Source organism: Bombyx mori, chromosome 15 (assembly GCF_030269925.1).
Source record: "Bombyx mori chromosome 15, ASM3026992v2".
Taxonomy (NCBI): Eukaryota; Metazoa; Arthropoda; class Insecta; order Lepidoptera; family Bombycidae; genus Bombyx; species Bombyx mori.
Genome location: NC_085121.1, coordinates 6308423 through 6537747, shown reverse-complemented (window position 1 = coordinate 6537747; position 229325 = coordinate 6308423). Strand labels below are relative to the sequence as shown.

The window sequence follows — 229325 nt, the reverse complement described above, 5'->3', positions numbered from 1 at the left end:
AGGATAAGTAAATAGTGTTAAATAAGAGGTTGTGTATGTTGTTGTATATATCATATCTTTAAACAAAGATATTATCTTTAAAGATATATACACAACCTCTTAACTATCTAATAAATTTAAAAGTTTATGTTTATATAATATTTTAAATTTATTTGATCATAGTAGTGAAATGGCCTGGCAACAGATTAAGCCATAAAAAAAGTATTTATTTTTAAATTACTTGATGCACTGAGATCTTTAAACTAAAAAAGTCGCTGAGATTTTCAGATCTATTTGAAAATTAAAGAAAATGTTGCTCTTGAATTTTAAATATGTATCTTTTAGTCTGGATACATACTGGAGAATGTGATCCACATAAAAGTCATTAAGTTTTACATTTTTACCGTCGTACATTTTCTTTCAACTTTGTAACATAGCCGGATTTGAACTCGGAAATACGTGTTTACAAATTTGCTTAGTCATGTGTAAAAGTGCACAGTTAAACTTGAGTGAAAGTGTTGATAAATTTACTCTCTAGAATATTCTATTGAAATAATACAAGATCCTAGAATTTCGTATAACTTACGTAACGCTTAAACTTGAAACTCATGTTCTAAATTTTTTGAAATTTTCCAGATCAGAGCTCGTCCAGTTTGTATTTAAAACTTTTGAGACCCTCAGACATCCCTTAAAACATAAAACAAAGTTCTCTCGGTAAGTCTGAACGAAACTAATATTCGGCTCCTTTCATTTCGTGGAATTTAATGTTATCAATTTATTTTCAAATATTTTCGTGAATATTTCGTTAGTTGAAAATTGTTTTCTCACAAAAGCGTGATACATTTCAGAAAAATGTAGATATTTTTATAGGTGATCTTAATTAAAAATAAAGTCGTTTCTAACCGTGTCCTATTTATTGTCATCACGATTGTAATTTTATTCCGTCACTTAGCTTAATAATAATTAAGTTATTAATTCCACAAGGTTGCCTTAGTTGACTTTTAGAAAGGAACATCAGAAATTCTTGTAAATGTAATGCAATTCAATGCAAGCATGCTACTGTCGAAGGGTATTTTTACGCTTGATCTAAAAATGCTTACTTTGGACAAGCATAAAGCGTACCTACTGTTCAAGCGGTTTTCCGGCTCACTACCTGTGTATCTCAGTAGCTAAAATAGGCAGATCCAATCTAATAGTTATTATCTACATATTTCGTTTATATCTAGATTATTTACATTTGTTTTTTGGAATGAATTCTTCAAAGCCTGCGTTGCCCAGATTAGCTGATAAAAACGTCACGTAACGAAAAACCGTTAAAAACCGTCAAAAACCGTCTATGCAAATTTCTCACTTACTTTCTCTCTTTTATTTATTTTTAGAGTCCATTACGTATGAGTGTATATGTGTGTACATACGACTATGAAGATTCGATCAGTGAACAAAGATAATGGATTTTTTCTAGAAAGAATTTTGTTCTTGATGTGGTTCTCGAAACGCACAATTTTTTATTTACCATGAGACATGGAATTAAAGTCTCGATTCTATTGATGAGCAACTGTAACATCCTACGAACCGGAATGCACAACTGATTTACAGTAGAAACAAGCTGAGTGCTAGTTTCCATACAAAAAACATTTGTCTTGAAGTACCTATGACAGTTTCAGGGCCCTGGGGAGTGCTACAAGGAATTGTATGAGATGATTTCGTCAATCTCGTTTTTACAAGCGGACTAGCAAATTCTGTTCATATTTATATACTGGGGACAGTGAAACATATTAGCTATTATAGTAAATACGTTTTCTGTTCATATTTTTAATAGTTTATCGCCGTTTTGTAAGTTCATTATAATACCTACTATCAAAGTATCGATATAGTAATCACAATAAAAACTCTTAGACAATGTTTTTGGTACGGGCACGTTCCAAAGCTCCGAAAACTCATTATATATAAAAAACAGTTAATGCAACTTGTCTTTTTATTTGGTCAGTTCAAATACATAAAAAACGATTTTTTTATTACCTTTTAACGCCCAGCGACGCGGATAAATCTACGCGACGGATTTCCCTTCTGTAGCTTTAAAAATAAAAATCGAAATGTCTTCTTACAGTTTTATTTTATAGAAAAATTATACACGTTCATTCATCCTTCCCCACTTATAAATACATTAACTATACGTTCCTCGCATACAGCATATATTCAGAAAATAGCATTAGCTAATTGCGACATTTAGCTAGCGTTAACAACTAGAATCGTAAATTTAGTAATAACATAAGCATTATACAATTATTTTATGTGACATCGGATATTACAATACTCATTTTCAAGTCAGTTTATGAAGTCCTATAGTTTCACATAAACAACATTAGTTTAAATATTTTACATTTCACATTTGAGTTCATTTCATACTATTTTTGCTATAATTTCATAGGATGAATCACATAAAAAAAAAAACAAACAAACAAAAATAACTATTCGTAAGTACAAAAGATTACCTTAACATGTAAAAAGGGCTGGCACAATGAAAATCTAGACGAGAGTTACACATTACAATTAACATTACCCTAATACGGTATATATATCATACATGAAAAATATGTATGTAATATAACCAACAATATACACAATAAATAGATCATGGAATGTTATTATGATTTTAGTCCATTCACGTCCTTATTCGGCGCCGTTACATATTGGAATACAAAGGGCACGATAAAAAAATAATGCTAACATTTTCATTACGATAAATTATAGCAAAAATATGTGTTATTATATTATAGGCCACGAGAACGTTATAATTAGAGAAGGCTTTTTGCTCTCCCGGCGCGGTGAAGTGTCCAGGGCGGCGTGACGTCATCTGACTCGGGCGCGCTGCTGTCCCTGGAAACATCATAACACATCATACTAACGGATTACTAGAGCATACAGTGTGCTTAGTGCGAGTTTTCTAACGTTCTCAATAGCGTAAAAGTTAGTATGTAGTTATGTTAAATATACACGGTAAATACACCAAACATTTTTTACAATTTTTATCTGTCTGTCTGTTTGTTCCGGCTAATCTCTAGAACGGGTGGACCGATTTTGATGACACTTTCACTAATAGGTAGCTGATGATATAAGAAGTAACTTAGGCTACTTTTTTTAGACTAGCTTCACCCCGCGGCGTCACCCGCAGTTATTGTCGTACCGCGTGCAACATGGCGGGCTTCGCCTATCAATACTAAAATTTAATGTTCCCGAAGCGAAGCGAGGGCGGGTCGCTAGTGTTTTTAATAAAATCCACCAGAGCGAGTTAGTGGTTTTTTAGTGGAATGGATTGTACGTCTTAGTGGGAGAGAATTCAGAATGCTGGCAACACTGATAACAAAAATGTAAGTAGAGTGTATGTAACTGACCGGCTAGTGTTGCGCGTCGGAGTAGAGCGTGGTCGCGATGTACGTTGTGGGCACGAACCCCTCCTCGCGGGTGCGGTTGCGGCGCACGCGCGTCCAGCCGTCCCCCGCGTCCGTCTCCAGCACCAGCAGCTGCTCGCCGCACTCCATCCGCATCGTGGACCCGCTGCCGATACCTGCACAACCGAAACTGGCGTGAGCGCCGCTATGTTTGCTTATAGAACAGTGTTGGTATGGTGGGGACTTTATGGCGGAACGTGAGGAGTGAAGTTGTGTGATCTGTTTTATTACACGCTTTATGTTAGCTTCACTTGTATGTATCTTTGTGTTTGTAACTGACTTCTTTATACGCGATTTTGACCCACTTTAAACGGCCAGACTTCATTCAGACTTTGTAGATTTATCGAGGACCAATGACAATTCAATATTTAAAAAAATCTTAAAAAATATATTATTAATAATTTTTTTTCAATTATATACATTTTTTAAATTGAAAAAAAAATGAAAAATTGATATTCAACTAAAAAATGTTTTTTTATTTTACAATAAAAAAATTTTTTACACTATTTTCAATTTAAATTTATTATCTATTTTTAGTTGAATTTTATATAAAGCGTGTTTTTTAGTTTTATTAAACTATTATTTATTTTTCATTTTTTAGTTGAATTTAAATTTCTTTAATTTTTTGTTTCAATTTTTTATTTTTTTTTGTCTATTTAGTGTTCCTTCAGTTTAAATGCGTAATAACGGTGGTTTATTAACAGTTTTGGTATCTGTGAAAGCGCACAAACGTGGCAATTCTCGGAATCCTCAAAAAAAATCCACTAGAAAATTCTCAATAAATGACCACCATTTTACTGAGATTATATTTCATACCATATCATCTCATCTCATTTCATTTCATGCCATGTTTCATATTAATCAACTTCATTTCATTACACTTCATATCATCATTTTCAGGATTAAAATAAAGACTTGACCTAAAGGTCTTAGTTACCGGGGCATAAAATCTCTTAATAAAAAATATAAATTGGTATGTACGGCAACGCTCACCTTCGAAGGCATAAAGCGCCTTGCAGTAGCCGACGGGTTGCAGGTCGGGCTCGCAGTAGTAGTAGTCGAGGTCGGACTCGCGGTCGTCCTGGTCGTGCTCGCCGTTGGCGTGGTCTGTGTGTGCGGCGGCGAGCTCCCCGCCCAGGCCGGACTCGGGCGAGCCTCCCGCCGCGCGCACCCCCGCCCCTCCGCCCGTGCCCGTGCCCGTACTCACAGACGACTCCGACGCCGAGCGGGACAGGGACTCGCTGTTCGAACCGATACTGGAACAAACGATAGTCCAAATATTATTATTATTTTTTCTCTACCTAAGCTAATAGCCTGGAGAGGCTATTTCAGCGTAACTAGTAGGTGAGCTCACGGGGCTCAAACCGGAGTGATGCTAACACTGACCTTAGCAAGAGCAGTGCTTCGCAGAACCTACCAACGGATCGGAAACGCGACCCACTGAGAAGATCCGGCGAGAAACTCAGTGGGCTGTGTCTATGGGGTCCAATTATGGCAACTCGACTTTGCTACACATTATATTTTTAGAGTAAAAACTGCAATTTTCTAACGATGACATACATTATTATGCTATTTCATGCTCAACTTTGTTTGACTTTACAGGTTACGTTTTATCTTTAAAATCTTATGTATTAAAATATCTGTTCTCGTGATATTACTGCCTATCGTGACAAGATGTAATGTGTGCATACAGTACGCATGGAATGTGCGAATCCAATGGGCTCTAGAAATAAAGTCGGTAAATGCGTCGAGTGTGTGTTGTCCAAATAAAAATGACGTCTCACAAAACGTCACTTTTTATTTTTTCCATTAGGTAATGCAAACAAATTATTATGCTTATTCGATTGAAACAAATTCAAATCTATTATCATTAAATTTAATGTTAAAATTAAAGGTTTTCATCAGGTACTTTTTTTCAAGAATCCTTTAGCAATTTCTGCAAAGTGAAACTCTCAGCTCAGCACTCAAATGGTTGATAATAAATTATGATTATATTTTATTTATTTCGGGCTTTAGAATAGGCTACCCCTCCACGGTGTTTCCCGAGCGCTATGACATGTCCTTCTGCAAACGAGGTGTTAACGACTCAACGTCGCGTCATACATTGATAGCTGTGATTGGGCAACGATGACGTCATATCGCACGAACCAATAACAAATTAGGAAACGCCATAGTGGCACCAATTGTCAAAATTTTAAAAATTATACACGAAGAAAAAAGATGCACGCGCATGTCAATTCTATTTACGTAAACTAATTAAAACCAATATAATTAGTAGTTAAATAAGTAAACGCATTTATTAATTTTCCTGGCCACCTCAAGATACCTATCAGAAATGAGACGCAACACGAGGCTTGTGGAGTGTACTTAACGGTAGGCAGCGGTTTAGCTCTGCCCTGGCACTGCTGACGTCTATGGGCGACGGTAACTACTCACCATAAGGGGTAGGCCGTATGCTAGTATGCCTTCAACGAAAAAAAAAATCGGTTGTCTGTAAAGTCGTGACAACGTCATAAGAAAATACTGATGGAATGGTTTCACAATTATCGTTGCTATAAACAATTGACACCACATTCACTTTTCATTGAACTTTATACTTGACGAAAACATGTAAATGTATTATTGTATAGCAGCTGTCCACGCGGATGCATCGCTCACTCAAGTAGGAGAGAGACAGACGTCGAACGCTGCCGAACGCGGAGGTGTGTTGCGCGCTCTCGCTTGCACTTCAAGCCTTAAATGGAACGCCTCATGAGTCATGTTTTTTCGTGCGTGCAGCCGGCTCCATCGAATTATAAGACATTGTCATGTCAAAAAAAAAAAGAAAAAACTGGCGTCCGTATCGTTTACCTTGTAGCCTGCGTGGGCGGCGCGCCATTAGTCTTGGCGACGGGGTGTAACGAGTTAGCCGCGTTCACTTGACTGTTCGCTTCGGCTAAGAGCTCCTCGAACTTGTTCAGTTGCGAGCGAAGTTTCTTCAATTTATCGCAGCATTCGTTAAGTTGACCTAAAAATTGTGATCTCATGAGCGACATTATCCAGTGAGGCGGCAGGCAGCGACTTGGCTATGCCGTTGGCATTGCTGGTGTTCATTAAACACCATCAGTAACCACTCACCATCAAATGGGCTCTAGACTTGTTTGCCTACATGGGCACAATAATGATAAAATAAAATGTTATATCAAAACAACGGGTCATCATGTAAATTATTTGTTTAATTTCTTGCGATTGTAATTTAATTGTATTGCATATTTACGCAAAAAACGGGAACATATTTATTTATGAGTTTAATACATGTTATAGTAACTCCTACATATTTTCATGACAAAACTAGCAAAGCAGTAAATTAAATAGTTTGTGATTATTTCTTACTTAGTCATAATCTATTGAAATATGTCGCGGATGGAATTTCATTAGATCAACTTTAGTATATTACCTTCTACAGTCATTGGATCACCCAACGCGGGGCTCATTTCGTACACTCCTTTCATTTTCATAAGACCTTCCATTGCGGCTTGTTCTTGCGCAACCTAAATTTTATTTTCACTAATTAATACTTTTGTTGTTCACAAAACTATGACGTCACTATGCAAAAACTTTCGAAACGATTCGAGAATATTATTCGTCATATTAAATACATCTTAAAGGGCAGAGAGGAAGGAATTAGTAATATTCAATTTAATAAGCCAAAAGATAGGGGCAGTTCACAAAATTAGATTCCTTGTACATACTATTTTCCTTTCCTTCTTACTTTATTTCGTTAGTATAGAATATTCATTGAGAATATCAAAGTGGGTGGCCCTATTAACATTTCGTGTACCTGTTTACTGAGTTCTTGTACTTTAGCTTGAAGTTTCTTTTTCTTTTGATTCGGTGGCAAATCTGAATAGTCCTCCTTTCCATCCGTAGACATGTTGTTCTGAAATATACAAAATGAAAAAATAATAATATTAGTGCAAGTGTTCAAACAGAACCAATGAAACGTGCACAGTGCAACCTCACACCAACGCTAATCTAAAAAAAAAAGGAACAACACACATGTAGCTCATACGCGCTTTTACAAAATGAGAGTAGATTAGCGCTCTTGTAGTAATTTTTTGTATATATCAACACGCCTTAGGTGATATCAATTAAGAGAATGTACATTTCTTTATACGACTCCTGAAATTATTAATACGTTAACACAAACATATCTTAGTATAACCCCGCGAAGTATAAACTAAAACTAAACTAAAGTAAGGCCAACCAGACGAGATAAAAAATGTAAACAAAGTTTCAGGAGTAAAAAACATTTTAATTTCAATAAATTATTACAAAGTTCGAATTTTAATCGCTGTCATCTGTACTAGACAAAGATGATTCGTCGGAAGAGTCCGAGTCAGCTGTGTTTATGATAAAACTATCTATTGTATTATCAATCATGTTGTCAATATTGCTATAAAAATTGTCCAATGCAATCCAAACAGGAATGAATGAACTTGTTCACAAAATGGCGGACCAAATGTTGACAACTGCGGTACTCAGTGCTTTCCTGTACCACGAAACACACAACGACAGCTGTTGTCGACCAACTGACGCCATAACTGCGCGTATGAGTGATAAGGACAGAGATAATAATCCCTCGCTATCGCAATGTAACTCAGTAACGGTCCGCTTGTTTACGTTTATTATCTCGTCTGGTTGGCCTAAGTTTAGGCATCGTACCAAAGGTTTTAACGTCGCTCACTTAAACTATAGACGTTTTCTTATTTATTTTATCGTCATTTTGTTCACGTCGAAGCACACAATATAGCACGTTTATTTTTGTTGCATTATATAATATTATATACAGTATATAATATAGACGGGTAAACAATTTAGTTAGGTAGTAATTACAATTAAAAAGACCAAAAAAAATACGTATACGAACATCAATATTCTGTAGTGCGCTATAATAATCAAAGCCGTGGCAGCCCTGCGGTAAAACCAAGCAACACAAAGCAACTATGGAGTATAGAGGTAAGGAGGACCGTCTGTATGTAAAAAAGTGTCCGTTAAAATCTGCTAAATAAGGGTGGCGCTACAGTCGCAACCGGGTAAATTTAAAAAAAGACGCTGAAAGTTATTAGAATAAGATAGAGAAATAAAAAAGAACGAAAGAACTGTAAGCACTACAAAATCACAAAAAGTATTTAATATTTAAAGCTAATAAGAAAATGCAATCGATGTCTCCACGTTTTACCACAACAATAATTTTAGGTTATATTGACGAAAATAGTTTGGACTATGTAAACATGTGAGGTCTTTTATATTATATTGTCACTAACTACTCTAGTCATTAAATATATTAAATTTCCTAACTCAGCATACTTTGATCAGTTAACAACTGCTTAATTCATATCATACCCTGTGCCTATGCTAGCGCCATTCTGGAAGATTTTTGAACTGTTATTTAGTGCTGAAAGTGGGACACTTTTTCAAGCTCCTCCCATATGAGACGGTTCTCCTTACCTCTGCCCTCCATAAAAGCAACAAACAGTCGTGTCATTCTTTATTCGTTTCCGATTAACGTTAATTTAATTATCGATATTAATTTTAAAGAGACGATCAAAATTACGATTATACGATCAGATTAAACTCACCTAAACATTTCATTTGAGACCAGAATGTTTTGGTTTCTTGTCAATACAAAATACAATCAGAAACACAAGAGATCAACACGCCAACGAAGACTGACCTTTATAGAGTTGCACGCCTCGACAATCTTCTACGGTAGATCGTTAGGACGGCGGAGCGAGGCGCAGGAGAGGCAAACAAAAAATATTAGGCTTAGGCAAAATGAGAGGATACGAGTATACGTACAGTGAATACCCGATGTCGGAAATATAAAACGATTTTAAAAAAAGCAAACTTTAAATAATAAAATTCGTTTTCAATAAAAATAATATACTCTCAACTCATACGTAATAAAATTGCATTGAATTTTTTTTATTAAAAGCTTTTAGTTAAATTATAACATTAAAAAAATACATTTTCCGATTTCCGACATCGTTTCAAGCTGTACTTAGAATATTATGATCACAGTCGAAACGAAGTATTAAATTGAAATGATAGAGCAACACCAAGGCGATATTCATTAAAGCGATACTAACAATAGATACTATGCACACAGCGAGATAAAATTAAATAAACAAAGGCATAAAATACAATACTTATATTCAGAATATATATTATATTAATTGCAAAAAAAAAAACAAAAAAAGGAAAAAAAAAACTATAGTTATTAATTAGTAGAGGAAAACCCCTTATTGTTGTTGATATAAAATTCTGCAGTAGGTATTTTTGAATCTTTTTTTTTTAATTTGCAGACTTTATTCCAGTATTTCTATTCGTTTAGGACTACGTAAAATTTGGACCTATATACGTATTATATTTATATCGTACGTTTAGACCAGCTATTCTCAAAGTCATCTAATATTTCAAACTCAAAACGAAGAAGTTTTAAGTAGGTATATAGTTATAATTACTTTACAAGGAAAAAAATGTGTTAAGAATGTGGTTGTTACAGTAAGACTTTGGGAGCCTGTGATTTACAACTTTACTATTTATTAGATTATTGATTTACTTTATTGAGACTAAAACTTCTCAGCTAGGGTTTGTCTAGGTTACGTAGTATTTACAGTAAAACAAAAACAAAACGTGTTTGCAAAGTTAACAAGGATAATGAAACACCAATGTATGATTTATATAACAAGGATGTTCAGTTGTACGTAATTAATCTTATTGTGAGTTTGTGAGTCATCATGCTCGTGCTATTCAATCGACGGAGACGACTTACGTTTTCCATTAGATCAGTAACGTAGCCGCCCGCAGCGCGTCATACCGATACGTCGTAACGTGTGTTGTACCCGTGTTAGAGGTAGGAATTGTACGGGGATTGAAATAAAGAAAAAAAAAAACATAATTAGTACCCCCACGTAAAACCCGTACGTTGTATTAATAAATTAAAATTCCATGTAATAATAATAGCAGCTGGAAACTAATCACGCACGGTCATCCGGTCCCAGAGATTACATATATACATATATAGATAATTAGCACCTAAAGAAAGAGCAAACAAACCTATACATCAAACAATGTTTACCAGATGTGGGAATCGAACCCAGTCGGTCAAATGTAAGCAAACCGATGTACAATAATAATTTATATAAGTAATGTATTAAATAAAAAACAAAAGTTGTTGTTCGATTGTAAAAAATTTTTTTGAGATTGTTGAGGTTTCGTGTTCCAAGTTAGATGTAAAACTGAGACTGGTAACAAAAATAAATTTCATACGATTTATTTATACAGACCAATAACATTGATTAGCGTCCACAGCTGAGTGCTGAGATTGTACTTTACTGTAATCTGTTAAGATTTACTTTACTTTACTATAGCTGGACTTTTTGGCGGTAACGCGAGGAGTAAAGTTGTGTGATTGGTTTTATTTTGTATATTTAGTGTTTCTTCACGTTTAAATTTGTAATAACGGTGGTTTATTAACTGTTAATATATGTGAAAGTGCACAAATGTGTGAAAATGAAACTAAGCCGCTGGACGTAACTTCCCGGAATCCTCCAAAAAGTCCACTGAAAAAATCTCAGTAAATGACCACCATTTTACTGAGATCATATTACATTTCATCCCATATTATCTCATCTCATTTCATTTTATTTCATCCCATTTGATTAATGTCTCAAATTAATCATTTTCATTTCTCTTCACTCCATTATATCATTTTTCATAAAAATAAGAATATAAATTAAAATAAGACATGACCTAAAGGTCTTAGTTACCAGGTCACAAAATTCCTTAAAAAAATGTACTATAAATATACTATTATATATTATACGTATACGTGCATACCCAAATGAATATAATAGATAATAACATGACGAAGCTCTAAAAGCATAAACCATCAAGCAACCTTTATAATGAAATAAAGAAAAAATCTCTAACTTAATTACGATCGGTTAGTATCTCAAACAGAAAATTCTTAAGAGGCGTATAATTATTTGACGATAACAATTTTACTATCGAAATTCTTAAGCAGTAGTTTTTTTTTTCTATTTTATACTAGGAGTGCGAAATAGTTTCATCCGCATATAATTTGTACTTCGAAACTAATGTACCAACGTTGTTTCTTGAAAGAGGGTCAAACCACAAAAACACTTTTGCACTTATAATTACTATGGCTACAATTACCTAAGTACTAGTCGGCACAAAAGTATTCATTACTTTATTATTTTAACAGAATAATCCATATTTTGATAGGTATTCTATTTAGTTTGGTATTTTATACTAGTTTGAAAACTATCCAAATTGGCGATTTTATACTGAACCAATGACTTCGAACTCACAAATCAAGGTCGGTGACGGCACTGCCAACTGTTTATACAGGGTGTGCAGAAATGTTTTTCCAAGGCGAAACGAGAACGAACTACTAACTAACGAATAAAAAATTCTTTGATCGGAATAAAAATTAAAAATGCATGCAAAGACGATTCCGCATTAGTCCTTCCCATTAACCCATAGACACACACAGCCCACTGAGTTTCTCGCCGGATCTTCTCAGTGGGTCGCGTTTCCGATCCGGTGGTAGATTCTGCGAAGCACGGCTCTTGCTAGGGTCAATGTTAGCAACACTCCCGGTTTGAGCCCCGTGAGCTCACCTACACGTCAAGGTGAAGCTGAAATAGCCTCTCAAGGCTATCAGCATAGGTAGTGAGTTTGTTAGTATCAAACATATATATTTTAACTTTTTTATACATGTATTCAGCTAAGTAACGTTTGAGCAACAGGTATCATGAAGAAAACGACTTTCAATTATTTTGGAACACTAATTGTAATAATTGTGCAATAAAAATACAATATTTGCTTAAAAAGAAAAGAAAAGAAGACACCATAGTTTTCGTCGTCGGTCCAGCCCTACTGCGGTTTTTTTTTTGGAACTGAACAATGGTAGATATTATTAATATGTCATTCATCAATAAGCAATCCGAATCAGGAAAGCGGTAGGCAGCAGCTTGGCTCTGCCCCTGAGATTGTTGACGTCCATGAGTGGTAACCACTTACCATCAGGTGTGCATATGCTCGTCTGCCTGCTCGGGCAATAACATGAAAACAAAAACCGAGTTGTAGATTGTTATTTTGAATTTAGTACTATTTAAATCCACGGTACGAAAGTCGCAATTCCGCGTTTCATAACTTTTTTTCGCGTTAACTATCCACTGTTCTATATCTACAGCTATGTAACTAGTCAGGTCATAAGTATTGTCACACAGTAAAAACTTTTCTTTTAGAATGCTGGCCACAAAAAAGTTTATTGAATTCGAATTTCAAATTGTTCATGAAAATAAAAATGTATACTTTTAGAATTTTACTCATTTTTAAATCTGGAGTGGACGCTTAAAGAAGACCGTGTTGCAGTTATTGCGTTGCATCGTTGCGGTTACGCGCCAATTCAAATTTTTAACATACTGAAAAACTTGAATATAACCAAAAGATTCGTTTATCGTATCATCAAACGATACAATGAAGACTCTAGTGTAGATGACAGGTCAAGAAGTGGTCGCCCTCGGTCTGTTAGGACTCCAGCAGTGATAAAAGCTGTGAAGGCGCGAATTCAAAGAAATCCCAAACGTAAGCGGAAACTGTTGGCCCTTCAGATGGGGTTAAGCAGAACCACGGTGAAAAGGGTGTTAAATGAAGATTTAGGGCTTCGGGCATATCGAAGAAAAACAGAACATCGTTTGAATGCTCGTCTAATGGACCTGAGACATAAGAGATGCCGCGCTTTGTTGAAGCGGTACGCGGGAAAAAAATATCGGGAAATTCATTTTTCGGATGAAAAAATTTTTACCGTAGAAGAGAGCTACAACAAACAAAATGATAAGGTGTACGCACAAAGTAGTGAAGAAGCGAGCAACCGTATTCCGCGTGTCCAACGAGGTCATTTTCCATCCTCGCTTATGGTATGGTTGGGAGTTTCTTATTGGGGCTTAACAGAGGTACATTTTTGTGAGAAAGGTGTAAAAACGAATGCAGTTGTGTATCAAAATACAGTCCTGACGAACCTTGTGGAACCTGTTTCTCATACCATGTTCAATAACAGGCACTGGGTATTCCAACAAGATTCGGCGCCAGCTCATAGAGCGAAGAGCACACAAGACTGGCTGGCGGCGCGTGAAATCGACTTCATCCGGTACGAAGACTGGCCCTCCTCCAGTCCAGATTTGAATCCGTTAGATTACAAGATATGGCAACACTTAGAGGAAAAGGCGTGCTCAAAGCCTCATCCCAATTTGGAGTCACTCAAGATATCCTTGATTAAGGCAGCCGCCGATATTGACATGGACCTCGTTCGTGCTGCGATAGACGACTGGCCGCGCAGATTGAAGGCCCGTATTCAAAATCACGGAGGTCATTTTGAATAAACTTTAGTGTCATAAGAATCTATGTTTTGTTAAGTTCATTTTGGTATATGAATGGTTACATAATTAATAAACTTGTTTCAATTATTTTACATTAAACATGTGACAGAATTTATGACCTGACTAGGTATAAACCATAATTCAGGGAATGGTTGCATTAATACCGAAATTAAATCATCTGAAAACAATGTCGATTATTTTAATTCAATGCTGTTATTATATTTTCGGCTCGTTCCAAGCCATTTTTTTTTATTGCTTACATGGGTGGACGAGCTCACAGCCCACCTGGTATTAAGTGGTTAATGGAGCCCATAGACATCTACGACGTAAATGTGCCACCCAAAGTATTCCGGGACCATGCACGCTCCAATAAATAATCTTCCACTCCACTCTATAGCCTCACCTTATTCGAACTGAATATGGAGAGTAGACCGCCGCGTTTCTTTAGCTTGTTCCCGGAGACGGTCCCCCGGGACGCCGTCAGGTGGTTGTGCGGCTGGTGATGGGTCGACGCCGAGTCTGTTGTGTCTGCCCCGGAAGCCAACTCGAACTGGAAATCTTCGGGCGGAACGAAACCAGACTTGTACCTGTCTATAACTAATTTTGTGTCCTGGAAACGAAGAGAGTAACTTTAACCGTTAAACCTATTTTTCTTTTTTTTATTGCTTAGATGGGTGCACGAGCTCACCGCCTACCTTGTGTTAAGTGGTCACTGGAGCCCATAGACAACTACAACGTAAATGCGCCACCCACCTTGAGATATAAGTTCTAAGGCCTCAAGTATAGTTACAACGGCTGCCCCACCCTTCAAACCGAAACGCATTACTGCTTCACGGCAGAAATAGGCGGGGTGGTGATACCTACCCGCGCGGACTGACAAGAGGTCCTACAACCATCACTATAACTATCTGTTTATATATATATATGTAAATGAATTTCTGTTCGTTAGTCTCGCTAAAATTTGAGAACGGCTGGACCAATTTGGCTAATTTGGGTCTCAAATTATTTGTGAAAGTCCAGAGAAGGTTTAAAAGGTAGATAAATATGAAAATGCTCGGAATTAAATAAAAATAACAATTTTGTTTTCCCTTTGATGTGTCCCCCGTCGGACGGATTCCTTTTATTTGTTTTAAGTTTATTTTATGCAAAAGTTTAGGTCTTTTATTCATCGATTGAGGCACTACGAAGTCTGCCGGGTCAGCTAGTTTATTATAATTATTATTTTTCCCTACCTAAGCTAGTGCTAGCCTTGAAAGGCTATGCCAGCGTAACCTAACAAGTTAATTAATGACACACTTGCTGAGGCTATAATATAAAAATAATTTTAAAAAACGAGTCGTACGCCATCTATTGGACGTTAATGGAACTAAGCCTTTTTTCATACCTATTCTAGTAACCTCGAGGGGTTATACTAGATTCACCGAACTTGTAGGTGAGCTCACAAGCTCTAACCTGACGAATTTGCCAACACGAGCCCTAGCAAGAGCAGTGCTTCACAGAATCTACCGCTGGATCGTAAACGCGACCCCCTGAGAAGATCCGGCGGGAAACTCAGTGGGCTTTGGCAAAGAGTTAATTTCGTCGTATTCGACGAAGGATTTGGCGAGAACGGTAACCGGTGCTTGGTGTACCTAAAAGCACTGATAGTGGATCGAGAGGATCCGGAATTACGTGTGTTAGGCGACGGCGACTGTTAACCTTTTGGTTCGCAGGAGCGGGTGTAGCGGCTAAGCCCTAAAGTGGTGATAACTGTACCAAAAGTTGTGCCACAACCAAATCAGTAGTACAGATGCATTGTTAATATTTATATTTTAATTATAAAGCATTTACCGTGTTGCAACCAACGGCATGAATCTTCCTGATCATATCACCGCAAGTGTGATATCAACAGGAAAATTCAAAACTCAAAACTCGTTATTGTTGTAAATACGGATTGTTATTTTATTACAAATATTATACAATATATTTAACATAAAAATATTTTTAGATTGTAAAAAAAAAAGATATTTAAGAAACAAATCGCTTAGTAACCCACCACGTCCGGTTTGAAGAATGCGAAAAGTGAATGGCTTTGAATAAAATATGTTAATAAAATTCACAGTACATAAATATATATAATTTCACTAAAACTAGTTTAAAACTTTTCATAAGAGTTGTGTTATTATAATTTAATATATATTTTTTTTAAATTACCTCTTTTTCATTAATACTATTTGCGGCCAGTTCCATCCCGTCAAAGCACTGAATGATGATCGGAAAAACTTTCCTTTCGACATCCACTGAACTTAACATAAAGTTCTTAATATTCTTTATTCGTTTCTCGTCCAAGTCCTGTTGCGAAGGAAATGAATATAGAATAAACAACAACAAAAAAACAAATTCTACCTACGACGAAAAAATAAATTTATTGGGCAACTTCCATAAATTCGGGCGTTGTAAAACACATCAATGTTTTTTTTTTCATTTTTATTTTTTAAATTTGTTGAATTTCGACATTTCCGAAAGCAGGTTACGTCACATATCACAATTATAGGCATTTTAAAATCGTATCTGTCTACCCGACCTAGTTGGCGTTCGGCCAGAGTGCACACTAAATAACGATGCATTCTGGAGAATGTAAGCGTAGCCACCGTCGATTATTTACATAAAATAACCGAATTTGGCTAGGATTTCATTCAATAATGTAATTTATCAATAATGTAAAAATTTATTGTATCCCAATTTCAAACAGTTCGTAAATGTAACAAAATGTATGTAGTTGTCTGTGAACCGGAGATACACAGGTTTAATTTCGTCAGATAGGACACGAAGCGATAGCTCATAATATTTATACACATTAAAGTATTTATGTTCTCTCTAAAAAAAATTCTCGCGACACGTTAAAAAGTTGTGTGAACTAGTGCAAAAACATCATCATCTGAATTTCTGAGATATCATTTCACCTTATGCATATTAATGTCGAAGAGACTGATGCGCGACATTGATACTATAATGTTATTTATGCTCACGTGCAAACGAAACTTCGTGAACAATTTTTTCAAATGTTTTTTTCATATGGACTTAAATAATTTAAGGCGGAAACTTTATGTTAGCATAATGAACTTTGAAATGGTCACGGATCTTCAATAAAATAACGATCAAATTAAATAGGCACATAAGAATATTTTAACATATTCAAATGTAATATAAATCGCATATATAATGTAAAATAAAGCACTCTCGGTTCATCTGCTCTGACTGAAGGCATCGCGACATGTTTTCTCATAAAGATACGGAAAAGTATTTAAGCTTTTAAATGTATATATATAACATGAGAGCCCGTTAATAGCAATTTAATACAAAAAAGAAGAAAATCGGATGACAAACGGAAGGGAAAAACGTAATAAAACGTTGTATCTTCGCCTATATACATAAAAATTAATGCACAAAATGAAGGCTTGCATTACACGTACTTGCAACTGTTTGAACACGTGCGGTAATCTCTGCTCGTAGTGTTGCCTCTGGGCTTCGTTCGTTTTGCGAAGCTGTTCTAGGTACTCCTGTTTCGCATCTTCGCACGCCTGACTCCTGAGTTTCATGTTCGCTTTTTGCTTCTCCAACTCTGCCCGACTGGAAACAAGTTTATTGATCCTGTCAAATCGCTAGTCGTAGGACGTGTTCTGCCGTGAAGCACTAATAAATGCGTTTCAGTTTCAAGATTGGGGCAGTCGTTGTACTATTATTAAATTGTGACTTCGAAGTCGTTGTTAACATCTAATGGCTACATTAACCACTTAACACCAGGGGGATATGAGGTCGTTCAGTAATAAAAAAAATGCGGAATATGCATTTGTAAAGAGCATCAAATTGCAGAATCCACGTCCAATCTATCCAGAATCAAAGTTACTACAACGGCTGCTTCCTCAAATGGGAACGAGTGATTGTGTCGGATTAAAAAAACAAAACGTTTTGCAACATACACTCAAGATGGGTGTCAGGGAGTTATTAAGAAAATAAGTGAACTACATACTCGTATTACGGACGGACGAAAGGAAAGTGGTAGAAGCAATGCGTGACCAGAGACCTTAACTTGTTTGATATCCAGATAGACTGGTTGACATATTATGAAACATATTTTTATTCAGATTTGCTATTTGAATGATTACTAATGGTCCCCCAGTAGTCGAAATTCGACTATAATTAATTGAAATTATAAGTTTGAACATTATTATGATTCTATTGTCAAAGACCATTTATACTTCTATAATCATAGATTTTGCCAAGAGAAATAATATTAATCTGTTCTCAATTTGCCCACAGACTTTAACAATAAATAAAAGAGTCTATATGCGTGTGAGTGTCAAACACATTTTAGTGTGTGTAATGTTTCTTTTATTGAATTAATTGTTTTTTTATGCGTACTTTTAAAAGGGTATTAGCATTCTGCACTCCTCTATATTCTCTATAAGTGTGGGAAGTTTCATATTCCTACGTCCGCGCAATTTTCGTAAAAAGGAGTACAAAGTTTTTGCTTCACGTATTAATATATAGATTTAGTAATTTCCAATGACAGACGAGCGAGCTTTGCAAACGCAACCAATAAAACACCTTTATTAGACTTTCAAGTTGTAAGGACTCCCGAATACACTTCGTTATGCAGCAGATTGGATTCGTTCCCGGTTTATTACCAATGGAAATCGACAATGTTGGTCTAACAAACGGGTAGCCCATATACCTGGCTACTTTCGTTGGAATTAAAAGCACACTCGTATATGTGACCAGCAAATATAATAGAGTTAGGTAAGTTTAAAAAAAAAAGCGCTTTAAAACTCTAAGGAAAAATAATTTTATTTTGTAATGATATTTTTATTCACATAAGGAAAAGACCAATGTTTTAATGTTCGCAGTTAATTTTCTAGCACATTCCCGTAAAGTCGTAATAAAAAATCACGAGTTCGTGAATCATTTCATCTAAGAATGTGCATACTCATTAGTAAGACTGCGGAATTTGAACATGGACAGTCGCATCACTCGATACGAAGCCCGCGTCTTATCCTTTAAGCCACAACGACTTCTTACTAATTAGAAGTACCAATTCTTGTAATGAATCACATAGTTAATACGTGTTCACGAATGGCTGCCACGATGAAGGAATAACAATGTAATGAAAATGAAACTATATGCGCAATTACTAAATTGATGAAATTGAAGTCGAGACATTGAGTGTATCGGTAGCCATCATAGTACACAAGATATTTGACAGATACCTGAATCTCGCTTACAACATTTTTAAGATAAGCTTTTATATATACAAGTTACGAACAACAACATTCGGATCGTCGGTCTACCCAACAATTTCAACCAGGTCGGTAGAAGATTTTCACTTTGTCATTAAACCTCCCAAACTGGTGACACCGACATGATTTTGAACGCGCAAATAGAGCTAGTCTCAAGTTGGACGGTATTGACGTTGTGATCTGTATTAACCACTTAACACCAGGTGGAATACCGTAACTTATTCACGCGTCTAGGCGTTATAAAAAAAATCAGAATATCGAGTATAGAACACGATTCATTAGATCTATAGTAAGGTACAAGTTATACCATAGGGACTTCCCTTAGAATACGGGTATAAATAATTCACATCACAATAAAACATAGTCACGAATATTTTGTTTTTCTTTTTTTAATTTATATATATGTATTTTGTTATATATATTATATTTTGTAGATGTCTATGGGCTCCAGTAATCACTTAACACCAGGTGGGCTGTGAGCTCGTCCACCCATCTAAGCAATAAAAAAAAAATATTTAAGGGAGTTCCACATACAATGATATCCATTTACTTTGATTTTAGTTTTTCAACCAGGCAACCCTGACCTAAATGTCTGGAAATACCAGATAATTGGATTGGGATATCGATATAACCACTATACTTTTTAAATCACATGGTATAAACAGATGACCTCACCGCCCACCTGGCAATAAGTTGCCACTGGATCCATGGACATCGCAACGAATAAGGGGGGAAAAAAAGGGTTACCCATATCTTTTTATCATTAGCTAGACAGACTATTCCTTATAATGTGAAATTGAAATAAATTTGCCTTTTAACATTGGCATACGTTATAACGTTGATAAGGTTCATTATGCATTAAATCCATATCGTCATGTTCAAGACAAAGGCACTGTCAGTCGTGATGTATTGTAGACGCACGACGCCTGTTAAGTAGACAGTTCACGTGCAGACGCCAACACTAAATGTACCCAAGTATGTATAATGTTACTCAACTATAAAGTTAACGCGATCAGGAATCCCAGCTAAATCAAATCGTAAACTGTATTAATTTTAAGTAGACATCGGCTTGTTCGTCCTTCAGTGACGATGACCACTACAGTAATTAAGTAGTAAGCTTTTAAAGATTTTCAAAGCCTTTATAATAAAGTATAAAAATATACGTATAGCATCTCTCATGTGTGCCATTTGGATTGTATAACGTATTTTTTTTTATTGCTTAGGTGGATGGACGAGCTCACAGCCCACCTGGTGTCGAGTGGTTACAGAAGCCCATAGACATCTACAACGTAAATGCGCCACCCACCTCGAGATATAAGTTCTAAGATGTCAGTATAGTTACGTTTGCTTCAAATATACCATTTACTGCAAATGTTCACGTTAAATTTTATTTATGTTCTGGAATTAACATTGAAAATTTTCGTGTTTTCACAAATAAAAATATAGAATTTATTATAGATAAGAATTTATTTTTAAGTACAATAATAAATTTAATTTGTGCTACATAAAATTTGATCAATTCAACACGTTATCCTGTTCAAATGTTGTAGAAATCACTTGGGACGACCTCTATTTATCAAATATTCAAATGGCAAAAACAGCGTATCTTGATTATTATTAACTACAACTTTAAAAGAGCTGTACAACTAATAAATAACATAAAACGTTCAAGATGTTTAAAATGTCGAGAGAAATATTGGGAGAGCCAATATTATTAGATAATCACCTTAGATTGAGGTCAGCGTCTGCCTTTTGGAAGGTCTCGAGTGCTCTTTCCGACTCCCTCGCCGCACGTTCGTACGCTCGCCTGGCTCGTTCCAGTGAACCTATCGAAGTGTTCAGAACTCCCATTTGTTTTGCTCCTTCGTTTAAATGTTGCTGGAAAAAACGAAACTTATTTTATTATTTAAAAAATATTTAATAACAGATTTCTTTAGATTTTCATGAATTTACTAGCTGTACCCGTCCGCTTCGCTGAGCATTTAAAATTAACATGATTATTTCTCTCCCCCACAAAGATTCTCATCATTAACGCCCCCGCATCTGGTGTAGGGAATCCAACACTCATATAAATATTAGCCTATCCATTACGTACATGTATTTTCTACATGGATACCGAGTTTCAAGTCAATTGGATGCATGGTTCAGTAGTTATAACGGAACATCCGTAAAAACCACTGTAGATTTTTTATATGTTAGTATGAATTAAAATGAGTTTAAATATTTTTCTTTAATTTGAAATTTATGTCATGTTTATCTATTGAAGAATTTCACCAATTAAAAAAATAAATGAAAATAAGTAATTCAATATATTTATCATTCAGTTAACATGATATTGGTGTCGATTTTTGAAAGTAATCAATTTTACCTTCCGTGACCCCGAAAGCTGTAAGTATTCGAAATGTCCAACTAAAAAATGAAACAAGATAAGCACGACATCAACCGTAAATCTGACATTTATTATTCACCCAGACATCTTATTAGACCTGTGACCGAAGAATTATAGCTGTTCATATTTTGGCAATACTTTCTTTTTTTAATCAATTTCTTTTACTGACATTGATTGGCTTCACATCTTATCATCATCATCATCATCATCATCAGCCTTTATCTGCCCACTGCTGGACATAGGCCTTCCCCAATGCCTTCCACATAATGCGGTCCTCCGCCTTCCGCATCCAACGACTTCCCGCCGTGCGCACTAAGTCGTCAGTCCACCTGGTTGGAGGACGCCCCACGCTCCTTATACCCATCCGTGGCCTCCATTCGAGGACTTTCCTCCCCCACCTGGCGTCGCTGGCTCGACAGATGTGACCGGCCCATTGCCACTTCAGCCTGCTAACTTTGAGAGCTATGTCGTCGACTTTGGTTCTCCGTCGAATTTCTTCGTTCCGGATTTTGTCCCTTAGAGAAATACCTAGCATAGCTCTCTCCATCGCCCGCTGTGCGACTCTTAACTTATGGGCCAGCCCTGCCGTCAGTGTCCAGGTTTCCGCGCCGTAGGTCATAGCGGGGAGAATGCACTGGTTAAAGACTTTTGTCTTCAGGCATTGAGGAATTTGCGAGGTGAGTATTGCACGGAATTTCCCAAATGCCGACCAACCCAGTCGTATGCGTCTTATAACCTTATCATCATATCACATCTTATAACCTCACAATATTTTTTTGTTCAGCGACGCATTACCATACTTTACCATTATACATTACCATACCATACCAATTTTTCTAATGAAATACGTACTCAACAAATGTTCACGATTGACTTCCGCGGTGAAGGAATAACATCGTGTAATAAAAATGAAACCCGCAAAATTATAATTTGCGTAATTACTGGTGGTAGGACCTCTTGTGAGTCCGAACGGGTAGGTACCACCGCCCCGCCTATTTCTGCCGTGAAGCAGTAATGCGTTTCGGTTTGAAGGGTGGGGCAGCCGTTGTGACTATACTGAGACCTTAGAACTATATCTCAAGGTGTGTGGCGCATTTACGTTGTAGATGTCTATGGGCTCCAGTAACCACTTAACATCAGGTGGGCTGTGAGCTCGTCCACACAGCTAAGCAAAAAAAAAAAAAAAACCCTTACATACAAGAAATGCGAATTCGGTGGTGTCACTTTAGATAAAAATATCGTATTTGTTAATCTCGTGATATCCTTGATAGGGGTTTGCAACACACCAATGTGTCGCGGTGGTTGAAAGACCCTCGTATAGCCTACTTATGTTAACGCGAGGAGCACAGCCAAACTGCTTGCCAGATAATTAACAAAACAGTTTTGATGATACATTATATAATCGAGCAATAAAAAGGAATACACAGAAGAAATTCTCGAACGCGGTGCAAATAACGGCATATCTTAAGAAACTTGTTTGCATTCCGTTTACAAGATTTATAGATTTAAAAATAAATGTATGTGGGTCTCATAATGAAATGTGACGCTGATAGACATTTCTTTGATTATTCGGAGCGAGGAAATAATAAATCAAAATTAGTAATTATAATTCGAAACGCAAAATATTTTAGTTTTAGCTTAGTGCAATTGTGTAGTTTATCTGAAATTACAATGTAGTTGGGTTCAAGCATGACACGTACGGAATAGGCGAGTTCATGTCTACTCTTGACTGTTTACAGAGAAACATCATAACGTTTTGTATTAATCTATATTTCCAAGAAACTATCGCACCGACCACAAAGCAATGTGAGTTCAATGAATCGTGGTCGTATTTTATTAACCAACTTACTGTCGTTTACAATGTTCAACTTATGTGTTTATTTTAAATTTGCTAGTTAGAGTAATGGTTGCGGACAAAAATCATTCAATATTTTCACTGTCTCGTGTATATAATTAGAAAATCGTAAAGTTTATTCGCTAATATTGAAGGTTTGTTTGTTTCTATTAAACTACTAGCTGTACCCGTCCGCTTCGCTTGGCATTTAAAATTGACATTATGATTTGTCACCCCTACAAAGATTCTCATCATTAACACCCCCGCAACTGGTGTAGGGAGTCCAACACTCATATAAATATTAGCCTATCCATTAAGTACATGTATTTTCTACATGGATACCAAGTTTCAAGTCAATCGGATGCATGGTTCGGTAGTTATAACGGAACATCCGTAAAAACCACTGTAGATTTATATTTTAGTATAGATAGATATAGAAGTATAGATATAGATCATACAGCACTGAAACTATACTAAGCATAACGGAGTGCAATCAATTGCTTCTAAACGTTAAACATGTTTAAAACTAGTGAATGAAAATTATAAACAAACCTTTCTTTCCTCTCGCAATTCTTTGGCGAGCAGGTGCAACTCTCGGACTACATTTGATTGAAGATTTTCCGCGACAACTTCCCGTTGTCCTGCGAAATCGCCTAACTCTTGCAGTAACTGTTTAAATGCTTTACATGCTGTATACCTAAAAACGTAACACGAATAAAAGCTTTTGATTTTATTACTCGAATACATTTCCGTTTCTCAGGACGTAAACATATTATTTGTTCATCAGCAGAATTCTTTTCTAATCAAATTTATTAAAATGCGAATTACCCATTTTAACAAAAAATGAGTTAAGTCTGCAGCAACTGAAAGTTTTTTGGTTATTTTTATACATCTTGTTAACCATGGCAAACGTCAGATGTAAAAATCCAGATGAAAAGAATGAAATGTATTCCTATTAGTCATATTCTAAACGAAGATCGTGGGCGCTTCGTGATCGGGATATTTCTGCTACTTCCTATCATCCGGTTCTGGCAGCAATCTTTCTAATCTTAGAAAGGAAAGTTTTTTACCTATTCTTCTTCTCTTTATACGGTACGTACGGTAACATCATTACTACCGTGAAGCAGTGGTGTGTTTCACAACCATTGTATCAATTCGATTGAGATTTTAACTAATCACTCAAAGTAGGCAGAAGCATATACATACATTGGGGAGTCTTTGGGATGTCGCCGCTTAACAGCTAGGCGATACAGTTAATAGAAAAACCGTCCTAAGCTGATGGTCTAGAGAGAGACCATATCAGCGTCACCGGGCTAGTAGGTGAGCTCACAGGACTTAAACCTGATGATGTTGCTAGCACGAACCCTAGCAAGAGCCGTGCTTCGCAGAATCTACCACCGGATCGAAAACGCGACCCACTAAGAAGATCCGACGTGAAACTCAGTGGGCTGTGTCTGTGGGTTAATTTACTCGCCGAACCCTTCGTCGCAAGCGACGGGTTCGACGAGAACGGTGATCGGGGCATGAAGACAACGGCATCAGCTACATTAATTAGATACTAGAATCACTTTTTTTTAAGCTTCTAACACATAATCCCAATAATCACATTATTTTATTCTTTAAACGGTTACTCACTGGTATTCATCTTCTTCTTTCCTTTTTGGTTGATAATTTTTGACAAGCCTCCTGCAATGTCAAAATCAATTATAATAGATAGTACATGCAATCATTTAATCGAAAACTAACTTGTATATGTATATTATTTGCATAGTAAAAGTGACAGTTTTTTTTTTGTTCTTATAATCAAACTGGAGCAACCAGTTCTTTGCTCCTTGTTAAACTTTCTCGTGACTCCATTATCGTTTTAAGTTTATATAACATGCATTACTTAACATATTATTATTATTAGAAGGATAACATAACGTGATGAATATTTATACTGACCTGAGTTTTCCTGCATATTCTAGTTCTATAGCGCACCTCTCCTTGACAAAGTTTCCATATTTATCTAAAAACTCGATTCCTTTGTGCGTATGGGCGGCTAAGTTATCATATTGATCCTGAAAAAGAAAATACAGTTTTATTATACTATCTTAAATTATAATTCACTATTGTAAGATGATAATTCTCTTATGTTTATAATCTATATATATAAAAATGAATTGCTGTTCGTTAGTCTCGCTAAAACTCGAGAACGGCTGGATCGATTTGGTTAATTTTAGTCTTAAATTATTTGTGGAAGCCCAGAGAAGGTTTGAAAGGTATATAAATATGAAAATGATCAGAAATAAATAAATTTAACAATTTTGTTTTTTCTTTGTTATGTCCCCCGTCGGACGGATTCCTTTGGTTTGATTTAAGTTTATTTTATACAAAAGTTTAGGTTGTTTATTTATCGATTGAGGCACTACGAAGTCTGCCGGGTCAGCTAGTATAATAATATATCTGTTCTTCTCTGTGCATTCGCGCTTGAGTTAAAATTTAAAAGCATTCTGACCTAGTAGCAACGACGTCCGATAGATAGGTGGCGAGAGAGATAGAGCCATTTCAACAAGTGGGTTATGTCTGACATTAAATGATGGTCACAGCGTATAGTATGTGGGATGCCCTAGTAATAAGCCTGTTTGTACTGACCACTGAATTTAAATTCGTTAATTTGATTGTTTCTATCCGTTTCGTATACTCTACATTATAGCTTTATAAAATGTTTTTAGAATTTTAAGTATACTCAGTGAGATACATAAAGATAATGGGAAATTGTAATAAAATGTACATGAATTTCGTGCTGGCCAAAATGATACCTCAAAACAAAAAAAAACCCTTTCCGTACTTAGAACCTGGCAATTTGATAGAATAGAACAGTTTAATCATTATGAGAGCAAGAGGAAATGGTTAGCGATATGAGGTCATCTCAGCGGAAAACTGACTGGTTCGATAAATATACCATCGCATATACGAAGTATATAAACACTTTAACAGAGCTCATTTGAATGCATCTAGTATATTTTAGATATGCTGCTTAAATTTACTTGTTTATCATCACGTAATATATCACCTTTACGTACTAAAAAGTAAGTACATTGCTGGTAATTACGACGCGACTACATTAACCTTCATTCATTAAGATCAACTTATAAAATCGTTAACAAACACATATTTTAATTGTTTGGCAAATTAGGACATTTTCCCATTTAACGCGATGCGAGGAGATTTTATTTAACACGTAGATTTTTTAACATTCCCATCGAGTTAATGGACGTTACATTTACGTCTACATCATGAGAGGTAGCGAAAAAACCTTTCGTTCCCACAGTCATACGATGAAATAGTCGGTAGCTGTGATTGCATGCTTGATGCGCACGCAATTCCGCCGTCATCCGCCCTTGAATTTTCAACGAGTGGCTGGCAGGGCAACGACTTTACAATGCCTTTACACGCATATTCCTAGGCAAAGGTATTTTAACATCGCTAGCGGTTATGTAAAAATATTCATAAAATAAAAATCACTAAACACCAATTCTCCAAAAAACGTAAAGTAATCAAGTCTATTTAAATTTAGTTCACTTTTAATTCAAACTTTTTAAAATCATTACTTTAATGAAAATATTTATTTAACAGAAGCCTTTGTTCTATTTTATCTATCCTTGTTTTGCTAGTCACAATTAGTCACAAAAAAATTCTGGCCACGAACGGATGCGATAATAATAATTAATTTTGCCATTAACAACAACGTATTTGTCTCGATTATGTTGAACATTGGATGTCGTCGAAAAATATCGATACAATGTTATTCGAAATATTATGTTTGTCGTGTGCAATATGCCAAAAAAAGAACTAATTGTGAGAGAATTCAAATTAATTGTATTACGGTCACGTTAATTTTTTGAATTGTACAAATGGACAACAACCCGTTTGAATGAATGTTGATGAATGAATAAAAGCAAAATGGGACAATAAAGAAGATGGTCAATGTACTGTAGTAGTGTGTGTTACTTTGAACGCACGGCGTGGGTTCATGGACAAAATTATATCATTATTTAGATAAGAGATAGAGTTTATTTTACAGATTAAATTTAGTAGTACGATTTCAAATAATATCTATTTTTTTACTTTATTCTATTAAATGCAGTTCCGTCCCAAACAAAATGTATCCTTACTGTTTGGCGACCGGCAAGGTCGGGCTGACGTCACTCCTTAGAAATGTTAGGAATTAGATTGGGAAATCGGCATAAGGACTTTTGAAGTGGATACTACTATTAGGAACGAATGAAGTAGTGAGATTTATAGGTAGCTAAATTTTAAATTTTACCATACGATATTTTGCAAATTTATCGTGCTATATAACGGGATTATTAATTTACAAAACCGAGATGTATGTGTTGAATAGAGATAGATATTATTTCTTAACGATGTGTGGACTCGGTAATATACCGTTGTCGCTGGAAGCATGTCATTGAAGTTTCGCTATTACATCTCACGTCAACAATGAATGGCTCAACGTTCGTAAAAGAATTTGATTACAAAAAAGCTTTTTGTCAATCACTGTACGACGAGTGCGGTGGAAATGTCTTGAGCTTAGTAAGATGCAATGTTCTTTTAATAACAATTGCTATTCACACTGTACTATACATTAAAAATTACGAAGCAAGATTAAAAGAGAGAGATAGATATAAATTAACAAGTGTTCGGATGAGGTGGTAGTGTCATGGCCTGGTTCGATAACCCGTCTGGTGTGGCGAGGTAGCGTGTTGGCAATGTGAGAGCGACTCGACGTTCGACTCCGACTGGACGTGGGAGAACTGGAAACGGGACGACTTAGCTCATTTACAAAGCGGTTAAGGAACGGCAGACTTGACTCGCGAGTTGCAATTATTCAGCGAAATATTAAACCTGACGCGCTATTCTCGGAGTCATTAACTTATCCTGTTAGACAAGTCAACGAATGGGGAGCTTGTGCAGAAAAGTGCATGAATAGGACCATTTTAAACACTGTGTGATCGTCATGGGTTCACAATAAAATTATTTTTACTGGTGGTAGGACCTCTTGTGAGTCCGCGCCGGTAGGTACCACCACCTCGCCTATTTCTGCCGTGAAGCAGTAATGCGTTTCGGTTTGAAGGGTGGGGCAGCCGTTGTAACTATACTTGAGACCTTAGAACTTATATCTAAAGGTGGGTGGCGCATTTACGTCGTAGATGCCTATGGGCTCCAATAACCACTTAACACCATGTGGGCTGTGAGCTCGTTCACCCATCTAAGCAATAAAAAATAATAATTTAATACTTGATTATACAAATTTTAATAAAAGGTGTTGGTGTTAATAAATAATTACAATTAATCATTATTAGAACATCCATTTATTATGGTCGAAAACGTGTGCGCTATGGGAGGCGCCAATGCTGAGGAATGCGTACACATTGCGTTCAGTGCATCATCAGTATGCAGATCACGGATAGCTCGGTTACCGACACGTGTACGGGTCCCTGTTGCCTTGGCTAATTATTGGAATCCAGATGCATGTTATTATAATCGATACGTGACTATTCGAAAAAAGTATCGCGACATATCGATTTGGTAAAACAACTCGATTGTATTCTTGTGTACGTTTCATAAGACAACTTCACATGAATAACCAACAACATACTTTAAAAAGAACATTTTTTTCGATTTGAAGAACGTCAAATAAAGTGGAACTAAACTTGTAATGTCTAATTGTAATAAATAAATGATTAATGTAATAAGATTATTGGATATACTTTAATTTTTGGGAACTAAACAATAAGCATTAACTCAACCTGCCTCAACAATAAAAGAAAAAGCCTTGAGAGGTGTTTTCAAATTTATTTACCTATCTTGTTTGTATTTATGTGTTTAAGTGTGTCGTGAATCATGACCGCATTTATTTGGCACCCGATGTGTGTCACTGAACCTGTGAAGGTGCGAGCCACGGTATTCGCATGCCAAAGCTATAGTCAACAATCAGTAACTGTCGCGTATCCATGTGATAATCAAATATTCCGCACAATGAGAACACACCGTCTAGCGGATCGAGGATGATTATTATTGACATAGAAGTAAAAAGGTAAATACGATCTTCTTGAGAAATCGTCGTAATGAAAAATTTTCTGTGTATGTACCACACACCGATTTATGGAACGGATATACACAATAAAATGAGAACTTAAAATGTTTACATCGAAATGTGGTGTCAAAATTAAATTGAAAAATTACAGTTACAATTTGAGTGGTAGAATGAAAACAGATTGCATAGCGTCCATCATCAGTACGTACATATGCACATATAATACATGCGACACCGATTATTGTTTCCTTAACGAAGTTATCACTTTGGCGGTGACACACCATTATTATTTATTAATATATATTTTCCAACAGTCAAAAATAAATGTACTATATTATATTATACATATTTCATGATTAGTTGTAAGCGTGACCTATGTATGGATCTTACCACTGATCAGTACTGTTGTCTACTACTAGATGATATGAAATTCTTTTATTATAACGTGAACACCGGTACCCAATTCGAAATTGACGTTTCAATTCTAAGAATTGTATTGTTTAATAATTGCGGATTTAATTTTCTTTGCACGAGGTTCCTGCGTGACGTATTTAACATATTTACTTATTTATTTATTTTAGTTTTTTTGCGGCAATTTGATTTTCGTCGAGTAAATCGGGCGTCTTATCCTTTCGCAATAATGACTTTAAGAGACTATGAGAGTATTTTTTTATTATTTACTGGCTAGAACTGTGTGTTTTGATTAATAATTCGTACTTCTTGCCGGACAACCTCAGGGTTTATACTTTATATTAGTTACACGATGCGAGAAACCGCTAATTTGACCAAACTAAGCAGTTTTACAATTCTCTTCCTATAACTCAGACTATACCTCATAATTGTGATGCAAACAGGTATAGAAAATGACCTTGCATTCTAGCTATCTTAGCGTCTCACTTGAATGCCAATGTCACAAACAACAGGTTTAACTGACAATAAACGAAGTAAGTTTTTTTTTCTTCAGAACACGCCTAAAAGCGGCTTATAAGATTTAAAGATTAGATTTGAAGATTATAAATGCAAATTTCTACTCAAATTGTGATAATTTTTCATGTTTAAGCTCAGCGAATCAAAACTTTAAATGTTCACGGATTCCGTGCGAACATAGCAAATATACCTTATTTAATCCCCACCTGGCTGAGCCTTTGCTCGCCCACCTGTCCTGGTGAAACTGGAAAGGTCTCCGGGCCACTAGTAATCTTTCAATAATAAAAAAAAAAACTTATTTAAATTTGTTTAGAACGTAATATTGACGTTAAATTTTAACTTCCGCTATGCAATTTTGAAATCATATTGGCACAAATGCACCGTGTTCAGTCATACCGGAACAGCGTCTCATTCGTCGAAAGCGATTTGTTTGATCGAATGTCCGTTTGTTCTGAGTCACGACGGAGGAACGCCCGTCCTTTGCTGATTAACACTTGTTAGTCATCATTAACTAATGAGACAATAGCTTCAACGTTTCCATAAGATAAGATAATATATTTCACATATCGCTTCGAAACAAAATCGCGACATCTATATATTAATAGGTGAAGCAAAAACTTTGTATCCCTTTTTACGAAAATTGCGCGGATGGAGGACTATGAAATTTTCCACACTTATAGAGAATATAGAGAAGAAGTGCACAATGCTAATATTTTTTTTAAATAATGCATAAAAGATACATTAAGTCAATAAAGAAAACAATACACACACTACATACCATGTATTTGACACACACACGCATGCATACTATTTAATATTTATTGTCAAACTTTTGTTCTTGACGTCTGTGTTCAAATTGAGAATAGATTAAATATTGTTTGTCATTATTAATATTTTTTCATAGAGTAGCCTTGGCGAAATTTTTAATTATAGAAGTATAAAATACAATCATAATAATGTACAAACTTACAATTCCAATAAGTCGAAATTCGACTACTGCGGGACCACTAGTATAATTTAAAACGTAAAACTATTCCTAAATACGAGTACAAGTCGCGTTTCTCTTTATTATACTACGTTAGGTACCTAAACTGTAATATTTATATCGCATCCATTCCATAGTAAAACCAACTAGGTCAATCTAGCGGTTAGAGCCGACACTTTAAATGAGAGACATCTCAGATAATGTCATTCGACAAACTAGTCGGACCCCCGCCCAAAAAGGGAAATTAGCCATGTGACAAAGAAGAGTATACGATAGATTTAAGAGAGAGCTAGTGGTTCTACTTTTATTGAATAACAACTACTTTTAATGGTATGAGAAATATGAATGACATTCGTGTATTGCCTTACATTTTTCAGAAACACGTTATGACAGACTATGAACTAATTTACGAACGTATTAGTAAATGAGTTTTAACTATCTGTGTCACATTAAGGCCCCGATAGACGAGGCTAATGTTTTCACGGTATTTAGTATTGCGTGTCTGCGGTTGGTTTGGTCACCTTCTAACGTCATCGTGGAAAGACAGTTTCGTTGACACAATACATGTTTCGATCACAGAATAGACAAACGCTATTGTTGTGAGAAAATACGGTTTACATCTGAGCCTTGGATTCTCTTTAAAGTTATAGATTTTATAGTAATATATCAGTTTTTTCCATACCTATTCTCTGGTAGCCGTAGTTCCTATTAGTGATTGTCTTGAATGAGGTTTTTATAGTAATACTAGCTGACCCGGCAGGCTTCGTAGTGCCTCAATCGATAAATAAAATACCTAAACTTTTGTATAAAATTAACTTAAAAAAAAACAAAAGGAATCCGTTCGACGGGGGACACATCAAAGGAAAAACAAAATTGTTATTTTTATTTAATTCCGAGCATTTTCATATTTATTTAAACCTTCTCTGGACTTCCACAAATCATTCAAGACCAAAATTAGCCAAATCGGTCCAGCCGTTCTTGAGTTTTAGCGAGACTAAGGAACAGCAATTCATTTTTATATATTTATATAGATAGTAATAGCTTTTATAAATATATCAATTAAGTTCATTACAGTATATTTGAATGAGGTAATAAGCACAATAACTCGAATTAAACTCGGATCGAATACAATAACTTATTGACATACATTACACATCTATTTCTATTTATAAAAGTTTAAATATATTTTACATTTAAAAATAAAAGTAAATCAAGGAGATTCCAGTGACGACAAGGCACAATTATGTTCTGAGGTATATGCTTATAAATAATGATTTACGGTAGCCTCTGATACCGGTATGAGAACTTAGAAGCGCAATACGAGCAATTCTAACAAATGCGTAAAACTTACCCGTTGTTTTTCTTAGATTTAAAGCTTAAGTTAAAACCCTAAAAAAATCGTATATTCCATGAATTTAATTCCCACTGAGAACCCTTTCATTATGTCGCTCAGTTAAGTAAAATTACTGACATATACGAATCATGAAACAGACTAATACTGTCTCTAATAAGACACCCGAGTAACACGCTTTAATGGAGCTATCCAATTTCAATGAGGATGTAGATAGATACTCTGAGTGTGAACATTACTTTTTACGCAACATCTTATACCTTTTTCAGAAAAAAGTATTAAAATTAGTTGTAAAATGACGCAGTGGATCGAAGATTTAATGGCGGTGACATCATGAATCAAAATAAGTGCATCCTTCGCTTCACCGGCGTAATTACCAAATTAGGAGACAATAATACGATTTTCGGGAAGAAGTCCTTTTATTCACGGACCTTCTTCTTTGTCGGTATTGACAGAGTGATCGTGGTCATCATTTCAGAAGTTGGTGGTAAGCTTCACAACTTGCCAATACTCTGACGGTCGCCCTCCTTGTGCATTCGTGTAGTGATGATGAGTCATTTACCACCGCTTTTTTTCTGATTAGTCCACATCATATGCGATCTTCCTCGAGACCTGGTACCCTTAACCTCTACCTGGACCACAAGTGGCCCAATAGCCATTTAACGGATAGGTACCATCATCCAGGTACCGATATCAGCCGTCAACTAATAATACGTTCTGAATTGATAGAATAATTGATGTATAAAGGTGTCTTCAATCTTCTCTCAAGGTAGACAGTTGCAATCAGCTGGGTCGTGAGCTCAGTAAACGTGTATCATAAAATTATAGACAAGAACAGTATATTTTTTAGCGTACGTAATTTACGATTTTATTAAATATGTAGTTATATTACAACACAAACGCACGTGAAAGGTCAATAGACACTTAAATAATGTAATATTCGCCCTTTAAATAGTGGCACACGAGTACTCATGGAACGTTTCGAATTCTTGTACGGCTTAATTCTAAACAACTGCATTCCAATTCAGATTGTGAACTTAATAACAACCGAATCTTGTTGAATGTTCAGAGACTTCAAATAGAACACAAAAAATAGTTCAGTATCTTATTGTATTGTGATTGAATTATTTTTATTTTAATATATTATTTATCGTATTAAAGCACTTTGGGGATATATTATATTAAATTTGTATTTTTAATTTTTTTTATACATGAGACGTGCCTATCTAACAACTTGGAACATCGCATAGTGAAGTTGAAACCCAAAATCAAATCAAACTGCATTACTGATCTCAACATACTGATATCGATCGATATGCAAAGAAACGTGTAATTGTTATTTCATTTTTTTTAATACATGAGCAGAGTACTCAAACATCATCTAAAGTTTTTATGATCTCAAGGATTAACTCGTATCAAACGATGCGAATGTGCCGGTAACCAAATCCCACAGGCAGGTGCCATTTTTCTGAGGAAACACTAAGCAGGTGTTCGTGATCAACCTTCGCGATGAAGGAATAACATCGTGTAATAAAAATCAGACACACAAGTTTAATAAAATTGCCATATTACTGGCAGTAAGTAGGTCGTACTATAAAGCCGCTCTATACCACCATCATGGCTATTTCTGTTCCAAGGTTTCATGGCAATTTTTTGTGGCGGCTATGGATTCCGGTAATCACTTAACACCAGATTACTTACAAAAACTGTGGAGTATTCTTAAAGTAGGAAACGCGGAAAGCAATAACGTGAAGACATATATCAATTTTGTCCACAACTCGAAAAAATCTAAGAAAATAAAATGACATTCTCATATGTACTATCTGATGTTAAAGACAGTGTCTAAATAGCCTTAATACCTGTCGAATGTTTCGCAAGTTTTTCGAGTTTCGTTCCGATAAGGGATTCTTTTTGTCCGAATTCGATATCGCATAGTAATGAGTCACCATTCGCAGTGACGTTACGTGCCGTCGGGGTGTGCACCCCTGCCGGCGTCACCCTGTGACTCAGCACGCGGTCCGCCCGCCTCCGGTGAGACGGCCGCCCAGACACAAATAAATATCATTTTGATTCTAAAATAGGTTTCAGTCGTTCACCTATTGGATGACAAAGTGCGTTGTAATGAACTTGAAAGTCATCCGTTGAAAATGGATTAGACGATAAGTTATTTCAAGTCTTCTTCTAAATATTGTTTATTGCGAATGTTTAGGCGAGAATAAAAGACTAGAGATTAAAAGATTAGTGTCAGAATCGAACACTACTTATCAGTACCAATTACTGTACAATTACAGTACCAATTTACTGGTGGTAGGACCTCTTGTGAGACCGCACGGGTGGGTAGGTACCACCACCCTGCCTATTTCTACCGTGAAGCGGTAATGTGTTTCGGTTTGAAGGGTGGGGCAGCCGTTGTAACTATACTGAGATCTTAGAACTTATATCTCAAGGTGGGTGGCGCATTTACGTTGTGAATGTCTATGGGCTCCAGTAACCACTTAACACCAGGTGGGCTGTAAGGCTCGTCCACCCATCTAATAAAAAATAAAAAAAAATATGAGCGTATATTTTTCAAAAGTTTCAATAATACGACATACATATATCGAAAATGTCCACAAACTACTTTCATTCGGATGAACGCTTTCAAATTTCTTAGCAATTCGATGCAAGGCACGTCATACGATACGAACATACTCGCACATACGTAACAATATAACTTTCATCTTCACTCACAAAATATAAATTAAATGTTTTGTCATGCAATGCAAACAACTATTTTTACTTGTAGTACGTGTCGTGACGCGGTATATATTTAATTTGTTCATTAAAAAAAACTGAATTAATGCATGAATATGTGTGTGTGTGTGTGTGTGTATTTAATGAATTTATATTACTAGCAACTTACTTTTATTGAAGCAGATTGTCGTAGGTCGTAACTTAACGTGAATATTAAGCACTGGATAAACAGTATTTTTATTGCTCTTAATGGTAATTAAATGAAAACTAGTATTCTTGGGATCAAATTTGTTTGAGCGGGGTATTTCAAAATAAGTATAGGTCATGATGAGATAAAATCTTGAAACTTAAGTTGTCTAGATTCAACGACCTAAACTGGGCCGTGTTATGGTTGTGGAAATAATACAAGAAGAAGAAATGAGGCCTATAAAATCAAAGGCTTAGCTAAACGCCTTAATGTCGTAAAATGGATTAACAATGGCACTATCTTGTTTAGTTAGTTGAACACGCTTTCGTGTTTTCATGTTATAACAAATGCAGCTAAATCTCTAACAAATTCAGTTCAAAACTTTTATTTTTACTCTGTACTAAGTACTAAAAAACGAAGTTTTATCATTTAAAATTCTGATTATTAGTAATATTCTCAATCTTTATAAATCTGCTTTAAAATAAAGAATATCGTAGCTATTCGAACAAAGTTATTTCAGCTTCTCAAACCGGGAGTGTTGCTAACACTGGCCCTAGCAAGAGCAGTACTTCGAGGGATCGTGAGGATCCGTAATGATGTGCTTGGGGCCGATTTTTGTAGTTTACCTAAGTATTTGACAGACTTAGATTTAGCTGCCTTTGATTTTATAGGCCTCAAATGTATTCGAATGCGTAATAAAAAAAAAAACTAAAATCACCGAACGAACGGATATCGCTTCGAGTATATTGTTTCCCTACTAGATATTAAACCTTACGTATAACGAACTTGTAATTAAATCAAATACTGCTGTTTAGTTAACAATCAATTTCACGGTTCGCATTATGAAATCTAAAATCAGCTAGGCGAAACGTGTCAGTTCGGCCTTCTCGAGACGGTCTGTCTCAAACCTTCGTAAAACTATTAAAGCACGTACGATATATTTTTTTACCGCCATTACTTCGAATACTTTCTCCGTGTGTCTTGGTGTTTATTTTGTTCACGTTTATGCAAAGAAGTATAATGTAATTTTTATGGTATCGATGTTCTGGACGGGCACACGTTACTTAACCGCGCAATTATGCAATAACGTATAATTAAACGGTACACGAGAAGTATCCAGTGTGCAACTTGTTCCAAGCATTTCGCAAGCATATATGTAAAGAATCGTATCGGTAATAAATTCTGATTTATCTATTTCAAATATTTCAAAGAACACGAATTCACAGAGCAATTAAAATATGTAATAGGTGAAGATTAAATCATTTGTAGTTGAACATTCTTAGTTTGATAGAAAGTATCAGGACGGTTTATTATTTTAGCTGTGATACAGTAAATGATTGAGATACCGAAATATATAATAATAATAAGGGCCTAATACAGAAAGCAGTTATGTTCGATACTGCACGCATTGTGAGGAGGTTTCTCACTCTGGAGTCCTAGCCACTGGTGGCTTGTGTCGTAGACACCGCCATCAGCGGCAATCTATTTTTATATAGCGTTCTTTAAAAATTGTATTTTTAATATATTTTTAAAAAAATATTGTGCAATTAATAAGATTTTAAATAAATATAAATAAATAATAATAATAATAAACATTTACTCCAAACATAAATTTACAAAAAATGAAACAAAAATTTAAAGAAAAATAACGAGGCTTGGAAACGGTTACCGGCTCAGCAATGCCTAACAGTACCGAGACAATCGGTAGGTACTGCGGCGCCGATCTTATAGCAAGTAATATTATTTCTGCGCCTTGTTTACCCGTAAAACGCATTGATTCGAATATGGGAAACAATAATATTAATGTTTATTATCATATCGTGCACACAACTAGACAAGGCCTTTCAATATCAAAGTGGTTGGAGTTGTGAAAGTCGCACACGATAGCAACGGACCGCAGCACCTTGGGTTGAAACTGTACCAGAGCGAATTTGTTACATAAGAAACTACGAGTACATTCTGTCAGTCAATTAATATTAGAGATGATTTAACTCAAAACGTCTGAATGAAAATCAAACTAAAATTGATGGTCAACAAATATAGTTTTTGTTTGTGAAAACTTTTAATTATCTATATATTAATACGTGAAGCAAAAACATTGTATGCCTTTTCACAAAAATTGCGCGGACGGAGGAATATGAAATTTCTCACAGTTATAGAGAATATAGATTTTTAAAATTATACATAAAAAAAATCATTAAAACAATAAAAAAAACATCACACACACTACCATATATTTAACACACACGCACGTGCATACATACTCTTAGTTTATATTCAAAGTTTTGTTATTGCTTAAAGTCTGTGGTCAAATTGAAAATAGATTAATATTGTTTGTCTTCAATATTATTTATCTATGCGTGTAGTTTTGGCGAAATCTGTGATTATAGAAATGTGATAATAGAACTATAATAATGTTCAAACTTATCATTTCAATTAATTATAGTCGAATTTCGACTACTGCGAGACCACTAGTATAATTTATTAAGTAATACTTAATATTATATTACAAATGACGTAAATATTCAGAGGACGGACGCAGGCGGCCGCGGGCGCATTGTGCCAGGCCTGGATAAACTTTTTTGTCATTCTATTGCTCATTGTTAAAACACAAAAGGGCTTCTTTCCTGCTATTAAGATCGTACAACTCATATTACAACAATGCAAGGTGTATTATGTTAATTTTAACAATATTTTTTAAGCAGACGAAACCGAACAATTAATGATTTTTTACGAAGAAACTTGAAAAAATATCGGATTTAAGAAAACGTTACACAGACCACCAGAATGCAAGGACGCCACTAAAACTCTATGATTGGATTACGTAACCCCAAGAAGGTGAGACCCCCTTCGTATAGGACTTTAGGGTGTGTAGGTAAATGGTACGATTGAATCGGGCACTTCGAATTCTTCAAACGTTTTATTCGAACACTGGTCGGAACGCAGCCCGACTCTCGACATTTACAACGCATAAGACGCTATTGTTTATTGTTCTATCACTGATTGAATATTTGAGTTCTAAATTACGTCACCCTCATCCGAATACCTCACTAGATATATCGTATGGTTTGTTTTAAATACACAACGGCAATAAACATGTTCTCGTCTCGTTGGCTGACGACCGTATACGGTATGTTGATAGTTTAAGTTTACGTTTCTATGGTTCTAGAATAATATACAAACCGAGTGCAGAATGTGGCTCAGCACGAGCGGCGAACAATTGTTCAGACACGCGTGTTTCCGCTTTCTCGTGGAAAAATGTAAGCCGCATTGTTGGGGAGCAAACGTTCGGTTTATGCGCGAAGTTTCGAGAAAACAAATATAAACCGTTTACTTGGAATCGATATAATAGTTCAAGAGCCTCACTTTGTGCATAAACCAACGGATTTTTAGAGCTCATGTTTCTGTTCAAAAATGAAATTCGAATATCATGCAATTTTTTTTTATTGGTGGACTAGCTCACAGCCCACCTGGTGTTAAGTGGTTACTGTAGCCCATAGACATCTACAACGTAAATGCGCCATCCAGCTGAGATATAAGTTCTAAGCTCTCAGTATAGTTACAACGGCTGCCCCGCCCTTCAAACCGAAACGCATTAATGCTTCACGGCACAAATAGGCAGGGTGGTGGTACAAGAGGTCCTACCACCAGTAATAAATAAATAAATAAATATTTATTTTCAAGTCTCGCTATTATTAGTGATGTGCGCTTAATAATTCAATACGCCTCACTTCAAAGTTAGTCCATGATCGTACAACATATACGCAAGGTTACGTCAAAGTGGCGCCGGGCGTTCCATCATTCAAAAGGATCCACTGTTCTTGGCTCTTGAATGTGACCGAGGCAATTACAACGCATTTATCCATACGAAATAATCAATCGACAAACAATATTTATAAACACAATAATAACATTACATATGTTATGGTAATTAAATTAAAACTGTTTCTGAAAACAAATCTGGATTTGTTGTTTTACTCAAAAATATTGTTGTACTCAAAAGAACTCATGTCTCAAAGTGAATGATATTATCATTTAAATTGCAGTGTAGGTACCGTATTTGTTTCAATTGCTTTTTTTTTCAATTAGAATTCTACAATTAATATTTGTTTTGTTAATTATTGTTAATAATCATTTGGATACCTTTGATATTTAAATAATTTAATCTTATCTTTATCACATTTTTTTGTTTAGTTAGGCGGACAAGCCCACGGCCCACCTGGTATTAAGTGTTTACCGGAGCACATAGACTTCTACAACGTAAATGCCGCCACCCAGACATGAGTTCTAAGGTCTCCGTTCAGTATAACAGCTGCCTCACCCTTCAAACCGAAACGCATTACTGCTTCACGGCATAAATAGGCAGTGTCGTGGTGCCTACCCGTGCGGATTCACAAGACGTCCTACCACCAGTAATACATATGTAATAATTCTAAACCGGTGCAAATCTCCGGAAATGACGCGCAAATTTTCATAGCGTGCATACTAACAACAGACTTTTGTTATAATTACTAATTCTATTTAAACGTGCGTTTTCTTTCAGGTTTTAAGCAGTAGAAGAAAATAATTGAATTTGAATTACTAAGTGCCGAATGAACATACTTTTGTGGATATTCCATGAGTTACAAAAAAAAAAAGCCGTAGACAGCAGATGTGCATAATTTCACAGTGGAGTGAACACGGGACCGGTCAGGGAAGCCGGGACATCGCTGCAGGTGTAATGGCAGCGGTCACGAGGGTCGATGTATACACTGGTGCACGCTATCCGCTTTTTACAACTTGTTTATTTTCTATAAATTTATAGCGATTAAGCGTGTGTATGGATGTATACAGTATACGTTCATAGATTCTGTGTTACATTGTCCAAATGGCCCACTCTCTGACGTTAGTGTTTGCCGAAAACTCGTTCGAGCGGCTATTTTTGGGTTTCAGCGGCGCCCATATTACGTATGATGACTGATCAACCAAAAACGTTTGGTATTTCAAGTGGTCAGAATAAAACAACTGGAGAGCAGCTAAAATTATATATACTATACATACCACCAAACTTTATTTACCTCTGAGTATCTACTTCTAAGTCAAGCTCATGAAGAACAAGAACATTTACAATATTACTTACTAAAAAAATAATTATTATCCATCAAGAAAATTACAAAATTTCGGCCCCTTTTTCGTAATTTATAGTATATCACAGGACATTTTGGCGGGAACGCGAGGAGTGAAGTTGTGTAATTTGTTTTATTTTGTCTATTTAGTGTTTCTTCCGGTTTAAATGTGTAATAACGGTGGTTTATTAACTGTTTAATATCTGTGAAAGTGCACAAATGTGGGAAAATGAAACAAAGTCACTGGACGTAGCTTCTCAGGATCCTCCAAGAAGTCCACTGAAAAAATCTCAGTAAATGACCACCATTTTACTAAGATTATATTTCATCTCGTCCCATATCACATCATCTCATCTCGTTTCATTTAATTTCATCCCAGTTGATTAATGTCTTAAATTAATCATCTTCATTTAGTATCATTTCATTCCATATTTTCATTTTTCATAAAAATAAGAATATAAATTAAAATAAGACATGGCTTAAAGGTTTTCGTTACCAGGTCATAAAATCCCTTAAAAAAATTGCATATCACAAGTAACACGACTACAATGTTACTTTAAATCAATATAAATATCGTACGAATTTAGGATCCAAAATATTATCCACGAGTGATAATAATAACAACATGTTCATTCGCAAGGCTATATCTTCAAATCAATCACTCTCCATGTGACCGCCAGTAAAACACAATTAAATAATCAACCGTGTTCTCATACAAAGTGGAAATAAATAATCGGGTAGAATCAGATATAATACAACAGATCGGCTAAAGAGTACGTTAACCCACACGATTAACGTTTCACGCGATATATCCGTACATTGTATACTACTACAGTTCAGCGGTGCGTTGTAAAAATAAACACAACAAAACATCGGCACAGCTTTATACGAGAATTAAAACCGTTTCAGTTTATAAAACCTTCATCGGTTCATATTACGCCGATGCAAGAGCCAAGGTACGTGATTAGTAATCGGCATGAATCATTCCTCTAAATCAAGTTCGACTTCCTTCCAGTTTCACCCCAGAAATATGAGCAGCACTAAATAAACTCGGCTTAAATTAAGGGCCACTGTACGCAGTGAATGTTCGTTATGAGCACGCGACGCGTTCATTGCCGTCAACGACATATTATGTATTATTTAGATTTAATTCTTTCTTTTGCGGTCAACACTGTGTTCGTTATCGGAGACCGTAGAAATCACAACGTAAATTCTAGCTTCCATCTTTGGACATGGGGTCAAAGTCTCAGGTGTATATCATTCTGGATGTACCGCTCTACAAATCGGAACTTGTGACTACTTCGAAATATCGAGTATTTTAGACTTGAATTAATTTCATAGTATTTACGACAAATACGCCGTGAAGCAGTAATGCGTTTCGGTTTGAAGGGTGGGGAAGCCGCTGTTACATTGGCGCATTTAAGTTGTAGATGTCTATGGGCTCCAGAAACCACTTAACACCAGGTGGGCTGTGAGCTCGTCCATCTGAGAAATAAAAAAATATGTAAAAACAAAACTAGCGTTTTCCTTTCACAATTAAACCTTGAGATACTGCTCGCTCTGAAACAGTTGTGCGAATGGACGTACAACATACATATAATTGAAGCGGTAACATCGCTCGGCGGCAAATTCTCACGCGGAATGTGCGCGATCACACCGACTACCGAGCACCATGATTAATTCTCATAAGTACTTGTTACTGTACATGTGGCGATTGTTTATCACACTCAAACTACCAATAACGGACTTGACAGATTAACATATGTACCTCATGCTCGTCTAAGCTTTAAATAGACACACTTAACAAATCCCATATAAAAAAAAATGCCATATTGCCAAAAGTTACATATGAATACAATGTACAGTTGTCACCACAATCAAGTGGCGTGAGCAACTAATAAATAAATTGTGAACGGACGGAAAACGTCATGATGTTTGATTGATTTTATTATCATGTTTTACTGTCTTCCGAGCAGAGTGCAGCTGTGAACGAAACCTTTCACTAAGACTCACTCGTACATACCTCACATACTTAACTCGCATTAAACATTAAAGAAGTGGGCATGTTAAAACGTTGGTTTCTTGTTTAGTGGGTGGACTTATATGGGTGGACGAGCTCACAGCCCACCTGGTGTTAAGTGGTTACTGGAGCCCATAGACATCTACGTCGTAAATGCGCCATCCACCTTGAGATATAAGTTCTAAGATCTCAAGTATAGTTACAACGGCTGTCCCACCCTTCAAACCGAAATACATTACTTTTTTTTTTAAATGAAAGATTACTGGTGGCCCGAAGGCCTTTCCCGTTTCACCAGGACAGGTGGGCGAGCAAAGGCTCAGCCAGGAGGGGTGGGATTTACTAACAGCTGCCCGAGCGCCTCCGAAGGAGACCTAACAACTCAAGAGCAATTGCTTCGCGAATGAATCTACTACCGGATCGGAATCGCACGAATTACTGCTTCATGGCACAAATAGGCAGGGTGGTGGTACCTACCCGCGCGGACTCACAAGAGGTCCTACCACCAGTAATTACGCAAACTAAATTTTGCAAGTTTGATTTTTACTACACGTCGTTATTCCTTCACCGTGAAAGTCAATCGTGAACATTTGTCGAGTACGTATTTCATCAGAAAAATTGGCGCCCGCCTGGGATTCGAACACCGGTGCATCGCTCAACACGAATGCACCAGACGTCCTTATCCTTTAGGCCACGACGACTTTTTAGTTACAGCCTAATCCGCCAAACGTAACTGTAAATAATACAATTACTTTATAAGAAAGCGTTACGATGTACAAAAGTAAAGTGTAGAGATGTGGAACGCACCGCATCACCTACTTGCTCGCAAGTGAGGCCCGAGGGACAGCTCGAATGTCTTTACCTCATTCGACACTTTCGCCGACAGGTGAACAAGCAACGACCACTCTCACGATATCTATTAATTCAACAATTATGCATTTATCAAAAGGAATAAATTAAAATTAATTAAATTCAATTTTCTTATTAGAGACACGTTTTTAAATCTTTGTCGGCGATTGACTTTTTTTAGAGAGTTGTAGTAGGCCTAAAATTCTAATGACCTTGATTCAATACGAGTCTCGAACAAGTTCAACACATTTTATTAAATTTATGCGGTATAAAACATGTTGAGGCGTTGTTGGTTAATTAAATTTCACGCAAAAAGATTCTTTTCACATATTATAGTTGATTCTAGAGGAACTTCCATGAGTATATTTTAATCTATAGTCAATTTTTATCTACTAGTCAAGTTTGTTTCACTAAACATACTAGATATATTATTAGAACCACAAAATGCTTGTACAAGGCATGACGCTTCAAACTTTAAAGGCTTCTGTTATTTCTTCATTTTTGTTGATAGTATCTTTATGGTCGTCGCTGTTGCAAATACAAGGAATACGAATGAAGCGTCATAACTCGTTTGAAGTAATCAGTACGTGCTGTGAGTGTACAGTATTGGTTTGTCCTTGGTTTTATGGAATATACCGACCATCTGACAAAACATTTTACACTCACACATTTTATAATTACAACTAACAAATCGTTGCGTTTTTTTTGCTACTGATTTAAATAAAATAATTGATAATGAGCAAAAATTGCTGAGATTATACGTAGGTTTCCATAATTTTATTAAAGACTAGCGGCCCGCTCCGGCTTCGCTCGGGTCTTTAACAACAATTTCAAAATAAAAAATGATAATACACACACATTAACCCTTATATTTGCGTCAGGTTTCTAAAAATAGAAAATTATAAAGGTAGGTAGTTTGATTAATTATTATAATTTTAATAAACTTTTATTTTCATTTAAATAATATTTGTTTTTATCTATATTTTATTATTTTTATATTATTATTTTTCTAATTTTCGTAACATTATTGGAGTTTTAGTAAGGATCCCTAATTTAAAAAAAAAAAGAATAATGCCTATGTCACTCGGGGATAGTGTAGCTTCTAAACAGTGAAAGAATTTTTCAAATCGGTTCAGTAGTTTCGGAGCCTATTCAATACAAACAAACAAACAAATCTTTCCTCTTTATAATATTAGTATAGATTAGTATAGACAACAAATAACACGTTCACATTCTATACGTATTATTATTTCAAATGTGACTTAAAATTGCAACTACATATAACCTAAATATTATATCCATTTATACCAAATAAATTCAGAGGAGTACGTAACTATTATATCGGATTAGCATTTAAACTTTTTCTAAATTAATTTACCAGTATTTTACAGTTGTTTTGCAAATTTTCAAATTTCAAAACAGCACTACATAGGACTGGAACAGGAAATCGATCCAACAGTGCAGAGGCTAATGGCTGGGTAAACATGAATAACGAGTATGGGGTCGACCCTCAGCATCGGTTTGATTGACGTTAGATAAGATAAATTTTAGACTTTTCGATAACGTACAAAAGTATTGTGATTTAGGATAAATCGATAAGCCAAATATCGTATGAATGTTTTTAGACCAGAGGATCTAAAATAATGAACTATTTATTAGATCACAGAATAGTTATTCCCTGACACTTCCAACCTAATATCTCAAGAGTGACGGCTTTCACGCTGATGTGTCTATTGTCTATAAACATTTACATCATCAGATAGGCCATAAGCTCCTCTAGCATTTAAGCTACTTCATGTACATTATTCATCCTTACTACAAAACAATGGATGTATTTTGGAAGTGAGAAAATCAAAACATTGATTACATGGCCTTTTCATTGACATTTGCTAACAATGATCATGTGCACATTACGTAAGTGATGATGATAAACTGATCGTTACCTGATGCAGAGCACATGCGATGAATTGCGTAACAGATGTACCTACTCACCTGAAACAACAGCAACAAAAAATTAGTTAGCATATTTATTGCATTTTTTTTTATTGGCAACGCGGAATCGAGGTAGCCGAAACGAAGTGATAATAACAATACACTAACTACTATGATAAACTATATTACTCATTGGGGTGAGGCATACTTTTATTTTCAGTTCGTTAAGACGTAAATTACGTTACACAATCTGAGTCGAGTGAATGACCTCGAACTTGAACAGTGAAGCAGTTACCGTATGTAAACAGAACTGAGTTCTGGCAAATGAAATTTCCTATTGATGAGAGGCACGCTTCCGTGTATGCGGCGGGCAACACGTGCCGGCCGGAGAAATCCAGCACACTAGTACACGCTCACTTGTATCTCCCCACACGAACATGTTACACACCCGATAACCACATTTTATATCCACTTTTCCAACGGCTCTGCCATTTCTGTTTATCGTTATGACCGTAACGTAAACTAGCTCAAGAGTTTTTTTAATATAGTCACGATATAAACTATTTTATTGCCCGTTGAATATTATAGTAATCTCGTGTGGTTTAGCTGTAACTATATTCTAGTAGCTCTGTTAACCGCAAACAGCCATGCGATGCATCAAGAAATTGGATCTGTGATCATTCGAAAACAAGTAAAAAACTCTTGAATATAAAATAATCCTCTGTTTCCTTTATAATGTGTTTAGATTTAATAATGTATTTAAATAAATTCCAAGCCTATTATCTCAATACAAGAGTTATATCGAATGAAAGTGAAATTGTTTAGATAAATAAAACTATATAAAGTTATCCGTTTATATTTTTACATAATTTGGATCTAAAAATAATTAATAAATAATAAACAGACAAATTAGATACAATCAGGTGGCCTCAAGTTAGCATTCCCTGTACGTTTGAAACCAGTGACTGAAATACATACTTTTATACTTTTAAATACGTTTATTTTTCAACATAGTTTTAAAAATCCAGGTAGAGAGCAAACAAATGTTTGTCCGATATGGGAGCCGAACCCACGACTCTCGACTCATTGGTCAGGGGCGTTAACCACTGCACCTACTACTAATTCAGTCGGAATATAAAACGCTAATAAACTAAATTGAAAAACTTTCACGCGACAAACCAAAAAGTCTCATTCTATATAAGAGCTCAAATCCGGTATGACGTAATTTTATTTTCGAAAGATTCATACTGGTTATTTCTATATGAAGTTGAAATATAATAACTAAATAATAAAAAAAATGATACAGGGAAAATTCATACGCGTATATTTTTCTTTTTTATAAATCTGATTTAATAAATCTCTAAATCTTAGAGCTCTTTGTATGATATTTGTGCATGGAAGTTATGTGAATGAACCAGTACGTACGTACGGGTTTTGTGTAATTGCACCACAGGTAATTGCTCAAAGCATTTCATCAGAACTCGTGCGGTGCTTGTGTTATTTTTTTCAAAGCTCCACACTCACGAGGCAGTTTATATTCATGCCTAATTGTTTGTCGTGTGAGAACGTTATGAGGCTGTACCATTAACAGATTAATTAATTACGTCGTAGACTTGACGATCTGGCTTGCGACCGAAAAGTTGCTGTGTTGTTTAGTCTGGTATTTGGCGAAGTGTAATATTTATTTAGTTTCTAAAGAGGAAATTGAATAGGTACAGATTGTTTTAATTCCTACGTCGCCGCTACACTTTCGTTCTATCTTAATACGTAGACAAGCGATATCGACAAACATCTCGTTAAATTTGCATTTTACTCTCACTTATTTCGTAATAAGCATGCTTTGTTTCACCAAAAATAAAGATTGTGCAAAACTTCTTTATCAATACTATAGAATCGACCAATATTTATAAAACAAAGCGTTTTTCAGTTTAATCATTAAATCGTCGCTTCGTCGCATATATTTTAACATTTTTTTTTATTGCTTTAATGGGTGGAAGAGCTCACAGCCCACCTGTTGTTAAGTGGTTACTGGAGCCCATAGACATCCACAACGTAAATGCGCCACCCACCTTGAGATATAAGTTCTAAGGTCTCAAGTATAGTTACAACGACTGCCCCAGCCTTCAAACCGAAACGCATTACTGTTTCACGGCCGAAATAGGCAGGGTGGTGGTACCCACCCGCGCGGACTCACAAGAGGTCCTACCACCAGTAATTACGCAAATTATAATTTTGCGGGTTTCATTTTTATTACACGATGTTATTTCTTTAATACTGTTATCCACTTTTCATTTCGAACGTTTCATACAAATATAAGAAGAGTAGCTACCGAATTAATTTGCGTAACAAATCCAAAAACCCCGATGCTACAACGACCACTACTGATACGGTAGAGCGTTCAGTGAATTCAAAAATAACACAACTCCAAAGACTTGATTTTAAAACAGCTCCGTAAAGCTGGTGATTCATTCGTTAATTTAAATTAAATCTTATTGATAACATTTTAAAATTGTATTTTGCCTGCTTCATTCTCAGAATGTTTACCATTATTTGGCGCGGTCCTGCGATCTGGTCGAACCGGTTCTACGTTTCATACCAACAACTGGACCTGCCACCAGTCGCTAAATATGCTCGGCGCGCCTACATCTCAAAAAAACGTTGTAATGAAATACCTACACGCAAATACCTAAACGGTTTTACGAACACCAATCACAAAAACAACCCTATGAATATTAGTGATACCAATACAAGAACCTTGAACAACAATGTAATTTAGAAACAAAGCTCAGAGGTGCGGTAGATATTGATGGAAAAACCGATAGGTCACACCTCAAGGTGATTCAAACTAAGCTTCCAATTACGTAATTAAGCATAGTGCAAAATGGGCTCGCCCCTGATATCCGAATTGAGTTTTATGTCAACTAATTACTGTGATTTAATACACCATTACTTTCCACTTGTTCATAATATTTTGGGTGCCCATATTTGTATATGCATTCCAATGTATTTTGCATTGTTATGCATTGCAAAGTTATGCATTGGAATGGAATTGGCAAATTGCAAATTGAATTCTCTTGAGAATAAAGAATATCTTTAACCCGAAACTACCAGGATGATACTGAAAGTTTATAATAAAAATAATAAAAAGCAGCAACTATCTATTCATTTATTGTTTTTCGAAATAATTTCATTTGTAATAGTTGCATACGATCAAGCCAATAAGTATGAAGGAGCCCACTCTTCTTTAGCTTTTCCAAGTTTTTCTTTTATTTTCGGATAAATTTCGAAAATAAAAATCGCGTGGCGAGGTTTGACCTATCTAGCGGATAACAGAATAATTTATCTCTAGAAGATTTATAGAAATCGGTAGTTCATCTGACTCAGTGCGTCAACGCCTAGTTGTGATGCAAGGGGACCTTACTGCGAGGAAGCAGCTTTTGAACTTTTTTCAAAGCTTGATGCTTTGAAAAAAGTAAACAAATACCACACTAAAGTGATCGTTTTCTTATTTTCCAGCACAATCATGTCAAATTGGCCCGTTCGTCCGAATAAAATGAGGCCATCATGTTCATCCCCACACTCCGTCCTCTTTACGCTTTTGTTGATAATTCTCTAGAAGGAAAAGCCCACTGAGACTTAAATAAATCCAGGTAGCATCATCCATTTTATTATTATTTTATTTTTTATTGCTTAGATGGCTGGACGAGCTCACAACCCACTTGGTGTTAAGTGGCTTCCGGAGCCCATAGACATCTACAACGTAAATGCCGCCACCTACCCTGAGATATGTGTTCTAAGGTGTCAATTTTGATAGCACAACGGCTACTCCACCCTTCGTCTTCGATATTCGCAAATGCAAGGTGGCTCTCATTCCCATCACCAGTGAGACTGATGCGACCATGCTTCAATGTGTTAAACCAGTTATATGCAGTTGCACGAGACGGAGCCTCATCTTGATACCCCGAACGAAGTCGATTGGAATACTGGTTGCGGACTAAGGCCACAGCGATAAAAAATCATGCAGTGAAAAAATTCACGTGTTCAATTCATGATTTTTTTAATTGGCCGAATGAAATTTGTTAGAACAGACGACAAGTAGACTCATTATAAATCTTTGAACTATAAAAGAATTCTATTTTCAAATGCAGCACTACTAGTTCTTTCCGCATTGGTAATAAGCTGGCTAGTTCTAAGAATTTTCGTGTTAATGTATAAACAAAGATCAATTATGAATGAAACTAATTCACCTATCAGTATTTATTGTGTTGTTATATTTAATAGTGTTTAGGTACGACCGTCTTGTTTATTTGTACCGCCAAGAAGGCCTACAATCTGATTTCGAAGGTGGGACACCGTTCTCCAATTCAATTGGGAGGTCGACTTCATGTCTCAAGGTGGGTGGTAACATTCACGTTCTGATATCTATGGGCTCCACATAACACCCCCCTCGACCGGGAATCTGTAAACGGATTGCTCAGGGCTAAAAAAAGTGGGCCGTAAGCTCGTTCATTCATTAAAGCTCTTAAATACGTGATTTCTTTCCTAGTCAGAATAGATTTATTTAGTTTTAGATTATTCAATATTGTAGTGCTTTAGCGTTGTCTTTATCGATAAATAAATTGTATCAATATTGATGATGGTAAGTGGTTCTTTTTCTATAGAAAAAAGTGAATTTATTACATCTATCTATATATAAAAAATACTACCTTCTTTCTCTGGAAATGATTCAGGACATATCACAGATATAACACGGCAATTATATGATAAAGCTTCATCAAAAAGTATACATCGCGGCAATCTTAAGGACAAACAAACGAGATAAGAATTAAAAGAGTACATTTCGCAAATGTTCTAGACGCTTTCAGATTATGCTCCAGTAACGTTGTGTACCAATAGAATCCATTCAAGCGTAAAGCCAACTGAGGACATGATGACATACAACTATTACATCATTTGATTTGAATTTGGATATTTTCTTTAGCTTTGTCGCGATCACAAATGCATTTAAATTATAGGTAAAATTCGGCAATTCTGGCCAGCGGACCTGTGATGCGATGAACCTGCGATAATTAACGATTCGGTCTTCGAACAGAATATGAACTTCCAACAGAACTGGTACAAAATAAGACCTGCTCGAGAGAGTACTAGTTCTTTGGTTTTTTTACCAAGCATCCGTTATGGAAAACATCCTCGCTTTATTTTCTTACTTAAGTCTTGAGAACTGATGTTAGTGCGTGTTGAGACCTCGCATCGGCGGCGGAGTAATAACGCATTCCAACTATGCACACCCGTTATTCTCGAATGCAATCGACAGGTATCGAAATAAAAATCAAATTGCTCTTTTATTCAAGTAGACCTTCACAAGTGGTTCTAATTCGAACTTTACCATCAATACAGAATGCAGTTTCACTACTGAGAAGAAACGCAGCGCTTGCTATTTCCAAATATATGTGTACCCACAAAATTAACGAAATATTATTAAATCAGTACATTTATAAAAATGAATTAAACTAAAAGAAACAGGTCTGCACTGAGCACTGGCTTCTTGATGCACTTTTTTTTTATTTCCAATATTGATTTGTAACGCTATTAAATACTTTTTCATTCCACACATTATTAGTATACCTCATATTTATTAACCGTTCGTGTTTATTTTTATTGAACGCGTTAAATTGTAGTGAGTACTTTTTAAATCAGATATTATGTTTAACCATTGTGACCGCTATTTAAGCTGTATTGCTAAACGATTCGATCTAGTTCAGGGCTAGCACTGTGATCGAGTTGTGTAACACCTGCTCTTCTAATTATGAACTATTTATTGTATTTATGAGTATACTATTATAAAAACGTAACAGTGTATTTTTACATTGAAAACATTTAATACAAGATTATTATACCTACGTGGGGAAAATAATTTTGTTTTTCTTTATTTTTCAGTTTGCTGCGTTTAGTTTCACTGATTTTTAGTGATACTACATATATGCTTACTAGAGTGTGTGTGGCCTATTAGAGTAAACCAGGGTAAGACGATTAGAAATACTTGTTGGGTTTGCGGTGGCGACTTATAATTCCAGGCTTGTTTTATTATAATTGCCTTCCTCTCATTACAAACTTGGTATTATCCGATGACATTTCTTATTCCAAGCGAATGGAATTGTGGGGCACGCCACGTATTTCGGAATCATAAAATCTGTTCATATTTTTTCCTTATCTGTTGGATTATTATAAAAAAAAACACTGCAATAATTATTATTTTTATTTCATTTGTGCGACAGGTCAATGTACTTTGATATAACGACAATTACAGAAATCACAAAATGAGATAAAACAGACGTATAATATATGTACACAAGTAATGACGGCGTGTGCTACTAACTAAAAAGAGAAATTGTTTCTACGAAATTTCTCTTACAAACACATTATCCGCAATGTGCTTGCTGGGCGTGGAAATCGTGACCTTGTCAATGTATATTTTAAAAAGAACATTTTTAATAGACACTAAAGAATTTTATGTGTTTGACCTACCAATAAACATATTCATTCTAATCTACATAATCACATAGGTATTCGGTGAAATGCGGGAAAACCGTGCAAGTAAGATCGAACTAAGAAAATCTCTTTCTAGAAGACAGTTTCTTCTAGAGATTTTGTTTAGCAAGGTTGTGTATGCATTAAGTGGATTTTGAATGTACGAAAATTAATAACAACGTTGCAAGCGGTCACCACGCGGCTGTGAGTACGAAGAAGTCTAACAAGAACTGGATTTTAACATCCATCTTTCAGATATCATTCACTAATATCATCGGACAATAATAAAAGTATGCAATTTTAAAGTCATTTCTGCCTTCACATAGTAGGTCAAAAGGTAGTGATTGAACTGATGTTCTGGCCTATAGACCGTAGACTGACGCCAGAATAATAAGTCCTAAGCCCATTGTGAACCCATGAAACAATTGAGAGCACTACTGAGACTCATAAAAACATCTTATTTATTGGACTCAACTAATAGATTGCCGACAAACGAGTGCGGTCCTAGCGGAAATAAAACCAGAGTTAGCCGGTGAGATATCTCGTCTTATTCGACGACAACTGAGAATCAGTTGCTGCAATCATTGGCAAACAATAATTATCTATTCAGATTGGGTGTATTTCTGACTGTCCTCTGTTCGGAGCTGGCATAAAAGCAAACGAGTGCTACACATGCTACTCGACAGCACAGGCGAGACCATCTACTGGGTTCCACATCTCAGGCTACGAAAGTCGCTTCGTAGACTAGAAGCTGGTATGGCGTTTTTTTCCCCCTACCTATTCTATTAACCTCGAGGGGTTATTCTAAATTCGTCGAGCTAGTAAGTGTGACGACGTTGCTAACACGAACCCTAGCAACAACCGTGCTTCGCAGAATCTACCACCGGATCGGAAACGCGACCCACTGTGAAGATCCGGCGAGAAACTCAGTGGGTTGTGTCTGTGGGTTAATTTACTAGTTGAGCCCTTCGTCGCAAGCGACGGGTTCGACGAGAACGATGACCAGTGCTTCAGGTACCTAAAAGCACAGTTAGTGAATCGGCAGGATCCGAAATGACGTGATATGGCGCATCTGGGATCTTCCACTAACACTCAAATTAGCGCTGCTTGGGCCCGACGATTTAGAAAGAGTGTATTATATGTATTGTACATCACCTCAAATACAGAATCTAATTCCTTAACAATAACCACTATAAATATTTCCTCACAAATAGAATAATGTGAGAGTGGAGTGGGGCTATCTGAAATAATGTCCCAACAAGTATTATTATGATTTCATAAATATATCAGTTGTTAGAACTACCAAATCATAATTAATAATATTTGATATTAATAAATAATACGTTCATATACTTACTTATTAGAAACATTATAAATTTTAAAGTGGACATAATAGCAAAAAAGTGCAATTTATAAATGTTATCATCAACCAATTCATTAAAATATCTGTCTATTATTAACAAAACATACTTATGAATACATTTAATTAAAACAGGGTGTATGGTTTACTCTCCTGTTTGTTATTTTTATATTATTATCTCCAATGTTTGTAATCCTTTGCAGTTTTTGTAGTTATGAAAGACTAAGGTGTTATTCATCAATATATTTTACTATGCATTTTACTTCCTATAATATTTATTCTATTTAACATCTTTAGTAGCAAAAATGACACTGTAAGATGTACATACATAAAATGTAAATGTTTTTGTTTAAAGCTGAAAAATATTTTCATGGTGCCTAAACAATTAACTACAATTGAAACATTATTGGGCATGAGATAATTATTATGTCTTTATTGTTCTACATTCAGTTTGAATTGAAGCATTTTTCTATTTTAGTGGAGACTTTTCTATCACTTGTAACTAAAATAATCAATGTTCTGATATTACTGAGCAACAAATTACATAGTAATTTCAAATATCATCTAATTTTTATACTACTTATCAAACCAGCATTCTTATCAGTCTTGTTGAATAGGCTTGAATGAAAAAAGCTATTGCTTGGTGAATTCCTTTATAACTGGATTTTATGAATAGTACTTGTTAAAATCTGGTAAACGTAAACTAAATGACTTTGCTTGAAGGTATGCTTACTATTATCATTGATATTACTATTGAGTTGGTCTTCTTACTAGTACACCCTGTATACAAAAATATCCAATTAAAAAATGTAAATTTTATTGAATGTTAATTTTATTGAATGTTTCCTTTACATCGGTACATACATTTATTCAATAGATACATCAAAGTAGTATAACAGCATGAAATGTGAGTATTTAGTATTTTTATGAATTTATTATCTTTTAATTTCAGTTGTCAGTTATTCAGATAATTTACAAGTTAGATAAATTTGTATTAACACTCCCAATATGGTCTATCATTTTTGTAGAAAATAACAATACCAGGTCTCTGAAATTTGACCCTTTGGTTTTAAGATTGTACTAATGTCATTCAAGATTGACCATCCCAATGTTGTACATTAAGTGTTTGGTCCTGATAAAATCAATGTTCTATCCTCAATTCTAAACAATATTTTATTTTATACCAAAGTTAATAAAGTATAATACTACTTATATAATTTAATCACGTATAATATTAGCTAATACAAAGCTAGTAAAGCATAATAACTTGAGGATGAAGCCTAAAACTGATTAATCTTTTAATTAAATCTAATTGCAATATAAATTATAGAGGATTTGTTATATTGAATGTACCTAGATAGAAAAATAGTAAATAATGAGTCATACCGTAAGTATTTATACACAGTAATGCAACTTATCAACAGATAATATGTAACTCAGCTGATAACTAGTTTCATGTTAAATGAATACTATAATCATCACATATAAAGTCAAGATAAGAAATGAAAACATTGTTTTGCTTATTTAATTTTGAACTTAATTTTTTTTTGTATCTAAGATACCTTATGTACAGATTTAGGATATTCTAATTCAAGTTTATATTTATTGCCCAGCATGTTAACTTAGTCGTGATGTTTTCTATACCAGTTTTGTATTTTGTTTTATTAGGTTTACAAATTAAATAGGTTTTTTTTCCTAGTATGCGGTTTGATTTGTCACTTGTGGTATTTAAGAGCGATGGCCCTAATTCCACTTTAAAAAGTTTTACAATATTGCAAATCGGGTTTAACTAGTGTTTGAAATTAGAAATATTTCGGTGATTTTCTTTGGTCAATTTAATTAATTTTCTATAATTTAAACGTTCAGATATTTTATGTGTTTCTAAAAACTAACATTATTTTAATTGACATGAAACTTTGTTCGCAACTTACCCAAAGCTCAACACCCCAACTCATCTTAGTGGCAGCAAAATTACTTCACATACACCAAAAAACACATTGAAGCTTCACTGACACACAATAGTGGTAAACACAAAAAATTACAGAACAAATTCCACAAATAATATTTTTTTAATCACTACCACCATTTCGAAACACATTCCACAAGAATAAACATGGCTGACTGACGTGACATTTCATTCGTTCGAAAGACTGGCAGTTTGGAGGACTTACACCATAAGCACTAAAGTTGACAGCAAGACTAGAACGGAGGCGAAAAGATTGAATCAATTTATTGTCATGCCATGACTTGAGTTGGGACGGATCTATAAATTATAGAGGGCAGCACTAAAACCAATAGTAGTGACGCACTGCGACACAATGGCGAACCTAAAGTAGTAGTCCGCATCTGTTTTATAAACTTTATATCAATATAATCGTAAACTTAGCTAGTATTTAGCGTATTTCCTATGATCGTAAACTAATTTTCAGTTCACGGTTTGGTCAATAAAAGATGAAAATTTACTAACCTAATTTTATATTTTCATAAACATAAATCATTACCTTTTTGTACAAGTACTTTCCCCCTACGTATTCGCTGGTACCCTAAGGGGCTATTCCAGCTTCTCGTGGATAGGTAGGTGAGCTCACGGGCTCAACCTGAGAAAATTTGCTAACACCAGCCCTAGCAAGTGGAGTGCCTCCCAGAACCTATCACCAGATCGAAATCGCGACCCACTGGGAAGATCCGACGAGAAACTCAGTGGGCTGTCTGTGGGTTAGTTCACTTGTCAAACTCTTCTCTCTCTCTTGAGTTCGACGTTACCTGTGTGCTTAGTGCGAGTTTTTTAAAAATCTCCATAGCGTAAAAGCTAATTTAAATTTGCATGCAGTTGGACCAACGAACGTAGGCAAACGTTCCACCTCCATTTAATATGAGTTAACTTTTACGCTATTAATAACGTTAAAAAACTCACACCAAATAAACTGATCGCCTGGATCTGTTTTGAATGAACACATAAAGCCTTTTTTGGTTTTGTTAAAGGATTTAAGCTATTTATTGCAATGCAAATATGTAATACAAATAGACTTTTATTTGGAACACAATAACTAATGAATAGTCTTTCCCTACAATGTAATATAGGATATTTTGGTGAAAATTTCTATTTAAGCTTATTTAATTCATATGTTGAACTTATATTCTAAAAATGAATTTTAATAATGTAACATATAATTTAAGTTATTGAAAGCAACAATTAAATATCCTGTTTAAAAATGGCAGACACTACTTTATGTTGTTTTGTTAATTGCACAACAATAAAAAGTTAACAATAAAAAGTTCGTTGATATGACAGCAGGTTTGATTTCATCAATAAATGACGATAACGATCATTTTAACCAATCTATAATTGTTTTCAAATTTGAAGTAAAATAGGAATACAGGAAACATAATAATCTAGGGTATATAGCCAATTTATAGATTCCGTTACATGTCATACCGGGTGATAATTTCCTGTAATGAAAATTGACTCGGTAGACTTCTATACAGTTTTAAGACACAAAAATCTTGATATGTCTTTCGTTATCCTCGTTACTACGTGGCTGTAATAAAGATCCATCAGACCCACGTCGAATTAAAGCAGTACGTCGCACTTCCTGAAATATTACCAATATCCAATATACCCATTTAAAATTTTACACAGAACTATATAAAAACATGATTTGATTTATTATTGAGAGCCTTCTGCCTTTAAATAGTTTGTAATCGTCGTGGCCTAAAGGATAAGATGTCCAGTGCATTCATATTGAGCGATGCATCGGTATTCGAATCTCAGGCGGGTACCAATTTTTCTAATGAAATATGTACTCAAGAAATGTTCACGATTGACTTCCATGGTGAAGGAATAGCATCGTGTAATAAAAATCAAAACCGGAAAATTATAATTTGCCTAATTGCTGGTGATAGGACCTGTTGTGAGTCCGTGCGGGCAGGTACCAACCCCCTGCCTTTTACTGCCGTAAGGCGGTAGTTTCAGTTTGAAGAGAGGGGCAGCAGTTTTTCTGTAAAAACTGAGACCTGAGAACATATATCTCAAGATGGGTAGCGGCATTTATGTTGTAGATGTCTATGGACTCCGGCAGTTGCTATTTGGCATCACAACACCAGGCAGGCCGTGAATCCTCCACCTATCTAAGCAATAAATAAAAAAATGTTGATGTTAGTTAAAAGGAGACCGTACAGTCTTTGTATGATTATCTTAATGAACTTCGATCATTAAATTGTTCATTAATTTATTAAATTACCTTCACTGGTTCTAAAATAATATGATGACTTGAACGTCGTGATGTTGGTGGCCCTGTTATGGACGAAGCACGAGAAGATGGCAACGGACTCTGAAAGTAAAGATGTGGAAACCTTATATGCCATTTAAATTTAATGTTAAAAATAACAAGCTAAGAAAATTAACGACTTGAAATTACCTTGAACGCAGGAACAAAGCCAAAGTCTGTAGGCAAGGGCTGTGTTTGAATATTGTAAACTCCTTCTTCTGAAGCTACTGATACTATAGAAGGTCGAGCTGATAATTGTTGAGCTAGCAAAATGGGATCCGCATCTGTAAAAATTTAATTGACATAGCTAACCATACATTTATCTAGTATGTTTAACTGGTCAGACTTTAGTCCTCACCAATATTCATTCCTTTTGCAACTCTCCGAGCTTGTAAGACCCTGCCAGCACTTCTTCTGAATTTTATACCCTTTTCGGCCTCTTTTCGTAGTCTCTGAGCTGCTGCTGCTGATTCAGCTATAGCCATTGATAGAGGTACCATACCCGATCTTTTTAAATTAACGTCCGTAATATAACTTAGACAAATAGCGTTCGAGAGAGTGTTATCACTCGGCTGTAAAAGAGATAAAACACAAATAGTAAAGGTGATTGTATACAATTCAGGAAAACGAATTAATATATTATGTCAAAATTTATAGCACTGTCTAATTTTCATGCTATATTTTCCGATTATGATTTTAATGATTTTGTTTCAAGGTTGGATTTCAGTGGACAATAGTTTTCTGGCAGTATAAAAAACTGAAGAGGTTTTAAAAAAAATGTTATATATTTACCGTCCCAATATTGTTCACGCTAATATCCAAAGACCTTAAAGGCGTTTTTACCAAACCTATTGCTCGGGCCAGTAAGTCTCCGCATGTTGGTGGATTTTCTGCACTTGTTGCAGACCAAACTCCAATTGGTGCCTTCTTTAAAGGCCCAGGCTTGATGCCACAACCAGATATATTCAATCTAAAATATTAAGAATGTTTTTAAAAACACAGAATATTTTGATAAAAATTACTTTAAAAAAATTATGAGAATAATTGTGAAATAATACTCCGTTAGACTGCATCCTCTCGCTATCGACACAGCGATATGTGCTATCCCTTCAGATCCTAAATTAGTGTTTAAGCTTAGATCTAAGCTTCGAATTCCGCAACCAGAATTATTGAGTGCATGGGCTATACTTTCAGCACCAAATGGACCTTAAAGAAGACGTAAATAGATTATAACAACAACGTTAATTTTATCTTTAATTTTTAAGTTAGATTTACAGAAACCGATACAAATATTACCAAATATGTTATCAGCTATCTTCAAATTTCTGAGATTGTCACTTCTTGTAATGAATTTTGCGATTGAAGCTGCACCATCGTCGCCAATTTTACAGTGACTAAAATCTAATGTTTCCAAATGTTCTTTTTCGGAGAGACCTCGCAAGATATATTTGACTTTTTGACAATTCATATCAGTCCTTGTAATTCTAGAAAATAAAATGTTAGACTTTGTTTATTTTCCCAAAAAAAGTTTGTTCTTTAAATGGGAAAATGGCTTCAATGTATCATTTCAACCATTTAAAGTAATTGTTGGTAACTTGTTTGTACACGAAAAATGCACCTGGAAGTCTTTATACGGCTTAGTTAAAGTTTTTGGCCGTTCGAGCTCGACGATTTTATCATAGTAGGTACCATCAACACGCATGGAAATAATTGAATGAAAATAATGCTAAATAAGCTATGGAATAAGTATTTTCATTACTTTAGAGAAAACAGCGTTATGCCTTCATTTTTTTTTTTTTTTTTTTTTTTTATGATTGAAAGATTACTGGTGGCCCGGAGGCCTTTCCAGCTTCACCAGGACAGGTGGGCGAGCAAAGGCTCAGCCAGGAGGGGTGGGATTTGCTAACAACTGCCCGAGCGCCTCCGAAGGAGACCTAACAACTCAAGAGCAATTGTTTCGCGAATGAATCTACTACCGGATCGGAATCGCGACCCACTGAGAAGATCCGGCGAGAAACTCAGCGGGCTGATGCATGGGTTAGGTTGCACGGCGAACTCTTTGTCGAGTTCGACGAGCACGGTTACCGGGGTCCCCAAGCCCGCTCCCAGTGTTAGAGCTGAAGGCGTCTAATGCAAAGGTTATTGGATCTGATGGATCCGTAAGGACGTGTCTAGGGCGTCGACGGTGACTGACTCCTGCATGATCAGGATTCGGGGAGTAGTCAGCGGCGGCTACGATAAGGCGATTATCATGACGCATAGCCTTATCGAAGTAACGTTCCGACACTGACTTCATGTGTTTGCGGATCGATTCGAGGCCCAGGTCGTCGTGTAGGTCGACGTTCCTCACGAACCACGGAGCCCCGACGGCTAACCTGCAAAAGCGGGATTGTAGGGATTGGAGGGTGTCTATGTGTGTGCGGGCCGCGTGAGCGAACACCACACTCGCGTAAGTCATGACGGGCCTTATGCAAGTTTTGTAAAGTGTCACCTTGTTCCGAAGGGACATTTTACTCCGCTTACAGATCATGGGATAGAGTCTACCGAGAATAAATGCGGCACGGTCACGGACTGTTTTTATATGCGGGCGGAATGTCATGGATGCATCTAGGGTGACTCCCAGGTACTTGACCTTCCTGGTCCAGGGTATAGGTTGGCCGAAGAGGGTGATCGGGGGTGTGATATTTCTCCTCCTAATGCGGGAGGAAATAAGCGGAGAGTTTCCCCTTTGAAATAACACTGCTGTGCTTTTCGCTGGGTTGATGTCTATGCGCCATTTTCGGAACCACTGTCCGAGGGTTAACGCTGCACTCTGGAGCTTACTCGCGATTAGGGACTTGTTTCTACTTGAGTAGTAAACGGTTGTGTCGTCAGCGAATAAGGCTAGCTGGGTCGGCGGCGACCGGGGAATATCATTGACAAATAAACTAAATAGGAGCGGAGAAAGAACGGAGCCTTGCGGGACTCCAGCCGTGAGTGGTCGCGGGGAGGAGCGGGTTCCCTCTACTCGATATCGAAAGGAGCGGTTAGACAAGAAGTCCCGTATGATGAGCACGAGACTGTCCGGTACGCCCATGTTGAAAAGTTTGAAAATCAAACCGTTGTGCCAGACTTTGTCGAACGCTTTTGCGACGTCGAAGAAGAGGGCTCCCGTGTATAACGGTTTTGGTCGGTTAAGTCCCACGAGAATGTGCTCCGTGAGGCGGTGCACCTGTTGTACGCATGAGTGATTTGCACGGAATCCGAATTGTTCATCGATGAGAATGCCCTTTGATGAGACGAAGTCTCTGAGGCGTTTGTAGAGCAGACGCTCATACAGTTTGCCCAGAGACATGAGGAGGCTAATCGGGCGGTAACTCGTCGGATTATTTTTTGGTTTACCGGGTTTGTGTATGCCGATAACGTCCGCTTCTTTCCACACCGCGGGAAAGATACAGTTAGCCATAGCGGCATTGAAGATAGATGCCAACATCACGATGAGTTGGATGGGTAGAAGTTTAATAACGCGGTTAGATATACCGTCGGAACCGGGAGCTTTGCGAGGACGTAGGTCTTTGATCAAGTCTTTAACTTCCATCGGGGTGACGGGTGGTAACGCATCCGAGGGTGGCAAGGAGGCTCTGCGTTCTACCTCACTGTCTACTAATTCTACATGAACAGGGTCCACGGATTGAGTGCTGGGCGTGCACTGGGTTTGCAATGTATCGGCCAGCAGCTCTGCTTTTTCGTCATCATCGAACGCCGCGAGTCGGCCTGAGGGGCCTACGAGGGGGGGCATAGCTACTACCGTATCCGATTTGAGAGTACGAGCTAAGCGGTAGTAAGACCTTTGAGAGGGCGCGAGTCCTTCTAAGAAATCAGACCATCTGGCATCTCGGACTTCGGCGATGCGAGACTTTACGTCGCGTTGTAGGGCACGCATTCGAGTACGATTTTCCACTGTAGGATACCTATCGTAGGCGCGGATCGAGGCGTTCTTAGCTCTGAGGAGTTCCCTAATATCGTCGGGCAATTTGAAGCGGTGAAGGAAGTCTTCCGCCACAACTTGCTTCGATGACCTATCTAATGTCGAGGTGATGTGTGACGTTACGATGTCTATGGCTTCAGCGGTATCCTGAGGAGACGGGGTAGAGTCCGGGCTAAACGGGAGCGATGGTGGATCAGATTCAGCCAGGCTAATGCCCAGCGTGTGCCAATCCACCACAGTCCTCGTGACGGGAACGGAATCGGGAGCGCGACCGAGCTTCATTATGACGGGACGGTGGTCTGAATCTAACTCTGAAACTACTTCGATCGAGTGTAAGCGCAGAGTTACGTTTTTTAATAACGCTATGTCGAGTATATCCGGGCGATGCGCGATATTTAGCGGGTAGTGAGTCGGGGTTAGCGGAGCGATGATATCGAAGGCGAGATCATCGACTAACGCGTCGAGCCGCCTGCCATTAGGGGTTGTGGTGTGTGAGTTCCACCTGATGTGTTTACAATTTAGGTCGCCCGCCAGAATGACAGAGCTTCCCATGCCGAGTAGCGCCTCGATATCACTGCTTAGAACGATCTTATCCGGAGGAAGATAAACGGACGCGATAACGATCGGCGCGTGACCCGTCAGTGAGATTCGGCACACTGATGCTTCGATGTTAGCGAGCGCGGGAGGATCGAGCGGGACGCAATGCAGGGCTCTTCTATAGTAAATGACGGTACCACCACCACGAGCAGTGAGCCTGTCGTTCCTAACCATGTTATAGTTCGCGATTTTAGGGTCGCGACGCGCGGGCTTAAGTAGGGTCTCCTGCACTAAAAATATATCAATTTGATGGTCACACAAAAAATCACAAACCTGATCACGTTGATTTGCGAGACCGTAAGCGTTAAAAAATCCTATCGTTACGGATAAGGGCTTTGTTCTACTTATGTACGCCATTGATTACCGGCGGAGTGAGGGGAGGACGTACGTATTTAACGACGCGTATACGTCAGCGTATTCCTGCACAACGGCGATGAAGTGTTGTGCAGTGGAGGCGGCGCGAATGGCGTCACCCAAGGCGTTAACACGCTCAAAGTTGATCGACTGAAAAAAGTCGATCGCTAGAGCGAGATTATCGGACGCGGTCGGAGTGCTGGTCGCGGGGGAGGAATGAATCGCGGGGGAGGGACGTATCGCGGGGGCGGGACGAATCGCGGAGGGAGGAGCTGCAGCCGTGTTCGTGTACGGCAACGGTTTAGCCCAGGCCGAGCCGCTGGGCACCGGCGCCGGCACGAAGGCAGGCTTAGCCTTTGGCACAGAGGGTTCTGAGGCTTTGATGTCTAGGCGGGAAGCTCGGAGGCGGTTTTGGCGGGCGACGCGGCGATTTATTTTTGGAGCTCGGGGGCATCCACGGTAGTTCGCGGGGTGACCCTGTGTTCGACACAGGACGCAGCTAGGCGGTTCCGTCGCGGTTTTTTGGTCGCGAGCGCAGAGGGCCGTGGCGTGATCGCCCAAACACTTAACACATCGGGGGCGCGCGTGACAGTTACGGGAAGAGTGCCCGTACAGTTGGCAGTTATGGCACTGACTAGGAGTGCCTTTTTTATGGGGGACTTCGACGGCGATACCGGAGAGCTTACAGACGGTCCGTATGTTAAAAATGTGCTTACCCTCGGGGGTAGGCTGGAGGGCGATTAGAACCATATTGTATGGCTCCCTACCGCGGCCGGTGTGCATGCGGTGCACGGAATTTACTGGTAGGCCTTGTTCTATCAGATCAGCCTTGACGAGATCGGCATCTAGCTCCTTTGGGATTCCACGTATGACAACGCGGAGTTCGCGCTCCTCCTGGAGCGTATAAGTGTGGAAACTTATACGCTCCTTTCGGAGGTAGCTTGAGAGGGCCCTATGGTCGTCGGGTGTCGTTACTTTTATTTGAATCCCGTTGGCGAGATTACGGGCGCTGACAAAATTAATATTTTTGGCCTTAAGGGCCAGGGAAACTCGGTCCCAAGCTGCCTTCTCTTGAAGGATTACCGGGGGAGGGGTCTGAGTTTTAGATTGTGCCACTGGACGCGGCGACGGTGTTGCACGGACAGCGGGAGCGACGGGGGTTGGAGGGCGGGGACGCGACGCGTTCGCGGCTTTGCTTACTTTAGCGGCCGCGGGAGCTCGGGCCTCCGCAGCGCGCTTTTTACCTTTTTGGACTACTGTGAATCCATCGGTCGTGGCGGCGGGGGAAAGGTCGACCTCCATGTCCGACTCTGAATCGGATGAGGAGGGCGCGGGCGACCTGCGGGTGGGTGTTTTAGCGGGCTCAGTAGACGACGCAGGCACGACGGAGGCCGTGGACGAACGCACGGAAGCAACGTAGGTCGCCGACGAACGCACGGTTGGGGCGGAAGCTGCAACGGTCGACGCAGAAGTTTTGGGCGCGAGTATCGGGGACACAGGATCGGCGGGCGTGACGGAGGCCGCGATGGACGACGCAGGAGCGACGGGAGCGACGGAGACCGCCGGCGAGTTCGCTGCGTGATGGGTCTTGAATTCTAAAAATTCTGCCGATAGCGTTGGGTACCTAAGGCGAAGAAATTCTGCAAAGAGATCGACCATGGACTCCATTATAATAGACGAGTGCCCAGGGGGGGCTGCCCCGGGACTTTAAAAACACACTCGCCTTACGGCGAGGCCCCAAAAATTTTAATAATCGCAATTAATTACGGCACACAGCCGTCCGCTTGCAAACAGGCCACTAAGTTACCGAACGAATTCCTGGAATTTAGGGGTCCGCCCGCTCACAGATGGCGATGCGACGCAATTAGCACAGGTAGTCACTTCCGAGAAAAACACTTGGACGCCAGATGTGCCCGAACCGAGGTCGGGCAATCGAACGGTCGATGAGCACGTCAGCACGCGACGGGTGCCTGAATCGGAATGAGTTATGCCTTCATTAGTGGTTTATGATATATATAAATAACTTCATACAGATATAGGTAAATACTTAAGCTAAACAAAATTACCTGAGAATTCTCAACAGTGCACATTTTTCCAAACCACGAGAAAGATTCTTTGCATCATTATTAGTAAATTGAAATTGATCACATCGATAATCAGTTCCAGTTGCCTTTAATTGATATGTAATATGCAATTCTACTAAATTTATCAAACTTCCTAAAGCTGCGTGTAATGAAATATGATCTGTGAATGAAAATCAAAGTCTTGGTTTAAGCAGACAGGCGAGCGGAGTAGAGTGGAGTGGTAGCACACCTCACGATCAATAAAATTTATTGGCGTTAAAATTATTCAAAATTATACAAATATACCTCTACAGATTTTATTTTTTTGTAGAACTTTAGTCTCAGTTTTTCTTTGACTTGTAACTAAATCTGCCATCTCCGGTGACGTGATTCTTTGAATTGGAATATCTGAAGGAATTAGACTTCTAATAGAAAGTGTTTGTATATAAGGCCCACAAAGTTTCACTAGTGTAGTTACCTGCAAATTTATTTATTATATTTCATTATATTTAATTTAAATATTTCATAAAATTCGGTCTGTAATCGGCCGGCTTGGTTCCGACCCAGTGGGATACCCCGAGGCACCAGTGGCATCTCCTGGGTGATCTTTTTCTACTTTTTCAAGAAGAAGAAGAACAAAACAAAAGAAAATATTTAAAAAAGTTTTCAAAAACAGTTAACCTTTTCTGGATCATAATGACGAGGATTCAAATTTTCTAATATATCCGAATAATATTTTTCCATGAATATATTTATCCATTTCTTATCTTTGGATACGAGGGGCGCCTCAATCCATTTGGAATAATAACATTTTCTCCAAAACATATTGCTTTTTATATTATCAGCTAAAATTTGCAGCGGTACATTGGTATCTAAAACCTGTAAAAACAATTCTCGGTCTTTCGCTATGAGCTCCTCAAGTTTCGGATAGCCTGTGAAAAATAAATATAACAATATATAACATATTGAAGGTGCTCGGTTTTTTTCGAATTTTCAAAAATCATAAATCTCATTTTGCTTATTGTTATACTCACCAATCCAACTCTCTGCTAACTTAGTAATGCAAATAGAAACTAAGGATTTTGGATGTTGAGCATCCCAATCAAAATTTTCTGATTTTAATTTTCTTGCTGGCTCTAAATTTTCACTTTGCATATAAGTAAAATAGGTGCTTCTACTGATACTTTCTGGTAAATTCAACATTGTATTGCAATTTTTTAATTTTTTTAGTGGAGCTCCGAGGCAACCATTTGTTTCTCAGAATGTTAAATCAATTCTCACATTACCAACATAACATACTGATCTGTATATTGATTTTAGTGTTTATTAACTGTTATTAAAATTAAATTGAGTAAATAAATAAATAAAATAGCTTTTAGTTACTTAGTAACGGAAATAGTAATATATTTTGTTGGAATATCACTCAGTTTTAGTTTATAATCCGGTCCAACACCTTGGATCCTAGGTTACCTTGAATATTAGACAGGCTATCAAAACGAGTAGTGGCAGAGGACTTCCTGTACCTCTTCAAACAGCCTGATGACATTAGGAAATTAATAAAACACTTTGTTTTTGCACAACTTTGTTTAGGCTTACGATTCGCACTCCACCGAAACCTACTTAGTCTGCGATCAGACTTTCTTTCGTCCATGGCAGTATTTGCCCTATGTGAATGTGGTTCGTTCATGCGGCCCTTACTCACATAGACGCTCTCAAAGCTCTACAGTACCGCTCCTGTAGGTAATTCATTGAAATATCCTGGTATGTGAAATATATTTACGACACTTTAGGCCTCGACCATAACTGTAAGTTAATGTGGCCGCTGCTAACTAAGCTGCTATGTCAGCGTGACCGGGGGATTAGGTGAGATCACTGGGCTCCAACCTGAGGATGTTGCTAACACTAGCCCTAGCAAGAGCAGAGCTTCGTAGCATCTATTTTTAACACTATCTGTTTCCTGCCGCCAAAAAACAGATCAGTGAACTTGTTGAACTCATCGAAGGATTCTACGGGGTACTTACTACTTAACCCATAGCATCATCCCACTGAGTTTCTCACCAAATTTTCTCCGCGAGTCATTGCTCCGATTCGGCAGTTAAGATAATCGGAAGCAATTTAACTTGTGCTGGTATATTTTTTTCGTAGGCTCTTAGGCAAATAGCAAACCCTACGCTTTCTGGCGTGCCCTTGTTCGCTCATCCAAACTGGCGAGGCTGGAAAGATTTCCGAGTCATCAACAATAAATTCATCCCAAGAAAAACAACTTCAGCTTTGCTTGTTTGCAGATGCTTGAGGCTTCGGACTTGCGTGTAAATCCGGCATTAAATGCTAAAGATTGAAATAATGACAGGAGGAACTGGAACGCGTTAAAAAAATGAAGTTCGCTGAATAGGGAATTGAATGTTTGGACATATTTTAAACTTTATTTTGTCAAAATTCTTCTCTTTAAATTGGTACTAGACAATAAAATATATTGTTATTCAATAATGGATAAACATAACAGTTCAGAACTATTAAGTTCCGACTTTTCGCTATCCAAGAATGCAAGTTCTGATTCATTGGATTCTGATTCTAAATCAAGTTCTTTGAATTCTAAACACGGACAGGACTCCGTAAGTTTCCTAAAACGATTAATTTATTCTTATTGAATTTTATTGCAGGCCGTTATTTCCTGCAGTTTTAACTCAGTTTTAGTTTAGGTTCACCTTCTGACGATAATTGTTTGTAATCTCAGAATGGCTACTCAAAGAGACTGTCGTACCGCTTTCAGTAAATCTAGAGCTATACATGTCTGCTTGTTTGTTAATCAAATTCATAGTCAAAAGTTTCATTCTGAGCTCTTTAAGGCTAGTATTAAAAAAATTAGAAAAGAAAGAAATATCTAATAAACCTAATTGAAAATAAAATATTTAATTTTCTTTCTAGCCCCATGTCCTCGGAGATATACAGCTGTTGGATGGTGAAAAGGTTACAAGTGTAGCTCGTGATGTAACTTATTTGTGCCCATACAGTGGACCAACGAGGGGAGTCCTGAAAGTGACAAACTATCAACTTCACTTTAGACCAACTGATCCTAGTGCTACTCTAGGTACATTGAGTGTGCCACTGGGGGTTGTGAGTATTATTTTATATTTATATTTTATATTTTTTACAAAAGTAATCTGTTACAGCCTAGCTTGTTTAAATGAGAAATAGTTCTATAAGAAATGGAGGCAATGGAACTGGTCTGCAAAGATTCTGTTATAAAAGCATTAGAACTATAATTATTCATACCCTTTATATCCTAAATCAACATTTTATTAATCAACACAGATTATAAATAACTAAGGATGGCCTTATAAAAATGAATGGTGCAATTAACTTATCCTCATTTGTTTTAATTAAAGGACCTCTTGGTATGCTATAATAAAATTGTACACACTGGTAACAGGCTATTTAATGATGCAGATGTCTCTCCAGTGTTAATGGTGAGGAATGTGAGACAACTATTCATAAGCTATTTTGGTGTCTTGTACACCTGCTTTTTGGTGAAATTGATATGGTACCTACACAATCCTGGTTGAGAAAACTATCCATAAGCTATTTTGGTGTACAAGGCTTTTTGGTGAAATTGATATGATACCTACACAATCCTGATACCTACACAGTCCAAATACAAATCAAAATGAAGTCATTAATTTGCAAAAAATGGCTTCTTTAGTGTGTGTGCTGCTTAGATATTTATAGCAGGCTAGTATGACCCTGTTGAGGAACTAACTGTATGATAGAGTAAAATTTCTGATCCAAATAATAAATTTGTCAAAACTGAACAAAAAAAACCTGAATTATGAGAATTTATCCAAAAGCTGATACAGACTCAGGAACAACAATGAAGGAACAAAATTAAAAATATCATGATCTAAACATTATATTTGATCAAAATCAAACAAAAATATATTGCTTGTTATAGGTTTCTCGAATTGAAAAAGTTGGTGGTGCTTCTTCCAAAGGTGAAAACTCATATGGAATAGAAATTTTTTGTAAGGTAACTGTAACTTGATTTAAATTAAAGTAAAAAGTATGTTTTATCTCATAACCAAGAACAAGTTATATCAAGGGGTGAAAGGCTGGTAGGCTTAAGTGCCATTTTTGCAACATTACAGGAGAGCCATTTAGTTTATCATTTGGGAAAACTATTTTAATAAAATAACTACTTCAGCTATTAGGATGGGGTAAACTTAATTGAAGTTCAATTAAAAACATCGAATTGTTGATGCTAATACCGAATATAATGGACCTTTATTTACAAAAATGTCGAAATGTCACTTATTAAGCGAAATGTTACTTAAACCAAATAGCCGTTCACCCCTCTATATTTTTTCACGATAGTAAAACTGATATTGGGATTCAGTTTATCAAATTTGGAACCAAAACCAGAAATTTATATATAAATAGAGCAAATATTAATTTATATAATTAAATAGTATAAATAAACATCATTAAAATCATGAAAAAAGACATTATTTTAATATTAATTTTATAGGATATGAGGAACTTAAGATTTGCACACAGACAAGAGAATCATTCACGTCGTGGTATATTTGAAAAACTGCAGCAGCTAGCTTTTCCTCTGTCACACCGACTTCCGATGTTTGCATTCAGTTATTCTGAAAGTTTCCCTGAAGATGGTTGGCATGTGTATGAACCCATTGCTGAGCTGAGACGAATGGTATGATATTTAAAGTTAAATAATATGTTTTTTTGTAAACTGAAGGATAACTGGTAGGTCTTTCTATCTTCACCAAGACAAGTTGGTAAACTCAAGAGTTCAGTCAAGAGGGTAAAATAATATAGAATTACACAGAAACAAAAAAATAATGGACTGACTCATCTGATTCATCTGACTGGATCATACATAAGAAATCATAGTGGAATAGGATATCATGAAGAATAGAAATCTTGAAGTATCTAGTAAAAGGAAGTAAATGAAAATCTTCATCAATCAGCTCATATAGCTGACAGTCCTGAGGAATGTACAGTTAAATAATTTGTGGAGCCAAAAAGCATGCTGTACAGGCAGTTCAGAAAGGCTCATGCTTAAACTAATATTTTTTTATTGGCAGATTTAAGCTGATTTTAGGATATATTGGCACATAGTTGACGTTTTCATATTCCTTGTAATCACCAAATGTGGTGGGCCGTAGAGAATATCAGAGAGACAATCCCTACAAACCAATTAATATGCTGAGCACATTAAATATACATCTATATATTTCAGGGTGTAAGCAATGACATGTGGCGCATAACACGAATAAACGATAAGTATGAAGTGTGTGATAGCTATCCGTCTATATGGGCAGTCCCTTCTGCAGCTGATGATGATTTACTACGATCAGTGGCAACATTTAGATCACGTGGCCGCATTCCTGTACTATCCTGGATTCATCCTAACTCCCAAGCTACAATAACCAGGTGCAGTCAACCGTTAGTTGGGGTAAGTTAACTAAATTTATAAAATCACTTATGGCGAATCTTAGGTAAGGCCATTGCCTTGCTGTGATAGTCTGTGGGCTTTTGATGATGATGATGACGTCACTTATCTAAAAATAAATGCAGTATAACTTGGTTTTTATTTAAAAATCTTTGCTTATGACTATATAAGCTCAAATAATCAGGAAGTACAAAAATAAGTGTCACAAAATGCAAACTAGTAAACGGGTATTTTAAAAATATCAGATTTGGTAAAATGAGGATATGTTGTACAGTGACACTGTTCTTCCATATTTGCAGTATGTTCTATCAAAGTAATGACTCAGATTAGAATGTGCCAATGCGTACTGGCGTCGGCGTTTATCAGCTCATTCAATGCTACTTTCTAAGCTGTTTGAAATCCATAATGGCTATTTTGATTTATGTAACGTGTGAAGCTTCATATCGCACCTTTAGAATTGAAATGGCTTAACTAAAACTTTTAAGAAAGTAGTTTCGTACTTTGAACTACTTATAAACATGTAATTTTCTTGATTATAAAACTAAATTTGTTAAATTAAAAATTAAATTTATGTTTTAGTCTAGAAAATGACAAAATACAGTTTTCGTCGCTTTTAAATCAATGCTTACAAGGCTTAAAGTAATAAAATCGAAACTGAAGAATTACAATTCTTCAATTAAATTTTTGTTGTTTACCAAAAAATAAAGAGCTTTTGGATTAAGCCACTTCAATTCTAAATGTGCAATATATTGATACCAAATATTATATAAAAACATGGATCAGACAATACCCTGTATAATTTTAAACTTTTGCCGGGGTCTCTATGTTGACTACTGATACATTTTTAGGTAAGCGGCAAGCGAAGTCGTGAAGATGAAAGGTACATTCAACTAATTATGGATGCAAATGCCCAGGCTCATAAACTTTTCATCATGGATGCTCGTCCCACTGCTAATGCTGTCGCCAATAAAGCCAAAGGAGGAGGGTTCGTACTTAGTATTTCCCGTAGGCAAACTATATACTCGATACTATTGTACTATATACTATTAGAATTATTTTTTTTATTCTTATCGTTTACGAGGTAAAATATATATTAATTTTTTTGCTGTTAAATCTAATGTTTATTATTTACGACATTTTGGTGTTTCAATTTTATCTATTCATTTCGAAAATAATACTGCGCGATGTCGTACAAACATTAGTTTGTCGATCCTGAAAGTACTAAAATTTATACCAAAGGCTACCTGCAGATAGTGCTCCAGTAATAGAACATATTGAGAAAACCTGCTAACAATATTAAATGATAACGAGTAAGGGAAAACTTCAATTGTCAGAATAATTATAACAAAAATAACTGATGCGCTTCATTGCCCGTCAGAAGTGGTGACAACTCATCGAGAAAGTTTTATTTTGGTTCATCAGAGTGGTCGGAATCGAGCGAATATTGATTGCCAAGTTGCTACTTATTGATAACTTGATTAGCACACGAGCAGCGTATTAAAGAAATATAAAAGAACCTTGAATTCGATAGCTTTGTCCTTTTTATGCATTGGTATAAGTTTAAAGTAAAATTTGTTTACAGTTACGAGTCTGAAGACGCGTATCAGAATGCGGATCTGGTGTTCTTGGACATTCATAACATTCACGTCATGAGAGAAAGCTTACGGAAACTAAAGGAATTATGCTTTCCACAGATTGATCAATCCAAGTAATTATTTTTACTTAAAATCAGTTTTAGAATTCAACCTGCTTACATTTTGTGATAAAATATCGTCTCTGAAGTCGTCGTGGCTTAAAGGATAAGACGTCCGGGCATTAGTATCTAGCCATGCACCGGTGCTCGAATCCCGCAGGCGGGTACCAATTTTTCTAACGAAATACGTACTAAACAAATGTTCACGATTGACTTCCACAGCGAAGGAATAACATCGTATAATAAAAATCAAACCTGTAAAATTATAAATTGCGTAATTACTGGTGGTAGGACCTCTTGTGAGTCCGCGCGGGTAGGTACCACTAAGCGTGCGCACTCACAAGCCATCTAATCAAAAAAAAAAAAAATATGTGCTTCTATCCACGGTGTTTCATGAGATTTGATGTGTCCTCAGCGATAGCAGTGCTAGCTTAGACACACGCTTGGGATTGCTGATGTTCATGAACGATCTTAACCATTCAACCCCAAATACTTACCAGTCTCCTAGGGCTTAAACTATATGTAATTTCATCCAGCTCAAGTTTGAAATCGTAAAATATTAAGAGTGCGCTATCTATCTTACGAGAACAGTTAAAGTTCTGTACAAGATGAAATCATAAGTAAAACTGTACCATGGCTGCAATATCTTTAAATATCAGAGGTATTAGTTTGTAGTGCTATTGATCCTAATCACGAAAGTGGCATACCAGTATCTTTTAAGATAGGTGTATGCCACTTTTCCACTTGATTCCTATCATCTATTTGCATTACGTCACTCAATTCCAAGTCATCTATTTGCATTAACAATATTTTCATTCACTTGCGCCAGGAAGTACCATCTTGCCCCTTTCTGCTACAGAACGAAACAGTCGACGCTGATACTGTACAATATAAATTATTTCTAGTTTATACTACACCCTTTTTCATCATGTAACTGTAAACCAATTCAGATGTATCGATTATTTTATTTTTTTGATACATTACAGATGGTTCAGCGGAATAGAAGCCAGCTGTTGGCTGAAGCACATCAAATGTATTCTGGCTGGTGCTGTCCGTATTGTTGATAAGGTAAATGATTCAACATAAAATATATTATTTTTTGTTGTTAATATTTGCTTATTTAATGTCATAAAAAATGGTACACAAATCGTTTGCTATAGGTTGAGAATCATAAGACGTCGGTGCTCGTGCATTGTTCGGATGGCTGGGACCGCACGGCTCAACTGACGGCGCTGTCGATGTTAATGCTCGACCCTTACTACAGAACACTTCGAGGATTCCAAGTTCTAATAGAAAAGGAGTGGTTATCTTTTGGACATAAATTTCAATTGGTAAGCTTGTTTTGCTAACACGATTATTGTACGAACATACTCATACTAACTTAGATGGGGCAATCATCCGATCTCAAGTCACTAGACCATTACAGCTCATAGAATGTGAATGAAAAAAATTTTAGTTTTTTTTTTTACAAATTTGTTTTTTTTAGTTTTAGAATTGTAAAAACATTGACAATATTATAGTTAGACAAAACCAAAGTAGGCACCACATATGTAACGCGTTATATGGAGTCACACAAAAGCGTTATGCAAGAAAAATACTCCTTACACGCGTTTCCTATAATGAACCAATCTACCGTGTTATAGGCGGAATTATTGTATATAATTCGGTGGTAAAAGTACGAGCTCACAATACGCCGTTTTAGAGATTGAGCTATGAACTAGGGGGAGGAGTTCAGTGAGAGGGGCGTACTACGGAAGCATGACTGTGAAGCAGTAATCAATAGGTGCAAGCGACCGAAGCCGTAAGGTCATAAATAACTATCTAATAGCCGATACAGTTTTTTTATTGCTTACATGGGTGGACGAGCTCACAGCCCACCTGGTTTTAAGTGGTTACTGGAGCCCATAGACATCTACAATGTAAATGCGCCACCTCTTATGAGTCCGCACGGGTAGGTACCACCGCCCCCTATTTCTGCCGTGAAGCAGTAATGCGTTTCGGTTTGAAGGGTGGGGCAGCCGTTGTGACTATACTGAGACCTTAGAACTATATCTCAAGGTGTGTGGCGCATTTACGTTGTAGATGTCTATGGGCTCCAGTAACCACTTAACATCAGGTGGGCTGTGAGCTCGTCCACACATCTAAGCAATAAAAAAAATAAAAAAAACCACCTTGAGATATAAGTTCTAAGGTCTCAAGTATAGTTACAACGGCTGCCCCACCCTTCAAACTGAAACTCATTACTGCTTCACGGCAGAAATAGGCAGGGTGGTGGTGGTACCTACCCGCGCGGACTCACAAGAGGTCCTACCACCAGTAACGTTGAGTTGACCAATCAGTTGAGTAACCAGTTGTAACGTTTGTCTACGTTTGCCGTTAGAGGCGCTGTTTCAACTGCATATAAATTTGATTTGATAGCGCATCGGGCACGGCGACGAGCGACACTCGGACGCGGACCGCTCGCCCGTGTTCGTGCAGTGGGTGGACTGCGTGTGGCAGCTGCAGCAGCAGTTCCCGACGGCGTTCGAATTCACAGAACGACTCCTAATAACTATAGTCGATCACCTATATTCGTGTCGCTTCGGAACCTTCCTGTTCAATACTGAACGGGAAAGGGTAAAGGAAGGTACTAATTTTTTTTTTTTTTTATATAGAATATGTAGGTACTTACCAAGTAATTTAAAAAAATAAATAATAGTTTAAAAAAACTAAAAAAAAATACGCTTTTATTGAGGAAAAATTATTTTACTGTAAAAAAAGCGTGAGGTGCATTGTATCAGTAGTTACAAATATTTTATGAACAGATATGAGTAGAAGGGTTATTTTGATAATATACTGAAAAGCACCCCACACTTTTTTACAATAAAATCATTTTTTCTTACACTATTCTTAAATCAAATTTATTAAAATTTATTTTCTATTTTTTAGTTGGATTTTCTATAAAAGCGTATTTTTGTAGTTTTTTTAAACTATTATAGTTAAATTTCGATTTTTTTAAATTTTTGTTTTTAAATATTGAATTGTCATCGGTCCTTAATAAGTATGCCAAATTTCGAGTTAATCCGACGTTTTGAAGGGGTCAAAATCATGTTCAAAGATTCCGTTTCATACTAACATACATACGTCTAAAGCTAATAAAAGCATATTAAAAAATAGAAATAAATATTTAAGTTTTAAAATGTACATCGTGATTGGTCTACTATGCTAATCCTAGGAAAAAAAATTGCAGTTCACATGCGGTAAAAGTTTTGTATCTCATTGTTTTGCCGACCTATATACCCTATAGTTATACATACATATTAGTTCTACTATCGCTTTCCAGCGTCATTTCTTTTTATCGAGCTTTGTACCACAACTTTGTCAAAGAAGCTTTAATAATTTTTTTTTGTGAAGAATGAATGAACCGTTGATTTCGAATTCTCATGTAAGCACATTTGGTCACCATTACAATTGTGTATTTTAATCTCCATTAGAGGATATTTATCAAACTACTAGCTGACCCGGCAGACTTCGTAGTGCCTCAATCGATAAATAAAAGACCTATACTTTTGTATAAAATAAACTTAAAACAAAAAAAAGAATCCGTCCGACGGAGGACACATCAAAGTAAAAATAAAAATGTAATTTTTATTTCATTCCAAGCACTTTCATATTTATATACCTTTTAAACCTTCTCTGGACTTCCACAAATAATTTAATACCAAAATAAGCCAAATCGGTCCAGCCGCTCTCGAGTTTTAGCGAGACTAACGAACAGCAATTCATTTTTATCTATATAGATAGATAGATATAGCCATTTTTTTACTTATAAACATTGCCCCTTATTATTTTTGTGTATATATACATATTATATACTAGTAAACATATTATATACTAGTAATGTTCGGAAATCTTTTTATTTTTATAACCTAGTAACGATACCTTTAAGTCAATTGAACACTAATCGTTTGTTCTCGTATTAACGTAGTGGTTGTCATTAAAATATGTCAATTTTGCTTTTCAGAAGTGAAGACTAAGACCGTATCTCTATGGTCTTATATAAATAGTCGTCAAGATTTGTATTTGAATGCGCTTTACTGGGGCTCGTCGTCCGGCGCCACGTCGCCCTCCTCGCCGTACTCGAGGCCTCCCGTCGTGCTAGTTCCTGTCGCTTCATTAAGGGTCATCAAACTGTGGAAAGCGCTGTACTGCAGATGGAACCCAATAATGAGGCAGCAGGTAAATATAATATCTTCACCGTGGAAGTCAATCGTGAACATTTGTTGAGTACGTATTTCATTAGAAAAATTGGTACCCGCCTGCGGGATTCGAAACCTTATCCTTTAGGCCACGACGACTTCGTAGATTATAATGGTTTAATACAACATATCGACAGTAAAGTTTGTGATTACTATTGGTTTAAAGTTTAAAATATAGTTTATTTAGTAACTAGACGAGGTTCGCGGTTTTATCTGTATTGAATTGAATTATTCAGAGAGAATAGAACATGGTGCTATCTCTGGATAAAGAATTACGTGTGTCACAAAACAGTCTAAAAATTATCTAAGTTCAAAATTAAGTTCCACTACAAATAAAATTTTGTATTTTGTGTTTATCACAATACCCCCTACACAATTAAAACCCCAACTACCCTTTTAGATATCATTATTATTGGTATCTATTGTTTTTGAACAAAACTTAGTTTTTGTTTGGTAATCGGATAACATCATGACATATGGAGAAATATGTTTGGGCCTTTTGATGTGCGTGTTTTTTTTTTATTGCCCTAGTAGACAGACGAGCATAGCATTATGGTTAACGACGCCCATGGACTTCAGCAATGCCAGGGGCCAAGCCGCTGTGTGTGTGTGTGTTTTTTTTTTGTTGCTTAGGTGGGTGGACTAGCTCACAGCCCACCTGGTGTTAAGTGGTTACTAGAGCCCATAGACATCTACAACGTAAATGCGCTACCCACCTTGAAATATAAGTTCTAAGGTCTCAGTACAGTTACAACGGCTGCCCAACCTTCAAACCGAAGCGCATTACTGCTTCACGGCATGGCACGGTTAAATGATACGCCATGTATTATGTATCAACAGGATCCGATATACCAAAGATCACGTGAGCTGGTGGCTCTCCGCGCGCAGCTGGAGGCGGCGGTGGCGGCGGCCGCCGGGGACCACGCCGCCAAGCAACACCGCCGCGGCCTCACGCCGCCCAGGGTCGCCAGCCCGCACCATGTCTGAACACCACAGGAACCCCACCGGACCCCGCGCACATCTTAAGATATTCTAGAAAAATCCTAACGTCCAGAAGGTAACCTGCGGATGAAATTTCTTAAACACCTCTAGATTACGAAAGAATGCCAGGATACTTCTATTAAAATTTATACAAATATCCTTGCCACATAGTTTTGTAAAAGCATATTTTACATTTTTAACCTCCTCAGGGACATTGGCACATAATATGTGTCTATTAATTTTATTTTAAATTATCTATGTTTCATTCTATGCTAAATAGCCACTTATGTGGGTATTTTATTTTAATGAATAATCACTATATTTGTTTTTTAGTAACTTTTTTTTTACTTGTTGAATTGTTTTCAAAATAAAATGACCAAATCGTAATAAATAATAAATTAAATTCTTGTTTTTTGTACTTTATTTTTTTTCCCCTGAAGAGGTTAAACAGTAAAGAGTCAAGACGAAAAATGGACAGCTATTATAGGTAGTTTTCCAATTACAGCACAAGAGCGCATTATGCGGCATAATGCTCAACGTTGAATGTTCCAACTACAGCAACGCTTCGCACAATCGAGCACTCTCAAAAGTACTGCTCTCGCGTGATACTCGCAATCGATACCGACTCAGTGACAGAAAATTGATAAGTGTTTTTTCTTTAAGTTTTAAGGCATTGATCGAAATTTTGTTTATATTATCGTTAGTAATATTATTTAATGTTGAAAAAAATTGTAAGGCTTTCGTTTCGTCGTAGTTTCTTAGAAATAATCAATGTTAATTAAAACTGTGCTAACTTAGCGCACTCTGCTGATGCATTTGAAAACTAATTCACGTTCCAATTAAGCTTCAGCATAATTCGGCATTGTGCGTCACTGAGTCGCGTTATGCTCTGTAATTGGAAAACTATCCAAATCACGCAAGCATTTCAATTGTTTTTATATTCCGTTTATAATATTGTCAGGGATAAGTACTAAGGAGCTGAATATGTTTGTTATGTGATTACTATTGTACACAGCTGTCATGTCCCCCCTCCCGCACCCCTCTCCACCTCCCGAACTCCCGTCCCGTCTTAACGATAAGTCTTTTAATCTATGTGGTATTGTTCAAACGATGTCAACACCAATGTCTAAAAAACATATTGAAGCGTAAAAGTTAAAATATATAATTTTAAATATGAAATATTTATTTAATAATTTTTTTGTGTATTTTTGTAATAAATTATAGTGTTGCCTTTAAATAGAAATAACGAGTTATGCATTTATTTTAGTTAAGTAATTTAAACACTACAATAATTTAATACACTGTTAAATAAAGAAAATAAAAATCAATATTATATTTAAGTTGTAATGTGTAAAAAAGAATATTTTTATGTGACGTTCGCTTATATTGGAACTTCGCGATATTGCATCGCCAACAAAGAGCTAACAACGATCTTTAATGATTACTAATGATTTCTATAAAAACGAAATTCAAACACTTCAAGCTGTCAACGAATATTTTGCTATGCGATTTTCAACCTTAAGAATATATTCTTAAGCCGGTAGCATTAAAGTCTTAAACGTAATTAATAAAAATAGCAGTAGTTTATTGTGTCACAACCCAAATACGTTTAGGATGGATAAATGAATTGAAAAAAAGCGAGATTTTGATATTAAAATGTGTACGTAGTTATTGATCATTACATTTACGGATTAATTTCGGATGGAACATAAAGACAAGAATAAATTCTAAATTTGCTGTTAATCATATTACTATGTACTTGTGAGAATTGAAAATATCTTTCTTGGTCATTGAAGTTTTTTATTGTATAGATTAGTGAAGGTGTTTACGCCCCACCTTGTTTTTTTTATGAAGAAAGGACTTTTGTTGGCCCGGAGGCCTTTCCAGTTTGACCAAGATAGGTGGGCGAGCACGGGCTTAGCCAGGAGAGGCTCCACCTAGTGTGAGACGGTTAACGGAAGCCATAGCTAATACAATGTGATTCCAGCCTCTTTTCCTGAGATATTAGGTCTCACTTGTACAGTATATCAGAGTATAGCAGCTGCTCCCAACCCTTGAAGCCTCAATGCAGGACTGCTTTGTGGCAGAAATAAGATGATGGTACGGACTTATAGTACACTGCACCAGTAATTAATTATTTCACTGTAGTAAGTGGCTCCCTCCTTTAGCAGCCTACGTAATTTGTACGTCCGATACTCTAGGTACGTTTCGAAATATCCATAATAAGAAATGTATACATTATTTTAAAGATATTTATTATTAAACTAAAGTATTTTTGTTAGTAGAAACCCTTAAGTTTTTAACACATTTTTATTTAAGTCATTTTCTGGTATTTCATATCGAAAAATTTAAATGCTTTTAATATTTACTCTAGAAAAATTAAAAGTGCATTGAAAACGTCTTATAATACGTATTATTCAAAATATGTGACAAACGTGTAAATTAGTTATTAAGTTTATAGTTGTGTAAATATGAAAAATATAAAAATGTTATTATATGCCTTGATTTAATTGTGTGTGTGTTTTATTTAGTTTGTAGAAATAAATTTTTGAAAATTTGTTGAATACTTTTCACTATTTGACTATATTTACAGGATTAATATATTACATAATCTAATCAAAACTTAATAATTACGTCAAACGCTTTTTTATAAACAATTGGCCACCACTTATCACCGGTTCAATCTTGAACCGAAAACATAGAGGGGCGATAAATAAATTACATCGATTTGAACTTTGACTTGCGAGGCATGAGATAGCGCAGATGACACCGCCATCAGTCTCTCGTTGTGCCCTCGGGGAATACATCACAAAACATTCTTCAATCAATCGCGCCGGGAGTGACCGCGTATTCGATTTAGTGTTCCGAAAAAAATGTTCAAAGTCATACGAGACGGCAGCGTTAGGGTAAGAGCAAGTAATTTCCTAAAACGATCCAATACGATACGATTTTCGAGTGGCGCCGGTTCCAAAGATGAGGTCGTGTCGTCGGCCGATGTTGTTATTATCGGTGAGTGTAATTAGTTTTTTTTTGTGACATCAACTTAAGTGTTAAATTAATATTCACACGAATATATTGTAATGTGAAATCATTAATACTCAACCAAATTGTAACTGGGAGTCGAAAGATAATTTATAATGAAAAAAAAAATACAAATACTTAAACTACTATTGCGCGATTTTGATGCTCAGACAATATAATGTGTACAAGTGATCTATCCAAATTGGACGATAAATATGTCAACTGCCGGTCAGATAGTGTACGAAGTTCAATTTTGTTTCTCAAGAGGTTGCGATAAATGACAGGAAGATAAGGCGATTTCAAAAACCTTTGAATCTACAATAATGACGTCATAATATTCCAGGGGGAGGCATAGCGGGCTGTAACACGCTCTACCAGCTATCGAAGCGAGGCGTGAATGCGGTTTTATTAGAAAGAGCTAAATTAACAAGCGGAACGACATGGCACACCGCCGGTGCGTATTCGTAAATTACTATTATTGGTATAACAATACGATTGATAGAAGGACGTATAAATTAGGACAATGATTTAATTCAAATCAATATTTTTTTATTGGCTTTAGTGGTTTAGATAATGTTGCCGTGTGTAGCGACAGTTTGTGTAATGTTTTAATGTTTATTGTAACAAAACGACGATTTAGCTACAACTAATTTAATTAAAACTTTTAATAATCTCGCGTTTTTATTTTCATTTGATTATTCATTTAATATTCATGACTGATTGGTTGGTCCAGTAGTTCGCGTCCCTGACTGGTGCGCCGAGGGTCGTGGGTTCGATTCCCACATCGGGCATATATTGCGTGATGAACAGGTTTTGTTGCTCTTTGTCAATGTGAAACGTTCCTTTGTTTTTTTATTAGGTATTTCTTGTTCAATAATAAATAAATTGACAATCATAATTGATATTATGATGTGATATGTAGATTTTAATTCTCTATAATTAATTAAACATGTCTGTGATTCACGTAAAATTCCCAAGTTAACATTTAGAAACATTCTATTTCATTCTCACACAGCTTAAATCCTATAGATTTAAATGTTTCTTTTTAATTAAGGATATATTTAATTGAGGAATACTTTAGGATTTTGCATTTATTAAACGCAATTGCTTAGAGACAAATGTAAAAAATGACGTTTTACAAAACAGCTATTTATATTAAACCGCACTGCTTAGATACCATTTTTGATAGAACCTATATTAGTAAAAGATTACTAGGAATTACGTATTATATATAGGGTTTGTATAGGAATGGTATGGTCCCTTCGACCGTGCGATTTGGAAGTAAAATTGCTTCGAGATTCGAGAACTGTATACAGCGCGCTCGCGAAAGAAGTAGACGATTACGCCGGATGGATAAACAATGGAGGCATGTTCATATCAAGAAGCACGGTTAGTTAAAATTTAACTAGGTAATAATGCATTATGATGGCTTAAGATGGGTCCGGAGACCCAATTTACCTTTATTACCAGAGGATCCAGTACCTTTGTTACCTAAATACTTTTGAAATTATTTCTCTTTTATTTTTTCTCTGCCACTGACTAAATAATAAATACTGTATGTAGGTTCGTACACAAGAGTATTTACGTCTTCATACTTTGGGTAAAGCAATGGGAATCCCCAGTGAAGTGTTGGACCCTCATGAAGCGCAGAAAATCTTTCCACTGTTGGACCCATCAGCGTTCAAAATGGCTCTTTACGCAACGGAAGACGGTACTATCGATCCGGCGATGGCTTGCAGTGCGCTTGTCAAGGTTGCTAAGAAGAACGGTGCAAAGGTAGGTATTTATCTTTTGGAATACCGTATTAGTAGGTACATTGTGCACCAAGGGAGAAAAGTAGGACATTTCCTCCCGCAACCCTCAAACACAATATTGCAAATTACCCGAGCACAACAATGGCGGAGAATTTTAGGTGCGTGAGAGCAGACGTAGGTAGGAGAAAAAACTATATTTCGGCATAGGTAGGAGAAGTATATAGTTTTTTCTCCTACCTACGCCGAAAGTTCGGTTTTCGTCCCGCTGTACAGGGAAGAAAGTCTTAACTTTTCCTCCCTAGTCAGCAATGCCTACCGTTAAGTACTCTCTACAAGCCTCGTTTGAAGAGTGACAGGTCCATTACATGTGTTAATATTATTTTACGAGAAATGTGTCCTGCCCACTGCCACTTCAACCTCGCAATCCTTGGGTCTATATAAGTAATAATGTTTTTCCAACCCCGAGCATTGTCCTTTCCATTACTGTTTGAGTGATTTTGAGCCTTGTGACGAGGCCCGCTGTTAGCGACCACGCCCCACTGCCATATGTCACGAGATGAACTTAAAATAAATTAATATTGTAATTATGTTTTAGGTTTACGAAGACTGTCCGGTTGTTGACGTTCATTATTCGCACAACCTGCTCGGAAATAAGGAAGTAACCGGGGTACACACGGACCGAGGTTTCATTAAGACCAAATGCGTGGTGAACTGTGGAGGTCAGTGTGTAGAGATATTGATTTTTGAGTTAAGTTACATTCTTTTTAGTTTTTTATTTTTTCTTATAACTTAGATGTGTGGACGAGCTCACAGCCCACCTGGTGTTAAGTGGTTACTGGAGCCCATACACATCCACAATGTAAATGCGCCACCCACCTTGAGATATAAGTTTTAAGGTCTCAGTATAGTTACAACGGCTGCCCCACCCTTCAAACCGAAACGCATTACTGCTTCACGGCAGAAATAGGCAGGGCGGTGGTACCCACCCGCGCGAACTCACAAGAGGTCCTACCACCAGTAAAATTCCATTCAACTGATACTTACTTGGAAACAACCAATATTATTATTATTAATATTATTTAATCCGTATGTAGTTTAGTCCAACTTGCGAGATAGGATAGTTTATCTCAATTTATAATTACCATTTTTATTTATTGTAAATATTTGTTTCAAATATGATAAAGAATTGTTATTACCCGTGAACTCTAAGGTTTCTAACAGATGACGGTGTTAGTTAGCTTATCGGCATAATAATTTTATATCAGAGTTATATCATGTTTAGCGCTCTAGCGAAGGTTTCTGTCACAGTAGCATTAGTTTAAAATAGTTGACACGTGAATAGGTTCAGTAAATCGATATTTTCATACAATACCATAGTCATAGCGAAAATACGATGGTAGAACCTCGTGTGAGTCCGCATGGGTAGGTACCACCACCCGGCCTATTTCTGCCGTGAAGCAATAATGCGTTGCGGTGGGGCAGCCGTTGTAACCATACAGAGACCTTAGAACTATATCTCAAGGCAGGTGGCGCATTTACGTTGTAGATGTCTACGGGCTTCTAGTAACCACTTAACTCCAGGTGGGCTGTGAGTTCGTCCACCAACCTAAGCAATAAAAAAAAAGTAAACGTACTTAATTAAGTATGTTTCCGTTTAATATATTAACTGATACTAATTTTTTTTATGCGACAGAGCTGCTACTATTTGGTTTTTTCTATACTATGTCCTCTGGGCTTGTGCATATCAAAATAGTACATTGTGCACCAAGGGAGAAAAGTTGGACATTTCCTCCCGCGTGTAAAATTGCCACCCGAGCCTGTATATTATAAAAACAATTTTTTTTTTCATCAGGTGCTTGGGGTGCAAGAGTAGCCAGGTTTGCGGGAGTACCTTCATTGCCACTGATACCTTTCAAACACGCGTATATAGTGTGCGAAGCTATCCCTGAAATAAGAGGTGGACCCAACATCAGGGATCATGACACGAGCTTATATATAAAGGTGCAAGGGGAAACCTGCAGCATTGGAGGTTACGAGGGAAACCCACATATGTTAGATCAGGTAATAGAAGAGCTGTAGCTTACAATAAAATTTTGAATTAAAATTGGAATAGAATTAGATTCTGCAGTCATTTAAGCATGTACATAGATTAAAAAAAGATATATTTAAATAACAAACCGAAATAACAATTTATTTTCTTTAAATTTTTACGATAAAATTTTGAATTAAAATTGGAATAGAATTAGATTCTGCAGTCATTTAAGCATGTACATAGATTAAAAAAAGATATATTTAAATAACAAACCGATATAACAATTTATTTTCTTTAAATTTTTACGATAAAATTTTGAATTAAAATTGGAATAGAATTAGCTTCTGCAGTCATATGTAGTTCTAACATTTTTTTTTATTTTGTTCATACTGGTCAGGAAATTAGAGCATAGTTATAAAATTCTTGCATTGTATTCGGTCCTTAAATAAAATATTGACCTATAAATAATTGTATGTTAAATGAAGGTTTTAAAAGAAAAAGTAATTAATATAACTTTACCATTAGTTACAAAATAGGTTATTAACAAACAAAATACATTAAATATTTATTGAATATATTATTTCTTAATTAAGCACGAGTTATACGTTTCCGTTTTATATATTAACTGATACTATTTTTTTTTATGCGACAGAGTTGTTACTATTTAGTTGTTTCTATACTATGTCCACTGGGCTTAGCTATCTCAAAAAATATTTTAATTTAGCTTCACATAATAACTCATGCCCAACCTCGCAAGTTCATGTTCATTTGTTATCCAGTTGACAACGCTGGGAATCAATGGGAAACTTTTTTTAAAATAATTTCAATCTAGTGTGGCTTAAGGTTTTACGTTACAGATTTGTCTCTATGGTCATACGAAAAATAAAAAAGTATATCTATCGCACCTTTAGAATTGAAACGTCTTAAGCTAAATATTTTAAGAAAATTACTTTTGTACTTTGGACGACTTATAAACATGTTTTCTATCGGATTATAAAAGTAAGTTTTTAATTTGAAAAAGGACAAAGCACACTTTCCGTCTCTTTTAAACCAAGCGCATACTTTAAACTTTAAGGTATGGGCTTTAAGGCTTAAAGTATTAAAATCGAAACTGACAGACTACAATAGTACAATTACATTTTTGGCGTTTACCAAATAAACAAGAATTTTGGATTAAGCCTTACCGGTGGTAGGACCTCTTGTGAGTCCGCACGGGTAGGTACCACCACCCTGCCTATTTCTGCCGTGAAGCAGTAATGCGTTTCGGTTTGAAGGGCGGGGCAGCTGTTTTAACTATACTGAGACCTTAGAACTCATATCTCAAGGTGGGTGGTGGCATTTACGTTATAGATGTCTATGGGCTCCAATAACCACTTAACACCAGGTGGGCTGTGAGCTCGGCCCTCAATTTAAGCAATAAAAAAATATCAATTTATTTTACAGGTACCAGACAATCTGCAGTTCCACTTGTACGAACTGGACTGGGATGTGTTCGGTGTTCATATGCAAAGCGCCACGTCTCTGTGTCCCAAGCTCGGGACGACGGGGATCAAGAGTACGATATGCGGTCCAGAGTCGTTCACGCCTGACCACAAACCTTTGTTGGGAGAAGATACCAACGTCTTTGGTAAGAGATTATCATTAGCGATGGTTTTCCAAAGTATTTTCATTAATTCGTTGGCAGAATCGTTGTAAAAAAGAAGACGTGAGTGTTTGCAATTTAGTTGAGTTTGACGAGCGCACGAGCTGACGGATCGTCTGGCGTTAAGTGGTTACTAGAGTGGTCAAAGTGCTTCAAATCGGTAGAATGGCGGTAGTTACCCCCACGGACCCACATCTATAAACTAACAGTATGGTATTCTTCAAATCGAAACTTATGACTGTACTTACTTCTTAGGAAGCGGTCTGATTGGTCAATCTCAGGCCTCAAACTTTAGTCTCAACCGCTTTGTAATTTATGTCTGCGTATAACCGCTTAGAATTAGGGGGCATTTGGGTGATATTCCCTTTAGTCAAGGGTTTACTTGTGTCAGCTTACTAGGCTGGTGGAACGTCACGTAAAACAGTGCTTCGTGTTAATAAACATGCAGGTTTATACCACAACTGCGGATATAACTCGGCCGGCATGATGTTTTCCGCTGGTTGCGCCATACAAATGGCGGAATGGATCACCAAAGGCAGGTGGGTACCCAGAACATTTCATAGCATATGATAGTTTTTTTCACAGTAAAAGATTTCCAAAAAAAACAACAGCGATAAAGCGTATTGTTAGCTCGCACTTATTTCTTTTTGCGTTAATTTCACGTTGTTGTTGTCTATGGGCTCCGGTGATCACTTAACACCGGGAGGACTACGAACTCGTCCACCCATCTAATAAAATAAAATAAAACATCTAAAATGATAAACAATTATTACACAATATACAGAATAAACCAATGTTTATTCTGAATATTTTCACATTTTGTTTGTTTTTAAAACGATAACCTTTAGTGTCGTATTATTTTTGATTCTATTGTTTCATTAATTACATCGTGACGGCATATTATGTTTTGATAAAATGCAGCAAAACAGAACAAAAATAAAATATGTAATCTATAAACTAAAAAAAATATATAGGCTTAATGAATAAAGTTAAATAACAATTAATTTTACACTTTATACACACTTACAACAATGAATACACGAATGATACAACAAAGAAGTCAATTATAATTATAAAAATAATTTATAAAATATTTAATAATTGAATTAATAATTATAAAATTATAAAGTAATTATAATAAAAAAATCAATGAAACACATTCGGTTTCAAATAAAAAAAACCATAATCGTTTCACTTAGAGCAGTGGTGGGCAAACATTTTTAATGGCCGGCCACAAAGTTTAATAAATTCTAGAGGGCCAGAATTATAGAAAAAATGCATTTTGTATTAAAACTTTTTAATAAACAAAATACCTTTTACTTTTACGCCTTTTAGGCGTGTGAGACGTGAGGCGTGTGATAGAGGTGAAAAGAATGTTTTTTTCCAATAAATAAACTAATTAACGGTAGGCAGCGGCTTGGCTTTGCCCCTGGCATTGCTGAAGTCCATGCTGTCCATGGGCGACGGTAACCACTCACCATCAGGTGGGCCGTATGCTCGTCTGCCTACAAGGGCAATAAAATAATAATAATAATAATACCTGTGACAGACTGCCAAGATAATTATAATAATGGCAAGTTAATTATGAGATAATGAAAGCTCAAAACACCCCTGACGAATTGGAGCTTTCATTAAAAATTCGAAGATTTTCAATTAAAAACGTCAGTTTTTATTTTAGGCGCCAAAATGCTGACTAGAATATTTAGGATGGATGGACTCTCGGCGGGCCGAATTAAATACTTCCGCAGGCCAGAGTTGGCCCGCGGGCCCTACTTTGCCCATCACTGACTTAGAGGATAGGTTCACGGTAACACACATACAAGAACAGTCAAATCGAGAACGGCCTACTTTTTTGAAGTCGGTTAAATATCTTGGGCGCCTTTCATTTTTATGTTAAACCATCAGGCCGCACTACAACATGTTCTCGTTTGACATACGTCGCTTCACGCCCGCGCAAATGTCGAGAGCGCACTGGATGCGCGAGAGCAGCCACGAGTCGTACGTCCGGAACTACAACATCGTGTTCCCGAACGACGAGAAGCTGGCGGGCAGGGACGCCAGCCACGACGCGCTGCACCAGGAGCTGGTCGACGACGGAGCCGTCATGCAGGCCAGGGCCGGCTGGGAGAGACCCGCCTTCTATATACCCGGGGAAAAGGTTAGATTCAGTAATCATCATCATCATCATCATCATTAATAATAATAATAATAATATTTTATTCAAGCCTCTTAAAAACAAACACGTACAAGAATTCTTAACACTAGTATAATAATATACATGGCTTTTTTATGAGGTATACAATAACAATATTCCCTGACTTTTATGCTAGGAAAACCTGTGTTACAAAAGTCAGTGTATGTATGTGTTGTGTATGTGTTTGTGTGTGTGTGTGTTATACAATAAAGTGTGTCCGCACGGGTAGTTACCACCACCCCGCCTATTTCCGCCGTGAAGGAGTAATGCGTTTCGGTTCGAAGGGTGGGGTAGCCGTTGTAACTATACTGAGACTGTCTATGGGCGCCAGTAACCACTTAACACCAGGTGGGCTGTGGGCTCGTCCATCCATCTAAGCAAAAAAAAACATATAACACGCAACAACAAAATCACTAATGTGTCAAAGCGGTTTACCATATATCCGAGCTCTGGTAATAGTGGTTTTCAGTGTGTTAGATCATTTATTACTGCCGTCATTTATTGACCGAGATCTTAATTGCGCACCCAATATGTTTTTACAAATCTGCCGTTTACATCAACGTATTCTGTTACTCTCTTCTACTTATTATTATTATGAATTAGACCCAAATATTAAAACATCAGTGTACTACAAACATTTGTACAATAAGTGATTCGAAATCGAGCTTGACCAGGATTTATTATAGATATCTATGTGAGAATTGTTCGGAAAGGATTTATTTAAAAAATGACTGAAACCCATAAATTGAAAGATCTGTTTTAGTTTTAAAGTACATACAGTATACATAAAGGTATATTTATTAGGATTTATGATTTCGGCGCCTTGAAGTAAGAAACATAGCAAGGGAAACGACGGCTAGACTTATTATTTATAGGCTTCTGCAATAGAAAGGAGAGGCATAGATAATATTCATAAACTAGTTATAGATAAGCAACTCAAGCACTCAACAAAATTGTTTACGGGCGTCGACCACTAGATGGCCTCGTTTCCATTAGTTTCTCATTGCTCATGTAGATGGCAGTAACATGTTACCTATTCTATATTTTATTTATAATTAAGGAATTTGTTAATTTTCAGAAATTACAAATAGATAAAATTTAATCAATTTGTCCATAGCAAATAAAGACTTGTAAGATTTTTTATTTTCTGTGTTTAGTTGTACAGTAGTTAAATACCTTAACTTTAACAACATATAAGTTTATGGGCATCCGCTACAAGATGTCGTTAGTTTCCATAACAAAAAAGTCTTAAAGAATCGCAGTTTCAGAGCCTTGAAGAGAGGAACCAAAAAGAACACACACACGCACGCACGCGCGCACACACACACACACACACACACACACACACACACACACACACACACACACACACACACACACACTCACAGCAACTAATTTATGTCTATTACCTACGCACACAGTCACAGAATTTTTGAACGCTTTCAGATAAGAGTTCAGCAGTATGACTGGGGCGGTACCAACGATTATCCGAGGAACATCGACCAACGCTACGAAGACATCTTGAAGGGAGAATACACTTTCGGTTTCTCGAAGCATCACGATTTGGTAAGCTTAGGTTTTTTGTTTGTTTTATAACTCGATTAATTGACTCAGGGGTGCAGTAATTAGCGCCGGGGGTCTGTTTGCTTTTGTCTTGGTGTTTATTGCCTATATAATAATATGTGTATATTTAAACAATATAATACAAGTAATGTGCGCTCCTCGATTGAAATTCGACCGTAATCATTGAAACCACAAAATTTAGATTCATTTTAAACTTTACATAAGTTATATTTCCTTTTTTGCTTCGTTATTGGCGTTTTGATGAAAACAACTACATACATTTTATTTGATCAAATTAAATCTCGTCAGTGGATACGAATCAAATATAAAAAGGTAATAAGTCGGAGCACACGAGAAGATAGCTCTTAACTGTGTTTTGTATTAATGCATTCATATAGAGTTGTTGATATTGTAGATTGTACGTATTATATAGAGATGTTGATATTGTAGATTGTACGTAGGTACTTATATAGAGATGTTGATATTGTAGATCGTACGTATTTATATAGAGATGATGATAATACTGTAGATCGGCAAAGAGGCGCTCGCCTGCCGGAACGGGGCCGCGTTGTTCAACATGTCTTATTACGGGAAGTTCTACCTGACAGGACCCGACGCTCAGCGCACCGCCGACCTGGCCTTCACGGCTGACTTAACTAAACGAGACGAAAGGTACTCTATGATAAGTAAACCCACTTTGACAGTTATCATCATCATCAGCCTAAAGCAGTCCACTGCTGGACATAGGTCTCTCCGATAGCACGCCACTGAGCACTATTAACCATTTGACTACCATATAGACCACGCGTGCCCTACGTGGCGCACTGTACTTATGTTGACTTCTGTTGCTAAGGCGACGGAATTTCTAGTACCACAAGCACCGGTCACCGTCCTCGTCGAACCCGTCGCTTGAGAGGAAGGGCTCGATGAGCGAATTAACCCATAGACACAGCCCACTGAATTTCTCGCCGGATCTTCTCAGTGGATCGCGTTTCCGATCCGGTGGTAGATTCTGCGAAGCACTGCTATTGCTAGGGTCAGTGTTAGCAACACACCGGTTTGAGCCTCGTGAGCTCACCTACACACGTTAGGGCGAAGCTGAAATAGCCTCTCAAACTCTCAAGGCTATCAGCATAGGTAGGAAAAAAATCAGGCTTAACTCTAAAATAACAGTGGTTCATTAACTTTTTAGCATCTGTTAAAGCACACAAATGTGGGTAAATGAAAACAAAGCCACTGGACGACGTGGCTTCTCGGGGTCTTCCAAAAAGCTGAAATGAAAAATGTTTCAGTAAATAACCACAATTTTAGTGAGACTATTTCATCCCATATCATCTCGTTTTATTTAATTTCAACACAAATTAAACTCTTGATGTATTCATCAGAATAAACCATTATTATTGTAAGATTATCTGACCTCATCTAGGTTTGATGTTTCAGGGTGATGTATTCTCTACTTCTAAATGACAAAGGCGGTGTCGAAGCCGATGTTACTGTCAGCATTATGGACGGTGGCAGTGGACAACTGCACGAACCTATATTCAAAGTACGTACAGACATGCATCCTCCTCCTGGTTATATGTTGACGGAAAAAAGTGGAAATGTCGTAACTTGCATTTTGGGCTAAATCGCTCTTTACCATACTATTCTTTTACCTGCCCTTCTCCCAGTCACCTGGGGTCGGGGCAACATGTTTTCTCTTTCCATACTCCTCTATCATATACAATTTCTTCGCTCACTCCCTTCTTACATATATCGTCTTTCATGCCATCCATCGGCCGTCTGGTGTAGTGGTAAGTGACATGGTCACTACACAAGGGGTCGCGGGTTCGAATCCCGCCAAGGGAAGATATTTGTATGATAAATATAAAATGTCTTTTCCAGGGTTATGGATGTATATTGAATAGATGTATGTTTATTAATAAAAATCTTACATTTATATCCGTTATCTGGTACCTGTAACACGAGTTCTTTACGAACTTAGCACGGGACCAATTAACGTGGCGTGATTGTTAGTAAATATTTATTTATTTATTTAAATCCATCCATTTTTTCTTAGTTCCACCTCTTCCTCCATCGACTTTTTACCATACTACATATATTATATATATATAAAAATATGGCTCTGAAGTAAAGTTGGGTTTTTCAAGTTACGACAATTCCGCTTTCTTCCATGGATATTACCAATTACTTGACGAAAGTCGCCCAATAAATAATGTTCAAAGTTCAAAAATAAATTTTATTTTCTCTGTCCGTTGTAGGGTCGAGGGTACTACGTGGTGACGAGCGGTTTCAGTGCGAACCACACGTTGGCACATTTGAGGCGGATCGTGCAAACCCACAAACTCAGGGCCACCATCACTGATGTGTCGAAACAACTTTGTATCCTCAGTATACAAGGACCTAACAGGTAGGTTCTTTGAGTCTATTCGAATCCGTAATACTCCCCGTCTCACAAGAAAAACATTAAATTTAATCCTAAAATTTTAATTAACACGTTTTATTTCTTTTCTATCATCCAGATGTTGATTTTCTAATACTTATAAAAATTACCCATGAAACTTTAATCAATCAAAACTACACTCGCGAGCAAAAGTTTGGAATCACTTACTTGAAATTTGTTCCGCGCGATCTTGTGTACTAAATATTTTTTTGATAATCATAAAAATGAGATCATTTTAAAGGTTGAACTGTTAACTTTAAATTGATACCAAATTCATTAAAATCAAGCCAGTATTTAAGAAGTTATCTTGGATTAACTGAAGCAATAACGAAAAAGACGTGTTTCAATTGTTTGATACGTCGCGAGTTGCGGCCTATTGACCCCTATAAAAGCACCTGTTATCGGATTTTCTTTACCAGTCGACTTCCACACGTTGACCGGTACATATCTCCGCTACTTTTGACCCTTTACCTTGTACGACAATTGAGACAACACCTAGAGAAGTAGCACAAATCGTAGCCCTATTGCAAGAAGAGCTCAGCCAGCGGGTTGTCGCTCGTCGGCTCCAAATAAGACAAGTCCTGTGTTTCAAAAGTTTGTAAGCGCTTTCAGGAGACTGCTAGCATTATCCCGAGACCAAGATCTGGACGGCGCCGGTGCACATCGGAGAGGAATGACCGTTTTATCGTGTCAACCTCTCTCCGAAATCGGCATAACCTGGTGTCGACGTCCAACAGGAGTTCCGAGATGTTCGTAGGGTGGCAGCCAGCAAGTGGACAGTTCGTCGACGACTCAATCAAGCGAATCTGACTCCAAAAAGGCCTGTCACAGGCCCGAAACTCACGGTAGCTCACCGACAAGCACGCCTTCAATTTGCTCGTACCCATCATAATTGAGAGGTTGAGCAATGGAGGCAAATCCTGTTCTCCGACGAGAGCAGGATGTGTTTACACGGTAGCGACCGAAGAGGTTGGGTCTACAGGCGGTTTGGGGAGCAATTTGCTCAGTGTTGTTTCGCTGGAACAGTGACTTATGGGGGCTTTTGTATGATGTGGGCCGACATTTCCTTCAACGGTAAAACCGAGCTTGTTTTCGTGCCTGGCGGGGGACGAGGAGGCGGTCTAACTTCGGACCGGTACATTTCCAATATTCTGCTGGAACGTCGTCCCCTATGCGGGATATACCGGTGATGACTTCCTCCTTATGCACGATAACGCTCGTTGTCACACTGCCCGTGTAACAACTGAATACCTCGAAGAAGTCGATATCGCCACATTGGACTGGCCTGCGCTCAACCCTGACTTGAATCCTATTGAGCACGTGTGGGATGAACTGAAGAGAAGGGTTCGTTCTAGAACTTCGGCTCCTTCATGCCTGAATGAGCTGAAATCAGCGTTGATTGAGAAGTGGGAAGGTATCTCACAAGAATCAATTCAAAAGCTGATCAGGTCTATAAAGAATCGTCTTCGAGGAGTTAAAAGGGCAAAGGAAGGGAACACAAAGTACTGACATTTAATTTTAAGGCTAAATAAATTTTTTATTTATTAATTTTTGTTGTTTTATTCATTCATTATTTTTCCATATTTCCTTGTTTTCCTACCTCCTTCACTTAATCCGGAATAACTCCTTAACTACTGGCTCGATTTGAATGAATTTGGTATCAGTTTAAAGTTGACAGTTGAACCTTTAAAGTTATGCGATTTTTATAATAATTAAAAATTTATACAGTAAGCAAGATCGCGCGGAACCAATTTCAAGTAAGTGATTCCAAACTTTTGCTCGCGTGTATAGATACAATTAAAGATTATAAATATTATACTTTCATTAAACTTTACTTTAATAAAAAAATATTATATTCTTGTTTACTAAGCTCATATCTTCTCGTCCGTGGGTAGTTCGAGAAGACAGCTAATAAAACACGCCCTAAACACGTATTTTCGGATCTTCCCGATCAACTAACGGTGGTTTTAGTTACTCCAAGCACCGGTCATCGTTCTCGTCGAACCCGTCGCTTGCGACGAAGGCCTCGACGAGTAAATCCACCCACAGACACAGCCCACTGAGTTTCTCGCTGGATCATTTTTTTTTTATTGCCTTTGTAGGCTGACGAGCATATGGCCCACTTAATGGTGAGTGGTTACCGTCGCCCATGGACTTCAGCAATGCCAGGGGCAGAGCCATGCCGCTGCCTACTGCTCTTCTCAGTGGGTCGCGTTTCCGATCCTGTGGTAGATTCTGCGAAGCACGGCTCTTGCTAGGGGTCGTGTTAGCAACATCCTCAGGTTGCTAACACGACCCCTGAGTCCGTGAGCTCACCTACCCACTCGGAGAATCTAGTATAACCCCTCGAGGTTACTAGAATAGGTCGGGAAAATAAATAAAAAACCAGAATAAAGGTAATATTTTAATTTTAGCCAAAGAATCCTCCAGCGCTACACAGACGCAGGGCTATCGAACGACGCATTCCCTCTTAACACGCACCGGAGTATCCACGTATCGAAAGCTCCTTATTCCCCCGAGAATAAGACCTACACTTGCCGAGCACTGCGCGTGGCCTGGGCCGGCGAGCTGGGCTGGGAGCTGCACATCCCCTCCGCGAACGCTGTGCAAGTGTACCAGGCTCTGAGGAAAGCGAAAGGCCTGACTAATGCAGGATGGAGGGCTCTGACCTCTCTCAGTGCTGAAAAAGGTGAGTGAATTTAAGTGGTTACTTAAATCAGCGGTCGGGGAATTTTTTTAATTATTACCCCAAAATATTTGATATTACCCCATGGCGAAGAACAAAAAAAACGAAATCGCTTCTTTTTAGTATTTTTCATATTATAGCCCCCATGATAATTTTGAAAAGAAAACAATAACTAAAAATTTAACGATTGTAAAGAAGTTTCACTTCAATATATACTTTTTACCCACAAAATTCATTTTTACCCCCCAAAATTTCATTTTACCCCATTTGGGGTAATTTACCCCGGTTCCCCGACCGCTGACTTCAATGCAATCAATTTATTTTAAGTCCTGCTGACCAACGGACTGCTATCGATTGCGGTGTGGCCTTTGTTTTCTTAATATAAAATGAGAATGGAGAACGTAGTTGTACGAGGAAAGCGACATGAAAAAAAAGCTTCTAATCTAAACATATAAATAAAATTGGAGTGCTTGTTTGTAATATTGAAATAACCGCTTTTTACTACATGCATATGAATATATATACGGTACATACACCAAAATAACATTTTTTACAATTTTTGTCTGTGAGTCTGTCTGTTTGTTCCGGCTAATCTCTGGAACCGGTTTTGACGAGACTTTCACTGATAGGTCGCTGAGGATATAAGGAGTAACTTAGGCTACTTTTTTAGACGACTAGCTTGGCCCCGCTGCGTTACCAGCGGTACGACAATAACCGCGGCTAACATCGCTGGACTCAGCTATCTTAATAATAAAATTTAATGTTTCCGAAGTGAAGGGAGGGCGGGTCGTTAGTTAAGAATAATTTAAAGCATCTGTAGTTAAATAAAAAATAATAGTCTATTAACTGATCAAATTTAATGTCCCACAGAAACCCACTTTGTAATATACAGAAAGTACACTTGTGTTGAAAAGTGTCGTCAATATTTACATTTACCAAAATAATATACTTTTCCTAGGTTATCATCTATGGAACGCTGATTTAAGACCGGACGACAACCCCATCGAGGCGAACCTTGGTTTCACTTGCAGGAAAGGTGGCGAGTATATCGGGAACGAGTACGTAACGAAGGCCCTCGCTAATGGCGTAACTAAGAAATATGGCTACTTCACACTTGACGACAAAGTAAGTATAGTTATACAATACCTAATTTATTTATTTAAACGAAACAACCGACATTTAAATTACATAATATATTTTTTTAAGGGATTTTATGACCTGGTAACTAAGACCTTTAAGTCATGACTTATTTTAATTTATATTCATATTTTTATGAAAAATGTTATTATGGAGTGAAATGAAATGAAGACAAATTAATCAATTTGAGACATTAATCAACTTGGATGAAATTAAATGAAATGAGATGAGATGATATGGGATGAAATATAATCTCAGTAAAATGGTGGTCATTTACTAAGATTTTTTCAGTGGACTTTTTGGAGGATTCCGAGAAGTTATGTCCAACGGCTTTGATTCATTTTCCCACATTTGTACACTTTCACAGATATTAAACAGTTAATAAACCACCATTATTACACATTTAAACCTGAAGAAACACTAAATAGACAAAATAAAACAAATCACACAACTTCACTCCTCGCGTTCCCGCCAAAAAGTCCTACATAATATATCAGTGATATAAACAAAAAGAAGTTGAAATTGCATTTAATGATGTCTACGTGAACTTGCAGGTCAACGACATTTTTATGTATTAGTCGATTAACGAACCATCCTTCTTTCGTTAACTGAATAAAGCATGCTATGTCATATCTATCGAATTATTATTAAAAAAAAATATTGCTTAGATGGGTGGACGAGCTCATAGCCCATCTGGTGTCAAGTGGTTACTGGAGCCCATAGAAATCTACAATGTAAATGCGCCACTCACCTTGAAACATAGTTCTAAGGTCTCAGTATAGTTACAACGGCAGCCGCACCCTTCAAACTGAAACGCATTACTGCTTCACGGCAGAAATAGGCGGGGCGGTGGTACCTACCCGTGCGAACTCACAAGACGTCCTACCACCAGTAAAAATTTATTCGATTTTATTGACTCACACCGCAATCGAATTCCAGGTTGCTTTGTTCGGCCACGAAGCTATATTCAGAAACGGCGTGCCGGTCGGATACCTGCGACGCGGAGACTACGGCCACTATCTAGACAAACCAATAGGGATTGGTTACGTTACGAACAAAGACTCGATCGTGACCAAAGAGTATTTGAAAGAAGGAAACTACGAGATAGAAGTGATGGGACAGAAGTACAAGGCGACGTTTCACTTCAAATCCCCTTTCGACCCTCACGGGCAAAGGCTGCTCGGAAACTACGGAGATCAGGGCATGGATGAGAACACGCACGAACCTCACGCTGGACAAAACGAACGGGCTGGCGGCAGTGAATAATAGCTACTTACTTGCCGTATCATACCAACAACTCTTTGCACAATTTTTTTTTTTAAATATATGTAACGTTCTGTGACTGATGAAGTTTGAAATAAAAAAATATTTTAACATAATTTAATATAACTTTATTACGAACCTTGTAAAAACGAATGGCTTAAATATGATTGATACGTGGAATAGACTTATTGAAAAATAGTATAATTTTGAAAGATATATGCAATGCGTACGTATATTGAAGAAATAAAACTCAATTTCTCAGAAATATGTTTCGGCGATTTATGCTGCCGATATACATAAATATTTTATGAGAGTACGTTGTCTCTTTCCCACAAATTTGAATATCAATTTGAATCCGTTCGGCATTTAAGAGCAACTGGAGGATGACCGTTTTTTATGAATGTTCTGAATGACGGATGTTTTTTAGAAATTATATTTAAATACGAATTACATATTGATATTATATAATTTGCTATTTTCTTTCAATAAAAAAAAAGTTTATGTTTAAGTTGATTATCGATAAAGTTGATTATTAAAAACACGAATAAAACAACATTTTCTGAAAATAAATCGTAGCTAGATTGATTTATCGTCCCCGAAATCTCGTGTATACTAAATTTTATGAAAATCGTTGGAGCCGTTTCCGAGATTCAGATTATATATTTATATACAAGAATTGCTCGTTTAAAGATATAAGATTTCTAATTGAAGAGAAATTTCTAAGAATGAAAAATAAGATTTTGTCTTAAGCTTAGATAATTAATAGAATTTTACCGCTCCGATATGCGTTATAAACGCGAACTTCGTACAATACGGCTTCGTTTATGTTAAATCCTCTTATCATGGCCGTCTCTAATTGCTTACCCGACAGATGACGGGGCAACGCACAGCCGCCGTCGACCTAAGCACGGCATTTTGGTTCTTCCCAATCTGTACTTTCAGGCATTCCAACCACCGTTCACCGTTCTTGTGCGACTTAACCTGCGGACAACTCACTAATCTGTTTCCTATCAGTTGGTCGCGATTTCGATTCGTTGGTAGATTCAGCAAAAACGTTACACTCGCAGATGTTCACAACGTATTTGATACTGAACGCCGTCAGTTCATCTGCCATCTACTACCATGCTAAATCCTGACCATTATGTTTTTGTGTCCCATATGCATCGTATATGCAAAATTTCATGGTGATCACTGAGTAGTTAAGACGTGAAAGCTTAACAAAGTCATTTTCACATTTATAATGTTAGTGTGAAACAAGGTTTAATATGATTTAATCTACAGTCATTTCCCCTTCGTTTCAATTCGATACAAAGTTGTCACTGTCAACTGGTCAATGTCTTTTTACGTCAACGTCAGTTGTCCATAACTTAAAAAAATAACAATATCTAAACAAAATATTTATTATGTAAAATTGTATTAATAAGTTATAATCTGGAAACAATGGCAGTTACTTTGCACACAGACGTCGGAGATATCAAGATTGAATTATATTGCGAGCAATGTCCGAAAGCGTGTGAGAATTTTCTAGCTCTATGTGCAAGTGATTACTATAATGGTTGTTTATTCCACAGGAATATAAAGGTATTTGAATAAATCTTATAAGTGAGTCGTCTATTATCAAAGGTGGCAATCTGTGCATTTGGACAAAAAAATGTTATTGGTATGTCAATACAGATTGATTTGAATATAATCGTCTCCTTCAAAGAATACGGTTCAAAACCTGCATTAAATAAAGGTTAATAGTTAACCTGTTATTTATCTAAGATGTCGTTCCGAAGAGTTTTGTGACTGCCAATGGAATACAAAGTCAATAATTCGTTTTTCTGATTTACCAATAATTATCCAAAAGTCAGATTGTCGGCTTTGATAATAGTCAACTCAAGTGTAGTATTGTGAAGATTGAGTAAAAGGTCGTTATGAAGTAAAGTTAATAAATTTCCATGCAAATTCTATTTGTTCAGGGATTTATAGTACAAACTGGTGATCCCACGGGAACTGGGAAAGGCGGTACGTCTATTTGGGGAAGAAAATTTGAAGATGAAATTAAGGATGAACTCAAGGTTTGCAAAAAAAATTGAAATCTTCACTCATGATTTAAAATGATTTCAAACACATAACCCCTAAGTATTTTTTCAGCATAACGCAAGAGGTGTAGTTAGTATGGCAAATAATGGGCCAAACACGAATGGAAGCCAATTTTTCATTACGTATGGAGAACAACCTCATCTAGATTTAAAATATACCATTTATGGAAGGTTAGTGTAACTTTATGAATGACTTATAAATTCATTCACCAATACATGAGTTATAAATCATTATTTTTAAAATGAAATATACACAATATTTCAAGATATTTTTTAGCTATTATAACAATGTGTTCTGTTCAAGTACTCAGAGTTGATCAATAAATGAGTAAAACAATTAGGTAATCTTTTGCTTTGTTTTAGGGTAATCGATGGTTTTGAAGCATTAGATGATTTAGAGAAGATGCCAGTAAACCCCAAATCTTTTAGACCACTGACAGAAGCCAAGATCACATCTGTCACAATCCATGCAAATCCATTAGCTGGTTGATCAAGACTATAGGCTTGCATATTGAGACTGGAATACTTTTTATTAAGTAAATAAATCAAATGTGCATACTATGTTTTTTTTTATCCTTTTGCCAATGAACGAAGAATTACCTCAATAACTTGTTTGGTGCTAATTAAACAAAAAAGATAACATGGAAATGAACATTTTATTATAAGTTTCAGATTTTTGTGAACATTACAGAGAATATGTATCTCGATCAATAGTGCAATGCTTTAGTGTTCCAAATTATTTCGTGTTTCATAACAACAGTCACATTATTTATTATGTATCACACTAGTTAACTAATATCTGAGTATGTCACATGTATGACTAACTACAGCTAGTTTTCTAAAATCTTTGGATTAACTGCAATATTTACAAATCAAACTACACAATTAGTTAGGTACTGAGTTTCAATACATTAGAAATCGTCCATACATTTTCCTTTTAAGATACACTACTTTATTTATTTAATCCATATCGATGTTTTAAAGGCAAACGTGACTAAGCAACAATAACTGCTTTGTATATAAATGATAGGCAATAATCATATTCAATGCGCAAAAAATATATATTTCTAGGTCTATTAAAATCATTTCAATCATACAGCTACTAGCTAGATTCTACTACAGCTAGATTCGTTAAAATAAATTTTGTTTTCAGGTATTTCAACTTTAAATTAGTCTACTGTAAAGTTCACGCATTGTAGCTTAGTCACGTTTGCCTTTCAAGCGTCGATATGATCATACTGTTATACAAAAGAGATCAAGAATATTAATAACATAGTTTATTGGGGATTATAACTGTTTAGTCTAGGCTATTTTATGATACTTACCATGGTTCCTATATTAAATGAATACTTTCTCACTACTGTGTGTTTTAACAAAAAAAAACATAGGATTAGAATTAATTTAGTAATACTTTGAAACAATTTAAGAAAGTATTGTAGTTTAAACAGAAAGATTCTAGCATTATTTTGATAAAACCTATAAATATGTAACCATTAACTATTAAACTAACTATCTTTAGAAAACTATTCCAATAAATAACATTTCCTAAATATTATGTCTGAATCTCATGTTCCCAAATCATAATAGTTTTCATCACATGGTATTTCTGGATCTTTCTCTACTTTAATCTCAACATCTGGAATCTGTAACTTATCATAGGTATCATTGAAGTGTGATTTAATATGTGCAACCAAGTCAGCTTTCTTTTCAAAGGTAACACCACACTCTATACAAGGCATATTCACAACCAAACATTCCTGTGACTGTTTGTGTTTATCAAATTTGTCTTTTTTAGTAAACTTTTTATCACAGTGGTCACAAGCTAATTGTTTACCTCCAGTGTGAATTGGAGCATGTCGATCTAACTCCCTTTTTTTGGAAAATTTCTTAAAACATATTTTACATTGAAATCCTCTTGATCCCATATGAGCAATTGAAACATGAGTTTTGTATGCATCTAGGGAAGAAAACTTTTTTGTGCAGTGATGGCATTTTATGTTTTTTGGTCTGTTCTTAACTGGTGTAGCCTTTTTTGGTGATGAGTTTTGTTGTTTATGTGATGTGGAGGGATCTTTTTGCATCTTTATAAAACTACTTTCCCCAGAAATATGGTCAGGAACACTAGGAAGTTCGTAAGTAGGGTTTGAAGGATCTGAATTTTGTGTTGGAGAAGTCATGAGGTTACTGAAAGGATTGACACTGACAACAATGTCATTTGGATCCTGTTTAACACTGTTGGCATAGTCTTCAGGTTTATCCTCAGTGGCAACAATTCCATGTTTTAGTTCATGTTTAATGAGCTTATCTCTTCGTCCAAATGTAGAGGGACATTTTCTGCACGAATAAGGCTTCATGCCAGAATGAACAAGAACATGTCGTTGTAGGTCACCTTTGGCTACAAAGCTACGAGGGCACAGAGGGCAAACATGAGGTCTGTGACCAGCGTGTATTCTCAAGTGTTTGCTCAAGTTTGTGTTACGTGAAAAACTCTTCAAGCAAAATTGACACTGGTAAGGTCTGATACCTGTATGTACAATAGAATGTTTTCTTAGATCAGATCTTCGTCCAAAACATTTATTACATTCAGGGCAATGATAGGGCTTGTCATTTCCATGGACATGTTTCGTATGCTGTACATACTGATTTCTTTCCACAAAAGCCAAACTGCATTCATAACATTTAAAAGGCATGTCTGGATCATGATAGTTTAGTTCATGCTCTTTACATTTTTCTTGTGAAATGAAAGCTTGATCACAATATTGGCACATTGAAACATTCTTGAAAAATGTTTCCGGAATTGCATCCGCATCAGGAGTATTGCCTCGATCAGTATTTTCTTGCTCCACAGTTTCTACATTTTCAGAATCATCCGAAGAATCATAATCAAGACTAGGATCAACCACCATCACAACGCTATCTTCAACAATAAAATCTTCAGGCTTATGTTTCTGTTCATCTTGGGAATTGCTGTATGTGTAATTAGTAATTTCAGATGAGTTTGAAGTATCTACTTCATTTATACGATTTGTGATTTGTCTGAGTCTGTTTTCACTTTGGATACATTGTAATTTGAATTTTGAACACTTGTCCACTTTGAATAAGCACTTGTAACAAATCCTGCCAGGTAAACCATCATTAGGATCGATCTGCAAGAATGGATAATGATAGGTATGTTAAATTATATTATTAGGCACTTAGGTCTTCACTAAATACAATCTAGCTAAACCAACCTGTAACTCAAAACATTCAGCTATTTTGGAGGTCAATGATACGTTATTAATGTCATCAGGTGCAGCTCCGAATATTGAGATGGCGAGTCTACTTTTACCGAGGCAAAGGCGACACAGAGAATTAAAATTGGCTATAATAAAGGAATCTTCCATTTTCATGTTTCATTGAAATCACGAATGCCGCTCTTATTCTTGTAGTTATGTACCACTTTTCACTAAATTATTCTCATCATCACTTATTAGTGTTCTTCCAGTTATAATTGAAGAAAATATTTATTATGTGGTGTAACTTTGGTCCGTTTTCACGATTACGCAGCTGTTCGATCCGTTGAGGCAACTGGGACGATGTCCGCCAGGGCTGCGCTAGCGGAACATCTCGGAGGGGCCGCCTGTTTCCGTTAATTTGCTTGCAATATCTTTGTTTAAGCATAGAGTAAATGGTGATTACACATTGATTTTACAATTTTGGCACAGCAAGGTACAAGAATAATGGATTAATGTACCACTAAATTTAAAGATATTTTGAGAAAATTCCAAAATCGCGCTATTTTCGCAGAAAAATGATTTTATTGTTCTTTTTGCTACCATTTTTTAAGTTTCTGTTATCCTATTGGTTCTACGGTTTTACCTACTAGCTACAACCAATCATAAAAGCACCACAAACTTTTACTTGGTTTCTATGGTCGAATTGAGCAGGCAAAGGGAATACCGCCCAAAAGGCAAAGTCATTAACACAAAAAGCGGAAAGGATAAATAAAGTAAAAAAATAAAAAGTAAAAATAAACAAAATGAGAACTAACTAGGAGTCTTACTAGGAGGCTGAGTATTATTTGGTGGTTCAAAATATGCATGCACTATTTTTTCAAAAAGTAATATGTGTTAAAAATACAAAGCCCTGTAGCCAAAAAATACAAAGCTCTGATTTTTTTTTTTTTTTTGCCTTGTAGGCAGACGAGCATACGGCCCACCTGATGGTGAGTGGTTACCGTCGCCCATGGACTTCAGCAATGCCAGGGGCAGAGCCAAGTCGCTGCCTACCGCAGACTTTATAACTTTGCTTTAACGTTTAGTGGGTTGTAATTTTGTATTCAAAACTATTCAAATCGAACATAAGACATGAAAGCGTTACTTTCATCGACAATGCCGGGTGACAGGTTTACTTTTGTATTAATTTTATTACTATAATCATCGTAATCATTGTAACATCTAACAGCGAAGAAGTGAAATCCAAAAATGAAATGACGACTTTTTGCAATATCCGGTTTTACTGAAAGAAAACCTATATTTTTGTAATGATTTCAATCTGTCGTTCTGTTTAAGCTGCGATCAGTTGTTCAAGCGATGTGCGAGGTCAAAACAGATAATTCAGAGAGAAAATAATTCTGATTATAGATGCTTTGTGTTCTATTACTATAATTATTCATTTCTATTTGTATTGCCAGTTTAATTATTTGCATTGATTAAAAAAGATTCTAAATAATACAATAAGCAAACAGGGGGCAATACACAACAATACAATGTAATTTAACTTTTTCTTAAAATAGACACGGATGCGGCCCTTTATTACAAAATTCTATATTAAAGGTTATTTTCTTTTTGCTATCCATTTGGACAAAGTAAATAAAAACAAAAAACAAAAGATAGGTATTATTTACTAAAAATATAATAATATATCGAAAGGTGTCGCAAAAAAAATCCTAGAAAATGAAGTAAAACTAAATTTATTTTTGACCCATGTTACAGTTAGGTACAAGAGCAGAATCTATGCAAGATTCCGATTCTTGATCAAAAGATAGGCCGGGATCGCAACTCAACAGACGTGGATATCCTCTATGGCAGACAATGTAGAAGCTGCAGCTGTTGCCATACCTAGAAATAATAGTGGTATTGTTAGCTTGATTAAAATTCTCGATTAATTCTTCTACTTGATTTTCCTTTTTTTTTGTTTTTATTGCTTAGATGGGTGGATGAGCTCACAGCCTACCTGGTATTAAGTGTTTACTGGAGCTCATAGACATCCACAACGTAAATGCGCCACCCACCTTGAGATATAATTTCTAAGGTCTCAAGTGTACTTACAACGGCTGCCATACCCTTCAAGCCGAAACCGAAACGCATTACTGCTTCACGGCAGAAATAGGCAGGATGGTGGTACCCACCTGCGCGGACTCACTAGAGGTCCTACCACCAGTAAAAATTCCTTATTTTTATATGGCAATCGTCTTTTTGCAATGCCTTATTCGTATTCAAAGCTCAATTAAATATTAAACATATGCATGCATTCCAGATATATTTGTTCTATTCGGTAAAACATAATGTGGAGCCTGCTAAAAGTGGTCGATCAATATATTATTCAAATAAAATAAAATCATAGCTCTCTCATACTAATAAATCAGGTTGTACTTGTATTTTAACTCGCTTTGAATTGGTGTAGACTTTATGTAGATAATATGTCATTTTTAAGCTGATAGCGACTTTGTACCTAATTATTAGGTACATAGTGTCTATGTACAAATAATTTAAGTTAACTTTTACGCGGTCGAGTAGTTAAAACACTCGCACTAAACACAAAGATTCCCTATATCCAGCTTTGGCGCCAGGAGGGGGTCACATAGTCGTGGGCAAGTTAAGAACTTATAATTTAATTTTGATAACAATAGATAATAAATAAATCATGATGTTCTTCAATTAGTCCAAGTTAGTTCAAGTCCTGGTACTAGCTCAGGGGGGGGTCATGACCCCCCATGACCCCCCCCCCTGGATCCGCCGTTGCTTACTCTGAAGCTGTTAATCTTAAGCTGTGTTAGAGCTGTAAGCGTCTAATATTTGTGTTAGTGAATCATACTATTAAATTCGATGTGTTAACATTATATTATTATTTCCATGCATTATCCATGTCAAATTTAGATGCGCACGGTACATACTATTTGCGTTTCATTGTATTATTGAGTAGTGAGCTTTTGTGATTTATTTTGAGTGAATAATGCATACAGATAGAAAACTTACCTGTACTTATGCATGGTGTCTGAAAGATCGCCGACTTCATTTATAGGTGGAGTTGGACACGTGAAATTTTTGAACGCTGAAATAATAAAAAAAGCAATTGTTGAACGAACATGGAATAACAACGAAAAATTTAATTGCCCTAAAGATAAAAGAGATTTTGGATCAACAGTATGTCTCGAACCGTTCCCAAAAGCTAGGATATAATAATATGGCGGTTTTGAAAATTCATAAAATGATCACATGAAGTCGTCGTGGCCCAAAGGACAAAACGTCCGGTGCATTTGTATCTACCGATGCACCGGTGTTCGAATCCCGCAGGTGGGTATCAATTTTTCTAATAAAATACGTAAATATTAAATGTTCACGATTGACTTCCACGGTGAAGGAATAGCATCGTGTAATTAAAATCAAACCCGCAAAATTATAATTTGCGTAATTACTGGTGGTAGGACCTCGCGTGAGTCCGCAAGGGTAGGTACCATCACCCTGCCTATTTTTGCCGTAAAGCAGTAATGCGTTTCGGTTTGAAGGGTGGGGCAGCCGTTGTAATTATACTGAGACCTAAGAACTCATATCTCAAGGTGGGTGGAAGCATTTACGTTGTAGATGACTATGGGCTCTAATAACCACTTAACACCAGGTGGGCTGTGAGCTCGTCCACCCATCTAAGCAATAAAAAAAATTAATCTTTATTAATATAAAAATATATATATAGGTAACGCACAATATTTATGGTATCACAAATTTTTTGTAAATGACAGCTACTTATTCTTAACTTAGCAAATGCTTAATGTTTTGAATTTAAGCTAGATCAGTGGTTTATTTTGTGTTCTGCATCGGGAAAGGTTTCGTTCCATCTTGTTCCAAATGTTTCAAGTTGTGCTTAACGTTGAACGCGTTTGACGTATTTGTGATAGGAAATTATTTTGATTCGATACTTTAGAATGACTTACCATCAACATTGCAAGCCGGTACGTTCTCGGGCCAGTCACAGCTGTTTTTATCGAAGTTGAACGCGAGGCCGTAAGGACAGTGCATTATTGTTGGTTTTCCCTCGTGGCACATGATATAGTTGCTGCAATTACTCTCTTTAAGCGGATAAAAACCGTATTCATGTGGGCATTCTGCCGTCGGATTCGCGTATTCTGAAATATTTATTTTATATTGTAGACTAGTAAATTTGGAAGAAAAAAGTATGTGGTATCTATAAAAGTAATCAAATTACGCACGCTTGATGGACCCCGATGTGCATTGAACGTCTGAAGGGTATGCGCACGGATAATCTGGCCATTGCGTGCTCGATTTGAAATGTAGCCCGTCGGGACAACTTTGTTTGACGGCTATACCTTGCTGAAAAATAATAAACGGTTTAAAACTGCTCACATCTGTTATTTGAGAGATTTTCAATCAACATCATGCTTTACCTTGCATTCAATGTAAGTGTCGCATTCATTAGTTACAGGGTAGTAGCCATAGGCCTCTCTGCAAACGAAATCAGTCGTTTTCGAATATGACGCGGCATAAGTCATAGGCGGTGGAGGCTGGCGTACATCTATTGGCTTTTGAGCGGGAAAGAGTGTAGGCTGTGGTGGTTGTGACCAAATGTTTGGATAAGGAGTTGGTGGTGAAACTGGTAAAAGCACCGGTGCCGGTTGAGGGTTAGGTTTAGGTATCTGGATTGGATGTGGCTCGAGCCTTGTTTCAGTTTCTTGTGTCACAAAGCTTATTGGCGGCACAGCTGGCTGTGCTGAAACTGGCTGAAGCTCTGATAAAGGAGTAGTTGTCGTTAGGAATTCTGTTGGCTGTGAAATAAGAACTGGAACAGGTCGCGGTGTTATGTTTGGATAAAGTGGATGTTGTGGTGATAACGGTAATTCTCCTTGTGGCACAGAAACAGAGTTCGGTTCCGAAATTGGAATTGATTGTGGCTGGGATATAGGGTTAGGGATTGGTTGAGGAGTAGGACGAACTGGCAGTATTATTGAGGCAGGCCTGGAACTTATATCTGGCTGTAGTTCAATTGTTTGTCCTGTTATCGGGCTTGGTTGTAGGCCGGGTAAAGTCGATATTGGTACTTGTTCGGGTTGAGGCTCAGGAACGGATGTATTCGTCGATAAATGACCTGGTCCAAACAAAACGTTTTGTTGCGCTGTTACCGAAGGATTTGGCGGACTTGGTTCAGGCTCGTTTGATTTCTGGGACCCAGTATACAGAGGGGATGTTGGAGGTTCAGTTACAGTTGTAGAGATTGTCCACGGTGTTGTTGGAGGAGGCCTTGTGACTGATACTATAGAAAGAGGAGGAGTTTGCGATGACACCAATGCGGGCAGTGGTTTATCTGTTGTCTGAAATGTATTTGATTGAGGGTACGGATAGTTAGTTTGAACGGGCTGCGGAAGTGTGGGTCTTGGTTGACCATCTGTTATTCCTGTAATGTGCGATGTCACTCCTGTTCCACTTGGAAGAAATGGTGGTATTGAAGTTCCCGCTGATGCTCCCGGGTACATTATGATTAAATTGGGCGAGATTGTTGCATTTATGATGTGCGTCTGTGTCGGTGTCGTCGTGAAGTATGGCCTCTGTGTTGATTGCCATGGTCGATATGAATTAATCGGCTCCGAATTGCTGGTAACTGTCAATGATGATGAAGGATCTGCGTTACTTGTAATTGTCCATGGTGATTTCGGATATGGCGGCGGAGTTGAAGAGGTAGTCATTGAAGGCGGAGTCCAGGGATTAATTCCATTTGTTGGTGTTGTCCGGGATATTACAACCGCAGGTTGTCGTCTTCCTGGGAGAAAATCTATCGTAATAGGTCTGGATACCGTCCGCGATTGTGCCAAAATGTATCGTGGTTGAGGAGAAGCAGATTTGATAGCCTCTGATGTAGTAATGCTTGGACTTTGGTCCCGAACGTAAGAAGTTCCATAGTAATGTAAGCCGCTCTGTTGTTCCGCTGCATTTACTGCTGTAATAAGCATAATAAAAACATTATAATACGGTATAAACATACCGTATTAGCGTTTTAGCGGCACAGATACATTAAATAAAAGAAATAGAATTTAAAGTTCTTACCGTGGTACAAGAGTGGCAGAATAAAAATGAATTTGAATTTTGACATAACTTCGAACATAATTCACGTATAAAATGACACTGGTGTTGGAGTGCTATTGAAAAGCCTTTTAAATAATTTTAATATAATTAATGTTAAAAACAATTAAACAAATGTTAATTTAATGTGTTTTTAAATCGATTCATCGATAGATAAATAACAAGTTCATTGGAATTTTGTTGGTTTTGTATATTTTTATGAAGAAAAGAGAAATTAATATTTTTTTATCGCCGACGTCGTTATATTGAGGTTCGTTAAATTAAGGTTGCACTGTATTTACGCAATCTTATTCTTTTCTTCAAAGACTGAGTAAACGATTGACTGCCACTTTGACAGTTTTTGTTCAGGAGGAAATCGCCGGAATTCCGCCCTCCCCTGGGCATGGAGGGCGGGGCATGTCGGAGTCGAACTGACTAAAACCTCCTGTCGCTACCCAACCCTCGTTGAGAGTTATTTTTATCACCCATCCTTTACTTTTCATTTCCAAACTCTACACTTCTGCTCTATTATCTCTATATAAACACCGCAGTCTAGATATCAATTGCCTAGAGAAAATTTGCTTAAAATGTTCATTCTTGTTTTTAAGAGAAATGCAGTTCCTGTCGTCACTTAGTTTTACGCGGTAGGTTCGAGGTTGAAACATACGTTCGAGTTCACTTCTAATATAAAGCTTCTACCAGACCCCACAAAGCAAACACCGCCCGTCTGGAGACATAAGGTGGTAATTGTTGATTGTATTAGAATAACAATCTTTCCGTTCTTATTATTCGGTTATTCAAACCGGGTGATTGATGGCTTCAAAATAGCGACAGACATAACAGTTTACTAACCAAGACAGATTCTCAACTTCGCGAGAAATGCTCAAAAAAAAATTTTTTTTTTTTTAGATTATTGCTTAGTTGGGTCGAAGAGCTCACAGCCCACCTGGTGTTAAGTGGTTACTGGAACCCATAGACATCTACAACGTAAATGCGCCACCCATAATAAGATATAAGGTTCTAAGATCTCTGTATAGTTACAACAGCTACCCTACCCTTCAGATCGAAACGCATTACTGCTTCACGGCAGAAATAGGCAGGGCGGTGGTACCTATCCGTGCGGACTCACAAGAGGTCCTACCACCAGTAATTACGCAAATTATAATTTTGCGGGTTTGATTTTTATTACACGATGTTATTCCTTCATCGTGGAAGTCAATCGTGAACATATTTTGTTGAGTACGTATTTCATTACAAAAATTGGTACCCGCCTGGAATTCGAACATCGGTGCATCACTCGACACGAATGCACCGGATGTCTTATCCTTTAGTCCACGACGACTTCAGGATTAACTATCCTGGGTAAATCAATTACACAGTTTCTGTTTGCTGGTGGTAGGGGATCGTGTGAGCCCACGGTGTTAAGTGGTTACTGGAGCCCATAGACATCTACAACGTAAATGCGCCACCCATAATAAGTTATAAGGTTCTAAGATCTCATTATATATACAACGGTTGCCCAACCCTTCAGACCGAAACGCATTACTGCTTCACGGCAGAAATAGGCAGGGCGGTAGTACCTACCCGCGCGGACTCACAAGAGGTCCTACAACCAGTAATTACGCAAATTATAATTTTTGCGGATTTTGATTTTTATTACACGATGTTATTCCTTCATCGTGGAAGTCAATCGTGAACATATTTTGTTGAGTACGTATTTCATTACAAAAATTGGTACCCGCCTGGAATTCGAACATCGGTGCATCACTCGACACGAATGCACCGGATGTCTTATCCTTTAGTCCACGACGACTTCAGGATTAACTATCCTGGGTAAATCAATTACACAGTTTCTGTTTGCTGGTGGTAGGGGATCGTGTGAGCCCACGGAGCAGCACGGCAGGTACCACCCTGTCTATTTCTGCTGTGAAACCGTAATGCCTTTCGGTATGGAAGGTGGAGCAGCCGTTGTACTCTAAAAGCTGAGACTTAGAACTCATGTCTGAAGGTGGGTGGTGGCATTTGAGTTGTAGATGTTGATCGATTCTGATGAAAACCCAACAGCAGCTGGGCTGTGAGCTCGTTCACGATCTAGCAGCAAATAATAAATAAAAAACTTTAATGAATTTTTATTGATGACTTTTCCTCAGTGATAAATAACATTATTGGTACATTGATGTTTTATCAGATTGATTAAGTTGTAAGCAACTATGGAAGATCTTAAAACAATACTGAGTATCAGAATAAAATCTCTTTTAAACGAGTTCGTATTATTTTTTGTTTAATCGTGTCTTCTGACTTCGTGTCTTCTAGATGAATTATTTAAAATAAAGTAACTTAAGATTAAGAATGTTCTCGAATACATTAGAATCAATTACAGCTTGAAATATGAAAACTTGAAATGGTGGGTCTTTACGTCTCTAATTTCTTTTTGTTTTTATGTTAATTTTAAACATTTCTGTTATACTTAATAGGTTGGGGAAAAAGTCTTTTCGCATTATATCTCTATCTAATAATCTATTATTTTGTATACAAATGGCAGGTTATATTTCGGTGAGCTTAGAAGTAATGCATTAGAGATTTAGATCTTTGATGGTATTAACTAGACCCCTTTCTATTAACATCACGAGGGCCTTAAGCTATTGCCTCATCGATGTCTTTGAATAAAACTGGTTTTAATTAAACATCAAGACTTTCAGAAATAACCAACAATTTTTGCGTTGGAATTATAAGCACGTCACCTTTGCAAATCAATAAACAAAACAGTACGAGGAATGTAATTTTATTTTTGAAAAAACAACGTATAAGTTCAAATTAGTTCATATATGATTCTTGTCATTTGTGTTTTGCGTTGCATTGCACTGGACTCTGTCTGCGTCGACGCACCGTCCAGTCGTGGGGTCGAATGCAAGACCGATGTCGCAGGACAGCAATCTAGCCCGATTTTGCTCACAGGAGAAGAAGTAGTAGCAGTTGCCTTCGTACCTGTCAAGAAATTACACAACTAAGTGAAGCCCATCTTAATCTATACTAATATATAAATCTACAGTGGTTTTTAGGGATATTCCGTTATAACTACTGAACCATGCATCCGATTGACATGAAACTTGGTATCCATGTAGAAAATACATGTACTTAATGGATAGGCTAATATTTATATGAGTGTTGGGCTCCCTACACCAGTTGCAGGGGCGTTAATGAAGAGAATCTTTGTGAGAAATAATAATGTTAATTTTAAATGCCCAGCAAAATGGACGGGTAAAGCTAGTGGATTATAAACTTCTTCTTCTTCCTAGCGTTTTCCGGGTCTAGTGCCAGGGTCCGCTTTTCTACTTAAACACCTCCACTTTGCCCGGTCTTCGGCATCTTTCTGGGTGATGTTATTCTCCTCCACATCCACCTTTACCACATCTAACCAGCGTTTCTTGGGCCTACCACGGAATCTTGGACCCGGTACGTAGAGTTTGAGGCACCTAATTCCGAAAATGTAAACTAAAAAAACAAAAACTTACTTGTAGTTTATCACATTATTCAGAGGATTGCCGATAGCATCCAAAGGAGCAGGGGGGCAAGTGAAACCCAAGAATTCTGAAAAAATATCATAAGGCATTAATGTAAATCGTAATATTTAAGCGGGAAGTACCTATATAAAAATTTAATAGGAATTGTAACGGTGCAAGTTATTGGTTAAATAGAAAAGCTTTACACACTTTCAGCATCACAGGAAGGTACAAGGTCGGCCCAGTCACAGCGGCTGAAGTCTGGATTGAATGCTAGTCCCGGCGGGCATACCATGTCGAAAGCACGACCACCTACGCATGTTCGGTACTGGCCACAATTGGTGGGCGAAGCGTTAGGATGTTTGAAGATGCCATATTGGTGCGGGCAATCCGGTGTTGTTTGGGCAGGCTCTGAAATATTTAGTAAAAGTTCGGTAAATGTGGAAAGGCTAGATTGTAGTAAAATCCAAGAACATTACACTAATAGTTTGATACAACATACGGATGCTCCCTCTTCCTACACATGTCACTTCAACTGGATAACCGCAAGGATATGCCGGCCATTCCACGCTAGGATTAAAGTGCAGACCATCCGGGCATATCATGTTAGTAGCTTGATAGTCCTGAAAAGTTAAGCGTGTTCATACTTCGATTTGGTTTAGCACCTTAATAGCTTGGTATGTACCTAATTTAGAGGTAGACCTTTTTTGAAATTCAGAAAAGCTGAAAACTGTGCTAGTAATACATAAAGTTAGAAAGTTTCTTACCCGGCATTCAATGTATGTATCACAATTCGCGTCTGTTTTGTAATAACCATTGCGGGCTTTGCAGATTACGTTCTGGGCAGTAGCAGCAGCGGGAGTTGATTGGACATGGCCTGTAAACAGTATTGAAAACTAATACTAAGCAATGAAAGACACAGAAAATACAAGATTAGCACAATGAATTAATGTACATACTTGCAGCCACTAGCAAGGCGAGGTAGATGTAGGAGAGCATCCTTTTTCTTTGAATAGCGTATTGACACGAGTACTACTCTACAAGCGAATGCTAAATAGGCAACGGCCAAATTACAATTTATACAAAACGAATGTCATCAACAAACGATTAGACACTTTAATTAAGTAAACTATCTAGTACATTACGGAAATTTAAAATAGCGGTTTTTTTAAAGATGTAAGTAAGTATTTGTATCATTATGAAATCGAGCATTTTTTGTGCGGTTACATTACAGAAGCTGTTTAATTGTCATTCCAATCTTGAGAAAATGGTAAGAAGTAAGTATTCAGTATATCATGACGTGAATGAATCGATAAAATTAATGAACAAAATCGATATGTTGGGCTGGAACAAAATCTTTCTTAGCTTATTTGGATGTTTGAATGAGGTGTGCCAATGATAAACGGCTGTCAATCATATGTCTTCATCGGGTCGTGCATTATTTTTTATATAAAACGCAGAAACCCTGATAGCTTTGAAAGGCTCATCGTTAATGGTAAAACAGAAGGCAAGAGGCCTAGAGGCCGAAGCCCACGGTGAAGGGATAACATCGTGTAAAAAAACTCAAATCCGCAAAAAAGATATTTTGCGTAATTACTGGTGGTAAGGGATCTTGTGAGCCAGCACGAAGGGTTCCGAGGGGTGTCGAGATTAACGCTCTCATGTTGTTTTTACGTTCTACTTAACGCTAGGCTCACCTGCCCATGTACAGTAATAAAAATCGTATGCAATTCCCATACGTTAGAAGTAAAATTCCGAATTATGCGTGTGAATATGGGTATGAATTATTATTAATTTCGTCGCAAGCGAAGGGTTCGGCGAGTAAAGTAACCCATAGACACAGCCCACTGAGATTCTCGCCGGATCTTCTCAGTGGGTCGCGTTCCCGATCCGGTGAAAATTCTTTTATTTTTTTTCTTAGATGGTTGGATGAGCTCACAGCCCACCTGGTGTTAAGTGGTTACTGGAGCCCATAGACATCTACAACTTAAATGCCGCCACCCATCTTGAGATATGAATTCTAAGGTCTCAGTATAGTTCTGCGAAGCACTGCTCTTCCTGGGGCCAGTGTTAGTAACGCCTCCTGGTTTGAGCCCCGAGAGCTCACCTACACGTTAGGGTTACGCTGACATAGCCCCACAAGGCATCATAGCCTATCAGCTAAGATTGAAAAAAAAAGGTAAAATCTTCGTAAGTCTTTTATCCCATTCTCTTGCAGGCTAATTCTTATAGATGTCGCTTTTTAGAGTAGCTTTTCACTCAGTTTCAAATTAGAATGTCATAAACAACAATAAACGACACGGCGTTTAATCTATTGTAGTTGTGGTTTTTACCAAACTATCTTTTCATTGTAAATAATAATATTGCCTATTAATATTAGAAACTTAAATAGACTATTTTGACATCTTGAATACCATGACATGGGGTAAATTGGGATTCTGGGGTAAATTGGGACAAACCTGCGGAAGATTCTCAAAGTCAAGTACTTGACAAACAAAGACAAGTACGGAATCTACCTAATTTTCTTTAAGGTAATATTTATCAATGTATAGAAGAAAAACCAAGTTAACTATGGAAGTACTAAACATGAATTAAGTTGGTCCCAAAAATTCGTCAAATTAAATTTAAAATAGTGGTTGAAAAGTGCGTTTTAAAACAGCTTAAAGAACTTTTAAAAAAAGTAATATTATCGTTGTTTTTTCAATAAGATCACAGTTTATATAAGTTTTTAATACATCTGGAAATACCACAACAAACGGTAAGTTGCAATATTCTTATTTTAAATACAATATTTCGACAAAATAAAAAATGTATATTTTTTCCTTTCTTTTTGGGGAAAATTGGGACGTATGTAGGGTAATTTGGAACGAGACTGGATAAATTAGGGACGAGAAAACACAAAATTGGAACGCCAAAAGACAAAATAGGGATGGCTTGTTAGGGTTGTCACTGATATCTTATAATATATTTTTTAGCCTATACTATCACTTAATTGCGTGATGTAAAGAAGGTTAATGTGTTTATCAGTTAGTTTATGTAAGTATTATAGGTAAAAGAAAAGTATATATATAATTACTTTTTTTCGCGACATTTACCTTGTAATATCTGCCCGGTCGTATGTTTTTTATAGCAATAAAAAAAATTAAAAGTTAAAAGAACTCAAACGAATCAAAACTTTTGTTATTTCAGAATCTATTCACGCGTCGAATCATGATTTTGTTAGCATTCACAACGAACACACACAAATAAAAACAGGCCTCAGATTTTAAATGTAACATTAATTAAAAATCCGAGATATCCAATTATGAGTGAGTGAATTAATTGAGTTTAGTTATTTCGCTTAGAAAGAATTTCTTTTATTTTTGTTATTATTGGCAGTAATCAGATAAAGCTGTTTTTTTTATCTTATTCACCTGATATCTTACTCTTGCTCAAAGATTATTTTGAAAATGTTGATTAAATAAAATTGTATTATTGCATTTCCACTCCTTTTGTTTTCTATTTTTTATTCTATTTTATGATTTTGTTTCAGAGTTGTGATTTTTAAGGAAATTAAATAATAATTTTCTAAAATATAACATGCACATACTTTTTTTGATCATTGTATTGTTGATTATCATTCACGTCACATCGCTTCGGAATAGAAACCAGCTTAATTTACACTATGTTGTGTATTGTGCTTAAATTATGGATTGTATTTATCATTTCGGTCCATATAAATAATTATATGGCACCTACCTATATATCGCAGTACTGCGAGTTGACAACCCTTACAAATATCCCAATTTAACCCTTAACCGTGTCAATTTACCCCGGACGCTGGGTAAATTGGGACGGCCATTATTTTACCGATTATTTCTTTAAAATGAATAATTAAAATAATGTAACGGTTTTTATCACCTAGGTATGTTCAAGACTCAACTTATTTCTTTGGTTGAGCAGTGACTATTTAATTGGAACTATTTTAAAATTCAATCTGAAGGTCGATTTTGTCCCTATTTACCCCATTGTACGGTACTGAATACCAATAAAATTTTTTTTTTTTTTTTTTTAAATTTTCCACAGCTACCTCAGGTAACGTGCATTGAGTGACTTCAATTTTTTTTTTTATTTTTTTTTTTTACTAACTGTCACGCCACGTTAACTGGTCCCGTGATAAGTTCGTAAAGAACTTTTGTTACAGGTACCAGATAACGGAAATAAATTTAAGATTTTTATTATACACATACATATATTCAATAGACATCCATAACCCTGGAAAAGACATCTATATTTATCATACAAATATCTTCCCTTGGCGGGATTCGAACCCGCGACCCCCTTGTGTAGTGACCATGTCACTTACCGCTACACCAGACGGCCGTCTAAATATTACAACCGGAAATTAGTAATACCTTATTCAAAACAGATGGCGTTGATTATAAGTAAATACGATTTGTTCCATAACTATGCTGGGACTCAAACGACATGGAAACTAAAAAGCGTCATCTAGCGTCATTGAGATATAACGGACAAAATTGACGCGCCTCCGTATTATTATTAAGAATTTATAGATTTGATTCTAATCATTAGAAGATTAGTATAATGCAACTTTCTTGCTTGCAGATTTGCAAGATGACTCTAAACCAACTCAGCTTGAAATCGTTTGTTAATAAATTTGCTAGATATTCCACCTACTAGTGCATCCAGTAGGTACGTAAGGCATGTCCACTAGGCATTCAATTTAAAGATGTTACTGCATTTTTGCAGCGCTTTGAGGATTTTTTATGTGCATCACACCTGAAAACTATTCGCGCCTATTTTTCCAGGATAATTTTATTTATATCTATGCATGAACCTAATTACTTGAACCATTTCAACGCTAATTTTAAAAAGGCATAGAGCAAAGTATAGCAGTTTTTAATTATCGATAAAATAAAAAAGACAATTTAACTACAAAACGTATTTTATTAATGTTATTTATTACATTGCTTTGTATGACATAATTAATAACAAATTGTTTAATGAACTTGGATAAACAATTCCATTATCATTTAGAATAATGCTTCTAGATTTGATTATATTGAAACAGGAAGTTATTTATTAAAAAAAACATTGTAAAAATAGGTAACTTAATAATTAGACTAGACAAAATGTGTTTTAGAAATAGTCTTATTTCCAACCATTTTAATGTGCCAAGTGCAAGACTTAATTTCTATAGCTTAATGACGGTTTTCGTGTTAGCTGATACGCATTGAATTCGACTTCTTTGGCGAGCAGTTGCTTTGCGTCGTCCTTGGCACGGACTGCTGCGGCCCTTAGCTCAGCAGGACATGCTCCTACTTCATCGGCGGAGACACATGTTGAGGTTAGATCGTCGAATGCGGACTCACCACCGCAATAGAGGACGCGAGGATGCCCATCGATGCACAGGAAATACTTCTGGCAATTGTTGTCAGACCTATAAAAAATAATGTTTTAATAGCTTATTTCAAGTTTTTTTTTATTGCTTAGATGAGTGGACGAGCTCACAGTCAACCTAGCATTAAGTGGTTACTGGAGCCCATAGACATCTACAACGTAAATGCGTCACACACCTTGAGATATAAGTTCTAATGTCTCACTATAGTTACAACGGCTACCCCACCCTTCACACCGAAACGCATTACTACTTCACGGCAGAAATAGGCAGGGTGATGGTATCTACCCGTGCGGACTCACAAGAGTTCCTACCACCAGTGAATTGCTTAGCTTTTTTTTTTTTTTTTTTTTTTTTCCACAGGAGAAAATCGCCGGATCCCCACCCGCGCGGCAGGTGGGGTATGTGGGAGTTGAACCTCACTAAAAACTCCTGCCGCTCACAACCGGCGCCCTACCTCGGACCGGGCCGGAGCCCAGTCGGGGCTATTGAAACGGCGGGACAGGGTTGACGCAGAGCACATTACATCCATCCCACCGTCCCACGGACGCCGGACCGGTGGCCGCCAGCGAAACGACCACCGGTTCCCTCGTTCAGCGGGCCGAGAGCCCGCTTTGATGGCGCCGCGTTACACCTTCCCCCAGAGCGGTCGGGGGAACGCGGTCTACCATCACCCGGCTTCCTATTGCGGGTGAGCGTGCAGAGCACGCCACCCCTCGTCTGGGTCCCTCCCCGCACAAAACGGGTGGGACCCCTAGCTCTTAGGGGGCCAGGTCACGGATACGACCCCGGTCCCGACCCCCTGCTCGGCGGCGGCGGGTTTCTGCGTAGTGAGGAGAGCTTTCCCTCACTCGCCCCGCCGCCTCCTTCTGCGAGATGGTGCACTCGCAGAAGTCGAGCATAGCCTTCCATGACTCATCGCTGCCAAGCATCGACGCCACGACGCCAGGCAGCGACAAGTCAGGTCCTATCTTTGCGACCAGGACACGGCGCTGCACCTCCCAAGCGGGGCAGACAGCGAGCGTATGCTCCGCCGTGTCCAGGTCGTGTCCACAATGGTGACACCTCGTCGTCGGCTCAGCCCCTATCCGGCGCAGGTACTTCCCGAAGCATCCGTGCCTGGTCAGCACCTGCACCAGACGAAAGGTGAGACGTCCCTCGCCACGATTCACCCAGTCATCAAAGACCGGGTAAACCGCCTCGACGGTCCGTAGCCCCCACGTGGGGTTGGCCAATCGCCTCGACCACGACTCGAGCACGGACCGCCGAGAATGGGCCTTCCGCGCCCGCAGCTCACTCTCGGGGACACGCGCCACGCCCCGAGCACGAAGCTCGCTGCGCCACCGATAGTCGGCAGCGAGCGACTCCGCCTCCAGCTCCCATGGCGGCGTCCCCGCCAAAACACACGCCGCCTCGAAGGAGACGGTGCGATATCCGCGGATGACCCTGATGGCAACGGTGCGCTGCGGCCGGCGCAAGAACCGAGCCATAGTGGCCCGGTTGCGCGGCTCAGCCCACACAGGTGCACCGTACAGGGCCATCGATCGCACCACCCCCGCGTAGAGACGGCGCACAACCTGATCCGGTCCCCCAATATTCGGGAGCAGCCGGCTCAAAGAACCGGCCGTCCCCATCAATCGGGGGACCAGCTCCGCAAAGTGAGCACGAAAGGCCCACCGGCTGTCCAACACGAGGCCGAGGTACTTCAACTGCACCCCGACCCCTATCCGGACGCCTCCAACCACGATGTGGGTGTCAACGGGTGGCGCCCTCCGCGGCCCGTGAAACCACAGAGCCTCGGATTTATTGAGCGCCACGTCGAGACCCAGCCTCCTTATCCTTCCGACGACGAGGGCCACTCCCGCTGTGGCGAGACGGGCAGACTCCCTAAAATCATCCCCCCGGGCCACGACCAACGTGTCGTCCGCGTAACAAATAACGCGGAGGCCCGGGAGGAGGGCGCCCCTCAGCACCCAGTCGTACCCGATATTCCACAAGAGGGGGCCGAGAACCGACCCCTGCGGAACACCACGCACGACCGGAAAACGATGAAGGGTCCCACCGTACCCGGTACATACGACCGACCTGGCCCCCAAATAGGACCCAACCAGCCGGCGGAGGTAGAGGGGCACTCCATGCCTCTCCAGTGCCCCCCCTATCACGGTCCAGGGCAGAGTGTTAAATGCGTTGGCGATGTCAAGAGACACCGCCAGCGCCACCCCACCCCGAGAAACGGCCTCGTCCGAGAGGGACCGCACGCGAAGAATTGCATCCACGGTCGAACGGCCCTCCCGGAAGCCGTACTGCTCCGCCGACAGGTCAGGCCCCACCCCGACCAGGTGCCGAACGATGCGGGCAGCCAGAATACGTTCCAGCAATTTTCCCGCCTCGTCCAGCAGCACGATAGGACGATACCCGGCGGCTGTATCCACCGGGCGCCCCTCCTTCCTCAACAACACAAGTCTACCCGTCCGCCAGAGCGACGGAAACCGTCCCGACTCCAAGCAGCCATTATATAGCTCAAGGAGCCGGTCCCCCAGGGCACCGAGGGCCAAGGCCAATACCCGGCCGTGGACTCCGTCCGGGCCGGGGGCCGTGTCTTTCGCAGTCATCTTGACAACGGCCACCCGGAGCTCTGCCTCGGTAATACGAGGCACCTCAGCAGGAGCTTGGCCGTCGACGGTGTCAGACGGCCCGCCCATAGCGGGAGGGACAAAACCCTCCCGCTCCTGCGGGAACAACGCCGAAACGATGTCCCGCAGCTGCTGGGGCTGGAGACGCTCAGTCATAGAGGGGGCCCACGGGCGCAACTTGCCGCGTACCAATTTGTATGGGCTCCCCCACGGATCCGCTTCGAGCGCCTCCAAGAGTCTCTCCATGTTCTGCTCCTTGGCCCGCCTGATGGCCAGCCGCAGGGCGTCCTTCGCAGCGCGATATTCGCGGTGCAGCCGAGCCTCCTCCTCCGCGAACGCGACGGGCTCGTCGCGCCGCAGGCGGCGGCGACGGCGGTGTCTAGTGCACCGGCGGCTCGCCCGAATGGAGACCGCACGCAGTCTTGCAATTTCGGGCGACCACCAGGGCGACTGTCGCCGTCCAGAGTGCCGAGAGCCGACCCGGGGCATTGAGGCATCACATATGCGGTGCATCGCGCCCCGGAACCATTCGGCCTCGGTTTCCACATCGACAGGTTGTGGGCGCTTGGGCGCCCACGCCGCCACCATAGAGGCCTCCACCAGGAGCTCCCTGTTCAGGAGCTTCAGTGCCCACCTAGGGAATGACCGGGATGCACTCTGCGGGGGGTCAACCCCGCGGGCACCTGCAGCCGGCGTCGGCGCAGGGGCAGAAAGATCGTACCGGATATACCGGTGATCGGACAACGATTCCGCCCCCACCACCACTCTCCAGCCGAGGATGCGCCGCGCGACGGGCGAGCTCGCGAACGTCAAGTCCACGATAGACTCGCCCGTCCACCGCACGCAAGTCGCGATCGAGCCCCTATTAACGATACAGAGACCGACCGCGACCGCCCACTCCTCCAGCAGCCTACCACGAGCGTCCGTGAATGGGGAACCCCAAGCGACAGACTTCGCATTGAAGTCCCCCGCCAGTATCACTGAACGGGGAGCGAGGTGACGAGCGATCACCTCTAGCCCGTCCAGGAACCGCTCGAACTCGACGGTAGGCCGATTCGGAGAAAAGTACACCCCGATCACGACGATATTTTCTAACTGTACCGCGACGATCCCGGGGCCCCTGGTCACCATCGCCAGGGGGGGGACCATCGCGGTTCTTCTGATATGTATGGCCGCCAAGCCATCAACGTCCCCAAACCAACAGTCATCCGCTGGGGGAACGAAGTATGGCTCGGCGACCACAGCCACGTCAATTGACCACTCCGCCATGGTCTGGAGCAACATGTCCTGAGCCCCAGCGGAGTGGTTCAAGTTTCCCTGCAGGAAGCGATAGGTGTGATCCATTAAGACTGAACCACATCCATCGCTCCCTCCCCTACTCCATTGCCCCCGCTATCGGGCGCGAACGCCTCAGCGGGGGACAAAGTGCCGGCCGGTGCTCCCCCGGCCAACCGCTTCTTTTGACGCCGCTTAGCTTGGCGGCGCCGATTTCGTTCAGCATTCTTGCTGGCCGGAGGGCAGGCCTTGCCCCCGGCCCGGTGGTCAGCCTTGCGCCCGGCCGCCGCACATAATAAGCAGTGCGGCGCAGCCGAGCACACGGCCGCCTTGTGTCCCGGCTGACCACAGCGAAAGCACAATCCGCTGCGGTCAACGGCACTCGCGCATTTAGCAAAGCAGTGCCCAGTGCTGAAGCATCTGAGGCACCGCCAGGCGCGTGGTTCGAGAAGGCGCACGCGGGCCGCTATCCAGCCCACGCGCAACCTGCCCGGTTCCCCCGACGGTCTCCCGGGCGGAGGAGCAGCCAAGGAGGTGGCCGCCTCTACCGGGCAACGCACCCAAACAGAGCCAGCCCCGGTATAACCGAGGCGCAGCTCGCCTACGGTTATACTCTCCAGGGCGCAGTTGCCCCGGGCGGCAATAGCCGCCGCCACCTCATCCTTAGTGGTGCAGTCGTCCAGGCCGGTCACTCTCAATTCAGCCATTTTGACCGGCCTGTGCACTCGAACCTCCTCCTCAGGCAGAACCGTACGGAGCTTCGCCGCCAGGCGCTCCGCGATGCCGGAACTATCGGCACCGGGACACTCTAGTAGCTTGGCCCCATTGGCCGTCAGCCTACAGCGGAGGCCCTCCCCCGCCCCGATCTCGTCCAGATCAATAGCCGCGCACGCCCGGGAGACTACATCTCCGTATGACACGCCCTTGGCCTCGGCGGCCGGCAGCAGCGTTAAGACCACTGCCGCCGACCGCGGCGCGCGCGTCGACTTCTTCTTCGTCTTCTTTTTCTTGGCGGCCACAGGCGCTCGACCCTGTTGGGGAGCAGCCTGAGACGCCGCAGTGGCCGGTGCTCCACCCACTTGGGGAGCTGTCGGTACGGCCCTCTTGGCACCCCGCCGGGCCACCACATTCCACCCCTCGTCCATGTTAGACGGGGGCGGGGGCAGCGGACGGGGTTGAGGCGCTTGCGATGTGCACTTCGCGTTAGCGCCGCCCCCCCGCTTGGCTCTGTCTCGCCCCGGGCCCGCCCTAGTAGCTGGAGCCTGTACGGGGGTGGAGCGGGTCACTGCAGCACCCGACACCGCGGCATGTGTAGACGCAGGCCGTTCAGCGTCACCAGCGACAATACGTTTCGCTTCGAGAGCCGCCAGCCCGCCACCCAGCCTTTCCATTACAGCCTGGACGGTGCGATCGATAATCTCGTCCAGGCTGTAGCAATTCGGTTCCGGCAGGCCCAAGATCCGTGGCCCCGCGGATCCCTGCTGCCGCTCGACGGCCGTCGCCTCCCTAGACCGCGGCGACGGGAGACGCGAACGCCGCTGTACCGCGCGCGATGGTGGCAGCACGGGCCACGGGTCGCCAGCCGCCGCTGAGGGACAGGGACCCCGAGGGACCCCGGAGACCAGCGGCGACACCGCCGGCACAGATGCCGGAGGAGTCCGCGACCCAGCGGCACGCGGCAACGCGGGCGACGACCTCGTCGCGGCTACCCGCTTGGTAGCAGCAACCTTGCCATCGGGCCGCTGCTGCGCCTGTAGCTGTGCTCGGAGCCTCAAATTCTCCGCCATCAGCTGCACCACCTGGTCATTGGCGGAAGCAACCGAAGGCAGAACCTTCGAGACTCGCGAGACGACTTCCCGCAGCCTGCGGCCAGCAGCTTTGGTTTTGGCACTGGTCGCCGCATACGACTTGACGGTCTTCATGGCCCTGCCTATGACCAAGGCAGGGTCCCGAAGACCGCCCTCCTCCTCTTCTGTCGTCCGCCCGTCCAGCGAGGCGACAGACATCGACGCCGATGACGGCGCCGGTGACGGTGCGCCCTTCCCCCGAGCGGGTCTCCCTTTAGGGGGCGGCATCTCCTCCGCGGCAGAGGCCGAATCGGAGACTACCACCACTTTCTCCGGTGGGGCATCCGTGTCAGAGGACGACGTTAGCCCCCCCTTCCCTTCGCGGGAAGAAAAGTGAATTGCTTAGCTTAGCTTATTTCAAGTTAACATCTTAGCTGTGGCAAGTAAAATCATGAATCTTCATCTGGTGCGGCGGCGGGTCGAAATAGGCCAAAGATATTTCCACCAGTGCGTGGCAGGTCTTTCTTGACCTACCAACACAAGGTAGATTGAAATTCTTTAATTTGCAACAACATACTGTATACAATTTATAGTATACAGTTGTCGGTATCGAAATCTTACAAACATCTGAAATAATCGGTCCGCATCAGCGAGAGAGACATAGGACATAGGATCTGTTCCGCTAGGTGCTAATGTGTATAAAATTGATTGATAGAAAAACATATTACAATATCATAACAACCTATTAACGTACATCAAATCAATATAATATTATAATAAGCTATAAAAACAAATTCGTCGAATGTAATGAAAATTTTCGCAGAAGACTTTATTTGTAAAACACGTCTGGCTACATTAAATTAAAACAAAGATTCCGTGTCCAAATGTACTGTTAAAATTTATAAACAATCAAACCGTCAATCCAGTGGAAGTATTCAATGTTTTTGCTAAGATAAAATTGAAACTTAAATATGAGGAAAACGGCTTATGTAAATGCAAAATACATACTATCTACCTATCAATTTATTTACTATCCAATCATATGCGTATACTTATCGAATACTTGAAGTCGTCGTGGCCTAAAGGATAAGTCGTCCGGTGCATTCGTGTGTAGCGATGCACCCGTGTTCGAATCCCGCAGGCGGGTACAAATTTTTCTAATGAAATACGTACTCAACAAATGTTCACGGTTGATTTCCACGGTGAAGGAATAACTTCGTGTAATAAAAATCAAATCCGCAAAATTATAATTTGCGTAATCACTGGTGGTGGACCTCTTGGGAGTCCGCACGGGTAGGTACCACCGCCCCGCCTTTTTCCGCCGTGAAGCAGTAATGCGTTTCGGTTCGAAGGGTGGGGTAGCCGTTGTAACTATATCGAGACCTTAGAACTTATATCTCGAGGTGGGTGGCGCATTTACGTTGTAGACGTCTATGGGCTCCAGTAACCACTTAACACCAGGTGGACTGTGAACTCGTCCATCCATCTAAGCAATAAAAAAAAACTGTAAATATTACATAAATTTATCACTCGACAATAGCAATGTAGATATTGCGAACGCATTCATTAGTGGCCTGTTAGAACAAATTTGTGAACAACAAATTGGCACGCGCACGTAACTTTGGTACATACAATGCGTTAGCAAACCTCTGCTGGTATTTCTAATAACGAGGTTATATAAGCAAGGTCACCGCTCATCTTCTGACATTTAACCGCCCGACGACATCGGCTGACCGGTCGGCATTAGGTAACCTGTTCTCGGCGTCTATAACACTATCGCTTAATGAGCGAAGATTTATATATCTGCTTTAAAAATCGCTACATATGCTTTTGTAACATACCTGTAGTATCTATATCCGGCTGGGGGACCAAGTTCTCTACTTATTGGTACTTCGGGGCAACGGAATCCGAGGAAAGCTGAAAAAATTTTTTTTTTAATGATAACATTTTATTTTTATTTAATGCTTTCATTTTAATCTTTTTTTTTTATTGCTTAGATGAGTGGACGAGCTCACAGCCCACCTGGTGTTAGGTGGTTACTGGAGCCCATAGACATCTACAACGTAAATGCGCCACCCACCTTGAGATATAAGTTCTAAGATCTCATGTTTTAGTTACAATGTTAGTTTTAAAGTTGTTAGTTTTAAATAATCTAATGGAACTTACCTTCAGCATCGCAGTCGGCGACTTCATCAGGCCATTCGCAGCGGTAGGTCTCAGAATTGAAAGCCAGTCCGTCGGGACATACAAAATCGTAGCCTACACCGTTCACGCAGTTTCTGAATCCGCTGCAATTGCGGGCGTCGCCTAATTTGAAGTATCCGAATTGATGGGGACACAATTCTGTCGGTTGCGGTGGCTCTGGAATATGTTGAAAATATGTTAAAAGAGTATTATAGGTACTACTACTACTTTACTGCTTCCAGATATTCCACCTAATCGGTTTCTCAAATATCTTTTCGACAATACTACTCTCAATCTGATTATAAACGGTTGTTAAATATCATAATACTAAAATCAATGTGGAGAAATATTTTCTAATCAAATATACCTTCATAGGGGTTTTTTAATTTCAATTTCACCATCGTATTACCAATAATAGAGATGACAATAGAGACAATACTTACATAGGAAATAGGGTCATTTTATTAGTATGCATTTAAATAAGCTACTATTATGACGGCAAAGAGGTACCTTTAGGTGGCCTTGATTGTGCATGCCCGTACCTTCAAATTATCCTGAAGCGCTAAAGTGTTAGAATGGATGTATGTTTATAGCCATAGGTATACAATATACAGTACAATTTGGATCGTTACATTTAATGGCATCATCGCCATCGAAAGTTATCGAGCTCTTTGAAATACTCACACGCTTTAGTAGGTACCTAATGAGTCGATTAAGAAGCGAATGCTCTGTTCAGAACTATTCATCACTGGTATATGTGTCATCAGTACGTTACGTATTCAAGACCTGTATCGCAATGTGTAAAACCGGTACTAAAATAACAAAGTTTAAAATCAGCGATGACAAATCTTTGCGGCTTTGGGCAAAGGGAAAAATACCATATCAGGGTTGATCTCTGATATGTGCGCTTTAAAGTATCGGTTATTTTACTCACGTAGCGAGGATCGTTCGAGACACGGCACTTCGTTAGGGTACTGGCACGGATATACATCGAAATTCACGTTGGGATTGTAACGGAGACCATCGGGGCATAGTTTCTCTTCAGCGGTTCCATTCTGTGTGCAAAATAGGTCATGTTTCAATATCACGCGCATGGTCCTTTGAAGCCGTTGGACCTTTATTGGTAACAGTCTGTTAGACTAAACTAATATAAAAAGCGACCACGTGGTCTCTTCAACTTCTTTTCCAAGTTTGATCATTTTCGGGAGCTAGCGGTATTGATAACCTGTTTATTTTTGCCTTAAATAAATTGTGCTTTTCACTTGATGGGAATTACAGTTGTTAATCTAATGTATGAGTGGCTTCGATTGGATTTTAATGAGGAAATCACGATATCTCTGAGTTCCCGTTAATATTTAACATTATATCTGCCCATTTATGCTGTTAATCCATACCCATCTGTGATCTGTGCCTATTTGGAAAATCTAATAAATGTACATGGTTTCTTGTTAGTCATGATTAGTTGAATATGCAATTTCGAAAAGCACATGTCGCATATTTTGTCAAATACGTTTTTTCATATACATGTAGTTTTGAGGCTTACCTACACCCATTTTATAATAATTCCAGAATTTTCGATTGCTAATTAACACTAAAATATATCTACAAAAAGTTAATATTTTAAATTTTGCTATGCTTTAGAAAATAATCAGTTTTTTTCATTTCCTGAACATTTTACATTTTCAGAGATGTGCCCTTTTCGAAATTGCATATTCAATTGCAATATTTCTCAGCTGTTGAGTTTCATCGTTGTCTCAATGCTAATTTTTGTTTCGAATCCTAATTCTGACCTATTTAAATCGTGTTTAATTTTAAATAATTAATTTAATTTTAACACCTACAATAATTGTAATTGAATACAATACCGATATTACTTACGATGCATTCAATATATCTGTCGCAGCTTCCGGACACTGGATACCTTTCGTTCAGTTCCCTGCATTGTCCAGTAGGCCTGACGGGTGCTTGTTCCTGGTACTGATTTTGGAAGCGATTTGTCTGTCCAAAAGGCTGGTACTGTGTTTGTGTGTAAACTGAAACAAATTGTTTGAGTTACCAAATTATAGAATCTCAGGATGTACCTGGTATGAAATGGTTCTTGTAACATTAAATCGAAAATGAAGTCTCATTGTATTATGGCTGTAAACAATCTGGCAGTAATTGGCTGGATGCGGTACTCCCAACTCACAAAATGTCCTGCCAGTGGTGAGCATCGGGATATCGTAAATTATTGGTAGGTTACTCAAAGAATGATATTGAAAATTCTTCTGTGTAACCCTTAGTTACCTTTTACGATACTAACGGCAGATGACGAAAAGATGAGGTTGTGCCAGAAGTTGTTGAAGCCGTGCCAGAATTATAGACAGAGGAATGTTCTTGTGTTAAATAGTATTTATTCCAGTCGTTTATTTTATTTGAGTTAAAAAACTCATGACAAACGAAATCATATAGTAAATGTATTGACCAAATTAATTTAGTCGAAGTCTCGAGTGATACATGTCATCATGTGCAGTTTTGCATAACAGTTCAAATTGGTTCTTAAACTCAATACTTGATGTTGGCATTTGATTTATGCGCAATAAGTTTACATAATATCACATTATCAAATTTAATATGAGGTTTTGTGAGTTATCACAAACCATTACTGTGAAATACTTTTTAGAAGATTTTGAAGAGTGACGAAGTTTATTCTTTAGGGCTTAAATTATTTTCAGACCAACATTCTGTAGATAGAGCACGTTAGTATACTCAATAAAGCTGTCGTACAGTATCCATTCCTTTATTCCCAGTGTAGGTAGACGAGTTTACAGTTCATTTAAGGGTGAGTGGTTCCAATCGCTAATGCACGTCAGTAATGCCAAAGGCACAGCCAAGCCGCTGCCTACTACTATTTTTTAAATAGCCTTAAACTTCACTACATGTAAACGTTTTACTTACTGATAGTATTGCAAGCCGGTATGTACCAACACGGTGCCTATTTCTGTCGCGAAAAATTCATGAGTTCTGATTTCAAAGCTGGGACAGTCGTTATCATAGGTATCGACATTATCTCTCATGGGCGGTTTTTTTTCGGGCTAGGGACCGAAACTTCGCCAGGTCCCCGCGCCTAGGGGGCGGTATGTGGGACTTGATGATCTGCTGATGTTGGGAGCAGACCGCGAGTCCAAGGAGTTTTTGGGCTCTACCGCACTAGACGACTCTCCTGCACTCTTACACCCGACGGCCGATCTCCGCCCGGAGTCAGAACCCGGTCAGAGTAAGGGGGTTCCCGAGGTCAACACCACAATCAGACACGGGGTACCGCCCCGAGGACGCCCGACCGACGGGTCATCGAGGCGATAATCGACGACCAACGACGCCGGTCTCCGCGGTACAGCGGCCCTACCAGGCTGCTGGTGTTCCGGGATAGACTTGCATGGGCTGCGGTAACCATTTAACGCCAGATCGGCCGGAGAGAGATCAATCACCCATGTAGGCAATAAGACAAAGCTTATTGAATCTAATCAATAGCTCGGTAGAGATATCGTACTTTTGCTCTGGATTTTTTTCTGTATACTGTCCGATTTGCTCGACCACTTATTTATTTTTATTACACACAAGCTCTAGTACCACAATGTAGTTTTGTTGAATATCAATAAAGAATGAACGAGGTAATAAAGTTGAAAAATTAAGCATCAATATTGTGTTTTAAAATCTATTTTCCTTTAGCACCTCTAATAAAATAAGCAACGCAAATATTTTAAGGATATCACGCTTATTGGAATTTTAAATAAGCATAGTATTTTTTTATGTTTATTTCTGATGTCCTTTAATATTGGAGGTCAAATGCGAACGACTAAAGAATGTTTTATTTTGTTTTTTAAATGTACGTCATAAGCACATTGAGGAATATTATTTTCTATGTTTTTCAATACAAATTTAGACATACGACAGTATGTAAGTGCATTTAAATGTCTTCATTCTTCTATAAATATATGAACTGTTGCTTAAGCTACAAATAAAAGACACTTTCAAGATATTGAGTTTTTGTAAACATGTTTTTTATTAGGTATTAGTCTAATTTTTATGAAAAGTAGGTTTTTATTACTTTTCTATATTCAACGGATCTAAATTAGGCTTCTTTCTTATGTGCACTGAATATACACTAAATAAGAATAAAATACCCAGAGCGCTAGTTTTTGTTTTTGCTGGCTGTTTTTGAATATCCAACTATCCGAAAAGACCACCTATATTGGCCAAAGCCACATTAGAAGAAAAAGGAAATCTTTAAAAAATATGTACGGTCAAGGATTCAAAATAAAAAAATGAAATTCTAAAGCAGATAACATAAATTATAAATCGTTATTAAATATATTATTAAAGATCCTTAAACATTTATAAATATCAATATTGTTTGCACTAAAGCTTTTTATGTTAAAAGGCAGAAAACTCGCACAAAATCAAATAATGAATTCCATGAAACGACATTCGGTATGACCTAGAAGCTGGTTTTTTTCTCTCAAGCCTCATCCGTGACTGAACTAATATATTCGTTAATTTATTTGAATTTTTACATGCTATTGTTTAATTGTTTTACTATTGTTTTCATTGTTTGTAACAGGTCGAGCGTGAATTTATAAAATACGTAGTCCTTGAAAAACTTAAGTACAAGTACATAGTCCATTGAAAAACTTAAGTGTTTTGAATTGGAATAGATTCATTAAAATGTTTATTACATCATAAATTGTACCACAGCTAATAAGCCACAGTTAATTTATTTTATTTTATTTAAATAATAATTGTTTTTATCATACATCTTTTTATTTCTGATTTAGTGTAAATTTATGAAAATTATCAATTAGCACGTTGACTATTTATGTCCACTCTTTCCAGGTGCAGCTCTCTTTTAGAAACCGCGGGAAGCCAGGTGTAGCTATATCTAATTTGAAATACAATTTTTTTTTTAAATTGGATCTCGTGCAAAAAAGTTTTTATATCAAAGGTCGATTTGCTGTTTTCATACAACAATTATTAAATGCCACAATGAAAACAAAAGAAAAGCGTTAAAGATTCCGCTGTCTATTAAATATGTGTAACTCACCAAAGGCGCAAAAGCACGTCAAGATCACAAAAGTCCTCTCCATGTCTGCACAACAGGTGTACTGACACGTTCGAACGATCTTCGCACGGACAATGAATGACACTACTTAAGAGATGGGGAGAAGCGACCTTGGTGAAGACCGGGTTGCGACACCCGGACTCATCTCAGGCCGCACCTCGTCTTACATCAGAGTTCTGTACATTGCAAAGCATCGCGCTTCAGAATTTTCTCGGAATTTTTTTAGAAAGGGCTAGCATAATCCATGTTAAATTTGTAACATATTACGTAATTACGAAGAGATCAATTTCATCAAATCAGGGCACAATTAAAGTTAATTCGTTTGATTTTAGTTACTGGGTGAAGTGCTTAGTGGAAAGTGTGAAAATTTTTGCTTAGATGGGTAGATGAGCACACAACTCAAGTGTTACCGGAGCCCATAGACATCAACAAAGTAACGACCGCCACCCATCTTAAGGTATGAGCTCTACGTCTCAGTTTTTACAGTACAACGGTTGTCTCACCCTTTAAACCGAAACTCATTACTGCTTATTGCCACAAATAAGCAGGTTGGTGGACCTGCCCTTGTAAGTTCACATGACGCCCTACCACTACTAAAGAGAACTGATATTTTCGATGCCGAACCATTGACGCAATGTATGACCGATAAGATAGACATGAAATTTTAAGCGAGGCAGATTTTTTGCAGAATAAATCGGCGATCTCTGACGAATGTCACAGAATTTATAGCACAAGTCTCTAAGCCTCATTTAAAGATAAGATAATTGCATAGAGAAAAGTCTCGCATTTGTTGTAGATTTGATTAAGAAGCGTGTATGAGTGAAACGAACGTGTTTCAGTGAGGCGAATCGTCTAAAGATGTGCACTACCTTAACTCACGGACGGTCAGAAGTTCTTTTTTTTTATCCTACCAAGCTGAGAGCCTTGAGAGGCTATTTCAGCGTAATCTTAACTAGTAGGTGAGCTCACGGGGCTCAAACCTGACGACGATGCTAGCACGAACCCTAGCAAGAGCCGTGCTTCACAGAATCTACCACCGGATCGGAAACGCGACCCACTGAGGAGATCCGGGGAGAAACTCAGTGGGCTGTGTCTGAGGGTTAATTTACTCGTCGAGCCCTTCGTCGCAGGCGACAGGTTCGACGAGAACGATGGCCGGCGGTCAGAAGCGGGTTCGTTTCGAATATGGGCACATTGAGAAATGACAGCGAAGTTTGATGTAGGCTTCAATTGGCCGGATTAAATGTCGACGGATATAACATATGTTCGAGTAACGAAACGTGGGTTGAAAAAACAACGACGCTTCACCCGCCGTACCAACATACGTCATCATTGAAATGTATTGCCACTAATCCAATATCATACTCATATATAATTATTTGGCATAGATAATCATACATAATGAATATATTTGACTAAATTTATGCAAAAAATCTAGTTAGTACCTAAATATTAGTGAGTTTTCAGATATATGTACTTATATGTATGCATAAATAATTGTTTATTCGTAGGTATGCACATATTCAAATGAAAACGTCTGTGCTGACTGGGTGGCGGCTCCGTCATCGTTCCTATTCGTTGGAACAAAGTTCATTGTAAAAAAAAAACTAATATTTCAGTTATTTACTACATTTATATAAAGTAATTCGCAAAACATCAGGGCCAGCAGACAGTTCCGTTCTGAATTCCAATTCTGCCCACGTTCTGACCTTTTGTACTGGTGTGAAATCGCTTACGTGGCATATTTTTGATTCTAAGAAATGAACATATCGTTTCAGTAGCAATCAATACAATGTATTAAATTAGTAGCTCTCCACGATATAATGGTAGAGTGAAATAAACGATTATGACCCAGTATAAAGACGTCCACGCACGCTCCCTGTATTCAAACTCGCATGAAGTTACTTAGTCCGCGACCGCGCCGCCTTCATTATCTGCGCCCTCTATCCAATGATCTGCACCCGGAGCAAAATGTCCCTTTGCTATACCATGACGTGATTTATGCGCGTGTGGGGTTCGCTAATGCGGCCCGCACCCACATAAACACCCAACAAATTATCCCGCCTCTTTAGATTAGTCGTGACATTTCACGACGATTTAGATTTAGAACCCTTGTGTAAGTATATGAAGGCAGCGGCAGAATTCCAATCGCGACAGCGACGCGGCACGATAACATTGTTATTGTGACCGCTGTTAACTACATTTCTGGCCCGCCTGCGGCTGCAATTAGCTACCATGGATTTCCTAGACAAGTTTTGATGGATCTTTTTTTTTCTTAAATTGTTGGAGGAGCTCGCAGCCCCCCTGGTGTTAAGTGGTTACTGGAGCCCATAGACATCTACAACGTAAATGCGCCACCCACCTTGAGATATAAGTTATAACAGCTGCCCCACCCTTCAAACCGAAACGCATTACTGCTTCACGGCAGAAATAGGTAGGGTGGTGGTACCTACCCGCGCGGACTCACAATCGGTCCTACCACCAGTAATCTAATTAATCTAGTATCAGTGCTAGTTTTAACGCTAGTAACAGCCAAAGTCGGTACTGGTCGAGCTCGTTGAAGAGCTCGAAATGAGACTTAGCACACAGAATCAGCCCTCTTAACTTCTCGCCGGACTATAATCATTGTTTCGCGGCTCAAATCCCTTTGTAGATGTATTCGCAAAAGAGCTTGTTCTCGAGTTGTTAGGACTCCTTTGAATGCGCTCGGGCACTTGTCAGCAAATACCCTCCTTCCCGGTTAAGTCTTTGAATTCCCCTATTCGTTATGGTGAAGGTGGAAATGCCTCCTTGCACCCCCTCACCCCGAAAAACAATACATTCTATACTCGGAGCGGTAATATTGTTCGTTCAATGGCCGTATTTCGATTTGAACAGTGAATTTTTGTTCGAACTTGATTTCATGACTTCCAGTTACGTTAGTGATTTCCTATTTAAAACAAGTTTTGAAATTGATCTCATCAAACAAAGTCAGTCAACATTATAGTCAAAAGTCAAATAATTTCCATTTGTTTTTCCTAAAAATATATATGTAAGTATATAATAAATCATAAAATACGCTAGGATGCGTTAATAAAATAGTAAAATGTTTTTGAATTCATAATAGGAAGGCCTCTGGGATGTCTGAAATGTCAAGGATTGTAGATACCGAATGTATAATATGTATGTTAATTATATAATTTTCTTTCATAGTTTTGGACGAATTAATGAAGTATTTTTTAATTATACGTCATGATAATTTATGATGGCGAATAATAATAAAAAATAAGTCAGGGACATCTTTTTAATTTTGTTACCGTTTACCTTTCGTTTATTTCTATTTGCATTAGTTATATCATCTATATATTAAAACGTGACGCAAAAATTTCATATCCCTTTTTTCGAAAATTGCGCGGACGGAGGAGTATGAAATTTTCCACACTTATAGAGAATATATAGAAGAAGTGCACAATGCTAATATTTTTTTTAAATAATGCATAAAAGATACATTAAATCAATAAAGAAAACATTACACACACTACCATGTAATTGACACACACACGTATACTCTTTGTTTATTGTCAAACTTTTGTTACTGCTTAAAGTCTGTAGTCAAATTGAGAATAGGTTAGTATTGTTTATCTTTAATATTACGAGTATTTGTCTATAGTGTAGTCATGGCGAAATCTGTAACAATAGGACCATAATAATGTTGAAACTTATAATTTCAATTAATTATAGTCGAATTTCGACAACTGCGGGACCACTAGTATTGATTATTCTATCTCTATATAATTCCAAGAGTATCTGCCCGTTATTTAAGTGTTTGTGCACGCTAATTATAATCAATAATACAATGACTGAACCCATCTGATTGTTGTTCTAGCTGAAATCTTTAGAAATATTTGGGCTAGAATGTGCTTTATGTTCTATATTTCCTTATGGATATTGAAATAAAGAGAATTTTTGAAAAGGGGTTACCGTATTTAAAATATTGAAATTACAGGTTTTTGACTTTTGAAAACGGAAATCAAATGTCCAGGGCTTAAAAATTTCACAGTTCTTATCAATTTCACTCACAATTAAATTATTTTACTATTTCGTATTCCATATCCTATACATATATGTCTCGGAGAACCGTAGTTGAATATCTAATGCACGTCACGTACTGGTCTAGCATAGTTAGATCGACTTCCTTATCATCTCGCCCGCTATATTTTTGTATTCATGTCTGCTACCGTCTGGTATTTTAATATAATTTGGAATTTTGCAGATGTAGAATTACTAGTTCTGATTCAAGCGGACGTGAATTTTTTTTATTGCGTAAATGGTTCGACAAGCTCACGGCTCACCTGGTGTTAAGTGGTTACCGGAGCCCATAGACATCAACAACGTCAATGCCGCCACCCACCTTGAGACATGAGTTCTAAAGTCTTCGTTTTTATAATATAACGGCTGACCCACTTTTCACAAACCGAAACCCATTACTGCTTCACTGCTGAATTAGTTGGGGCGGTGGTACTTACTCGTATGGACTCACAAGACCTCCTACCACCAGGGCTATTTTTAGTAACTTGATAAATATTGAACAAGTTGCGATCGCAAAATGGTTGGCGCGGTCATTCATGATGAGCTATGTTTTTCTGTAAATTTCTAGAATGTAAATGCTTTTAATATCAGCTCCTATGGAATAATTACCTATGTTTTTTTTGTTAGGTAATATATTAGGGGTTAAAGTATGAAATTGCCGATTTGTACTAAACATTTTAAATTCATTTTCTTATTCATTTAACATATTTATATAATCAAAATATCTACCATTATTATCTATACATTGCTGCCATCTAATAAGAAGGTCATTTATGCCTTTGCGATAGAATAGATTCTATAAACCGTGTGAAAGCATTTTGTACTGCCTCCTGGGAAGAAAACTTTTTATCACGTAGAAAATTGTCCAAATCACGAAAAAAATGGTAGTCCCTTGCAGCAAGATCTGGTGAATACGGAGGGTAACGAATGGTTTTTAATTGCAGTTCCTGTAGAGTTAAAACGATTTCTCGTGCTGTATGAGGTCTCGCGTTATCATCGAGCAATAATGGTGAAGATCGATTCATGAGTTGGGGCTGTTCCATTGCAAGTTTTACTATGATTGTTCGGAGTTCGGCACAGTACGCATCTGTCGTTATTCCTTGACCAGATCGGAGAAAGCTATAGTGAATAACACCATGCTGAGACCACCAAAGAGTTACCATTACTTTTTTATTGGTAAGCTTTGCTTTAGGACACTGCTGTGGCGTTTGGCCTGGGGTTAGCCATTGCATTTTTCGCTTACGGTTGTCGTAAAGAATGCAGTTCTCATCACATGTCACAATTCGATCCAATAATCCTTCATTTCTGTATCGGTTCAACAAGGCAACACAAGTTTCAACACGCATTTCATCCTGCAGATCAGTCAAAACATGAGGCATTTTTGGCCATTTTTTTATATTTTGTATTTTATTGATTTGACGCAAACGAGTCACTATTGTTGGTAAGGTAACGTTAAACCATGCCGCTAATTCCCTGCTAACTTGGCTCGGGTCGGCTTCCACCATCTCTTTCATTTCATTGTTATTCATATGTGTGGGTGGTCTTCCACGTGGTTCATTCCTCAAATCAAAATTCCCATCACGAAAGCGTTTAAACCAAAATCGCACGGTGCGTTCATTAGCAGTCCCCTCTCCAAACGCAACATTGATATTGCGAGCTGTTTCTGCAGCGTTAGTTCCATGTCGGAAATCATGTTCAATAATCACTCGAATTTTCGAAGTATCCATCTTTATTGTCGAAGCTGAATAAAAAAAACAACTGAAAGTCAATAATCGAATGTTGCACATTTTTTAAAAGAAGAACCTCATATGTACTATTTGAAAAAAGTTTCACTCAAAAATCTCAAACCATGAAGGTTCTATGTCAATTCGAAGTACATATTACAATAGAACGGTAATTTCATACTTTAACCCCTATTAGATTAAGCGAACTCAAGCTAAACAAAGACGAAAATATAATACTCGAAATGCTAAGAGGTCGAATTAATACATTTTAAAAGAACAATTTTGTACAAACAGGTGAAACAGGCGTGGGTTTTTTTTTCTTATTTCTTCTTATTTAATATAAGGCGTTATTATCTATGATTATATCTGTGTTTCATGTCAGAGGAGCTTATTGTATCAATTGTCAAATATAGACAAAAAGAATATCTTTTATTATTGAAATAAAATGAATGGTACGCTCCTATGCACATTATGCATTTTGATATTATCCGCACGATGTCCAATTTCGAGTCGATTGTTGAATATAATTTTTGTTAATACAAGATTTGATACAAACTTCATGACTGGTGTTAGATTTACTGGTAGAAATACTACATTATATTCAAAAGACGAAGATAGGCCAAGCAGCGGTGAGAATTCTGAAGAAAATAAAGAGAACGTCAATAATAAAGGTACTAGTAACGAAAGTGATGATATTGGTAAACCAAATACCACAGAATCTGTTGAAGAAGTAGAGAACAAAACCGATAATGGAACGCAGCCTCGAAGTCGTATAGAAACATATGATGAATTTATTCGTTTTAGAGATTCCAGCAGACCTCCCGACAGTCATTACCCCCCGGGACCAGGAATCGGTGTGAAGAGATCTGGATCGTCCAAAATTGAGGGGAATTCTGTGAGCGCCGTCTCGATTTTAATTTGTGTGCTCTGACTTTCATTATAGTCTAGTATTGAATTAAGCTTTGTTTTTTTGGATTATTATCGTCGAGTTGCGAAGTGAAAAATAAAAACAATTTTCTTTTTATACTGAGACTCCTTTAATTTCGAACGATTACATGTCCTTTCGTTTTCTATTATTTCAATTATAAAATTTTTAAATAACTAGAATAAATCGTACACTTCGATAAAATACAATTTCGTTAATCACATTTAGAGGTTTCTTCTGTTTAGGTATTGCACTTAAAAACTAACAGGCACATATTAAGCCTTCGTGAAAACTCACCACATGCGTTTGACCGTCACCCAAACCCATTTATTTGTTTTAAAAAATAAACTAAATAACTTACTGAAACTATTCGAAAGTCTGCTAATAAAGATATGTCTTTAATTCTGTGTTATAAACCAAAATTAATTTCGTTTGGCAAAAATTGTTTGTGTTCATTGCAGTTTTATTAAACACATAGCCTCTTCAAATTACACAAATTTTAATCAAACAATTATAAGTGTACAATGCTGGACAAGTGTAACACTTAATAGATTAAATACATTATAAAGGTTTTTATTAGCATTAACTATAAGTAATGAAGTAGTAAAGTACTTAACTAACTATAATATTTAATTGCTACAAACTAGTGTTCGAACGTGGTGAGTTTAATCACTTTCACAATATATATATATAGCGCTAGCTAATCTTACTAAATCCACAATAAGGCCCAAAACTTTTTTCCTTATATTTATTAGGCTATGACTTGGAAATACATTATTGACTTAAATAGTAAATATGAATTAAGCTTGTTTCGCATTTAAATAGGTCATTAAATAAATAGCATGTCTAAATGCAGCGTAACATATTATAATTAAAATCGAAGAGCTATCGAATATTTGGACCAAACTGTATTTATAAACTTTTACCTCTTTTGTTTATGTGAACATTTATCGGATATGATTTGTTATATTGTTGTATTTAAAAGTAAATTGAAGAACATAGGAACATTATACAGGAGACAGTAAATTTATAAGTCTTAATTATTATGATTAAATCTAGCGAGTAATTACAACTTAAAATAATTGACAAACATTTATCTGACACACTCACAAAAAATACTAAATTATAAGTAGTAGCAATATAGCTATATGATCGTGGCAAGCTACATATTCACAAAGACATTACACAAAAATTCTAATTAAAATTATGAAATAATACTATCAAGATAATAAATAAATTGATGACTGAATTTAAATGAAACAGAGATAGATACGTTTGCCTCAATGATAACAAGAAAGCCGATTATGAAAGGTAATGCTACAAAATTAAAAATATAGTTGGCTAATCCCGCGTCACTTATGCGGTGTGTCCTTGCAAAGTTGGACGGCACGATGCATTTACGCTATGATTGTATTGTATTAACTTGGGATTTTGCAAGTCGTAGACATGATAAAAACTAGTTTTACGGCTTAATTGCCCCTTTTTATAGTCATTATATTATATTCAACACTTCAAATTCTTTACAGTTTTCTTGGACGCATACGAATGACATAATGATATTACGAAGATAATAAATGAAAGATTAAGCTGTAAAAAACTTTTAATTATGATTTTGCTTTTTTTTAATTAAGGAAATAATGTACTCAAACTTATCGTTTTTCTAATAATGACGACATGTATGACTCAAATATTATAATGCCAAACATATTGTTTCATTTTTGAATGGTTAAAATTTGATATGGATTTTTAACGATGTACATATTCCTAAAGTGAACTAAATTGTGTACCGTACCTAACAATTGAAATATTTGATACTCAAACGACATTTGCTGCGCGTTTGTTCCGAATTTAAAATACTTATGGTTTTTATGTAAAACTAATTTAAACAATACAAAACACTGGGTTTTTTTAGGTGCTCTAGTCAATTGTTTTCTTATAACCGAATTCATTGAAGCGATACATTATTCTTTTTTTGGAAACCAATTTTATTTGCAGTTCATTAGCATTGAATAATAATAACAAAATGTATGTTTTAAATTGCTTATTTGACAATCTTGTCTATTAGTTGCGTATTCAGAGAATATTTATTTATTAAACCGACATCGTTTCGTTCCTTTCAATAACACGATTGACATAACACGTGATATGACACAAAATATACAAAAAAAATATATAATGACTTAGGTTAGTTATGCTTAGGACGTAATAAGTTCGTTTCGATTTTAATGAGTTTAATCAAAAGCGAATTTTCTGGAATATCACGTCGAGAACACGGGGTTCGAATACAAAATCGTAAAAATAATGATATGTTTAAAGAGTAGCAAATTCCAGCTGTAAAGTTTTACAAAAACAGGCGGAAGATCGCACCCTGTTGCATAATTCACAATCACACAATAAAATGGCGTAACGTCAAAGAGGAAGATAGTATTTTAACACGTTGACTGCCATGTAGGTGTTCTTCTATTAAGGCGTCTGAATTGTACAACTTTGTCTCTTTTTTTATTGCTTAGATGTGTAGACGAGCTCACAGCCCACCTGGTGTTAAGTGGTCACTGGAGCCCATAGACATCTACAACGTAAAATGCGCCACACACCTTGAGATATAGTTCTAAGGTCTCAGTATAGTCACAACGGCTGCCCCGCCCTTCAAACCGAAACACATTACTGCTTCACGGCAGAAATAGGCGGGGCGGTGGTACCTACCCGTGCGGCCTTACAAGAGTTATTGTTAAGAGTTAGTTGCTATGTTTTAGTCTTTTTCGGTCTTTTAGAAATAGATTCACACTCACTATCTACGGATTCGTCTTTCCCTTAGTCTATTAGATATTCCGGCGCCTTAGTTAAAAGATCGAAATTGATATAATTACTTCAGTGCGTAGGGCACCGGTGACCTATACGGCAGTCAATGCGTTAAGGAATTTAATATTAGGTTACAGCGCGCAACCGCTTCTGGTGCCGAAGAGTTTCTTCAGTTCGGGCATAATGACGTTCATAACGAAACTGGATTGGCGACTAGCGATGACGTCCCTCTTGGGATTCTTCACGTAATGCTTGATGCCGGGCTTGTGGATCAGGAACGCGTTGTTCAATATCATAAAATCGTAATCCTTAACACAAAGGACGTAGCCCTGTGCGGAGAAAAATAATCATTATTCAAATGAATACCAGCTACATCCATTTGACTCCATACAGAAACGGGCTGTTCGGATGGCCGATAGTCCTGCTCTCGTGGATCGCTTGAAACCTCTGGATCTACGGAGGGGATTCGGTTCTCTCTGTGTTTTATACCGTATGGTCCATGGGGAATGCTCTGAGGAATTATTCGAGATGATCCCCTCATCTCCTTTTTATCATCGCACCTCTCGCCATCGGAGCAGAGTTCATCCATATTATCCGGAACCGCTGCGTTTATCGACAGTGTGCTTCCAAAGATCTTTTTTGCCACGCACCATCCGGCTTTGAAATGAGCTCCCCTCCACGGTGTTTTCCGAGCGCTATGACATGTCCTTCTTCAAACGAGACTTGCGGAGAGTACTTTATGGTAGGCAGCGGCTTGGCTCTGCCCCTGGAATTGCTGACGTCAATGAGCGACGGTGACCATTTACCATCAGGTGGGCTGTATGCTCGTCTGCCTACAAAGGCAATAAAAAAAAAAGAATACGCAATTTCGAAAAGGGCACATGTCGCATATTTTGTCAAATACGTTTTTTCATATACATGTAGTTTTGAGGCATACCTACACCCGTTTTATAATAATTCTAGTAATTTTTAATTGCTAATTAACATAAAATATATATCTCAAAATATAATATTTAAAATTTTACACTGCTTTAGAAAATAATCAGTTTTTTTTTTCATTTCCTGAACATTTTACATTTTCAGAGATGTGCCCTTTTGCGAAATTGCATATTCAAATAAAGAGAACACGTTGTTTGCCGTGTAAACGGTAAACGAGAGATTGCGACGCTCGCGAGGCAGGCACGTTTAATTTATTTATGGCGAGGCTCGTTTCCGCTGCGCTTAAGCATTCATTAGCTGCACTTATTATGTTATTTTAAATCATTAGTGTCTTTACCTGCGTCATTTTATCCTTTTTGCCTTCCCAGCTGAGTCGTTCGTCGTAATACGGGTCTTGGTGGGTACCAATAAATATCGGTTCCCAGTGAACGTATTTTCCGTGGCGCTTACCGACATGGAACACGTCCATCTCTGGAACGAGCAAATAGTTTCGTTGTGAATGGAAGCGGAAATATATATTTTTATTTGTTTCTAGACTAACAAGTCGCAGGTAATCGGTCGGAGCGAGTTAATAAGTAGCGCTTGTAACAGTTGATTTCGCGATTATGCGGAAAGTTTTGTGATTTTGCAAATTGGCCTTAGAATCTGAAGCCGGCCGTCGTCTGGGTAGTGCGGGTAAGACGCGGTCGTTGAACCATAATACGCAATTAGAATGCCCCATACGACGGCCATGCCCATGCTACAGACGACACAAATAGCGCACGACACTAACAGAAGTGACGTTAATTGTTACTGCACCATAGTTTCTTTACAGATTAAACAAATTTGTGTCTGTTTTTTTTATATTTTTTTTTTGTTTACATTGTCGAATTTGCTCTTTACTATGAATGCTGCCTTGCGATTTGAAACCATAGTTTAATAGAGTACTTAGAACAGAGAATTATACTAAACTAGCGACCCACCCGCCCTCGCTTCGCTTCGTAAACTGTAATTTATTATTGATATATCCACTATTTAATGGATGTTATTATGTATATAAACCTTCCTCATCACTCACTCTATCTATTAAAAAAAACCGCATCAAAATCCGTTGTGTAGTTTTAAAGATTTAAGGATACATAAGGACAGAGAAAGCGACTTTGTTTTATACTATGTAGTGATAGTGATATGTTTTCCAAGGTATTTTGATATTTGAATCAATTTAGGGCGAGTCTTACGATTAGTTTCCGGCGCAGTCATCCATTGCACGCCCTGAGGTATGTTGTGGCAATTGGGACAAACGAATTTGTGGAATGGTATTGCAGTCTTTTTTGCTAGCATACTTTGGAGTTCCACTTTTGTTGATGGCACCTGTAAATATACAGTTTTTATTTTAGTAAATAGCGGTTTTGAGCAACGAATTCTCGGTTTTAACGCCGTCATGGACCATTGTGTCAAAGTAACAGAAATCTTTCAGCGGCACCAATATCAATGTTGATAACCACGGATAAATGATGGGATAGCATTTTATGGTGTCCGGCCGGGCAATCGATAGACTTAAGATTAAGTGGTCTAAAAAGTTGATTTCTTATTTCAGTCAGGTATACACAAGAACAGTATAGGTCGTGCATTCTCTTCGAGAACATTAATGTTGCTTGTGGCAGTTCACACGTTTTTGCACGAAATCGCGAATACTAAAACGGCATGAATTCCTTGAGCACTAAACTTGTTGCTAAGCCGATACGGTATTTCGAGAATTTGTTTTATTTCGTTATATTCACGCGGGCGCAGTATTAAAACGTGAGCTTACTTGAACTTTGGCGTCAACTTCGAAGATGCTTATGGGGAACACTCGAGGATTCGTCGAGTTCAGAGGCTTTTGATTTCTCGCAATCATATTCAAGAATCTGGGCACCAAATTAGGACTAGGATACAGCTCAATATCAGACGGAAGAATGAAGTAAGTTAAGGCAGCGTCTCTGGCGATATTCCTCGCTACGTTTACTGGATACAACAAATTCTTCTGTTTCATGTATGTGGTCGATGAGTTGACCACGTACGGGGGGCTCCCAGTGCAGTTATACGGTGTACTCAGAATTTTATCTGAGTCTGGGATCTGGAATTGTCAATGTGAATAGATTTTAAAAGAAATTAGTGCGATTTAGGTATCGCGAATGATTTTGCTATTACGTATAACACGATTCATGGTAATAATAGCCGGTGATATATATGACTATCATAAAAAAATAAACAAAGGAGACGGAAAATCGTGGGCCAAAAATGTAATAACTTGGAATGTAGTCTAAAAAATTTGTCATATTTTTTTATATAAGAATATAAAAAATCACCTCAATCCTCTTTCTGGGACCGGAGAAAAATGAGAAAGTTAGTTTTTGTCGGTATAACGGTGTGATCGATTTAATTAATCGATTACAGGATTATAAAAAGAAAAACATTGCACTAGGTAATTAATGCAAAGTAATTAAATGAGCGATTTATACTTGTTTTATACAAGTTTGGTATACGCTGGATTTAATTGCGATTATATACATAAATGAAGAAAAAGTCTATTATTACTTAACAAAATAATATGATTATCGATTTAAAATCGATTGTATTTTTGATGACAGCTTTGACAGTAAGCTGACATGACGTTTGTTCATAGATTATACAATTATTTTTTGGCGCTTGTTGGTTTTTTCTGCTCTACTCGTTTTATATCTTCGACGCATTTTGAGTGTGTATCTATCGGGCTGTTTTTATGTTTTCAACAATCACTGGTTTATTATTACGGATTCCAACTCTGCCAGCCTTGTACGACAATTGCTTCTACACTGGACACCGAAGATCGCTCACACGTTTGACTTGAAATTGTTGCATTGGATACTGTTGAAATTATGGATCGCTGTGTGAATTGTGGGATAGCAATTCCATATTTCATATATCATTGATATTCATTCATAATATGACATTTAAAAGATTATCCAATGGATATAATAAACATTTACTTATGCTTAAATAAGTTATCATTCAGCTCTTTTAAAGAGATTGTAACATAACCTAACTTTTACTAAATCTTTATTAACTCGGCTCTCAGATTGAGAAAACTTTTATAATTTTCAGCAAGGTACTGATAAATCTGAATCTATTAATTCATATAAGTTTCATCACGTTACATTCGGGCCCAAAAATGTATGTAATCGTTTCAGTCTCCTTTAGCATCAATTTTATTACATGAAAGTGCACGTTATAAACTAAAGCGCATGTTGTTAGTACTAATGCTGTTTGTATTTTTTTTATTGCTTTAGATGGGTAGCGATCTCAATGCCGATTTGGCGTTAATTGGTATGCCGTTTTGTAACTCTTCTATATAAGGTGCCACCGATGTGTGAATAATTAGAACGAAGAAATTTTGCGTTTCGGTTTGAAGGTTAAGTTGTTTGTTGGACTAATGCTAAGATTTTGATCTTTAGGATCTTCAGTGTTTTGGCTGTAAGGTCAAAATACTGAAGCTATACGTTTGCCCAACTAAGATCTTAAAAACTTTTTTATATTAATACACAAATATTGGTAGAATAATTATAAATTGTATATGCAATCTCCCTTAGAAAGTTTTTTTTATTTTTTTTTATTGCTTAGATGGGTGGAGGAGCTCGCAGCCCACCTGGTGTTCAGTGGTTACTGGAGCCCATAAACATCTGCAACGTAAATGCGCCACCCACCTTGAGATATAAGTTCTACGGTCTCAAGTATTTTACAGTAGTAGTAAGTAGTACAACGGCTGCACCATCCTTCAAACCGAAACGCATTACTGCTTCACGGCAGAAGTAGGCAGGGTGGTGGTACCTACCCGCGTGGACTCACAACAGGTCCTACCACCAGTAGAACAACAGCATAGTACCTACCTTACTAGGAATGTGCTTGTTGGAGAAAAATATGTGAAAAGTGACATATTGCCGAATTAGGTCGTTTCCAAGGCAGTCGCGGAGGTATCTGATGCTGTTCACGGTCGGCGTTACGTCCGCGCCTGGCGCGTGAATGGCGAGACTCACCGGTGCCATCCATCTGTTGAATAAGATTTCGTAAAATAATTTTAAACTAATTGACCCTCGGTAGTCGAAATTCGACTATAATTAATTGAAATTATAAGGTATATTATTATCGTTCTATTTTCAAAGACTATCATACTTCTTTATAGAATTTATTTATAGATTTCTTTATTTCTTTATTATTTACAGATTTTGCAAAGACTACACTATAGAGAAATAATATTAAAAACAAACAATATTCATCTGTTCTCAATTTGCTCACAAACTTTAAACAATAACAAAGGTTGACAATAAGCAAAGAGTTTAAATTATATATCTGTCAAATACATGGCAGTGTGTAATGTTTTTTTTATTGATTTAATGTATTTTTATGCATAATTAAAAAAAATAACATTCTGCACTCCTTTATATTCTCTAAAAGTGTGGGAAATTTCACATTCCTCGTTCGCGTAATTTTCATAAAAAGGGGTACAAAGTTTTTGCTTCACGTATTAATATATATCGTATTAATATATCGACCAGAAACATTAATGCCTGATCTGTATTATTTTGAGCCATGTGGAGCGCACGTTGGCTGTGTAACATGATTCATGTTACAGGAACCACATGACGCGGTTTGGGTTAAGAAAAGATTTTTATAATAATTGAGTGTATTGTGGACTGAAGTTTTTTTTTTTTATTGCTTAGATGTGGGGACGAGCTCACAGCCCACTGGTGTTAAGTGGTTACTGGAGCCCATAGACATATACGACGTAAATGCGCCACCCACCTTGAGATATAAGTTCTAAGGTCTCAAGTATAGATACAACGGCTGCCCCGCCCTTCAAACCAAAACGCATTACTGCTTCACGGCAGAAATAGGCAGGGTGGTGGTACCTACCCGTGCGGACTCACAAGAGGTCCTACCACCAGTAAGAATGAATTAATGCTTGATCCTATGCGATCCTTTGAAGTCGTCGTGGCCTAACGGATAAGACGTCCGATGCATTCGTGTTGAGCGATGCACCGGTGTTCGAATCTCAGGCGGGTACCAATTTTTCTAATGAAATACGTATTCAACAAATGTTCACGATTGACTTCCACGGTGAAGGAATAACATCGTGTAATAAAAATCAAACCCGCAAAATTATAATTTGCGTAATTACTGGTGGTAGGACCTCTTGTGAGTCCGCGCGGGTGGGTACCACCACCCTGCCTATTTCTGCCGCGAAGCAGTAATGCGTTTCGGTTTGAAGGGTGGGGCAGCCGTTGTAACTATACTTGAGACCTTAGAACTTATATCTCAAGGTGGGTGGCGCATTTACGTTGTTGATGTCTATAGACTCCAGTAACCACTTAACACCAGGTCGGCTGTGAGCTCGTCCACTCATCTAGAAAAAAAAAAAAAAAAAAAAAGTCATCTTCTATGATCGGGCGAATGCTATGCACTCGTATCTACCCTCAAAGTTTATGCCGCGCGTCGTAATTACCTAACTCGCACATCATTTGTATTAAGCCTCGCAAAATATCGAAATATTAGTGTAGTGTAGTGTTATTAAAGTTCTTGTTTTGAATAGACACGTATTCTCAATGCTAACACTTTTGATGTTTAAATTATATTCTATTTTGTTTGCTCCAAATTTCACAAGATACGTCTCTTTAACTACATCTAATTATAACAATCTCATGACATTTTCCGACATACTTTAATCTCTATGATAACAAGATAAGTAATTAAATAAATGAGAGGGCTTAAGAAATGTTGTCTTTGTCAATGACAATAAGAAGGTGACTTTCATAAAAAATACAAAACGCTGTTGTTATTAATGTTACAAGTATGATTATTATAAATTCATATAACAAGAGTTTTTTAAGAATGAACGCAGACCAAAATCTATGCAAAAGTAACCTCAAACATTTTACTGGGTATTACATTACATAGTAGCACTAGGGCCCTTTAAGATTAACTTAGCTGATGAAGGATGGAGAGACTAGTGAGTCCACCGTGGTCCAGTGTACTCGAAACACGAGACATTCAGTGAAACGACATCTTAGGCGCGGTTACTTGAATCAATGTATCTGCATCAATATGCATATTTAATACCAGCTGGTTTTAAGGATTGAAGTTTCGGGCTTCTATCTTCTATCTATAGCCAGCACACAAGAAAAAAGATAAGGATATAGCTTACAATTTCTTAGCATCAATGCGCAATGAAATACATTGCTTTTTAGCTTCACTGCACTATCCATAATAATTCTAGAGACCTGTGCAATCAACTAAATATCGTTTTATTCTTTCAGTAATCAATCACTGTCTATATTAAGAAACATGGTCTAGCCCAGTCTTTCCCAAAGTGGGCGATAACGCCCCCTTGTGGGCGCTGTAGGCCTAATGGGGGGCGGTAAAAGACCCAGAAAAAAATGGGGGCGTTCTGTAGAGGCTTGGGAGGCGATTTTAATTTCATCTAGGAGGACTCTTAGACACGACTGAGCTCTCGCTATAGTGGTTTTTAAATAGGTAGAAAAAAATGGGGGCGCTAAAAAATAATTTACTCTCAAAGTGGTCAGTAAACAAAATAAGTTTGGGAGCCACTGGTCTAGTCTCACAGCATCGATGTTTATTTTATCTTACAAAAGCTTCATGCGATGTGCAGATAGTTAGGCAATAGGTTAACTCATTATTTTATCGCAACACAATTTAAATGTCATTATAATGAAGACGACTACCGCAGGTTTCGTAGTTGCTATTGTTCATTTTTAACTATTAAAAATTCGTATAATTGACCAAATTCTATCATTTGGACGTAATTACGTTTAATCAATATATGATACCGCGTAGGGCCGAGGTTGCGTGACAAAGGACATTTACGCCTCTGCCCGTTTCTGGCCTGTGACAGGTTGTTAACATGTCAACAACTGTCAATGGCAACCGGGTTTCTTTTACATCGAAGAAGTGGCTTAGGCCTTATGACCGAGAATAATAAAACATGACAACAATAAGAGAAGACGTGGCTTCGGCCTTTAAAACTACCAAAATTCTCCAATTATTACCAAGAACAAGACCTGGCTGTATGGACTAAAGTCCTTTCTTTGCCTTTCCCATTAGGGATAAATTAATATCATCATCATCATCATCATCGGGTTTTTTTTTGTGACAGCCTTTAAATAAAATAGGTTTAGATCTTCCGTCACTACCCAAAAAATACTCTTTAAAAGAATTGCGACGCGGTGATTTAGTAAGCGCATGTAAGATAATTGTTGAGAAATGGTGAAATTGAGTAAAAATAAAAAAGAATGTGGTTCAAGGAAGTCAGTAGTGCTAACAGCTGATATGATCTATCTGCGATCTTTTGGGTGATTAACCCTAAATAAGTAAGGAATTTCGGACCTTTTTTTTTGCAATGTGTTTTCAAAGATTTCCCTCTATCTTCCCTTACACATTCCCCCACAAGAAACATTTTAAAGAATAATAATAGACGTTATTAATGATGTGGTTTCCGACATAAAAGAGACTAAGGTGCCTGCCACCGGTTTTTGGGTCACGAAATTTAACTTCGCACCGAATCTATGTTTCCGTGTTGTGATATTTCGGAAATATCAATGGGACACGTTTCGTTCTATAACACGTAATAAAAAGAATATGTCGTCAAATTCACGTAACAATGTACGAATTTTATTACGTAATGGAATTGTTTTTTTTTTGTGTTAGAAAAAGTTTCATGTGGATTCATTAGCTAATAAATGAATGTCTTTTTTAATTTTTTTTATTGCCTAGATGTGTGGACGAACTCACAGCCCACCAGGTGTTAAGTGGTTACTGGAACTCATAGACATCTACAACGTAAATGCGCCGCACACTTTGAGATAGAAGTTCTAAGGTCTCAGTATAGTTACAACGGCTGCCCCACCCTTCAAACCGAAACGCATTACTGCTTCACGGCAGAAATAGGCGGGGCGGTGGTACCCGTGCGGACTCACAAGAGGTCCTACCACCAGTGTCTTCATTAAAATGTTATTTTTGTAAATATTTAACCCGAACCTGGCAATATACGAATTTGTTTTTGACGAGTTAATGACCCATCTACATCATTACAGATTTTTTATCAAAATGAACGAGCATATACGTGTTTAACGACATACGTATGCGAATGTTATCGATTACAAGCAGGAAAACGTACATAATTATTTTTACGCAAATTAATAACTGTAATCACTAGGGGACTGAAGCTATTTCGTTCTCCAATTAAATTGCTCATTTTGTTTTGTATAAACATGAGCCTACATAGTAATATAATTAGTTTTCGTACTTCGTACGCAGACGGATATCGAGCGAAGTGGAAAGTTTAATCGGAAGGGTGCGTCGCTCTGCCAACCAATGTCTATGCTTCGTTCACACGTCTCACAGACTATTATTTTGTTGTAAAATTGATATAGTAAATCTCGCAGACATATGTTTGTGTTTTATTTATTTATTTTTTATTGCTTAAATGGGTGGACGAGCTCACAGCCCACCTGGTGTTAAGAGTGGTTACTGGAGCCCATAGATATCCACAACGTAAATACCTGTCCTGGTGAAACTGGAAAGGCCACCAGTAATCCTTCAATCATAAAAAAAAAAAAACAATGTAAATGCGCCACTCACCTTGAGACATAAGTTCTAAGGTCTCAGTATAGTTACAACAGCTGCCCCACCCTTCAAACCGAAACGCATTACTGCTTCACGACAGAAATAGGCAGGGCGGTGGTACCTACCCGCGCGGACTCACACGAGGTCCTACCATTAGTCTCACATTTCCATTCACAATAATCGACGTTAATCTAATTTTAACCATAAGTCTATTTTAATATTTATCCTTAACGTTATCCTCCCAACACAGATCTACCACCACCCTTCCTATTTCTGCCGTGAAGCAGTAATGCGTTTCGATTTGAAGGGCGGGGCAGCCGTTGTAACTATACTTGAGACCTTGCAACTGATATCTCAAGGTGGGTGGCGCATTTACGTTGCAGATGTCTATGGGCGCCGGTAACCACTTAACACCAGGTGGGCTGTGAGCTCGTCCACTTATGTAAGCAATAAAAAAAACAAAAAAAAAATAAAGATCGAAAATTTTATTTGTATAAAAACACTTCATTTAAGGACTGGAAAGTTTGTATTGCGAACAACTTGTAACTTATTGTTGGCTTGGTTTAAGCTGTCTGTCTTCTTGGCGTATTGAAACACTTCAATATTAATTTTGCGTTATAACACAAGTATAATTGTTTGTAAGAACCGTTGTTAGTTAATATTGTTTTTAGAATTACAATCTTAGCGTGGACCGCATCGCGAGTCCCATCTAACTCTAAATAAATTACAGACTAAAAATATTTATGTACCATTTTGACAGATACGCAGACAACACTTTATTTATCTTTATTGTCATCGCGATACACGTTAAAAGTGATATGTATTCAAGAGAAGTTGTAATGCGACCGTTAAAAACACATTCGGTGTGTATTGGGTCTAGTTTAAAGAGGCTTTCAACTTGAGCGATGTAAATGAGCCTTGATTTTAAATGTATGGGTGTTTAAGGCAACTCCATTTTATACCCCACTAGCGGCCCGCTCCGGCTCCGCTCGGGTCTTTAACAAAAATTTCAACGACATTTGAGGTTGTTTTTTTTTTTAATTAAAAGAATACTTATTGCGGCATAACTATAATAGTTAGACATATGCTGTCGCGATACTTTTTGTAAGTAATAATGTATTCTACAAAGTCGTAGTACATGATTTTATTCTATCATCAATAGTTTTCGCAGGGCACGAGATGTAAAGAATATTTTAGGCAATTTTTTACACCTTGGGTTACATTGGAGTTTTAGTAAGGATCGCTGATTTTTTTCAAAAAATATTATAGCCTATGTCACTCGGGAATAGTTTAGCTTCCAAACGGAGAAAGAATTTTTCAAATCGGTTCAGGAGCCTATTCAATACAAACAAACAAATCTTTCCTCTTTATAATATTAGTATAGGTAGCGTGTTATCAACGTTACGGTATAATATATTTTCTTATTTTATCATGAAACAAACGACAATATACTGACATCCAAATGTTAGTATAATAGTAGGTATATATACAGTCAAACCTGGGTAAGTGAGAACTGGATAAGTGAGAAAACTCTATAAGTGAGAGTAATAGCCCGGACCCGTCATTTTTAGCTCCTAAAACCTCTATTAGCGAGAGACAGAAACCTCTGTAAGCGAGAGTCGTTTTTTCCCTCATGGACCTCCGTAAGTGAGACTGCTACTTATCTATACCTCTATAAGCGACAGTCGAGCTTTATTTATTTATAATAATATTATTTAGGAGGAACAAATGACAAAACAAATTACAAATTTAACATCTGCTATTTTATGACCCATTCTTAAATTTCATGGAACTTTTAACATTGTTTTTGTATTGGTTTCTCGTCAATATAGAACCTATTCTATTTCGTAGAACTAAATAACGTTGTTATTTTATCGCATTCTTTTCGAATGGACACGTGTGCCTCTGTACCGTCCTGTTTTTCGGACTTATTCAGTTTATCGTTAATCAATTGCGAGGGAAAAATCTGTTCTGCATCATGTCAAAACGGAAAATTAAAGTACTGTCATTAAGTGATAAACTTAAAATAGTAAATGCGTTTGAATCTGGAAAATCGCGAAATGAAATTCAGAGGGAGCATTAGCGAGAAACTCGGGTTAGTGAGAAACCTCTATAAGCGAGAATGAGATTGTGCTCCCTTGAACTCTCGCTTATCCAGGTTTGACTGTATATATAATAGATATAAAAGGTCTTTCGTTGCGTATTGGACATATGACATTATCACATATTTGTCGATCTTTGTCTTTCATTGTAATAAGAAACATTGTTTTTTTTATTATTATAGGTATCTGAGAAATCAAAATGAAAGCATTTTCAGAATTTCACAAAAATAAGACTACTCAAGCTTCAAACACATAAACACAAAATATTTATCAAGTTTAATAAAAGCTAATAAAACAACGAGTAAACGTGTTAATAATAAAAATGTTACAACAAAAAAGGCTCATACGCAAAAAAATATTTAATAATTAAGTTCAGAATAATTATTTGTTTTCAGCACGGTACACACAGATTCACCTGTTTTCTTTTATGGCATTTCCTTTGAAGAGCCAATTATTCGTCATCACATAAAAGTTAATAAGATAAAATAAGCAATAAAAAGCAGTCACATTTATTAATAGTATATAAGAAATATTTTAATTATTACATTTTTATCAGATTACAGGATTTTAATTGAATTATATCTTTGGTTTGATTGAATAGTCGCTCCTAAAGTTTATAAGTTCAATTATTATCATTAAAATTAGGAAAGTTTTCAATCGTTGTGTTGTTATTGCACGTGCTTAGGTTTATATTTAAGCAAAACATTTGATTAGGGCACATTCGTCTGACTCCTGGCATCTTGAAGTGAAGACGAAGGCGCCTGCGGGCGTGTTGAGGAAATTGCATCAGATGATCAATACAAACAATTTGCAGGAATGAGACAAAACGTTCATATTTATCATAATGAAGTCTCAAATGAAGTATCTGAACTCAACATGATACGATAAATATAAAATGTTAAATTTGATACTTGATTTTACAATTCGAATTTATCCGATTTTTCATACGTCACAAACAAGAATCCCAGAACGACTCCACTTGAAATTGGATCACATTAATCATTATACGCGATTGCATTATAAGTATTATTGTACGTCGTCAATGCTTTTTATTGTTAATATTTGTAATAATAGAATGCTAATATATAGAAAGAATATATATATATATATATATACCAAAGACGAATGAAGTAAAAGAAACAATAAAAAAAAAGAAGGGAAAAATTCTTCTCTATGGCACTGCAATGGATGGAGACATAACCCAAGGAGAGTTGACGTCAAGCAGGTGGTCAGTCGTAAAACTCAAGGCAAATTCCTAAACAGCATGTTATGAGGAAATTTTGCGCCTACCGCACATAATGTGCACATAATGGGCAGGAAGAAGAAGACGTTGTCAGTGGTTTTTTTATTGTGGGGACAAAGTTGACTATAGTCTTGCTCGTGATGAAATCAAATCGAATCAAAAAAAATTTATTCAACATAAATGAAAGTACATACTTGTTGAACGTCAAAAAAACTACCGCCAATTCCAAGAACTAGTCTCCGTCCCGTAGTGGGATGTAATGGGGCAAATTAACACCACACTGTCTCAAATGCCAACCCTACCTGCACGTGGTGCATCCTGCTGATTGACGAACAGGGCTCTGGTGACCGATAGATGGCGGAATAACCATCAACGAAAACCACCGGTGCGGAAATCTCCTGGCCGGTAACGGGCAGCAGCATTACCGGTGCAAGGCACCGAGCACTGCGATCGCCAACCCGCCTGCCAAGCGTGGCGATTACGGCATAACCCCCCTTATGGCAGCTACAAATAAAAAACGGCCCCCAGTTCCCGGCAGCTTTACTATCCCTGGCTACGGTAGCAGTCATGGTAACGGTAAGGCAGGGGGTGCGAAGAATCCCCGGGCTACGGACAGCTACCACCAAATGACCCTGGCGACTCTCAATACCCGGACCCTGCGGCTTGACGAACATATTGAGGAACTGGAAGCGGAATTAGGAAGGATACGATGGCACGTACTAGGGTTGTGCGAAGTCCGAAGACAGGGGGAGGACGTCATAACTCTGGACTCAGGCCACCTATTCTACTTCCGGGAAGGAGACCAACCTGGACAAGGTGGAGTTGGATTTCTCGTCAATAAAATCCTCACGGACAACATTATAGAGGTATCCAGTGTGTCGACACGGGTAGCGTATCTCGTAATTAAGCTCACCGAAAAGTACTCTCTTAAGGTGGTGCAAGTATACGCACCGACTTCGTCATACTCGGATGACGATGTGGAGATTGTGTACGACGATATCACCAGGGCTCTGCACGATACCACAAAAGCCCACTTCAATGTTGTCATGGGAGATTTTAACGCTAAAGTGGGAGTACAGACTTGCGACGAATCGGTGCTAGGATCCTTCGGTTATGGATGTAGGAACCACAGGGGGCAAATGCTAGTCAACTTCCTTCAGCGTGAGAGGCTCTTTCTAATGAACTCGTTCTTTAAAAAGAAGCCACAAAGGAAGTGGACTTGGCTAAGCCCCGACACTGTGACGAAAAACGAGATAGACTTTATTATGACGGACAAGAAGCATATATTCAGGGATGTCTCTGTGATCAGCAGGTTCAATACCGGTAGTGATCACCGACTTGTCAGAGGTACACTGAATATGGACTTCAAGTTAGAACGCACTCGTCTAATAAAGTCTACGCTTCGACCCAGCCTACATAACATGGCTGTAGATCCGGAGCAATTCCAGCTAGATCTCCACAACCGATTCGCTGCCTTGGAAACCACCACAGACGTAGACGAGGCCTTAGATGGCGTGGTGAGGACACTGAGACAGGAGGGACAGAGACTGTGTCCAAAGGGTCGTACAGGCAGAACATCAAAGTTATCATCCGAGACTCTCCGGCTAATGGAAGAAAGGCGAGAAAACACACAGGCCACACAATCAGAGAAGGTGGCTCTTAATAAGAAAATCAGGACGCTGGTACGACGCGATCTCTGACGGTACAATACTCAGCGGATCAATGACGCAATCGAGCAAAACCGAGGAGCCAAGGTGTTCGTGCAGCCTCTTGGTAAAAGCCACCTTACAAAACTGACCAAAAAGGATGGCCAAATTCTCGCCTCCAAACCGGAGATTCTCAAGGAACTTGAGGACTTCTACGGAGGCCTCTATACTTCCAAAGCAACTAAGCCTGTCTCCGACCCAGCAGATGTCCGAGCCACACTGTCCCGCCACTACACCGACGAGCTGCCACAGATTAGTGTAGACGAGATCGGGATGGCTCTTGAAAATCTTAAAAACGGAAAGGCCCCGGGGGAGGATGGTGTTACTTCTGAGCTCTTGAAAGCAGGAGGTCTTCCTGTTATTAGGGAGCTCCAGAAGCTCTTCAACACTGTCCTCTTTACCGGTAAAACTCCAAGGGCGTGGAGCAGGAGCATAGTTGTCCTTTTCTTTAAGAAAGGAGATAAAACACTTTTAAAGAATTATCGCCCCATCTCGCTCCTGAGCCACGTCTACAAATTGTTTTCAAGAGTCATAACGAATCGTCTTGCTCAGAGACTTGACGACTTCCAGCCTCCGGAACAGGCAGGATTCCGAAGAGGATTTGGTACCGTGGACCACATTCACACAGTTCGGCAGATTATACAGAAGACTGAAGAGTACTGAAGAGTACTGCTGTATCTGCCACTATGTCTGGCGTTTGTGGACTACGAGAAAGCCTTTGACTCGATCGAGACCTGGGCTGTTCTGGAATCTTTGCAGCGGTGTCAAGCTGACTGGCGATACATCGATGCACTAAGATGCCTGTACGATGCCGCTACAATGACCGTCCAAGTACAGAAAGACCAGACGAGACCAATCCAGTTGCGCAGAGGAGTAAGACAGGGGGATATTATATCCCCGAAACTGTTTACAAACGCACTGGAGCACGTTTTCAAGACTCTGGACTGGAACGGACGCGGCATTAACATAAACGGCGACTACATCTCACATCTTCGCTTTGCCGATGATATCGTCATCATGGCGGAATCGCTGCAGGACTTACAAGAAATGGTGCACAGCCTTAATGCTGCATCCCGACGGGTTGGCCTCGGAATGAACTTGGATAAAACCAAGGTAATGTTTAACGGAAACGTCATTCCGAGACCAATCGATGTTGGCGGTACACCTCTCGAAGTTGTTCAAGAGTATGTCTACCTGGGACAGACCCTACAACTAGGTAGAAACAACTTTGAGAAGGAAGTGACCAGAAGGATTCAGTTGGGCTGGGCAGCGTTCGGGAAGCTTCGTCAGGTCTTTTCGTCGCCCATACCACAATGTCTGAAGACAAAGGTCTATAATCAGTGCGTCCTACCCGTGCTTACCTACGGAGCCGAAACGTGGACACTGACTGTGCGACTAGTCCACCAATTAAAAGTTACTCAGCGAGCTATGGAGCGAGCTATGCTCGGTTTGTCATTGCGAGACCGAATACGCAATGAGGTCATTCGGGCAAAAACCAAAGTGATCGATATAGCTCGCAGAGTTAGTAAGCTGAAGTGGCAGTGGGCTGGTCACATATGTCGCAGAACCGATAACCGTTGGGGTAGACGTGTTCTGGAGTGGAGACCGCGAACCGGCAAACGTAGTGTGGGACGCCCTCCTGCTAGATGGAGCGACGACCTGCGCAAGGCAGCTGGCAGTAACTGGATGCGTAAAACCGAAGATCGGGTTCAGTGGCAAGCTTTGGGGGAGGCCTATGTCCAGCAGTGGACTGCCGCAGGCTGATGATGAGTCTCCGTCCTGAGAAGAATTGGCAAGAATATCAGCGGGCATGTCTTTTTTTTTTTTAATATTACATTATTTTTTTAAAAATTAGATTATTTTTTAAATATTCATTTTTACAATGAGTATTATAACATAACAATTATTGCAATATTGAAATGCTCGGAGCGAGCAACTCATTCCCACTTTGTGCAATCTTCTAGATAATCATTGACTTTATAGTAAGCTTTATTGCACAGATGTTCTTTAATACTTTAAACTCCTCAGAGCAAAGTAATGAAGTTAAATTAACACGAAATAATCTGCATTTAGTTCACACGGCGACATCGCGTGATAGCGACCGTGAGATCGATTTAATTTACACCAACAATATTCTATGTTTCTTAGTAACATTACTAATATGTATTAATGAGAGTACTGTTAATGAGTTCGTTTTGTACTACTAAACACAATGGGTGATATAAAATAATTATGTGTTTATTATCTGAACTAATTTTAGTTACGAGTGTTGTTTGTAAATTGATTAGAGCTGAAAACTTATCAGCATTCACGTATTAGGAAAATTTAAATATTTTATTTGAAACAAAAACCTAGAATAAAAAAAAATGGATATAAAAATAAAAGGCAAGTTCGTCAGATTCAGTGAGATAACGCCTCTTGATCCAAGGTTATGGGGCCTATTTAAGACTTGGTGATATTATTGTGAGTATTAGGTAGGGCTGATCTCCAGAGGGCAGTAATCAATCAAGATTTTTTGTTTTTCACAACCGATTTATTGAGGATCGATTTAGCTGTCTCTAATCAATGCTATAAGGTTAATTACATATTTATTTATTTATTTATTTATAACTTCATATAATAGAAAGTATAAAGGCGAACTTATGCCATAGGCATTCTCTAACAGTCTACCTTAGGGGAGTGCAGAGATGAACCTTGGTAGGTGTAGTGTGAAGGTGATATTACTTAAACATATGTGTATATGTAACATACATAATATTTATAGATACGAATACTCGTACTTAAAGAAATACATTTACATATCATAAATATATACATATAAAAACATATATAAACAAATATTTAATTATGATAGAATCGCTGGGCACGGCTACAACGTAATTGATTTGAAATCAATCTTTTATGTCTGACACAATAACATTCCATTTTTCAAAACGGTACCATCGAAAATTGCTGTAATTGTTATCAACTCTCTGACCACCAATGTTACGTCAGAATCGAGACGTGAGAGTGAAATGATATAAAAAGGTAAACGTATGACAAATATCCGTTGAAAATCAATAACTATCCAAGTCATTTTCTGTTCACATGAGAGTCAAGCTTTGCTAGTTTTCAAATTAGACTGCCGCAGCTTCAGTTCATCGAACAAATTAACGTTCAAGACAACGAAATATCTGATACCTAGCTAGTCGTAGTGGTAGTAATAATGGAAGTGTCATGACCTATCTTCTAATTAAATCTTTCCAGTTATTACCATTCAGAACTTTATTACATATACATAGGTTTAAGAAAACTATTAAAGAACATCTGTGCAATAAAGCTTACTATAAAGTCAATGATTATCTAGAAGATTGCACAAAGTGGGAATGAGTTCCTCGCTCCGGGCATTTCAATATTGTGGTAATTGTTACGTTACAATACTCATTGTAAAATCTTCATATTTAAAAAAAATCTAATATTAAAAAATAAATAAATAATAATTTCATATTTAAAAAAAAAAGACATGCCCTCTGAGTTTCTTGCCAATTCTTCTCAGGAAGGAGGCTAGTTCTTGGGAATTGGCGGTAGTTCTTTTGACGTTCAACAAGTATGTACTTTCATTTATGTTGAATAAAATTTTTTTGATATGATTTGATTTGATTTGATTAATACTACGAATAGGCTTACGATTGGCAATTAATTACATTAAAGAAAATTGTAATGGTAAATTGAACACGGGAACATGCTACCTACATGAACAAACTTGATAAGATGACACGAATACGAATGTTCAGGTCAAGTTTATATTTGTTCAATAGCAACATTTCAAACATAGGCCGATGTTAAAGCCGCATTGTAACGCTAGTTCAAGAGCGAATGAGTTAAAGTTATCTTGCGAGTCAACTTGCCGGCTTGCTGGCATCTGTTAATGGGCTATTAAGTGACATCTTCATTGAAGTTAATAACGAGGTGTTAACGTGTGTAAATATTTGTTACGGCATGTCGTGTCTTCGTGTAGTGCTAACGTCAGAAGTTTGCTCTGTTCGTAATAAAAATGGTGTTTGTTTGAATAACAGAACAAATTATAATTTTGAATTACGTTACTACGAGTATTTTAAATATAGCTTAAGTAGGTAGGTACGTGCTTGTTTAGTCATTTGTTTCCGAATGTAAATTTTTATGAAAATTGTCAATTATTGAATCGATTCCGAAACATAAATATAATGTAGAAAAACATTTAGACGTACCATTAATATTTCAAATCAAATCAAATCAAATCAAAAAAGTTTTATTCAACATAAATGAAAGTACATACTTGTTGAACGTCAAAAGAACTACCGCCAATTCACAAGAATTAGCCTCCGTCCTGAGAAGAATTGGCAAGAAACTCAGCGGGCATGTCTTTTTTTTTTTTTTTTTTAAGAAATTTTAGATTTCAAATGTAGTTTCTCAAAAAAATATTTTTTTCTTATGTTATGCGCATACAATAATCGATTTGATTTTTAAAGTTTATTCACCACAACATAGGCAGTTTATAAAATCGTTAATCAGGTCTGTTAGTTTGCATCAAATTTCGGAAGAATTCGGCTTCTAGCAATTGAATGACTTGTAGAATTGGGATATTCTAAATCACTAGGATATTCTAAATGCTGTTGTTTAGTTTAAATTTTGAAAGTCTCAGTTTTCTAGAGCTTTCAAGGAACACCACAGCTATCATAGTCAATCGCGCCCTGTTATAGTGGTAAATTAATTAATATTACGGAATATATTTATACAAAACATTATTCCGTAATTGAATCATCATAAAATTATGCTGCTGTGCCCATTTTAATTATCCGTTTTATTTTATTTACGCGTATACTTGAACATAGCATTTAATTGATAATTTTCTTGGACACTTCAATTAATATTCATCGATTATATCTTGCTACTCGACGCTACTTTTAATTATTGTAAACACATTTAACACACGTGTTCCGTTTATTAATTGTATATTTAAATTTAGATTATGATTTATATCACAGTCATTGTTATCACAGGAATTTTTAGGACCTGTTTTAAATACTTCGCAACCGATCACGAGCTTCAGGATTAGCTGTTTTTAGGTGGAACTTTAAGTAGGGAGTCAAATTATCCATGAATTACGTATTATGTACACGTATTATTATGTATTTATATTCATTTGAGTGGTTAGCATTACCCTTCAAATTTATTTGCCCCCTTTATCCTTTATATGTTTAGAAGCATGCAATATCTTAAAGTAGGTATGTCTAGTGTTGTGTTCTGTCACGCTGATGCAGTTTAGCTTAGAAAATGAAATGTCAGTGCTTGCCTTGATTGCGAGATTTATAAATATAAGGTTTATTTAAAAATTAGAAGAAATTTTTACATAAGAAAAAATTATAATCACACAAACTCTTTTCGGCTAAAATTTTTTTTGTTCTTTTTTTATGCGGTTTAAGTTTTATTTTATTTGCGCTTTCCGAAGAGTCCTATAATGTTATGCTGTTACATTCAATAACGCTAGTTATACGAGTAGGTACATCGCAATACCCATGGGAGCGGTAATTCGATGGGGCTTGATGTGATCGATAGAAAGGATTGCGAGCGAGTGATGGATGGGGTTCTATCCCCAATATCCGAACGCACTCGACAGAACTTTCCAATCCCCATAGGAATTAAGTGACTAAGCGTTTTCAAAGACGCGATGCCAGTAACAAACTATACATTCTACTAATAGAATGAAGTTCTATGCGAATGAATGCGTTCAGAATGTAGTAGTCACCTTTATGACTTTGACTAGTACTTCTCAATTACGATTACCCTCGATTAAATATGAATTATTTTAAATAAAATTATAATAATTTCTTGCTTGCTTGATATAAGCACACTAAAACGACTATTTATCGTATGAAGTGAGGCGATCTCGCGCTGTCGCAATTAGTAAATGGAATTCTCGCAAACCATAAATATAATTTCATGTTCAAGTGCTCGACCTACATGTGTGACCGCAGTCGCTATGCGGCTAACAGTACAGCGATGGTGATTCCGTAATGGGAGGCTGCACCGGCTCATCTGGGTTGACCGCAAGGTCTCACGCGAGCGAAGACGACAGACTCGCGTGGCCTGCTAGACTTCTTTATTAATACAACAAAGTGCAATCATAAATCGAATCACAGGATAATTATCTATATACATAAAAAGGAATTGCTGTTCGTTAATCTCGCTAAAACTCGAGAATGGCTGAACCAGTTTGGCTAATTTTGATCTTGAATTATTTGTGGAATTACAGAGAAGGTTTAAAAGGTAGATAAATATGAAAATACTCGGAATTAAATATAAATAAGAATTTTGTTTTTTCTTTGATGTGTCCTCCGTCGGACGGATTCCTTTTGTTTGTTTTAAGTTTATTTTATACAAAAGTTTAGGTATTTTATTTATCGATTGAGGCACTACGAAGTCTGCCGGGTCAGCTAGTTAAAATTAAAAACTTATTCAGTCAGCTAGAACGGCACCGTCAATAATTATTTCGTACAATGAAATAATTCGGTCAATGAATTTTTGCGTTGTCGCACGCTTAATCGCATTTGCAGTGAAACATGCAAGCCGCGTGCATTTGACGGTAAATCTACAGTTAGTCTCTCTTCTTACACGTTTGTAAATTCTTCGTTTTTTAAAACATTTTTTTTCCTACCTAAGCTGATAGCCTTGAGAGGCTATATCAGCGTCGCCTAAACTAGTAGGTGAGCTCACGGGGCTCAAACCTGATGACGTTGCTAACACGAACCCTAGCAGCAAGAGCCGTGCTTCGCAGAATCTACCACCGGATTGGAAACGCGACCCACCGAGAAGATCCGGCGAGAAATAGTACAGTGCAATCGAAGTGGACGATACCGGTAATTTTGAGAGTTTAACAACGGCTTCCTCCACTCTAAAATCAATCATATCTGAGGTTTGGTTGCATAGTTAGTAATCAGTAGCGGAATGTACAACGGTCGTTCCAGATTGAGTTCATTAAAATAAAATATGGCTAGTAGGTACTTCAAATTCGTGGCGTCTTGTGTTCATTACTCAATGTCGGAGCTCACGCAAACCGCTCCTTAGTGGCGGTTCGTTCCTCGTCCCTTGTAAATTGACATGGTATCTATTCAATTATAACAATTGCATGCAGTTTGTCGTACCTTGTCATTATATCCGGTAACGTGATTGAGAGAATATACAGATTATCATGTTTTGCATTGAATTCGAAATGTTACCATGCTTACAAGGAAATCGAAGTTATTAAGGCGATCTGGCGATTTACTGGTGGTAAGACCTCTTGTGAGTCCGCGCGGGTAGGTACCACCAACCTGCTTATTTCTGCCGTGAAGCAGTAATGCGTTTCGGTTTGAAGGATGGGGCAGCCGTTGTAACTATACTGAGACCTGAGAACTTATGTCTCAAGGTGGGTGGCGCATTTACGTCGTAGATGTCTATGGGCTCCAGTAACCACTTAACACCAGGTGGGCTGTGAGTAAATCTAAGCATTAAAAAAAATTCAAAAAGATCTTATGTCAGCAAAGTTCCTTTCACTGCTAGCGTCCGAATATTGCATACTTACGACGCCATATTTGTTTGATAATGAACGTACTGTTGTCGAATTAATTCCTTAACGAAAAACAAAGTCATTTGTTTAATCCAAAGTCGCCGCGCCGTATTTAATTGTTCGAAACAAGCTGAATGCACGCTGTGGGTCTTTGAACCAGTTTAATTCGCTTCCTATTTAATTGCGTTGTAGTAATCTATGTCAACAATGCGCAATTATGTTAATTTTTAACGAATTGTGATATTTTTTGTAAGACATTTGTATATCGTTCAATTGCAACAATAAACAACGGATTAAAATCATTTGCTAAATTATGTATCTTTAACATCTTGTGATCAGAATTTGATTATAATCTTAGGAAATAACTCTGCTATTATAGACGTCCTTAGATGCTCTAAATTTTTTTTTATGAAACAACTATAGCGGTTTGCTATCAAAGACAAGGTATTTGGTAGAATCCCTGAATCTTGCTAGGGATATTTTTAAGATAAGTTTGTTTGTATACAATCCGGATCTGGGTCGACGGTCTATCGAGCCAATTCATTAGGTCGGTAGAAGATCTTTCATAATTCTTCGTCTTTTCGCGATTGCAATACGATTTTTCCAAAACCTTTTTTACACCTAAATTAAAATAACTATTCTCTCGTAACTAAAAGAACATATCGAGGGGTGAAAGGTCATTCGGTTTAAGCGACATTTTTGCAACTTTACAGCAGAACCATTTAAAGTTTAATATTTCGAAAAAATATCATAACAAAAAGCTTCTTCAGCTATTTGAATGGGGTAAACTTAATTGAAGCTCAATTAAAAACATCGAATTGTTGATTCTATTACCAAATAAAATAGACCTTTAATTACAGATAAATTTCACGTATTAACTGTCGCGTTTTTACTGGTGGTAGGACCTCTTGTGAATCCGCGCGGGTAGGTACCACCGCCCCGCCTATTTCTGCCGTGAAGCAGTAATGTGTTTCGGTTTGAAGGGTGGGGCAGCCGTTGTAGCTATGGGTACTGAGACTTTAGAACTTGTATCTCAAGGTGGGTGGCGCGTCTGCGTTGTAGATGTCTATGGGCTCCAGTAACCACTTAACATCAGGTGGGCTGTGAGCTCGTCCACCCATCTAAGCAATAAAAAAAAAGCCTTTCACCCTTCGATATGGTGATGGTGATATTTACTTATAATTACTATGAAATCGCTGTCTATTTACTTTTCAATAACTTTCTCAATAAGCAAACATGGAGTTAAAAGTAATTGCCTAATACTGTACATAGCTCTGAGAGATTTCATAAAAATTCTTTAAGTAAACAAGAAAAGTGGACAAATATTGTGTAAAAGTTAAACCAATATGCGTACGGATTATGCAATGTTTTCATTTTCATTTGGTCGGTAGCGGCCGTCTTAATAAAACGAAATACATTTTGAAAAGTTGGGTTCCGTAGGTTGTTGATCTTAAACAAAAAGAGCTTCAATAAAGTTTAAAGCCGAAAAATAAAACTGAGCCAAGCCCAAGTATAAGGGCACGACCTATATAATTCGATATCAATATTAAACCAAACAACTTTAATAAAAATTGTGGCTCTATATTCGTTGAACAAATGTGGCTATTATCATTGTTATTGTTGAAATTAAAATTAAATTCCAAATTAATGAAACAGTGCAGATATGTATGTATCTTTAATCGCTTCGACCAAAGGTGCATTACGTCTATTACTTTAATGTTTAAACCGAGATTGAGGATGATTCCTCCCAGATTCTTGGTTGTTTCAATGGTGGTTTAGAAAAGATTGCTTTTTGCAATGAGACCACCCATTTATTTTGCATTTAATGTTGTTTGCTGTAGTAACGTTTGTAGGTACAATTGAAGTTTTTTTAATATAGAGATTAGTAAATAATTTACAAACCTTATGAGTTATTTTGAAATAGTTTTAATGTAATATAATAATAAAGTTGAATGATGTAATTAGGGTTCAATTTAGTTTGCGTACTATCTGTAAAGAAAAACTGTGTGTGGTTGCAACGACATTTATTGTGCGACTGACTTAAATTTTGACAAGTAAAAATATCGTAATTAGCAAAGAGTATAAGGTTAGTAACAACATACCGCCCACCAAAGGACTACTAAGTTCTTTCTAAATCTATTGCACTAATTACAACGTCAAGGTGACTTCAAAACAATATTCTACAAAACGAAATAAAGGTTGCTTAAATACTAGACATCATAATACAATATGCTTAACTTGAGACTTAGTATTAATTTAATAATAATATTGCTACAGTGACGTTCTGGTAATAGCATTCATTCTGGCGCATATTAAACATTGATGTACTCATGCTTCTTTGTTATTGATTTTGCCCTTAAGATCCAATACTTTGATCTGAGATAACATAGCATTAACTGAACCCCTCCATGTAGTGTCTTGATATGGGCGTCAGCAACGACCAAGTGTACTAGGGTGTTCTTATTTCCAAGAATAATTGGGTGTTTTCGGTCATCAGGTAAGTTAGTATGTTTAAGGCGACCGCCCACCCTGAGGATATGATTCTCATCCAGGTATGGGTTTAGCGATCGTAATTTACTTTTTTTTCTAACTTGTTTCTTATCTCTTAGCCGATCTATTTCTTCTTTAAATTCTTGTTGTACTAACTTAATGCATGTGATAAGCGCCTCTTCAAATTCTTGTGTAGTTATTTCCTTGCTCGTACTTAAATTACTTTTGTATCTTAAAAATCTTTTACAGTAAATAATAGTTTTTAGTAATTCTGGTAACGTATCAAAATCTTCAAACTGAGCGGTTAAAGGTTTTAGTTCTTCTGCATTGTGGTAAGTATTTAATTTTACTGGTTTCATTTCCAATTCTGTTTCTGTTATTCCTGGCTTACTGTATATTATTTCTTTTTTGCATAACCACTTGGGCCCTGTCCACCACAACTCTTTCTGTTTGAAGTCCGCCAGCAGCATGCCCCGCGACCCGATGTCTGCAGGATCCTCTTCCGAAGCTACATGGAACCATCGGTGTGTGTTTACATTTTCTACAATTTCTACGACCCGGTTCGCCACGAATGTCTTCCATCTATGAGAATCACCAGATAGCCATGCAAGAACAATTGATGAGTCTGTCCATGCATAGATGTTAGAAGTAGGTATACGCATTGCATTTTTTATTTGCTTAAGTAACCTTGCTAATAACAGCGCCCCACATAACTCCAGGCGTGGTAGAGACACGGTACGGAGTGGTGCCACTCTAGTACGGGCAGCTAATAGATTGGTGAATACTGAACCATCTTCCCTCTTCACACGAATGTAAGCTACCGCAGCATAGGCTTTCATGGAAGCATCGCTGAAACCATGAACCTCGATGTTTTCCATCTGTGTGCTTACTGTGTTTAGCCATCTTGGAATACCTATCTCTTTTACATGTTCAAAGTCTTCTCTAATTGTCAGCCAATCGTGTAACAGCGATTGGTTAATCTCGTCATCCCAGCCAATCGGTTCTAGCCATAGCCTTTGTATGAGTATCTTAGCCAAAATTAAGCTAGGGGCGATCCATCCCAGTGGGTCAAAAAGTCTTTGAATATCAGATAGTATGCCTCTCTTTGTAATACTGCTTGACCTTGCTGGTAAGTTAACTTTGTACTGAAACTGATCTGTGCCCAGGTTCCAGATCAAACCTAGGGCTTGTACATTTCCATCCAATTTAAAATCCAACTGTGCTCGAGATGTCCGTTTGTTTGGTTCGATAGATTTCAAAAATTCAGCAGAATTGGATGACCATTTTGATAATACAAATCCACCTTTCTGTAGAATATTATCTACTTCTTGTGCTCTCTTTATGGCTTCAGGAGCACTGCTCTCCCCCGACATTAGATCGTCCATGTAAAAATCTTCTTTAATAATTCGAAAAGCCATTGGATGATTTCGACCTTCATCGTCCGCCACCTGGTGAAGCGTTCTTACAGCCAGGTGAGGGGCCGCCGCTGTACCAAATGTAACACGAAGCATACGATATTCTTTAATCGGGTCTGAATCATTCTCTCTCCACAAAAGGCGTTGATATCGATCGGCGTCTTCTTCATAAAGTAATATTTGCAGGTACATCTTTTGTATATCACTTGCATAGCAAACACGATGTAATCTCGATCTCATAAGTATATTCCTTAAGTCTTCTTGCAGTTGTGGACCTACAAGCAATTCATCGTTTAGAGAAAAGCAGTTGGAGCCCTTCGCTGAAGCATCAAATACTACGCGTGTCTTAGAAGTTTCTCTGTCTGCGTGTACCACGGCGTGATGAGGTAAGTATACTGATTTTCTCTCATTTATTTCATTCTTAGGTATTTCTTCCATGTAGTTAGCTTTTATGTATTCTTGCATGACCTTTGAATAATCTTCTTTCAGTTTAGTTTCTTTCTTAAATCTTCTTTCTAGCTGAAGTAGCCTCTTTCTAGCTATTTCCTTCGTATTTCCTTCAATCGAAATTGGATTATTTGTATTAAATGGCAGCCTTACTAGATATCTTCCTTCACTATTTCTCGTATGTGTGCTTTCATATATTGTTTCACATAGCTTTTCTTCCTTTGTTAATATTCTCTTTTTATCATTGTCAATTTCCCAGAGGGATTTCAACATATGATCTATATGGACTTGATGATGAAGGACCAGAAATGATTCATTTTCACGGTTATTATCGATTTCTCCGAAGAGGATCCACCCCAGGTTGGTTTCTTGGGTACATGGAGAACCTGGAGGGCCCTTAATAAGTGTTGGTTGCACAATCTGTGCATACTCTTTAACACCAAGAAGTAAGTCTATAGAACCTGGTTGGAAGTAGTTTGGATCTGCCAGGTTGAGTCCTTCTAGATGTGGCCAATGTGTGACAGTTACAGCTTTGGAGGGGATCTTCGTGGTCAACTCTTTACTCATAACATATGCTTGTATGTTGATTTCGAAGCTTGGATTCCAGCGGGAGCCAATCTTAAGTTGAACCACGTGATCAACGTTAGTCCTAGTAGATCCCACCCCGATAATACTTCCTCTCGCTAATTGCCTGGTAAGTTTGAGCATTTGAGCCGCCTTCTCGCTTAAAAATGAAGTCTGCGAACCTTGGTCTACTAGCGCACGAAGAACAACGGTTTGGTTATGCTCGTTCCTCGCTAAAACCATCGCTGTGGCTAGTAGTGCTGTGCTTTGCTTAGTACTGTGATGTGACGCCATCATGCTATTTATAACCTCTTCTTTCTCTTCTACACCGTGGTGAGATGCACTCGGTTGATTCCTTTCCTCAGTTTGTGCCGAGTCTTGATGGCGGTGGAGAAGAGTGTGATGCCGTCTTCTACATAAGCGACAGGACATTTGTAACTTACACTGGTAAGCAGAATGCCCAGGCACCAAACAGTTAAAACACAGATTGTTGGTCTTGACATAATCAGCTCTTTCTTTAGGTTGCAGTTTGGTAAAATTCTTACAATGACATAATGTATGTTTTTCTTTACAGAGCACGCAAGTTCTTTCATTTGGCTGTGACGTGGTGGCTGTGGCAGTTACTAAATGTGAACGTTCTCTTACAGGTTTGTCACGGCTGCTACAAGTCCCTGACACGGACAATACAAGTTCTAAGGTACGGTATCTTGACTGCAGGAAATCTTTTAAATTCTCCCAAGTTGGTAGTTCGTCCTCTGATTTTGAATAAGCTGTCTGCTCCCATTCTTTGTGAGACTCCGGGTCTAACTTTTGTATCACAAGGAATATAATTATAGGATCCCAGGAGGTCGTAGGTATATTTAAATTTTCTAAATTATTCAAACAATCTGTCGTGACGTCTAATAAATTTTTTAATTGATTTGCAGACTGAGAACTAATTTTCTTCTGATTAAATAATTTCTTCAACACTGAGTTAATTATTAATCTTTTATTTCCATACCTTGACTTCAAAATATTCCATGCTTTTTTATAATTGTTTTCCGTGACTTGAATAGGTTTTAATAATGTTTCTGCCTCGCAGCTGACTGTACTCTTAAGATAATGTAACTTTTGTACGTCACTTAAAGCCGGGTTCTTATCCACTAAGGAGGTAAATAGGTCTTGAAACGTAGGCCAATCTTCATAGTTTCCAGTGAATTTAGGTAATTCGATTCTCGGTAACCGAACAAGGTTTTCGGTATCCGCAATAATCTTAGAATTATTTGGTGAGGACGTTAAAGTACTCGGCGCGGCTGCTTGTGTGAAAGATTGCAAAAGATCTTTTAAATCGGCTAACAAAACGAGATACAAATCTTCGAACACGAAGTAATCTTCATTTTGAAAATATGGTAACTCTTGTCTTTGTTCTTTCGGTGTTATTTTTACCAATTGTAGATGCGTTTGCTTAAATGTAGTCCAATATTCTTCGATACATTTGATTCTTGCTTCTACATAACCTCTTGTCAATCTAGCTTTTGGACATTTCTTTAAATTAATTTGAGTTTTGTTTAAGAGCGCAGCTGTATCTTCTAAAACGTTCAAAAGTTCATCCATAGTACCGTCCAACCAGAAAACGGAATAAAATTGTAATATTTATAAATTATGTATAAATTATTTGTCTTTAAATCACTGGAATGTGGTTTACGGCTTACTGGAAAACAATATTTTCACTGGCCGGCGTCCATCTTCGATAGCTTGTATGTTCAAAAAATCCGCTCGAATTTGACCAATATGAATGATGTAATTAAGGTTCAATTTGGTTTGCGTACTATCCGTAAAGAAAAACTGTGTGTGGTTGCAACGACATTTATTGTGCGACTGACTTAAATTTTGACAAGTAAAAATATCGTAATTAGCAAAGAGTATAAGGTTAGTAACAACAAAAGTTATATAATAATAATAGCTGTAATAGCAAAATCTTGGACCCAAAACAATATGAACGAATCCGTAAATCGATAGATTACCCTGATAATAATAATGCGAATTTCAGAAATTTACTGGGTAGTATATGACCCAAATACATTTTCAATAAATTTCAACGATTAGTATATTGGTATGTTTGATGCCCTGGATATAGCTGTAGGTATAATAAATCTAAAATACTAAAAAAACAAATTAGCGTATCGCGGACCCAGTATACTATTAGGTAACATTTTAAAATATAGAAAAGTATTGCATCCATACTTTTCTATATCGACGCTTGAAAGGCAAACATGACTAAGCGACAATGTGTGAACTTTATAGTAGACTAATTCAAAGTTGAAATTAATTTAAAATGTACCTAAGAAATACCTGAAAAAAAATCTATTTTAACAAATCTAGCTGAAGGATTGAAATGATTTTAATAGACCTAGATAAACCTATAATTTTTTTGCGCATCGAATATGGTTATTGCCTATCATTTATGTACAAAGCAGTTATTGTCGCTTAGTCACGTTTGCCTTTCAAGCGTCGATATGCTTATGCGAATTAATAAATTTCGACTCATGAAATATGTTTTGTAGAAAAATAGGCACTGAACCCTAAAATTCGATCGAAATTTATATTCGTGACGTATGAAAGGGGCTTGTTGACGAATTTCGTATTAATAGGCAATTATTTATTTTAAAATTTCACTTTTAGCATGGGTATTAGTAATACAGGTCGATTACCCAATAATTTTAGGTACTTATTTTGAGAGTTTTGAGACATTCTGGTTTGAAGTGTGGAATAGCCGTTATAGGATACAATTAGCGATTTAGATCGTGTCTGAAGGTGCTGGACAGTGTGGTGCTGGAGATGAATGGTAAAAATACCATGGACAACCATGAGGACAAACGAATTGATTTTACACTAAAAAAACGACTTATCTCTCTGTACCGAGAACTTTAATTAAGCTTCTTAGGCCATAACTCAAATATGCATGAGTTATAGAAGCAGTTGATCGTTTTTTCTTATTGCTCTTGAAGGCAGACGAGCACACGGCCCACCTGATGGTGAGTGGTTACCGTCGCCCATGGACTTCAGTAATGCCAGGGGCAGAGCCAAGCCGCTGCCTACCGCTTAATACTCTAGAACAAGCCGAGTGGGACAGATACAGTGGAAACGCTCTAGGAACCCAATTCCGACACGGTGGTGTAAAAGTATTGCAGAGAAAACAGGGGAAACTCTACAACGATCTATTGAACTGGTGCGGGACAGAAGTAAATGGAGACAAATTCATATAAGGCTATTTTTGAGGGCACGATAAAGAAGAAGTTTCAAGGTATTTTTATTGGCCTTGTAGGCAGACGAGTATACGGTTCACCTGATGGTGAGTGGTTACCGTCGCTCATGGACGTCAGCAATGCTAGGGTAACATCCAAGCCGCTGCCTACCGTTACTTACTGCGCCTCATTTAAAATTATTTCTAAGAATTATCTAATTTATAAAAGTATGTAGGTTTCTATTTATTTATTTGGGAAACAAACAGTACAATATCAATATATAATATTTAAAAAAATATAGCTAAAACAATAACCAAATATGTTTCCACAATCAACATGACATTTTTTTATTTTTTTTTATTCTATACAGTAAGCTGTCGTAAGAACATGACATATAAGTAGAAAGTGAACAGAAAAGAGAATTTTAGAAATTTAAATTACAAAAAAACAAAAGCAGCACAATACGCACATATTATTTTATATATCAACTAACACTATAAAACTATAATACTCATCGGGCTAAATAACCTTATAAATATTTTAAAATAGCTTTTCTATAAGCTACAAGTGACAAGCAAAATATGTCAGCATTAGCATCATACAACCTACAAGATCTACGGACAAAAGAATTAGAAGCATATTTCGTTCGAGCCGTGGACATGTGGATTAAACTATCATATAATAATAACCAATACATGTCAGTAGGCTACGCCTGAGTCGTTGAATAATTGTATTCAAACCAAAAATATGGGTAAATCGATCTAAAAGTGGTCATTGCGTGTCCACAAAGAATTTGTATTGAAAGCATTTAATTAAGAGCACTCGGCTGACGAGTTTTATTATAGTATTCGAGGTCGTTGGATGACACGTATTCTTTCTTGTTTCGGCAACAATTCACGTCGATTCATAATAAGTAGTGTCCGTCCAATAATCGAAATTCGACCATAATCGATGACACCTCAAGGTTTAGTTTCACGTGTTATGTGTTACATTTTTTTTGTTTTGTTTTTTTGTTTTTATTTTCTTGTACAGATGTAAATCTGTTTCGAAATTGTTTTGTATTGATAATGTCGTCAATAGCTAATACAAAAAAACTGTTGACAAAGAGAGGACAAAATGGTACTTAAAATTTTGCCTTTTCTATACTAATATTATAAAGAGGAAAGATTTGTTTGTTTGTTTGTATTGAATAGGCTCCGAAACTACTGAACCGATTTGAAAAATTCTTTCACTGTTTGGAAGCTACACTATTCTCTAATGACATAGGCTATAATATTTTTTGAAAAAAATTAGGCATCCTTACTAAAACTTCAATAATGTGACCCAAGGTGTAAAAAAATTATCTAAAATATTCTTTACATCGCGTGCCCTGCGATAACTATTGATGATAGAATAAAATAATGTACTACGACTTTGTAGAACACATTACTATTTACAAAAAGTGTCGCGACAGCATATGTCTAACTATTATAGTTATGCCGCAATAAGTGTTCTTTTATTTAAAAAAATAAAATTTTGAACTTGAATAAAACGTTGAAATTTTTGTTAAAGACCCGAGCGGAGCCGGAGCGGTCCGCTAGTAAATTTATATTTGAATGGCCATTTCAATGTCGTTATTGGCTAAGTCAAAGTAATAACTTAAATATCTGCATATAAAAGTGTATATTCTCTAGACTGCAAAAAGGTTGGTCATATTTTAATAGAATTTTTAGGATGTCTTCGGATTCGCCTTGCGGATGATTCTGTAAAAATGGTTCTAGTGGATAGTCTGATTGGAACAAAGTCAGATTAAAGATTGACCAGCAAAGCAGGCCGGTTTTGCCTATCATAGAACTTTAAAAAAAACGGTCTTTTAAGAAGTACTCATTAATATAAATAAAAAGCATAAACTCTAGTCAAAATTTAATCAGCTCCAAGTAAAATTTTTCATTTCAAGGTCAATTATGTAACGATCAGTAGTAGATTGATGTACAAAATACCGTCATAAATAGACAATAGAAGCTAACAAACAATCTATTTGTTTAAAGATAATGATTCTCAAATGTATGTGATCCGGTGCTTGAGATGAATTGCAACGATTCTGTAGATCGTGCGTGATAACATCCAGAAGGAAGAAGAATACTGTTTGTAGGAGTTTCCTCCCTTGTACTAAAGTGAGCAGTGGCGTTCGCATCATTGTCATTTGTGTACACGGGCTACTGGTTGTTTTGCCCACTGAGTTTCTCGCCGGATCTTCTCAGTGGGTCGCGTTTCCGATCCGGTGGTAGATTCTGCGAAGCACTACCCTTGCTAGGGCCAGTGTTAGCAACACTCCGGTTTGAGCCCCGTGAGCTCACCTACACGTTAGGGCGAAGCTGATATAGCCTCTCAAGGCTATCAGCATAGGTAAAAAAAAGTTGTTTAGTATCAGCTTCGTTTACCAATTTAAGAACCGAAATTAATATGAACGTAGTGAATCAATTTACTAATTAATTAAATAATATTCATAATAACAACGAAGAGACTTATATAACTTTAAATTAAAAGCAATATCATAAAGAGATAAGAAAGCCGACTTCAAAAAATAAACTGAGAATTTCACTAATGTAGTCGAATCAAATTGAATATTATGATGCATTATATTCAATTGACTTCTACATAAAAAATATGTATATAATTCAAATATCAAATTTAATTGGAATTACATGAGAAACGCGAGATTTCTATTGGTCCATGTAAAAAAAAAAGATAAAACCTACAAAAACCAATACAGTCTAGTTGAGAACCTCATTTTTGCGGTCGGTTAACAAAACCAATTATTTCGCAAGGGAATTAAAATAGCTTCAGTTGCGATACGAACATCGCTCATGTGAGTTCACTTTCTGCTGGAGTCCAAGACAGCAACAATGAATAAATCTGTCAATCAACGACCACTCATTGTTCTCGCTTTGAACATATTGCACAATCTATCGTCTAGAACCACATCATCAAGACTTGCAAAGCGTTGTTTCGCCATCATTAAATCAGAGCAGAAAAAAAACGAACAGTACATAGGTTAACGTCAATTATTTATTCAAACCAGGATTCGGTTGTTCGTCAACACAGTTTGGTTACGCAATTACTATACTCTATATCATTATCAGCGGACACAGCGGACGCATGCAAACGATATGGGAACAGCGGGCCATTACTGAACATGTGTGGACGTTTGTTTATCTTTATGTTAGCGATCGCAAAATTCGAAGCTGTTCGAACGTGCGTTACGTATTTTGTTTTAATGTTCGTCCAGTGGTCGAAGTTTTACTGTAATCACACTGACGCCTTAAGATTTCCATACGTCTGTTATTGTTTGATATTTGATATTGATTTGATATGATTTTGATATTGGTAGGCAGCGGCTTGGCTCTGCCCCTGGCATTGCTAAAGTCCACAGGCGACAGTAATCACTCTCCATCAGGTGGGTCGTGTGCTCGTCTGCCTACAAGGCCAATAAAAAAAATATGATAAAAAAATATATTCGAATACGTAGAAAGAATATCACTAATTTAAAAAAAAAGTTATTTTTTGATGATTTATTTATTTTGTATAAAATGGAGAAGAAAAATTTATTCAGGTATAATAGAAATATGTATGTTTTACTTACAACGTTACGAAGGGCGTTATATGTGTACACATTGGATTTTTTGATCCAAATACGCTCACGGGGCGCTATTCAAATTTCCATACAAGATCGAATTATAAAGTCGATTATTTCACCCTAACGTCTTGAATATTCGTGCTCGCCCTACGATCTGAAGGGTCGACCTTTTCATGCTTTCGAATTACCGGTCACCGTCCTCGTCAAACCCGTCGCTTGCGACGAAGGGCTCGACGAGCGAATTAACCCATAGACACAGCCCAAGTTTCTCGTCGGATCTTCTCAGTGGGTCGCGTTTCCGATCCGGTGGTAGATTCTGTGAAGCACTGCTCTCGTAGGGTCAGTGTTAGCAACACTCCGGTTTGAGCCCCGTGAGCTCACCTACACACGTTAGGGTGAAGCTGAAATAGGCTTTCAAGGCTATCAGCATAGGAAAAAAAAAGCTTTGAATAGCACTGGAGTACTATTGAAATGGTGAGTGGTCACGGACAAAACTAAATCGGTTGCCAAACGAAACAACCAACTTCGTTTTAAAACTTAATATTTTCATAATTTATTCATAAAACGCCACAGGACGACCTTACTAGGACATTACGTTCGATATCGTACATCATTATCATGTGATTACACACATGCCGTCCGAAAATGACTGGTTTATTCGTATTATTATTCATCCGTAATTCCACATGGTTAATGTACATATAATAAGGTCAGAACTAAGTGGTGGCAATACAACGATAAAAAACGATTTCGATATTAGGCATTAGACATATTTTATGAAATCGCAAAAAAAAAAAAATGTTCTTTTTTTAATAATAATTGTATTCTATCTGCGATTTAGGTATAAGGCAATTATAAAAGTCTAAACAACCGACCAGTATTAATTCGTATTTGCCTAATTGAACAGTTGTGCATGCAGCTTAAAGTTGTTATCACAATCCATTATCTAAGATAGGGTTTTTATTTTGACAAAAAGCAAACATAGATTAGAAGAGGGGACCCAATTTGATTAAGCCCAATCATTGTACATAGCAAAATATAGCAAACATGGCGAATTTACTGCCAACCTTGACCAATCTTAAGTAAACTACTTGTGACGTACATAGTATCGCTCCAAACTTCGGAGAACACGTTCTCCCTGCCCCGTTCGAGGTGATTCAGAATACTTGACCAAATAAAATAGGACATTAATAAAACAGTGTAATAAAAATCAAAGTCCAAAAAATGGTCAATTTGTATAACTACCACCAGTTAAGGCGTATTTATAAGTCCGGACGAGTAGCTACCACTATTCTGCCGTTTTCTGTTACGAAGCCGTCTTCTTATCCGGCTTAAAGGGTGGGGCACCTTCTTTTTTATTGCCCTAGTAGGCAGACGAGCGTGCGGTCCACGTGATGGTGAGTGGTTACCGTCGCCCATGGACGTCAGCAATGCTAGGGTAACATCGATGCCGCTGCCTACCGTTATACAGTTAAATACAATTGAGCATTCGACCTCAACTTCAAAGGCACGTTAAGATGTCTATGGACTTCAGTGATCATTTTATTGATGTGGGACCCGATGACTGGCGTGATTATAGCCCGAAAATCATATGCACACACGGTCTTACTCATAATTTAATTTTGGTATTTTCATAAAGTCGTTAAAAGAAGACTACCAAGAATAATAATTAATCGTGGTAAAAATGTATAAAACAATACGTTCTAAAAGTCGTCTTATAACGAGCTTATGAACCTCCCATAGCAATTTATGATGATAAGTTTTGGATCGTAAGAACGTCTGAAAAATATACAGTAATCTGTTTGAGTGCAAAAGTTTTCAATTACAAATAATTGAATTTTATCCAGTGTTAAACAACCTGGAATACCTACACTTTATTTAAAGGCGAAACACTTAATTGCAAAATTAAAACCCGCAATCGTGACGAATTTTGCAATACAAAGCGATGAAACAATAGAACTGCGAACTCTTATCTGATGCGGTTTTAGAGTGGATTTTTATTTAAGACGTAAAGCTCTTTTTTAAATTACGAAGATGTTTTTTTTTAAATGTATTTTTATAATGTTTTATTTAAAATATTAATGAAAATCTATATACATATATAAAAATGAATTGCTGTTCATTAGTCTCGCTAAAACTCGAGAACGGCTGGACCGATTTGGCTAATTTTGGTCTTGAATTATTTGTGGAAGTCCAGAGAAGGTTTAAAAGGTAGATAAATATGAAATGCCCGGAATGAAATAAAAACAACAATTTTGTTTTCCCTTTGATGTGTCCCCGGTCGGGCGGATTCCTTTTTTTTTGTTATAAGTTTATTTTTATTTTATACAAAAGTTTAGACCTTTTATTTATCGATTGAGGCACTACGAAGTCTGCCGGGTCAGCTAGTTATATATATAAAGAAAGATTTTGTTTTATTTATAGTTTTCAAAAATGCTCACACATATGCGACGTGTGTTGTGTTAATGAAATCGTCGTGGTAATCACGAGACGATTTCAAGTGAAAGTCACATCTTCATGGTCTACTTGAACTACGCCTACGCGAATACGAGGTCACGATATTGAGTACTCATGAAAATCTAGTAATATACTTTTTTTTTTGTTTTGCAAAAGCACGGTCTCTATGTTAGAATGCGTTTATGAGTCACATCATAGATTATACACTTAATATTTGAGAAGTCACATCATAGATTATACACAGTCACATTTAATTATTTGACATTTGATGACGTTCGACAGTACCGAAGTTTCAAAAAGGTCAGACAGGGTTCGTCTAAGAAAAATCGTTTTGAATATCGAACAATTCGTTAGTTCGAAAGAAAACAAACAGAGCTACATAAATTCAAAGTCGTCGTGGCCAAAAGGCTGTTTTCGTCATTTCTACACTGTTTCTGTTTTTTTTTTCTTATTATGACCTAGGCTTCACGTTACGTCTAGGTCGTAATTAGAATTTTACTGTGTGGCTTCATATGAATAAATCCTTTTTATGTTTTTGTAGAATAAACTTAAATTCCAATTGAGAGCGTGTTTCTTATACTGTTAACTTAATGTGAACGAAACGTACTTAGTTTCACTGTAAAACTCGTGCCCCACCTGTAATAGCACCTCGTCTGTTAATTTGGAACGTTATGGTGATTACGAATTCATTCTATTAGCGTTCTAATTAAGTAAAGTGGCGAAAGTTGAATTAGTAGTACGCAGCAAAACTTGATTCTTTCGAGATACTATTCTGAAAAGACTATCCGTCAAAAAATAGTAAATAAAATTTCAGTCAGTCTCCAAATTTATGACTACATTAAAATCAGTCTTCTATACATTGATATACAGAGTAAATTTGATAACTTGTTTAGTCTTTCTCTGGTATTCGCGATCATTAATCCCATTCAAATATGTAGTTGAAGCTTTCTGTATTTCAGTTATAGTGTATTTCATAGATATAGAATTAATTATCAGTGTATTTCAGTTATAATTTCTGAATGAAGCACCCAGATCTTGATACACATAATACATACATATTGTAGTACTTCGATTATTCATAGGCGCAGATTGATTTGAATGTTTTAGATTAAATGATCACCGATTAAAAAAATTTTTTTATCAATGCTTATTATCCTAATTTTTCATTGATTCATACATGGATTCCATGATAGATGGAACTTACAAGATCATATCGATCGACTGCCAATCACAGAATCCGTATTGATGATAGACTTGGGTTGTGATTTTTTTTATAAAGAAATTGGATACATTTGAGACCACATAATATTATGTACATACGCTGTATGTACGCGTACAATAACGTTATAGTTCTGAGGGTAATTTAACTTGTTCATTCAGTTCATTGTGCGTTTGGCGTCGTGTGAGGCGACAACATTGACGTGATATAATAAGTGGAATTATTCTAGTACAGCACAGCGCAAAACTTAGCATTGTGGCGTACTTTGAGGGAGGTTATGGATTTTGTGTTTTACTTCAATTTAAGTGTTATTAAGACACTTATTAAATATGAAGTATTGAATGTCAACCCTGCCAACAATTCCCATCAAGGTCACAGCTCCGTTCCAAGATTCCGAAAAACAAATTCAGCGAGCTTGTCTTTTTTAAATTAGTTTTTTAAATTAAATTAGTTAGTTAGTTTTTAAATTATTATTCTTTTGTATTCTTTTTTTAAAGCGCCGATTAACAAAGCGTTTGAATCAGAAGTAAGTTGAAGAAACAACAATAGTGATAGTTAAATAAACGATCTGGAGCAAACGCCTTCTTCCCACGCGGCATCAAGTAGCAATTAATCACTGGACAAACGTTTCCTGGCAGATTTCTTAATTCTATGAACAGGTAGTCGTTGAAGTTTTTCGGTATCTAAAGATCCCTACAGTACTCTACAAATAAATTTAATGAATACAAATGAACAACGTTAATGCAATGTATCAACGAGCCGTTATCGTATTGTATAACATGATTTTCTATTAACGAGAGACAAATGTGTGTGAATGCGCAAACTGAATTATTATTCATTTCGACAAAGCGGCACGACACGGGAACCCTCTCATCGTGTGCCGCCGGTAACCTTCGTGTTAGCAACGTCGTCAGATTTGAGCCCCGTGAGCTCACCTACTAGTTAAGGTTACGTTGAAATAGCCTCTCAAGACTATCAGCATAGGTAGGAAGAAATTTTTTTTCGAATATTTTCTTTAATTTTACATAGCTCGTTTTTTTTTGTGATATTCTAGAATGGGCAATGTTACATCAGTTTGAAAACTTTTGCTTTTCATTGAGCGCTGACATCGTATTCCATATTGTCTTATTACATCCATTCGACGCCTACAGAGGAACTTTTATGGCACAATCACATTCGATTGTTACCTAATACAATACACAATTCCTTTAGGTGCTTACGTATGACGTTCCTCCTGATGGATTAGTCAATACGGATTGAATAAAAATGTATGAACTTTATCTGAATAGGTCGAATATTGGCATTAAAATTTTTTGAGTCAAAAATGTCATATATTTAGATGCCGTGTATTTTCAATGCAGTGTATTTTAGGAAAACTCCCGAGCAAAGATTGACAGTGGTACTCATTCCTGACATATTAACAGTAACAGTTAGTTGATTTGTTGATTTCGTGCGGACATTAAGGAGATAATTTTATATTATTGGGTTACGTGTACATTCACTAATTGGACAAGTTTCAATGTTTCAACAAATTTGGCAATATAATATGGTTTTGCCATTGCGTTACTGATAAACGTTTAGTCATCATCATTCATCATTATCCTACCCTTCTCCCAGTCACCTGGGGTCGGCGCAACTTTTTTTCTCCTTCTATACTCTTCTATCATATACCATTTCTTCGCTCACTCCCCTCTTACCCATATCGTCTTTCACGCAATCCATCCATTTCTTCTTAGGTCTACCTCTTCCTCTATATCCTTCCACATTCATAGTTAAAATTCTCTTACCAGCCTCATTTTCATTTCGTCTCATCACATGTCCATACCATCCCAAACGCGGACTTCTCAGCTTCTCTGTCACAGTTGCCACTTTCAGACTTCCTCTAACATATTCATTCCGTATTCTATCCATTCTCGTTACTCCACACATCCATCGCAACATTGCTGCTGCTTGCAATCGCCTACGTTTAATAACATTTAATAAGTAAAAGTAAGTGCATTGTAATCATGACAACAAAATAGTCGTATGAAATATTAAGATTATTGCACAACATTAAATATGTGCATAGATTTGATTTGAACCTATAGGAATTCGATGTCACAACACAATAATGCGTTCATTACATTCATTGCATTATGTCTGTAAAATGATTACACGCCACTTTAAGACATGAATATACAATATTCTATTTGATTAATGTTATTTTATTATTTAAGAAAAGGTTTTTGTGTAATAGCATTATTCCTTGTGTGAATTATGCTCTTAGAATTAACTTAAACAGCTTCTGCTAATTCATACCAAGCGTATGACTTTTCGATTGAGCAAAATGCTTATTTTAATATTAGACAAAAGCCACTAGATTAAAATGAGCCGAAATTTTAGGATTACTCTTTATTTATGTATTTCTACGTGAAAGGACAGAATGATAAACAAGGAGGTAAATTAAAAAAATAACCTCGGGCAGTAAAATGTATTTGTTGAATGACAGCGCTAACCGGATGCGGTTTAGAAGGTTGAAATTTATACTCGATTGCTTTACCGGTATTTTTGGAAAATTTAAATTAAGATTTGATGAGACCTTTAAGTATGGTCTCTTCTGTGAGATTTGTTGTGAAAATTTTATTTGATTCTTTAGAGAGCGATAACCTTTTTTTTATTGCTTAGATGGCTGGACGAGCTCACAGCCCACCAGGTGTTAAGTGGTTACTGAAGCTCATAGACATCTACAAACGTAAATGCGCCATCCACCTTGAGATATAAGTTCTAAGGTCTCAAGTATAGTTACAACGTCTGCCAAACCATTCAAACCGAAACGCATTACTGCTTCACGGTAGAAATAGGCAGGGTGGTGGTACCTAACCGCGCGAACTCACAAGAGGTCCTACCACCACCTTTTGTGCTGTGATAGCTAGCCACCCTCTACACGCATATGTGATTAAATTTCAAATCACCTCCAACTAATTTCGACAACAATAATTAATTAGGACATTTAAAAAAACACAGTTAGTTCTTATTATACCTTTTTTTTTTCTCAATTTTATTATCTCAAAGTGTTGTTTTTGGTTGAGATTTATACGTTTCATATCAATTTAATCAGAACTATTTTAAATATTGACCACATATTCTCTATATATAATATATGTATAAAACTTAAAAACATTTATTAATTCATTGCTCCAATCGATTGCAGTATATTTTAAAAGAATATTGGTTATACTTTAGCTGTTAATAAACATGTTGCATTTTATCTTCAAACTATAAAAGGTTCAGAGGATTGTAATTATCGATATTGATAAATAGTCTGGTTTTAACATAATATGTGTAATCAGAATGTTCGGGTGTGTAATCTCAAGCACCACCTGGTCAAAACGACCATAATCCAATTGGTAGTTTTATTCTTTTGAGGCAGACTATACAAAAAACCCTGTGCTTAAACTTTTTAAAAATGCTTCTAAAAAAAAAACAGTTGTAGCTAGTATAGTGTAGGTATCGTGAAATATCATCGACCATCTACCTATTCTTATCGCGATTATATATGTACTACGATTTGAATGGTGAAACAGTCGATTTTATAATGCAACTGAGCTTCGAGATTACTTTTTTTGGGCGACTTTTCTATTTCCTAAGTGATTCCCGCGCCGAGGGGGAACATTTTTATATGGAACTGGTATTCCTTATTACCGATCTGAGTTGCGCGGTGCAAATAATGTTGCTTACTCGCTACGGTAAGTCACATTGCATCAGGTGAGTCGGGAAATTCCTGTGTTGGATAGGCTCTTATTTCAATAGGTACATACTCGTATATACTAAAATGGCAACACTCTAAATGTATTTTTAGTTGTTTTCATCAACTTGCTTTCTTTTATGTCTTTGTAGTGTGCAGCTCGCCTAACCTTATATTTGTAACTGCACTGTCGACTTGAACAGTTCTCTTTTATTTCACCTACAACACTCCAATACATCTTTCTTCTTAATTGTTTCACTCTTGTCACAGTGGTTGTGGCATTACACGGCTTTTGAGGGTACCCCAGGGAAATCTGTACAAATTTGACGCGTCTTACGACTCATATGTCTATTTTCGTAATTTTGGATTTCAAATTGGCTTCGTGTTGAGAACTGGAATATTTGAAAGTTTGAACGTAACTCAGGATCAAATGAAATTAGAAAAAAAGGCGGATAAATAAATTAGATGATACGTTTTTTACCATTTACTTAATTGGTAACTTTTGAATTTAACTTGAATTTTTGTGCAAAGGTAATAAGAGAGTGGAGGTTGAAATCTAAACTAAGAAATAAGATCTTTTATGTCTATGACTCGCGAATTCCGACGAAAGCACAAAATGGTGTTATTTTCACCTAACACGAAGTTTCAATGTTGAATGCCGCATGCACTTGGTTTTGGACATTAAAAATGTTTTTGAGGCCATCGACTTCCAATATCGAATTAAGCATATCCGATCCTCAATACGAGTTTTAACGCTACCCTAAAAGTCAATTAATATATCTGCGATCCGCGAAAACAGCAGAGAACGTTATTATATACCATAACGATTAATTTAACGAAGTGCGCTCGCCATAAAACAAGTCTGTAGGTAATGAGTGGCTCATTTTATCGTAAAAATAATTAAGAACATCCATGTTTGGTAATAAAATTCATAATTGAAAAAGGAAAAAAAAAAGGTTTTCAATCATAAAGTGTTTTAGTGTCTACAATCCAGTCAATTAGAACCGACTGCCATTTTGTGTCTCAAATACTTACTCCCTTCTTTTACAGTTGCAATAATATGTTCTCGAGAACTTCAAGGCCTAAATTGAAAGTTGTATTAATTTTAAATAATTACCGCTAAAATTACCATTAAAATTTATTTTATACTTTAAGCAACTTAATTTTTTGTTATTATATCCATAAATGCACAATTTTGGGCAATCGTTATTCGTAGTGTTTTTGAAATGGTTCAAATGTTTATTGCACCATTATTCATGTGTTCTGTCTGGGTTTTGTTATTTTGATACCACAAAACTTCAAGGCGGAAGAAGGCATTTACATTTTGGCGTCTTTTGCTCCCCAGAAACCAATTGACACCAGGTAGGACGTGAACTCATCTGCTTTTCTGCTGCAGTAAAAAAACTGGACATAAATGTCTCAAAATAGCAGAAACGTTCTTTAGGACCTTAAACACCCGAAGACTTACCTTTCGACAAGAGGCAGCACGTTATCTAGGAATTCAAAGCCAGCGTGCGTCGTGTATGTGATGCTTTCATGACACATGATTGTTCCATGATCAGCTCGGATGTAGTTCTTTAAAACCCAAAATTCTCCGCGCTGCACCGTTTGGGGAAGGAAGTCCTTTTCTGTGCACGCCAGTAAGCTCCGAAGTCGTGTTAGTGTGATATCTGACAGCCCGTTCTCATCGACTATGTCTAACATTTCATTTATATCAACATCTGGAGGCGCTGCACTTATCTTTTTTTCTAGATCCGTGGCGGATACTGTACTAGATGCGGTTTTGTTTGTTGTCGGCATCGTCGAGGTCGACTTCTGGGAAGTGGATTCCTCGAAATCCCTGATCATAGGCTCTATAAGTCTATCTGTGTCGTTTCGTGTGATTTCACGTTTGAGATACTGGAGTTCCGCGTTCCTCTCGGAGCCATCGCCCGTCACCGGGACCCACTCGACCATCGGGGAAGTGTTTGCAGACAGATGCATCGCCGCATATAGCATCACAGCGATGTTAATTACGATGCTCACTCTAAATATAAAATTTCGTCGATTCGCCACCATGATTGCAATGATTAGGCACTTTTATAGAGGAAAACAACAACGTTTCGCTATAACGTCCTCCGACGTCCTCTAGGACGCAGTTTCCTATAGGGTTCTGTTCGTGTGAGCATCACAATTTATTCTGTCATCAGCAGGTGTTCGGAGGTGGGCGCCGTGCTGGCGCCGCGATACTATACGCCTCCTGAAACAAATAACAAAATTTCAAATATTAATTTAACTTAATTTTGAGGTAACTACTTTTTTTTTGGAGAAGGAGGTTTTACCGGTGTTAGGACCTCTTGTGAGTCCGCACGGGTAGGTACCACCGTGAAGCAGTAATGCGTTTCGGTTTGAAGGGTGGGGCAGCCGTTGTAACTATACTTGAGAACTTCGAACTTATATCTCAAGGTGGATGGCGCATTTACGTTGTAGATGTCTATGCGCTTCAGTAACCACTTAACACCATGTTGGCTGTGAGCTCGTCCATCCACCTAAGCAATAAAAAAAGAAAGAAAAGGTAAGCTAATTATAATACTGTTTGTAATAGGTATTGGAAATAGTGTTTTGTGCACGCATTCGCGTATTCTCAATAACACTACAGTTAATCTTGCGAAATTGGTAATTCAGTAAATGCGTGCCATAAAACAGTAATCAAAGGTTTAGTTACTCATTTGTCTTATCGTTATTCTTGTCTATGAAACCATAAAATGAACTTCATTTACCGGGAGCAGTACTTGTGTAATTTTAGATGGTTGAATTATGTCGGCAAGTCGGAATATGCTGCAGTTTCATCATTGCGATTTTTAACGACTTCCTGAACCGTTATGTCTTAAGAGCAAAAATTCAATAAGGAACCATTTCTTTAGTGTGGATATAAAATATGTATTCATTTTATTTGAATATGCAATTTCGAAAAGGGCACATGTCGCATATTTTGTCAAATACGTTTTTCCATATACATGTAGTTTTGAGGCTTACCTACACCCATTTTATAATAATTCCAGTAATTTTCAATAGCTAATTAACACTCAAATATATCTCAAAAGCTAATATTTTAAATTTTACACTGCTTTAGTAAATAATCAGGTTTTTCATTTCCTGAACATTTTACATTTTCAGAGATGTGCCCTTTTCGAAATTGCATATTCAATTGTAAATTTTAACGAAAATTTCAATTTGGTTAATGAGCTGAAGAAAACAACTGCTTGGAAAATATTATTTATTTAAATATTTCTAATGATAAATATAGAATGTTCGTCTTGTTGTTGCGGGTTCAATTCTATATTTCGGTATGTTAAAATAAAAAAAATACACCGCACGAAAATTATATTGATATATGTATTTAGATCGGTGAAGCGGTCGTTTGCTGTTTCGTGACACTAAAATTTTATCATGTGAATGTTACGATGATGCAATGTTTACTAAAACAAGCCATTACTTCCTCATCGTCTTCTTAGATGTTAATTTGTTACGGCAATGAAGAAATTTATTGCCGTGAAGATGTGTTTCCGGTGTTCACTATTAATTTATAAATGTTCACCTGTTATATAAACTCGTCCATTTGGTTTTCTGTATGACAAAACGCTGCAATATGTTTGAATACGTTCCAATGATTTTTAATTAAATTAAATTAACAAAGATTGTTTGATAAGCCTAAAATTAGCAGTTTACGTTGAATATTCATGTTTAACATTAACAAGAGATCCCGCAGTAGTCGAAATTATCGAACTATAATTAATTGGAATTGTAAGTTTGTACACTATTATGATTGTATTTTATACTTCTATAATCACAAATTTCGCCAAGACTACACTATAAAAATATTAACAAAGACAAACAATATTAAATCTATTCTCAATTTGACAACAGACGTCAAGAACAAAAGTTTGTCAATAAATAGTATGCATGCGTGTGTGCGTCAAATACATGGTATGTGTGTGTAATGTTTTCTTTATTGATTTAATGTATCTTTTACGCATTATTTTTAAAAAATATTAGCATTGTGCACTTCTTCTCTATATTCTCTATAAGTGTGGAAAATTTCATACTCCTCAGTCCGCGCAATTTTCGTAAAAAGGGATACAAAGTTTTTGCTTCACGTATTAATATATAGATATATAAATGAGATTAGGCTACACATGAGTGACATCAACTAGTTAACTGAGAACAAAAACAGTCTGAAATTATTTTACTAAAGGAAACTTTAGGATCGAATGGAACAACCAATATCTCTATCTTTAGATCGAAATGCTGCTGTGATGCAGATATAGGCACAGGTTGGCTCCGCATATGACTTTCCATCACTACTGAACAATGTTTACGAAAGAAGTAAAGGAAGTCAGGTGGACAAGTGAAGTCGCTTCACTAACGACGGTGATGATAAGTGGCACGAAAAAATTGGCATCGGTTTACGATTAAAAGCCGAACAAACCATTACCTCTGGCCACGCCATTTTCCGTCAATCAGGTATATATTGAAACAGGTTTGGGGCCGTCGAACTATTTAGAAATATCAAAAACGTAAATGCTAAATTCAATCTTTTGGGATGTTATTTATTCACGTTTAATATTAATCTGTATCTTCATTATGTTTAGAATTGTAAGTGTGTCACATAAATAAACATTTTTTTTCCTAATTTCTTAAATCGACCTTCGTTATTTATGAAATACATAGAACCATTTCAGTTTTGCGGTCGCGTACGGAATTTCACGTGTAATTAAAAAAGAAAGCATTTAAGTTTGTATTGTTGTTTGACGATGAATGTTCTATAAATTTATACCAATAATTTGAGGGTTACTCAAAATCTGATTTTTATTTAGTTACGTGTTCGAAGATACCGGTGTTACGCAGCTGATTAGGATGGTATAAAATTTGATAAGCTCACCAATAATCCCGCCATTGCAATAACGCATTACGACCCCGATAGAGAGACCCCAAAGATATGTATTATTAATGTAAAAGACAAATTAACTAATTAACAGAGCGAAATTGATGATATAGTACATATATTGGAAAAATCCAATAAACATATCCAGTTTATAATATACAAATCAACCAGTAATTGCCACGCTAAAATTATAAATACTGACACAGGTTTTAGCTCTTTGTAACAGTCCGCCGTGTCCTGTGAAGATTAAAATATGAAGATAAATAGTGAAGCTGATATAGAAACTGTCATTAGCTAATATCACTTCGTTGGCCTTGGCTCCGGATAGGCCGATGTCACAGAATGGTAAACCGCAGCTCCCTCGTATAACAGATATAATATGTCCGTATTATTTATTTCTATACATTCGCTCCGATATTTGCTTGATGTAGTGTTGATTTTATTCACTTTAGCAGTTCAACGAAAGTATGTAACGAATTATAGTTCCAAAAAAAAAGCTGCAATGTTTTCGAAATTCGAATTTCGTTTAAAATTGCGTAATCGAGACTGCGATTTGAAAGAAGAAAAAAAAACCCAGATAATATAATATTATGTTTTCTGTGTTACAAAAAGTTTTTGTTAATGGCAAGGTTATTAATATGCACATAACAATATACTGACTTATGGGCCTTTAAATAAAATTGGTAATAAAAAGTCTTTGCAATTGTCGTGTTCGTTACTCCCTATTTAATACTCTTCATACATTAATATTTATGTTTTATCTGCTCGTTATAAACTGGAGTCTATTTATGACCGGTCCTTTTTCTATAGGTAAACGGTACTGCGCTAGACGACGGCTTTCTGTGGGAGCGCGCATTGAGCACATTCCTGATTCCTACAATATTCATAAAAACTACGTTAGGATTAGCACGACAGTTATTTAAATTACGACGCCAGGCATAAACCTAGCTTGGTGTTTCTGCCAATACTCGGAATAACGTTACGAGTTCGACCTATCCGGTCATACATTGTCGCGAGCCGTTCAGCACAATGGCTCGTAAGTCCTCATGGCAGCTAGAATTGGCCTACAGTGAATTCAAGTATATATTCAGTTTTCTCAGGATTTGCCGCATTAGAAGCATTTCGTGGTTCGAGCTCAGTCAATCAATCAATAAAAAAAAATTAATTAACACTAGCTGACCCGGCAGACTTTGTAGTGCCTCAATCGATAAATAAAAGACGTAAAAGGAATCCGCCCGACGGGGGACACATCAAAGGAAAAACAATTTTTTTTTTTTTAATGCCGAGCATATTCATATTTATTTACCTTTTAAACCTTCTCTGGACTTCCAGAAATAATTCAAGACCAAAATTAGCCAAATCGGTCCAGCCGTTCTCGAGTTTTAGCGAAACTAACGAATAGCAATTCATTTTTATATATAGAGATAGATAAATGAAAGTACATACTTGTTGTACGTCAAAAATAACACTAGCCTCCGTTCTGAGAAGAACTGGCAAGAAACTCAGCGGCCATGTCTTTTTTTTATTTTAATTTTTTTTTTATATTCAATAAATTTTTTTATCTATTATTTAGTATATCTATGTAATATATGATGTCCATAATAGGATTTTAATGCCGCCATAATCTGTTGAAATAAAATCATACTCAATTTTAACAACAATGTTTGAGATTGACCAGTCGTCTCTCTCGACATTAAACAAAGTTTTAGTATCAAATATTATGACTTGAATTATTATTGTATAGGATAGGTAGTTTATATACAGATATATTTTTAATTGCAGTCAGCCATCTACGTCATATGTTATTAATTGCAGTATTAGTCAATGCACTTAAACCATAACGTGGATAGCTGTAAGTGAATATCTATCATTGCAAATGCTATTTTTAAATGTTTATAAAAAATTTATATTTTTAATTTCTCTACGAAATTCGCAAAGAATAACTTTAAGATTTTTGTAGTAAATTAAAAGTAAATTGCTGAAATATCTAGCAATAACTTCATCACTCAATCAGGTGTTTTATTTTTTTAATCGCGTACGTGTAGATTTATTTTTCATTACAATTGTGTAATTGTAAGATGAATTTGACGATCTTTTATTAATAATGGTGTTCGTTAAATTGTTTTAGAAATGAGATAGATGTGGCTACTCAATCATGGAATATTAAAAGATTGAAGTGTCAGTGAATTTCTGTCAATATTTTCCTTCTTTACACCCGTTCTATCGGTCGTGCTTATACTAATAATTATAAGCTATTTACTGTAGGCAGCGACTTGGCTCTGCCCCTTGGAATTGCTGAAGTCCATGGGCGACGGTAGCCACTCACCATCAGGTGGGCCGTATGCTCGTCTACCTGCAAGGGCTATAAAAAAAAAGCCCGCCATCAATTAACAAACCGGCGTTTATATTATGTGGCTTTAGAATACAACACTTTATTTACCTGACAGACCTTGGAGGGCAATATATTTACGGTAGTTAAACAGGTTCTGAAAACTTGGTCCAGCGAATTAACTTCGCTGAGGCAGATTACATCACTTTGATCCGAGATTGTCTCGCAAGTGGCGAGCTAATAAGACCATTAACCACTCACTGAACAAAACAAGGCCGGGATTCGGTACGTAGTCATTGAACGAATATGTAAACAAAATTTCAATTATATTACTTTCTTTGGTAATTTAAAATACATAAATTTACAGTTAAATTTCGCGTTTATCATTTTCAATTATTATGTTAAGAGTGTTCTTGGGTTTTCAAAACTCGCATGAGAATTAAGAAATAATATTTAGAATGTTCGATGTTTCAAATCGCATTATTGTATTCGTGATCACAGCCTACTATTTCATTTTTCCGAATTTGAATTAGGAAATAAAATAACGCCTTAACTGCGCGCTAGGTATGCAATCTTTTTTTGTTCACTGACAAGTCCTTTACTTTTTACGCATAATGAATTAGCAATATTTAGAGGTCTGGCAGTTTTACGACTCGGATCTTCATTTTTACTATAAGCTATAAGAAGATATCGGAAATTATTATTACTTGTAATAATAAATTTCAATATTCAAATATAGATGGAATTTACCGTAATAATGAAGTTTTTTTTTTGTTTAGATTTTTACTGCAAGTAAAAACCGATCTATCCTGCACTGCAGGCATCTATCCTACTCAGTATTTTCTGGGTGGGGCAACTATCCATACAGGTAGGCATCTATCCTCCAAAAAAAGGTTCTACGAAAAACGAATTTCTGCAAAACCTGTATTTGATAGGTTAAAAAAAAAATATAATAATTAAACATAAAGGATTGAGCTAACTAAATTAATAGAAATTATTCGTATAAAATTTATATTTTCAAAATTACATGACTATTTCAAAAAGTGAGGCATCTATCTCGGCTTTACTCCAGATACCATTGTTTTTGCATTAATCGCAGTTAATCTCCTACCAGTAGTAATTGATAGTATGCAACATCGTTAATAGATTTCATGGAAACGCAGTGGGCGTTTTTACTGGATTAGTCGACGCATTTTTTAGATAAGTAGCGGTATAACAATAATATCACATTGTTTCCAAAATTACACATACAAAACTTAATAAGCCTCCTTAGTTTTTACGTATTTGGTTATGACTTGATAACATAATAGCCGAAGCAGACGCGTGTAAACACTATGGATGACATAATATTCAAAGCACAGACATTGGCGACCTTCATGGGGGAAAGTGTTTTACTTAAACCGATTACAATGCTTGTTCAACTTAAACTTACAACTGCATGGCTTACACTTAACGTGAAAGGCATTACAATATTTCGTTCTAGTTCTTGAAGTGTTTAGATAATTGAAATTTCAATGATTTTTTACTTAATTTATGAGACTCTTACGTTACAGCGATTTTGTTATTTGATATTTTTTTTAAATCATACTAAAAAATGAATGTAATATGGATGAAAATACTGAAATAAATGAAATAAAAAAAATTACCAATACCAATGCGTCAAAAGGGTAAAAACTGTTTTTCAATTTACTACAAGATCAAAAATAATATTTATAGTCTTATTTTCAATAAATATTCGACCTTCGAAATTTGTGCTTTAATTTCAAAGCATATGTCCATTATTACGACTAGGTAAGATCCATTGTTACCTTTATCATTGATAAAAACATTAAAATTTCATAATAATGGCACATATATACTTAATTGATAATCTTTAAGCTTCTGTCCTATATTATTAGAGAATTATAATAGTACTTAATTATTACATGAATGCATCGGGCAAGGTCAAGATTTTGTGCTGCGCTCACTTTGATCCATTAGTTATTTAACGGGTCGTGAACGCAAAACTTCAGTAATGTCAATATTTGATCGATTTTCAATTTCGAAATGGCCAGTGTACAGTTAAACGAATATAAATTGGGTATTTTTTTACCGTTATGTTAGTAACTTGTAATTCATTATCTTAATGATTTAATCGGACATTGGATTATTAGTTAAAGTCAAGGATCGTTGTTGCCTAACGGTCGCAAGCGTAGCAAAAGATATTATACGCATTAGTATAGATAAACTTATTGATGAGTTTATTGTAGGTATTTGACCCTGAATTATGTCCCAAATATTAATTCGCAATAACATGTGGCTTTGTGAGTGTGAGTTTCATTCGCGACCTGAACGTATTAGTAAGATAATTAGTGAGTATTACACACTCCCTTTTTTGTGTTAGTTAAATTAGTTAATTAACGTATAACGAAAATATAGTCATAATAATATATTAAAATAATACGCATAGATATGTAAACATTTTTACAATTTAAAAACTTGTATAGTGTGCGATCCTAGTTTGACATTATTACTTTTTTTTTAAACAAAATGAAATATTTTGCAAAAGTCCTCCTCTCCCCCTTTAAGGTCACGTTATTAATTGTGTAACCAAGATCTAGAGTAACTAAAGAAACAATGACCGGAATTTGATCCACTTCTTAAAAAGCGCCCTGACGAGAAGTCAGTAATTTTAAGAAACGAAAAAAAATACACGAATTTGTTAACAAAACGATGTTAACGGAAAGCAAATCCAATCCTTATACTTTATTAACAATTCGATGGCACATTCCTTTCAAATTTAGGCAACCAGAAAATAATTTAAAGATTTGTCGGAATCTATCTTCATAGTTTCGATTTAACATAATCGTAATCTTAGTTTAGAGTTCGAATAGCCATTACAAAAAATGAGGTCTCCGCCCACTACGTAACAAAACCCAAGTCGCCTCGTATCCATTCCGGTCAATCTTCGATGACCACTTAACGCCGGGTGTGGCATGAGCTCGTTACCATTTACACAAAAAATACTTAAGTTGACATCGATTCAATCGTAAGTGGTCGTGATTTAATAGGTAAGTGCTAACTTACAGCTATGTCATGAATATGCAATTATTCTTGTAAGTTATTTTAAATCTTTGACGTGCGCATTAAATCGTTTCTTGTTTCATTCAGTATTGTAATTATAATTGAAGTAGGCGCTAGAGCATGAGACCACAGGACGTTTTAAAAATCATTTAGTTCTCTAGTGTTAGCATGTCTGCTTTGAGGCTCATGAGCTCACACCTAGTGATCTACCCGTCCACGCGTAGTTGGTATAGCTCCTTAGGTTACCAACGATTTGGTAGAGAAAATATTTAGTTTTGTGAATGTTCTAGAATGTTCTAGATTCCATAAAGTCAGGTACTTAAAATTATTATTGTTTGAGAGTTTTTAAGTATGCAACTTTATTGTTATATAGGTAGACATGATGAGATGATGAGACAGACAGATATGATTCAAATACATACAAAAATCACTTGAATCGTCATTTAAAGTTTCCTTAAAACGCCTTAAGTCGCCTTAAAACAAGAAATTAAATTGTAATTTATTAACAGATGTGCGATTGAAACAAAGATTCGTGATTCCTATCGGACCCTCAGTACCCTACCATAAAATAAATATTAATGTTAAAAATCAGTAAATTAGCATAATTGTTGACGATACTAAATAAACACCGCGACCCACTTCAAGAAACAGAAACCAGATCAGAAAAATATTTGGCCTCTTTTGCAAAATGGAATGCAAATATTGGATGCATAAAATCTCATTTTTAAATTAGACGAATAATTTATAATTATTGAAACAGTGTTACATCAGCAGACGCAAAACGTTCTGAAAGTCGACTAAAGCAAGTCTAAATGTTTCGGTTTTGCAAAACAAATTCTAAGTTTGGCGTCTGCGTCATGCACGAGTTTATAACGCGCGGTAATTTTTCACAATGTGTGAATAAACGTTACCTATGTACTGAATAATTCGCGAAACATCCAATATTGAGTTCTGCTTTCGTAATTTTCGGTTTTGCAACATTCGTTTTTCAGGACGTTAAGTTTTTTTTTTTTTTTTATGATTGAAGGATTACTGGTGGCCCGGAGGCCTTTCCAGTTTCACCAGGACAGGTGGGCGAGCAAAGAAGGCTCAGCCAGGAGGGGGGGACGTTAAGTATTGCGCTGTCTTCGTTACCATAACTTAGATGTAAGGATTTACATTTCGTTTTATCCAATCAGTACCTGTTGTCTTGTTGTTTCGGATGAATGTGCGATATTTGATTGCCTAAAAAACATTTGATACACGTCCACGATATAGGATTAAGATCGCGTAAAATCAAACTTACAAAAATTGTAAAATGCGAATCACCAAACAATTGAGACTTCAAGTCTCAGGGTGAGCGCGGCATTCATTTCACTGGTGGTAGAACCTCTTATGAGTACCACTACCCCACCTATTTCTGCCGTGAAGCAGTAATGCGTTTCGGTTTGAAGGGTGGGGCAGCTGCTGTAACTATACTGAGACCTTAGAACTTATATCTCAAGGTGGGTGACGCATTTACGTTGTAGATTTCTATGGGCTCCAGTAACGACTTAAAACCAGGTAAAAAAAAAACATGATGTGAAATTAAAGGCTCCAGTAACCACTCATCTAGCTGGGCTTATTTTTATGTCGTTTTTATGTTTCAGGAACATAAGCATACCGAACATAGCAGAAAAGAATATCCTATGATATGATAAATTTGGTATATTTATTTCAATGTTTGCTTAAAGATGGAAAAACAACCTAACCAATTAGGTATTATTGTATTGTATGGACAAATCATAATTGTGTATTTGACCGATGTCGCATTCATTAAAACACAAGGACTTTGTGTGAAATGTAATTGAATACAATAAGTCTCATTAAGAAATAATTGAAACCGATCAATAAAGTTCTGAGATGTAGGTGTAAAATTTATATATTTTATACCGGATATTTTGTCCTGTTGTTTTGTAATTTGGCACTACTGCTCGACCTCCCCGGTCGTAGACCTAGAGGTAGGCCCAAAACAAGGTGCAAAGATGAAAGGCTGAAGGGCAAGAGGGACTGCAAATTTTGCTGACGAGGATGTTGAAGACAGAGCGAAGGAGACTAAAATAGGAAAATCTGATCCCACCAGCATGTGGGATTAATAGCTAGGAAGAGAGATAGAGAGAGCGAGAGAGAAATTTTGTCTCGTTCTCGCAACGCTAAAGATGGTAACAATTTTCTATCATGCTCTGGAGTGTAGACGACATTGTAGAAAATAGTGCGTTCCCTCTATCGAGCATGAATTTAAAAGACTCATGATAATATTTTAATTGTGTCTATGTGCGCAAATTATTTGTCAAAAGCACCTGAGACCAGATTATTTGATATCAAATGTTATTTCATTTCTAACCGACTGTTCAAACTAAAAGATCTTGTTCAATAGAATGGGTTATATAATTCTGTTTATCACTATGCAATTGTTTGATACCTACCATTAATTGTATCTAAAAAACAAACACGTTTTATGTATTCAGAGACAATATAACATTTATCGCACAATATATCCGTTAATGACGAGCAAACACACACAGCGACGTCATCCGGCGAACAGAATTAAAAGAAATCGTAACGTGTATCTCCTATGATAGATCGCTTACTTCCATCCATTGTGAACAGCGGCGTATTATACATTTATCCGGTATTTTACTAGTCAAGCTGGCAAGTCGACGCGTGCAGAACTACACTGTATCAATGAGTCGGCCACTTCATTAACAGGAAGCATCGTGGTCTGCATACGCAATAACCGTTCCTACTGGCTCGAATAACGTTTTCATTTTTTTATACTATGAAGGTTTATTGTTTCATTGACTTTTTATTGGTCTAAATGGGCTGACGAGGGCAAGAGCTCCTGGTCTGGTTGGTGTTAAGTGTTTACCAGAAGCGCACAAACATTAAAATGTGAATTTCGCCTCAAGTGTTAAACCGCTAAAATGTTAGCAGTCGTCATCATCATCTCAGCCTGTCCACAGTCTACTATTGAAGCTCTCTCCAACTGGTGTCCAGTGCGGCCAATCCATTGCCACCTGCATCCAACGTGACATTAGTCATGTTATGTTATTATGACTACTAACATGACAGCAGTTATGTTAGCAAATTATTATGTTTTTCTTTTTGTTTGCAGTTAATCAATAAAGTAGAAATTCGTTTTATTCAGCCAACATTTATCCAATTATCTGTTACTAATTAAGTTCCTAATTTTCGCTGCAATTGTTTTTTAACGTTCGCACGAAGAACGCTAATTGTAGGAATAACAAACAAGCGGGAGCTGCGAATCACGATATGCTAATGTTAATAGATTCCATACATGTTAAAAAGAAAGAGATCGGCGAAATGGATTTTATAGAACACAACAGATTTTACATTTTAATAAAACTCTGGATACGATTGAATACGCCAAATTATAAACGATCTTGAAAAAAAGGAGGAATAAAGTATTATATATAGTTATGGATTGTGACTATAGCATGTCGTTGATTCAACTTAGAGAATAGGGTGTACGTACATTATTATAATTTTTTACAGTCAAAACATGAATTCCTATGGATTGACAAGATATTTTACCCTTCAAAACGAAACATAGTTATCAATTCTATTTGTTCAACATCAACTCTAAAACGAAAGTAGAGGCAATGTTATCTTTTACTCTAGTGTGGGAGGTGACAAAATTATCCCCTTTCCGTGATTGTCTGAATTACTTTGAAGCATTATCTTTGTAAATTTATACGACCGGCTAGCGAATAATAAATTACACAGGATTTACTTACACGCACAACGTTTGAACATATTTTAATGTGAATGGTCGTTTTAAATAGATATAAATGTAATTATCGCAAATAACAGGATATAAAATATAGTCCCTACAATGGTCGGTCCTCAATCGTGACTCATGGCATCACCCGGAATGGTTTTGTTCTCTTCACAGTGAATATTCGTATTAATTTAAGCAATTTCTTATATTAATGAATTAGTGAATCCGTACCAAGCTCCATTGCGACTGCCCCTAAAGATATGAAATATACGCATTTGTTAAATCTACTTTGCTACAATAGAAATCGTTCTCGTAGTTGGGAATGAAAATATTTAAGTCCCAATGCAATGAGAGGTGAAATCGGAAATCTCTGATTTTTCTTTTAAGCTATTGCATAGATTTTATCGCGGGCTTTGAGCGCGGCAACCGAATCAAAAAATTCCGTAACGAAAATAAAACCGAACACCCCCACTCCACCTACCATGTAGCTCGCGTTCAACACATTCCTACATTGCGCTTGTAGTGTTTGTGAATAAGCGCGCGGCGTGACGTCGCACTGCATGCGCAAAAGTCTGCCCATCTCTCTCTCGCGCGGTCTAGCTTATCAGTGTGAAGGGGACAGTTAATGTTTTGCTTTTGTTAATATTTATAAATATAGCGTGGTCTTATTTTATTATTGTTTTAATATTAAATTATTATTGTCTAATTATAATTGCATAAGTTGATAAAAAGTTGCTATGCAATAGCTTTACCGCGGCAGTCTCCGTGTGTTTTTTTTTTATAATGTTTAACATTATTTCACAGTTCCTCGTTTAATAGTTTCATTTGACTGTTATTTTTACAAATGATTCTGTACAAAATACAATAATGTTACTCAGCAGAATATTTACATGACCTTAGTTGCACTCACTAGTATGATGATGTGAAATACGTGATGTGTTTACGATTACTTAAATACTTGTATATCCTGTTACAGTTTTTTGCTTGAAATTAACATATTTTTTATTTAATTGTTAGTAATAATTTTACTGAGTGTACCTTAAAAAAAGTTAATAAAATAATTTGATAAGCAAGATATTTAAATTTTTATATAATACAAAATTAAAAAAAAACCGAATTTAACGAAGAAAAAAAGAGAAATCATTAATGTAATCGAAGTCGATTAAATTTGCATTATCAAAGATAACTGAAAAGGTAATGACCAGATAATGATAAGTTGAAATGGGACCACCACCAACCAGCCTTGAAATAAAAAAATAATCGTTAAAAATTGGTTCACTTTGAAAAAAATTCTGAGGATAAAAAATACAGTTGAATTAACACTAATTAACACCCTCCTCCTTTTTTAAAGTCGGTTAAGTCTTTTAAAATTGCTACTAAATTAACACAATGTAAGGTTTCGTTTACACTCAGTCATATAATTTAGTACTTCTATTAGACATTATAATAATATGTTTCATGCCACATGGCTTGCGGCTAACGGCGACGGCAGACGTGTGAGATGCAAGCCAGAGGGTCGAGGCGTACCGCAAGCATATTTTCAATTAGCTAGGACGAACGAATGCCGAATAAACTCGGTGGTCTGGATTTTTTTTTTATTGCTTAGATAAGTGGACGAGCTCACAGCCGACCTGGTGTTAAGTGGTTACTGGAGTCTATAGACATCTACAACGTAAATGCGCCACCCACCTTGAGATATAAGTTCTAAGGTCTCAAGTATAGTTACAACGGCTGCCCCACCCTTCAAACCGAAACGCATTACTGCGTCACGGCAGAAATAGACAGGGCGGTGGTACCTACCCGTGCGGCCTCACAAGAGGTCCTACCACCAGTAATTACGCAAATTATAATTTAGCGGGTTTTATTTTTATTACACGATGTTATTCCTTCACCGTGGAAGTCAATCGTGAACATTTGTTGGGTACGTATTATATTTCATTAGAAATATTAGTACCCGCCTGGGATTCGAACACTGGTGCATCGCTCAACACGAATACACCGGACGTCTTATCCCTTAGGCCACGACGACTTACTTGGATTCACATTGTCCGTCGATCCGACAAGTTTCCAATATGCGGTTGAACTTTGCGCATACATTGCGTTTTTCATTTCGTACTCTTAGAAACTTGACGAATTGTCTATCCTATTCAAAATCAACGTTAGAGAGGAGACGACATAAATCAGATCCACGTTTTGTATTCGCTTTTATAATTCTCCTTTTATAATTGTTGAAGCGCTTGAGAAATAATAAGAATTTAAATGTCGACAAATAATATCTTTGTCGTCGCTTACAATTGAACACAGACACGGAAATGCTAAGACTAAAATGTTTGTGCATGTTTTACTTGGCTATTCTTCCAGTGTAGGACGGTTCAAGTGCCTATTAACTTTTTCTTTATCGTAAGCGTTTGAAAAAACGGGTACCCTCTTCTCCCAAGTGGAACGCGTTACGTTTGGCGCCAGAAATAGAATGTAGCACGAAACAGTGCATCGAGATTAGTTTTATAGAATGAATATTTAACTTCAAACAACATCATTCAAGTAGGTATTGCGAAGATTGTTTAACAATGAGATAACTGATCGTAAATAAACATTGTAATGATCATGAAACTGATGTCTATGGTTTCGGTGATTACACAATAAAAAAAACTAAATTGTATTTGATGTCACGTTTTTTTTTTTCAGTAATCGGTCAAGCGTATAGCAAATTGGAATACTGTCAACATTGTATTAAGAGAATGAAACATTTCATACAGTCGTCGTGATCGGCCAGTTACATCTAACACTTTATAGTTTATAGCCTTCCGGATAATTTCACAACGTTCTGCTACTGTTTTATTATAGTATTTATTTTACTTTCATTTTATGATGCCAATTTTTAACGGTACACAACTGAATAAGAATTCCTTTGAATATCATAAAGAAGTGTAGAATTGATTACTATTATCTATACTATTCACTACATTTATGTGAATTTTTCAAACGATATTTATGTTTTGATTCGTGTAAATGTTATCATGATGCATTGACCATCAGTACGTAATTCGTATTAATGATTCAAAAAACATAAATACCTATACGCTTTTAGCAAGAATTCATGAAATAATATTTTTTATGTTCACGAATCAATACAATTCGCAGTATCTTTCAATTTAAATGGAATTCCCGTCAAATTATCTTGTACCGCAACCGCAGTAGGCGCTTGACTGGCTCGACTCACCATGACATAGTTGCCTCGAAAATTCATTGACTTCGCTGTGGGATTCACGGGCTATTCGTCATCATGCAAAGTTTCTATGGAATATTATTCACATTTAAAAGGTATTTTAATTAGTAAACTTAGCTGCCTTTAAATCGTTAAATTACCTTGGGACTTACGACCCCGACTTGAGACCCATAGATATTTTAATTAAACTTAATTAATTATAATCTTCAAATGAACAATTTCCTTGATAACATTGCGAGCTATCAAAGCGTATCTACTTCTTAAACAAAGTACCGTTTAATGTAAATTTCGCGATAATTTTTTTCTCGAGTCATTCACTTTTACGAGATCTCTTCACCGGGTCGGCGCCTCACGATCGTACGACTGCGACCAACCCTGTTTCCTTAATCGCTGCACAAATGACTCAGTCCCAAGGTCGTTGGCCTTGTCCGTTTTAAAGCGATGCCGCGGCAAATTGATGGTTCTTTAAGGAAGTTCTGAGAACCACAACAAGGTACAAAAAAGGTACTACCAACCGAACGACTCCCGACGTCACGAATTTCATCGCGCCCCAACGAAAGCCGTTTTCCAATGGCGTAGAAGGATATAATTACGAAAGCAAAAGATCCTTGTCGGGTCATGAGCATAAAAATATAAAAAACAACAAATATTTCTTAACTAAAATCTATTTACCAATAAAACTAAACTATTTGTAGAGATAGTAATTTTTTTTATTTACGTAATAAATTCTAGATAATTAAAAATTCTACTCTTTCAATTAAATCGAAGCTCACCTGTCGATTAATATGAGGTATGCCTCCAGCAGGCACAGCGTTCATAACAATAAAAGGTAATTAGTATACCAATTACGTAAATTGAAATGCATCAACCTCGTTTAAAATTGATGGAGATGCAGTTGCTTTGTCTCTTTTATATATATATGGCTTTAATAAAACTGTACTTAAAAGACCTACTGATTCGGTCCAGAATGGGCTTTGATACCCTTTCACGGGCGGCGGCTCACAAATTGCTCGTCGTGTTTCTAATTACAGGAACGCCGAGGCTCATTTATTGGAAATTCTGATTGATTATTTTCCGACAGTTAGTCGAATTAATTAAAGATACAGCTCTATACAATCTAATGGAATATATAGAATGAAATATTGTGGTATACCTGTGCGTTCCAAAGAATTAATAAAATGCGAAGAATAAAAATTATTTAAGTCTTTTTAAGAAAATTCTAAGGCGTCTCAAACTCAGAATAAAAGGTCAAAGTTTGTTAACTAAGCTTTTTGTTATGTTTTTTTATTTCATTTTGATATATTTTGGTTATGATGCCATACACCGATCACTTTGTATTACTTTAAAATTATCTACAGAAAAATATATATTTAGTAATACATATTATTAACGATTTACTTACTATAAGCAGTTGTCGCGGGATTATGTTATTCATGGAGTTGTTTAAGGCACAAAAAATGTATTTAAATGACCGTTAAATAGTATCAGTGTTTTTGTGTAACGATTTTGTGTGCACATCTGACTAATTGGTCTAGTCGTTTGGTCAAGGTGATTTGGTTTAAATTTGCCATGGCTGTAAATCAATTTAATACAGATCGGTACGACAGGTTACTTTTCTAAAACTTGGCTTTTAAATTCAACATCATAATACAATCATAACGTCCATACCATTAGCCTTTAAGGTTTTTGATTGGCCGGTTTGGTAACGCAGACGTATGACGGTTGACAGGCCCTAAATAAAGGCTTGCTTGTAACACCCGTATCTTTAAATCAATAATCTGATATCGCTCTTTCATTATTTAAGACCCCTAAAGCTATGTTCGTTTTGGCTTTGTCTTAAATAATGCTGTTATAACTGTCTACGGAAATGGCGTCTTGATTGAAATCGAACACAATCAGATGTTTCATGGAAAACATTAAAAACAGTAACCGTTACAGTTTTCATAAACACTGAGAGTTGGATTGTTTCCAAGTATTCTTTACCTGTATGCCAGTATTTGTGTCAGATCCGTGCGCACTTGCTTTGGGTGTCCATTTTGAAAACACACTTTTCACGTTCGTATGAAATTCTTAGGTACATACGAACTGCAATGAGAATCGATACACTACGATTATGGAATCGTATAATACAAATACGATTATCAATTCAAATCACACACGATTATCAATTTAATCCTGATGCGAGTATTTACCTAATTATTTTCGTTTACGACAACAAACACTCATGTTTTTATTTCACATTGTAGACAATAAAACTTACTGGTATTTACTGGTGGTAGGATCTCTTGTGAGCCCGCGCGGTTAGGTACCACCACCCTACCTATTTCTGCCGTGAAGCAGTAATGCGTTTCGTTTTGTAAGGTGGGGCAGCCGTTGTAACTATACTTGAGACCTTAGAACTTATATCTCAAGGTGGGTGGCCCATTTACGTCGTAAATGTCTATGGGCTCCAGTAACCACTTAACACCAGGTGGGCTGTGAACTCGTCGACCAATCAATCATAAAAAAAAAATTATATGTAATCACGCACTTTTCTAAGCGTTTGAAATTGAATTAAAAGAACGTGACTTTTCTTCGGGAAATTGATGGCTTAGCTATAGTATGCTATGACAGTTGCTGGGGTAAATATAGGCTATACTATCCCACCATTTCTTTACTTACTTCGAAGGGTAAGACAGCTGTTATTAAAATACAATTTAAACTTTGAGATCATGCCTCGAGGTTCGTGGTGGCGTTACATAGTAGTTCGTATCAAAGCTACATATATTATTTTGTAGGGACTTGAAACCTCGTCTGGTCCGGTGCCCTTGTACAGATAAAGTCTGTATTCGATAGCAATGTTATAAAATTACGTATATAGTTTATTAATTTATATGCGGCGCTGTTTCTCTTTAATTCAGGTTTTTTATTCTGTAGCGTATCTAAGATATCGTTTCTTCTTATTAAGCGAATAATCATTATTATATTCAACATGGAAAATACGAAAATTGATAACAAAAAAAATTATCTACAGTTTGAGCTATTGACGACATACCTATATATATTGAATAAAAATATATAGGTACACGTGGATTTTAATGTCACGTCCAAGTCTGCTTGTGACACGGTCACTTAACCGTAGCGAAGGCTTTCCTGTTGTTTCATTGCCAACTTGCATTCTTAACAACAAAAAACCGCGTCTCGCCTTTTCAACGTTATTGGCGATTCGAAGATAATATTGTAATTGTTTTCATAATGACTTAAATATCAAATATAAAAAATGTACTTAACATGATTTTGGAATGGAATTTCGAAAAAAGTACCTTTGCCTTTATTATGACAGACGAAAATAAAAATTTTAAGTTAAAAAAATATATATTTAATTTTTACTTGCAATTAATCGTCTGAGAGCGTCACGTGTAGCTAAAACACTGGCACTTATGCTAGAAGAATATAAAGAACCTTTTTAACTAGGCTACTTATAGTTGTCTGGACTTTTGATACTGTCTAGACTACTCTAGGATAAACACTAAGTCTAGACTACCCAACCCCTCGTCCCCTAAAGTTTCACGGAACAAAATATCCTACACAGTTTAACAAAATGGTTTTTACGAATAGTGTATGTAACGTACTTTGAGACAATTAATCAATCTTGTTTTTTTTTAATGCTTAGATGGGTGAACGAGCTCACAGCCCACTTGTTTTTAAGTGGTTACCGGAGCCCATAGATAGACATCTACAACGTAAATACCGCCCACCCACCTTGAGATATGAGTTCTAATGTCTCAGAATAGTTACAACGGCTGCGTCATCCTTCAAACTGAAACGGATTAGTGTTTCACGGCAGAAATAGGCAGGGTGGTGGTACCTACCCGTGCAGACTCACGAAAGGTCCTCTTACCACCAGTATATTACGAAAATTATAATTTTGCGGGTTTGATTTTTATTACACGATGTTATTCCTTCACCGTGGAAGTCAATCGTGAACGTTTGTTGAGTACATATTTCATTAGAAAAATTGGTACTCGCCTGCGGGATCCGAACACCGTTGCATCGCTAGATACGATTGCACCGGACGTCTTATCCTTTAGGCCACGACAACAAACAAACAAAAATTGTTTTAACAAAAAAACAATGCAAACCACAGGCTACTAGTTTCAGTTTGCCAGAGTTTTTATTTATTTATTGTTTAGATGGGTGGACGAGCTCACAGCCCACGTCCTGTAATTCCGAGTACCGGCATCATGCCGATATTAAACTGCGAAAAATAAAACAAAATTATATTATAAATATAGTATTATTCGAAACATATTAAATTGTTTCTTCGAGAACATTCCTGCAATTACAACAACAGTGCCCAACAACGGCTTCGACAGTTATGAATAATGTGACTGATTATTATTAATTTCATTGCATAAATATTCTGTTACGCCGGTAAGAGTAACGTCATCTATCGCCGAATAGTAGAAACAAATATCAAAGGAGCTAATAACATCGAGAACGCGCGAGAAGTACAACGCCATCTATTGTCAGATAGCGGAAACACACTAGCTCGAAGCTACTCGATTTGCCCAGAATGTTCTTGATAAATCTAGGGATGTCGTATCGACTATAAAAGCGTTGCATAAATGGCACGAAGTCAATTATTAATCGGATCTACTCGAAGCGAAACAGCGAACGGATCATCTGAAGCGAAGCGGAAGAAGTGTATAATAAAGTGTTCTGTGAGTGTTCTAAGCGTTAATTGTAAATTGTACTTCGGTAGAATTTTTATTTATCCCGAACCCCCTTTTTTTCTTATCTATTCTAGTAACCTCGAGGGGTTATTCTAGATTCACCGAGCTAGTAGGTGAGCTCACGGGGCTTAAACCGGGAGTACTGGAACCCCAGCCCGTAACAATACTTTTAAAACAAAACAATAAATGTCATTAATTAAACAAAGAAAGAGGGTTCCGTTTTTTTTTATCTCGTCCTAATTGACATTTTCTGTTTGGACAGATTAAGTTGTTCCGAATAATAATATTAATAAGCGTAAAGCATAAAAAAATTAGTTTACACCGTGCTTTGTTTCCTATGATCGTGTTCAAAGCTGACGTAAATGCTAAGGAGAGACGCTATGTAATTTTATCTATTGTACACCATTCTGTTAATGAGGCCGAAGGAGTTTAACTTTAGGGAGACTAATGGACTTTTTTTGGAGAAGATTAACTAGTAATATATTTATTGAGAGTTGTGTTGACTGATATATGTACATAAATATATGATTGAAATTGAATTAAATAAAAATTTGAGAAATGTCACCGCATGTTTTGTTTAACATTTAGTATGTACAGAATGCAGATTCTTTCACAACATTCGCGATGTTGTCTTTAATGTAAAATAAAGACGAGAATCATTTCTCAATTTATAAAATATGTTGGAGTTTTAGTACACAGTTGTCGATCGAATTTCGTTAGTCTAGGTGTGGAACACTCATACAACACGTAAAAAACTAACTAGTTTGTAGCTGAATAATATTAGTAATTATTAAAAAAAAAAAATACATTGTATACTAATGACGCAGTTGAAATATAAATACGTGTTTGCGTGTATGAAGCGCGTGAATCATAGCTTCTTTTGCCTTTTTAAAGCTATGCTGGGAATTCCCAAAGAATTTGTAATACGGGGTTCGATTTGGATTCCTCAGTGGAATTCGTTTAATGACCGCAACATTCCATTGGCATCAGTCTGTTTTGTGAGTCTTGTATGTTAAAATGAATACGTTCCGAAGGTCCAATTTAGACCTTTGTACATTTTTTTTTTTTTTTTTCCTACCTATGCTGATAGCCTTGAGAGGCTATTTCAGCTTCACCCTAACGTTTGTAGGTGAGCTCGCGGGGCTCAACCGGAGAGTTGCCAACACCGACCCTAGCAAGAGCAGTGCTTCGCAGAATCTACCACCGGATCGGAAACGCGACCCACTGAGAAGATCCGGCGAGAAACTCAGTGGGCTGTGTCTATGGGTTAGTTCGCTCGTCGAGCCCTTCGTCGCAAGCGACGGGTTCGACGAGGACGGTGACCGGTGCTTGTGGTGCCTAAGAGCACCGTTAATGGATCAGGAGGATCCGTAATGACGTGCTTTGGGCGACGTCGACGGTTTACCATTCGGTCTACTGGGTCGGGTATGTAATTTCCAGCGGCTACGATGAGAGGGTTCTCATGTCGTGCCGCCTTCTCAAAATGGCGCAGCGATGCCGACTGTAGATACTTACTGACAGAGTCAAGCTCCAGGTCATCGTGGAGATCCACGTTCCTCAGGAACCATGGTGCTCCGACGGCTATCCTGCAGAATCGGGATTGAATAACCTGAAGGGGTTTCAAGTTGGTGCGGGCTGCGTGAGCGAACACTACGCTTGCATACGTCATAACGGGGCGTATGCAAGTTTTGTAGAGAGTTACCTTATTACGGAGGGACAGTTTGCTTCGCTTGCAAAGCATAGGGTAGAGACGTCCTAATATGAAGGCGGCACGGTCGCGTACCGTTTTAATATGGGGACGGAATGTCATCCCTCTGTCGAGGGTGACGCCTAGGTATTTGACCTGCGAGGCCCACGGTATGGGCTGGCCAAAGAGAGTGACGGGGCTAACGGCGGAGGTGTTTGCGCGCCTATTAGGGAGTGGGATGCTCGAAGTGGTATTCGGAGGGCGACCCCTTTTGAAGAGCACCGCTGTGCTTTTCGTGGGGTTGATGTCGATGCGCCACTTCCGGAACCACTGTCCCATGGTGGCTACTGCGATCTGGAGTCGCCGATGAAGCAGCGACATCTTCCTACACGAGTAGTAGATAGCCGTGTCATCGGCGAAGAGCGCTAGATGGGTCTCCGGAGACCGGGGTATATCATTGATATGCAAACTAAATAATAACGGGGAGAGCGCGGAGCCTTGCGGGACTCCGGCAGTCAGTTGACGGGGACGAGAACGAGTTCCCTCTACTCGATATCGAAACGAACGGTTCGACAAGAAGTCTCGTATGATGAGCACGAGTCTGTCTGGCACTCCCATATTGTACAGTTTGTAAATTAAACCGTTGTGCCAGACTTTGTCGAACGCCTTCGCGATGTCGAAGAAGAGGGCGCCGGTCGGGATTTGTTTACGCCTATTTAGTCCTATCAGGATGTGCTCCGTGAGGCGGTGCACTTGTTGTACGCACGAGTGTTTAGAGCGGAATCCGAACTGTTCGTCTATGAGAATTTTGTTCGCGGTAACAAAATCCCAGAGGCGTTTCCTAAGGAGCCGTTCGTAAATTTTTCCTATCGTCGGGAGGAGACTAATCGGACGGTAACTAGAAGTTTCGTTTGTCGGTTTGCCCGGCTTATGTATACCGATAACGTCCGCTTCTTTCCACACCGCGGGAAGGATGCAGTGCGTCATAGCGGCATTTAAAATTGTAGCCAACATTGCTATCAGTTGGACTGGCCTTTGTACAGTTGTTGGCACTCCAACAAAGGTTTTTGGAATATTACCATTGGCGTACAGCTGTTGGGCATAAGTAGTGCCAATAAGTGTTTTTTTTATTGTTCAGATGGGTGGACGAACTCACAGCCCACCTAGTGTTAAGTGATTACTGGAGCCCATAGACATCTACAACGTAAATGCGCCACCCACTTTGAGATATAAGTGCTCAGGTTTCTGTATAGTTACAACGGCTGCCCCATCCTTCAAACCGTGTGTAACTTATATAATAATATATATTCTATCATTGCGAAAGCGACGGCTTTTTTTTTTATTCAGGCAGGAGTCGAATCTTATAAAGGAGGTTTCCGCGCCAAAGGACGCGCAGGGTCATAGGCCCGACTTAGCTAAGACAATTTTTTTTAGTACTCGTCAAAATATATAATTTGCAACTTCGTCACGTGTAAGTAAGTTTGAGTAATACTGTCGAGATTGAGGAAAATCGAACTCGGCCGTTGAAACGATCGTTTGATGACATTTATCGAGGACGATTGGCAATCGCTTACAAGGATTAAGCGCTATTCTCGGCACGTCGTCTAAATTAGCCCTCCGCTGAAGTTGCTCGCATACATACACTCCGATCAATATATTTTATACAAATACAATTCACGACGAAACTAGAATAATTCTAACTGAGACTATGGACGTGTGTGTATCGATTGAAGATTTTTTGCTAGTTCTTTTCGATGGTTCATCAAATGCATTTTATTAGTTAATGGGGCTTATGTCTTTTTCAATCAAATTTTTTTACTAAGCTTTTTCTTCTTCTGATCTTTTTTTTGTAGGTGACAGTTTATAAGTACGCGTGATTACTAATTACGTAGGGTGTATTTTATAGCAGCACCTGATCTTTTTTTGTTACTAAAATGGGAGGACGAGCTCACGGCCCATCTAATTTCTAAAGGTTACCGGAGTCTATAGATATCGAAAATGCCGCTATGCGCCTTAAGACATGAGTTTTACGTCTCAGTTTTTCGGTGGTGGTACCTATCTGTACGTACTACCTAACCTAAGACCATCCTGCGTATTTTTGCCTTGAAGCATTCGTGTTCCAGTTTGAAGGGTGGGACAGCAGTCATTTTACAAAGAGTTCGATCTAGCGCTTCAAGACGTGTGGCGGCATTTACACTTTGATATTTGTGGGGGTATTTGCTTAAAACCAGATACGCTGTGAAACTCGTCTGCCAATTTAGTATGATAACAACAACAAAATTAGAGGTCATTTCACGCAAGGATTACCGCTATTCTTGGCACGTACTTTAAATAAGACGTTTTAGTATGTTTGTTATGTCACATACATATCGACGCTTGAAAGGCAAACGTGACTAAGCGACAATGCGTGAACTTTACAGTAGACTAATTTAAAGTTGAAATACCTGAAAACAAAATTTATTTTAACGAATCCACCTGTAGTAGAATCTAGCTAGTAGCTGTAGGATTGAAATGATTTTAATAGACCTAGAAATATTTTTTTTTTGCGCATCGAATATGGTTATTGCCTATCATTTATGTACAAAGCAGTTATTGTCGCTTAGTCACTTTTGCCTTTCAAGCGTCGATATGTATGTACGTACATTGAATTTCTTTTTATTTACTTTAATTACACAATTCGTTTACGTGCTCTTGCCATGGCTAGGGTTGCTATCTTTCAGATTGAGACTCACGTGAGCTCATCTATCAGTCCGCGCTGATTCGTAGATTGGAATACCTAGGTCATTACGCTACCAAAGATTAGATATAAAAAAAAATACGCAAAAAAAAAGCAGTGCCCTGATGACTTTAACAATTGTTCCGTTATTTTCTATCTATAATTATTGTAAATTAAAACGGTCCAACGCCAAATAGGTTGCACTATATGCGTCTTGGTGCTCTTGATGCATTTAAAATAGGCTGTATATTCAGGTCTGCACGGAATCTGAAAGTCGATCACACGACGGCGCCACTCACGTACCCATACAGTTCGTAGGAATGCTACCAGACTTCCACAACCTCTGTGGTGATAGATAATACGTGTAATGTAAATTTCATACTGTTCTTTACATGCAGATACATATATAAATCTTAGTTTGATTAAACCATTTTGCTTTAATATTAAATCATAAAGATATTTCAATTAAAATGAAAATGTTTGTTTTGTGAAAGGAATAGGCAATTTTTATTTTATCTCTATTACTAATTTTTTTTTTATTGCTTAGATTAGTGGACGAGCTCGCCACTGCCCACCTGGGTTAAGTGGTTACTGGAGCCCATAGCATCTACGACGTAAATGCGCCACCCCCCTTTGAGATATAATTTCTAAGGTCTCGGTATAGTTACAAGGCCTTCAAACCGAAACGCACTACTGCTTCATGGTAGAAATAGGCAGGGGTGGTGGTACCTACGCGTGCGGACTCACAAGAGGTCCTACCACCAGTAAAAGTTGTATTGCTTTCATGTCACTATTATTATTTTCGATTCTACATTCACTGATTTACTAACCACCTGTCGTTGTCAGGGTAGTGCTTTAAAATAAAAAAGTAAACTGCGACATAAAATATAGAGTTTTTCATTCTAAATAAATGTCAATATGAGTAATCTTAATTTTAATTGGTTATCACTCACAGAGGTTAATAATTCGGCACGCATAACCTATGTAATAAATATCATTTATACAGGCGGCCCGTTCCGGCTCCGTTCGGGTCTTTAACAAAAATGTCAACGATATTTGAAGTTGTTTATTTTTTTTAAATAAAAGAACACTTATTGCGGCTTAACTATAATGGTGAGACATATGCTGTCGCGACACTTTTTGTAAATAATAATGTGGTCTACAAAGTCGTAGTACATTATTTTATTCTATCATCAATAGTTTTCGCAGGGCACGCGTTGTAAAGAATATTTTAGGTTTTTTTTACACCTTGGGTTACATTATTGGAGTTTTAGTAAGGATCCCTTATTTTTTTTCGAAAAAGATTATAGCCTATGTCACTCGGGAATAGTGTAGCTTCCAAACAGTGAAATATTTTTTCAAATCGGTTCAGTAGTTTCGGAGCCTATTCAATACAAACAAACAAACAAATCTTTCCTCTTTATAATATTATTATTATTATAGTATAGAAGTATAGATTGACGATACATGTAATAATTGTCACTATATTAAATGACAAAGATTTTTTAGTGGTGATAGGATAAATTATGAACCCGGTTTGATGGGTTGGGAAATTATACTAAATAATTGAGTTTGTACGTAAAACATACCTCATGCCTCAAGGTGGGTAGCGGTATTCACGTTCTGATGTCTATGAGCTCCGGCGAAACCAGGTGGGCTGTGAACTGGTTCAGCCGTCTAAGCAATGAAAAAAGTTCTTAGATGAGTTTAATTATATTTCATACAGGGCGCGGCTGCAACCCTAAACGATTTGAGATTGTCTCAAGGCAGAGCGCAAAAAATAATTCAAACATTGAGTATGTGTTGCTTTATTGTCTATATATTAATACGTGAAGCAAAAACTTTGTATCCGTTTCGACGAAAATTGCGCGGACGGAGGAGTATGAAATTTTCCACACTTATAAAGAATATAGAGAAGAAGTGCACAATGCTAATATTTTTTTTAAATAATGCTTAGAAGATACATTAAATCAATAAAGAAAACATTACACACACTACGTACCATGTATTTGACGCACACACGCATACATACTATTTAATGTCAAACTTCTGTTCATTTTGTTGTCAAATTGAGAATAGATTAAATATTGTTTGTCTTTGTTAATATTTTTTATAGTGCAGTCTTAGCGAAATTTGTGATTATAGAAGTATAAAATATAATCATAATAGTGTACAAACTTACAATTCCAATTAATTATAGTCGAATTTCGACTACTGCGGAATCTCTAGTTATCTCAATTTCATGATTTTACGCTTAGCGTGTGTGACGACGAGGTCATCGACCCACATATATTTTTAAGAAAACATAATTAATTCGGCTCAATTTGTTTCTTAATAAGATAATATTACTACTCTTTTACGCACTTGATCTTTACATACTATACGTATATATATACTACTCGTATACTCGTAATATCATAATTATATTCTTCTAAATTACTTTAGTTTTTAAGGATTTGTAAAAGCGACGTTTTCATTTATGGCGATGCCAGGTTCACCGTGATCACCACCCTGTATAAAGTGGCTGGCATAGAACCTTAACCTGTATAATTTCACATAAAAAATAAAATAAAAAAAAGAACAATAATAAGGTATTCCGTGAACTGCAACAGTTTCTCATCACAGATAATAGAGTATGTTGGATATAATTTACAATGACACGCAATTTTTCTTTGTGAAGCAAAGTTGTTACTTCTTCAGCCTTCATTATATGCTTTTGGCCATTGAAAACACAGGATTTTTTTTGTTACATACTATTTTATAATGTGAATTTTGTCACCTGCCTTCAAACACCTTATCGAAGTTTAAATTGTATTGGATAAAAACAGGAGTAGTCAGAATGGTGGTACCTACCTACAACAATACGAATTTACGAAAATTTATGAATTTTGCAGGTTTCATTTGTATTACACGATGTTTAGTTATAAATCATATTACGGTTGTTCGAGAGCATCTTTTGTAAGTGATTGAAATAATTGTATTGAAATTCTATTACATATAATGAAATAAATAATCCGACAGAAAGAGACGCATATTTTCTCTCACATTCTCCAGTTTATAAACTATCTTGTTTCAAATGATCATATCGAATGATGTCAGTATCGAAAGTGAAGATAAAGTGTTAAAATGATAAGTACCATTTTGTCTTCTATATGAGTCGACTATTATCAAAGCCGGCAATGTGACTTTTGGACAATTATTGGTAAATCAGAAAAACGAATTATTGACTTTGTATTCCATTGGCAGTCACAAAACTCTTCTGAACGACATCTTAGATAAATAACAGGTTAAGTATTAACCTTTATTTAATGCAGGTTTTGAACCGTATTCTTTGAAGGAGACGATTATATTCAAATCAATCTGTATTGACATATCAATAACATTTTTTTGTCCAAATGCACAGATTGTCTTTGATAATAGACGACTTATATATTCAACGCTATTTTTTATAGTATTTATTGCTTTGGTAGTATTTATTGTTAGTGATTATATTCGAATTTCATTATCGCAATGAATTGCAATGTAGCCCAAGATCCCAAGAATCTATTGAGTGTTAAGTAAATTTGAAAACAATGATTTTACATAAAATTGCCGACCGCCAATCTGCATTGATTGATTTTCCATTATCTATATATATAAAAATGAATTGCTGTTCGTTAGTCTCGCTAAAATTCGAGAGCAGCTGGACCGATTTGGCTAATTTTGGTCTTGAATTATTTGTGGAAGCCCAGAGAAGGTTTAAAAGGTAGATAAATATGAAAATGCTCGGAATTAAATAAAAATTTTGTTTTTCCTTTGATGTGTCCCCCGTCGGACGGATTCCTTTTGTTTGTTTTAAGTTTATTTTATACAAAAGTTTAGTACTTCTACTCATTGATTGAGGCACTACGAAGTCTGCCGGATCAGCTAGTTACATTATAACGAGAATAAAAATATTATCTTTCTCATTAATTTTCATTTTGTTATCTCTGATTTTTCGAATATTTTGAAGTTCTTATGGACACGGACGTCAATAACTAAGCCAAGGAAACTCTAAAAGTAGTTTTAATCAAATCTACGACTCGCGAAAAACGAAAGAAATCCTCAAAATATATTTTTTCAAATTCTAAATTCATTGCAAAATCACGATTGAATTAATAAATGAAACTTATCCGATATCCGAATATTATATTGATATTACTCTGGAGATATATGCTTAACGATTACACGAACCAATGAATCACGAAAAAGTATAACAAAACTTTGAGGACTAGTAGGTAATTTCTCAAAAGCTGGTTGGGCTTCACTTCATCTCCTTTTGTTATACAAATGTTATTACAGGCGCGGTTGGTGTTTAAGAGATTGTGATTGAACTATTTAAGTGGTCGCGTGTGTGTGTGTCCAGCCGTCGCCGCCATCGCAACAACAATCACAAAACTATTTCGGCTATACTAAAACTACACTCAAGACCAAAATATTTTTTAAGGAAGACAATTACATTACTCATTACTGGTGGTAGGACCTCTTGTGAGTCCTAGCGGGTAGGTACCACCACCCTGCCTATTTCTGCCGTGAAGCAGTAATGCGTTTCAGTTTGAAGGGTGGGGCAGCCGTTATAACTATACTTGAGACCTTAGAACTTATATCTCCAGGTGGGTGGCGCATTTACGTTGTGGATGTCTATGGGCTCCAGTAACCACTTAACATCAGGTGGGCTGTGAGCTCGTCCACCCATATAAGCAATAAAAAAAAATGCAATTTGAGTTTACATACCAACGGATAGTACTGCTAAGTATAGTGTGTGTTCTGCGCCTTCTCTATACGAACGATGCTTTTCGATATTTGAAAATCTATAGTTGAAATGCTCTTCCAATTGAATCCGTAAACATTTTAAATTGTAATAAATGTGTTTTGAAAGAATTAAGGCTCTGTCGAGAAATGAGATTCGTGAGATGGAGTTTATTCGCTGGTTTGGTATTGGATAATTTTGACAACCTTTAATGATATTTACTTACTAATTGTATTCTTTCTCCCAGGTTAAGTTACTGTTTTTAAAAAATAATTTGAAATAATTTTAAATAATACAAACATACAAAAAATAATACCAAATAAATTATATGTCGTAGTGTAATACGAGAGACCTACGCGAGACTTCATACAACGCGCGACCTCATACTACGCAGGACCTCATACAACGCGGGACCTCATACTACGCGCGACCTCATACTACGCGGGACTTCATACAACGCGAGACCTCATACTACGCGAATCCTCATACAACGCGCGACCTCATACTACGCGCGACCTCATACAACGCGCGACCTCATACTACGCGCGACCTCATACAACACGCGACCTCATACTACGCGCGACACCCCCGTCATGACTTACGCGAGTGTGGTGTTCGCTCACGCGGCCCGCACACACATAGACACCCTCCAATCCCTACAATCCCGCTTTTGTAGGTTAGCTGTCGGGGCTCCGTGGTTCGTGAGGAACGTTGACCTACACGACGACCTGGGCCTCGAATCAATTCGGAAATACATGAAGTCAGCGTCGGAACGATACTTCGATAAGGCTATGCGTCATGATAATCGCCTTATCGTTGCCACCGCTGACTACTCCCCGAATCCTGATCATGCAGGAGCCAGTCACCGTCGACGCCCTAGACACGTCCTTACGGATCCATCAGATCCAATAACCGTTGCATTAGATGCCTTCAGCTCTAATACTAGGGGCAGGCTTAGGGACCCCGGTAACCGTACTCGTCGAACTCGACAAAGAGGTCGACGTGCAACCTAACCCATGCATCAGCCCGCTGAGTTTCTCGCCGGAACTTCTCAGCGGGTCGCGATTCCGATCCGGCAGTAGATTCATTCGCGAAACAATTGCTCTTGAGTTGTTAGGTCTCCTTCGGAGGCGCTCGGGCAGTTGTTAGCAAATCCCGCCCCTCTTGGCTGAGCCTTTGCTCGCCCACCTGTCCTGGTGAAACTGGAAAGGCCTTCGGGCCACCAGTAAACTTTCAATCATAAAAAAAAAAAAAAAAAAAAAAAAAAAAAAAAAAAAAAAAAAAAAAAAAAAAAAAAAAAAAAAAAAAAACTACGCGCGACCTCATACAACGCGAGACCTCATACTACGCGAGACCTCATACAACGCTGGACCTCATACAATGCGGGACCTCATACAACGCGAGACCTCAAACGACGCGTGACCTCAAACAACGCGAGACCTCATACAACTCGAGACCTCATACAACGCGAGACCTCATACAACGCGCGACCTCATACAACGCTCGTGTACGTTATAACGTAAAAAAATAAATTCAAACTTTACATTTACAAAGTAAAATAGTCATACACTTATGACATTCAAATGTAGTAGTAATAATACTATAATAGCGTATAAACGCTAGGTATTACATATATTTATATCGCTTCGCTTCGGAACCATTAAATTTTATTATTGATAGGCGAGTCCCGCCATGTTGCGCGCTTTACGACAATAACTGCGGGTGACGCCGCGGGGCAAAGCTAGTCTAAAAAAAGTAGCCTAAGTTACTCCTTATATCATCAGCTACCTATCAGTGAAAGTCCCGTCAAAATCGGTCCAGCCGTTCCAGAGATTAGCCAGAACAAACAGACAGACAGACATCCAAAAATTGTAAAAAATGTTATTTTGGTGTATGTAACGTATATAATATATAACAGAGGCTATTTCAACATTACAAACAGACACTCCAATTTTATTTATATGTAAATGATACAAAAAACAAACAATACAAGTAAATTGCATTATTGCAAGTATTGTGTTGTTTTGTAACATAAATTACAAGGGTGACTTTGTTATCGATTTGTTTCTAGCATTAGTGGCGTAGTTGCGTATAACATTAGTTAACACATAAATAATATAGTACTCCATAATATCATCATTTATATAACATGTAGAATGTAGAGTCAGGGCTATATAAAAAATATTAAAACACGAGATACAAAATGCACCCAAGTTTCGATTTAATACAGTAAACAAGGAAACTTTCTTAACTTAGCTATGGCTAATTCCTGTCGTGGAATGCAGACTGCACAGCGAATTGTTCAGTTGTCTAAACACCAGGGGCTAGAGTACAGCTTAACGTTGCCATACTAGAATGCATATATGTTCCGCAGGCATTACTTTATCCATAAGCATCATATATCATTGGACGCCGTATAGATTTTCTTTTTTTTTTTTTCTTTCGAACCGGCTCCACGGCAACCATGTAAAAACATAGAAAGTCTCGTAATTTCGCAATGACGAGTGGCCTTGACGTAAGAAGATAGATTTTTTTTTTTGCTTACAAATTACAGTATGTTCATTTGAAAATCTCTGTGGCCGAGTTTTATTCGCCTTACAATAAATGCTGAGTCGTAAAATATCATAGATCTAACACGATACATTGATTTTATAGCGAATTAAATATAATATTAACGATCAATTCATTATTTGGCTAATCAAGAATTGGGTTTATATTTTAGCTCAATGATTACGGGAGTCAATCCACATCACAAAATTAATGCTTACGCACTTAAAGGCGATTCTCGCACACCAAAATAACTGGTAATCATGACTTTTCGAAAGCAAAGGGTTAATACCACCACCTAGCTTCGCTCGCTTACGCTGACATTGCCCTGTTAGGATACCAGCTTAGGTGGGAAAAAAACCACCTAGCTTGAAATATAAGGTATAAATTTCATAGCGACTATTCTGCTCATTGACAAGGAGCGTAAGAATGCTTTTTAATAGAAACAAGCAGGATGGCGGGACATTTCTAGCCACGTGGGCGTACAGTACTGTAACCACTAATAAATACGCAAATTTATCAATTTTTGGGCTTTGTTTTCTATAATAAAATGTTGTGCCTTAGTCGTGGAAGCAGTTTATGAAAAAGGAAAAACGTGCTGCAGTATTCGAACACAGGCAAAGACGCCTTTCTTCATACTTGATAATTAACTGGTGGTAGAACCTCTTGTAAGTCCGCACGGGTAGGTACCACCACCCTGCCTATTTCTGCCGTGAAGCAGGAATGCGTTTCGATTTGAAGGGTGGGGCAGCCGTAGTAACTATACTTGAGATCTAAGAACTTATATCTCAAGGTGGGTGGCGCATTTACGTCGTAGATGTCTATGGGCTCCAGTAACCACTTAACATCAGGTAGGCTGTGAGCTCGTCCACCGATCTAAGTAATAAAAAAATAAATAAAAGAATACGAGCACAACGGGCGTTTTCGTCTCTGTTTTCATGCGTGAACCAGCTCATGGCCTACCTGATGTTCATTGGCTATCGGAGCCCATATAGATCGGCAATGTAAATGACGGCACCCACTTTGAGACATGCGTTCTAAGTTTGATAACACAATGGATGCCAGGCCCTTCCAACTGGAGCACATTACTGCTCCACCGCAGAAGGGGGCGGGTTGGTACCTCTCCCCCTGCGAGGTGACAAGACGACCTACCACCACATGAGATGTATTAAAATCTCTCGAGACCTAGAATCGGACCTGTTACCGGCGGGGCATTGAGCGCGTTTACTTATCACATGGTCAGCGAGACACTCGAAGTCATTATAAATTAACATTCTCGACCCGATAAAATGATAACGCTAGCTTAGACAGCAATATGCAACTTGATAGTTAAATCATACGCGGTGGAAGATCGTACTTAAAATATTATTGAAATCCTTACTAGACTACTATGAAAACGCTGCTTATCTTGATTTTACAAGTAAAAAAATTATCAAAATTTTTATCGATATAGATTAAAGTAGCATTTGTAAGTAGTTACTATATTAACCGATATGAAAAAGGAGGAGGTTCTATATTCGGTTTATTTTATTTTGTATGTTCGTCGATATCTCAGTCTGTCCGGTCGTTTGAGGACCGATTTAGAAAATATTCTTTTTTTTGTTTGAAAATATAATCAACTATCGAGATGATTTTATTAAGAAGTTTAATTGATGTATAAATTTTCGCACATACCACATGAATTTAAAACAGTCATATACTATTTGATTGTCATATTATGCTTTTAGGGATCTCTGTATACAAAATGGCAAAAAAGATAATTTTTATTTTAATCTGTACGACTTCATACTAGTTCATAAAAATCTCGTAAAGGTCTGAGTTCTTGAATAAGAAGAAGCATTCTTTAAAATTTCAAATATTAAGTGGAATATATGAAAATTTTGAAGGTTGCATCTTTAAACGAAGTTTTAACTAGAATCAGTCTGATAAGATAATTTGTTTGAGTTTTTAAGATACGGAACATTCTTAGTAATAAAATAACGAGTAAAACGACAAAGCTTGTAATAAAACATTATGTATTTTGAATGGTTACTTGTATGTAGGTAGGCTTTTTGTAAGCGCGTAATCTTACCCACTATCGGGTACTAATTGTACTACTGGCAATCGTCGGGTTATCGTAGGTAGGTACCATCCTGCCTATTTCTGTCATGACGCAGTTTTGCATTCCTGTTTGAAGGGTGTGACAGCCGTTGCAACTGACACTTAGAATGTCTAACAGTTTTCTTTTTCAATACACAAAGAAAAATATTCCTTTCAAACTTGTAATTCGTTCGTTAAGGAACAAAACCCGCTCGCCCTAACTCCCTCCTGTCAGTCCTTTTACTTCAATGAAAGGATGTCGCCACTTTAAAATGAAACACTAAACTAATTTGAATTGCGTCTCTAAATAAGCTATTCTTTACAATTTGAAAGGTCTAGATTACTTGGCCGTGTCACTTGACCGAGCTTGAGAAAATAGTATTATTATTCAGTTCTTTGTCCAATACGACTGTTTAGAATCACGAAAGTATAGAGTCTATAAGACAATAATAATTGTGCGAATTATTTCGCTCGGGTGTCCATTAATGGGGGCCATATCAGTACGATATTTTTTTGCAACGGATATTTCGTCAAACTACCGTTGAATACTATTAAAATAATAAAACTAAATGAATTATTCGGTATTACTGTTATAATAATGAGAAGTTGAGAACAGCTGTGCATAATTTATTTATTTCTCATAACAGCACCAAAGCATAGACAATTCTGACATTGTTTTTTTGTTTTCGGCCAGTAGCCAACCGTTCAATGTCAAACAAAACTTTCTCTTGCATTCAAATTCATATTTCGAATGCACTTGTATTCTCGTATTTAGTCCGTCTGGAGCATTGTGTGCCGACGGTGTGACGGTCTATTGATTTAGTCAGCGACAGAGGGGAGTGATTCAACCGTGACGATAGGTATGGAACTATGCTATGGACAGTTGCCTGTTAGACACATATTCATTAGGGAATAAGTAGCACAATAGCGGAGGGGTGGAAACTCAAATCATTTAACAAAAACCTTTGCAATGGTACCAACATTGATCGCTGAATATTTATCAAACCGAATGTACCGAGTTAAATGTGACAGGATTGCTAACCTTCCTAATTCTAACTGCAAACGAACCTTCAACATATATTTCTGCTATATCAACTTCTGCTTTTGTATAAATCTTTTTTGTCACCGTCTATAAGAACCTTCGTTTTTTAACACCCAAAACAAGTATCTTTTTCATTAGCGTCTTGTTAGCATTGGTCGGCTCCAGCGACCGACAAGGCTACGTAATATTTTGAATGAATATTACGCTGAATCTTACCACTTAACTCGTCTACTCAGTGCATATTCCTGGCCATGAATAAATTAATGGACATAATAAAATATACAATTGTATACCTATCAATATAACAACATATTGATACTGATAGATGATACCATATTATTATATTGAAAAGTTTGTGTACATTGCTCTGAATCGTATTAAACGACTTCATGATGATATTTCGTAAACTTCAGAGCACGGTGAACGTTATTGTGGTCTGGTAGATGATGTCGAAGATTATAGCATTGTGTAATCAATCTAGAAGGCTATCCAGATCACTGGTATATCTTATTTAATGGCAATATTATGCATTCAGCTTTTTTGCGTGTAATATTCTTAAAAGTTAATTTTGGAGGAAGTCTTTATAAATTGGCGATAATCCAGATGCTAATTATGACGATATTATAATTTAAAACCAGTTCGTGTATTTCTTTCCGAAAAGTCTCGAATAATATAAACATTTTCTGAATATCGGGAAGTAGCTAAAGGAATAGTGATCTGATGAATATTATACGGACGTAGTGGGCTCCTTCATAATTGCATCTAACTTTTGAAGGATAGTATATCATAATTGATTGATTTTGCTTTCACTGTGTTCTTAATTTGTGAACATCGGAGTCGTAAAAGCGGTATGAATAGCACCTCGGCATTTCCATTAACATAACCCGTTGATTCATCACGTAAATACAATGTAGCCAAATCATCCCGATTGTATTAAATCTAGAGACATGGAAACCAATGTTGCAAGACCGTTTAAAGCATTTATGAAACTCACCTGAGTGCTATGTTTATTTTTCCACCCACAAATATTCCCAACCCGCATTTGAGGATTAATCGCTCACGTTGCCAATCGTTTTACGGCTTGTAAACAATCACATTCAAATATAAATTGAATAATAATCGGTAGACAGAATTTTACACTTATATTTTGAAACTTGCAAACAGGCAAGAAATTTTGCACTCGCAGTCGTGAAAGCGTAAGGCACAAGCGCCCTGTGTACAAACGCGCGATGGACTGACGCGCGACGCGACAGAACGGACAGATTCCATTCCAATATTATGCTGGGTCGGAAGCGCTGGCAGTCTGGGACCGTGAAAGAAGGGCCACAACCCGACTGAGTTTTTTGTCCCGTCCTGTCTAAGATTAGCGACAAACAGTGTCTGCCTGTTCCCTATAGAAGGGCTAATACATCAAAGAATTTCGGTACCGGATTTTGTTTAATGCGTATTTTACAATAAAAAGTTGAACAACACTGTATACGTTCCTACTTTGATTACTGAATTATGTAACTGACATCAATGCATTATCGCAGTAAAATCAATTGATACATTAATGGTGTCTTCAGCATTAATGAGAGTTAATTTAATAAGAAGATACCTACGGATTTGTGTTTCCAACCTCCGCTCCTTTCCCTTTATCTGTTTGTGGCAGTATTTCTATCTTATTTTCCTACCTAATACTCACCATAAGCATGTGTAGGTTTGTTGTGAATCCACGACTTGCTAGGCGGCCGGCTTTTTAGCTGTCAAAATAAAATACCAAAGAATCTCTGTGTAATATTTTTTTTACCACTGAGAAAATACAGTTCGGCATGTTTTAAATTTGTTCATTACTACCTATTTGTTAAATTCGAAAAATACGAACAAACAAATTTAGATCCCGAATAAAACAGATTATACCGCAGAAAATAATAATACAGATTTAAACAACCATTGATGCAGAGGCCGAGTGTATCAGACTTCCGGGAGTCACTTGCTAGGAAGCCGCTATGTGAAGTACCTAATAGAAAACGTATTGCACAATTTCCTGGACAACGAACGCCGGGGCGAATGGCATTTTACTGATCTTATAGATTAGGTTCACCTTCTTGCTGAGAATCCTTCGACGTAAAATATTTTACTGCCGTACCAATATGATTTCTTTGTTTTTATACGAATTAAATTATTTATTTAATTTTTATACACTTTGTTTTTGACTTAATATGAAGTAAATACGCCAAACAAATTCGTTAAATTTCTAAGTTCTAAGTAAAAAAAAAGTAATTGTGTCAATCGTAAACTGAAACCTTCATTCTGGCTAATCGGCAAGGTCCGTGCTAATCCTATAACGCTATTCTTACATCCAAAAAAATTTTTTTACCGAACAAAGAGAAGAATCTATGTACATACTATTAACCCGGAAAAAAACAGTTACCTAAATGGTATCGTCTTGATACTTAATTTCATATTTCTATTGATTTATATATTACAGGTATTATAATAGATATCACAGCGTGAAAACCGCTACCATTGGGATGTAAAGATCGAAGTCTTACCTAATTGTATTGGATAATATATACGCTGCGGGAACTACTAATTCGACTATATTTCAAATAATGCGACAGGAGACTAAACTTATATGATAAGCTTTTCACCTGTGCGGTAAGGTTTGTCTGACCTATTGCATCAGCCATTTATAATCATATTCAATTTAACAAACTCGATTTTCTTTCCAAATACCTAACTATGAGAGTGGAATTCAATTAGGTCTCTGGTGAGACTAGCTCGGTCTCGATTCTGCAGTATGAGAAATAATTTTCTGTAAGATGAGAAAAATCAATTGACGTAGTTAAACCTCCTTATAAAATGACCGATGAGAAAATTAAATTTAATTTAATTTACATGTTGTGACTTTTAAGACAGATGGTTCTGTCGTTGACTGCGACGCGGCAAGATTTTTTTTTTTCGTTTTTGCTTCATAGTTACTTGAAGAGGTACGAAGCTTTCCATCCTACTGTTGCTTTTTTTCTTTTGTCTTGAATTTAAATTACTAGATGCCGCTGCACAGGTGTGATCTGAGAAGACATCGTTGTTCAAAATGATTTATGCCTCGTATGAACACCGTATTTTTATAGTGAAGGTTCTCCCACAACATTTTCTATAATCTTGATACTTGAATTTTTAAAAGCTATTTGGAGAGCAAGGAAGCTAGTATCATAATGTTTTTATTTTCAGACATCAATCTTCTCGAGTATGACAATGACTAGATAAAAATATAAGAAAGAGAAAGTATAATTCTAAATGTATTGAATAGAATAAAATAGTGATCGAAGTAGGCATCGGTTTGTTGCCCTCTAGCTAGGTTGCTGATGCCCATAATCCGCAGTGAACAGTCACAGTTAGGTGGCCCGCCACCTTCCTGTCTTCGTAGGACTGTTACTAAAATGTAGTTCTTTCTCATTTCAGATGCTTTTAAGTATAATATAGTTTATAATTAGTTCTTTTTTAATTAAATTTTGTTTTCTCTTTAATCCAATTAGCTGAAATATTAATGACGGAGATTTTGATATATTATGGTACTCTCACTATGATAATATATTTTTAGTTTTTAGTTTTTGTTTTACATCGACCAAACCACGCAGCTGGTGTTGGGTTAATACTAATTGAGTACATTCGCGCAACTATCAGGTAATCAAACATTCACAACATTACTATTCCTGCCTCGCTATAGTGAATATTAGTTTCATTTCAAATGATTAAATTAACAAATAGCTTACTCACAAAAAATAAATATGTTTAAAGGTAAACTATAAGTTATTAGGCAAACGTATTTTAAATAATCTTACTAGTGGTCCCGCAGTACTCGAAATTCGACTATAATTAATTGAAATTATAAGTTTAAACATTATTATGGTTCTATTGTCAAACACTATTATAATTCGATAATATAATCACAGTATTCGCCAAAACTGCACTATAGATCAATAATATTAAAGACTAACAATATTAATTTATTTTCAATTCGACCACAGACTTCAAACAATAACAAAAGTTTCCCAATTGACAGTAAACAAAGAGTATATTTTTATGTATGTGTTGTGTCAAATACATGGTAGTGTATGTAATGCTTTCTTTATTAATATAAAGTATCTTTTATGCATTATTTAAAAAAATTATTAGCATTGTGTACTCCTTCTCTATATTCTCTATAAGTGTGAGAAATTTCATACTCCTCCGTCCGCGCAATTTTCGTAAAAAGGGAAACAAAGTTTGTGCTTCACGTATAGATACATATTTAGAACGACCGGAGAAGTTTTAGACTTAAATACTCGAGCATTTGTACATTTAAGTATTTTAAATCGCCTATATGCTCTAGCAGCTAGACTAAAGCGGGTTTTTATGAATATTTAACGCGTTATTACGAGAATGCTGATGATATGACATTAGGCTCACTTTCCTCTGATGTTTATAGTTAATGTTTGCGTGTTCGTGTGTTTCTTCATGATTATCCGATTGACTTAAAACTTTGAATCGTTGTTAATGATCCTCCAGGGAAGGCTCCGATCAATGCTTTTAAGTATTGCGTAAGTCGTTTAAATCGCTGTTTTTCCCACATTTAATGATAGTAACAGCGGAGCGTTAATGATATTTTAGTCGTTTCTAAATAAAAACTGTTTTAGAATCTAGATTTGCCACCGAACATGACGATTTGTGGTAGTTAGTGCAGGTGGTTATTGAGACGATTACAATAAAGATAGCGACAAATTTATTACAAACAAACATTACCTTTTGTTGCAATGTTGTCTAAACCAGTTCACGAGTCATCCATGTTCACGCTACAACACCCTGTATTGAGATTTCAACTACACGCTGTATAAAGCTTATTTTATTCGTCGCACGATGTATCATCGCCAATAACAGATGTCGCAGTTTAAGATAAAGCATTCATTCATAAATGGAAGTCATATCCTGTAGCGCACGATGTCAGAATAATTCTCACGAAAACTCTCCATTGCATTTATATTATTATACGCATTGAGTGAGGTCTTGTCTGGAAACACGTAATACGAGGTACCTATGTTTAAACTGTGCTCTTAGCAGCCTGCTAAAAATGTTTTCAATGAGAATAGCTTAGCAAAATTCTGTATAAAAATTAATCATAAGGAAAACTTAACTTCACTATTCACTTATCGTTGCCTAAAAAAATGTGCTTTGATTCTGTGTTATTATTATTAAGTATCTATAAAGTTTTCATGAAAAAAACCATAGGGATTTGTTTTCAGAAGTATAACACGGTATTTTACAAGGCGTTTCCACTTTAATACGAAAGGGAAAATTACCCAAAAAACCACTTATAACACGGTACTTCTACAACACGATAATGATATTTTTGTTTAAAATTATTTAGAAAATTAATTACATAATGCGCAATGATCACACAATATATGGGAATAAGATACAAGGAGCGGTACATATGGCGCAGAACGGGACCGAGTGGAGAAGGTTGACATACAGTCACGATCCTCAGCATTGAGGGAACCAGAAAGAAACGTTAAAAAAATACTCAACACGGGACTTTGTAGGATAGTATCAATCGTGTTATATATAGAAGGATTACCTGTACTTCATTTGATTCCAAGCATGAATCAGTCAGAATCTACAATCGGCATCATTGCGCCACTTTGAGAAGGCGGCACGACATGAGAACCCTCTTGTCGCAGCTGCTGGAAACTACATACCCGATCCTGTAGACCGAATGATAAACAGTTGACGTCGCCCAAAACACGTCATTACGAATCCTCCCGATCCATTAGCTGTGCTTTTAGGTACCACAAGCACCGGTCACCGTCCTCATCGAACCCGTAGCTTGCGACGAAGGGCTCGACGAGCGCTTTAGCCCATAGACACAGCCCACTGAGTTTCTCACCGAATCTTCTCAGTGGGTCGCGTTTCCGATCCGGTGAGGGATTCTGCGAAGCACTGCTCTTGCTAGGTAGGGTCAGTCATGCTAGTTGGCATCACTCCGGTTTGATCCCCGTGAGCTCACCTACTAATTAAGGTTACGCTGAAATAGCCTCTCAAGGCTATCAGCTTAGGTAGAAAAAAAAAGCATGAATACTAAATAAGTAGAAACATAGGTTAACTTCCGACACCGCTTAATCGACAATTGCTTATCTAACCATTTAGTATCGTTTTAGACTTATTATGCGACTTTTTATACGTCTCTTAATATTCGTGATCAAGCACAGAAGAATTAAATATAATCTGTCTGAGATCATCACGGCATCACCTCAAGGATGTGAAGATGATAAATACATGACGTAAGGCGCCGTAGAGCCTAGGCCTTTATCATCACGAAACCGTTTATATTCATGGAAGTAATTATGTTTTTTTTTCCTTTTTTGTTTGTTTGTTTTTTATTTTGTATTTTTTTCTTTTTAAGCGGAGCGAAGTCATAGATAATAAATGTTGTCGCGGGCATTTTTGAAACTCAATCAACAGTTAATTTCCGTTATACATTTTAAGATTTCGATCTCGTGATTGACGTCTATGAGCTCCAGTAACCATTTGATTGGTATGCCGTGAGCTCATCGGTCAAACATAATATAATTTAATTACTGCCACGACAACTAAATAAAAATACAAATAATACATATTAAAAGTAATAATAAAATATTAAATTTTAAGAAAATCGATACCTTAAGAGTTCTATGACCCTTAACTTAATACATAATAACCATAATTATTTATAAGTTTCCATAAAACTAGTGTTATTCAAACCAGTCGTGACCGGTCACTTACAATCATTGATCATCAGTAAATATTTTAGCCACGAAGTGATGTTCATATCCTCAAACAAATATTATTAAAGGCGTATTCAATGAGGCTTGGAAAAAACTGGAAATCGTGTTTCATGTTTTACGTGCCTCTATGTTTAATATTGTTAAGATGATTAACTGCTCATCAAGGTCGTAAAAAACGCTTATATGCTGTTATTCGTTTTATATTATTTTCATTTTTACGTTGTAATTTGACCCTAATACCATCCGAATAAATTAATCATTAAAACACCTTCAAGGAATAAATTGTTATTCGTATTTGTTACTTTTATAGTTGTCGTAGTCTAAAAGGTGACACCCGATGTACTTGTCGAAGCAACGATCAAATCCTGCAGGTATGTACGATTTTTTCTCACGAAATACGTACAAGGTTCATGAATGATTTTCGTGATGTTGGAATAACATCACAAAAATCATCCCGCAAGAAATTAAATTTACGTAGTTACTGATGGTAGGATGTCTTCTGAGCCGTATCACCGTCGTATCTATTTCTGCCGCGCTAATTGACTCTGGTTCGAAGGATGGAACAACCGCTATACAATACAGTTGAGATGTAGACACTCCTTCCACTCCTACCGCGAGAAATACCGCCGTCTGAAATACAGAAGTGGAAATTTGTGAAGTCGTCGTGGCCTAAAGGATAAGACGTCCGGTGCATTCGTATGAAGCGACGCACCGGTGTTCGAATCCCGCAGGCGAGTACCAATTTTTCTAGTGAAATACGTGCTCAACAAATGTTCACGGTTGACTTCTCCGGTGAAGGAATAACATCGTGTAATAAAAAGCAAACCCGCAAAATTATAATTTGCGTAATCACCTCTTGGGAGTCCGCGCGGGTAGGTACCACCACCCCGCCTATTTCCGCCGTGAAGCAGTAATGCGTTTCGGTTCGAAGGGTGGGGTAGCCGTTGTAACTATATTGAGACCTTAGAACTTATATCTCGAGGTGGCTGGGGCATTTACGTTGTAGAGGTCTATGGGCTCCAGTAACCACTTAACATCAGGTGGGCTGTGAGCTCGTCCTTCCATCTAAGCAATAAAAATATAATAAAAAAGAAGAAAAAAATTCTACATTCAAAACAACATATGCGAGAAACATCACCTCGATTAACAATATTAGTTCAGAATTGCTAGTTAACCAAAAATAATTTTGATAAAACCTAATCGGTAAAAACATAACGGAATTGATTGTCGAATTCGATTAAGGCGAACTCTATACGAAATAACGTTATTTACGTCTTCATTGTTGGTATAAATTCATTGCGCTGTCACCGGTCGCGTCGCAGAACATGCCACTGGATCTAACAGAATCTAATTATTCTCTCGAAGCAAAAAGTTTTTGTACACACCCACACTTAAATTGAGTGCACGAAACAAAAAAAAAAAAAAAACTAAGCCATATTATGTATGGACAATTTTTAATGAAATTTAAGAACGAGGTTCCGTAGATGAATTTATTTTTCATCTTATTTTTGTCTTTATCCTTTAGTTTGTAGGAAAATGCCTGTCTGGCGTATAGTGAGGTAAAGGTATCCAAATCCGCGTGCCTGGGTACGATTAAAGGGTATTATAGCAGCCCCTAGAATATGTACTTGAAAGCGTATTAGAACCGAGTTTAAGACGAATAATGGGACCACATGTTCCTAGTTCATTTCGATGTAACCAAAGGAATATTTGCGACCAGACTTTGACCAAACTTTCTTGTAAGTCATAAAAAAATATTCACGGTTTTTATTAATCACCAAATTGAATCCAAAAACTATGGCGCTGCATCCGTCGTATCATAACGAGTAGCTTTATAGAGAACTTAATAAAAAAAACTGTTCAGTTAGACGCCGAAGGCAACGAACCTGTGAATGGGGACAAGGCACAAAAACACCTCTGGGAGACGAAAAAAGTGTCCAACACCCGATATCGAGGTTACGGCCGAAATGCTGTAATTATTGGCATACGTACACCCACTTATACGTGAGCGACTTAACAAAAAAATTGGTACCACGGAATTCCATTTGATCAGCAAGATAAAAACTATAAGCCCGAATAGATCTTGAATTTCAATTAGATTACGGTAATTGTCAAATTGCTGTCTCGCCGCAATTCGACAACCATAACATTCGCAACGATTTATAGGTATTTGTAAGGCGTCCGAAAACTATTTCGCCACGTTAATGTACAAATCAAATCGTAACATGCGAGTATTTAAACAAGACTTTCATTTAATATTGTGTTTATGAAAACAATGGTAATTTTTGAGCTTTAGACAATTCTGTGACAGAATGCGGCATTGCGACAACAAGTTTCATCGGCGTACCTCGTAGATACATGAAGATGTTTTGAAATAGTGAGCGGCAATGCATTGTCGTGCTTTTAGCTCTTTCATATTTGATATTAATCGGTACGATTACTACTCGAACGCTTACCTACCAGCTGTTATTATCGTGTACCTGTTACGTTGCCTATGATTTAGATTTTGTATTACTGAAATTGGGCAACACTAATGAGGTTAACTAACCGGGTTAACTGTTATAGTGCAATAAATGTAATACAACCGATTTTGTTTTATTAGCTTGTAATGATGATATAAGTGAACGCTTCAGTGAATTATTCGAATCGTTTTTAAACTGCACGTACCTATAATAATAATTGGAATGTATAGAAACACAGGCTAATTTTTAGTACTAAGCGGTAACAGCCTATTCAATATAATACATCATCATCATCATCATTTCAGCCTATCGCCGTCCACTGCTGAACATAGGCCTCTCCAATAGATTTCCAGTGCGACCGGTCTATTGCCACCTGCATCCAACGAGACCCAGCGCTTTTTACTAGGTCGTCGGTCTATCTAGTAGGTGGCCGTCCCACACTGCGCTTGCCAGTACGTGGTCGCCACTCCAGGATCTTTCTGCCCCATCGACCGTCCTCTCTTCGTGCTATGTGTCCGGCCCATTGACGAATATATATACCTAGGACAGGCAGTCCGATTAGGTAGGTCCAACTTTGAGAGAGAGGTCAGTAGACGGATCCAACTCGGCTGGGCAGCGTTCGGTAAACTGCACAACGTCTTCTCGTCCAAAATACCTCAGTGCCTTAAGACAAAGGCGTACAACCAATGTGTGTTACCAGTGATGACTTACGGCTCGGAGACGTGGTGCTTCACTAGGGATCTTTTTAGAAGGCTCAAAGTCGCGCAGCGAGCTATGGAGAGGGCTATGCTCGGCATTTCTCTACGTGATCGAATCCGAAATGAGGAGATCCGTAGAAGAACGAAGGTTGCTGACATAGCCCGTAGAATTAGTGAACTGAAGTGGCAATATAATACAATCTAATAATTTTAATACATAGTATTAAACATTGACACAGACAATTAATTCCGGTTATCTTTTAGTTTGCTTGAGTCTTTGTAGTAACAAAGGCTGACGTTGAATTACTAGTAAACAATCCATGATTTTATCAAACGTTGAAGCTATATCAGTTCACTATCTTTTCTTTAGGTAACATAGATTTAAAATTGTTGATAACAAGAATAATTATATTTTACACACACAGAGGCCGTGAAAATAGTTCAGTAGATTCATATCTTCTGATATTTTAAACGTAGGTAGATATTACACCGATAGAACATGATAGGTAGTGACATTGTAACAAAACACACACTGTGACTTAGGTGTTAATCAAGCTAGTATTTCGTGAATTGTCTTGTGTAACTGATTAAATTGGGAGTCGAAACAAACAGCAATTTCGGATTCACCATCTACAGTGCTAATGCTTTACGTAATACGAAAATTTTGTTACATTTTGTTTTAAAGGTATTTTATGACCTGGTAACTAAGACCTTTAGGTCAAGTCTTATTTTAATTTATATTCATAGTTTTATGAAAACTGATAATAAGAAGTGAAATGAAATGAGATGAGATGATATGGGATGAAACATAATCTCAGTAAAATGGTGGAACACTATTCTAGCCTTGCTTTTTTTTTTTCGGGTCGGGGGCCGCCGAGGCGATATTCGATGACCAACGACGTCGGTCTCCGCGGTACGGCAGCCCTACCAGGCCGCTCGGACAATGCCGTTGGTGTTCCGGGATACCCCGCTAGGCCAGAACCAGCCTGCCGGGTCGGAACGCGATACACCGCCGACCGGGTTGCTCTTCCACAGTTTGTTCGGCGACGACAGCGACGACGAAGATGCGGACCGCATCGCATTCCGCAGCCGGCGACGCGTCGTCCCTTCCTCCTGGTGCAAGCGCGCTAGAGTGACGGTAGCGTGCGGCGCAGCCTCAACCCCCTTAGATCGCCACGTGACCATCACCGGGAGGAGACTGTCTCCTCATAGGGGTAGCCTTGTTAAACTAACCTAACCACCAGCCTTAGATTTCGTTTCAATTTGTTCACTTGTCAAAATCAAACCCGCAAAATTATAATTTGCGTAATTACGGGTGGTAGCCTGGACCTGGACCTCTTGTGAGTCCGCACGGGTAGGTACCACCGCCCCGCCTATTTCTGCCGTGAAGCAGTAATGCGTTTCGGTTTGAAGGGTGAGGCAGCCGTTGTGACTATACTGAGACCTTAGAACTATATCTCAAGGTGTGTGGCGCATTTACATGGGCTCCAGTAACCATTTAACACCAGGTGGGCTGTGAGCTCGTCCACACATCTAAGCAATAAAAAAAAAATAAAAAAAAAACTTGTACGAAATAAAGCTC

The 229325-nt window shown here is 37.4% G+C and overlaps 10 protein-coding genes and 1 long non-coding RNA gene across 15 annotated transcripts; 4 read left to right on the top strand and 7 right to left on the bottom strand.

Moving 5' to 3' along the window:
* Positions 1-2073: 2073 nt before the first annotated feature.
* Positions 2074-55659, bottom strand: LOC101742892 (formin-binding protein 1-like). Of its 3 annotated transcripts, none has more exons than XM_021349482.3 (15): positions 55366-55640; positions 25323-25438; positions 25014-25064; positions 23931-24075; positions 20882-21033; positions 17332-17488; positions 16073-16210; positions 14283-14489; positions 9145-9174; positions 7249-7347; positions 6865-6958; positions 6279-6435; positions 4422-4684; positions 3372-3544; positions 2074-2856 (listed from the first exon to the last, which is right to left on the bottom strand). In XM_021349482.3, exons 1-14 carry the CDS (start codon positions 55387-55389, stop codon positions 3375-3377), a joined length of 1803 nt encoding a protein of 600 aa, XP_021205157.1. In that variant the 5' UTR covers positions 55390-55640; the 3' UTR covers positions 2074-2856; positions 3372-3374. The 3 variants fall into 3 exon arrangements, with proteins under 3 accessions (XP_021205157.1, XP_021205158.1, XP_004928558.1); XM_021349483.2 differs by having other exon boundaries at positions 9145-9171; positions 55366-55612; XM_004928501.4 differs by lacking the exon at positions 9145-9174 and having other exon boundaries at positions 55366-55659.
* Positions 55660-56759: 1100 nt separating this feature from the next.
* On the bottom strand, positions 56760-59175 carry LOC101736012 (uncharacterized). The gene is made up of 7 exons (XM_012692450.4): positions 58999-59175; positions 58761-58908; positions 58495-58672; positions 58061-58274; positions 57853-57986; positions 57676-57765; positions 56760-57027 (listed from the first exon to the last, which is right to left on the bottom strand). The coding sequence occupies exons 1-7, from the start codon at positions 59168-59170 to the stop codon at positions 56923-56925; spliced, it is 1041 nt and encodes a 346-aa protein (XP_012547904.2). The 5' UTR covers positions 59171-59175; the 3' UTR covers positions 56760-56922.
* A 7861-nt stretch (positions 59176-67036) lies between these two features.
* LOC101736147 (myotubularin-related protein 2) lies at positions 67037-79576 on the top strand. The gene is made up of 12 exons (XM_038015655.2): positions 67037-67295; positions 67609-67797; positions 68633-68707; positions 69206-69391; positions 69941-70156; positions 71002-71138; positions 71736-71861; positions 72833-72914; positions 73007-73177; positions 74265-74472; positions 75850-76064; positions 76925-79576. Exons 1-12 carry the CDS (start codon positions 67170-67172, stop codon positions 77069-77071), a joined length of 1878 nt encoding a protein of 625 aa, XP_037871583.1. The 5' UTR covers positions 67037-67169; the 3' UTR covers positions 77072-79576.
* Positions 79577-79900: 324 nt separating this feature from the next.
* Positions 79901-96916, top strand: LOC101743034 (sarcosine dehydrogenase, mitochondrial). The gene is made up of 16 exons (XM_004928502.4): positions 79901-80074; positions 80430-80540; positions 81333-81475; positions 81650-81862; positions 82436-82559; positions 83693-83901; positions 85316-85499; positions 85963-86053; positions 87420-87672; positions 89155-89274; positions 89801-89943; positions 90712-90817; positions 91533-91681; positions 94129-94403; positions 95359-95525; positions 96477-96916. Exons 1-16 carry the CDS (start codon positions 79939-79941, stop codon positions 96801-96803), a joined length of 2751 nt encoding a protein of 916 aa, XP_004928559.1. The 5' UTR covers positions 79901-79938; the 3' UTR covers positions 96804-96916.
* A 1204-nt stretch (positions 96917-98120) lies between these two features.
* On the top strand, positions 98121-99445 carry LOC101743182 (peptidyl-prolyl cis-trans isomerase-like 3). Its single transcript, XM_004928503.4, has 4 exons — positions 98121-98381; positions 98762-98860; positions 98937-99055; positions 99248-99445. The coding sequence occupies exons 1-4, from the start codon at positions 98241-98243 to the stop codon at positions 99372-99374; spliced, it is 486 nt and encodes a 161-aa protein (XP_004928560.1). The 5' UTR covers positions 98121-98240; the 3' UTR covers positions 99375-99445.
* Positions 99446-99521: 76 nt separating this feature from the next.
* LOC101743317 (zinc finger protein 436) lies at positions 99522-102750 on the bottom strand. Its single transcript, XM_004928504.5, has 2 exons — positions 102115-102750; positions 99522-102030 (listed from the first exon to the last, which is right to left on the bottom strand). The coding sequence occupies exons 1-2, from the start codon at positions 102271-102273 to the stop codon at positions 100450-100452; spliced, it is 1740 nt and encodes a 579-aa protein (XP_004928561.1). The 5' UTR covers positions 102274-102750; the 3' UTR covers positions 99522-100449.
* A 1000-nt stretch (positions 102751-103750) lies between these two features.
* On the bottom strand, positions 103751-108268 carry LOC101743460 (uncharacterized). The gene is made up of 6 exons (XM_004928505.5): positions 108196-108268; positions 106545-108088; positions 106350-106470; positions 106074-106265; positions 105121-105196; positions 103751-103983 (listed from the first exon to the last, which is right to left on the bottom strand). The coding sequence occupies exons 1-6, from the start codon at positions 108251-108253 to the stop codon at positions 103836-103838; spliced, it is 2139 nt and encodes a 712-aa protein (XP_004928562.2). The 5' UTR covers positions 108254-108268; the 3' UTR covers positions 103751-103835.
* Positions 108269-110976: 2708 nt separating this feature from the next.
* Positions 110977-114363, bottom strand: LOC101743600 (protein obstructor-E). Its single transcript, XM_004928506.5, has 6 exons — positions 112670-114363; positions 112478-112587; positions 112213-112333; positions 111921-112121; positions 111723-111798; positions 110977-111195 (listed from the first exon to the last, which is right to left on the bottom strand). The coding sequence occupies exons 1-6, from the start codon at positions 112707-112709 to the stop codon at positions 111030-111032; spliced, it is 714 nt and encodes a 237-aa protein (XP_004928563.1). The 5' UTR covers positions 112710-114363; the 3' UTR covers positions 110977-111029.
* Positions 114364-114946: 583 nt separating this feature from the next.
* Positions 114947-115308, top strand: LOC134200181 (uncharacterized). The gene is made up of 2 exons (XR_009974991.1): positions 114947-115018; positions 115243-115308. It is a non-coding gene; the product is annotated as an uncharacterized LOC134200181 (long non-coding RNA).
* Positions 115309-116637: 1329 nt separating this feature from the next.
* LOC101743739 (protein obstructor-E) lies at positions 116638-131352 on the bottom strand. The gene is made up of 6 exons (XM_038015654.2): positions 130068-131352; positions 126866-127020; positions 125922-126042; positions 124970-125164; positions 124645-124720; positions 116638-117150 (listed from the first exon to the last, which is right to left on the bottom strand). The coding sequence occupies exons 1-6, from the start codon at positions 130108-130110 to the stop codon at positions 116898-116900; spliced, it is 843 nt and encodes a 280-aa protein (XP_037871582.1). The 5' UTR covers positions 130111-131352; the 3' UTR covers positions 116638-116897.
* Positions 131353-136890: 5538 nt separating this feature from the next.
* Positions 136891-219159, bottom strand: LOC101743890 (beta-1,4-glucuronyltransferase 1). Of its 3 annotated transcripts, XM_021349603.2 has the most exons (8): positions 218796-219056; positions 208955-209042; positions 182414-183184; positions 144425-144584; positions 142330-142635; positions 141758-141890; positions 140878-141011; positions 136891-139930 (listed from the first exon to the last, which is right to left on the bottom strand). In XM_021349603.2, the coding sequence occupies exons 3-8, from the start codon at positions 183001-183003 to the stop codon at positions 139733-139735; spliced, it is 1521 nt and encodes a 506-aa protein (XP_021205278.1). In that variant the 5' UTR covers positions 183004-183184; positions 208955-209042; positions 218796-219056; the 3' UTR covers positions 136891-139732. The 3 variants fall into 3 exon arrangements, with proteins under 3 accessions (XP_021205278.1, XP_004928565.1, XP_062528459.1); XM_004928508.5 differs by lacking the exon at positions 208955-209042 and having other exon boundaries at positions 218796-219132; XM_062672475.1 differs by lacking the exons at positions 136891-139930; positions 140878-141011; positions 141758-141890; ... (1 more) ...; positions 144425-144584; positions 208955-209042 and having other exon boundaries at positions 163797-183184; positions 218796-219159.
* Between the last annotated feature and the right edge of the window lie 10166 nt (positions 219160-229325).

Coding starts and splice junctions, on each gene's coding strand:
- LOC101736012 (XM_012692450.4), bottom strand. CDS start 59,170: ATGAATTGTCAAAAAGTCAAATATATCTTGCGAGGTCTCTCCGAAAAA. Junction 58,909..58,998: donor GATAGCTGATAACATATTTG/GTAATATTTGTA, acceptor GTCTTCTTTAAG/GTCCATTTGGTGCTGAAAGT. Junction 57,987..58,060: donor TGCAAAAGGAATGAATATTG/GTGAGGACTAAA, acceptor AAATTTTTACAG/ATGCGGATCCCATTTTGCTA.
- LOC101736147 (XM_038015655.2), top strand. CDS start 67,170: ATGGATAAACATAACAGTTCAGAACTATTAAGTTCCGACTTTTCGCTA. Junction 67,798..68,632: donor TGAGTGTGCCACTGGGGGTT/GTGAGTATTATT, acceptor TGCTTGTTATAG/GTTTCTCGAATTGAAAAAGT. Junction 69,392..69,940: donor TTGCTGAGCTGAGACGAATG/GTATGATATTTA, acceptor TATATATTTCAG/GGTGTAAGCAATGACATGTG.
- LOC101743890 (XM_062672475.1), bottom strand. CDS start 168,298: ATGGATGAACTTTTGAACGTTTTAGAAGATACAGCTGCGCTCTTAAAC.
- LOC101743317 (XM_004928504.5), bottom strand. CDS start 102,273: ATGAAAATGGAAGATTCCTTTATTATAGCCAATTTTAATTCTCTGTGT. Junction 102,031..102,114: donor CTGAATGTTTTGAGTTACAG/GTTGGTTTAGCT, acceptor CCATTCTTGCAG/ATCGATCCTAATGATGGTTT.
- LOC101743460 (XM_004928505.5), bottom strand. CDS start 108,253: ATGTTCGAAGTTATGTCAAAATTCAAATTCATTTTTATTCTGCCACTC. Junction 108,089..108,195: donor TCTGCCACTCTTGTACCACG/GTAAGAACTTTA, acceptor TGCTTATTACAG/CAGTAAATGCAGCGGAACAA. Junction 106,471..106,544: donor ACACTTACATTGAATGCAAG/GTAAAGCATGAT, acceptor ATTATTTTTCAG/CAAGGTATAGCCGTCAAACA.
- LOC101743600 (XM_004928506.5), bottom strand. CDS start 112,709: ATGCTCTCCTACATCTACCTCGCCTTGCTAGTGGCTGCAA. Junction 112,334..112,477: donor ATACATACATTGAATGCCGG/GTAAGAAACTTT, acceptor TTAACTTTTCAG/GACTATCAAGCTACTAACAT. Junction 112,122..112,212: donor TGTAGGAAGAGGGAGCATCC/GTATGTTGTATC, acceptor TAAATATTTCAG/AGCCTGCCCAAACAACACCG.
- LOC101743739 (XM_038015654.2), bottom strand. CDS start 130,110: ATGGAGAGGACTTTTGTGATCTTGACGTGCTTTTGCGCCTTTG. Junction 124,721..124,969: donor CGCCGACTGCGATGCTGAAG/GTAAGTTCCATT, acceptor AAATTTTTTCAG/CTTTCCTCGGATTCCGTTGC. Junction 117,151..124,644: donor GCCGGATATAGATACTACAG/GTATGTTACAAA, acceptor TATTTTTTATAG/GTCTGACAACAATTGCCAGA.
- LOC101742892 (XM_021349482.3), bottom strand. CDS start 55,389: ATGAGTTGGGGTGTTGAGCTTTGG. Junction 16,211..17,331: donor ACGTGTTCAAACAGTTGCAA/GTACGTGTAATG, acceptor CCTTCGCAACAG/GACTTGGACGAGAAACGAAT. Junction 9,175..14,282: donor CCATATTCAGTTCGAATAAG/GTGAGGCTATAG, acceptor GATCTACCGTAG/AAGATTGTCGAGGCGTGCAA.
- LOC101743034 (XM_004928502.4), top strand. CDS start 79,939: ATGTTCAAAGTCATACGAGACGGCAGCGTTAGGGTAAGAGCAAGTAAT. Junction 87,673..89,154: donor TCTATATACCCGGGGAAAAG/GTTAGATTCAGT, acceptor GAACGCTTTCAG/ATAAGAGTTCAGCAGTATGA. Junction 89,944..90,711: donor TTAACTAAACGAGACGAAAG/GTACTCTATGAT, acceptor TTGATGTTTCAG/GGTGATGTATTCTCTACTTC.
- LOC101743182 (XM_004928503.4), top strand. CDS start 98,241: ATGGCAGTTACTTTGCACACAGACGTCGGAGATATCAAGATTGAATTA. Junction 98,382..98,761: donor TATTCCACAGGAATATAAAG/GTATTTGAATAA, acceptor CTATTTGTTCAG/GGATTTATAGTACAAACTGG. Junction 98,861..98,936: donor AAATTAAGGATGAACTCAAG/GTTTGCAAAAAA, acceptor GTATTTTTTCAG/CATAACGCAAGAGGTGTAGT.